The 262,184-nt window shown below is 41.4% G+C and overlaps 21 protein-coding genes and 2 long non-coding RNA genes across 32 annotated transcripts in view; 16 read left to right on the top strand and 7 right to left on the bottom strand.

Annotated features, from left to right (window-relative positions):
* The first annotated feature begins 49,348 nt into the window (after positions 1 to 49,348).
* LOC137878492 (uncharacterized) lies at positions 49,349 to 53,359 on the top strand. Its single transcript, XR_011103621.1, has 3 exons — positions 49,349 to 49,421; positions 49,767 to 49,880; positions 52,690 to 53,359. It is a non-coding gene; the product is annotated as an uncharacterized lncRNA (long non-coding RNA).
* Positions 53,360 to 59,926: 6,567 nt separating this feature from the next.
* LOC137878514 (adhesion G protein-coupled receptor E5) lies at positions 59,927 to 68,294 on the top strand. Its single transcript, XM_068718845.1, has 19 exons — positions 59,927 to 60,274; positions 61,925 to 62,005; positions 62,262 to 62,432; positions 62,528 to 62,680; positions 62,873 to 63,019; positions 63,340 to 63,462; positions 63,616 to 63,659; positions 63,756 to 63,860; positions 64,130 to 64,283; positions 64,418 to 64,540; positions 64,651 to 64,841; positions 64,932 to 65,096; positions 65,223 to 65,417; positions 65,650 to 65,867; positions 65,976 to 66,036; positions 66,127 to 66,218; positions 66,447 to 66,615; positions 66,706 to 66,801; positions 67,273 to 68,294. The coding sequence occupies exons 1-19, from the start codon at positions 60,244 to 60,246 to the stop codon at positions 67,312 to 67,314; spliced, it is 2,361 nt and encodes a 786-aa protein (XP_068574946.1). The 5' UTR covers positions 59,927 to 60,243; the 3' UTR covers positions 67,315 to 68,294.
* Positions 68,295 to 73,845: 5,551 nt separating this feature from the next.
* On the top strand, positions 73,846 to 75,084 carry ptger1c (prostaglandin E receptor 1c (subtype EP1)). Its single transcript, XM_068719029.1, has 2 exons — positions 73,846 to 74,733; positions 74,848 to 75,084. The coding sequence occupies exons 1-2, from the start codon at positions 73,846 to 73,848 to the stop codon at positions 75,082 to 75,084; spliced, it is 1,125 nt and encodes a 374-aa protein (XP_068575130.1).
* Positions 75,085 to 75,447: 363 nt separating this feature from the next.
* Positions 75,448 to 82,628, top strand: slc27a1a (solute carrier family 27 member 1a). Of its 2 annotated transcripts, XM_068718604.1 has the most exons (13): positions 75,448 to 75,879; positions 76,190 to 76,357; positions 77,107 to 77,501; positions 78,265 to 78,432; positions 78,970 to 79,039; positions 79,142 to 79,233; positions 79,331 to 79,440; positions 79,555 to 79,764; positions 79,846 to 79,972; positions 80,059 to 80,196; positions 80,474 to 80,638; positions 80,746 to 80,892; positions 81,583 to 82,628. In XM_068718604.1, exons 2-13 carry the CDS (start codon positions 76,191 to 76,193, stop codon positions 81,738 to 81,740), a joined length of 1,947 nt encoding a protein of 648 aa, XP_068574705.1. In that variant the 5' UTR covers positions 75,448 to 75,879; position 76,190; the 3' UTR covers positions 81,741 to 82,628. The 2 variants fall into 2 exon arrangements, with proteins under 2 accessions (XP_068574705.1, XP_068574706.1); XM_068718605.1 differs by lacking the exon at positions 75,448 to 75,879 and having other exon boundaries at positions 76,180 to 76,357.
* Positions 82,629 to 82,718: 90 nt separating this feature from the next.
* On the bottom strand, positions 82,719 to 85,423 carry trim35-13 (tripartite motif containing 35-13). The gene is made up of 6 exons (XM_068718606.1): positions 85,022 to 85,423; positions 84,029 to 84,124; positions 83,704 to 83,934; positions 83,594 to 83,616; positions 83,377 to 83,495; positions 82,719 to 83,281 (listed from the first exon to the last, which is right to left on the bottom strand). Exons 1-6 carry the CDS (start codon positions 85,421 to 85,423, stop codon positions 82,746 to 82,748), a joined length of 1,407 nt encoding a protein of 468 aa, XP_068574707.1. The 3' UTR covers positions 82,719 to 82,745.
* A 3,085-nt stretch (positions 85,424 to 88,508) lies between these two features.
* Positions 88,509 to 91,845, bottom strand: vac14 (vac14 homolog (S. cerevisiae)). Of its 2 annotated transcripts, XM_068718891.1 has the most exons (2): positions 89,510 to 91,845; positions 88,509 to 89,415 (listed from the first exon to the last, which is right to left on the bottom strand). In XM_068718891.1, exons 1-2 carry the CDS (start codon positions 91,669 to 91,671, stop codon positions 89,307 to 89,309), a joined length of 2,271 nt encoding a protein of 756 aa, XP_068574992.1. In that variant the 5' UTR covers positions 91,672 to 91,845; the 3' UTR covers positions 88,509 to 89,306. The 2 variants fall into 2 exon arrangements, with proteins under 2 accessions (XP_068574992.1, XP_068574991.1); XM_068718890.1 differs by having other exon boundaries at positions 88,509 to 91,845.
* Positions 91,846 to 91,866: 21 nt separating this feature from the next.
* On the top strand, positions 91,867 to 94,448 carry LOC137878553 (uncharacterized). 2 transcript variants are annotated; one of them, XM_068718895.1, is made up of 4 exons: positions 91,867 to 92,231; positions 92,386 to 92,486; positions 93,202 to 93,310; positions 93,411 to 94,448. In XM_068718895.1, the coding sequence occupies exons 1-4, from the start codon at positions 92,009 to 92,011 to the stop codon at positions 94,250 to 94,252; spliced, it is 1,275 nt and encodes a 424-aa protein (XP_068574996.1). In that variant the 5' UTR covers positions 91,867 to 92,008; the 3' UTR covers positions 94,253 to 94,448. The 2 variants fall into 2 exon arrangements, with proteins under 2 accessions (XP_068574996.1, XP_068574995.1); XM_068718894.1 differs by having other exon boundaries at positions 91,867 to 92,285.
* Positions 94,436 to 100,115, bottom strand: LOC137878692 (oocyte zinc finger protein XlCOF28). The gene is made up of 8 exons (XM_068719073.1): positions 99,667 to 100,115; positions 99,454 to 99,538; positions 99,273 to 99,375; positions 98,305 to 98,966; positions 96,876 to 97,308; positions 96,477 to 96,631; positions 96,284 to 96,389; positions 94,436 to 96,193 (listed from the first exon to the last, which is right to left on the bottom strand). Exons 1-8 carry the CDS (start codon positions 99,966 to 99,968, stop codon positions 95,583 to 95,585), a joined length of 2,457 nt encoding a protein of 818 aa, XP_068575174.1. The 5' UTR covers positions 99,969 to 100,115; the 3' UTR covers positions 94,436 to 95,582.
* Positions 100,116 to 100,382: 267 nt separating this feature from the next.
* Positions 100,383 to 103,509, top strand: pgls (6-phosphogluconolactonase). The gene is made up of 6 exons (XM_068718896.1): positions 100,383 to 100,519; positions 100,888 to 101,178; positions 101,281 to 101,388; positions 101,482 to 101,583; positions 102,202 to 102,342; positions 102,619 to 103,509. Exons 2-6 carry the CDS (start codon positions 100,915 to 100,917, stop codon positions 102,763 to 102,765), a joined length of 762 nt encoding a protein of 253 aa, XP_068574997.1. The 5' UTR covers positions 100,383 to 100,519; positions 100,888 to 100,914; the 3' UTR covers positions 102,766 to 103,509.
* An 82-nt stretch (positions 103,510 to 103,591) lies between these two features.
* Positions 103,592 to 110,667, top strand: colgalt1a (collagen beta(1-O)galactosyltransferase 1a). 2 transcript variants are annotated; one of them, XM_068718892.1, is made up of 12 exons: positions 103,592 to 103,985; positions 106,240 to 106,350; positions 106,454 to 106,571; positions 107,121 to 107,255; positions 107,350 to 107,554; positions 107,663 to 107,782; positions 107,961 to 108,037; positions 108,175 to 108,281; positions 108,367 to 108,499; positions 108,585 to 108,712; positions 108,798 to 109,004; positions 109,107 to 110,667. In XM_068718892.1, the coding sequence occupies exons 1-12, from the start codon at positions 103,762 to 103,764 to the stop codon at positions 109,372 to 109,374; spliced, it is 1,833 nt and encodes a 610-aa protein (XP_068574993.1). In that variant the 5' UTR covers positions 103,592 to 103,761; the 3' UTR covers positions 109,375 to 110,667. The 2 variants fall into 2 exon arrangements, with proteins under 2 accessions (XP_068574993.1, XP_068574994.1); XM_068718893.1 differs by lacking the exon at positions 103,592 to 103,985 and adding an exon at positions 105,006 to 105,145 and having other exon boundaries at positions 109,107 to 110,666.
* Positions 110,668 to 111,376: 709 nt separating this feature from the next.
* gmip (GEM interacting protein) lies at positions 111,377 to 124,104 on the top strand. Its single transcript, XM_068718796.1, has 21 exons — positions 111,377 to 111,601; positions 113,073 to 113,163; positions 113,681 to 113,777; positions 113,899 to 113,938; positions 115,898 to 116,023; positions 117,446 to 117,510; positions 117,656 to 117,763; positions 117,882 to 117,962; positions 118,239 to 118,400; positions 118,594 to 118,731; positions 119,049 to 119,239; positions 119,571 to 119,662; positions 119,752 to 119,814; positions 119,934 to 120,023; positions 120,114 to 120,256; positions 120,364 to 120,540; positions 120,635 to 120,772; positions 120,884 to 121,083; positions 121,169 to 121,487; positions 122,147 to 122,249; positions 123,253 to 124,104. The coding sequence occupies exons 1-21, from the start codon at positions 111,556 to 111,558 to the stop codon at positions 123,867 to 123,869; spliced, it is 3,087 nt and encodes a 1,028-aa protein (XP_068574897.1). The 5' UTR covers positions 111,377 to 111,555; the 3' UTR covers positions 123,870 to 124,104.
* A 1,023-nt stretch (positions 124,105 to 125,127) lies between these two features.
* On the top strand, positions 125,128 to 141,838 carry lmx1al (LIM homeobox transcription factor 1, alpha-like). Its single transcript, XM_068718420.1, has 9 exons — positions 125,128 to 125,347; positions 127,212 to 127,300; positions 128,389 to 128,578; positions 138,083 to 138,315; positions 138,789 to 138,952; positions 139,119 to 139,196; positions 139,287 to 139,407; positions 139,499 to 139,654; positions 140,162 to 141,838. Exons 1-9 carry the CDS (start codon positions 125,304 to 125,306, stop codon positions 140,317 to 140,319), a joined length of 1,233 nt encoding a protein of 410 aa, XP_068574521.1. The 5' UTR covers positions 125,128 to 125,303; the 3' UTR covers positions 140,320 to 141,838.
* Positions 141,839 to 142,249: 411 nt separating this feature from the next.
* Positions 142,250 to 143,611, bottom strand: LOC137878427 (coiled-coil-helix-coiled-coil-helix domain-containing protein 5). Its single transcript, XM_068718726.1, has 4 exons — positions 143,513 to 143,611; positions 143,127 to 143,267; positions 142,874 to 143,025; positions 142,250 to 142,577 (listed from the first exon to the last, which is right to left on the bottom strand). Coding segments are annotated over exons 1-4 (318 nt in total). The 5' UTR covers positions 143,515 to 143,611; the 3' UTR covers positions 142,250 to 142,554.
* Positions 143,612 to 143,957: 346 nt separating this feature from the next.
* Positions 143,958 to 151,872, top strand: atp13a1 (ATPase 13A1). The gene is made up of 25 exons (XM_068718419.1): positions 143,958 to 144,457; positions 144,956 to 145,045; positions 145,149 to 145,412; positions 145,525 to 145,680; positions 145,828 to 145,897; positions 145,993 to 146,099; positions 146,230 to 146,359; positions 146,485 to 146,540; positions 146,665 to 146,791; positions 146,899 to 147,036; positions 147,172 to 147,292; positions 147,453 to 147,610; positions 147,891 to 148,066; positions 148,138 to 148,248; positions 148,356 to 148,481; positions 148,571 to 148,679; positions 148,871 to 149,064; positions 149,449 to 149,545; positions 149,633 to 149,817; positions 150,050 to 150,164; positions 150,260 to 150,456; positions 150,588 to 150,730; positions 150,835 to 150,946; positions 151,035 to 151,178; positions 151,281 to 151,872. Exons 1-25 carry the CDS (start codon positions 144,104 to 144,106, stop codon positions 151,389 to 151,391), a joined length of 3,591 nt encoding a protein of 1,196 aa, XP_068574520.1. The 5' UTR covers positions 143,958 to 144,103; the 3' UTR covers positions 151,392 to 151,872.
* A 1,997-nt stretch (positions 151,873 to 153,869) lies between these two features.
* On the top strand, positions 153,870 to 156,864 carry LOC137878394 (kinetochore-associated protein DSN1 homolog). The gene is made up of 11 exons (XM_068718686.1): positions 153,870 to 153,904; positions 154,023 to 154,071; positions 154,167 to 154,440; positions 154,569 to 154,642; positions 155,024 to 155,096; positions 155,223 to 155,310; positions 155,422 to 155,478; positions 155,600 to 155,671; positions 155,770 to 155,917; positions 156,398 to 156,485; positions 156,575 to 156,864. Exons 1-11 carry the CDS (start codon positions 153,870 to 153,872, stop codon positions 156,655 to 156,657), a joined length of 1,041 nt encoding a protein of 346 aa, XP_068574787.1. The 3' UTR covers positions 156,658 to 156,864.
* Positions 156,865 to 159,551: 2,687 nt separating this feature from the next.
* On the top strand, positions 159,552 to 187,243 carry pbx4 (pre-B-cell leukemia transcription factor 4). 4 transcript variants are annotated; one of them, XM_068718439.1, is made up of 10 exons: positions 159,552 to 160,270; positions 162,549 to 162,662; positions 164,186 to 164,259; positions 177,540 to 177,784; positions 178,593 to 178,783; positions 178,906 to 179,041; positions 179,342 to 179,498; positions 181,223 to 181,326; positions 182,274 to 182,360; positions 183,598 to 187,243. In XM_068718439.1, exons 1-10 carry the CDS (start codon positions 160,086 to 160,088, stop codon positions 183,685 to 183,687), a joined length of 1,383 nt encoding a protein of 460 aa, XP_068574540.1. In that variant the 5' UTR covers positions 159,552 to 160,085; the 3' UTR covers positions 183,688 to 187,243. The 4 variants fall into 4 exon arrangements, with proteins under 4 accessions (XP_068574540.1, XP_068574538.1, XP_068574539.1 ...); XM_068718437.1 differs by lacking the exon at positions 181,223 to 181,326 and having other exon boundaries at positions 183,598 to 183,688; XM_068718438.1 differs by lacking the exons at positions 162,549 to 162,662; positions 181,223 to 181,326 and having other exon boundaries at positions 183,598 to 183,688.
* Positions 187,244 to 187,295: 52 nt separating this feature from the next.
* lpar2a (lysophosphatidic acid receptor 2a) lies at positions 187,296 to 190,473 on the bottom strand. Its single transcript, XM_068718688.1, has 4 exons — positions 190,256 to 190,473; positions 188,676 to 189,428; positions 187,798 to 188,060; positions 187,296 to 187,518 (listed from the first exon to the last, which is right to left on the bottom strand). Exons 2-4 carry the CDS (start codon positions 189,424 to 189,426, stop codon positions 187,426 to 187,428), a joined length of 1,107 nt encoding a protein of 368 aa, XP_068574789.1. The 5' UTR covers positions 189,427 to 189,428; positions 190,256 to 190,473; the 3' UTR covers positions 187,296 to 187,425.
* An 8,542-nt stretch (positions 190,474 to 199,015) lies between these two features.
* Positions 199,016 to 199,870, top strand: LOC137878113 (uncharacterized). The gene is made up of 3 exons (XR_011103590.1): positions 199,016 to 199,163; positions 199,332 to 199,390; positions 199,699 to 199,870. It is a non-coding gene; the product is annotated as an uncharacterized lncRNA (long non-coding RNA).
* A 7,472-nt stretch (positions 199,871 to 207,342) lies between these two features.
* Positions 207,343 to 226,294, bottom strand: brd4 (bromodomain containing 4). Of its 3 annotated transcripts, none has more exons than XM_068719104.1 (19): positions 225,592 to 226,294; positions 217,355 to 217,745; positions 216,828 to 216,965; positions 216,599 to 216,734; positions 216,149 to 216,492; positions 215,597 to 215,980; positions 215,366 to 215,494; positions 214,949 to 215,179; positions 214,626 to 214,855; positions 213,779 to 214,110; positions 213,573 to 213,668; positions 213,104 to 213,487; positions 212,002 to 212,856; positions 211,772 to 211,878; positions 211,524 to 211,671; positions 211,277 to 211,407; positions 210,945 to 211,150; positions 209,204 to 209,552; positions 207,343 to 207,935 (listed from the first exon to the last, which is right to left on the bottom strand). In XM_068719104.1, the coding sequence occupies exons 1-19, from the start codon at positions 225,687 to 225,689 to the stop codon at positions 207,867 to 207,869; spliced, it is 4,758 nt and encodes a 1,585-aa protein (XP_068575205.1). In that variant the 5' UTR covers positions 225,690 to 226,294; the 3' UTR covers positions 207,343 to 207,866. The 3 variants fall into 3 exon arrangements, with proteins under 3 accessions (XP_068575205.1, XP_068575204.1, XP_068575206.1); XM_068719103.1 differs by having other exon boundaries at positions 211,524 to 211,674; positions 225,592 to 226,293; XM_068719105.1 differs by having other exon boundaries at positions 211,283 to 211,407; positions 211,524 to 211,674; positions 225,592 to 226,293.
* A 6,432-nt stretch (positions 226,295 to 232,726) lies between these two features.
* Positions 232,727 to 234,385, top strand: pet100 (PET100 cytochrome c oxidase chaperone). The gene is made up of 4 exons (XM_068718987.1): positions 232,727 to 232,835; positions 233,000 to 233,086; positions 233,185 to 233,217; positions 233,401 to 234,385. Exons 1-4 carry the CDS (start codon positions 232,809 to 232,811, stop codon positions 233,488 to 233,490), a joined length of 237 nt encoding a protein of 78 aa, XP_068575088.1. The 5' UTR covers positions 232,727 to 232,808; the 3' UTR covers positions 233,491 to 234,385.
* A 2,428-nt stretch (positions 234,386 to 236,813) lies between these two features.
* On the top strand, positions 236,814 to 247,402 carry stxbp2 (syntaxin binding protein 2). The gene is made up of 19 exons (XM_068718643.1): positions 236,814 to 236,895; positions 239,283 to 239,332; positions 239,415 to 239,496; positions 239,936 to 240,012; positions 240,120 to 240,195; positions 240,408 to 240,511; positions 240,960 to 241,108; positions 241,189 to 241,273; positions 241,837 to 241,967; positions 242,088 to 242,195; positions 242,659 to 242,716; positions 242,836 to 242,901; positions 243,276 to 243,356; positions 244,619 to 244,760; positions 244,948 to 245,054; positions 245,140 to 245,238; positions 245,332 to 245,417; positions 246,475 to 246,635; positions 246,733 to 247,402. The coding sequence occupies exons 1-19, from the start codon at positions 236,859 to 236,861 to the stop codon at positions 246,810 to 246,812; spliced, it is 1,779 nt and encodes a 592-aa protein (XP_068574744.1). The 5' UTR covers positions 236,814 to 236,858; the 3' UTR covers positions 246,813 to 247,402.
* Positions 247,403 to 249,623: 2,221 nt separating this feature from the next.
* On the top strand, positions 249,624 to 254,498 carry LOC137878691 (uncharacterized). Its single transcript, XM_068719072.1, has 11 exons — positions 249,624 to 249,714; positions 249,902 to 250,065; positions 250,787 to 250,963; positions 251,115 to 251,259; positions 251,391 to 251,566; positions 251,691 to 251,852; positions 252,127 to 252,280; positions 252,366 to 252,520; positions 252,942 to 253,124; positions 253,519 to 253,557; positions 253,653 to 254,498. The coding sequence occupies exons 1-11, from the start codon at positions 249,624 to 249,626 to the stop codon at positions 254,082 to 254,084; spliced, it is 1,878 nt and encodes a 625-aa protein (XP_068575173.1). The 3' UTR covers positions 254,085 to 254,498.
* Positions 254,499 to 254,722: 224 nt separating this feature from the next.
* LOC137878443 (myosin heavy chain, fast skeletal muscle) overlaps positions 254,723 to 262,184 on the bottom strand; it is a 12,743-nt gene continuing 5,281 nt past the window's right edge. Inside the window, exons 16-39 of the mRNA XM_068718744.1 lie at positions 262,155 to 262,184; positions 261,949 to 262,066; positions 261,734 to 261,857; positions 261,498 to 261,634; positions 261,160 to 261,415; positions 260,771 to 261,013; positions 260,484 to 260,660; positions 260,239 to 260,384; positions 260,035 to 260,125; positions 259,552 to 259,941; positions 259,278 to 259,404; positions 258,885 to 259,003; positions 258,436 to 258,632; positions 258,149 to 258,332; positions 257,889 to 258,054; positions 257,666 to 257,790; positions 257,203 to 257,511; positions 256,911 to 257,114; positions 256,692 to 256,817; positions 256,412 to 256,582; positions 256,230 to 256,334; positions 255,349 to 255,444; positions 255,123 to 255,254; positions 254,723 to 254,791 (exon numbers count right to left, since the gene is read on the bottom strand). The exon at positions 262,155 to 262,184 is cut by the window's right edge and continues 58 nt beyond it. Of these exons, the coding sequence (XP_068574845.1) occupies positions 254,771 to 254,791; positions 255,123 to 255,254; positions 255,349 to 255,444; positions 256,230 to 256,334; positions 256,412 to 256,582; positions 256,692 to 256,817; positions 256,911 to 257,114; positions 257,203 to 257,511; positions 257,666 to 257,790; positions 257,889 to 258,054; positions 258,149 to 258,332; positions 258,436 to 258,632; positions 258,885 to 259,003; positions 259,278 to 259,404; positions 259,552 to 259,941; positions 260,035 to 260,125; positions 260,239 to 260,384; positions 260,484 to 260,660; positions 260,771 to 261,013; positions 261,160 to 261,415; positions 261,498 to 261,634; positions 261,734 to 261,857; positions 261,949 to 262,066; positions 262,155 to 262,184 (3,794 nt within the window). The 3' untranslated portion in view covers positions 254,723 to 254,770. The remainder of the gene's footprint in view (positions 254,792 to 255,122; positions 255,255 to 255,348; positions 255,445 to 256,229; positions 256,335 to 256,411; positions 256,583 to 256,691; positions 256,818 to 256,910; positions 257,115 to 257,202; positions 257,512 to 257,665; positions 257,791 to 257,888; positions 258,055 to 258,148; positions 258,333 to 258,435; positions 258,633 to 258,884; positions 259,004 to 259,277; positions 259,405 to 259,551; positions 259,942 to 260,034; positions 260,126 to 260,238; positions 260,385 to 260,483; positions 260,661 to 260,770; positions 261,014 to 261,159; positions 261,416 to 261,497; positions 261,635 to 261,733; positions 261,858 to 261,948; positions 262,067 to 262,154) is intronic.

The following is a 262,184-nucleotide window of genomic DNA, read 5'->3' as shown; positions in this document are numbered from 1 at the left end:
AATGGACAAATTCATGTTTTTTGGTCGAGTTACAAAACGATCCATTTTCGCTCATAACAATGTCCATATACTTGGCACAATAATATACTGGCCTCAGTAGTTGGCTGTTGTGGATAGGAGCTGCAGTGTTTTAGCCAGGATAATCTTGCAAAAATAATTGCGCAAGGATTCGTGGGTGAAGTAAATGTCATGTTTTTACAACGGTATCTTCTCTTCAAATAATATTGCAGCGTACGTCCTTGTGTCTGGGATCTTAGTCAGCTGGGGACTGAATAGGCTCTCGGTCAATCACGGGGAACCTGACAGAGCCCGCATGTAACCTGCGGCCTCGTGATTGGCACAGCAGAGATAGGGGCGGGTCCTCCTCTTTGTGTGCAGGAGGCTTGAAGGCAGTGTTGCCAACTTGGCGACTTTCTCGCTAAATCTTCTTTCCGAACCCTCTTGGCGACTTTTTTAGTCAAAAGCTACTAGCGACAAATCTAGCAACTTTTTCTGGTGTTGTTGGAGACTTTTCTGGTGTTTTGACTCTGACTTGAAAGCACCTACCGTTCTACAGTTAGTGTCATGAATGAGCAGCGGGTGTTACCGTGGGCCGCCCTAAAGCAGTCACCGGCTCGCGCAGCAGTTCCAGCTGCAGCCAGAGCAGAAAGGTGACGCTCTCCGCGTCCGACTGCTATTGAATCGCGCTTGCGCATAGCCGCCGCTGATCCCACCATGGCTTATGGAGCGGGATGTAGCGTGAATATTTTTTAAAACAGAGAAACTCCTGGGTTTACGGACTGACAATACCTCTGTTATGATGGTGATTGACAATGGGGTCCATAAGAAGTGATGGCCTATTTCAATGGCAAACAAAAAGAAGAAAGGAACATAAAAAACAAAGTACATTTGTAGTTCTAAATGTATTTAGTTGTTTTTTTTACTCACTTTTTACAATTATGCAAATTAGGCAATGACGTCATTTAGCGACTTCTAGCGACTTTTAGGACAGCCAATAGCTACTTTACTTACTGAGGAGTTGGCAACACTGCTTGAAGGGACAGGTCCAGGCTAGTCTCGTGCTGTGAGTGAACCGGCTTGCCAGCTTGAGAGACCTCCTGTGTGTCGCTGAATGTGTGCATTTCTGACTGAAAGACAACATCTTCTGCCTCAATTTATCTATTCACTACAATATATTGGATTCATGTTAATGTGTTTTTAAAGACATTTCATTTTGTGGAAAAAACAAAAAATAAATAAATAATTAAAAATTAAAAATTGTCTAATCAACCAAACATTTCGCGGACCCCCTAGGGGTCGCGGACCCCCTAGGGGTCGCGGACCCCCTATTGAAGACCTCTGCTCTACAGTATTTATTCTATATATGTTAAGTCATTTCCAACAACTTAACTGTTCTCAGATCTGGTTATTTTGATATAAAAATCAAATATAGCCAGTACTAATGAAACTATTTACTACCCGTGTCTTCGCTGCATTGATTTTAGGGGTAGTGCGTGAGCGTGCCCCACTGACTGGCTCTACACCTCGCTCATACGGTTACAGCTGATAACACCGTCCTAAACGTCGTGGAAGCGTAGCGCCCACCCCCCGGTTCCCCCTCAGGTTAACACTGTTAGTTCTGTCAGCACTGTTGCCGTTGTTTGCACTGTTAGCACCGTTAGCTGCGAGCCGCTGTCTCAGTCGTTGCCATGTTGAGAGCCGTGTGGTTGACAAAGATATCCTCTGAATTTCAAATTTAGGACCTTTCCAATCATTTTCATACCGTACATGTACGCTCAGCGAATTGATAAACAAAACCGTAATAACATTGTGTGGGAATCATATACATGCACTACAACAACTCATCTGACTTCATCAGGTGCACCATCTTGAATTGGAATGCATCTCAATGGGCTTTTTATATTTTTTCATTAGTTTTACAGCACTACAGGCGATGTGTAATGTCAAAGCACTGATTCTCAGAGGAGACAAAATCCTTCGAAGATAGTTTGTTGCCCTTGCGCACATGCACAGATGTATTTTTCTTGAGATTATTTTCTGGTATACTTCCACTGACTGACAAGTTGCTGAAGAATCAAAATGACTTGGCTTAAGGAGTGTGAGAAAACTGGCAGTTCAGGGACGGAGCAAAAACTGAAAATAATCTGAGGAATACAAAGTTAAGAACAAGTTAAAACCTTTCACTGTAACATGATTTAGCCACTGTACAGCACATACGCTCTACGGGTGAGGGGCTGAGTCAGGGGATGACACACAGCAACAGTTTCTAGCAGAGTTGGACTTCCTGTGTTACTCCTCAGCCTGCTGAACTACCAGCATGCACCACACTAAGTAGTCAGGATTCTCACTTGCAGTTTTATTCTGGAGGTAAAAATATAAAAACTGTCTAGAGGACACTTATTGTAAAACACAGTGACAGTGCAGGTTGGTGCTATACTGCACAAAGTAATTGACAAAGCACTTACTTACATTATTTGTTGGTAATTAGCTCTCTTGTCTTATTTCTCTATTCACATATCGGAGACATCAAATAGTTTATATTTGTACTGCACATAAGTAGTAGGTCTACATGCCATATAGTATATTTTATTTTATGATACACTGTACTGTAGTGTGCATACAAGCTACACACTGCATATCCTTTATTTCCACTGCATCATATATGTCCTTTAATGCACCACACAATATCATATACAGTATGTCATGTACGGTATTGTGCTTATATAGTACCATAGTACTGTACATCAGCATAACAACACAGGGGAATGTGTAACTCCAGGAGGAAGCAATTTACGGTTGTGATACATTTTATATTTTAGTAGTATTTAATATATTCATAAACACATATTTAAACATTCACATTGTTCCCGTGGCATTGCAGTAAAAGAGTCCAGCTCGGCCTTCTTATTAAAGTGGTTGAGATAAGCATGCATATTTTCATAGAGAACATCATAATCAGGACAAACTGGTGTGGAGGAGATTGATCAAGCTATTCTCTTTCCTAAAGCCACAACCTTCTCATCTGCACCCTTAGTGGCCTGACTTATAAATATACTATGTGAAAACACTCTGGTGTTATATCCTTAATTGTAACAGCTGTTATTCACTGTATGCTGCCACACCCACTTTTTTCACTTCTGGTTCAAGCACAATTGTATTCGTTCTTTCGGTTTAGCACCAGTTATGTTGTAAAACAATGAATAATATTTGGGAATATACAGCAGCGACAGTGTGGCAATTGGATGGTCTCTATTTTACAACAGTACAACAGAAGCACAAAGAATAAAGTGAATAGTTGTTGGAAATGGTTTAAGCCGCAAGCATACTATTGCTGCATTGGAAATGTGACTTTTATAGTCTAGAACAGGTTTATTCAATTAAAGCTCAACGAGGTCCAGTTAGAGAGAATTTCCTCATACAAAGGTCCGGAACGTCACAGTAATGTCTAACTTGTTCTATGATTTAGTCACATATATATTGAAGTAGCCAACAGTTGTATTAATGTCTGTATGTCAACACCTGACTGTCAAATCAAATAAAGAAAGTTCAATTGAATAATATCTAAAAAATATTTTTTTTCAAATTTAACTGGATGGATACATAATACATACTCTAATAATAAATGTTCTTCTCTCGTTTCAAGTAAAATAAGGATTGAATTAATGAATAAATTACATAACAGAAAGCTTTTGAAAAATGTGCATCTTAAAATGAAGTACTTAATTTTAGAATAATTAATTTCACTGAATTGCCCTGCAGCTTTGAAGTCAGTTCATTGAGGTGTGAAGTGATGTCACCAAAAAAACATGGTGTAATATTCTTGTCATCTTCTAATAAGATAAATTTGTATGCAGGGATTACAACTGTAGTTATTAAAACCACTTGTTTCAGCTCTATTCCTCTCTGTTAACATCACTGTTGGGAAGTGAGGATTCTGATCATATTGGGCTCTCAGATTGTTTATTATCTGTGATCTTTTCGGATGTGAGTGGGTACGTTTGCTAAAAAGAGTTGTGCTTTGTCTCGTAGTGGCGCTTCACATTTACCGCTTTTAATTATCGTAACGGTCTCTGAACATATGAGACATACATTTTAAACTGTCCGCGGGAAGAATAAACACATAAGAGTCTGTTCATTCTTGGTTAAAGACTCTGGTCTCTCTGGTCTCGCTGTCCACTTTTCTCTTCTCGGAGAACATCATGTGAAATAACTTCTGACGTAATGAGTCAGAAGTTCTCCTCTTCGTTCTCCTTCCTCATCTTTCCCCGTGTGTGTACATCTCACTCGAGTCGGGAAACTTGTCGGAATACACACATTTGATTGGCTGAGCAGCACCACGTGGTGTGATTTACAACGCATGTAATTGGTTGGTGTGTTTCCTGCACTGCTGAAAGAGTGCTGGAAAAGCTGCGCCGGTTGAAATAGAAGCGCCCGTCAAAATTTGGTTTTAGGTCCAGGGTCCGGATACAACGGCGTCTATTAGTGACCCCTGGTCTAGACCAACGGACAGGATCTATAGACCTGCCGTAGTTGTACTTTTACATCAGTAAGAGTTCTTCACTTAAGGTCATACGTCCATACATGTCAAGTCTTGAACCAATGTTTTGACAATTTGATAATCAAGCCTTCTACTTTTCTTCCATATAAGTTCACCCAGTCTCCTCTGTACTTTGATTTCCCTTTTCTCTCATTAATAAACACACTTTTTGTGAGGTCACAAAGTGATTAGACATAGATCTTCTTTTGTAGATGACAGGTCAGGTATTGGAGACTTATAGGTCCCATAATCAGTGACCATGGTTATTCCTGCCCTTTTCTTCTTCAGTAGTGGAATAGGCCTTCTGTTGTTCTTCTTTTTTGGTATTTTTCCTCTGGGCTGCCCTTGTCCTATTTCTGTGGCTCAACAGGGCTATTATCTGGCCTCCTGCTTTTATGGCGCCCGTAAGAGCTCTAGAATTTGCAATCAACTTCCATTTTTCGGTTTTCTTTGAAAACATCCATGAATACATACAGAACATTTAAACCATAACAGATATATTTTTCCTAAAGCGACACTATGCAAACTTTAAAATAAGAGACAATAATATTTCTTCTCCTGCAAATGAAAAGTTGAATTAATTATTAAAATGTTTTTAGTAGAAACTATTTTACTGCATCTGTTATGAACCCACAAATGTTTTATTGAACTCTTCATGTCTGTCTAAATGCAGATTATATAATGGTTTATGTTGTTAACCTCATCCTTGCCAAGAGTGCTTATAGCTCTAGATTCACAGTCTTTTTCTCTCCAGGTGAAAACAAAGTAGGCTACACATGCCAGATGAAATCATTTAACTTCCATATCATATGCAATATTTGCACCAGTCCACAGTGCATGTTGCAATCCTTCTCTTTCCTCTGAAAATGCCTTTGTCAGTTTCTATTATGATAGCTAATGCTGGGCTCTATTGAATGGGCTCTACGCGCCTTTGCCACTTAGCCTTCTGTCACACAGTAGCCTACCTACTCCGTTATACTGCTCTCAAACCCAGTCTATTGACCTTCATGGGCCGCCTGACTCATTGTGCAAATAAGCAGCTAGCATAATGTAATTTGTGCTGTACGGCAGTCACACACTATCAGGATTTCATTTTTCAAGATCAAATGCTATTCGTGCAAAGTCACGGTGCTCTGTGCAATCAGAAGAGACCGCATGCAAACCTCGTCACCTACTGCACAGAGTGGTCCCGGAAGAACTGAACATGGCCCGATTTACAGCATGGAGTCGAGCTTTGCACCGTCTGAGCAGTTATTCATCGCCCCCCCCCCCCCCCCCAATCTCTTAGCAACAACAATAGTGACTACACATGATTAGCCTACTGCAGCACTCGCTGCTTGATCACTTAGCTCAGTAGGAAGTCAAGAGGAAAGACTCCTAGATGCTCTACACTTGGACATCATTCCATTACCTGGTTGTGAGACTGAATTGCATTCTTTTGTAATGCAGGCTAAACATTTGTGTTTAGGTCAGTGCTGTGGTCTTAAAATACACAAACACAACGGGAAAACCTCTACATGTGTATACGAACACAGTATATGGTTACCTCATAACTTAAGATAAACAAATATATGGATTGCTCATGTGCAATTGTTCATTATAATCTGCCTTCCAGTCTTTCCAAGCTCCAACTGGTGGAATATATTCAAAATGTGGATTGTGTTAAATTGCTCTTTGTATGGTTGTATTGTCTGACGAGACTCTCAAATCAATGCCTGCATCTCAGAATCACACAGGAAGAGTGATTTATGTGGATCGGGTACTGATCAAAAGTCCAGCAGCTCCAGCTATAAAGTAGACTCACATTTTTAGACACCACATCATAATTACCTCCCGTCTTTCGCCCAAATAAAATGATCCAGATAAGTGTTGATAACTGCAGTGGTTAAAATACACAGTGCATGGGGAAAAAAAATGAAAGGAAGTCCAAGATAAGAGCCTGCCAATGTGTCGCTTTGTAGTGGTTTTGTACGAGTGTGCGGGGACGATCTAGCTCTGAATAAATTCATTCAGGCTCGACCATGACTGTGAAAATTTCAGTCATTGTTAATAATAATTCTTTTTGTTCACTTGTGTTCCATGTTGCATTTGTATTCTCAATAGAGCGATGTCTTGCACGATAACACAGACATTATCAACAAAGCGTCAGTGGTCCTGTTTGCCTGAATATTTCACATTTTTTTCTTTCTAAAAAGGAGGAGAAAATGGAGTCATACAGCTGGCATATTTTAATTTGCTCAAGCTCATGTTTGATTTATGCCAATTTTTCCTCGTCAGAGCTCATGCTTATGCAGCACCATTATTTACATAACACCTTGCCCTATTTGCGAATAGCTCTTACTTTCACAGATCTAAAGCTTCTTATTCTGCAGTCAAAATGATCACTATTGCCACAAAACACAAAATCACATTTTGTGTTTTGTTATGAGACCTTGTTATGATACATTATGGTACATTTTCCAATGTGCTGTATAAAATAATCAGTACAATAATTTGAAAATTTTATATTTTTATTGAAATACAATTATTTGTTATAATGTTATGTATTGAAACCAGCAATGAACTACTTTAAAATGAACCTGTTTCATACAAATCACTATTATGTGATTGGTGGTATTTCGTTGGTGGCACAATAATCGTAAAAATACCTGCATTTGTTTTCATGGTGTTGATATTTCGAGAATAGATATGAACACAGTGACAGGAAAGGGAACTGTGTGGCATTTCCAGTCCTGGACGAGGAGGAAACAAATGAAAAGGGTTTAAAAGTCCAACAAAGCCAAACAGACGTCGGTATTTGGAGCCAGCAAAGTGTCGGTGTAACACCTCGGCTTTTATATAGCAACCCTGTGACCGCCGGAGCGCGCTTCCCATCATGCTCTTTCCATTGGATGGACGTTCACAACAAATGCAGCATTTCAACAATTTCAGAGACCACATCTATAAAGACACCTCTCTCTCTCTCTCTCTCTCTCTCTCTCTCTCTCTCTCTCTCTCTCTCTCTCTCTCTCTCTCTCTCTCTCTCTCTCTCTCTCAAACATTCTCTCTATTTCTCTTTTTCCACTCGCTGTGTCTCACTTTCCCTTTTGCAATATGACATAGTCCATTATCTGCTCTTAGTACTAATTGGTGTATTAACGCCATGCTGTGGGTGACACAGTGAGGGAGAGGAAGGGAGAGAGGGAGAGGGAGAGACACAGACACAGGATGAATATGGATGAGGCACATGCAGGGTGGGAGTGAGGCTCTGGGGGAGGCAAGTACAGAGTGATTCTGCGGGAGTTAGAGAGAATGGGAGGCCAAGGTAAATCTTTTCAGCTACACAAGTGGTTAAGAGCAGCATGGCAAAATGACGAGTGAAGGGGGGAAAAAAAGAGAACCATTCTGTAATGGCTTGTGTTTTTTTTTCCTTTTTCTTTTTTTGCAGTTGGCCTTCTCTGTATCCCTTTCTATCCTGCTCTCACCGTCACCACTTTCAACCCAATTATCCACTCTCTCTGGCGCCACTGGCAGCATATGGAAATGTAAATTGCAAGCGAGATGGTTTTTTTCCATTTTTTTTTTTTGTTTCAAAGCTGTGGAAGGTAAGCAGCTCTTGAGGATGTGGAGAGTAGGAGGAAGAAAAAGAAGAGATGACAAACAACTGAAACTGAAGGACCGCCTTTAGTCCCAATAGCTTGTCAGTATTGCCACTCTATCAGATACACAAATCCACCCACGGAAGAAAATCGAGTATACTGGGGTTGATTGCTGTTGCGGCACACACACACACACACACACACACACACACACACACACACACACACACACACACACACACACACACACACACACACACACACACACACACACACACACACACAGTAAAGCCAAAATACAGGTAGTATACAATGTGCACACATTCGCCAGGATATTTACAATATTACTTGATACTGGACACTCTGTTTAAATGTACATGACAACATTATCCATATATTGGCCTGCGCGCTCTCTCATGCTCACACAGGCCCAGTGCTGAATTCACAGATTTAATTAAATGCAGAAACTCCAACACAGTTGCACCACAGAGGTACACTTCCTCTGTGCTTGAGAGGCTCTTTCAGACTGGGGCCAGGATGTAAGCCCTCAGGCTGCTGAATAGCTGCTGAGGCTCAGGATGCAGAGATCAAAGGTGCTCATCTTCTCCCAAGCATGTGACATTGAGACATGTATGGGCAGATTATTCAGATAAGCAGGTCTGTCCTCGGGGGTGGAGGCAAAATGGAGGCGAGTGTTTTGTTCATTATCATTAAGATCGGGCTTTTCCTCTGCTCACCTCTCTTCTCTCTGCATGCTTATATTCCGCCCCCGCAGTGCTGATGAAGCCAACTTCTCAAATCCGCAATTTGCTCAATTATTTTCAATTATCCCGCCATCGCTGCTTCTATCATTCCCCTTAGTTCAATTGTGAACAGAAATCACTTGTTGATTGACAGCAAAGGCCAATTAGAGGCGGGAGAAAAAGTCAAACCCCTACGGCAATTAGTGCTGATTGGTGTCACACAGACATTTTACAGGCCCTGCCCACAGAACTGAAACCCTTGTATTGATAAATGTCCTTTTTACCATGCAGCCACTCTTATCACCAGCATACTGTGTGTTTTAAATGGATTCCTGCTTGAGTATAGTTTAAAGTTTGCAGAATTACATAATGATATACTTAAATGTTTCTTTGCATGTCCAAATTAAATTGAGTACTTTGAGTCCTTTCAAAGAAAGTGTTGAGATAGTATGAATTTCTATCTAGCCAGAGCACCATGTCTGTGTGCCTTTAGCACATTAACTTCAAGGTAGTGCTGTCTCAAAGCTTTTGAAAAGCTCGTCAGCAGTGGGCACAAGGCTCAGTGATGAACTGCTTTTGAGCACGACAGAAACCCAAAAAATTCAATATACCTTCAACAGTTTTTGCCGTCTGGGTTTGTTCAACATTTATTTTAGAAGCTTAATGTAGGGTAATGTCAGGCAAAATAGAAAATCAGTTTCTTCATATATTTTCATTTTGTTGTGCATCTGTGGATATTTTATGATTTATTAGGTTTTGTACACAGTAATCCCTTTATTTCTTTATTTTGCAGTCTGTAATGAAACTTTAAAATTTGACCTTGCTACTGCTTTAGTTTATGGGGGTGTAACAGAAGTGACATCGTCTACTTGTTATTGATTGCTTGTTCTTTCAGCTAATTTCTGGAGACAAATAACAGTTATTGTGCATGTGGGTCAGGTTTTCAGGGTCAACACAGGAGCTGGTCACTGCTTAACGAATGTTATTTAGCTGTTATTTAGCATTTAACACATTTAACTACTTGGTCATGACAGTATCCCAAAATTATCATAATTACAGACATTCCTTTAATACAGCTTGATTTAGTTTCACCTTAGATTGAAAATGCAGCCCTGGGTGGCTGAATCTACACATCACATGTGTCAGCATTGTATTATCATAATTTAAAGCAGTGTATGAAGGGACTTCAAGATCTTTGAAAGGTCCTTTTTGCAAATTCTGCTTAAACAAAACAATGTATACTTGATGTGAATGTACAAAACGGCCACAGCATTTAATTCATATTTCACAGATTGTGTGTAATGAACAGGGGACAGACAGCAATGGTTGTTCTGTTACTACCATTTTTTTTAACTCTACAAGAATAACTTTGACTCGTTTCAACTTAAACATATAAACAGCTTTACTTTAGGTATAAGAGATTGTACAGTTATGACTAGAAAGACCTCCTGGCTGCTACCATTGCCAGCATTTCCATCTTAAGTTGTTCTCACGGATGTGAGGTTGAACTTTTGGTTAGTTTGATAGTTCGTCACTAAAACTGACTGAACCTCCTCTCCTTGGTGCTACCCTTTAAGAAGCAGTTCACATGGGCCACAGCTACCGACTTGCACCATTGTTTGTGATGAGTGGGCCGCCTATGCAAGCAGTGGTTACTCAAGACTCCCCTAATGACATTATGGGTCTAATGAGTTTTAATTGGGAGGAGATCTTAACTTGCAGGCCTAATTGCATCTGATTAAAGACAATATTAGTTTTACTGCTGGTAAATTGGATGGGGAGGGTGGTTTGGGGGAGGGTTGGAGGGATCGATGGTGTCCTTGTGGAAATATCCTAAATGCCCTCCAAATAGTGATGAAGAGATGGAAGAAAAGCACAGGAGGAGGCACGGCCAGGTGAAGAAATACTCAGCATGCAGCAATAGTGTGTTGAGGGGAAGGGATTAGATGAGCAGGGCTGAAGGTTAAGAGCTAATTCAGAACAACTCTTTGTCTCACCTTAACAGCTTTTTGAGCACACACACTGTGATTCTGTGAAAGGTACACCTTCCGATTGCAGACAAAGAAAAAAAATGTTGATTTCTCCATTGCACATATCTTCCATCTGCTTCCCAACAACTTTCACTCTGCATTCGCTGAACTGTTGGAGCCTCATACTTCTGTGTGTATTTTTGGATATGACTTACTGTAGCTCACGGTTGTCTCAGGAGTGGTGCACTCTAGGGAAGTGAAAATCTACCCTTAAACAGAATTTGAGGTGTAATTTGTGTGATCTTCGACAAGTAAATCAATATTTGAGAACACGAACAGCTGGCTCACAAAGCTGGGAAACCAGTTAAACTGGTGTTCTCATCTCTGCAGCCATCTATCTCCATGGATGTCTTTAGTTGAGATGTTTTCATTTGCTTCATTTTCTGTAAAGATCACTGCCCTGAATCTAAAAATATGGTCATCTCTCTACAAAGTTGGCGTCTTCCGTTGTTAAACCCTGCGGGACTTATTGGTCTTTGAGGACATCGTCTTACCTCCTGAGGCGTCTTCACAGAATCAAAACTGTTCAAAAATAATAACATTAATATGTAAGAAAAATGCTGTTCAGGGAAGGTTTACAATGGTTTCACTGGGAGAACAGACTTCCTTTTTATAGACCTTGCTGTGACATTATTAAATAATTCAGTAATTTGCATTTAAGTAATAGATTAAAACTTGCAGTGCAACCACATCAACCTGAGTTATTATCACAATTATGCATATTTACATCCATACACCATAGGAAAACATACGCATGCACACGTGTTTGCCTGCACACGAACATACACACACTGATGCAAATAAACAAAAACACATACAGTGCTTGTTCCCTCTCCATGCCACCATAAATATGTGGCCTGGATCAGCGGTGATTTAAAGCCAGACACAAGAGAGTATAGTAAATTATGCGTGTATGAGGTTTCATTTCCTCCTCTTCTTAAGCACTCGCTTAATTGCCATTCTCACCTGAGCAATTGTATAATTTCCTTTATTTTTCTCCTCCTCTGCCCAGAATATGAGTCTATAATGAGCTGTGGGTGTCCCCCAAAGCTAAGCCTGGCGCCTTGAAATAGGTTTCACTAATTTACCAATTAGTCATAAGATACAATTAGTGTGCAAGTTCCCTAAGTCCATGAGTGCCCCCCCCACATCAGCCTCCCCACTTTGATTGTTCAATCTCTGCAGTGATCATCACTCCATTACTTGTCTCATGCTCTCGCCCTGCTTTGTTCAGCTTCGCTACGAAAGCGAGGTCCCACCTGCACTTTGGATATTACTCTAACCCTATGTGCCTCAGAGGGAATCGGTGAGGGAGTGGGAGTGTGTGAATGTGTCTACGTCCGCAGCTCTGGGTTTCTGTTTAAGTGCAGCTGGGACCGGTTTCACTGACCAGGAGGATGAGAGTTGGGGAGGGGAGGGTGAGGCGAGGGGAGGGCGTCTGGAGACTAGAAAACTTATGAGAACTGAGACAAGTTACCGAGTAGCAAAGTGAAAGTTTGCTGGAGGTGCAAATCTAATTTATGGTTGGAGAATACCGCGTTGTGTTTCTCTCCTTGGTAGCGCAGCCATTAAAACTAAACCTGAGGAAAAATAGTGAAAAAATGATATCAACGTTTCTGTGCTCACTGTTTGTTATTATGCCGTGTGTGAGGGCCTGGGAGAGCAGCAATCAATATGTGAGAGATCATTTGTCAAGGATGGTTCATTTTTCTTTATGGCAACACAGTTCTCCTATATGTGATTTCTTGTTCTGTAATTGAAGTAAATTCCCTGCTGTTTTTATCATATAAGCGTGGTGGTCTCAAGATCAGATAAAATAATTATTTTATTTTGACGTAAAAACAAATGTAATAAATAAGAAGGTGTGATGTCATTATTATCGTAATACTAAAGTTCTTAAGACAAAAACAACATCTCTATCTATTTATGAGTGTGAAATATACCGTCTTTTTTCCCACACAGGTTTACAAAGGAAGAAATGTGTGTCTAGACAGTTGCATTGCTTAAGAACATCTATATTGTGTCCTTGAAACTTTAAACTGTATGAATAAAATACATCTTTTGACCAAGTTTTTAGCTTCAGCAGTTTCTCGGTGAGCAGAGGCTGAGGCAGGAGTTTATGTGTCAATTGCAGTGAGCATGAGGGGACACTTAGAGTGTGATCACACCAAACATGTTTGGACCGGTTTATTGGAACAGTGGAACAGTTTATGTTTCATTGAGACGAGATAGAACAATGCCATCAGTCTCCGAATAACAGCAAATAACTGCACTGAGACTGGGGGAGCGCTAACTACGAGATAGAAGGAGACACTCTCTTTATGAGCTCTGCTTGCACAATTGTAGGCTTTCACAGTTTACTACAGACAAGTGACTAATCACTTCAGCAGACATGTGTAAGCTACAGAATACAGACTCTTTAGTCTTATTGGGGAAGATTCACTTGGTTCCACGGAGTAAAGCTCTTTTTTTATACCCTTTTACAATTGGTGATGGATCCAATATTTAAAGTTGTAATCCTTAAGATTTCAGTCCTGATTGATTTGAAGAATATGCAGCTAATTCGTCAGAAATACTGTGACTTCGTAACTACCAATTCTTTTTTTTACTTTTGTTTTATTGCGTGATCTGTTGTGTTCTTGGTCACACACTGTCTTATTTTTGGCTATAAAATTAGCCACTGGTCATAGCTGACCCCTCAGTGTATTAAATTCAGAATGTATGTGTTTTCTTTTGTTTAAACTTGCTTAGAGTTGACCCTGTTTCATGCACTTTAACTGTCCATGTGTTTTTTTATAATTGTTCTATTGCATTTTACGCTTTGATAAACAGTTGCCATCTTACTGTGCTAAGACAACCGCACTATTCCCCATGGATCGGATAGACTTACAGACTCACTACCTGTCAATTCCACTCTGGATCAACACTTTTAATGTAATTTTATATGTGAAGCTTTCAGGCACCAGGAGCCATGGAGCCTTCTACATGAACTTGAATTTAAATATCAAACCCCTTCTCGCTGTTCAGATGTAGGAAAAATAGACGAGTGTTGCCATTGGCTGGGATAAGGTTACATAACGTATACATATATTTATATGTGATTTTATAACATCAATAAACGAGTTGATCACAAGGATACTACGGGCTATCTGCATTGACCTGAGCACATCTCTGAGCAGGAATGGCAGAGGAGAAATAAAAGAACCTGGTTTGTCAGAAGTTTTCTGTACTTTCCTGGGGTAAATTCAGGTCTGTGAGTCTGTCTCCAGGTATGAAAATGATCCGATATCGGTGAAAACCTTACGCCCATGGGTAATAGTGTATAATTAATGCAGATAATTTAGTCAATTAAGCTGTTTGAATGAATGGAAAATGTTCTATCCCATCGGTGCATATCAAATATGCATTGTGCATTTATTTACTTGTCATTCGCTTCACGGTGTCTTTGACAATTCTTTATCTCAGCCTCCCTCACTCTCTCTCTCTCCTTCACTGTACCTTCCTCTCTCACTCACTTCCTCTCAGAGGTTCATTCCCCTCATGCTAATGGACACCCCCCCCCCACCCCCCCACCCCCGTCCTCATGTCTATCTAATCAAAAATCAATTAAAAACACCTCGCCGCCGAGTCTCCAGAGCCGAGCCTAGGTTGAGGGTGGAACAGAAACGCTTCCCGCACTCTCTCCCTCTTTTTCTCCCTCTCCCACTCTCTCTGCCTCTCCCTCCCTCTTCCTCCTATGGTCTGCCTCTCTCTCTCTCTCTCCCTTAAGCTCCGCCCTCCTGTCTACTGGAAGTTGGCAACATGATTTACGAGAACGAAGAACTTAATTTATATATTTTTTTCCTCTTGCATCCTCTCATTTATTTATTAGATTTTTCTCCCAGCCGCCTCTTCCTGTCTCTGGCGTGGAGGGGAGGCGGAGGATAGAGGGAGAGAGAGAGAAAGGATAGGATTAGATGGAGAGTGGTCTCGGGGCAGACCAGTAGACTGGCAGGCCTGCAGACATGGAACAGATCTGTCCCACACTTAATGGCATTAGTGCCGTCCCTGAAAGGGGGAGGGGAGGCCAGCAGGGAGACAGGCTAACATATTAAAACTGCTTCTATACCAGACGCTTGTCTACTCCTCTCAAACTCAAACTCACAACTTGGACTCCAACTCCCTTTCTTTCTTGGTGTAGTTATGTGTTGTTCAACCGAGTTTGTGCCAGTTGTGCTGTCGAAACTAAACTCTTAGTTGAGATATACTATTCGCTTCTCAAACAAATTAAAACAGAATAAATACTTCTAAATATGCTCACGCTCCACACACACACACACACACACACACACACACACACACACACACACACACACACACACACAGAACAAAAGTATAACCTTTATCCTGACATGGACACATGTGGATTCAGGCAGAAAACTTGCTCTCCCATTGTGTCAGGTGCAAATGGACTTCAGCTCAGAAGCTAACATGGCCCGCGGTGGCAAGTGACATCTCTGTCGACTCTGTCTATGTGGATGAAACTACAATCACTGCTTTCTCTGCACTCTCTCCTTAACTCATTTACACTTACCTTCTTCCCACCAGGATTTTGCACATCTACCCGATCTGTGTGACTTTGGTGTGATCAGTGCCGGATTGCTGACTGTCAGCACACCTTCCAAAACTAGATCCGAGCCCCACGGCGCCCTCACAGGCTCAAATTACCTTCTCTAACCTGCTTGGACAGCACACTCTTACTACACACTACTACTGTTCCAGGAGCATTGGGGAAATTGCATACAGGAGTTGGACAAGAAAGGGGGAAAAAAAGACAGTGAAAACGTGGCCGATTGGAGTCAGCAAGAAAAGACTGGGGACAGAAAAGAGTTGGGGAAGACGGAGAGGAGATCGCTCTCCTTAAACATGCACATATCAAGTGTAGGAGACCAATGGAGTGGCCGCGGGAGAGGAAGTGGCCGGGGAATGTGAGAGGACACTGACAGACAGGTGGAGCCAACATGCTGTGTCTTTTGATTAATGGAGCAGAGAGTTAGTGAATATACATGGACCCCGCCCTCCAGCTCTTTCAGCTGTCTCAGCAGCACGCCCCGGCATGGATGGATAGGGGAGGCTTTTCCTCGCCTTTAAGGAAAAAGGTTAAGTCACGACAATATTGTTGTCGTGAAAATATTAGCAATGCTTCCCCCTCTGTCATGGGAGTTTGATTTATCCATCTTCCTCCGCGCAGGTTTGAGGAGGAGGAGGAGGAAGAGGAGGAGGGAAAGCAGGGACAGGAGGAGATCGGCAGACACTAACAGCCTGGGGAGTGTTTTCTCTTTATCTCTGTGTCACAAAGGCCACCCCGGGTACCGCAGGTGTGTCTGGGAACAGCTTTAGAGAGAGCTATTGATCCGACTGAGTACTCCTACTGTATATAGCCGAGCTCTGCCCACAACCTCGCACCCTGAGGAAAACTATACAGGAACAGGCCATGCTAAAGGTCACCCTCTGATGGAGATAGAGAGCTGCACCTGGCTCTGCATACCTATTTAGTGTCGTAATGGCTTGAAGACTTATTACTAAGTCAACCCACATTTTCACACCCTTTCAATTCAAAGCAGCAGTTGTGTGTAGTAATTTTAACATTGCCGTGGAGAATGAAAGCAAAACAACTACAGAAAAGCATGACGAGCGTCTAGTCAGATATTAGATTATTAATGGTCGTTTACAGATTACTGCAGTACAATTAGGGGCATGTTGATTAAGTAGTTAGTTTGTAAATTCAGCTAATTATCAGCTTTTTGTTTAATTCGATGCATAATCAATGTGTCTCTGTCACTTAACCAGCACTTCTACCTTCTCAAAGTTTTCTAATTTTAAAGATGATCTTCCAACACGCAGGTATAGAAACTTTCAGCGAATTTCGGCATTTTGAATCCAAAATTAGTCACCTGCGTGATTCCACCAGACTCGTTTCAAGAAATTTACCGCTAAAAGCGTGAGTTCCGCTCGGAAACTTACTAGCCATACGCTATTAGCATCATATGCTGACGTTAGCACAGCAATCTATGCATTTTGGTATTTTAAATTTCATAGCATAATAGGTGCTTTTCAGTTTTATAGCCCGTCGCCTTTTTGGGAAAGTGTTCTTTGGCACTTAAACTACTGGTGTAGTAAGCTTGTCAGTGTGCAGTCGGAATAAGAGACAAAAGTCACACATGTTAATATGAAAGTGACAAGAATTTTCTTTTTTCTTTTACTGATATATGATTATGGTTGCCTTTAAAGCCTTTAAAGCATATTTTTCACCTTCTTCACCCCTGATGAGTTGAAATGCCTGAAAAGGTCTTTCAAAACAGTTTCATTATAAATTGGAATTTTCTGTTCCTGATGTCTGAACATTACAAGAAAAATGTCTTCTGTAAAGAGCAAGTTCATATTTGAGAGCATTGGGTTCAAAATAAGGTCACAACATGGCAATAGCATCATTATTTGTATGAACCCTTTTAGAGCAGGAACAATGATGACGTATAGGTACAGTAAGTGTACACACTCAGTTTGGCAAAGGGATGTACAGCGTAGTGCAATATATTGTCAAGCTACACAAGGGCATAAACCACCAACGATCGCAAATGTTGACTTTCCAGATCAGTGTGCTGTCAGTGAAGTGGTCCAGTATTTAGTGGCCAGATATATACATGTATTTGGTGGAGAAACCTGGTGGTTAACGTTACACCAGAGAGAAATTATGAGCATATACGTCACTAGATACTTACTACGTTATCTGTGGTCATGTTCTGTGGTCTGTGGTTTGACTTTTAAAATGGGTGCTTAAAAAAACACATTTTTAAACAGCCCAGTGGCAGTCAACACGCTTGCAGCTATTGACGTCACCGGTGTTCGGGTTTAACGAGTGACCGTGTTGAATGCGTCTGGGGTTACTCGTAGTGACGGCGGCTGTTTAAAACACCAACAGAACATGTAGGTGTCCTCGTTCAAGCCTTCAGTCAGTTTTGTGTTTTTTATCTAAGCCAACCAGTCATGTAAGTTAATATGAGCAGCCATGGATACAATTGGCCAAAAGTCACCATTTAACACGGTCACCAGGTAAACTGAAACACCTGTTACTCCGAAGCAGTCGTGATTCTCTTTGAATTCTGCAGAACCGCACATGCAACCAGACATTCAGATGCAGTCAACAGTTTTATTTCAGTGTTTAAAGCTAGCTGACTCGTCTGGATGGCCGGGGCAAAACGCCACTTCTGTTGCCAACATGTGCACAAATATTTTTTATGAAATTGGCTCTAAAAGCGTCTTTTGGAGACCATTTTGTTTCCAATTCACTGAGGCTGAAAAATATGAAACTGTTATATGAAAATGCCTAGATGAATAAATAGCCTACATTTTATTCCATTCAGCTGACACTAAAACCAATATTCACGAAAAGATTTTATTGTGGAAATTTCAAGTAATTTTATTTGTGTTCCTCTGCCATTTCTTTAAACTCTGGATACTGAATTGGTTTGTTGGACGCCATGTTATGCGCAGCTGTATGTGTTTAGCCTGCAGTTAATTCTGGATGCGAGTGAATGTCCATTAAATGTAATCTTGTTTTTCAGTCCAGCGCTCAAACCACAACTTCAGAGAATTGGCCACCGATGAAGACATCATCCATCATCCCACTGACGCTCTGCCAGAACACTTATAATATGGAGGCTTTTCAAGTTGTACCTGCGTGCCTTTGAAAAACCACACAATCATAAACACTCATAGAGTAAGAATACACAGACACATAATTCCCATCTATTTCTGCAAATCAAATGTATAAAATCCATCTCTCTCCTGCCTATTCATCATCTACCGCTCACTCTGTCAGCAGCAGCTTTATCCAGCATCATTATTTCACATCTTGATGGCTGCTGCTGTATGTCTGTGTGCGTACACGTATGCAAGCTCCTCTGCCCCATCTTCCCTCCTCAAAATGTATGAAGAAACCCAAAATGGTCCACTCAGAAATCTGAGTTCTTGGTTTAATGAAATAGTGCTTTTAGAGTTGATCTGAGGAGCCCACTAGAACACTTATCTCAGCATCAACAGTGCTGCAGAAAAAAAAAGAGCTGCCTTAATCGGATTGCTGGAGCTCTAAAAGGTTTTCTGCACATGGGTTCCTCTTCAGGCCGCTGGGCTCCAGGGCCAGGCTGGGCACTGAGGCCTGACTGCCAGCCCGACTCCGTGGCTGGACTGGCTGATAAAGTCCAGAGACTCATTGGTGTCTTTGTTAGCCGCTACGAGCCTACGAGTAAGATGATACTAATTAGAGGCTTTAAATATGTGATTCAATAAGTGAACACTACACACAGACGGACGCAGAAGCTCGCAGATACACAGCACCCACACCTTTTCCACACTAAAGAGATACAGTATGTAGATATCATGCTTTGTGGACACTCGCACACATGCAGACACACACTTTTAGACTCCGTGATTTGCTTTTGTTCTCTTTTTCTCACTGTACACCTACACATCACTCCATGGACTCACACAGAGGAATTCATTTATCAGTGGTTCACTGTGCCCTGCAGCAAGTGGGAGCTGCAGCAGACATTGATCAAACTGACTTCTAACATGAAGAAGTTCAAAAACGCACTTTTCAAATCCCTTTACTGCCAGCAACCTTCCACTGCCGAAATAAAAGAAATCTCACACACACACACACACACAGACACACACACACACACTCTATTACACCCTGCTGTGTGTATTCTAGCAAACATGAGCACATAGACGCACAGATCCCCACTTTATTTAAAAAAATGCAACATAATCCTGACATTTTTAGCTCACACTCGTACAAAAATGTCATCATTGCCTTAAACATTCCTCAACTGAATGACTGAGGAAATATTTCAGCAATGACAAAGGTTTTTAAAAACGTGACAGTGAATACAATGACTGGATTCTTTGTTTTCAAGGAAGCCATTTACATTCTGGGGTGACATTTTTTTGCATGAATTGTTCCCTAAAATCAGCACATTGTGCTGTTTAAGTGCATATCATCCCCTTAAATTACTAATTTGCGTGCTATATATCCTTTTTCATTCCCTCAAGTTGGTCATTTGTACCATCGAATTACTCAATTGGCTCCTTTGAATAAATAATTCTAAATCACACATTCAAATTCCTTCCAGTTATTAGCGTTATCACCATCATTTCATTTGTCCTTGTTACCCCGACGTTCTTGCTATCGACACTTGGATTCAATAGCGTTTTATCGGGTTTTGGGCTGTTAGGTAAAATGCTGTACTATCTTCTTCATTACTTAAACTTATTCTACAGGATGAACTCTGATGAAAAAGAAGGAATGCAAATGTGAAGGCTAAGTAGTTTTAATTTCACCCGTGTCAGTTTGCTATTGAGACTCAAAAGCTCTCCCTATGGTTCACATAAGCTCTACTCAAGTAACATAAACTTGTGTTCCTCCTCCAAACGATACAAAATCCTGTTTGGCTTCCACAAAAGTCAAGGAAATGTACCATCTTTTTTTGCACAGCAGCTCCAGAGTTATTAGCCTTTGTTCCAACTGTTTTGCATATTCAGCCTCCCTTCCAGCCCACATAGATGTTAATGCACTCCCACACAAACAGATCGGTGTGAACAGGGCAAACATATTTTCCATCTCTCTCCCTCTCTCTCTCTCTCTCACACACGCTCTCTCACTCTCTCTCTCACACACGCTCTCTCACTCTCTCTCTCTCACACACGCTCTCTCACTCTCTCTCTCTCACACACACACACACACACACACACACACACACACACACACACACACACACACACACACACACACTCTGTCTCAACTGTCTTTCACTGCTGTCTTTTTCTAAAACCCACTCACATAACACGCAACTAGGCACAAATGTGCGCAGACACACACACACAGACGCATACACACAGAGGTGCACAAAGTAAGTTTTTTTGTGAGTCAACCACCTCTCAGTGTGCTGGATCAGCTGAAATGGGATCCATCCCTCAGATCCCGCTGTACCTCTCACACATACTGATGTAGCCTGATCTCCTGTCAGTGAGACGGCCTGCAGGGAGAGAGTCTGGGGCTTATAGCGCGGCCTCCAGAGACCATCTCAGCCAGATGCTCAAAGAGCTGGAAAGCCAGGAAACAATAGCCGCTTCAGACAGACAGGGATATTGTGGGGCCAGGGAGGCGGCTCTGTGGGCCCGTAATGCTTGAAGGCTGCTTTGTATGACATCACCACACAAGTTCACATCTGGCAAGTCACCAGTGTTTTGACGCAAGACGGGTATCTCAGTATAGTGATATACCTCAGGACACGCGCAAGCTAACACGCTCATGCATACAAAGGCGGACACGGACACACACACACACACACACACACACAAACACACACACACACACACACACACACACACACACACACACACACACACACACACACACAAACACACACACACACACACACACACACTCACACTCACACTCACACTCACACTTAGTTCCCTGTGGCAACGGTGTCACAACAGTGGGCATGAGGACAGACTGTGTCAAAGCGAATCTACAGTACAAAGGATGCGTGTCACTGCATGATAGCGTTCAAATGAAAGCATGGCCACAGCTCTGGCTCTGCAGAGGCTGGCTTGCAAGGTGTTTCAAGAAAAATATTGTATTTTTACAACTTGGGTCTTATTTTGGTTTGTATTGGCTAACAGCTATATTAGTTACAATAGTTTTTTTCAGCTACGTGTTTCTTGAGATCTGGAGCTGTAAATCTCAGTAATTAAGTTTCTCCGTTTGTAGTTTCAATTTGTTTGCGGACGCATATGTTTAATGTGTTCATATTAGTATGCCTGTAAACGCTTGTGAATAAGAATTAAGGATAATGTGGAGAATGTTCCCATGATTCATATAAATAACAGCCCATATAGCAAATATTAAGTCATAATGTAAGTTTATGAACAAAAGTGGGAGGTATATGGAGTTATTACTGGGAGTTAAGTGAATCAACAACGAATATTAATTCATCAAAACTCAACAGGACCGATTTCTTTACACAGAGGAGTACGTCAGTGAAATGAAAACCGCACAGACGCGCCTTGTTGTGGCAATGTTGCTTTCATTTCCTCCTGCAATGCTGTTCTGTCTCCCAGGAGACGGAAATGCTCCACTCTCTAGCAATTCAATGAGGTGTATTCCCAACTGTTTCCTCCCTTCTTTATAACTCTCTTTACATGAGAATGTGTAAATATGGAATTATTGAGAAATTGATTGTTGCTCTTTTCTGTGTGGTGTGGCCTTCCTCCCATTAATCTCTCATGCTTCCAGAAGAAGCTAAAAATCCATCTGGGGCCCTCGCTGCAGACAATTGTCTGAAAGACCCGTTCCATGCAAATTCAATTAGAATCAATGCGGAACATACACAAGCAAGAGCATCATTAGATCAAGAGACATAAGTAAAGAGAGGGACAGTGAAGGAGGAGGAGAAAAGCAGCTGATCGCTCTCCTCCTTTTGAGGCCATCTTATCCTCAAATGAGATCAGCATGAATGAAATTTGGTTTTCTTCTTTTCAGTTCTTCAAGTGTTCATCTCTGCGTCTGCCTGTCAGTTGCTTTCTTGCACTTTTACACACAAGTAGTACTACACATACACACACACACACACACACACACACACACACACACACAAAGAACCCATAACTTTTCTAAGCGAGCCCAGCCTTGAGCCTTCAAGTCTTGATGTCGGCATCACCACTCTCTATCTGTAGACAAGGAGAACAAAGGGATGCAGAGTTAAAATAGGAGAAGGAGGAGGAGGAGGAGGAGGAGGAGTAAGAGAGCATGGAAGAAGAAGAGAGGAAGCGTCGTCGAGTCATGTGCAAAAGACACAGCTGGTGTGACTGGGCTGCCTGAGTGAGAGCAAGATGGGTGACAGAGACTGAGAGGAAGATGAAAGGCTGTGGGAGGGTACAGTGGGAGAGGAAGAGGCGTATTATAGTGAAGCTGAAAGCAGGTCAGCGACAAATGGAAATACAAGGTGATTGATATGCCTGTCACAGTGGCAAAAGCTAGAGATATGAGTTAAGGGGAAACGGTACAGAACCTAGAGAGGAGTCAGCAGGAGATTAGTGAACGTTAGATCGAGATTTGGTCGACAAGAGATGAAGAGATACTTTGGAGAGAGCAAAGCTAAAAAGCAAAGGAGGATAGGGTGGGCGGACGATTTAAGTAATTTTGAAACTGATACAGTTTGTAGGCAGGAGAGAGTCGTGTGAGGGGGTTGAAGCAGCGAGACAGGAGATATGGTGTGAAAAAGAGAGATACAGAGAAAGTACGATATGAGAGGGGGGGTGAGATAGAGATAGATAGGCCGGACTGGAGTGAGACAGAGTTATCGGCCATGATCGATCTGGCCGGCTGATGCCAAATGGGGGGTGTAATGATGGGTAATGATAGGAGCCTGGAGAGGGAGCACAGTGTGTGTGCGTGCGTGCGTGCTTCCTGGATCCATGACCACACAGTGGCTCACACTTTCATTAATAGAGTCAATTCATCGCACCTCGCAGAGAGGGTTTAATACACGCCCCCATAACAATCTATATATACTCCTGTACATGTCACAACTCTCTCTGCCTCTGTCTCACTCTCCTGATCCACACTCTCTCCTCACCCCTTTGGCTCTCTGTCCCTCGCCACTCTTTGTGCACTCTCCCCCGTCATCTGTTTCTGTTTCTCTTCCCTCCACCATTACTTTTTCATTTCTTTCTCACCCACCACGAATCTCGTAGAATCTGTTTGTCTGTTGTTGTTTTTTTCAAATGAGCCTGTCAAACATGCATTTGCCGCCGCCGGGTAGTGTGACGTTTCAATTGATGAAACACATAGCAGCCTATGCCAAGCCACACATGTATGCACACACACGCACCCACATTGACATGTTTATCTGCACACCCTTGGCAGACCTGCTGACTCTTAAACAGTTTCCACAGCAACATCAAGTGGCTAAGAATAATGTATTCTGTTACGGCTGTGGGATGATTAGCAATACCCTGTTCTGTTTCAACATCAGTGTTCGACTCCTCGTCTCACACTACTGTTTTAAAGGCACATCACAAGTGGACGTAAGATGCCACTGGGTTTGCTGTATGATTCAAATGAGAGCCGTTTTGTTTGAGTAGTGATGTTGGAGAGATGAGAACTCAATACAGACTGGCTGAATAGTCATAAAAATGCATGTCCACTGGCACCATCCAATGAATGAACTAGTCTGTGGCCATTACTATGGAAACCAAATCCAATCCAATTCAGATATTAAGGCCAAGATCTTTCAGAGATGGCTGTTTTCCAGCAAAAACATTTGACCGTACTGAGAGCAACTCACAAGCAGGCTGAATCAGTGACGAGCAGAATAATAAATCATTTTTTTTAGTCACTGAATATTTCCATATATTCTTTGTTCTGATTCAACACAAATTTACTAAAAAATGTGTAACTAATTGACTTTGTTTTATCTAAATTGTAAAGTAGATCCATTTATGTTTAAATCTTGTACAAAATGTATTAAAAGATTTTAACGATTGACTTGACTTAACTATTTTCCTCAATGATACATGAATAGTACCAGCTCTCCAGGTTGAATTATGAAAACATGTTCCAGATGAGGAGCTCAATCAAAATCCAATTAAACTGAAACAATGCGACTTCAGCCGAGTGGAGGTTAAAAGGTGCTTGCAGCAGCACACCCGGCTAAACTCTGACCACACAAGACCAAAGATCAGAGCAGAGGAAATCAGATGTTCTTTTTAACAATATACAGTCAAATTATGATTTTCAGAAGGTAGTTAAAGCTTTCTGGAGAATTTAAAACATTGTGATTTTTTTTTTGTGAGTCTCTTGCTGGTTTGGCAAATACTCGTCTTCACGGCGCTGCAGACACAAGACAAATGGAGACTAAACAGAAGAGGTGACATTAAACAGTCATAATGAACTGAATAATAAGACTGTAATAGCTCGTGGAGGTGAGATACTTTTCATCAGCAGCTAAATCAGTCAGTCAAATGCAGCTCTCTCTTCACCTCACTGGTTGTTTGACAAAGATGTCTTTTATTACAATTACAGCCACAGCAACCCTGTTTGTGTAGCACAGGTACAAATCTTGTCTGCACATTAAGTGGTTGGCAGGAAGGATTTCTTATATTCAGTAATCCTTGCTCATACTGCTATTTAAAGGGCTTCTGTGTTGTGTTATTGAGAGACGGCTAACCTTTCAGCATGCTTGGAAATATGTTGAGGCAGATGTATTTTTCTTGACATTAGTGAATGATTGAAAAATAACTTAATAGCATACCCGTATAACTTTATCTTTCTTCCTTTTGTCATTCATACAAATCGACCTTAATAAAACCAATGAAGCCATAAGCTTTCAGCTCACAGAGACATAAACACCCACATTAAGGTCCCGTCACAAGACTGTGAATACAGGTATCTATTTGTAAACCTCTTTCATAAGAAATAGAAGCTGTTAAATGTTTTTTTAAATTTTTTATTCAAAGGCTGCTGAGGCTGCAGTCCAATTAAAACAGATGCATCAATTTACTATTGCATGTGGGATTTGCTACATTGATCATGCTTTATTTATCAAAGTATGAAAATCCAATCATTCCAACATAGAGTCTGTTGCTGTTGGATTCTGCATGTAACCAGTAAGCTGGGGACTGGCTTGTTGCTGATATTGATTTGGGTAGTGCTGAATGTAAGTAAGCCCCCCCCCAACCAAATTTGTCAGAAGCATACAAGTAACAGCCAAGAACCAGTGCTGATGGGGATGGAGCTGCATCCCAATGATGGCTTGTGTCTATATTAAAAGCGTTTAATTGGATGCAATATATATATATATATATATATATATATATATATATATATATATATATATATGCCCCTGAGTGCAGGATGAGTCATCAACATTTTTCATCATTTAAAAAAAACCTCCTAAATTATTTTTTTGTCATTGCTGGGCCAGTTACTTGCGTGTAAGGAACGACCAGCACAACACTTATGTGATATCACAACTTGAACATTTATTTTGATTTCATGGGAACTTTAACTGTCTAAAATTAACTTCAAAGCTTCTCTGTCATACATTTAATATGTTTCATGTTAATTCATTGTAGATGACAATGCCTTGTAATGTTTCAGAAAGATGAAACCAGACAGGCTGTTCTCACACGCTGCCTGTGTCCCGAGGTCAAAGCTGATTTATTTGTCACGTAAAAATCCATACAGCAGTCACACGCTTCCATGGTTCTTTTAACCCAAACCATGATCTTTTCCTAAACCTCACTAAGTAGTTTTGTAACCTAAACCCTGCATGGGGCTTTCACAGGCACACTGATCCCTTGTGTTGCTGGACTTTTTTTCGGTATTATTATTACGTTGAACTGGAGCTTATCTGTGGCTCAAGTAAAATGTTGGTGCTTTTTGATTTTCTTCACCCACTGCCTTTTTTATTTTAAATAAAGCTTAGCAGTCTGTTTATTTAAATCTAAATTATAATTTTTTCAAAGTTAGAACTGTTTCAGGAAACCAAATGAAGTCAATAGTAGGTAAAAGGAAAAAAAGTTATTGCTTTTGTCATGAAAATCAGACCTTGAATATCAAACCACTTGCCGTTATTTCTTTGTCTGGCTCAAACATGATTCAAACCAAGCCAGGAACCGACTCAACGAAGCTGGCTGTTTCATTCACTTCATGTAACTTGATTTGTCAGAAGCTTTTTTTGAGTTGATCATTGAAACGACGATGGGTTCCTGATGAAAGCCTGCTGAGGGCTGAATTTAGGAAGGCGCAGAAAGGAACGGACACCAAGTGTCGGCCCATTATCTTTTCTACAGCAACTCCTCCTCACAACTTCACAAGCTGTGCCTAAAAAAACACTCATGTGGACAAACTGGCAAGTGAGGATGAGGAAAATAAATGAGAGGGAAAGGCTGGTTAATGAGAAATGCTATTTTTACTGCTTTGATGTCCCCCATCCACATAAGCACACAGCTTAGACAAAAACAAATTAGAGATGTCGACTGCATCCCAAAGACATTAAAAACATATTAGCACAACAACCATTTGAGACTGTGTCCACACACATTCACATGTGGTGTGTGCGTCTGCATTTCAAATTCAGAAAAAGTATTCTCAGTGTATTTCATAGTGCTTGTCCACGCTGGCTGGCATTATGCATATCACTGTGAGCAGTTGTTCCTTATGGCTAATAGTAGACAAAATATCAACATAATGACACCATAGTTTCTGCACGGCTAGATGACTCAGAGGCATAGTGCCATGATTCATTTCCCCACTGAGAACTGTATAGAATACAGATTAACATCATCAACACATCCAGAAAGATCTAAAGGCACTTTGTCTAACTTTTCAAACTGATACTGAAAGTCATTTGTCTATCGGCTTCCTCACACAGCGTCCGTCTCCACATGAAGAGAGAGAGGAGGTCAGTTAGTGAAAAAGAAGAGGAAACCTTTTAGAGATTAAAAAGTCTGGCCAAACAACAACCATTAAAGAAAACAAAAGGATTTAAGAGTTTTCCCAATTACAATATTCTTTGCATTACTGTGGGAAACCATTTGAGAGTCTTCACCTTTGCCACCTCTTGCTTGTCGCTGTGGGCGTGTCAAAACTCATAAACTTCGGCAAACTTTGCTTGTTAGCACGCATTGAGTAAATGAGCAAACCACCACTCTCTCCAGGAATTTGATTGACTCTGTGCCAAGCAGTGCTTCATTTAGTTTTTTTTGTGGCCAAGGCTCATACAAAAAGGAAATCACAGAAACTTTTTCAGATGAAGTTGAATTTACTGTGAGGAACTTTTAACTGGTTATGAAACAGTCTCAATTTAATGATGATGATGATTGATGATGATTTAATGCCTCTATATGATCAAACACAAATCAACACAAAATGAAAGTTCCCTGTAGTAGCTTTAACTTTTAAATCTCATTTGTTCTCACGCTGACGGTCAATTCTGCGCTGCCTGCTATTCAACAGTGTGTTTAGAGGCAATGTATTCCCATACAAAACAGATCGCAGCAGAGATCTTGATGAACTGATCACACCTTTTGGCTCTTAAAACTGATTCCAATAATTAAACTTAGGGTATTATAATAATAATAACTGATATGAACTGGTAATAACTGGTATTACACAGCTATACCTGCTACTGGCTGAAATTAAAATCTGTAAACCTTGCTTTCAAACTGTTTACAGCCCTTTTATGTGTAAGGTAACATGACAAAATGATATATATATATATATCTATATATAGATATATATATATATATATATATATATATATATATATATATATATATATATATATATATATATATATATATATATATATATATATATATATATATATATATATATAGATAGATAGATAGATAGATAGATAGATAGATAGATAGATAGATAGATAGATAGATAGAGATATATATATATATATATATATATATATATATATATATATATATATATATATATATATATATTAAAGTTTTATTAATTTCATAAAACTTCTAAGTTTAAATATGCTAAAAAAAATGATATATATATATATATCATTTTTTTAGCATATTTAAACTTAGAAGTTTTATGAAATTAATTAAATCACAATATTTGAAAACGGGAACTACAAAAAGAAATAAGGTACAATCCCTTTGGTGCATTCTGAATACATAACGTGGTTTGGAAACATCTGGGCAATACTCACATCTGTTCAACAAATCCCCCAAAACTGAAGAAGAAACATGATGCTTGTCATTAGCTTCTAACACGCTCCATTAAACAGTGCCTGTATCATCAGGACAACATTGTTTTGCAGTTCTTTCTTGAAGTCATATGACCGTTACAAAATGACTAACACATTATGTCTAATGCTGCATTCACGTGGAATCAGGCATACGGACACCTTCTGGATGGAGCGGGAAAACAAACATACAGCCCAAGGACAGCAAAATGGTGACGAAATAAAATATCTGAAGAAATGTACTTAAACTTCAAAAACGTTCTTCATGTGTGAGCCAGCTTCGTAACATCTGGTTGTAAATTCCGTCGCGGAGGGCGTCTAAAATTTAAAATATTTCAACTTTGGACAGCGTTGCCTTCTACCGTTACCGTTGAAGGTATTCTCTGCCGGCCTGACCAAATATTAATTTACTTTAACGTAAAACCTTGTATGCTCTGATGAAGGTCCTTTAGACCAAAAGCAAAAAATAAAGTTTTCTCTGCATAGCTTTCAGTGTGCAGGTATCTATTCTACCAATTTATGTGGATGTTAATTTTATTTAATCCACCTAATTTTCTCGCACACTAAAATTATATCCAGTGTACCGTCTACCTGAGTCCATGTAAATGCAGCTTAAGGTTTGGTTAGGTTTAGGCACAAAACCCCCTTGGAAAAGTTGGGGAAATATCGTAGACATGGTTTAAAGAAAACAACAGACTGACTAACCCTAAGCCAGATAAGAACGGCGGTCGCTCGTGTCAAAGTCACATATTTCAACCTCAGGGTTTTGAGACACTAAGCCACATTATGGGTACATTTAGGCTTTGAACAGACAACCACAACTCTAATTCCTCTGAAGATAATCTGATGTCTTCATTAAAAAGCAATATAGGTGTGATACTGATCCAGTGTGCCTGTCACTAATTGCATGAAAATCTGTAGGATCCTTTTATAACACACATTGCATGAAACGCAGAGAAAAAGAAGCATGCAGTGTGAACGAGTGAAAAGGAGAGACACGGGGGAAAACAACAAAGGAAGTTTAGGGTGCTCATGACGTTAAGGGAACAGTAATGGGTGACACTGAGAACTCGCACTGTATCTCAGGGAAAACAGAGGAGACAGGAGAGATGAGGCAAGATTGGTTAAAATGAGGAAAATAGAAATGGCTGCAATAACTGACCACTGACTCTAGACCACAGTCAATATTTCTAAGTGGATTTTAGCTGTGGTGCGATGGAAGAAATGCTCCAGCACGCCCACAATGCGCACACACACACACACACACACACACACACACACACACACACACACACACACACACACACACACACACACACACACACACACACACACACACACACACACACACACACACCAAACAAACAAGCTCAGAATTGGTTTAATTCCACCAGCTGGGTTTGAATGTGAGAATAGAAAGTGACATTATACACACACACTGCTACGGTTTCGTGCCTGCCTGCAGCTTCATTGGGTAGGTGGGGGCAGCAAGGTTGCAGGCTGCAATATTAAACCATCAATCACCCCCCAAATTAGGCATTTTACATCACACAAGCACTTACAGCTCTCTCTCCCTCTCCCACAGGTGGGGTCCAAGCCAGGGGAAAAGAGATTACATCACAAAAGCAATGATGGTGCAGCAAGACCCATGAATACATTACACCATCATATACACGCAGAGCATGGGCTGAAGGTGGCAACAAAATAATAAATCATAATGAATAATATCAAATCATCTAGTTATTTCTTTACTCTGAGGTATGTAAAGTATGCATATATGCAGGAACCTTCAGTACGGTGATTAACTTACACTAATCAAATTTGAGCGAGTGATTTGTATTAACAGTTGCTCACAGTGTCTCATACCTGATTCATAACACAATGCAGTTTTTGTTTTTTTTATCTTGTGCCCATGTCAAACACAGCAAACAGCTCATTTCTATCAGCTGTGTGGAAGAGACGGGGACGTGTCCACTCTGCCGTTTCACATGTTTTATTGTAACAAAAAAAAACATCTGGGCTATCAATGAGCCGGGAAGCCATTAACAAGCACAAGTAAAAGGAGCAACAGAAGACATGGAGGAGGGGAAAGACGAGGTTAAAGTAGAAGCGAAGGAGGGGGAAGGAACGTGAGGAAGAAAAGACAGAAAGGAATAGAGATGGTGAGAGTAAATGATGCATGGAGTTGCATTCATCCCAATTAGCTACTGCAGGGGTCTTGGGTGAGAAGGGAGAGAGTGTCCACCCCCATTAACAGTGTTTACTGACATGCCTGCTGATTACAAGCTGGGGATAGAAACTGATTGCACAGCTCTCCTCTCTTTGCAAACATGAAAAAGAAGAAACGCAAACACACAGAGATACACACACACACACACACACACACACACACACACACACACACACACAACCACAGCAAACCCATCTTCCTTTTCATTCATCCTCTTTCCTCAGCACCCCTACGACTCCCTCATTCTCTCTCAATCTGCCGGTGTGCACGAGCTGAAGGTAGATTTCATACGTCGCCTTTGTGAGTCAATCCAATTCTCATCCTCTCCTTCGCTCTGTTTTGTGTGGCGTGATGATAATGGAAGTAATTACACCGGCGCCGTGGCTGCACAGCGGCAGCGGCACAGGCGGGCTATGGCACCGTGGTGCCCGCTGCCCGGCCTCATCCACACACAAATCTGGAGAATCACCGTTGAAGGGCCTGAACACCATCATGCGGAAACGCGGGCACCAGGGAATGAAATGGCGTTCTCCTATGAGGTGATAGAAAGCCTGTGGATGTTTTTTTGCATTGTAGTTTTCACTCACTATTCATTCTGCAAGTATTTCGTCGAGCTCGAATATGCTACGCGGTCTCAGAGGGATTTGCTGGAATCTAGTCTTATGGCATTGCTGAGATAAGCTGCCCGTGGGCGAACATACTGCTGCACTTTTGACCCTCCAATACAAAACGATATAACCTCTGTAGCGCAGGATTGCAGTTGATACAAGGGAATAGAGGAGCAGACAATACAGAGCAGGGAGGAAATGTGTGAGTTCCTCTTGAAGAGGGGGGGGGGGGGGGGACAAAGGAATGGAAATGCAGAGCAGCATATCTCAACAAAACCAGAGTGGAAGAGAATGAGAATGTGCGTTCGGCAGGACTAAAGGCCTGGGGAGGTTAAAAAGGAAGATAAATAATGAATACAAAGTACTTGTTTGGTAAATAAAAACATGAAAAAGAGACATTTCATTCACTGGCTCCCTGGATTTTAGGAACATTTTATCTCTGCGGTACGAATAGGCCGCAGTTCTGCATTCTGCATTTTACATCACAAATGAGTTGAGGCACATAGGTGAGCAAAATGCACCTACAGGATTATTCAGAAAAACAACAAGCACAGTTGGGCACCGAGTCTTTGTGGCTCTCAAGGCAACTGTCTCGTCTGTGTACAAACGAGGGCACAAAGAGAAGCAGAGAACCAAGTGGAGTTTCCCTCGCCTCCTTCTTCTCCTCGCCTCTCTCCTCCCTCTCCTCCTCCTCCTCTTCTCTGGGTCTGACCTCTCTCAGCCCCTCTGTCAGCTCCAAGCCTCGGTCTGTAACCCATCTGAAGAGGGACACCTAGTGGTGTAGAACAAACCCTTTACCTCTGAACATGGACAACGCTCTCCATCCCAGTTGACGTAACTGCACATCACCGTTACACGATGTCCTCTCTTAAAAGGACCTTTAAAGAAGTCACATTAATCAAACTGAACCACTAACTACAGCCATTATTGTTGGGATTTGCACATTGCTCGCTATCAGCTTCAAATGCCTTTGTCAAAGAAAGCGTTTGGGGGGGAGGTCGGACAAAATGGAGATCATTTGGTTATGGATGAGGTGCCAGATTTTGTGGCTGCTTAGTGTGTCTTATATAGGAGGAATGAGACTTATATTACTGACCAAGGATGATTAAGCCACCCTTCAGGTAGGCGGCGTAATTAGAAATCAATTAAATGCTGAATGCAGAAAGAGTTGCCTGATAATGGCAAGTGCTCAAAAGTGTTACTCTTCCATTTCCTTTTGCTTTTAATGTATTCTGTGAGTAAACAGACATTATTTCTGATGTTTTTAGGTATCAACTTTAAAACAAAAAAAAAATGTGGAAAAGTCTGGGCAACCAGCAAAGATATCCAAGTGAAATAAAAAACACCTAACATAACATGAACTGCAGGAAACTGTGAGAATTAATCAATCACACCTCTCAAGCTGGAGGTTCTCTTCAGGGATTAATAACACTGATTAAATTAATGTGACAGGTTGCACACAGCATGTCATTATTCTCCCCAAGAGGGGGTAGACATGACAATTATGATAGGACGGTACATTTAAAATACCCGTCTCGCCTTACAGTTCTGACACTAAATCAGCTGATGCCAACATCCCTACATTCCCTTCCAGTCAAAAAGGGGTTGAATCATGAAGCTCTTGAGGAGCTGATCTGCCATGACTGCTCAATGGGCTTCTCTGATAAAGCCAGACAAGGTGGTATTACACTAGCGAGCCCCAATCAGAGAGGCTGCATCGATCTATCATAGTGTTATCTGCGGAAGAGGTATATTACCTGGGGCCCAGACAGCCATGGGCATGCGTGGATGTATGGGGCCGATAGCAGAGCTGGCTGTCATCCCTCTGGGCTGATTAATGAGGAGCTCGGCCCAGTGTTTAATGTGTTTAATATGGGCCGCTGACGAGGCCGTCACACTGACGGAACCCACCTGTCTCTCTGACTGATGAAGTCACCTGCGGCTCTCCCTCTCTTGCTTTCTGTTTCACAGATACAGTAAAATAGAAACACATGCTCACACACACACTGCGGAAAACCTGCCTTCCACTGCATAATCTCTGCCCAACATGCAAAGAACCTTTAAAGAGATAGTTTGCCACAAATTCAAAAATACAAATGTATTGCAGCACAGAAGGAGGCGTGTCTCTATAGAGTGCAGCAGGAAGTAAGTCCCAAAACTCGGAAATGAGTAAGCATTTTTGCACTCCCGGTTCCCTCGTCCATAAAGTCAAGCTTTAGAGATTTTAATGTTCTACAATATAAAATATCACAGAAAATACACTTATGCATATGAATTTTGAAGCTTTTACCTGTCTTATGAAGACGTTACCTTTTCACTTCAACCGATTGCATTCACAGATCAAAAAACATAAACGTGTGAAGATTATCTTGCTGAACAAAACGCAAAGGTATCATAAACTTTTTTGCACCAGAGCTTTTTTTTGCAATAATCCCAAAATCCAACGATACTGCCAGCCAAGGAGGACTCCATTAATGTTAACATCTTGCGCTGTCACAAGCACGAACCTCTTGCCCTTGAATAGATGTGCTTCCTTCTGCATGGTGATACGGGTGGTGGGTGTAGTTCGATAGAAAGAAAATAGTTCCTGCATGAAACTGCTCTCAAATAGTTCTGTGTCTGATTACATTGAGTAACTGGGTAATGCTTTCTGGAAAGAGACATTGCTGTTTTTCAAATGTACTTTTTTGGCGCTTTGTTAGTCGTATTATATTCGACAGAGGGCAGAAATCTCTACAGCTGATATCTCCAACATCTCACAACAACACACACCAAAGCAATTACGATTGGTAAATGGGACTACAGGTAATAGAAAAACTATGTATTTTTTATTTTGCGTGTCCCTTTAAGGATCCGCTTTGTGTCAGAGATGTCTGTGTTCTTTGATAATCCCAATCACAGTACCTAGAACATTGCCTCCCCAGAATACATTCTACTCTATTTCAAAATAGACTGCTGTAAATATGAACACACACACAGACAGGCGTGACTTCTCCCCACTCTGCTGTGACCCTGCTTTTCTGGTGAATGGGAAGGAAAATGAGAGCCAAATGGAGAGCTCTGTTCTGAGGGTATTTTGGGAGTTGGAGCTCTTTAATGGAAGGTACCTTACTGTGTGGAAAGATTCAGGCTCTCTTGCTCTGTGTAATGAAACAGCTAATGTTCTTGTATTTTCTCTGCCTTGCAATCAGACTCTTCTCCGTTCCCCTCTTCCTCCAGCTCCATGATATGTCTATTACTTTTTCAGCCTGCCTCACTCTCTTTCTTTATTTCAGCTCCTCTACTCCCACCTGTTCATTTTCACTTCTTCTTGCGTTTCTCTCTCCCTCACTATATCTGCTGCCATCCCACTCCTTCTCAGCACATTTCTATCTCTCTCTTTTCATCTATCACCTCCTCTGCAATGTTCTCATTTAATCATCCCCTCAAGAAATATATTCACCTCCGAATAACTGGGCTCCTATTAGATGATATACTCTGTTGTCACAGCTGTTATCATGGCCAAATCCTCTTCTCTCGGGGTGGCCAGTGGCTGCCATGTAAACAGTCTACTTCAGGAAATTCACACACAAAGTGGAGCAAAGATGCATACTTTAGGAAGTCACCTACTTAACGGATAATGGCAGGTAATTGTCCCCACCATGTGAGAATGATGGTTGCTTTGCTCACAGCAGCATATGTGCAAGACAGGCACAGATGTGTTGGCGCCACATTGTTAACTATACATCCCCAGTCACTTCACTTACACACTATGTCAGTTTTCACACCTTGTTCACCGCTCGCATCACTGTGTCTCTCTTACAAATTTAGGACTAAAAGTAATGAAAAATGTACCTGGTAGCAATTTGGTGTGCTGGTATTCATAGCAGCCACCCTGGACAAGATTATTCATAATGCTTTTGTTTTTTTTTTCTTTTTTCTGGCAAGCAGTAACATTTAATATTACATGTTTGGAGAAGTAGCAGCTACAGGATTCAAGTGCTAAGCGCTTGTTGAGTCACCCTTGCATGTGTGGGTTGGATTGAAAAATTCCCAAGACCAGAGTCCAATATGGAGCTGCACAGCATGAGCTGTGCTCCCATAGGGTGTCTCCAGCTCTGCATGAGGCAGATACAGATCAAGCCAGGGAGCTGGGGAGGTGGAGCGCACTCAGATCAAAACTCCCTCCAGACTGGAGTAATGAAATATCAGCTCTCTGAGAGGCTTGCTCTGCCTTCAGGGTGGTTCGCTAAGGCCCAGTTTAAGTTTAAATTATGGACAGAATCCTGATGACTCCTGGCCCTGTCCTCCTACCGTGGGCTTTGCTGTTTTTAATATATATGTATCTGCTTTTTTAATTATCTTCATGTCATGTTACACTTCCTTTGCACCGCCTGCGAGAGGAAGGACAGGCAAAGCGTGGCTGCTGCTCCAGCCTTCCCTGCTCTAGCCACCCGAATCCCATCTGCGCATTTATTCACACATGCACAATTTGCACGGAAGCACACACACACACACACACACACACAAGCAGTGGAAATAGAAACAAATGCACACTCTCATGTGAGCATACAACCACGCACAATTGCATATGCAAGAGCAGAGGAACATATGTAAATCAAATAAATATCTATTGTAGTTCATGCATGGTAGAATACCTGATGAACATAAGACAGGCACATCAGGCGTGAGCAGTGAACATGAACAGGGACATAATCTAGACACAGGAAAGAAAGAAAAATCGCAAGACCCAAACATATTGTACCTGCTGCTTGCCAACAGTGACAAATGCAGATTTGAAAAAAGGGACTAAGTTTTGTAATACATATATAATATGTGGCTGATTCTGGTTTACAAGCGCACAGCATGTAGATACGGAATGGTGCAATGTAAAGATTGTTTTCAGCTCTCAGTTCCCAGGTGATGTATCATAACAATAATCACTGTCAGGCCCAGAATGGAGGTGTTTCTTTCAGAGAGGGGGATGAAGGCAGAACTGTGGTAATTATGCAGCCGTAATGGAGTCGGTGCCTAGTGAGAGCCTAATGAGCTTACTGAAGTCTACCATTGAGAATTGATTCCTGGGAAGAAGGGGAAAAAAAGCAGTTGTGCTTGCAGGAGAGGGCCAGTGGAGGTGAGCTTGTCTCCATTGTTGTGCACTTAATTGACAGGGAACCAACATGCACTGAAGTTCCCCAAGAGCAATTAATAATAATGATACACGGAATATCCTGATATGAAGCCTTTCATTCTACTGTCACCTGTCGGGAGGAAGGCGTCCGATCGCATTCTTAATAATATATGAGTGTGTGTGTGTGTGTGTGTGTGTGTGTGTGTGTGTGTGTGTGTGTGTGTGTGTGTGTGTGTGTGTGTGTGTGTCAGTGCATCTCACTCTATTCCTTTCTTTTATACTCAATAAATGTAATGTACAAAATAAAATAAAACTGTTCATACCAGCAGGGGAAATTGAGATGTCTTTCCTGGACTGGCAGAGCTGTCAAAGACCTGTGACTGTAGTGCAGAAGAAGATGAAAAGAGAAGCACTTAACCCTGAAAGCAATGCAAATTAATCTGACCTCTTTGTGCTGCCCAAAGAACTGGCAAGTTCACATGTATTATTATTCTGAGTGTGTGTCTGTGTGAGCTGCAGTTACAAACATGTGTTTTTGCAGAGAGATTGTACTCGCTGTACTACAGAGGATCATTTCATCTGATGGCAGTAAATGCTGTAAAAACAAACCTTCCTCATGACAATATAATATCCTCATTATTCACATGTTCAGGCTGTTACACAGGCTTGTTGTCTATTTCACCTTCCCCAAAAAAAAACGCACTGGTGTATTAGTATGGTGAACAAGCTCCCTTTCAACACATCTGCCAGCCACAGACAAAGCTTTTAGACTCAATTTTCACACATACTTCACCCAATAAGTGCTCTCTGCAGCTTTTTACACTTTTCCTTCATTTCCAGGTTTTTTCTTTTTGCCTTTCGCTTGTCCTGTCTCATCATCTCTCTCTCCACCAATGTTTATCCAATTTAGTTATAATCACAGTAGGAAAAATGACAATATTTATTTTAATTATGAAAATTAAGTTATGAAGGGACTGACTCAGGGGTGGCGGTGACCATATGGACACTGGTGATACAATTCTGGCAAGTAGGCTGGTAACAGATGCCACAGACCAGTTTATTTTCTCTGGAAGCAGGGACTCAAAGTAAACTTAGTCTATTCTTGTGAGGGATTTGCTTAATTCTGAGAGACAATGCTTTAGCGGAAGAATTATTTCCCTTTGGGAAGAAAAACAGGTGTTGAGTGCCCAAATGGGACGTAGTCCTTATGAGTCCCTTCACAGTTGTTTACCGAATCAACTAACAGTCTTTGTCTTCTTGAACCAATATGGGCATTTAAAAGTGGGAGTTATATTGAGCCTTGTAATAGTTTTTCAGCCACCAAGGCTTATAAATTAATACCAGATGACATGTTTTGGGGTGAACGTGAAGCTTAGGGAGTATTTTAGTGGCTTTATCAGAAGCTCTGCACATCCTCTCAAACAGCTCTCCCCCAACATGCCCCTTGCCTGAAGCTCAGAAATTTCAAATATGCACAGCAGCAAAAATAACTCAATGAAAGTGTGTGTGTGTGTGTGTGTGTGTGTGTGTGTGTGTGTGTGTGTGTGTGTGTGTGTGTGTGTGTGTGTGTGTGTGTGTGAGATTCAAAATTTGTGTGTACAATCTGCCCATCTGCCATGAACAGACAATGCGTTTCTTAAAATGTTGTCATATTCCACATTCAAGGCATAGTACTCACCATGTGGCAGTGGGACCGAACGTGTAGCAGCTAAACATGCAAGCTGTCTAATGGGTGAATCTCAGGAAACTCATTTGACAGCTCCGCTGAAAAGAACATCCTCCACTCTGGGAGTTTTTTTAATGTGCACAGTGAGCGGCTGCTTGGCCAGTCAAAGAGCTGTAGAAAAGGGTTTCTTCCCACATTTTCGAGGGGCAATAAGTGCACTCTTATAATATAATAATAATAATACATTTTATTTATTATCCCCAAAATATAGCCTAGAATATGACCATAATATACATCGGAGGCGTTATATGGTTTCTGATCAATACAAATGACTGATTGATCATTTCCCTTGCTGGCTCTTTCTAGCCCACACCCAGCTCATACCGTCTCTTGAAACAGTAGAAGTAGATATATAGAGGATTTAACAGATGTTAATATAAATGGTTGATGTTTTAACGTTTGAGCTACAAAGGCTGGAAAGCCTCGTGCTCGAGCCAAAGAAAGCAAATGACACAGCAATATTGTTATTGCTGTGTTTTGTATTTTTGCATGGTGATGTATTACCTTTTTACAGACTGTTTCTGTTGGATTTCTGATCTAATTAGCCACCTTATTCATCTCACTTGTGAATATAGGACTTCACTGTTACAGACCACCTTGGAGAAAGGCAGCGGGAGCAGTAGGGATGGGGTGGGGGGCGTTGGCTGTGTAGGAGGAGATGAGTTCTATTAATGTTGTTGCAATTGCTGCCGGTTGCCAATAGAGGCCGATAGAGGTCATAGATTACTCAACAGACCTTTAAATCAGCCTACTGCCGCCTGAAGGCAAAACATTTATTATAATACTGCCCAGTTTTTCTGAGAGGTTCTTTTTCTAAATGGTTGCATCTGTAAATGCTCAGGTGTTTGTGAGTATGAGCAAAAAAAAAACAAAACATGGCTAGCAAATAAGCTCCAGCAAAAGCATCCTCAATGTCAGAAGTAAATGACAACAACGCAGCAATTGGGGCTCAAGCGCAATGGAGTAAAGTGTTCATTTATTTCTGTGAAGTGAAGGAGTGTGGGAACACTTGAGGATGGTGGCCATCGGAAAAGCATGCGGAGCTGAGTTTACACGTTGGTGCATCGAGCCACAGAGGCGTGTTGCTATAGAAGCAAGGGCAGGTTTTACAAAGGGACATTACACACCTACACACTAAAGAACCGTTCACTTAATGTGCTCCTGAGGGACTGGCTCACTGCAGCACACTCTATTCAACCCTTCCCCCCATGCCTTCAATCATCTCTCGCTCTCTCTCTCTCTCTCTCTCTCTCTCTCTCTCTCTCTCTCTCTCTCGCTTTCTCTCTCTCTCTCTCTCTTTCTCTCTCTCTCTCTATGTCGCTCTTTTCTTTTTCACTCTCTTTTCAGGGTGCAGGTGTCTAATTCTGTGAATTAAAAACTGCCTCCGTTCCTTAACTGTTGAATATTTGAATGCCTTTTCATTTTTCCCGGACACTTAAAGCAACTTTTACAATGTTTTTTTACCTCTATTTCTCCTCATCTCTACATCTTTATTTTCTCACCGCTCAGTAGATCTCTGCTGTTACTGTGGTAACATTTCCAGTAAAGATGTTCTCCACATTAGCATTAAGAAATGAAGTGACCCTAACATTTTACATTGAATAATGCAGTCTAACAACAACACATTTCCTTCCACATACATACTTCTTTCCAAATGAATCACATCAGTAGCAAAACTGGCGAATTCAGCGCAGACAGCAATGATGACAGTAACATACTTTTTCATGGTGTTTCAAATCTACATTGAGGTTATTAAATAGTCGAATGGAAATTCCACAATGGCTTGACTGGACTGCTGAGGTTTGCGACGTGTGGGTGTGCCAAGGCCAAACATTCAGAATGATTAAAAGCAGAGGAGAACCAGCGATGAATATTAATCATTCATAAGAAAGACACAGGACCGAACAGCATTCATAGTCTGGCCCCATGCTGCTTTAAGACGACAAAAAATACCAATCAAATGAAAAGGCTTTTGAAAATCCAATTAAGCAGTGGTGCTGACTGAATTAAGTTTCCTGTAGATACCAATGGTTTTCATTAAGGATTTCATTGAATCTCTCCTCACCATTCTCATTTTGACCCTGACCCTTTGAAAGTGGACATTTTAACCTGCAGACTTTGTCCGCAGGTTAAAATGCTATTCATGAGCCGCTTCACATCTCCATTTATAGAACCACTTTGCCCCCTCAGGTATACTACAGTCCAGCTCTTGGCTTCAATTCCATCCTTTAACTTTCATCAGGCGGGGGGGGGGGGGGGGGGGGGGTTCTGGGAAGTGCATACCCCTGTTAAGTCAAACAGGCCTAAACATTTCCAGGCATGCATCAGGGGGTCCCTGAGTCACTGTGATTAAGACCCGCATGAGACGAAGGGGACGTGGGTTGCAGTCAATCTCTCACAGGTCTCTCATTACTCATTGATTGGTCACCTGGAGCAGCAGCACCATTTTGTGCAAAGTGCGCTAGATAATTACGCGACAAAATAAATAATATTCAACAAACACAAAATCATACGCATGCTTGTTCACCCACCGGCAACACCAGATTTCCTGAGACAGTACAGAGAGGAAGAAAACCTGCAGTCAAGTGTTTGAATAAATTCTGTCTGAATAGAAACAATGTACTCATATTACAAGGCTTCTTCTTGGAGCCTTCTTTTTTATTTGTTTTTTATTATTATGTATTTATTTAACTGCTCAGTGTGTTTCTTTTGGGGTTTGATGGTGTGGATACATTGTCATGAGGATGTTTTTTTTTGTTTTTTTTTAAGGTTGTCACAACCAACTGGGAGATTCTAATTGAGGGACCCTGAGCTCTGGTGTTGTGTTTTTGAAAAACACTAATTATTTTCTCATTAGAAGATAATCAAAGATAAACCAGGTATTTAGCTTAAATCGAGCACTGATGGGGATACATCTAATGCTTTCAACATATTATTATCATAATTAATACTAGCATTATTATTAGCCCTTTGAGTCAGGGAGCCCTTTTATTTTAAAATGTAGAAAAGTCACACCAGATTTGAATTATTACACTAGGGAGATTACAACAAGAAAGAATGACACTGATCTCTATTTTTGTCAGATGAGTTGGATAATTTACATGCAATTTAATTTGAATGTGTCTAAACCTCTGGTGGATTTTCTCACTTTGCAGTTCATAAGAATTTTAGAAGAGGTGATGCATATCCATTATTAATGATTGGCCTGTGCTGCTACAATACATCACCTGTGCCCTTAACATGGCTAATTATGCATTCATAGTCCATAAGTAAGCAGGACAAATGAACTGTCTGCGCTTGCATAGCTTCATACTAATTATCTCAGTTAGCCAGATGCTAATTAGTTTTATCACCAGCCTTATGCTTAGTTTTGATTTATCACAAAACTGGAAATCTGTACTTTGCCATCGTGATTACCAATATGGTTAAAATGTGTATGATTACAAGATATTCTTTAAGTCTAGGACGTTCCAGCAACCTCAGACATGCACATATTAGAGGCCAGAAACAAGAATTCGGATTCATTACAATTCAATTAGGCTGGGGTCGCGATCGAGGCTCTCTGGTGGCGCAATAAACGTCAGCCAGAGACAGACCCCCAAGAGCCCACAACCTGCAAAGAGAGGGGTCAGCCATGTTAACTGGATCCTCGGACCACAGAGCAGATCTATACCCTGCAGAGGGGAGCCAAGAGACCACCAGCTGCGAAAGGACCCGAGTATTACAGCAGACACCACAGGAACGTACAACAGACAGACTGTCGGCTGCCACTAGTGCACACAGGGACTTTTGTGGTTACAGTAGTAATGGTAGGTGGTGGACATGGAGAGGGTGGAGGTCCAAGCATGCACAGCGATATCAGCTTGGCACAAAGCTAGTAAACAACTCTGGCAGGCACAATGCAATGACATGTTTATTTCATGCACAGTAATGTACGTTTTTGGAGTTCTACAGCATGGAGGCGTAAGATACGTCAGACTGTGGATACACAAAAAACGTTCACCAGTTTTCAGAAACAGAGTCAAAACTTTCAATAAACATGGATTGTGGAACAAATGCTTTTCTGTTATGGTACAGTAAATCAGTAAATTTAGGGATAATGGAAATTGTAGTTCAACGAATCTGTTTGCAACCACTGCAAAATATTGGAAGATATCTTTGCTGTATATACCATACAGGCAAAAAGAATATCATTTCATACCATGCCTTCCAAATTCCTACTTCCTTTGTCCTCTATAATATTTGTCCAAGCCCAAATCTGAGATGTCACTGTCACATATAACATAACACTGCAGGCTGTTTGGTGGATTATCGTGATTGAATAGTTTTGTTGTTTATGTTTGTATTTACAGTAGCTCCTCACTGAGCAAGACCAGCTACTGTTTGTTGTACAACATTTGGGGTCATTCAGGTGAGCAAGCTGGCATTCATTAGGAAAACAGAATGCAAATATTTAACAAACTGAGAAGGACTCTTCTTGAACGACATCAATGGCAAATATAAAACATTTGTCAGGTTCAGAGTGTGCAGATAATTTATTCTTTAGACCGGTTTACATTTCACGTAAACGGAAACATTCTTGAAGTGTTGTAGTTTATTTCCTGTATGTGAATGACCTCAGCTGACAGAAAGTAAACATGGATCCAAGCTGTTGCCTAGCAATACAAGTACGTGTGTAGCAATATGGTGTGAGATAAAGAGCAGAACACACAAACAATTTATATTATTAGTGCCAGGTATCAACCTAAATGTGATGTCAACTTACCCCGAACAACCAAAATGATGATATAAACCCAAATCATGTTTTTCATGAAATACTATTCTGCGAAACAAATCCAACACATCTGAAGCATTCAAGCTAACCAACCTTACAGAGAGGGAAAGACACGGAAGAATAAAGCATAACTCCAGGTGAATCGGGCCAAATTTAGGAAGTAGATGGTGGAGTCAGGACGTCTCCAAGGGCCCCCGGTCCTCTGCTCTGATCCATCTAACCTGACGGAGCCTCTGCTACGAACACCAGCGCTCTAATTAAAGGTTATGCAGATTCCTCCACATCTCCTCCAGTGAGCAGAGCAGGACAACAGGGATACATAAGTAAAGAGCCACAGTAATTACTGGTTTTCAGTATGCAGTCATGAGATTATAGGAAAAGCTTTGGAAATGTGTACAAGTCGTGGTTAGAGGGAAAAACAAAGGATGTAAGGAGATTTTTATCTTCAATCCATTAACTCGTATTCAGCGTTTTTGAATCTTTTTCATTCGTTTCCTCCAACTGTGTGACCGTCACGCCTACCACAACTAGCCAGAAAATAGGAAGTTAATATGAATGATGGTTAATGTATAGCGTTCAAAGTCCTGCTGTGTCACTGTGGCTGTGTATTATTATTTTTTTCTTCTTCTGAGTCCATAGAAGTGTAAAAGAAGCTGCTTTTCCAGGGTTTAGGTGCCTGTTAATCCCCTGCCTGTGTGGTTATGGAGGTAAAACACATTTCCGTGCTCATGCTCTGTAGCATGCTGCACTGGTGTGTGGCTTAAGCTCCGAGCAACAGGGAAGGGAAGATTCAGCCATTTTTTCCTTGGGAGAGATGCTTCTTCTTTTTTTTTTCAGTGTCGTGCTGTTGGACGCGTGTATTTTGGGGATTAGTGGCTTAATCGACCTTGTAATGGGGAGATCAGAGTGGCATGCAGGCATGGAGAGAAGTGCACACACACATGCTGATACACACACATACTGTATTCTCTCATGCAAAGAGTCATATTTAGGCAAACACACTTAAGCACACAAATCTGCGCATCCTTACTTTATTAAAAACTCCTTTATTTCATAGGCCACCGCGCTGACTGAAACCAGCTACAACCTTTTCCTTTTACAGAGAAATATGTTCACACCTACACACACACACACACACACACACACACACACACACACTAATAACCTCGTACTTCTCCCCAACGGCCAGAAAATGTACACTTACACCACAGAGTGTACCAGAATACATTGGACACCTTATCGCTATTTCCACCCACTGCCCCCTCTGTAATATGCTGCGGCTCTGTGGGTACATTGCACTGCAGACCGAGGGCTCTCCAGGGGGTCAGTGTATTGTCTCAGTGAACAATGAGCACTCTGGCTAATGCTTCTGTGGACTCGAGAGGTCAGCCCTGTGAGTCACCCTCACCGTCTACGAATTTCCTACAGTACATGTCCATCGCTTTCTCTCTTTCCCTGAGGGTTTGTTTGCCCACTCTGCCCGGGTCACTCCTCTCTCTGACTGGCGTGGTGGCGACGGTATGAGTTGGGGGACTGTGGAGGGCGGGGTGTATGGGAGTAATGCGCGTGTTATCTCATATCAGCGGCAGTCGTGGAATCCAGTGCAGCGCGGCTGATAAGATGAACAAACAGTTGGGATCATTAGAGCGAAGACATTGTGTAATCACTGCTCTAATCTCCCCCTAATCCCAACATCTCCAACCAGCCAGGGACTCTAAACCGCGCGGGCCCATACATCAGTCCCATAGCCAGGCCTCTGTACACACGCACACACATACACACAATACACACACACACACACACAAACATACACACATACGTGATGCCACTCAGGCAACATGCAAACAGTGCAGCCAGGCAGCACGCACACATACACACATCTGCCAACTCTCTCCACTTTTTTTTTGTTTCTAAACTAATAACAGGCTGTGCGCACATGGCCAACCCAGAGGAAAAAATCAATACTCTCTCAGACAAAATCAAGATTTCTTTTATCCTTCTATTTATTCTCTTTGGCTTTCCCCCATTGCTCTGCTCCCCCCCCCCCCCCTCTCTCTTTCCTCAATCGACATCAGCAGCTTCTTGATCTCAGTGGAAGTCCTCAGAGCACCAGGCACTATCACTCCACTGGCAGATCTTTGGTGTTGCTCACCCTCTGAGCTTGATCGATTAAAATAATAAGATACTTTCCCAGGACGCTCATCTTGTCTCCGTGACTCACACCTCTGCCCCGGCAGTCCACTCCCGGTTCATCTGTATGTAACGAAGTCGACCTTTGCAACAACAGGTCAAGCCTCCCTGTTCATGTGTTTAAAAGAAACTCCTGGATCAGCTTCAGCGCTCTCATCGCTTCAGGACAAAGATCCCAGCCACAAATGATGAGCTGGGACAGAAGCCTGCGGAAGATGGTAAAATACCCAGACCTGCTACACACACACACACACACACACACACACACACACACACTGGACAAACAGAAAAGGAAGGAGGCCATTGAAGGAAACAAGGTGTAAGAGGGAGAGGAGAAACAAGCAAAGATGTAGCTTCCAATCCATCCATACTGCTGTCTTTTCATCTCTAATGGGAAAGGCAAGTAGAAAATCTCTATTTGAGGGCTCTTACAGATGGACAATAAAGGAAAAATACCCAAACAGAGGAGGGGCTGAGGAAGATGTGCAAGAAGGAAGGAGATAGTTTGCGCTTTCTGCTGGCTGCAGTGATTGCACGCTGGCAGGGAGAGAGTGGGGAAGCGCTAAGGCTGCGAAGCGAGGAAGACATGGAGAGGCAGATATAATGCAGCATGTTTTTTTTCTCTTTTTTGTAAAGCTTTGGCACCATCAAAATGCCTCAGTCCTGCCAATAAAGCCTGTTTGAAATTAATTGAATTGACATAGGCAGCCAGCGAGACAAAGACGAGGAAGAGAGGGAAGAGAGTGGAGAAAGGTGTCAGAACAGGGAAAAGGAAAAGTCATTACAACCCAGTTTTTATTTTTTTAAATATATAGATCCCTCATTTTGTCTCTGCAGTTTGTTTTATTTATTTGAAGTTAGTGGCTTAATGAGATCCCAGTGGTACTACAAAAGCTGAGAATGAGGGAAAGAGAGAGAGAGAGTGAGACAAGAGAGATGGGAGGCAAATAATCCGTGGAAAAGAGGGAGGGAGGGATGCAGGCAAGCAGAGAAACAGGAGAGAAGAAGAAGGGCTATGGAGAACAGAGGAAGTGTAATGTTGGCAAAAGAGGACAGGGGAAACGATACCACACTGCACTGGCTCACTGTAAAGTGCATTACAGCCCTCCTCTAAAGCTCAGTAGTTGTTTTTCTCATTGTTCTGCATCCGTCCTGATAGATATACATCCAAACTCCTGGGAAAAGACAAAGGCATGTTCAGCCAGGCTGGTGTGAGCTCAAATGAGATGAATCCCAATGCAGATTGCATACCTCAACCCTGGCTGAGAGATATTGGCCAGAGTGCCGCGGCACCCGGCCAGCTCTTTGTGCCGAGCAAAGGAATGGAAAACAGATGCCACATAAAATGCCCTGGCATGGGGGCTGTATATTGATTCATTTGCTGTATTTTCTCTCTTTAAACAATGCTGCTTTATTACTTAGCTAAATATGCTGTATGGTTGCATGAGCATGCACACACAATGCAGTGTGGACCGTGTGTGTGTGTGTGTGTGTGTGTGTTTATGCTCCGATGAGTATCAAAGCTTCTTTGTGTTTGTACAAGAGACCCATTCCAAAATTTTCTCTCTAGCAGAGCAATTGAAAAAGTAAAAAAACCAGCAGAGTAGGAAGTTTTAAGTGTCTGTGGTTGAACAGCACAGAGCTCCTTGTTAAGATCCGCAGGTAGATACATTTCCTGTGTAGTCTTTAAAAGTGATAATACTTCTCTGCTACTTGTCAACCTCTTGTTACCTGAAGTACAGGAAACAGGTGAGGTGCCCTCCAGAGGAAGAAGATCAACTGAGCTGAGTGACTCATAAACACAATCTTCCTGCATTCTTTCTTTTCTCACATAATAGAGAACCTTTTTAATCCTCAAGTTACAGTTGATCATGTAGACCAGAGGTGTACGACTTTATTTCCTTTGTCAGGACGATCTGTATCCCCTCTTAACGTGTTTTGGTTTTTTTCTCATCTTGAGTAATTGCTTTACACTTGGCTCTTAGTAGATGATGTCCCCCGCTCTGTTATCGTCTGCTTCCACTCTTCCACTCCGCTCCGTCCACACTCGTTCCCTTCACCATCACTAAGCTTCATAGCTGTCGCATGAATGTCAAGCTCTCACTTTTCCAGAGTAGGATATTGCTTGATGCCCGCTACTTCGTGTTGTTTGCAACTCTCTGTGAGGAGTTGGAGGTCTTGATGGAGGGGAGGGCTTTTTTTTCTGTTTTTCTTTTTTTTCTTCTGGCAGGGTTGGAAGGGGCTGAAGGGGTAATGAAAAGGTATGTGTGACGAATTGAGGCAAAGGGCGAGGAGGCAAGCTGTGTGGCGATGAAGAGAGGAGAGGAGATGAGGGCACAGGAGAGGGGGGGGGGGGGGAGGGGTCTGTGGAAAAAATGCAGAGTTGAAGGGTTTGGAAGAGCAGAATCAGCACTTATGCAAACACTCTGAGGAGCTTGCCACACAGACACACACACACACACACACACACCTGTACACAGCCATCCAGCGAGTTTTGCTGTAGCACCGTTACGAATATCTTCCATATCAGGATGTCATACTGGGCAGAGTCAGCTCTTGGAACAGCGACTCCCTGTTGCGCCGTGAGGCTATTACATGGTCTAACAGAGCTCGACTAATAACATGGACCGGATCAGCCACTTCCCACTTCCTCTTCAGATCATCACGTATCACAGGAGTTGGGGCATTTTTACCACCCACTCATGCCAAAAACCTCTCTCAACCCTAATCCTACACACAGAAACACACACAGTACTCGTCTTTTTTTTTTCTTTCTTGCAAACCTCCTGCCCCCCAAACGCTTCATATATCCCATAAAACATAAATCAATTGTTGCCATCGGTCAGTTTGCGACCATGCACTGTCAGTGTTTCATTGTGCTTTGTTTGGCTGTTTGTTGCCGTTAATCTGTTTGAATAGCTTTGGGGGGCTTTCCAAAAGCACTTCCTGCAGAATTTACTGTCTTGGTGGCTGAGCACACATCTGTCTTTTCCTCAAACAGAATTCACACTCAAATTCACAGTCCAAATCCTATGCGCATAAATACCTCCAAACCCCCAATCCCCAAATCCCTGTTTAGTAATTGTGTGAGCATGCCTGTGTATTGGTGCATTGTGGGGTTGAGATGTTTGCTACTGTCTGTGTGAAATGTACTTGTGTCTGAACGTGTGGTTTCTTTTCTTTCTTTTTTCAGTTTGTGTTTTTTGCGCCGTGCTGCTGATTGAATCAATTCTATTGACTGACCTGAGCGATAAAGAGAGATGACACGTGAAAATCATTCGATTAAACAGTAAGGTCTTATCGACTCTCATAATGTTGCAATTGCACCAAGCCGAGATATCTCTCTGATTAGGTTTTAGATCACATGCGCCGCTACCAAAGCTTTTAAAAGGGATCGCCTCAGTGCTTTCTGTGGCTCTAAATGAGCCTACGACAACAGAGCAGAGAATAAAGGCGTCATTGGTCTCTTTCTTTCTATAAAGAGCTGTTTCTTCCACAACCATGGTAGAGGCGGTCAACATGAGGTAAACGAGGTAGACATGAGATGTAGCATTACAATCGGTTCAATTAGTATGCTACAGCTTTTCCATATAGTGTCACGATACACTTGGCTTCAGGTGGCCCGAGATCGCACGAGGCAGAGGAAACTGACAGACAGTCTGTGCGTATGTACAGAAAGAGGTCCTTTGGGAGACTGTAATGGAACACCATTAGCTGAGTCACAAGCACCAGGCTGTATGGCTTTATTGCAAGCGGTGGCGCACTAACTGCCAAGTGCGTTTTCACCAGGATGGAGCATTTTAAACAAGACACACCCGCAGGCATAATGTCTGTCGCTCTGCCTCTGTCGGTCTGTCTGTCTGTCTCTCCCTCCCTGTCGCTCATACCGACATGTCCACACACACACATACACACTCCTGTCAAGCCCCTCCCTTGCCTCAGTCCTCCATTTTTTCCCTCCATCAACTCAGTGACACCCAGCAGTGGGCCGTGTCATTACAGGAAAAACAGAGCGAAGGAACGAGGGAGAATGTGGGGAGAAAGGAGGGAGGAACGTTGCAGAAAAAGAGGTAAAGAAATCGTGAGGGCATAAGGGAGAGATTTTAAAGAAGGGGTTAGGAGGGCGGGAGCTTGAGAAACGATTGAGAGGGAGCAAGCGGTGGAGTGACTGAGAAGTAAGTGAGGGACATGTGAGTGATTTCCTCAATGTCATGAGGCAACATGGGGGCGGTTGCAGCCACGGGTGAAAGAGCGGTGAAGCAAGCTTGATGGCCTACACATTTGATGAGAGGAACTGGTCCCCAGAAAGAGCTCAATAATTCAAAGGAGGGTGGAAAAAAAGAGGGTGGAGGAGAATGAGGTGGCAGAATGGGAGCTGCTGGCTGACAGGTGTTTAGAATATACTGTATTTACAGGGTTGCAGGGTGAGCAGGTGATTGTTGATCGCTCACAGGTCAGGATTTATCAATCAGCAGCAGCGCCACTTCTGCAGCATGTGGACGTCAGGCGTGCCAGAAAGAACCTTGCAGGTGAGCCAGTGTTTGTGGTCTAGAATTCCTGGCGCAGTTGCAGTGCAATGAAATCTGTCGCGCTTTGTTCCCAGGTAAGCTATTTGTGCAGGACATCACTCTGGAACAATTCATTCACACTGGCAGCCGTGCAGTATGGCCACAATCAGTGCTGCCACCAGCCTGCAGAGCAGACACAAGCAGAGGAATTATACTCTTATGAAAACCACAGGGAGTCCATTCAAAGCCCCAAAGCTCAATGCACAACTCCATTCTGTATAGCAAACACTATGTCATTTGTCTCAGCCAGCACAGTGTTCGGAATGAAAGTGAAGAAAATGTGCTGCAGATATAGCACTTCCATTTGCCTTGTGAAAGGTAAAACACCCAGGACTTACATAGCATGTAATGAGGGCGACACCGTAAGAAAAAGGAATGAAGGGACATTAATTTTGAGATTTTGCTCTTAGCTAAATTAATGTTGAGCAGGATGAGAATTAAAAAGAGGTCACGGTGGGTGAAGCTGTGACAAGAGGACACAGATTACAATTCTTCATAATGCAGTAGCTTTACATTTATTTTGAGGGGCCAAATTCTATTCTCGCCATGTTGAAAAGTTTAAGAAATCGGGAATTGTTGCCAAGTTGGATGATAATAGCCAAGCTAATTAGAAGCTGACTTCAATTAGGCATTAAGCAACAAGATAATCTCAGCCATTTCTCCAACCTCTAATTTGAGCGCAGATATTCATTTATGTGAAAAATGGTTTTCATTTTCCCACACGCATAAATATTCATCTCAGACTCGCTGAGATGGTGCTTTTCAGCTTGATAGGTTTCCTGACATTAAAGCTGGTGCTTGATGGGGCTGCAGTGCATCCTGCTGGTTGAGCACAAGCACAACAAGCCTCTCACCCTCCCCTACTGTTTGTGGCCACTTGACCAACTTCTGCTTTATCTACAGTCTGTCATTTACAGCCGGAGCTCTCTGCAAACTCAGCCCTGACTGAAGCTAAACTGGAATGCACCGCCTGATTTCGAGCAGGACTGATAAATCTCTGAACCTCCATCACTTTTCTCCGGCTCAGAGACTGAATTGGATCTTTGACTTGTAGAATTGACAGCCTTTGAATTATTTCGGAGTTGGCAAACACGTCAGTTGTGATCACATGACGAACCTACCACTGCACTGTGCTCAGATACAACTCGCTGATGAGACTTAGAACTGTGCTATTGTTGTTCTTAAGGCAACTCAGGAATCTTCTAAAGTTGAAACAACAGAGAGACAAATGTACAAAGCAAAGGAACATCAACAAATCTTCATTTGTCAGATGTGAGCGCAAAGGAATTAAAAAATGCCAAGGCAAACAGATGCACATACACAGCTTCCAAACTGAAGTCTGGGATTTGGAAGTGCAACGAACAGTAGTGTCTGCTCACACTAATTGTCCCTCCTTTACTGTACAGTCTGGTGTTAATTCATGTTTTATGGCAGAACAGAAAAACAATGAACAAAGAAAAATATTCTTAAACAACCTTGAAAGTAGTTGTTGTTTTTTTAATACACAAAATGGTCCTATTAAGTTTGTTATAAGTCTTTAGCATCGACTTCTGTTAGATTCCACCTTTTATCACTATTTTCACTTTCCTACTCAACAGTATTTCCAAAGTACTTCAAGTTTTACAGAGTAAGCAGAATTTTTTTTTGCTCAAGCACTCTAGTGGATCCAAACACTTTTGCACTCAGGACTCCTAGAAGACCTATGGGTGCAACTCTGTGATATTTACACGTGCATGCATGGACACAACTAATGGTATGAACACTGCACTACACTACTGAGGATACTGCAATGCAATTATCCTAATGTTCTCATGTGTAAGGGTTTGATCATTTATCCCTTGAGCAGCCCTGCAGTCTTTTGTTTATTCACGCTATTCAAAAAGCCAAAAACACATTTACATTTATACTGTAAACGCTCGCAATCAAATGAAGGCATAATCAAGTTCAAATGTGTTTCATGCAATATGAAGTACATCCGTCTATGATTATTAACTTAGAGGTGTTGAATGGGTCTGGAGGGGCTCACTTCAAGACAAATGGGCTATCTCGAGCTTGTTGCTGACAGAAGCGAATGCTTAAATCCACATTAGCCACAGGCATCAGCGCTCTGTAGTGTGCAACTGCTGAGCTGTTAGTGGTTCAGTCTGGCTTTAAATGCAGTACTTGTTCGCAAAGATCCCCGATATAGTTACCACATTAATGTAATTAATTTGTGGTAATTTACTTCATACTCTGGACTGAATCTCGCACCTCCAATAATGATATCTTTAAAAGCACTGCCCTCTACTGAGAAGCACTATTTTACTAACACATAGTGGTTACTGTGTTCAGTTGGCTCACTGAGAACATAAATATCCTCATTATTAGCCATTAAAAAGCTAATCTGGCTAATAGCCTTAAAGATGTTAGTAAACAGTATTTCATGAGATATTTTCAAAATATAATGCAATACAATGAACTATGCAATACCATAACTTTGGGTGCAGCAGTAGGATGTGACAGCTTTAATGGGGGTGTTATAGTGTCTAGAATGTCGCCATTAACATGATTACTGATATACACAAACATGATGCACTAGTCCAAATGAGTGTACGCTTGCCTAAAATCTGAAAGTGTGACTTTCAGAGTGTGATATTCATAGACTTTTTTTATGAATAGCATACATCAACGTGTTGTGGTCAGGAATGCTTTTTAAAATTGATGTGCTTGATGTTGTGATAAACGATTTGAGAATAGGGCTGGTTATGTATTCCTGCATGTCCCCATCCAGGTCCAAGCATACGAGGTGTTTGACCAGAGCCGCCTGAGGCAAGGAGAAGTAGTCCATGTGGATAACACAGTTTTCTCGTGGAGGCCTGAGCACCTTGGGGACAGAGTGTAGCCTCAGAGGCCGGTGCAGCCTCTCTGTGATGTCCAAAAGTCTTTGTGGATGAAGTTCACAAAGGCCAAGTATAGATTTTGCAACCAGGCACAGTCACTCTGTAGGTGTGAATATGGATCCACATTTGTACAGTACATTACTTCATCTTGCCTTTTGCTCTCCATCTGCAAAATGATCCAGCAGACTTTTTCTGTTTTTGTGAGTGACAAAAGACAGTCTCTCCTTGGCTGTCTTGTTAATGACAGCGCGGGGCCGGATAATATCTGCGTCGTGTCTCTATTCGGTCGGACTGAACTGATTATGCAGACCAGATTGCACTGGAAGATGATTCAAAATTCCTCCACATCCATTTCCAAGAGGGTGGCCGTGAGCCTTGGAGCAAATTAGACAGGTCCAGTTCAATCTCTCTGTGGGGAATTAGAAGGGCATCTGCCACTCTGTACAGCTCTCTATTAGCAGTAAAATGGCAGTCTTTCATGTAGAGTCTTGACATGCAGGAGTCAACGTCAAAAACACTGTTGAAAATGCCAGAGATCTATTTTTCAGATGCTAGTGGTTGTTGAGGACTCATAACTATAGTAGTTCTGTAAAAATACAATAAGTAAACTTCTGTAAAAACTGTTTTTGAATTAAAGGTTTAAAAAAGTAGAACTGTGAAATGTACTCTTTGCTCAGTGTAGCCTTACAAGACTTAACCAGAAAAGAGAACAAAAGTCAGAACATGCACCGCAAACTCCTCCACCGCCTGCTCTACAGGTTCAACCTCTTTGCTTGTTTGTTTTCAATGCAAAATATAACCAGCCCACTCAGCTCCTCAGGTTCCACCACACTCCTTAAATTGTGAACTGAATGAGCAACTGTGACAGGGATTGTTGTCAGAGTCAGTAGAAAGGTCGTACACACCTAAAAGAGTTCATAAGGGAATGTGGAAGTCACTGCTGCAGCATTCACCATGAGGGGTTCAGCTCGGTCCAGCATGTGCCAGTTGGTCACGCGACATTGTTGTGTGTTTGTTTGATTTGGATTACTTAGTGTGACTCCCAGGTGGCGTATTAAATAAGCAGATGGGATCAGACCGACACACACTTCACAAAACGTCATGGCCGCGCCCTTTTTTCTTAATGGGATACAAAACTAATCCTTCAGATAATCAACATATATGTTTGGATTCTAATTTTTTTAAGTTTGTATGCATTTATTTCTTGTTTGTTTCATAGTCATGTCGGTGAGCATTTCTATTTCCTCTTCCTCCCATGAGTGCAGTGCAGAGCGGCAGCAGTTAGCTAACCAGTGGAGCACCTCACACTCACATGCACTAACATGCACTGAAAGCATGTGCGGCCGACTGGCTATGTAAACAAAAAAAGAAGAAAATTGAATAACAACACACACAAAGGGAGAATGACTTCATTCTCTGTTTAGGTAGACTTTACTCCACTATATCTTTAGATAACTGATTTTGGCTGCTATATTAATGCTCTGAATCCCGTGTATTGCACCTTTAAATTGATTGGCATGTAACTCATTAAATACATATCTTCATATTAAATGGAGAAAGACAAAGGAGCCTGCAGGTTTTCAGTTTACGATTGCACAAGCAATGGTGCTTAACAGCTCCTGAAAGTCAAAATTAGTATAGAAAATGTAAGCTACCATGTGTTTGAGAATTTCAGTACATGCCATCCAGTAATCCAGTCCAATATTAAAACTAATACAGTTTAAAAGCTTCTGGGAGGTTAGAGAGGCTATTGCTATGCAAGTATTTCTCTGTTAACATAAAACATGGTTTGATCATTTTGCCTGCAGCGGCCCTCTGGCTTTGGTACTGTACATGTAAACCAGGCTCATGTTCAAAATGCTAAAGTCAGCATCTTTTAGAGTTTTCTTTAAACTTGCTGAATTTGCTGAGTTAGTGGCTCCACCTTAATTTCCAACCCAAAAACATGAAGGTAAATTGTTGTTCCACGTTGCACCTGATAAGAATGATTCTCTACACTGAATATTATCTTACACCTAGAAACCGCCGGCCCTAATCTGCACCACCAAGACTTTTTACACATTTTAGGTAAACAAACCTCAAAAATGTCCCTCAATGTAATGGATACACTATTGTATCTCCGTGCAGCTATAGATTGGGAGAAATAAAAAGCAAGGTGGTACAGAAGGGACATGAACACATTGAAAAAAAAAAAAAAAATTTTGATAATTCCATCCACTGGACTTTTACAGTGTAATTCACAGGAGGATCCCGGTGAGTGATGGTGTAATACTCACTTTTCTCCAGTGGACTGTGCTATTTCACTTTGACAAAACCTTTACAGTGAGCAGCGACACACTGCTTTGTTTTGGCACTAGCTAGAGCTAGTCTTTGCAGCCCTACCAAAACATAGTGAATCCTTTAAGTCTACTCTTTAGAAAGCACAGGAGCAGAGCTTGATATCACCCCCAAATGGAGTCTTTATATAATTTGCCCAAGCTACTCAACCACTAAACCTGAGGGTTTAATGTAGTCTCACATTGTAAAAGTTTGTTTTCATAATTGATCATTTGTTTTATGATTTGTCTTTCTAATCAGTCAGTGTTTCATCTATGAGTCAAAGTCTTCAATTGCACAGCACATGTGAAGATATACCTGTAACCTATATGGTCAGTAAGCTTCTGGGTGTTTCTGCTGTGTTATATTTGAACAAGCCCAAAAGCTTTTTTCACACCAGCCATCACATGGGAAGAGGAAGGAGGGTTTAATGAACATGAGTTCATTTATAAGATGCAATCGTCCTCCACCCTTGATGTTATATCCTCTTTTTTACCCCAATGTTATTGTTTTAAGTGACACAGCACTTCCTTAATTAAGATTTTGGGCGCCGGGGCTGACAAGGAATTGTCACTCCAAACTCCAAATGTAACAAAGATCAACAACTACGAAACAGAACATTCACTCTGGCGTATTGTCCCCAAAGAGTTTGTGAAAATAAGTCATATGATTGTTTAAAGTTGTCAACACAATTCAAGCAGCAGCACAAAAACTGTCACCACTTCCTCAACTGTGAACTTTGCTCATATAGGATCAGCTTGAAGGTGTGAAGGAGTGAAAAGCCACATGAGCACAGTTCCTCTTTATGCTTGTGAACAATTTTTTCACCGTTATATAAGGGAAATGTAATTTTACACTCATTGTGACATTTAGTACAGATTCTGCATTCAAAGGTATATTTTGGGTTATTGGTGATGCTCATGCTTTCACCATGGAAACATTCCAGATGTTTGTACATACACAATACAGTAAACTGGACGTTGTCAGCTGTAAATTGCAACACAAGTGAGTGTTAATCTACAATGTGAGGTAATTTAAATTAAATTCTCTGGAGGAATCAACACACTGGCAGATTATAAACTCAAAGGAAACTGCAGGAGTGAAGAAACTAGACAGATCCTCATGTTGTATGTATTCATATAGAAACTTTGCATTCTAATATGCACTACTTTCAGTTCCTGGGACCTTGTCACTGTGCTCTTAAAAAGATTGGGCTTAATAATAAGCTTTATTTCACTTTCAAAGAATAATGTTTTATGAACAGCATAAAATCAAAACTATAAAAAATACAGATCTATAAACATATGAATACTGATAGGATAAGCAATTCAATAAAACTAAATTTTAACAAAAATAATAATGAAATCATGTGTTTTAAAAAGACACTTAAAACAATAAACGCAACCCTACTCTGGTTTTAAGTTTTGACCTATATCACTAACAAAGACCCACCAGAGGATGTCAGTCTGAACTCAGGAGTAAAAAAAGTGGGATCTGGTCAGGAGTGGACTCCATACGGGCCATGAAAGTGATCATAACAGTCAACGTCTCAAAGTACTATTAAATGTTGAGTTGCTAAAACTGGGGTTAAAAGTGTAGCACAGCATTCAGAAACTAAATTTCAGTTTTGGCAGCTATAACGCCATGTACCTTCTTTCTTTGGGCCCCTTTTACAAGAGAGGAAGCAGAAGAGAAAAACAGGGAAATGGAATTTGGACAGTAAAACCCCTTTTATGGGTTTACTGACTTCTTAGTTTCCGAAGGTTACACCGTCACAAGAAAGAAAGACAAAAGTTTGACATTCTGTATTTATTCCACTATTTAATCCACTATGTATTCCTTGTTTCTCTCTCTGCTTCCATATCCAAACGAGCTTGATGGTGGGCTGGCAGGATCTAATAGCTCTGCCAGCAACTCCTTTATGTGGTTCATAAATTAAAAGGCCAGCATTTTGTTTCACCACCAGCCACCTAAGTATAGTAAATGTTTCACACATGGTGTCGTTTGGCAAAACTATTCACTGTGTGCAATGCTGTCATTTCCAGAAGATTGTCACACGCTTTTCAAAGGGTATTTTCAAGGTAGTGCAAATATATAATACAATAGCAATTAATAAAGTCACTTTTACTGACCAGGTAAATTTGCATGTGGAAGGACTTCAACGTTGTTCCACACTGGCGCAGCCACAAGGATTTCATCATATCAGTGTAGCAGCTTTTGAAATATTTATTGATGCACTCCCAACTGAAGCTTTTCTTTGGAAATAGAACATTTTGAAAAGACTAAGTCTCTGTCATACAAGGGGTTTGACCAGACTACTCAGTCTCCAATTTGACCTTTTTGTTCAGGGTTCGTCAGGAAGTTGTTGAGACAGCTGGAGCACATTGAGGTCCCTCCTCATTGTTTGACAATTCAGAAAGAAAAAGAAAGAAAACAAACAGAGCCAACACAAAACATCCAAAACTCTATATGCACACTATCTTGGTACGGACAGGAAGAAGGTCGTGAGATAACAGGATAAGCCCTGGATACTTGCCATGATCATAATGGCTGGAAATCGCTCTTTGAAAAAGGAGCCAGAATGAAACTGTAGCAAGGCATCATAGTTCAATTCGACAGCTCAAATGGAACAGATCCATCATTTGAATACAGAGCATGTACAGAGGTGATACCGAGCTCTGACCTCCTTGCAAGGATTCATCAAGCTCAGCGCCGCTTGAGTTGGGGAGCGATCACAACATCCTCCCCCAAAATTCATTACACAGAGCCTGAGAATGACTTTAATGTGGATTGTCTGTGCGGGCCAGTGGCATCAGTTGCTGCTCAGCTTAAATAGGCCGCCTCATTGTAAAGTGTGCATTCATATGTGGCACTGGCTACAGTGAATCACTTCTAATTTAACTGTAAATAAACTTGATTATAAAGTGGGTGCACTTGATTATGATAAAGTATGTGTGTGTGGTACTCTACTCCTGGATCATTTATTACCATTCCCCTCAGCGCTGCTCAGCGAGTGCTGTGTGCTCGAGATGTCACCAAAGAACAGGGCACAACTCACATAGCACATGATGTACCGTTACAGTGAATAAGTTTCTATGAGACGAGTCAGCTCGAGTTCCACTTTTTGTTTGTTGTGCGATAAATTAATATTTACCGCACAACCGCATATTTACATGGGTGGTGCGCGGTGTCTTAGTGATTTCGAGTCACAGTGTGTTTCATGTTATAGCCACCCTTTAAAAAGCTGCTTTTTTAATTGTTTTAGTGATTTTTAAGTGTTTCATTTCGTATTTCCTCCCAGTAAAGACTCAACCATAGGGCTACAGTGCAACTACTCAGATGCCGAGCTGTTAGAATAAAAGCTAAATTACATGATCAAAAGTGTCACATATTGTAGGTCATAACTGCACGGTCACCAATGTTGTTTTATTTGTCGAATGTGAGCATAATTAAATGCTGATTAATTGATCATTCAAACAGATGGAGTGGGCACCAGAAGCCTGTCACCAGTGGAACAAATTTTTGTAAAAATAGATTCACATTTAGAGCACATATACACTATCGGCCTATTTAAAGGCGGGGGGTTTCTAGGTCACGCTAATGTCAGTACATTTCAAGGTCCAACTGAGCATGCTCTGTTACACAGCTGTACACCGCCAGTCCCTAAAGGCCCGCTGTCTGTCATCTCCATTTTCCTACCCCCACAAAGCCCACCCCATTGTTTAAGAGTGTGAAATAATGCAATAATCACCCTGCATGTCAGTGATTCTTGGGACAGTGTGCCCAGACCCGAAAATGACCTCGCCACTGTGAGCTGGAAACAAGAAAAATGCCCGAAAATTCAACACTTTGTTTTGTTCCATTAGGTTGCTCTTGTGAAGGCTTATAGCATTTCCTCCTGTTTTTTTTTCATACTCAAGCCAGTACAGCACAGTCTGCATAAGTTCAGTTGTGTGCAACAGGGGTGTCACCTTGTGTCACAGACGTAGTGAACATCAAAAGATGTGTGATGAAGAAAAGAACATTTTGTCCCTTCGTGCAGGTTTCTCAGAGTTATATTTCCTCTTACTGACAATACTTTCATTTGACAGGCACCTTGTGAAACTTATGATAAAGATCGTGTTTTTTTAGCAGTTTGATTTATTGTATGTTGTTCTTCAGTTAATATTAATCGTTGACCTAAATTTGCTGCTTCTTTCCCTTTTATTGAAAATAAGTGCAGCATGTCTGCCCTCAGGGAGTGGGGAATTACATATACTGTAAATTCACTGTTCTTTGTTCACTTATTTCCAAATGAAGCTCAACATTGTGACCATTGTTACATTGTCTCAAACAGACGCACTCAGAGGCAAAAGCTATATATATATATATGTCATCGCCATAGTTCGCAGGCTGTGTGCTAAAACTCATGGGAGCTTATACCCACCAGCTGGACAATGACCAGTCTCATAAACTCCTCTTGACCCCCTTTCTCTCCCCTAACCTCAGAGTCCAACAGAGGGGAAATATACAGAGACATGAGCAAGACAGAGAGGGAGAAGGAGGGATAGAAAGAGAGATAAATTACCTTTGCAAAAACACTGTAAAGTAACACTTTAGTAACTTAAAGTTACTGAAAGTTACTTTTCAGTAACTTCTGGCTGCACTCCTCAACCAACCTCTGTGTCAGAGATGTGATTCAGAGAGAGAGAGAGAGAGAGAGAGAGAGAGAGAGAGAGAGAGAGAGAGAGAGAGAGAGAGAGAGAGAGAGACCCCTCCCCAGAAAAACTAGTCATCTCAGCATGTCACCTCATTAGTGAGAGCAGATGACGATTCAAAAGAGAGAAAGAGACGAAGGAGAGGTCATTGTATGAGATGAGAGACTACTGATTCCAGTATTTTTAGATATATTTATATATGCTGGTATCAGAATATACTGTCCAGACTTTATCCATGTCCATCAACTTGACTGGTTGATGCTCTTTTTTCCCCCCCTTTATGTTGTAAAGTTATAGAAACAAGTGGGGCAACTTTGAAAAAAGAAAAGAAAAGAGAAGAGGACTGAACTGTGCGATCTCTATGTAGAGGTACCCCGTTTTGGTTGTTTTTACTTTCCTGATACATATCTGGACCGTGTTTCCCTCTTCACCATGGCGGGCAGGTGGAACCTCCTGATACTGGGTGAGTCACATCTGTCATCCATTTGCACAGTAGTTGGGATGGAAAATCATCTGTTGAGAAAGTTTGAAAATGTTCTGGGACCCAAAGAGGGAAACTAACTGGCTACAGTTGCCTGAAAACCTTTTAGAATAGGGATATCTGTATATCTGTGTGTGTTTTCTGTTAAAATAAAATTTTAGACAACAAAAAATCATGTTGTGTGACACATTTTAACACACTGTATAATGTAATTAAATGTATACCTTTGATCAAGTAAATGATTGTATAATAATAGTCAAGTCAAATTTGTTTATAGAGCACATTTATAAAAACAGGTGTTGACCAAAGTCAAAAAAATAATCACATGATCAAAACAAAAATGTGTAAAGTAAATGACTTTAACCAACAAAATTAAAACAATTTTATACTGTAATGTTTATTTCTAAATTCCATATGTTTCTACTTTGTTTAACAACCTTCAGCTGAGATCAAATCTGCCAAGTCTCCCAAGCAGAAATTATAATAGTGAGAAACTCAAACTTCCACAGTTCTTCATTAATGCGAGCCTCTCAGCAGCAGCCAGAGCCTGAAGCCTGAAGCCTAGTGTGGGAAAGAGCCCCAATGAATTAGGAGAAAAGGAAGGAGAGTGATGCTGAACACAGCAGCTTTTCTTCAAACAACTCACTATCTGGGTCCCACTGCACAGAGGACCTCTGTTCTTCTGCTTTTATAGTGATATTTATACACTATGAGCTCATCGCACAACGCCCACAGTCACATAGGAAGAAACTATGTGTTGCCATGAGGCAACGCAACATTGAGAGATGACAACTTATTCAAACCACTAATTCACTTCATAATATCATGATAACAATCTTAGCAAGCCTGCTTTTTGTTTGGTAGAATCCTGTTACCTGGATATGAATGCAATCGTTATGATTATCTCAAAACACTTCTCCTCAAAACTTACCCCCAATAGCTACTGTATCCAGCCAACAGTTTTTACTGTGAACTACTTTCTTCCAAAGGTAAAACAAATAGTGAAAATGTTCACAGAGAGTTTAAGTACAAAATAGTATTCAACTCCAATTTAATAGTTTTGTAGCAATCCTCTATGTGATTTGAATAAACTGGCCCTCTAATTAACAATTAACTAACTGCTACTTTTGATAATTGTACTGGATTTATTGTTTAAACTGATAATGGGGGGGGGGGGACTGGACCGTTTCTTCCTGTTTCCATATGCTTAGTGCACATTACACCCATCTGGCGTCATTTAAGCGACCACAGAGGACTGACTCTGCACTCGAGCAGTTTGAGGATGTATTGCTTTTTTTGTGCTTGTGCCACAACAGCTGATGTTTCCTCCTACATAGGAAGCAGAGTTCTGCAGACACCCATGTTGAAATATGGTGCAGATGCTGTTGGAACAATCTGAGGAAATGAGGGAATCTACCTTTGCTGCAGAGCATTTTTAAATCTCTGAACATTTTTGATGTTATTTATGTGGTCAAACTGGGCCTTAATGCTGCTGTAGCTACACAGAAAAATTTTAGAATGATTTTTAAGAAGTGGTTAGTGTAGATTAAGCATGGGTGGCAGGGTAGCAGATGTAGCTTTCATGCTAAGAAAGTGTTAAACTTGACTGACAGTTACTTGCTTGCTTTTCAGCTCTGTACCTCTGCCTCATCATGGTCCTGTCGAAACCAAACTGCCCTAATGGATTTAATTCTGTGGAGCAAATATGCACTGGTATGACAAACAGACTTATTTCAATACATAACCCATCATAGTAAAACAGCCATGTTGTGGCATGTGTGCGTTTTTCTCATCTTTGCATATAGAAGTTAGAAACTGAAAATATATGATGTGGTTCACTAAATGATGCATTCAGATATAAAATAGCGTATACAAATTGCATTTGAAATGTATTATTAACCTAACTTGATTTAGGGAAAAGCGTCTAACTTGCATCCATTTTACTCACATTCATGCTTCCTTAATTAAGATGATGATGAATGTGAAGTGGATGAGGACTATCCTGATGATGTTGGGCCATGTGGAGAGAACACGGCCTGTCACAACACGATCGGCAGCTTCTACTGCCAATGTGCTGATGGCTTCACATCATCAACAGGCGCACAGAATTTTTCAGCTGGAACATCAGCAACATGTAAAGGTAAGTCATTGTGGAAATTGAATCCATGTAAGCAGAGAAAGTTTTACTGCTGCAGTCGTCATCTAAGTATAACAGTCCTGATCTTTTGCTTTAAGACATCAATGAGTGCTTGGAAGACAAAGACATCTGTGGACTTAATGCCAAATGTTTCAACTCAATTCCACATTATTCCTGCATTTGTGATAATGGATTCATTTCCACTACTGGAGTGGAACGCTTTCGCCACGGTGACAAAGTTACATGCAGAGGTGAGCTGCTTATCAGTACCCTATGAGATAATACCGTGGTAGGTTATGATCTTTAAGTATAATTGTTCTCTCTTGATGTGACTGCAGTGATATGATGGTATCTTTTTCTGCTTAAGATAAAGAAAACAGTGGTGGTTCAGTGATGGTTTCCTTTCTCACTTATTCTAAGATGTCTTCTTTCTGCTCATGTAGATATTGATGAATGTCAAGAGGAAAATGTTTGTGGACAAAATGCAGCATGCGTCAACACACCAGGCAGTTTTCACTGTGTCTGTAACGCTGGCTTTGGACTAAAATCTGGCAGATCTAACTTCTCTGGCAGTCAGGAGCAATGTGAAGGTGAGGGCTATGACGTGATTCTGCAAAATACAATAATGAGTCTCACATTGTTTTAAAAAATGACTAAAGAAGTTAATTTGATCCAAATGTAACTCTGCATGTTGTTTTATCAAATTATGTTTGCACAGTGGTCTTTCAAGAAAAGAAAGTTTCGATAATTGGTTTTAGTTCTGACTTCTAAGTTGGTTGATTTAGTGATTGGCAGTTGTGTGGTTTGGTTCTGTCTGGGCTGCTTTATGTTTTCTAATCATTATCTTTAAACCTATCAAGCACCATTTTGGATAACACTTTTTCCTCTCCCTGATTTGTTTCCATTTTAGACATATGTATGATTGATAGGACAATCTGTGGAAATGGAACCTGCCACCGTGGCGCCAGCAGCCATTACTGTGCATGCCATGCAGGGTTCACTAACTATGGCAACAAAAGGTCTCGCTGCACTGGTAAGAATGCTGCAGCACTTCACTTTTTCCAACATCCATCACTGATGTTTGCTCTGTAAATATAAAAACAGAACGTTTTCATGTCCTCATGATGTGAACGTTACGGTCATCAGTGAGCACATTGTAATGAAACAAAACTTCCTGTTTCCTCAGAGTTAAACTGTGATGTATTCAAAGTTATGAACAATCTACAAGAGGTAAAGCCACACCAGAAACAAATCACAGCTCAATATATATTTAAATGACTTTTTTCCTCATACTTTCGTTTCGTTCTCCCCAAATTGCTTTCCTAGAAATTTCCCGTTGCACATGATCTCATGATGCAGTTGGAAAAAAGCTGTCTGAACCTTACAGAAAGTGAGGATCCGACAGAGCTGGATGGAGAGGACATACTGAAGGTATTTCTGTACATAAATTAATTGAAATGCAATTTGATTAAGCAAAAAAAAGGCTTCAGTTCCACAGAACAAGCACAGAAGTAGGAAGTTTTTTGCCCTTCAATCTTTGTCACATGGAGTTCACATGTCTTTGCACAGCTATGCAGACTGTTTATGTTGACCTGAGGTGGTATGCAGCCTGAATGTCTGCCTCTGACTGACTCTGTCTCCTGTTTTTCCCTGCTCATGCTGATGTCGCTCCCTCTCCCCCTCCTCTCCTGTGGCTGTAGAGACTGTTGTCTGTCATCGACGAGCTCTTGTCCGGTGGAGCGTTCAAAGATAACAGGAAAGTCTCCACCTTTCTGAACATGGTGGAGAACACTCTGAGGCTCATAGGAGCTTTCATTAAGCCCCCCGGGACAACAAGATCCTCCACTCACACAGGTACAAAGGCAATCTGTTCACGTTAAACATGTCTTCTGGTGTTTCAAAAGCTAGGTAGATTTCTCTTCTTCTGAGGTCTACAATATTACCAGACAAGCAATTCATGTTGATGAGCATGTATCTACCTGGTGCAGAGCTGGAGCTGCTGGTGGAGAAAGGGGCTGACTTACCCAAGGGAGCTGTGACCTTATCATTGAAGCATGCTCAGCTGGACATCCAGTTGGAGACCGCTGCTGGAGATCCTTCCTATTACCCTGGTAATGATCATACATATGAGCAACACGTTGGGGATCACTTTCATCAGGATGTAGACAAATGTGATGAATGTCCACTAAAATCTAGTGTTCTCCTGCTATGATTGTGAAAGGCTTTACAACAGTGTCCTTGCTGAGCTATGCAATCCTGGAGGACTCTGCCGATGGCTTCTTTGGTGGGATGAAAGCACAAGCGAACCAAAACTTTGAGCTCAACTCTAAAGTCGTGACTGCCTCTGTCAGTAACCGAAACACAAGCCACCTCAAAGAGCCAGTCAAATTGACTTTCTACCACCTCAAACAGGTAGCACCTAGTTTGCCATTAAGGATATTAATCTGTCTCCTGAGGGAAAATATTACTTGTGTGATGGTTATTTTCTCTTTTGTTTCACAGACAAATATATCCAACCACATCTGTGTGTTCTGGGACGCCTCGGAGGAAGGAGGGTCATGGTCTCCTCGTGGCTGCACAGTGGTGGAGTCCAAGCCTGAATACACAGTGTGTTCCTGCAACCATCTGAGCAGCTTTGCTGTGCTCATGGCGCTCTATGACATAGAGGTTAGAACTCTCATACATAATGATACATAGCAAATTGTGACGCTTATAGGTCAGAGTCTCTAGTTGAAACTTAAGTCTGTTTGTGTCTACTGTAATGTAAAACTGTCTCTCTGTCTTTCTCAACAGGACAAGTTTGAATTGCAGCTGATCACATGGGTGGGTCTGTCCCTTTCACTAATTTGCCTGTTCATCTGCATCCTGACGTTCTCGTTGATCCGATCCATCAAAAGCCCAAGAACCACCATTCACCTGCACCTCTGCATCTGCCTCTTCATTGCCACCGTAATCTTCCTCGCAGGCATCTCTCGTACGGAGAGCCGGGTAAATACTTCTGTAACAGCTTGCACAGTCAAAATACAGTCGAAATACAGCAGCGGAATAGTTTCTAAGAAAGAGCAGAGCTACTGAATGATTTATGTGGGTCCTGAAGATTTATAAACAACTATTCAGCAAATAGTCCCTCCCTATTTCTGTCTCCCCATGTCGCAGCATCCTTTGTCCCCTTTTTTCACTGCTGTCATCGTGATCCTCATCTCTCTCCCTACTGCATTAGGTTGGCTGTGCAGTGGTAGCAGGGCTGCTACATTTCTTCTTCCTGGCAGCATTTTGCTGGATGTGTCTGGAGGGCATACAACTCTTCAGGATGGTAGTCCTGGTCTTTAACACCAACTTCAAAACCCTCTACATGATGGCAGGTGGCTATGGAGTCCCAGCTGTTATTGTCGGTATCTCTGCCTTAGCTAACGCCAAGGGATATGGCACCAAGAAACAGTAAGTTCCCCCCACTGATGCTGATCTTGTTTTATCTTTAATTTATTCCTGATTCCCAGGTTATGTTGACATATATTCTGCTCAATAAACTCTCAACATTCATTGCAGTTGTTGGTTGAACCTGGAATTCATTTGGGGTTTCTTTGGCCCTGCCTGCATCATCATCGTTGTGAGTAAAAAATTGTTAAATTGAAAATAATCCTGAAAATGAACAGTTCTTTGAAAAAAAACAAAAAACTCTTCATATGTTGCCTTTCAGGTAAACGTTTTCTTCTTCCTCATCACTGTGTGGAAGTTGGCACAGAAGTTCTCAAGTTTAAACCCTGATTTTGACAATCTGCAGAAAATAAAGTGAGTCAGCACAAACTGCATTCAACAGTCAGTCCCACATAAGAAGTGTATGTGTGTGAATATGAATGCATATATTTGACATGTGTAACTGCACATTTGCTATATTACTGCCTCTCCAACTAAAGACAAATAAATACAGATTATTCTTCCCTAAAAAGAAGTTTAAAGTTATTTCTGGTTTAAAGTGCCTCAGTTAAGACCTGTGTGTGTCTTTGTTGCCTCCTGCAGGGCGTTCACCATTACTGCAGTGGCTCAGCTGACTTTGTTGGGCACCATGTGGATCTTTGGTTGTTTCCAGTTTGAGGAGGGCACAATAGTCATGTCTTACCTGTTCACTATCTTTGGCAGCTTTCAGGGGGTTATGCTTTTTGTCATGCACTGTCTGTTTTCCAAACAGGTGGGTTAAATCTCCTGTCAAAAATAACAGAACAAGCTCTGCTGCCTTTTTTTTCTGCTGTCAAAACTCAATTCTTGTTCTTGTATTTAGGTGAGGGAAGAATATGGACACATCCTGTCCAGATTCTGTGTTCCTTGGAAGAAGAGTTACTCAAACTTTAGCTACTCGCACACCAGCAAAGCTCATGTAAGCAGCTATTAATATTTCACCGCAGTGTCTCTGATTCAGGTTTTATCCAATACTTATGCAGTTGTATTGTATTGTGTTGCAGTGAGATACAGCATGATATCTTTATTTAGCCACCATATCTATTTTCATAAAATATTGTATCTACTTGTAGATTTACTGTATTTACTTATTGCCCAATAACAAATACCTTCACCGACCAAGCAAATCAAACATCAAGTATGCATGTGGACAGCATAGTTCAACATTTCATCTGTAATTAGATTGCTTAAGAGGCATAATGTGCTTAAGTCATTGGAAGTTTAATTTGGAAACCCTCCAAAAGCAAACACGTAATTCTTTCAGGGTTTAAAGATGATGAGGTATTGTAGGAGATGTGAAGTGAAATGTGTCAAAGTACAGCCTGATAATGAAAGAATACTGGATGTGTCTGTTGTGACTGATGGGCTTGCCTCTGTCTGTGGTCCTCAGGCATCAAAGAGCACCCAGGACACGGGAGAGTCTCGCATCTGAGCCGCTACAAAGTGACGCAGGAGTAAATTCTGATTTATTTCCTGAAGACATGCAGCCAATAGTGCCCTACCATTTGTGGTCAATGCACCGGTTTGCTTCACTGCTAAATGTTGTAAATAGTATCCTTCTTTACATTTTCTTTACCTTTTTGTTATTGAGTTGGTCTTTGTATTTGTAGCTATTTAAAATGGAACAGTTGATTGTTATAATTTTATACAAATTAGGGATTTCCTTCAAAATGAGAAAGGACATTCGACAGTTGTTAAGCTAACTCTTGATTAAAGCACATAGTGTGCTTTACTTTCATGCCCACATTTGTTTTATTTGAGTATTTACGAATGATAAAAAAAAAAAAGTCACTTGTTTTAATAAAATAATCTCCAAATGTGTGGTAGAAAATGTTTTGAAGACCTGTTTTATCAGGTTCATGTAATATGGCTTGTCGTGTTATCCAGGTACTTAATTAAACCCACAAAGACAATCTGAAAGATCTTTCAGAGGCAAGCACTTTTTTCTGTAGAACTTGTATTTAAATCGATATTATCTTAATATGACCAACAAAAAGGACAATTATACGACAGAAATAGATCTTTTTTTTAAAGTAGAGTATATTTGTGTATTGCTGGGCGATTCAGTATGTAATACAGTAAGTGACTGCATTCCTGCTCCAATCAACATGCTGTAACATGTTAAATGTATTATATCAAAGTTGTTTTTTTATTTACCCAGTTTCAAAACTTGAATGTTCAAAGATAACTTTTGTTATTATTGTCTATGAGAATATTAGTACTGTTGTAAGCACTGGCTTTATCTCACTTTATCTCACGTTTGATGTTTGGTCAAGATAAGTATTTTAGCTTCCGTATTTCCTATTTACATTTTCTGTCTTTCAAGATTAAAATTTTTTTATGAGTTTTCATACTTTTCATGCCTCTCCTGGAAGCTTTAAATTGAATAAATGTGATGATGTAAGAGCTCCACGTGATGGTCTTAAAAAATACATCTTTTACTTTATAGTTCTTTATGTCAGAGTCAAGATTTAGCAGAAATTCAGCAAGATCAAACAAAAAGTTGTTGCCAAACACATGCAAAGATGTTATCTTCATTTCCACCTTCATGTCTGACACTCGCTTACATTTGCTCACTATGGAAACACGTATCTGGCTGGTTGACTTAAAAGCTCGAGACAGTTAGACATACAGAGGAAATAGAAGATTATCTCCTTTTCCTTCCTGTTTGTGTGGGATACCGACATGATGGTCTCAAAAACAACTAAACTAAACTGAATTTAAAGGAGTAAACTAACCTTAAGTAGTCCTGAAAACACATTGTACTGTATAATATTTTAGAGTATTCCCTCTTTAACATTTGCAAACCTCGGTAGAGTCACTTTTGATGATGATGATGATGATCGTCATGCTCTTTCAAACTCCTTTCATGTCCGTCTCTGTACTTACTGTATGTTTATGTGACTGAAATAGGGAATAAGTACCAGCTGAATAACAAACTCTTGCTGCTTTGAGGGTAATGGTATTATCATTGAGAATTTGAGATACCTGACTTTTTTTCACTGTTGAATTATTCAGCTAGCACTGGATCAATACTACAAAATGAAAGTGATCGCTGAGATCCCTCTCTGGTATAAAGAAATCCTGCAGAGAAGATGAATAGATGGAAGGTCCACATCCAGAGGGGGAAAGAGCAGGGAAAATGCAGATCCGGCATGTAGATATAAAATAGCTTCCAAACCTCTGGAGAGAGAGAAAGCCGGACCCGGGAGAAAGCGAATCTGTCAGAGAGGCAGGGGAAAAGGAAGGGAGGAAAACGAGAGCAAATGATTGTGAACAATAGTGATTAGTACTGAACGTGGCAAGTCGGGCAGCTCTGCGGGCAAGAGAGACATATTCGTCCTCTCTCATTTACTCTGAGCCGTCCCAAATAATCCAGTGTTCATCCGCTGTCCACTGATGGTAAGTTTAATTTATTATTCATAACCATTTCATGGTAATTTACTTCATAGATACTTATCAAATAATTACCTGGTAGCAAACGAGATCTCTGAGAAAGCTGTAGGATTCATCCTTTATTTCATCTATTTAATCATAATCATTATCAGTGAGAGCTGTGAGCATTTCAAGAGCGATTCAGACATCTTGAAGGCTGTATTTGAGATGTGGATAATGCAGAAGGAGCACTGCTCCAGGGTCAGCTGGGTTGTTGCTAAATGTTTTGTTCTATTTAAAGAACACAGTAAAATAATAATTAAACAAGAGCAGCAGCCTAGGTGTTTGAGAACACATACAGTATCCAGTATCTGTCTGAAGAATTTGCATAATAAATGATTTCACGGTCGCCGAGACAATTTTCTTTTGTTATGACTTCCTCCCAATCCTCAATGTAACCCCTGGATTCCTTTAAATCAAGTTCCTCTGTAATTTCCTCACACGTTACAGGAAAAACACTTCTCTCAGTGGGTTCACTGACTATTGATGAAGTAAACGAGGTAAAATATGATAATCCTTTATTAGTCCCACAGCAGGGAAATGTGCAGGATTACAGCAGCAAAGTGGACAGTGCAACAAGAGAAATCAGTAAAAACTAAAACAAGAGAATATAAGCAAAACAAGTACAATAAATAGGCAAACAGTAAAGGTATAATAAATCGCAAGAACAACAGTGTGTCCTGCATTGGGTGGGAGGTGTTGTCCATCAGGGATGCTAGCTTGGCCATCATTCTCCTCTCTCCCACCACTTCCACTGGACCCAGTGGGCATCCCAGGACACTGCTGGCCTTCTTTACCAGTCTGTTTAGTCTCTTCCTGTCCCAGCAAAGCACTCCATAAAAGATGGCTGATGCCACCACAGAGTCAAAAAAGGTCCTCAGGAGTGCTCCCTGCACTCGGAAAGACCTGAGTCTGCTCTGTCCCTTTTTATAGAGTGTGTTTGTGTTGTCTGTCCAGTCCAATTTATTATTCAAGTGAACACCCAGGTACTTATAGGATCTCATCCTCTCAATGTCTATTTCCTCTATGTTCACTGGTATAGGGGGAGAGTGTTTACACCGGCTGATGTTATCCATCACCAGCTCTTTAGTTTTCCCAGAGTTGATCTGGAGGCGTTGGACCAATGCAGTGTATTAGGAGGGTGGAAGGGAGCTGAATGTTGTGGAAGGGACGGTTGAAGTGGGGCAATATACAGGGGGTGCAGACGCCCTGCGAAAACAAAATAATTTGTACTTTTTTTTAAGAAAGATAATAAAAACAAATTGACAGCTTGATCAGCTGTGAGTTACTGGTGTAGACTGGTGCTAACAAAGCAGACATGTTTTGAGATTCAAAGGATTCTCTTACCAGAAGATGGAAAAGAACCAGATTGATTTTAGCTGCAGTTTTGACTTCCTTCTTGTTTTCTTATATAGACATGTTCGCTCCTGGAACCATTTGCCGATGGAGGGCTTCTCTGAGATGTCTATCCACATACCTAATAAGATAGTCTGCGCTCATTATTGCAGTGCCTCTGTGAAAAGGCTGCATCTGAAGAGGGAGAATCAATTAACCTGGAACAAATATCAAATATCTGATGCATGATGTATGACAATAGGATGAAAATTGCTAATGCACATCGGCACATCCTGCTGGTTGAAGCTTAATAATATCAAAAATCAAGTAGCAAAACAAATACAAGACTGTTGTTTGCTGTTTAAAATCATTCGCAAGTTTAGTTTCTCTTTAGGTTTGGTTCAAAGCATCTTAAATGGTGATCAGTGATTGAAAGTTATTATGATTCATACATTTTAAAACCCAAGCTCTCTCTTTCCAACACAGACAAACTGATGCACACTGATGGCATCGTGACAGTTCAGCGAAAACCAAAATAATGGAATGGAATAATGAGTTAGGGAACCAGTCAAGCGAGAAGTTGTGGAGTAGGAGCAAAAGATAAATAAGGAAAGTAGGTGTATGGCAGTTGGGAGCAGGGGCTGACTGGGGGAAAAAGTGGCCCGGGAGTTACTGTCAGACCGGCCCACTCAATACACGGCGCGCTGCCCACTCAATGCATCGCACATATCGACCAGTCAGTGGCCTACTTGGAAAAATACTCATACACTTAACATTATTTTGTTACATCATATATGGTTTTTTTATAACATTTGGATCCACCAATTTGCCTGGATGGACACATGGAATAAAATGATACTGGCTATTGTAACACTCCAAGGTAGGTATAGTTTGCTAGATGAATATGCTTAACTCTGGGCTCGTATCAGATGGTTATACGTATAACTACAGAGCCTTAAGGAATGAATGTCAGCAGAGAAAGACCACACAATAAAGAATCAGAGTGTAGAATTAGTTTGAACTATATTGTAAAAATGAACAGAACAGAACATAGGATGGGGTGTGAACATCAGTGCAGGGACGTGCGGTCATTATGAAAAGTAAAAAACAAATAATGATAAAATAAAATAAATATTAATATTTCTCTACTGATCCGTGCTATAAATGTAATGTATGTATGATTCCAATCATTTCAAGCATTTTTTTAATCAAAATCGCTGAATTAGTGCATGTCCTGTTCAAACAGAGAGGAGACACGAGGTGAGGCAGCAACGAGCTGAGCCTCACCTCAGATTGTGAATCCCTCACTAACTGGGTTGAGCTGATTGTCACTGTAATATTTGTAGACACTTGTATTACATGTCCTTTCTTTCCATAGAATAGGTACTGTATTTCACGTATATGTAGAACATATTTAGTGTTGCTGATCTGACATTAAACCGCAGTGAAAAAGCACAGAGAGGCAAACAGTACCTCTGCCTCAATGAAGGGGGCGTGCGAGAGCCCACGGGTCGGGTTTATCGCGTCAAGCTGCATAGAGCAGATCGACCCAGACTAGTCACCCCGTAGTCAGACGCCGAAAAAGGATAGAGCATCCGGTAATTTTTCAAAATAAAACACTATGTGCAGCTGGATCGCGGTGCACACTCTCCCGGTGGAATCGAATATGTACTTTACCTATGTGTGTGTAAAGAATGCTGATATGAAATATAAAAAACAACCGGTAGTCAATGTGCAAGCTGCCAATTGAAAGGTGATTTAAGCTACTCTATTGGGTTCATAAATTTGTAAATCTGACTCTGAAAGAGTCAGTGCTTCATTAGCCACGAACCTCACGGCACGTCACTGCATCAGTGGTATCAGTAGTGTTGCATGCTGTGTGTGTGTGTGTGTGTGTGTGTGTGTGTGTGTGTGTGTGTGTGTGTGTGTGTGTGTGTGTGTGTGTGTGTGTGTGTGTGTGTGTGTGTGTGTGTGTGTGTGTGTGTAGGGGTGTTGAAGGTGCATAACAAAACAATAAGCTCCACCTTTAAAGGATTTACGTTTTGGTGCCGGTGCCATGCTGCCGGCTCGCGCTCAAAAACGGCTTCGTCTGCGAGCGAGTGACGCAAGTGTTGAGTAGGCTAGAGTGATTGACATTTAATAACTCCTACAACAAAGTTAGACTGACAGAAGAGATTAGATGAGTAAAGAAGATGGAAACCATGAGTGTGAATACTGATCGCGAGGAGTAGTATACATTTTAGTTAGTGGAATTAAATTCTGTGCATCAGCAAAACCATAACGTGTTTTGTGAACCATAAAATACAGGCGGGGTCCAGCAATGGCAGAGGGAGTTCTGGTTGTTGATAGTATGTTGGGCTGGTATTGGACCAGCCCAATCCTATCGGCCTACTGGTATCCCTATTGCCAGCCCACCCCTGGTTGAGAGATCTGAGGAATGGTAATAAATGTGGCAAAGAAGGTCATTTTGTGAAACAGAAACAGACAATGTCTGCTCTAAGAGCCTGTTGTGCAAACCGGAGAAACAATTCCGAAAGTTCCTGACATTTCCACACCAAGTTTGTTAAAAGTTTGATAATCCTCTCCTCGAGGCATCCACTTGGCTGCACAGTTTATTTTGTATTTAAACCTGGCCTGAGTCCGTTGTCATGTGTCTCGCTACAAATCTTTCCACTCTCTGTGACTGTCAGCTGAATTAAAATATCCTTCAAATATGACACACAGCATTAAACCCACTGCTGGAGATTGATGCTTCATGTGCATTTTCCATGAACAGTCATGCTATTTGAAGTTTGCATTTGTGAGGAAGCATCTATTCATGTTCTCCAAGCAGGCAATTCATGTGTATCAGCTTACGTGACACTTGAAAAAGACTCTGGCAGGGTTTCATCCACACCTCTATATTATTGCCTGGGTAGCTCTTCTAATTAAGCTCCCTTGTTGTAATTAGACTTTGAGTGGTCCAGAGAAATATGTATCCTAGCATTCATTAGTACATCATTTTGCATTTAAGACTTCTGTAACCTCTCTGTTATCCTGCTGTCTATTAATTACCCCAGTCACCTTTTAGACGGCAGAACAGGATGACATAAAAACATTAGCTACAAAGTATTAATCAGTGGCTTTGTTTGAACTAATGGAAGTATTTTATTCTCTCTAGATGACACTGAAGATGAGGACACCGTCTATACTCATGACTTCATTTTCTACCTCTTCTACGCCTTCCATCCTCCCCCAGAACCTGAGGATCAACTCCTCTGAGCAGCTCGGCCCCTGGCCGAGCAACAGCACCTGGCCACTCATCAAATCTTCAAGTTTGGGGATGTCCTGCTTCACTATGACATTCGGCGCCATCTCCAACCTCACAGCTCTGGGCATCCTGGCTAAGTCCCGTCTGCGATTCCGCCGCCAATCCAAAGCACCGTTTCTGCTTCTGACTGTGGCTTTGCTTTTGGCTGACCTTGCAGGTCATGTGATCCCAGGCGCATTTGCTTTGTATCTGCACATAGATCAGAGGTATAAAATACAGGCCGAGAAGCCCACCAAAGAGTTCTGTCAGATTTTTGGGGCAAGTATGGTGTTTTTTGGCTTATGCTCTTTGCTGCTGGGTTGTGCCATGGCGGTGGAGCGCTGTGTGGCCATCACTCAGCCCTTTTTCCACGCCGCTATGATCACATTAAGTCACGTGTGGCGAGTTGTGTTATTTTTGTCCTTGCTTGCACTCGTGCTGGCAGTTCTACCTTTATTTGCTGTGGGCACTTACACTACCCAGTTTCCTGGGACATGGTGTTTCTTGCCTATCCACGATCCACAGTCTACAGCTGACACCAATCTGGCTCTGGCCTTCTCCTGTCTGGGCCTCACTGCACTCACTTTTTCCCTACTCTGCAACATCCTGAGTGGTCTGGCATTGCTGCAGGCCAGATTGAAGTGCCACAATGGTAATGCTAAATCGTCAGGTCGCAGCACTCGTCGGACATCGTCCACGTCTACCTCCTTGTTTTGTTCACTGGATGTGGAGATGATGGCACAACTGGCAGTGATCACTGTCGTTTCCTGCGTATGCTGGAGCCCCTTTCTTGTGAGTACTCCTGTTTTAGTTTGCAGATTTAGTGTTCAGGTATTTTAAAGAATTTTTCAGATGATAAAGTAACAGCTATACCTCATGAGTGATTCTGTGTCTCCTTCAATACAGATCCACATTATTGTGCTGCAGTTCAAGCAAAGAACCTCAACTCATGAGAAGGATGGGTTCATTCTTCTGGGCTTGCGCATGGCCTCCTGGAATCAGATCTTGGACCCTTGGGTTTACATCTTACTGAGGAAAACAGTGCTTTTCAGACTTTGTTGTGCTTTTTACGCACAGAGACCCACAGTGAGAGAAAATAGGTCCTGTGAAGACAGTCACAGGGAGGCTTTCAGTCTGCAATGATCATTTTGTTCTTAGACTTTTAATAAATTATTACTTTTGTGGTGTGGTGTGAAAAAAATGTCAACTTTGCAGTGTTATTTTCAACGGGGCTTGATGGGGCCCATGGTCAGCATGCCAGCTGTGTGAATAAGGGACGGAATGAGACTTTCACAACATTTCACAACATTTAGTTAGTAGTCTGTGCCGGTGCTACTATCAATAGCAGCCACCTGCAACACTGTTGGTTGGGGAATCAGGCGGGGTTAGTGTGGCCCAATCAAAATTGAGAGACGCCTGACGAGCGCTGGGTTTAACGAATGGCTGAGCTGCTTTTGAAGCCTCATACCCGGGGTGGGCGGTGCTTCCTTTTGGCAGTGACTCCATTCAATATGGAGAACAGAAGATAGCCTGGCTCGATCTGCATTTTGCTGCTCTTACTCCGTTCTCGGTCACTTTCGCTTTTTCGGACACAAGTTATGAACTCCCCCGCCCCCGTAGAATTCAGCCGACGGGACTCGCTCACGTACGTTAAACAGACAATCCAAATAATCGTTTGAATGTGAACTGTTCGTAGCCGACTTAACGTCAGTTGCAGCTGCACTGACGTAAACTGTTCTAACTGTAAAACTGTTGTAACACTTAACAAACTACTGGTTTCCATTAAAAAAACGCCGTAATATCCTCTACGCCCTCTACGCCCTCGACATCCGGAGGAAGATTTGAATACTAAAATAGTTTCCGCGGAAACAATTACGAAGTTTGTGCCGAGCGGCGGGGTTACCGGGTGAAAGGTGACATCAGTCTGTTGACTCGTAGGTAAGTGGAGTGCAGTGCATGGGTCTAATAACGTCAGATATGTGTGACCTGGAGTGTCTCTGTTTATAACTGCGCATATGTGAGCTGGCTGAAGTGTGATAACTGTATCTCTGCTCCTGTCCTGCTAACAGTTTTAGCTATCGTCTTAAAAGTTCGTTTGTAACGTCAGGCTACTTGTGTGTACCAGCCTGCATTACCAGTAAATCCACCTCCTGAGACAAACCCCATGTAGGCCAGAGGATCCAGCTCATGCCAGTTCTACCATAAAAGCCCATCTCTCTCTCTCTCTCCCCATTTCCTCCATGACAAGAATGCACAATGCGGCGAGTGTGTCAGCCTCTCTGGGATCCATGGGACTGTTGCGTCTCTTCGGGGTGTCCTGGTCCTGGAGTCTGGCAGCGGGCCTTGGGGTTTATTTGGGCACAAAAAGCTGGAAGTACTTCTACATTGCAGCATGCACGGCCAAGAGAGACATCAAGTAAGTTAAATACAGTCCAAATATAACGTTAGTTCTGATTCTGATTGATAAATCAATATGATAATGGATAGGAATGAAATATATCAAGATGTGTTGATACATAATTACTTCATCTAAATTGATAATAACTAGAGCTCTCCTCGACCAAATAAATTCGTAGTCCAGTAATACTCATACAATTTATATAATCAGCTGATCTGTGAAACTGATTCTCTCCACAAAGACTCATGCAAATACAAGTTTCTTGGAAAAAGAGTTATTCAGCATGACAAAAATCAACTAAAGACATCTTTTTTTTGTCGTAATAATAAGTACATACTAACTCAAATTCATCAGAACATTTGAAATAAGAGTTCTGCTTTGGAAACTATTGTCTGATTACTCTGTGTTTGTGTGCATGCATGTAAACATTGTCAGTATATACTTGGGAACATTTATTAATTGTTTTCTTTATAAGTTCACTTGAAACTGTAATGCTTAAGTTCTTAATTAAATGAGAAAATACTTTTTATTTGTCAAGTATTTAATTCACAAAGGAATATACAAAAGATTGGGTTTACCATATGGTTATGTCATATACTGTTGGACTATTTAATTATTGAACCACCAGAAAACGTTCTATATTGTGGTATATATGTCGTTATTGAGATATGAAATGACCTTTGTTGCGATATCCGTATCGTCCAGCCCACGTCCTGATCATGCTTATATGTCTTGTCTCTTTGTCTCCCTCCTCTGCCCCTCACCAGTGGCCTCTATGTGCTGTTGAGAGTGAAGATGGCCTTGTGGCGCTACATGCGCAATGGAAGCAACATTCCTTCCATATTCGCCCAGACAGTGAAGAGACACCCAAATAAACCAGCACTCATCTATGAGGCCACGGGGGAAACGTGGACGTTCACCCAGCTGGACGAGCTGTCTAACGCGGTGGCCCACTGGGCGAGAGGTCAGGGGTGGGTCTCGGGCGACGTGGTGGCCCTCTTCATGGAGAGCAGGCCGTTGCAGGTGGCTCTCTGGCTGGGCTTGGCCAAGGTTGGGGTGGAAGCTGCGCTCATCAACTTCAACCTCCGCCACGATTCCCTCATGCACTGCATCGGGGTGTCAGGCTCACGCGCTATTGTGTTCGGAGCGGAGCTTGCTGATGGTAAGAATGTGATACACACAAGGTAGGAAAAGTCAGGAATTTAGGTTTTAATTCTGTATCAATGGAGGGATACATTCTAAAAACACAGGATAATATCTTCACTCTTATTCAGCACATGATTAGGCTGCTAAAATAAGCAACACATTTAGTTAACATTTTGTGTGTGACATCCTGGGAAGTGGTCTACCTTTTGTCCTGTGGTGTCACACTCTTAATACTCATTTAGTGGTGGAGCACAAACTGTGATAATGACCGTGTCTCCAGCTCGTCATGTGGTCAACAGGACATGCTGGCGGTGATCTCATTGCCAGTAATACGCCTCCTATGCCATCTATTTATGAAATGAGTTAACATTTGATTCTGTTGGTTCTCTGTTACAATACAAACACTTGTTTCATTTGTCTCTGTTGTTTCTGTGTGTGTGTGTGTGTGTGTGTGTGTGTGTGTGTGTGTGACTTAACTAAAACACTCACAGTAGATATAGTAATTTTGAATCCTCTGATGTCACTTTTCTCTGCTTTTGTCAGACACAGGTCTGTGGTGTTTTAACTTGTCAGTTTTATAGGCATCATGGCTTCAGAAATAAAATACTAATAAAAAAGGAACATTTAATTAAGTCGTATTGTTACAACATATAACTACATTACTTTCACTCACAATATTAGAAATGTATTTCCGTTCCTATTCAAACTAGAGAGCATGAACTAACCTGACTGGTGTTCTCTCTTCCCGTCTCCCTCTTGGTCCTCTTACTGAATGTCAGCCATGTTGGAGGTGAGTTCCTCCAACTCCCAGTCCATGCTGCGGTTTAGTACAGGAGACCTCGGTGCAGAACATCTGGCCCGACTGGGTGCTCAACCTCTGGACCCAATTTTATCATCTTCACCTAGACATCCCCCTTCACCTTGTGTTCCCCACAAAGGCATGAACGGTGAGTATCTTATCTATCACTGAAGAGGACTTAATATGCATGTTAATTATTAGTTCCCTTTAAATACCACCTTCAGGATTTTTTCTTATACTGTGTTTGGCTGAAAACTCTATTCTGAATTCCCAGAGTGTGTGTCTACAGTAATTCATTTTTGTCACTCTGGGGTCTGGTTTCTGAACTGAAATTGCTCTTGACTCGAGCGTGATGAGGTGAATACTTTGTTGTGCAGAACTTTCAGAGTTATTTTGTATTCACGACAGATCTTGACATTTTTCTGTAGACAAGCTGTCTGTCTGAATATAAAAAACATATTCCTCAACTATTGTAAATCTGTCTTAGATGAATGAATATAAAAGTCAGCTTTTAAGGTGTGAGCCCAACATATACTCTACCTAACAAACCGGGGCGGGGGTGTTGCCCATGAAAACATGAGGCACATTGAAAACAATGACTATATTTTTGGGGTTCACTGATGGCTGTATGGATCTTAAACTTCCGATGTGCAACTGTAATGCTCTCTTGTATTCTCTTCTGCAGACCGCCTATTTTATATTTACACCTCCGGCACCACAGGACTGCCCAAGGCTGCCATTGTGGTACACAGTCGGTATGCCATTTACCACAAAAAAGCATCACTTTTCAGAGTTGTTACAGTTGCTGCACTGCTAATGATAGACGTCTGAGAACCTCTCCTTTGTTCCCACAACAGCTACTACAGAATTGCTGCTTTTGGGTATTTTGCCTTTCGCATGAGTCCTGTTGACATCATCTATGACTGCCTGCCTCTCTATCACTCAGCAGGTATATGACTGCAGGCTCAAGCTCTTGATGAATACAGTCCCCCCCCCCCTTTTTTTAAGCTTGCATAACCGAAGTGTTAGCTTTCTCTTCTTGCCAGGTAATATCATGGGCGTCGGTCAGTGTCTGATCCAGGGCCTCACTGTGGTAGTGAAGAAAAAATTCTCTGCCAGCCGCTTCTGGGAAGATTGCATTAAGTACAACTGCACTGTAAGAGCTAATGCTCGGAAAAACATTGACAAGTGCCATGTTTAATGTAATCAATAACTTTAAAGCATGAATTTCTGAACTAGCCTCAATAACAACACTGCTCTCCTGTTGTAGATAGTGCAGTATATCGGGGAAATCTGCCGCTACCTACTATCTCAGCCAGTGCGGCCGTCAGAAAAAGGCCACAAAGTTCGGCTGGCAGTGGGAAACGGGTTGCGCCCCAGTGTGTGGGAGGCCTTCACGGAGCGTTTCGGGGTGAAGCAGATCGGCGAGTTCTATGGCGCGACCGAGTGCAACTGCAGCATTGCCAACATGGATGGCAAGGTCAGCAATCCATGTGTCACTTGTGTGTCTTCCCTGGTGAAATGTGAATGTGAGTTTTATCAGAATTTGTTTTGCTGCCAGGTGGGAGCCTGTGGATTCAACAGTCGCATTCTCCCCAACGTGTACCCGATCCGTCTGGTGAGGGTGGACGAGGACAGCATGGAGCTGGTTCGCGACAGCCGGGGGCTCTGTGTGACATGCCGCCCTGGTAACTAATACCGAATACTACAATAATGTGTTCTCTATATGTTATATGTGATTGTTCCTGAGTTAACTGATCTCCATGTCTTGCAGGGGAGCCAGGACTGCTGGTGGGTCGCATAAACCAACAAGACCCATTACGGCGTTTTGACGGCTACGCTAACCAGGATGCTACGAGGAAGAAGATAGCTCACAATGTCTTCAAGAAAAATGATTCTGCATATCTATCAGGTTACCAATCCTTTTTATTTGCCAAGATATATAATTGTATTGCTTTTATATTGTACATAACACTCGACACAGCCGTGCTCATTTTATACATGTGCAATAAATCTTTGAAGTGTTCTAACTAAAGAAAGCCTAAAAATAATAGCAATGTCGGAATACCAAGCATCCTTTGTCGGCTCAATAAGGTGATGTTTTCTGGTGGTTTAGCTATACTTTAACCAAACCTGGGGTTTTTGACCGACGGTTGTTAATTGTTTTGCTATCCATACGTCTACCCTAGGGGACGTGCTGGTGATGGATGACATGGGCTACATGTACTTCCGTGACCGCAGCGGAGACACGTTCCGCTGGCGAGGAGAAAACGTCTCGACCACCGAGGTGGAAGGTGTGCTCAGCAGTCTCCTGGGTCAGACTGACGTGGCTGTGTATGGCGCTGCGGTGCCAGGTGATGGTTCACTTTGTGTGCTTACTGCTTTCAACATCACTTTGGGGGCCATTACTGTTATTTGACTGTACTTAACAAGCATTTATTTCCGTCACATGTCATACCAGGTGTGGAAGGTAAGGCAGGCATGGCTGCCATTGCAGACACCACGGGGAGTTTTGACTGCAACAGTTTCTTGCAGAAAGTCCAGCAAGCTCTTCCTTCGTATGCCCGGCCCGTGTTTCTGCGAATCTCCCCACTTGTGGACACCACAGGTCAGTGGATCTCGAGATCTAGAGGAATACTCATGGGGTAGCAAGAGGGTGGCATGGAGACTTTAAGGGGTGGCAGAAATGTATATATATTTTATTTTTTTGCTGATTTGATCGCAAAACAATCACAAAAAGCCGCTGAATGAAGATAATTAAACTCAAAACATTAATGGAACTTAATCTGTCCTTCATACAATCAAACAGGAGGTACTAATCAAAATATGCTTCGCTGTTTTGATTAGTCCTGTATTATTAGTGAAGTTGGCAACCCTACACACATAGTTAGCAGGAAAAAAAGGCCATCAGCAGTTGCTGTGTGTAGCCAAGACCGGGAGAGGCTGCACAGAAAACCCACAATCAATGGGTGACATCTCGGTGACTAGAGTCTGTGGCTGTAACCCTGTGTCCTCTCGCGGTTCCTGGCACCAAACTGTGGCGTCTAGGGGTGTCATCTCCTGCTGCATTCACTTGCACTCGGACATCAGAGTTTTGCTCTTGTAAATCCGACCAGCTACAACTTTTCATATATTTTCTAATTGGATTGTCTGAAACTGGGGTGGCAAGGCATTTTTTTTTCATGGGGCACAACCACAGCTGCACTTACCTGATATCCCTCCTGAGTTCATGAAAATGTTAACCATCACTGATTCAAAAATGTTAATCTATTTTATGTATCTCCACATTCCTGCATAGGTACATTTAAAATCCAGAAAACCAGGCTGCAGAGGGAGGGATACGACCCACGTCTCACCACAGACCAGATCTACTTTTTGAACACTAGAGCTGCATGTTATGAGGCAGTAGACGAGGAGCTATACAACGCTATAGCGGAGGGAAGAATGTCTCTATGACATGGAGGCCGTAGAGAGATGCTGTAGAGAGAGAATAACGTATGCAAACGCCGGTGTCAGGATCAGTCAGTGTTGGTGCACCACCTGCCTGGATTTAACCTTTCAGGGAACAGAGTGGAGAGGACTACTTACATAGAATTACATGGAGAATCGTTACAGATGCGGTTTTAACACTGTATGAGTAACACACCAGGACATAATAAGAGGGTGTTTATTCCCTTTAATAACTTGTTTTTAATTATTAAATGAACACCTCAAAAAGCCTTTTGAGCATCACCGCACATAGAGTGGGTATCTCCCACAACTGAAATAGGATACATGTTACAATAATGTGCTTAGGACAGAAAGGTGTAGCATCAAGTCAAACTCTGTTACAGGTTATATTCCCATTTATGAAATACGTCGCAGGACTAAGTCTTTGTAGGTTTAGGCAACACTTGAGTGTGAAGCTATGGCGTTACTGATGTGTGGTTGGATGAGGCAGGAAGACCAGACTTCAACATGCAGTACATATGGCTACTAGATAAAACACTAATCATAGTTGTTGTTTTTTTTAATACAATAGAAAACTAATCTCACTTTTCACGTTTGAACCTCTGAACAACACCGGCACACTTTTGCAAACACACAAAGGTTGTTACTGTATGTGCCTTATATGAAACATATCAGATCTATGTTTCATGTTTTATGCTTTTCTTGGAGAGGAGCTCAAAAGATTGTGAAATCACTGTAGTGATGTCATGCAAAGCTGAGTCACCTGAGGTGACTGTCATTTTATGTAACAAATATCAGTGTAGTAATATACTGGTGTTAAAGCTATTCACAATTTCAGATCTCATGGACTACATTTTGTTTTGTTGTAACTCAAATTAAATATTTTAAAACATGTCTGTTTGTTTCATATCATTCTTTTAACTTGTATCAAACTGTCACAAGCTGGAGCAGCCCTTCTTTTCTTTCATTGGGTCATTTTTATACAGACAATGTTTACACGACCAATGTGAACTAGTCCATTGACAAGTATATCCTCGAGGGTAGGATTTTCAGTGGGTGCTCTTTGCAGGCAGAGCAGAAGTAGGGAAAGGCTCTGGGTGTGATGACGTCTGTGAAGGTGTAAAGAGGCGCTCTCTCTCCAGGGTCGTAAAACGTCACCTTGCCTCTGTCCATGTCTAAAACTATTCTTATCACTTCTGGCGTCTTAGTCATGTTCAGAGGCTCCCATGGTGCCGTGCAGGCCTTGTGCTCTCTGTTGCGGAACCTTATAGTCCAGAATCCCTCTGCTGGTGTCAGGACGTGCTTGCCCTTCCTGTTGATAGAGTCGCTGGCTACTCCCACCACCCAGTAGGTGTTGTCCTTTACCTCCACATCCCAGCTGTGGCGTCCAGATTTATAGCCCTCAGCAGCCAGCATCTCGGCGCTTATGTCGAAGCGCTCTGGGTTGTCTGGCAGTTTGAAAATCTGGGTCGAATTCTGCACGACTGTGAGATCCTCTGAGATGATGAAGCAGCTAGCTGCTGTGTTTGGATCCAGAATCACAGGATCTTTAGAGAAAAACAAAAAACAGGTAGAAGTTACTAATGTGGTGGGGAAAGAGCTGGTTGATAAAACATAGCTAGTCATTGTTTGAGGAACTCACTGTATTTAACTACACTCTTCATCTTCTCCCACACTTTAAATTTCAGAGAGCCCAAGTGCTTGGCCACATCAATCAGAGCATCAGAAATCATTTGTGGATCAACAGAAGTTCGCCAAGTTCTGAAAAGATAGGAGTTAGTTGTTGAGAATTGTGTCTGTCGAGTTATATTATGCTAAAATATTCTTAGCTGCATCCAAGACATTGAATTAACACTTACCTCCTTATTGTTTCCTTGTAATTCTGAAAACAAAATGTAAGAGAACAACTTAAAACCACTTCTGGTTACAATTTGCTTTTCAAACTGTCTGAAGCAATGTTCTCATCTACCTTAAGAAATGGGATATCTTGAGAGTTCATCTCCTGTTCCACTAATCTGATGGTGTTTGAGAGAGATGCAATTTCCTCGTTCATCTCTTCAAACCTCTGGTTAACCACTAGATTCTTTTCATCCTCCTCGGCCTTTAAAGCTGAAAGTCTGGCGGCCTCCTGCTCCTTCAGGTAAAGGTGAAGGGCTTCAAATTCATCTCTGATCTGTGATTCGGTATGTTCGGCCTGGTTCTGGAGAGAGACGTGATTGATGGGTAATCATTGCCTTCACACCTTGGCCCTCTAGTACGTTCAAAGTAACATGTACTGATGGAACTGACGGTACCTTGACATGTTGTGCCATTTCCTCACAGGCCATTTTCGACTTCTTGTACAGTTGCAACTTCTCTTTTAAAGGCAGCAGCGCACTCTTCAGTTCCTCCTAAAAAGTCAGTGACAGGGCATCAACACTTGTGACAAGGTCACTCTGGCACACGGCCCAGCTGTCGGCACAATGTTGGGGGCTTTCAGCTGCCACATACTCTTCCATGACAGCATTAAAACGCAAAGCTGCACAATGCAGCAGTGGCAGCATCATGTTAATGTGGCAAATCCAGAGGAAAGGATCCAATGTCCTGGTAACATTAGAAATACAGAGCTCATGCAGTTTAGAATCAAGACAGGGACACAATATGGCAACAATAGATTCATTTTACATTAGCACTCAAGATTTTATGTTATCAGGACAGGGTCGAGGAGAACATGAGTAGAATGAATGAAGTGTCACAGAAAACCTTGTGGGAATCAAGTTTCAGTCCTCTCGAGACCCCCAGTGGCAACAGCAAATCATAAATATAAATCTATTATTAGAATGTGAATGAACTCTGCCAAACACCTCCGCACTCATCAACATATCAGGAGCAGCATAAAGGTAGTATTAAAATAGAAATGAAAATGTTGGCATGCTGTAAATTGAAATAATGTCCAGGTTTGGTGAATTATGGATAGCCTTTGAGATTTTATTTGCAAAATGTTTAGCTAATCAATTGAGATTAGCTAAACAAATTTAGTGAATCGTCTTCTAATTTTAATTGTGATGGCTCAGCCACAAACGTGTGAGTATTGTTATATTGTTGACTTTAGATACTAGTCAATAAAGACAGACATACAATTCAGCATCCAAACACAACAGGTATTTCAATAGATGGTTTCATCACCATTGATTCCAGCTGCTATCATCAGTAGTAAAACAGAGGAAGAAGTAGCTGATGCTGAAGATATTGAGAATGTGCCACCACAGTGAAATACTGGGGTGACCAGCCCTGTAACTTTAACGTACCTTACAGTCAAAAGCACCTTCCACAATGGGATAGAGCCTGTGGCCTCTGTGTGCAGCTGCCTTCCCACACACACCACAGATTGGCTCCAAGTCCTCCAAGCAGAACAATGTGAGCTTCTCTCCGTGCTCCTTACAAGCCTCTGGGTCATTCTTGCTCCTGTCTGCCTTGAAGGATTCACAGGTCTTCTCCAGCACAGTGCTCACCACGATTCGATCCATGGAGGAACGGCGCCAGCACAGAGGACAGCTGTGTGAATCCCCACCGCCTTGTGTCTCCCAGCTGTCTTTTAGACAGGCTTTACAGAATCTGTGTCTGCAAGTGAGCACCACTGGCTGACTGAGAATGTGTCCACAAATTGGACAGGAAAGGTCATCCTCAAGATGAGCGCGTCTGGTGGCCATTTGTCTTCACGGGGCTTTGATGAGACGGCAGGATTTCGAGGCTCCTCCCATGTCTCTGGAAGGTTACCTCAGCTTGACCTCAGAAATAAGTGTTGATACCTCAGCTCCTAAAGTGCTGTGTTGAGCATGCACATCCTGCCTTCTCAAATAAACACCACACACCTCAAAGGGGGGGAAAAATATGACTTGGCTTAACATTTGGGAGAGTGTATCTGTCCAGATCAGAGCAAAGAGTACACTGACTAACACAATGATGACAGAAGAGTATGGTATGCTGTGATCACCTCCAAGTTATTTGAGAAGTCTGTTGAAACAAACTGTCACAGTGTAATGGAAGAGATTGCGGAGAAACAACGTCCAAAAGAAGACTGGGTGAGGATATAAATAGAAGTTACCGATTTGGACTGAAGTTATGTGGGGAAAGAAATGTCCTGCTGCTGACCACTGGAATATTTTCACAGTTAAGTTTAGCTTCGAGCAACAGCTTTTTAAGAATTGAAACACGGTTTCTTAGTTTTTTTAGAGCAATATAGAGGGTATTTCAGAACAAGGTGTTCACACGGTAGCATGGTCTTAATTTGTTCATTTCAAAAGACTGTAACAGTAAATGAATCTTGTGTGGGCCGTAATCCAGTATTTTGTTGTTGCTATTAGTTTACTAGAATGCCTGCTGCAGTGCCAAAAATAGAGCAAGAGTGTGTATATAGAGAAAGGGAATACTATTCTGCCATTAGAAAACGCTGTGTAGACCAGTGCTGCGCCAACTCTTGCATTTGCTGTATGGTAGCTTTTAAATCTCACACACACTCTGCTAGGATTCACAGTCAGCTTTAAACCATGCAGGTAGGACACGTATTAGAGTGCGTACTGTATCTGTAGCAAGCATACTGTGGCAAAGTCCCCTATTCTCTTTTATTTTTCCACTTCCTTACCTCACCTACCTGACTTCATTTTCTCTCCTTTCTTAATCACTGATTGGCTCTTGTTTTCACCCTTTGTCACTCCTCATTTAGCTGATTAAGTTCACCTGATCACTCCTTTTTTTTTTTTTTAAAGAATTCACCCCCTCTCACTCTTATTTGTTTTAACCTTTGCATGGAGCAGAAGTTTTGGTAAGAGGAGTTTTTTTTTTTTACTCTTTAGGTCTCGTACAATGTCTGTTGTAATTGACTGAGAACTTTATTTATCATCATTTCTTTAAAATAAACAACAGTAATTTGACTTACGCTAAGTTATAATCCTGGATTTGTTTTGTTTTAGATACACCAGCCCATGTGTGTCTTGTGCTCGCTGAATGTTTTTAAATTGAGTTTTGGAGAGAATACATTGCATTCTGATCTGATGCCCACTTTTCATTATAAACCTCCTAATTAACACATATGTTGGCTACTTGAGGCTCCCAGAGTAGTGGTGGCTCTGCATTTGGTCACTGGACAGATGTCGGATATTTCTTCTCTCATTTAAAGTCAGTTTATGTCTTTAAATATTTCATAACAATTTCCATCATACATGTTTAGTCATGGTTAAAAAGCTGTTCTGGTTAAAGTAGATGAATTTGTAGCTGTTTTTGATCTGAAAATTAGTCATTTGTTGAACAGGTTATTAAACTGAAAATGCTTTCTAACTGTCAGACTAAATTAATTGGGAAAAGACAGATGGATTTCTTTGCTGTTTGGGTTTACACACACCAGTGAGTGTGTGCATGCAGGACTTTCATACAGAGGCAAACACAAAAATAATGAGGCTGACAGACATTTCACTACAGTGCACATTTCACTGAGCCCATGGGGAGCAGGGAGTCCTTCGTTGTGAAACGGAGGTTTTCTGTGACATGTTTTTCTAGTTCTATTTTCAATTTCCCAAATGACTGAATAATCATTGCGTATTCTAATGATCATTCTTCAATTTTAAGTACTTCACACACAGTGAAGATTTACATATCAAATGTATGCTCAATGCTTTTTAAAATGGAATAGATTTCTTTTTTCCAGCTTACCTTACGACCCTTGAATGCCTCCTTTATGGGATACACTCTGTGATTCATATGCAGGCCTGTTGTGTGGCACATAGAGCACACAGGCTCCAGATCTGCGACACAGAGGAGAAACAGTCGCTCTCCGTGTGCTCTGCATGATTTAAGCGGAAGTGCAGGGCAGAGGGGGCACTCTTTAGTACCATGTTGTATCCAGAAGTACTCCAAACAACAGTCACAAAAGCTGTGATCACAATGGATGCAGCAGAGGACCTCTGAAGACAGGAAGATTTCCCCACACACGGCGCAGCAGGAATCGTCCACACTTGAGACGTCAACCTCCATCTGTGAAATGTAATGCAGCACTGATGGGGAGCTCCACAGTAAAACCTATATTCCCTCTGAAAGTACAGTATGTACCATGGGTGTTCAACTGCATATGGCCCTGCTGCAGGAGAGAAAGAGAGACCCGGCTCCTCTAGTTTCATCATAAATCAACGTGCAAGTTAAAGGCAGGCTTTCAGCTCAGCCATGATTCAAACCATGCGACAAAAACACTGGAAAACCACGCAGGAACTCTTGTAAAGTTCAATTATTTACATTTTAAAATTTTTGTTTTAACTTCTTTTTATGCTGTTTCCTTAAAGGGACAGGGTGATTTGCAGTTACTGTAACTGCATATCTAAAATACGATTCCTTTTAATTTGCATATATCTATGTAGTTGTCAGTACCGTTCAGATTTTGCATGGAATATTTTATGGTTTAAAAAGCATTTAAACTGTTCGTCATATTCTAAAGCAGATCCTCTTAAATGCAATTTAGTGTACGTTCATTTTCTTCAATAGAGTCCCGTCTGTTACAAGTTCATGATCACAATAGAAACCTATAGGCAAAGTGCATTTACACAATTTAAAGTAAAATTGATCTTAACAATGGAGTCTTATGCAAAATAAAATGCCTATTTTCAAAAAGCTAAAGGATGTAACACAGATAGGGAAAAAGGCCATTAAAGTTAGCAATAATGTGTCTGCTACTTTAACCTGCCCTCATGTGTAACCAGTGCTTCTATTGACAAGTTGTATGGATGAGGGGGAAACAAATGCTTCTTTAATCACATGGTCCACTTTATTGATTTTCACACAACAATAACAAGTGTGCATCTATTCAAGAATGCAAGACAAACTGTACAAGGAGAAATATATATTTACTGAATAATAATAATAATAATAAAGAAATGGAATTAAAAGCTGAATGTGTAAGGCGACATTTCTGAACCGCTAACAAAGAAATGAGACGCAACAACATAGTCCGACACAGAATTAATGCAAGAGTTCAATCATCCGTGGCTTCCAGAGTTTAAAGTCTTCGTTGAGCCGGGTCAATACGCTACACGTGAGATTTCTTTTCTGGCTGACAAGAGATTAAGGCAACCCTGAACACACACACACACACACACACTCTACTCACACCGCTTAACATGATGCATCATGAAAACACTGGTTCACATGGACAACACTGAAATGTGTCAGATTTACCTGAAGCACTGTGAACATTTAACTGTAAAAAAAAATGGGGCTGCTGATGGGGCATGATGGAAACTCAGGATCTGGCCACATCATCACCACCACCAGTTGTGTGAGATTGTATGTACATTCTTCAAATCTTCACAGAAAGTGGTTTCTATTAGCATGTGTATAGTCTGAAGTGTATTAAATGTCTTGTTTAAAATGTTTTTTTTCCCCCTGTGTTTTACATGACATTCTCAAATTACAAACAAATCATTGTTTCCTGACTATCCAGTGCTCTGATAAGACTGTTTAATCATATTTAATACTTTTTGGCTATTAACTTAATAATCTATATTAAGTATATTAATATATATATATATAGTGTGACACAATAACTTCACATCAGCTTCCTGTCAGGGTGATCAGAGGCCCGTCCAGAGCGTTGGTGTCGGACCTCCAGGTGTTTGCTCTGGACACGGTCAAAATGCTGGAGCAGCTCGTTGTAATCCACCTGAGAGTGAGAGGCACGTTTAGAGACTTGCTGTTTCGAGTCCATGTACTTGGACTCGTCCACAGTCCTCATGAGCTCCGGGTTGGGGACGCACCGCAGGCGGTGGGAGAGCAGCTGGAAGGCCTGGCTCTGTGGCAGCAGCATCAGCAGGCCGTACAGTGCCTTTATCAGGTAGGGGTTGTTCTCCACGTCTAGGAGCTGCAGGCGCAGGTAGGTGAAAATGGGGCTTTCGATGAGCTGCACCAGCTTGTCGACCTCCATCAGGAAGTCTACAGTCACCTCCAGGTCTCCAAACTTCTGGATGAGATCGTAGGCGTGTTTGTAGTTCTGCGTGAGGAAACAGAGCGACACGGTGGCCACGGGGTTGTGGCACCACGAGCGATACAGGCAGCAAAACAGAGCGCAGCTCTCCTGAGTGCGCAGGTCTTTCAGCTGGTTGCGCAGCTGGAAGAGCTCGGCCGAGGTGAGCAGGATGGTGTTGAGCGTCTGAACCATGGTGGAGGCAAATTTGAGGTCCTCCTCCTTCAGCAAGATGTCCGCCATGGAGTGGAAGATGTTCTCCGCGTGAAGCAACAGACAGAGCTGCCTGATGATGAAAGCGCCTCTGTTCTCCAGAAGCTTCCTCTCCAGGCTGAAGCGTTTCAGCAGGTTGATCATGAACTTGTAAAAATAGGAGTTCATGCTGGGAGTGGACGGGGACGAGTCCACTGCTTTGGCGGCCGTGCCGGGCTGCTGTCCCGTCTTGACGCTCTCTGGGACCTTGAGCTCCAGCTTGTGGTCCGTGCTGTCGCAGGAGCTGACTTGGTCCGTTTGGCCAGCAGGAGACGACGCAATCTCGGCCAACACCTCCAGATCTTTCAGTATCACCTCATCCGACTCGTCCGACAGCGTTTTCAGCAGCATGGGAAACAGGCCGTCGGTGTGGCGGAACATTTTGCGTGGCGTCTTGATGTAGAGGTGGTAGAGCCATTTGAGCACAGCTATGCGGGTCATCATGCCGGTGGAGGAGTCGTGGAGGTGCCGGTCCAGCACCTGAACAATACCGTCCAGGTCCAGCGTTACCTGAGGCCTGTCGGCACTGGCTGGAGTGAAGAAGCTGATGTTACTGAAACCAACTGACTCTTGCGACGCATTCAGCATGTCATTGCTGTCTACCTCCGTCTTGGGCTGGCCGTCTTCTCTGGACGGCGACCCTGTACTCCCACTTTTCTCCTCATCCTCTTCCTCGTCATCCTCGGGAGTCACCAGCTTCATCAGACTGTGATTACAGGCACTAGCTGCTTCTTTGGTGTTCTTCTTCCGGTCATCGTAGGAAAGGCAAGGCAGCACTGCAGTTAGGATGCCAGAGGAGTAGGGGAGAACCACTCTGCCCGCAAGCTGGATAAACTCTCTCATCCAGGTCATGGCCGTCAGCTGGATCAGGTCGTTTGTGAGCTTTGTTTCATCTGCAACCTGGCAGTGGATGACCAGGATGTTGGCCATCTCTGCAAATTTCACACTGGAGGGGGTCTTCTTAATCTCCTTCAGAAACTCTCCGAGCACCACCTCACACGTTCTGCGGATCTCCTTGCTGTTGTCTCCCAGGATCTGGAAGAGCCCGTCCAGGATCTCGGGGAGGTAGTCCAACAGGTTGATGTCTGGCACCGACTCCAGAACGTGGATCCAGGAAATAATAAACTGTCGAGCGTATTGATTATTGGAGTAGATTCTCTCTCTGAGCAGGGGGACAAACGCCACGAGGTCAAACTTATTGCTTTCTGTCACAATGTCTTTCAGCAGTCTGTCCAGCAGTTCAGAACCGCTTTTCACGTTGGGGTCTGGGTCCGCTGCGAGCTTGCTGAGACCGTCAAAGAGCAGGTTGAAGTGGGGCAGCACAGCTCCTCTGGCCACCTTGACTATATTATAGAGGGCCTCACAGGCATAGTAGCGCAAGCGGCTGTCTGAGTCATTAAAGCACGTGAGCACAGGCTCAATAAGCTCCTTCAGATACAGACCGGAGTCCTTGCCGAGGGCGATGGAGCAAGCAGCCAGTCCAATGAGGCCCCCCTTCCGGCTGTGGGGGTGCTGGGAAAGCGCAAACTCCGAGGCCAGGATCTGGATGACATGTCTGATTTGAGTGGAGTTGTTCTGAGCTACAAACTCCCGCACCAGTTTCTCTATTTCCAGAGCCGCGACTTTCCTCTTCTCGTACAGTTTATCATTCAGAGCCCTGACGATGTTGGGCGTCAGAGGCGAGAAGTCCTTCTCCGTGTTCATGGTCGCAGCTGCACTGGGTCGCGTCTACTAGAAGTCTACGTTGAAGTCGCGGAGAAAGCAGTCCTGCATCTATGACCATTTGTTAGGAGAAAAACACATCTGTTTCACCGGCGAACCAGGAAGCTTCGTAATAACAAGCAGCTGACCGGTTGCATCCGCCGGAAACGCGTCACGGTTGCAACCTGTATTTAGTTCCCGCTTCACGAGAGAACTGTTAGCTCAAATTAGCTTCATTAGCTTACGTGTGCAGCTAAACGTTACAGTGTAGCTTCTTGAAGTGTATCCATACTTTTCTTTCTTTAGCTGTTGAAGGAGGTTGTAACGGTCAGCACTAACAATGGCGAGCCGCCGCTCTTTTCACTCGCAGCTGTCCGCCATCATGGAGACAATGGCCAGGTCTGCCCTGAGTCAGGTCTGCGAGCTGGTGGACGAAGACGTGGCTGAGCTCCGGCTGGGCTTAGCTCAGCTGGTGGACGCCAATTCGGCGCTGGCGGAGAAAGTAAACAGTCTGGAGTGCGAGTTGACGACTGTGAGAAGCGACGCCCCCGCTTTATGTAAAAGTAATCGCAGCGTGGGTGTTCAAACTGTCTGCCACAAAGACGGGGACACTCACGGTACTTTGTGCTTCACAGTGACAATAGCAGATGATCTCAAACGTGTTTTTTTTTTGTGCAGACTAATGTTTTATTGTTATTGTTTTGACTTTTTCCTCAGTGTCCGGGTCGCCCTCCATAGAGGGGGTCTTTGGAAAAGATTGGTGTATGGATCTGTGGAAAGACAGAGACCCATACGATCCACCACAGTCCTCTGAGGAGGTTAGATGATTATTTACAGACCTATTAAGTGTCATCTTCATGGCCCAGCTGTTTACACGACTCCATCATGCAGTAGAACAGGTTTAAATGTGAAGTATACATACTTTAAAATACATATCTATGTTCTTAATATTGCAATGGAAAACTCTGCTATTGCACACTGAAAAACAAGGAATGGAGTGTATAGATGTCCTGATAAATGTCTGAACCATGTTATAATGTAATAATGAAGGATTACTAATATGCTAGTGAACACAACACACGTCGCATCAAAGATTGCATCCAACAATTCTTTTTATTGTCACGTTTTTTGGACAAATCAATATATCATAAAAGTTGAGAAATCCTACAACTTTGATCTTTGTCTAATAGTTATAATAAAAAACTGCCCATCACAAGATCCCAAAGCCCAACACGATGTTTTCAAATTGCAGGTTTTGTCCAACCACCAGTCCAAAACCCAAAGATAACTAATTTACAAAACTATAATGAAGAGAGAGGCAGAAAATCACCATATATGAGGAACAGGAACCAGAGAAGGTTTTACATTTTTCATTGACTTGAAGTTAATCAATTATCAAAATTTCTGCCCATTCATCTCCGATCGTCTACTCGACTCATCATTTCAGCTCTAGTCTGCTAAAGCCTTGCTCTCATAGAAAATGCTGCCGCATGTAATGGCATTGTAACATTTTGACTTTTTCTATTTGAGCAGTCTGTGGCGACGCTGCTCAGCGAGATTAATGTGTCTCAGATCAAAGAGGAGACGGATTATGTGGAGGACGCTGCCGGCTGCTGCCAGCAGGAAACACTTGGTACAGAAGGTAAGAGAGTGAAGGAGGGTTGGCATGAGGAAATAGTTTACACAACACAGATTTAGATGCTTTTTAAGTGTTTTTACTTTGTTTTCTTTTAATGCAACAGAACATGAAGAAAGCATCGCTGAAGAACCAGAGCAACTGTCAGTCGGTCACTCGGCAATAGGCAGCACGTGCAGCCTGTCATTTGATCCGGATGGAGAACAGGTTGTGTGTGCAGGTGGTAACGAAGAACCGACCATTCACCTGATATCCATCAGTGACACAGAGGGGGCCTTCAGCACTCACACCTTTCCGATGGAGGAGGAGGAGGAGGAGGAGGAGGAGGAGGATGATGATGGTGTACAATTTGTTGAAGACAGTCAACAAGAGACAACCATGAGTGCTGAAGGTGGGCCCAGCCAAAACAAACAGGACACATTACCTGCTAACAACTCTGAAAACAGCGCCACTCTGGATTCCCTTGATGACTTTAATACGCTTGATGTAGAAACCGCCAGAGACCCAAACGAAGACCAGTTCCCATGTCAGATATGTGGCATGGCATTCTTCCACAAGGGCACTCTGACGCAGCACATGAGGTGCCACAAGTCAAACTTTTGCAACATTTGTAAGCGGCAGTTCCCTCACAGGTACAAGCTGAAATCGCACACCTGCTTGTCTCGGGTTTCCTCTCAGAGAATCGTCAGTAAATCATGTCAGCTGTGCGGGAAGACTTTTGCAAACTTGTCGGCTTTGAGGATTCACTCCGTGGTCCACACGGGGGAGAAACCACACCGGTGCAGCTTATGTGGGAAAAGGTTCACCCAGAAGGGCAATCTGAAATGTCACCTGCGAATCCACACTGGAGAGAAGCCGTTCCGCTGCGTAAAATGTGGGAAGACGTTCACGCAGAAGGTCAACCTCAACCACCATTTAATGGGACACAGAAATAGTGAGATCCCGTAGCTGGGAGACATCTTCAAGACTTAAAAGCTGTCAGACGATAGATTTCTTTATCCGGATGCATCATGTGCTACTTCTCACATGAGTGTAAGGGCAGTTAACGTCGTGGTGTTAAAGACTTGTAGTCTGCACGGCAGTGAAGTGTAGTTTTAGTTCCTTTATCTTTTCTTACAATAAAACACATGAATGTTTGATTCAACTTTTATTTGATAGTTTCCTTTTTTAAAGTATTTTATTTTTGTCTGATCTAACCTGAAACTTGAGTCAGTTTTTTATTAGTGGAGTCTTTACATCATCAACACTCTGAACACATGTGATGGGGCTCTGTGAGGGGCATGCAGCTTTGAGTGAAAAAGGGGGAAGAACATCCAACAGCACAAGATTTTTTTTCTTGGGCAGGAATATTTCACTCAGTGGGTCGGTGTGGGCGGCAAAATAGGTGCTTAGTATGACATAACGAATAGAATAAAATATAACTCCTCAAAATGGTTCACATTTAGAAAATAAAACAATGGAATTTGGCTTGACTGTACATTGAAAACACAATTTGTCTTTCTACAATTGTGACGCACTCACACAAATACATTTATTTAAAACAGTAACACCATTTAAACCACAACCACTTGTGGAACTCATTTGAATATTATGTAACAAACACTTCAGACGGTTGTGTGTTTCAAAAATGATGGACCTTCCCACTTTCTTTTCTTTGTTGAAATATCAAGGAACGAGGCATGACGTGTGACACACGAGACCGTGGTGAGATTTGGGCAATGAAGCAAACTGAGCGAGTTGTTTTACTTCCACATCGTCGTGAAGAGGTAGTTTTGAAGATTTTTTTGCTACATGTGTGCAAACGATGGAGCACTTGTAAGTATTTTGGCATTATTTGACCCATGAAATATGACACTGAGGTATAACATGTTAGCCCAACCATATGACGACATGCAGTGTATAAAATATGAAATAAGTATTTCTGTCATAGGTTGGATGAGCACCACATATTAAATGTAGGCAGCAGATATCTGATCTATATATATATAAATTATAGGGTGAAACTGAGCTCATATGCTCGTTGAGGGCATGACAAATTAAACAATAAACCCCCTAAGCAATCAAATCCCACTGGTACACTAGAGGACAGATATTCTCTGTACCCTTGTTTGGCTGCTGCAGTATTTCTCTTAACAATAAAGCTAAAAACACAAACTAGATTTTACAGCAGCACCATTTAACCATAACTTTCTTTGATATAAATAAGCGTATTTCAAATCTACACATGGCACATTGAGCCCCTTCGGAGCTCCACAGAGTAGCAGTAGTGATCGGTTTCTTAATGGAAACACTGGTGGTGATTCAAACCATACTTGTACGCATAGCATTTCCCACAATCCACACAGCTGTAGGGCTTTTCCCCCGTGTGTGTCCGAAGATGTATGTTCAGGGAGCTTTTCTGGGAAAAGCTTTTGCCGCAGTCTGGACAGCTGTAGGGCTTCTCTCCGGAGTGCACGCGCTGGTGCAGTTTCAGGTACGTCTTCTGGGCGAAGCGCTTCCCGCAAACCGAGCAGCTGAACGGCTTCTCGCCGGAGTGTCGCCTGATGTGGACTTTTAAACTGCTCAAATAGTTGAATATTTTCCCGCAGAACAAGCACTCAAACCGCTTGGTGGGCTTTACGGGTCTTGACTGAACGTCGAGTTCTTTGGCCGCATTCATGTGGACGTTTGAATAGTCCGAGTACCCGGCGGCGCCCGGGGGAAGGTGCGTGTTGTCCACCAGAGTGCTCATCGTCGCGTCGTCTATCAACTTGTCCATAATGGTCGGCTGTGTGCGCTGCTGCGTTTGACTGTCGGCCGTCATGGGGAAGCTGTTTAACTCCACAGGTTGAAGCTGCAGCTCATCAACGGATCTATGAAGCATGCTGTCCTCCTCAAAAATTCCAACGACTGCCAAATGACAATAAATGCAGTTAAATTACAGAAACTAAAATCGGGATTATAATGATTTCATCTTGTTTATTTGTAATCCATACTTACTTTTTCTATTATCTGTGAGCCTCATCTGCTGGCCAATGGGATGGTCGTCATATATCTCCTCCTTGACGAAGATGAGATCAGGTTCGCTCTCCAGTAAGTCGAGTGCCTGCCAACAAGACGTGTGACAAACGATCTGTCAAGATTCAATTTGGGGGAAAAACATTAAAAACCAGTTGGTGTGTGATTCACTGACCTGTGGCCCCATGCTCGTCATAGCAGCAGGCTCCACTGTGGCTTTACTTTGAAGGGGCAGTTTATCTTCTCTCCACAGATCCATGCACCAGTCCTTTCCGAAGACCCCCTCGATGGCTGGAGCAGGCTGTTGCTGCTGCTGCTGCTGCTGCTGTTCTGGAAGAAGAAGCAGATGTGAAATTGGGACCTCCTAAAGGTGGTAATCATCTCAAATCAAAAGTTTAGTCTCTAGACTAGAATGTGAAGAGCTGACGATGCAAATCTGCACTTGTGGAAATAGATGAGTTGTGAGGTAGCTGGACTAAAGCTATAACTAGCCTGCTGTGACACTGACACATATGACCAGCTGACTGTCTGTCTGTCTGTCTGTCTGCCTGTCCAGATGTCGGACCCTTCTGACCTGCGGGGTGTCTGCGGCCAACACTGTTGACATGAGCAGAATACGTCTGCGCCTCCCTCGCTGCTCTTAGCTGGACCTCCAGTAGGTAACACCTCCTCTTCAGCGCCTCGTTCTCCGCTTTGTGCTGGGAGACCTCGGTGTGAAGGACGGAGGAGCATTCATCGGCGAGGTTGCCTATTTCCACCAGAGCCGCCTTCGTTAGCTTGTCCAGCACCGCGGCTAGCTGCGCCCGAAAACTTCGGTTCGTGGTGTCGCACATCATCTCGAAAGGGAGGCTGGATATGTCGAAAAATGTTCTTGGCAAGATTCTCAACGTAGCAGTGCTCCTCCTTATCCGAATCTGTGATACTGCTGGAGACAGTTCGGTGTTTGCTGTGCCGCAAGGGGTTGTGGGAAAACGGTTCGCTCGCGTAACCAACGTTTTCGAAGGGCACTTGAATGCAGCACAGAATGAAAGCCGGGTTTTTTGGACCGAGTGACGACATTACAAACGTTTTATTCGTCATTGGGAATTACAGGGACATTTTAAGTAATGTTGCTTCTATTGTGTATCTTTAATAATAAATTAGCCCCTTTGTTGACACCCCCCGCTGATTAATGTGTATGAATCTTCACTGCCCTCCAGTGGACACAGGGAGGAACTTCAAAGTCTACAATTACTACTCTATCAGCATTACTGTTATGAATATCAACATGTACAACTCATTGTTGGTGTGGTTATTATACATTTTTTACTAACCCTAGTTCTGATAATAGTTATATTAAAAGAGCTTTTTAAATAAGTTTTGTAATTTTGTGTTCACTGCCCTCCAGTGGTCACATTGAGGAACTGCAACCTCCATTACTTTCAATGGCAGTTTAATGGTTATTGATCAATACGTACACGTCGTTATAACTAGCATTATCATGAACATTATAGCAGACAAGTCTAATATCCCGATGTCGTTTATTCAATCATCAATGCAGACAAGATAGAATGCAAAAAAATCTGTTGAATACCATAACAATTTTATTAAAATAAATATATGTAAAGTTTCAACTATTTTCATGTCACAACAACTTGATCTTCGGGATGTTGATTGTTGATCAACCTATTTTCTGCACTCTAGATTACTGCAACTAACAGCTATCAATAAAACAATATTTATTGATTAGTGCCATTGTCAGGGTCAGTTCACATAGTTGTGTTTTTATACTGTAACTTATACTGTGTTTATTATTTATATGGTAGCACAATATCAACAGAGTTGGCTGAAACTTAGATATAAAGGTAAGCAACAGATAACACATATTGACACAGATTCCATCCCATTTGAACAGTCAGGTTATACACAAAATCTGGAGCAAAGATAACTTTATTATGCACAAAATATTTCAATCCAACAGCAGTAAAAGTTACATTTGACTGGCTGTTTTAGGTGGTCCCGTTTATGAATGTCGGTACACTGGATTCACTACCATGCATGTGAAAACTAGGCTCTAGATGTACAGCCAGGTGTTTTTTCAGATTGCAGTTCTTGGTAAAGCCCTTGCCACATTTGATACAAACAAAAGGTTTTTCTCCAGTGTGTGTACGCTGATGCATATCGAGAGTGCATTTCTGAATGAAGCCCTTTCCACAAATAGGACAGCGGTAGGGCTTCTCCCCAGTGTGTGTGCGCTGGTGTGTGTACAAATGTCCCTTTTGAGCATATCTCTTTCCACACAGCGTGCACCGGAATGGTTTCTCTCCCGTGTGGCTCCTCTGGTGTATTTCAAGCTGGCTAAAGCAACGGAAGCTCTTGCCGCACTGCAAGCAGCCAAACCTCTTAGCAGCCGAGTTCCTTAAGTTGTGAAGCTTCATATTCCTGAGCACACTTAAGCTTTGGGAGGCAACGTTTTGAGCCGGGCTTTTCCCAGCCACTTGGTGTGTGTGTGCAGGTGCAAGCTGTGGATTCCACTGCGTTTCCCTCCTCCCTGGTCCAGCAAGAGACAACTGGCTGCTCATGGTCACAAAGCTGTCAGTAAACAGAGGCTGCAGGCGTTCTGCGACAGGTTCGGGACACTGCATCACTTCTGAACTCTTCAGGGTGTCTGTGAATGCTTCACTTCCTGTTGACAGTAAATTAACATGTTCGAATTTGGAATATTATTGATCCTATTAATTACCCAGATGAAGGCCACAAACGTCTGACTGCACTGGCCTCACAATAAAGTTAACTCCAAGTGTTGCTGTAGTTTCAACCCTTTAAGAACATTAATCATAAACCACATAAGCGAAGAACCTTGGCAATAGCAGTTTTAACAACAAAATCCACTTAATGTCACTCAAGGTCCATTTTATTACACAAAAAGTAATTGTCCTGAATCATGAGTTTTATTCATTGCTGTGCAACCAAACTTTCATGTAATACTCACTGTTTTCACTTGTCCTATGTTGTTCACAGTCACTGGTGTCCACCTCTGACGGCTCTTCCTTTACCACTATGAGTTCTGGTTGCTCTTTCAGTGGGTTTGGAAGCTAGTGAGAGAACATGAATCACACCTGTTACAAATGAAGGATACTAATATGGCGACATAAGATGAGTGCTGGACTTACCTCAGCTATGGCATGCTCTTCACCATGAAGGTGGTGCCATTGGCTCATCTCAGTGGAGGAACTCGTGCTTTCCCATGGACTTTCACTGAAAATGCCATAAACTTGGGTTAAATACAGCAGACAAGAGTGTAGCTGACAGCACAGTCCTGAAGAAGATGTATTGCCTACACAATGTCTACCTATAGGCTACACACGGCAAATCAACAAGCCTACCCTTTAGTGGTAGGTCTCGTCCTGTCAGGCTCCAGTAGTCCGTCCTCTAAAGCGTCCCTCGCCGCAGAGCATGCTGCTGCTGCCGCGTCCTTCGTCCTGCCCCCCTGCGCGAGGTAGAGCAACTTCTCCATCAGCTGCAGCTTCTCTGTGAGCGACACGATTTCGTTCCGCCCGCGAGTTATCTCAATCTTAAGCATCTTCGACTCGATCTCGACCAGTTTGCTTATCTCCATTACAGCTGTTTTGGATAACGCGTCCATGATGGAGACGAGTTGTGTCTGGAAAGAGAAGACTGTCGACATGTTTGTTTTTAATCTTTCTGTGGGGCGCGAGACGCAACACCGTCAAGTTGACGCAGTCCAGAGGTGTTGTGTTCACTGAGAGATGTAGTTACAACGTAATGCAAGAGAAGAGCTGTGTGTGTCTGTCTGTGTGTGTGTTTGTGTGTGTGTGTGGCCATAAGACACGCGAGTTCCTCTTCAAAACTCAAGTGGTTGAAACGGATACAGTGTTGCCATCTAGCGGATGGGAGAACGTATAACAACCGTATGAAAAACTTAAATATCGACCAGTAATATTGACACAGCTTCTTTATTTACCATTTGGTGTTGTGTGAAACCCCCCCCCCAACTCGGTTGATCGCATGTTTTGAATTTGTTAGTCGTTAAAACAGAATTTCTAGGTCGTTTTAGCTACGTAGTCGGGGACCACACTGACCAGAATGCAGTGCGGCCTAAACACAGAATCTGATTGGCTGCTGAGAATTCGATTCAGGAAGTAGGTGAGTGCGTCGAATTACATTTGCCGACTGAAAATCCTCCTCATGACAATCCGCTGTTGAGCTTCCCACGAAGTAAGGACACTTCTTTCTTTTTTTTTCTCGGAAAGCTGTAGTTTAAGAGTTTAAAAATGGAGTTTGTTTAATAAACAAGCATCGCTTCTCCTGCATATTTCCGGTATCAGTCGATACAATATCCTGCAGAATCAGCGAGGGTTTGTAGCATTTAGATCCAGTCCTCTCTTTGCACAGTCCCAGTCTAGTTACGTTACATTATCAAGCTAACATTCGTCAAAATATTATTAAAAGTAGGGCCTTCATAAGCAAATCAAGTTTATGTGGATAATAATTACAGACTCACAGTGAAGACTTGCAAAACAGTGTTGTAATTAACTTCCTCATGTGTTGCTCAAACCTGTTCTTTCTCTCTCTGTACAACCCAGTATCTCCTCAAATCAGATTGCTCTCTCATGGCTGGCAGAAGGGTCGTGGTCTTCCCCTCCTCAGCGGAGCTCGGTCCGGTTCTGTCCCAACTGGTGACGTCTCGGGCCGAGAAAGCCATCACCTCTCGTGGCAGGTTCACGCTGGGTCTCTCTGGAGGAAGCCTTGCGTCCATGCTCAGCAAAGAGCTGCTTGCTCTGCCACAGCTGGACTGCAGCAAGTGGGTGGTTGGTTTCTGTGATGAGCGAGTGGTTTCCTTCGATGACCCTGAGAGCACCTATGGGCTGTACAAGGTATCTGTTCAGGAGTGTGTTTGTCTGCGTCTGTGCTGGTTACATGCATGTATGGTGATCTGTTACACTCGGGTCAAATATAACCCTGTGCTTCTTTTCCAGAGTCAGTTGTTCTCCAAAGTCAACATCCCTGATGGTGGGATCTTAACCATTGAGTCCTCTCTGCCGGTCAACGAGTGTGCGGAGGATTATACCCGTAAACTGAAGGAGGTGCAGACATCTTTACTGTTCTGTGATCAGGCCCTAAAGTCACCCATGCATCTTCTTTTAGATTTCAATATTTTTCTTGTTGTGAACACACAGGCCTTCCCAGGTGACGACTTCCCAGTGTTTGACCTGTTACTGCTGGGCATGGGGCCTGACGGACACACTTGCTCCCTCTTCCCAGATCACCCTCTCCTAGAGGTGAGGGCCGTCCTTTAGTGAGTCAGACGGGTAAAATGTGTAACGTCTGCCTATCCGTCAAAGAGTGACCCCTCAAGACAATTATGTTTATTAAACCAATATGGGATCTTAGTTTTGTTTGGAATACATTTATCATACTTGATAAATGAATGAACCGTGATGTACAGTGTCTATTAGGAATGTCTATCAATCTGTAAAATCCAAGGTTTTAGGCATTCTGCAAATGTTTCTGTAAATCATACTCCTCAGTTTTAGAAATATTATAATTTTTTTATTATGGCTGCCTTGTACAGTAAGGTCTGGAGGCATTTTGGGGTTTACTCTTTGATGTGGTGCCTGATTTGCTAGTCTAGAAGAACAATGTGTGTATTTTTTTTCTACTTTTCAAGACACTCCTGTGACCATGTATGTATGGATCAATGATAGGTTTTGGTTTGACTTTGTGGTCTGCAACCTTATCTCTTGTTATACGTCTGTGTGGCATTCTCCCTCGTATTACATCATCTTTGACAGTCACACTATCGTCTTGGATTGTGGTTCTCGCTTCGGCACTTTTTTTCGGCGACTGTACACATTACACATGATAGATGATTGGGTTTGGCCGTTCCCCATATACAGGAAACCAAGAAGATTGTGGCCCCCATCAGCGACTCTCCCAAACCACCGCCGCAGCGCGTCACTATGACCTTTCCAGTGGTGAACTCTGCACGCTGCGTGGCTTTTGTATCAACGGGAGGAAGCAAAGCGCCCATTTTGAAGGTAAAATTTACAGTCTTTTACTGAACACATCTCACATTTGTAATCTTAAAACTCTCCTGTTTCCATGGCATTTCAGAGGAGGGCATGTTCAGAGACAAAACCCATATATACTATAAACAATATCACAGAGATTCACATATCAGGTCCAGTTATATGACTCAACAGTTACAGTTATAAGATGGCCCTGGACTAGTAGAAAACCATGTCAGTATTAAAGATCTACTGTGTCATGTGACAATGCTGTTGTATTGTAACGCAGTGACCATTTTCTTACAGGAAGTGCTGGAGGGTAGAGAGGGTCCGGCGCTTCCAGCAGCCCGTGTTGCCCCGACCAACGGTGATCTGTTCTGGCTTGTTGATGAGCCAGCAGCTGCCTCCTTAACCATCCAGGTCGAGAGGCTAGGCTCAGGGGCCAAACTCTAGAGCTTTACATCTGCCAAATGAAGGCAGGAAGTCAACACTGGTGTGAAAAGCTGATTGAAGGAACTGGAAAATAGTGCAGAACATTCCTACTTTCATATGAAAGTGTAATAGGTTTACGTAGGTGAGATCGTGAGATAAGATAGGGAGATAAGCATAAGATTTAGCACTTATTTGATAATGGTTAGTGTGCATGTGTGTCAGGTGAGGTTTAGCTTTATTCTAGTAAAGTCCCTCTCTAATCAAAAAGGTGTTTTGCTTATTGTTAGTTCAGTTGGATATCTGACCCTCACTGCACAGAATAATGTGCAGAGTTTGACATTAGAAGCCAGTCATGATCCAAATTTTGCAACGTACCAAAGTGTGATGAGGAAAGTTGACACATGCAGCAATGGACTTTTTAGTGAGGTGGGAGACATTTTGCTCTCTCAATCATATATGTATGTATGTATGTATGTATGTATGTGTATATATATATATATATATATACACACACACACACACACACACACACACACACACACACAAAACAGCCCACTAATCTGACAAAGTTATTCTGTCAATACTCTGTAAAAGTCTTTGTTCTGATTCTGAGTTTCCTTCACACCCTTTATTAAAATATCCAATAAAGTCCCAGCTTTGATGCCGAAAATCAACACTCATTTGGAACTTGTGTGCATCTTACAACCATCTTTAACACTTTTATTTATTAGCAATTAAAACAAAAACAAAAAAATGTGAATTGAACATTTTGCCTTTTGTGTTTACTGTGCAGTCTTCTTCTTCCTCTCTCTGCAGTCCATCCCCTTTAAGATCACAGCCCGCCCCTTTAAAGCAACAACTTTGCGGCGTTGTCGCATCAGCAGCTGCTGCACAGATTTTGCTCGGTGATGACCACCGCGCGAAGTAAAGAGACAACTTTTCTATAGCAGCAGTGTCTCATCGCGAGGCCACCCAGCTAGCTTTGTTTCAGTTGTATTTTCTGAATTGATCGTCGCAATGCACGGGCTCGCCTGCCTCCCCGCCGCCCTGCTCGCCGTGCTGCTGACCGGCTGCTTTCCTGCTCGGGCATACTTTGCGGAGGAGCGCTGGAGCCCCGAGTCTCCGCTCCTCGCGCCCCGGGTCTTCCTCGCGCTCATCTGCAGGAACTCGGAGCACTCTTTGCCGTATTTCCTCGGTACCATCGAGCGCCTCAACTACCCCAAGGAGCGTATGGCTCTGTGGTAAGTTGATACAAGGACGTGTTTGTTTTTATTAAGCTAGTAAGCAGCTAATAGGAAAAGTTAACGTTTCTTCTTAAAAGTAAAACGGTGCATTCCTGAGTGTGTAGTTCTGAGTCAAAATGGGGTGGACCTGCAGGGTACTAATGGTAACAAGGTTGTGCTGCGGGTTAAAAGTGTCAAATCTACACGAGCAGGAAAAACAACGAGGAGCTGACGCCGACTTCAGAACAATGCACATTTAAAACGAGCTTTAGATTGGACAGATGTGAGCTCATCTGGTCACTCTGCTCATCAGAGGGTCCATGCATTGATCTGTATACGTGGAGGGGAGGGGACTGATCTTGGCCGCGAGGGGAGCTGTATGATTTCACACAAATCCTAACAAAGTGTACTTGTCTGTACTTTCCATTAACACACACCTTTAGGCTACCTCTAGTTCTCTGCGCCTCCAGCCCAGTTAGGCCTCTGTGTGATTTGCTCGTGGATTGATTGACTGCATGCTCATCATGTCAGTGAGCAGATGCATTTTCATAGCCCACAGATCTCCATCGTATTTGGCTTTAGCCCCTCCCAGCACTAACTGTAACAAAAAATGTAACTAATCACTAACTTAACTGCATTCTGTTTTAGCCCTCTGAAGGGCATTTTGTTTAATTCCTGTTCATCCTTTAATAAAGGAGTGTTGAGAAAAGCCTTTTAGCTTTGTGCAGGGCGGGACATGAATATTCACTCTAGTGAATTTAAGTGTTGATGAAGGAGACTAAACATAGTGTCATGCTCTGTTATGGCCCACTCTACGTGTTTCTGTGCAGGGCTAATGCAGTTGCAACCTATCTGACATTTGTTACAAACTTTACCTTCAAAGGTATTTTTCTTGCGGGTATTGCAAAAGGATTTTATAGACCATTAAACATCTGTCTACCATGCTCAGACAAAGTTGAGGGAAGTGAAAGGGAGGTGTTTCTCGCATAATAACAACATGCTCCAACAGCCCACCCGTGCTTATACCCTCAGAGCTCAGTTTGCATGACAGCCTGGAGGGCCCAGAGAGGTATGCTCTTCACTCACCACCCCCCACCCTCCTTTATTTCTGGGCTTTATACGAGTGGAACAGTTGGATTGCCTCCTTTTCATTGAACTCCAGTGTAAATATGGTTGAGGTGAGGACAGTTTTGGTTTGAAACGTTCTGTGTATATTAATTACATCTGTGAAATGCAAACAGCTGTGAGATGTCGTAAACACCGACACACTGTATGTTTTTTTTGCCGAAGCATTTTGCAGCTGCTTGTAAGTATGCCAAAGCCTTCAGGATCCGAATCGGCTAAAGTGTCATTTAAATCTTTTGGTGTCTTCAATTAGCCCTGCGTTTCTGCTCTAAAAAGAGCAACGACAGACTGGACGTTAGTGAAACACCACTTGTAGATGTACGTTAAGACCAACAAAAAGGTACACGCTTTTCACAAATATTTATTTTAGCTAAACATGAGGCGGAAGAGTCGGTGTGATTCAAAGTTTGAGAATTTGGACTGTCGGACGCCAGGAGTGAGGGATGAAATGGTTTAGCGAGGAGCTGCTGTGTTCTCACATATCCGTGTGAAATCTGTCGACAGAAGCGGGTTTGGCTGTCGTCCCTCAGAGCGTATCACAAACTCTCCTGCAAAAAGAAAACCTGCACTACAGCAAAGACTGTCGACCTAAAGAAAGAAAGGAAGGCAGTGGATGTTGTTTTCCAGCATTATTTCTCTCTCTCTTGATAAAGAGATACATGCATATGTAACGACTCTGAAGATTTACATGTGGCTTGATTTCATTCCTCTGCAGAATTAGATCCGACATGCAAGTTGTCTAACTTCTATACAGTTCTCTCGCACATGGCTTCAGCCAGTTTGAATTCCATTTCCTTCTGTTTTAAGCTGTTGCAGACAACAGTTTCACTTCTGCAATGCTGTTTATTTAGTATGGTATGGTTTCACTTATAATTCCTTAAAGTGTGGCATGCCCCCCTGATTGTGTAATCTAGATGTACAGTCTGTGTTTTTGTTTCGTGCTGCTGGTATCATTAACACTCGTGTCAGTTCCCACAGCTGCAGACAATGAGCTCACACAGAGTGAACACTGCGCTTTTGTTATTTGAGTCATGGTATTGTCTTTCAACTCAGTTTGGATCCAGTCTGGCACTCATGTTGATGATAATGTTCAAACCCCTCTGATGTGAAATCATTCTAATCATTAACACTTGTTGTTTATTGACAGGGTAGCGACTGATCATAACAAGGACAACACCACCACCGTCCTGCGCGACTGGCTTGTCAAGATGCAGAGCCTTTACCATTATGTGGAGTGGAGGCCAAAAGAGGAACCCGAGTTGGTTACTTACTAGAGTTTCTGGTGAAAATTTGTGTTGCTAAGAGGGCTCACAGAGCCCATTTTAAAATCTGTCTGATTAGTATCCAAATATCTCTTGTAGACGTTATCGGAACGAAGATGGTCCGAAGCAATGGACAGACCTCCGTTACGAGCACGTCATGAAGCTTCGCCAAGTAGCGCTGGAGTCAGCTCGCGAGATGTGGGCGGACCACTTTATGGTAAGTCAGCTAAACTGCTCTTTACTGGCACAAAATAAAGCACAATGACACTGAAGGACTTTCCATTTTAAACATGGAGCAAGGTAAGTACAGAGTCGAGTGAAAAGCAGCAGCACAGTGGTACTTAAGCACCGGGAAGGGTGTAGGAAATGTTATATTTTTCTGCCTCTTATGGTTAACGTGTATCTGGTCTTGTTCATTTGGATCCTTACACTGACACAAAGCTTGACTCGACACCAACCATATTTTAAAATCCAGCATTTATATTCCGCAGCCCACAAAGTCGAGCCTCAGTGGGGTATAATTTTGAAGCAAAGTGCATCCAGATTATCAATCAATCATTGTATGCTGTAAATTTTGGAAACTCTTTGCCTTCTCCCTTGAAAACAGAAATGAAATGAACAGTCTGCAGGGTTTGTTTACCGTCTCAGTTTTAGTGCTCCCTTTAACCCTCGTGACCTGCTCAGCATTTCTATTGAAGAGTCACTTTATGGCGCGCAGCACTTCTTTGACTATCCACAAACATAGTTTATCTTCTTCTCCTTGTAGTTGGCAGACTGTGACAACCTCCTCACCAACCCCAATGTGCTCTGGAAGCTCATGAAAGAGAACAAGACCATCATCGCACCAATGCTTGAATCCCGTGCAGCCTATTCGAACTTCTGGTGTGGCATGACCTCCCAGGTATTGTGTTGACGATTGGATATACATGCTGGCGTATGTCAAATGTTTTCAAAGTTAAATATTGAATGCTCTTAAATCCTCTCGGCTTCTTCAGGGTTACTATAAGCGCACTCCTGCCTACATACCCATAAGAAAGCAGTTGCGCAAGGGCTGTTTTGCAGTTCCCATGGTCCACTCCACTTTCCTGATCGACCTCAGGAAAGAGGCGTCCAGGCAGCTGGCCTTTCACCCGCCACACCCAGAATACAGCTGGGCTTTTGATGACATCATTGTGTTTGCATTCTCCGCTCGGATGGCAGGTCATTTTACAATTCAATGCTTAAATCTACACATTTCTCTTTAACATTTATGACCTAAACGTTGTGACTTCACAATGAGAAAACATTTGCATCCTCTGCTCTCTACAGATGTTCAAATGTTTGTATGTAATAAAGAGACCTACGGTTACTTCCCCGTGCCGCTGCGGTCCCATAATACTTTACAAGACGAAGTTGACAGCTTCTTGCACTCCATGCTGGAGGTTAATGGTGAGTAGCTTGCATTCAGACTGAGGGCTTTACTTCTGCATCTGACTCCTTTTTTTTCCATAAGCTTGAAGCCTGTATTCTACTTTCCTGCTTCTTCATCTAATGACTACTATCAGCATGGGTTTCTATATATATTATTTACACCATTTGTGCATCCATCTTCCCTCTCACTGTGTAGTTCGAAATCCCCCAGTGATGCCTTCCAAACACATACGTCTACCTAAAAAACAACCTGACAAACTGGGCTTTGATGAGGTAAGTATCGAGTGACGTGAAGATGGAGTCTGCAAAAAAAATGGCCCTCTATCTGCTTGTGTGCTGAAACCCTCCGCTGCTGTTAGAAATCTGTCATTGTGATTAAATTGACTGGCTCAACTGTTGCCCGTGTGCAGGTGTTCATGATAAACCTGCAGAGGCGGACCGACCGCAGAGAACGTATGATGAGGGCATTATACGAGCAGGGGATTACGTGTAAGGTCATTGCAGCTGTAGATGGAAAGTAAGTATTTATGTAGTACTTGGTCATCTGGCGTGTCTGCCCTTCTTTACCATTTCGTCACATTTGTTCTCGCTCTCCATTTCAGAGCAACGAATATCAGTGACATTAATGCTATGGGCATCCACATGCTCCCTGGATATAATGACCCTTATCATGGTCGCCCACTGACAAAGGGAGAGCTGGGATGCTTCCTCTCCCACTATAACATCTGGAAAGAGGTGAACCCCTGAAGCCAAGCCATTTTGAACATTTGTGAGCCACACAGATGCGCAAGTGTTTGATAAATCTGTGTCTGGCCTTTAGATTGTGGAGCGACGCCTGGACACCTCCCTCGTGATCGAAGACGACCTGCGCTTCGAGATCTTCTTCAAACGGCGCTTGATGAACTTGATGAGGGAGGTGGAGGAGGAAGGATTGGACTGGGATCTCATGTGAGTTGGTGCTTCCTGCACAAGTCTTTGATTTTAAAAAGTTTGCAATTGCGTCTCACTCCACCGTTCTATTTCCTTCTTCCAGTTATATTGGTCGGAAGAGAATGCAAGTGGATCACCCAGAGAAAGCTGTGCCTAATATACACAACTTAGTGGAAGCAGACTATTCATATTGGACCCTAGGCTATATGATGTCCTTACAAGGTGCAGAGAAGCTTTTGAAAGCAGAACCACTGAAGAGGGTTTTGCCAGTGGACGAGTTTCTTCCGATCATGTTCAATAAACACCCTGTGTAAGTGTACCCTGCCCAGTGCAAGTACACACTCACACCATGAGTTTCTGCTCAGGAGTTTTGCCTTCTCTGTTTTTCTTGACGTTACGCTCTCATCCACAGGTCTGATTATATGGAACAGTTTGAAACCAGGGACCTGAAGGCGTTTTCAGCCGAGCCTCTTCTTGTGTATCCAACTCACTACACGGGCGACCATGGCTACATCAGCGACACTGAGACCTCCACAGTGTGGGACAACGACAAGGTCCGCACAGACTGGGACAGAGGACGCTCAGGAAAAACTGGGGAGCAGGCCGAGATCAGCACCGAGGCCCAGAACTCAGATGTGCTCCAGTCGCCTTTGGACAGTACAGCACGGGACGAGCTATGAGAGGAACTCAACGAGAGCCTCTTGATATTTTACAATTTTTTTACATGTTTCATCTTCGATACTTTTGATTTTGCATCACAGCAGGGATGTGACATCAGAGTTCGTAGAAGGATTTAATTGATCCAGATGTGAGAAGTTAAAAAGGGGACGTGTGTCTTGAGTTTTCTGTCATGTTATCTGTTTGTAGTTTTTACTTTATAAAGGCACTAGACTTGCCATTTGGAGTGGCATTTGCAGTACCCACCTTCTGTCTGTCATACAGAAATTAACCTATTAGCAAATAATGCAATTGGACTGTAACATTTCAGTCATTGAGCAGTTAACTTTGTCCTAATTTGAGTTTATACTGTGAAATGCTTTTTTTTTCTAAAGATCTTAAGATGACAAATGCAAATTCAAGACTTTCGCAGACATTCATGTCTTGAATCAAATCTTAATCATTGTAAATTTGTTGGTCCAAAAGGAGAAACATCTGCATTTCTTTTGCTTTGATCTTTAGTATTTTGTCCTTTACACTTCATATTGCTTTGTTTTGAATAATATTAGCCAACACTTAAAATGCTTGCAGTAGAGCTTTACCAAAGCAACAAAACACAAGAAACTGTTGCAGTCGACTCAGAATCCCAGATGTACAGACTGCTGTAGAGTATACACCAATGCTGTTCATTATTACTGTGTCCCTTGTTTCCAGACTAATGCCGCCAACCCGCTGTTGACATGGTTATAGACGGGACAAACCACGGTACACGCCTCAAACTTGGTGGCTTGGGAGTAACATGGTTAGAAATGCCCTTTAAGTTCCCTCAAAAAGAACCCACCCAACCACACCCAAACACACATTAGTCTCCACCTCTTCATCATTTTCAGTTAAATCTGAATCTGAGCTAATTGGGTGAGTAAGACCTGATAAAATGCTCCTGCAAAAGAGCATCTAAAGAACATAAAGTCTGTATAAATTTTACAGATAACGTATTTATTCTGTTATGGTTTTGCCTCACATGGCTTAACACTTAATCTCCCGGGAAGTTGATTTTTGTAGTATTAATGGGAGCCGTTCACCCATGGATCTTGCACGAAAATGGTAGTGGTGCATTGTGCCAACAAAAAATAAAATGTTTTATTTTGAAAAAAAAGGTTGAATTTGTGATTACTGTGATATTGCATATCACCATGCTGGTGTAACCAAATGTTCTCTGTTCATGTTCATACAACTTTAACTTGACCGTTGTCTTCTGTATCCAGTTACAAAATAGTGTGAACAGAGAAGACGGGAGGGCCCACTTCACTTATTACTTTGTTTTTCAGAATAAATTAGCATTTTGTCACAGATACTGTTGATGTATTATTGTGACAGAGGTTTAATATTTTGAATAAGATGCTTCTGTTACAGTAACTGTCTATTGAGACCTCTTTTACACCTCGTCTGCACTCTGAACTGCATGTGGATCTCTCAAAACGGTGGTGAGCCGTATTGTATTTATAACTAATTAATTTGTGTACTTTGCTCATAGCAGTTTGCCCTCACTTGTTTTAGCTTCGTTAACCCTCTGGGTGTCATCGTTTTACTGACACTCTGCTTCAACTGGGAAGCTGTGAGGCAACAACAAACAACCCAATACAGAACAATTCAACTGTAGAGTAATAGCTCCTCTTCTTAAGTGAAGAAAACTTGATTTTTATTATGTATTCTGATGTAGTACAGATTAAGTATCAGCTGTTTTGTTTCACCAATACCTGCCAATATCACGGTGAAATGAATGTCACATATCTGTAATCTGTCAATACATACATGATATCCAACCTGTTTGCACTTCAAACACTGAGGCCATATCCGTTTTTTTCCTAAAACGACACAATCTAGCAACACAGTGGCACCTTCTCACTTTGTGTAGTGTGATAGCGTAGGTGGGGCTTACAGTGACGGCAAGATACACTTCCTCTTCCCATGGTGGTGAAAAGATTGGCCAACCTCCACTCTGCCAGAAGAAGATCATTTCGTGAGCACAAACAGCAGCAAGCTCAGAGCTGCATGCCAATAATTTGTGTGTCAGTGTGTGTAGACATTGCAGTGCAGATTTCCGCCCCCTCCTCAACCGAACTGTTCTTTGTTCTTTGACCTTAAGGGCGGATGATGTGTGAGTGGTGTTGGTAGGGTCCAGCTCCTGTGGTGATAGTGTAGAAATGGAAGAAGATCAAGTGCCAAACAAGGATTTCTCTCAAGTCACAGGTGAGTACAAAGAATGTGATTTTTTTTTTTTTTTTGAGGAAGTGTCGCCTTTCACTTCATACATAGGATACGTTACTCATCATGCTATATGTACTTTAAAACTTTTTGTAGTTTCTTCACTTGTTAGAATTGTTTTTTTAATGGATGAATATTCTCTTGCTGTGCGCTTGAAATTTGCTGACATTGCTGTATTGCCATTACAACATGTTTGTATCACAATGTTCCTGGATATGCCTTTTGTTAATGCTGTGTAGCATCCTCCTAGTCAAAGGAGTATTGGTGAACTTCCTGAACTCTCCCTGTTTTGACACATTTCTTGTTCTGTCTTTTTTGTGTGACTTCTGTTTTTGTATTTAACAAGATACGGCTGTCTTTAATCTTTGCAAAAAGCCCAAATAGAATATTAACTTAAGATCATCAGTGAGACTGATTCACGGTTGGTGAAACTTCACATCTAAGTAGAAAGTTTTGCATTATGCTCTTAAGTTCTTAGAAATATTAGGGAACTTTTCACAATACAACTTAAGTTCATGAATGTAAAGAATATATTGCAGCAAACCAAAACATTCAAGAGTTTGTCTCTGATTATGAGAGATAATGTTCTGGTTTTACTTAAAACTTGCCGCTAAATTGTCACTCTAATACTGAAACATTGCTGGTGTGAAAAACAAGGCCTCTATGTTCATTATGGGACATGACACAAATTGCAAGCAGGATGTGGTTACCAAAATGGAGACGTGTCTGAGACAGACTGCTTTTTCTCATTTGTTTCATTTGAAACGTCAGTTACATAGAGGGAGTCCAAAATGTTGAGGCTTCATTATCAAAACGCACCATGTTGTTCCGCATTATATTTTAGTTCACATTCAGTCCATGAACTGTTTTTCTCAGAAATGTAAAGGAAATGCTGTTAGATATAACTTCAGGAGAGGAACTAAATCTGATTTCCTTACTTATTAATTTTTTTTACACAATCTTAATGCATGTTTTCTCATGTATTTCTCTCAAAGTATATTGATATGTTGTACATTAGACGTTTAGCTGATGTTTAGCCTTATGTTGAGCAGCTCTGAAGTAGTGCAGAAGTAAAGTAATGTATACCTCAATAACCACAGAAAGGAGGTCAGAGCTACGTGGCTTATTCATCATTCCAACCTACGTATATCTGTTTGTTTTGTGGCATTGTAAAAGAAAGAAAACATAATTTTTGGATCTGCTGTCTGTTCGCATATGCAGAACTTTTTTTTTCTTCTTTTCTTTAGACAAGCTTTTAAAGGCTCTTGTTCGGCTTTGAAATTAGCACACTTCTGTTTATTGATAATAATTGCGTTGTGTTAGAGATAGTGTCAGCATGTGTAGCCTGTGTTTGATGGTGAGGATCACATTTCAGGATCTCAAATCCACAAAGGTGAAATGACATAAACCATGTTATTACTTCATGTATCTAAGCTTTTCCAATTTCTCATTTCAGATGTGAAGAAGGTGCATCATAAATCTGAAACCAAGCGATACAGTGAGATCTTCAGAGACTTTGATAATCTTGATTTATCTTTAATTTCTTCGTAAGTATTATACATTTACAAATGAAACGGAGCTACCAAGTGTTTGTCTTGTCTTGCTGCAGCTTGTTCAGTTTGATCCTAACACTGTGACGGAAAGAAACACAGCGGTTAGAGGCATCATTCAGCCATACAGGATGGAACTGTTCAGTTACATTTGTCAATTCAAAGCCACAATTATTATTTCATGCGCTGGCAACAAATTCTTTATCATGTCATGTTTATCTTAATCCAGTTTGGTGACAACCACTGAAACCACTGGAAACACCTTCTTTTGAAGCACATCCGCCCAAACCTCCTCACCATTGCTGTGAAGTGGCATTGACTACTAAAGTTGAAGTGCAGTATAGTAAATTGGCAAACTTGTATTAATAAATGTACCTTAAAATGTACATAAGGCAATTGTATTTCTCCTAAATCTGTCTGTTTGCATGCAGGATGTTCCTCAAGAAACCCTGAGCCTTTTTAGGTTTTGCTATTTATGTATGTTTCTGTCCCAATACATTATTTTTATATTCAGTTCAGCGGAGGATCTGCTGGCAGACATTGACTCACAGTCCATCACAGAGTCCATCTTTACAGGAAGTGAAGATCTCTCAGAGCAACAGGAAGTGTCTGTAAGGAATCAATACTCAAAATGAATACAAGAAATACTTATGTCTGTTACTTGTGTTGTTGAAATGACTGATCTCACTGATCTCAGAAACAGTCTTTGTGAAAATACTTTTTTGCCAACAGATTTGTCCTGAGGCCAATGACGTGGATGGAAACCAACCAGGTATGATTTGTGTGACAGGGAGAGAGAAGTGTTGATACAAACGGTAAAGCTCTGTTCACTTGGAATCACTATCTACACAGAAAGTTACCACCAGTCTGTGAATTAGAGAGTTATTGTTGTGGTTAAGGTCACTGGTTTGATTACCATCTTAGCATCAGATCATGAGCGATGATGTCGGTTGTGACATTTAATAGAATATTTTCATCAATCTTTAGTTGTTTTCCTAAAATTAGCTGTGAGTTGTAATTGCCCTGCTGTAACAAGATTAGGATAAAGAGACGGGATTAAAGCAGGAGACAGCTGCTCTCAGTTTTGACCTCAGACACAAGCAGAATACAGAGGGGTCTACCTAAAGAAGGAGGCCACAGCACAAAATAAGATATTAGGAATTACAGAGATGGTGTTTAAAGCACAGTGGACATAAAACGTAGAAATGTTTTCCCATAAATCTCTCTTTAAGATCTTGTTTTGGCTTCAAGTCCAAACCTGGCTGACCCTGTTGAACGCTGTCACTAATGCTGTATTCCACTAAATGTAATTCTTGCTATCAATCTGCAAAAATACCAGGTAATTTGTGTATGGGTACAATAATCATTTCTCACTAAGCACATTATTGGAACATGCTCTTTTGGTCTCATGTGTTTCCATTGGTTGGGATTGGACCCCCCCCCGCTCAGTCACACACCAGGAGGTAAACGTCACTCGATGCTCCTCTAAACCCTGTCACTCTGAAATCTGGACCTGACGGGGATAATCCCCAATCCAAATGCAGGAGGCCATAGCCATGGAGCAGCACAGAATCTTCTCGGAGGCCGATTTCTCAAAGTCCTCAGAGCTCTTCCAGAAACAAAACACAGAGAGGAAAGGCTAAGAGAGGTCAACCTTGACACACAATCTGCCTGCAAATCCATCATTCTTCTGGAATTGCCTGTTCTTTCTTGTAGATTTTGCTAGAAGATAGGGAAGAAAAGATCACCCTGCTTGGATTTTTATTCCGCTCTAACTGGATTTGGCATTCGTGCAAAAGAGCTAACCAGAATAACATCTGCATGTCAGAGTGAGGAACTTGAGAGAGAAGTTGTTGCATTCTTTCTGGCGATGCGTGCTTGCTCAGTTAAAAACATAGCTGAATATTTGGAACTGCAATGTGACAAAACAAAGACAAAATCAACATTTATTTAGAAATGTTGTGACATGGAACACAGAGAGAAAGAGGAAAAGAGAAAGTTGTGTGGGGCGAGAGACCATGTGATTGTCACGCATACATCGTCTGCCCTGTGTTGGTGTGCGTCAGGGAGGAAGAACCACAGTGGTTGTCATATCAACGCCCTGCCTGCCTGACCACAGAAGAGCTTTGACATGACAGTGTCTGATACCGCTGACAGGCACTGAGGGGTGTTGGTGACTCTGCTCTCACCGCTCGGCTTGTCTCTGTGTAGCTGAAAGAAGTGAACAGGTGTGAGAGGGAGGGACCAGGCAGAGAGAGGAAGAGGGGAGATGAGGGAAGTTATTTAGCTAAAGCTGTTTGTCTTGGGTTCATAGAAACCTTCCACTCTCAGGTCACATCCCATGTGTGTCTGCTGTAAGCTTTTGCCAACAAGCACCAGTATGTAGTTATCCATGGTGCTTTCATGCAAGAGATACACTTAATGTGGAAACCTAAACCACAGGACCTATATTCTGAGGATGCAGCTATGACCTGCCATATGTAGTCATTGTTTCCTGTTTTGGGATTGTGTCTACTTTTTTTAAGTGACATTCTTTTAATTGTCTGAGAAAGTCTAGGAGCCTGGGGGGCTTCCACTCTAGAGTAGACAGGTGTTTCTTTGAGACCTGAGGCTGTTTGAGTCCTCCAGGAGTGACAAGCTTGTGGTGTGTAAGCCGATGGACACTGTGTGATTCCTGGGACCAACTCCAAGTGTGCGGAGCCTGAAGTGACGCTGATGTACTCCCTCTCAGCCCAGGAAGCGGACCTGGCCCTTTGTCGGTGTGATGATGGAGTGGAGACGGCGCTGCAGTACACCAAGATGTGGTGCCGCTACGCCAAAGACCTCCTGGCCTGGATGGAGAAGAGAATCAGCTTGGGTAAGTGCAAATGCTGCTGAAAAAACTAAACAGTAGCATGACATGCAAATTATTGTCGTAACATATCTGTGGCGTCTCGATCAAGGCATCTGTGCATCATGTGAATACATTTGAATATAAACTGCACACAAAAACAAATTTGATGCAGTGCTAATAAAATGCAAATATACTGCCTGTACAACAGAGAATCCAGTGCATGAAAATCCTCTTATCCACTATGCTGTCACTTGTTTAAGAAAAGTATCACCATTTATTTAAGTGTGGGCTTTTTATCATTTTGTATAAGTACCTGCGACTTTTTTCAAAGGATTTTTTATAGAGTAAGAGTTGTTGTGTACTGATTCAACTTGGAACCATAATTAGCACCAGCAACATGGCCTCAAGACACGCACTTATTCCTAGAAAAGTCAGATATATATAGACATTAAGAGAGTAGTCAGCATGCCTCAGGAAAGCAGAGCCTTGCTTTATATTGTACATCAATGAGGAACCAATACTTTATGCTTGTGAGCGGGTTGATTTGTGTGGTAAAACACCATGTTGTAACACGCAATAACATGGTCTGTCTGTATTATTTCACTCTGTGAGGGCATCTACGGTTGGTGCAGTAACCTCAGTGAACTACACACTGTACACAGAGAGAGAAAGGATTAGAGGGCAGATTAGCAGGTCAGAGCAGGGCAATAAAGGAGACGGGGTGCATTGGGAGTCCATAGACACTGATTATCAGCCTGCGCAGGTGCCCAGTGTCCACACTGAGATGCTTAGCATAAAAGTCTATTGGCATCAAACAAAACAGGAGAGTCCTGCTCAGCTGTGTGAGCACCTTGTTTGGCAATAGCAACAGATGAGTAATCCTGGGTGGAGCTCAGCCCAAACTACTGTGGATTACACATATTAGAGCAACACTGTGACATCCCTAACAGCAACAGTATGGTGTCCATTTTAGGAAAAGAGCAATCAGATCAAGAACCGTCATCAGAGATTTGCTAGAATCAGGTTATGTCCCGGAAGGTTTCACAGCACTCTGGTTATCTACAGACCATTTCACAGATCCAAAATGTAAACATTGAAAACAAATGGGTATGTGTACATTTCCTGTTGTAGTTCTTGCTTGTATCAAAAGAGACCAAAGCTGTTATTAAGCAAATCAGTTCCACTGATGAGGTCAAAATGGACGACCAGCTCAGGAGGTTTGATGAGCTGTTCAGTAAATGTCACTGCTATCTGAAGGGACACAGAGGCTCGGTTAATCACTGAGCTGGTCCAAAATGGAGCTTCAAGCATCATATCGAGGCTACACGCTAATAGTAGTAATCAATCATCCTTTTCAGTCCGCTGTCCAATTCTACTTGTCTTGTCTTGATGTACTGTATCTTGTGAGTAATGTAAGCTGATAAGAAACTTATTTTTTGTTGACAGAACAAGAATTTGCAAAAAATGTAATCAAGACAGCTGAAGGAGCAAAAGCCAATGTGGGGCAGCAGGTACAGCTGTGTTTATTGAATGTGTGCCAAAGAAAATGCTTTGGTGATGATCACAATGTGTTATAGAGTTGTGTTTGTAACATTTGACCTCTCTTCGCTATATTTACTTTCGGAAAGCTGTCTAAAGTTGTCTTTGCATTTGTAGGAAATGATGCCCCTGCAGTACATCTACACAATGGCGCTAGAGCAAGACATCAAGAACAGTGTGTCCTCTAGAAAGACGTCAGAACTGCTACAAAACCGCTGTCACCAAGTATGCAAGTCCACACACACACATACAAAAAGTTTGAGTTTTAGTGAATTCTCTCTGTCTTTTAGAGGCGGGTATGTAGCCATGACTTTGTGTTTAATTCAGTATCTCTGTCCCAAAGGCCCTGGCTGCCAAGAAGAATGAGATCGACAAGTGGCGCAGAGAGTTTAAGGAGCAGTGGGCAAGAGAACAAAGGAGGATGGTAAGTGAATTAGGAATCTTGTTTGTGTCTGAAGTTGTGCTCGGTTTATTACACTGTCAAAACTAATTTACTCAAATTTAAGACACTCCAACAGCCTGGATGCCTGAACAGGCATCTAAAGCAAACATATTTCCCTCTGTGAGAAACGTATCAGTCTATTATGACCTTGTTGATTTCTGCTTAAAAGATATTAGACTGCACATGGCTCACTCAATAAGAACAAATTCATCTGAGTTTTTTTCCCCTCTGTGTGTGTCCCCCCTCGCGTGTTTTCAGAATGAAGCAGTGACGGCTTTTAAAAAGGCTCGTCAGCAGTACTTCCAGCGCTGTGATGAGCTAGAAAAGGCTAAAGCTGTCTCTGCTAAAGCTTTAGACGACACAGCCGGAATCAAAACACTGGATAAGAGGCGAAAGTCCAAGGATGACGCCAAGACTAAGGTGAATGTCTCCTTTATGCACTGCATTAAAATAATGTGTAGTTTGAGTACATTTTACCACAGAAATAATACTGGATATTGTAATTTCCAGTATCCTCATAGTGTGTTTTTGATGTTTAGCAATACAACTGAAGAAATATGATGTAGATTTGTGGTATTTAGCAAATCTCAGGTCTTCTCTCTGTCTCCTCCAGATGTTGGAGGCAGAGTTTCTGTACAGACAGTGTGTGACTGATGCCAAGATCCACCAGGATGAGTTAGTAAAGGTCAAAGAGAGAATTATTTCCCACATTCGCAAGCTCATCTGTCAGGGAGACACTGTGCTCAAGGAGGTTGGTATGAAATCGAGGAAACTAAGCATCTGTCTTCCTGTCAGCATGTTTCTAGAATGGATATTCACTGCAGCAGTTTCAAAGTATAAATGGTTAAACGCGGCTATGGTACAAACATAGAACATGTAGTAGTAATGTCATGCATTTATTTTAGTCAAAAAGTAAAAACAGCCTTTTTTCTTTTGTGTTGAGGTTAACACTTCTAGCAATGATGAAGATTTGAAAGGAGATCGATACACAAAGCAGTACTCTGACATTATTTATTACACTTGTGCAACTATTTGTTGATAAATGAGCTTTTCTCCTCTCCGCATCAGGCCACAGTCAACATGTTTTACTACCAGCGGCAGCAGACCGAGCCCGTCCCCCTCGGCTATCACAACCTGGAGTTGACATGCAGGTCCCTGGAGCCTGGCGAGCCCTACCTGCTCTACGTCCTCAGCAAGCGTCGGCCCGAACAACCTCCCCAAGTCTTCACCTTCCAGGAGTATGTTCCTCCGTCCAAAGGGTAACCAAACTAACCTATGACTGTCCCTGCTGTTGCTTTGGCTGTATGTATCATTTTAATAAAAGCATAAGGTATGTGTTTAAGGCCTGAAATTCAACTTAATATCAAGTCAAAACAAGAAGGTAATTATTTATGAAAATGTTTTAGAAAGAAAAACTCTGAACACTGTCGATGTCTCTGTGTGCTCAACTCTTAATTAAATAGAAAATCAATTTCAAGTGGGATAAAAGCAGAAAAAATAGCTTTATATCCACTGGGTGTACAATTTGTATGCACTTCTACTTACACTTTATTCATTAAAATGATTGTCACAATCCGTTTTATTTGTAAGGAACAAGCGAAAAACCAGCTACCCTCTCAGCTCTCTGCAGGACTCTTCACCTATGACAGATGACAGCCCTTTCAGACGCTACAGCGATGGCAGTAAGGACTCCCCATGATTAAACCATGATTAAACAAACTACGCGCATTAATTACATTTTTGTTTTCTTATGTGTTTTGGTGCACTTAAGGAAAAATAGGGTACAGTGACAGTGAGAGTTTTGGAGGCAGTTTGGAATCTCTCTCCAGCCCTGGTAAGCACAACCCTGCATGTGTTTCTTTACTTTCACATGCATATGAAAACATTTCAATGATAAACATGTTTGCTTTCCCCTCTACTGTGTCTCTGCTCTACGGGAATGCATACTTGAAGCTCACACTAATAGGAGGCTGCCTAAAACCGCATCCACTTTGACAGTGTCATCGGACGACATGGACGAACGGGATGTGGCGTCAGAATCAGGTTTGTTATTTCCTTTTTATACCTCTATAACCCCAAATCCATGCCACGGGAATTAATCTACATCCGTCCGTCCTCGCCCTCTACCTACAGAATACATTGATGGTCAGCCGGTCAAAGTGCGCACGCTTTCACGAGCTGCGCTGACGCACCGACTCAGGAAGATGAAGAGCAAGATGGTCAAATGCAAGCAGTGTGAAAACTACATTGTTGTCAACGGGGTCGAATGTGAGGAGGTATGAAATAGGAGATATTTACAGGAACAGCATTTTTAGAAGAACCGCAGAACGTGAATGGAGCAAGATTGTTGATGTCCTCTGTTGTGTTCCTGTCCCACCTTCAGTGCGGGCTGGCTTTGCACAGGAAGTGCATGGAGGTGTGTCAGCTAGAGTGCGAGCACAGGAAGGGGACTGTGTTCGGAGTGGACCTGTCTCTGTTGACTGGTGACAAGCCAGACGATGTGCCCTTTGTGGTGCTGCTCTGCACGTCTGAGATTGAGAGCCGAGCTCTCTCGATCCAGGTATTATTTACTATCACAATGCCACCAATGTAGAAAAAAAGACAAGTGTTGGTTGCAGTTTGATAACAGTTTTCTGCTTTTGTTTTTCTCTGAGGGGGTGTATCGTGTGAGTGGGTCCAAGCCCCGCATCCAGAAGCTCTGTCAGGCCTTTGAGATGCAAAAGGAGCAGGTGGACCTCTCTGACCATTCCCCGCATGACATCACCTCGATCCTCAAGCACTTCTTCAAGGAGGTACAGGAGTCATTGCCAACTGAATGAATGAGGCTGATTATAAGAGATGTTAGTGTCATAGCTTTCCTCTGATCTCAGTGAGTAACCTTTCTATTCCTCACTCCCTTCCAGCTCCCAGAGCCATTACTAACCTTTGACCTGTACAATCATTTCATCACTGTGGGAAAGACCATTCAGCACCTGAATGAAAGGGAGCCGACACCAGACACTAACGAGACGATGGACATCATTCTCAGCCTGCAAAAGCTACTACACAAACTCCCTCCATATTGCTTCAGCACCCTGCGGCACATGATGTCTCACCTGCAAAAGTGAGCATGCAGCAGGGTTACAGACCCTCCCTGTAGATTAATAATGTACATGATTCTTGAATGCGTCTGTTGTCTGTCTTCACAGAGTTTCAGAGAACGACAACAAGATGTCCCCGAGCAATTTGGGTATTGTGTTTGGGCCAACACTATTGCGCCCTCTTGTGTCCACGGACATGTCAATGATTGCCCTGCTGGAAACCAGTTACCAGGCTGTACTTGTTGAGTTCCTCATCACACACCATGACAAGATTTTTGGCCTTCATCGGAGACCCAGTACGCCTCCTCCCCCCGCCCCTACTGCACCTCTCCCAGACACCCCTCCCAGAGCTTCCTGTGCCCTTGATGGGGAAGTTTACACCAGCTCAGAACATGAAACCTCCAGAGAGCGGCCACACTCACTAGAAGTAAGTACTGCAGTGACAAAGCACTCTGCTCAGACACAGACTTAGTGTTTGCTGCTGTGTTCAAGTGTGCAAGATTTTTACTGGTCTCATAAATGCAAAATTTTTCAATAGTAGCATTTGACTGCTACTACAGTTTATAAAGGATCAGACGCAGTTGCTTGGCAAACACATAGGTTAGAGTGAGTTTGTGCCTGAGCTTCTTTTCATGATTAATTTACTTGTTGTTTTAAGAGCCTTAGCACCTGGCACCTTAACCTGTTCATTCTGTCAGGATTAACACACTGCTGCTGCTGCTGCTGCTGCTGGTGGTACTGCTGGTACTGCATTCCTCCTGCTCTCTGGTCTCCTGCATCAAGCTATACTATGTGGACATTTCACTGCTATTGCTTATAAACAGGAAATAGTTTACCCCACTGTGGACATTTACTGTGACTGTACCAGATGGATTAGAGACACAGACATAAAATGATCCTACAGGTGGGTTAAAAAGATGGAAAATACTGGGGGCTACTTAATCTCAAATGTCCTGGACCATGCTTAAAATGATTCCTAATATCAAAGCCGCTGAATGATCCAGTAATAATGAATGGCCTTTCCCAGTAAGAGTGGTCTGTAAACACTTGCAGAAATCCACAACTCAACTTGTGTCATTCCAACAGAGTCGAACAATCAAGAGAGAGTCAAGCGAGGGTTATATATCTGACAAGTCTTCATCCAATGAGGCGGTGGACCAGCTCAGCCCTGAAGCCAATGAGAGAGCAGGTAGGCGGGACGTAGAAATAGAGCAGCTATGCCAGATAAGAACAGGTGAACAAGATAATGATATAATTTGAATTCATAGTGTTGATGTCTTATGTAGTTTGTAGAGGTTGGGCTTTTTAGTTGTTGGTATAATGAGTTATAGATCATCATGTCATCTTGTATGTTTGCTGCTTGAGGACATGTTTTAATTAATCCTTCTGGAGATCTTGTTGTTCACTTTATTTCTCACAGACAGGTGGTTTGTTCTAGCTTACCAGATAAAGTGGGTGCAGAGTGCCTCAAGAGTGTTGTTCCATATTTGTTCTCATTTTTTGTTTCCTCAAGTTATTTATAGAAGTAAGACTTCCTTCTCTTTTTTTTCACTGACGTAGTGATCTGTAAAACTGGGGGAGTCGGATTGCCTCGCTGAGTCTGAGGTTTTATCACTTCTTCGCTTGCTTTGCTCTTACTGTAGCTCTTAGCTGCTTTCTTCTCTGTGGCTACAAAATCAAGCAGCTTCAAAGCTTCTATTCACAACCGAGCACTTGAATATATCAACCTGAAATGCAGAATAGTAGAATTAGTTTTAAACTTAGAAATCATGACTATTTTCTTTCAACCATAGTTCCTAGATGAAACTGCTCAAGGTCTTAGGAGTCTGTGGATTATCTTGAGTAACCGGGTCATGATTTTTGGAAAGAGACATTGCGGTTGAGTTTTTTAAACTTATTCTTTTGCAGCTTTGAGATCCATGAGTCATATAGTACCATTATATTCAAGAGAAGGCAGATCTCTCCAAAACCAGGCAACTCATTAAAAAAATCTAGATTGATACACTACAGGTAAGCGAGGAAAGAATTTAGGGTGAACTTTCCACTGAAGTTTTCATTTAAGGTATTGCTAGATATCACCAAGTTAAGGTTTTGTGTTTGAACCGCCTGAAAACAATATGCTGGGAAAGCCAAGTTTCTCTTAATCAATAAGCTGTGTTTGTATAAATTTTGCTCTCCCTTTTCTGCCTCAGTCCTGGCTATGAGAGGGGCATCGAGCGATCCTCAGGGTGAGCCGACGGGGGAACCAGACACCGATTTGGGGACCCAGCCACACTATCGCTTCACCAGACAGCCTGTGAAGTACTACCGGCATCATAACCCAGGAATCAGACTCCCCAATCCAGGTTGTGCAGCCAGACAGCCTGCAGCCCCAGCAAGAGGATGTACAGGGAGTGCAGACAGCAGCCGCAGCTCTTCTCCAGAGCCAGGGACACAGAGACTTTCCCAAAACTTGGGCGTCCACTTTGAGAACACCGTTACCACAGAGAATACAGTGGACGTCCCACTGAGTCCTCGTGAGGTTGTCCAGTACATGCTGGGACTGGACTCAGTATTTACATCAGCTGTAACTACGACATCATCCAGTACAACACAGGGGTCTTCTCAGGAGGTGGCATCTGGGAGTCAAGCTGCTCAGAACATAAATATGTCCAACAACAGACAGAGTGCTGGACAGAGACAGGCTCTGTGTCAGTCACCAAAGACACTTCCTGTTGGACGCAACCTCACCTCTCCAGCACAGAAGATCCTGTCTGGCCTGAAGCTGAGACGCAGCCACTCAGGGAAAGACGAGCAGCTGTTTGTCTGAGGAAAGAGAGAAAGCTCCAGACAGTTCAGTGAAATACATTCACACACAATGGAAGATGTACAATAACTTATATCTCCTCTATTGTGTGTAACGACTATCAAGATTAATGCTGTTTTTTATTATTCAAATGCTCTCATATTTTACACACAAGTATCTATACACAAAAATGTAACTGTCTTCAAAAAATGACCGATGAAAGTTCAGTTATGTTAAAATTAAATGCTTCAAACTCTCATTGGAGTCACTCTTTAAGGAAACACAGTTGAAAAGTTCAGACTTGATGCTTACTTGGATGCCACAGCCTTATTAATCCTCTTTATGATTTTGATCTGTTGACCATCCAGCTGTCTAATATCCAAACCAGACGAGAGAGGATCACGTAGTTATCAGGTTTTCTATATTTCTACTGCATTTTAATGTAACAACCAGGTGGTTTGAGGTGGCAGGTTACGCGATGCAAACTAGCACATAAGTATCAAGTTTCCGTTTTTGTCCTGAACAAACTATCATGAAATGCAGCTAAATACAAATGCCATCAAGTGTTGTATTTTTAAGATAATATTATTGATGTATGATTGATAAGATTGATATATGTTTTGTTCTTTATGAATGTTTTATAGGTTCTAGATGGAAAAAAAGATAACGCCTTCGATGGAGTCACAGTAAAGACATCTTAACACTGATATATAATCTTAGTTTCATGCACCTTTTCTGTTTTGACACAGGGAGGCGGTGTTCTACCAGTGTAGGTGGAAAACATGCCAGACACAATAGAGGAAGGGCAATAAACCGCTTTTTTCTAATTGCCTGTTTTGAGATGTCACTTTTCCTTCTTCAACATCAGCCTTTTTCATCCATAGGCCTGTTTCAGTTTAGAGTATAATGGCATATAAAGTGAGGCAACATTGTATGATGTCCAGATGGAATTTCTTGATGGTTGCCTGTTACTGTTCTCATCTTCATCTGTCTTTGTCTTATACTTCACCAGAATCGGTCATTTTAAGCTTATAACGAAACATTTGTGTGACAATAGATTCCCGTTTCCCATGTGGAGACAGAGATGAATGTCTCTCTCGGTATCAACTGCGTCCTTTAAAAGTCTCCGTCTAACCTTGAGCACAAATGCAAAAGATCATCCTTGTCTGAGTTATCAATTGGCTGCATCATCGTTCATCTTCCCCTCATCATCTCCCGCACCTTCTCCCTCCCTCCTTGTCTCTCCATCTCCTCCCTCTGCGCCTTCATACGCACAAAACAAGTCAGAGCGCACACACGACTGGCGGAGAAAGCGGGAGAGACAATAGACAATAGTTTGGGTCATCATGCTATTTGGATTTTTACCGTAGGTAACATGCGCGCCGGACTGTGAGATACAGGTGAACAATCTGTGAACGCGTCTGTCCATTCACTGGCCGAGAGTTTCTCCAGGTTTTAATGTTGCCAACCGAGATTTCAGGAGGAGTGTGTTTCACATCAAGGTAGGACTCCGTAACTCAAGAACAGGTTGCCAGTGAAGGCAGACTTGTGATTTCCAAATAATGTTGCGGCTTGAATTGATGTGTGTCTCTTATTCCTACAGCAACGCTAGCGAAGATCCAACATTATTTTGTGTTTTAAAAACAAAATGCTCAGGTTAAAAAAGAAAATATAATGAAGTCACAGTGACCTTGTTATCTGATAAATGATGATCTTGGATTTGGTTTGGCAAACCAAACAAACAGAAGAGGACCGATTGTATTACCGGCTGGGTTTCAGTTGGTGGTTCAGTATGAGATTCGTTGCTTTTGAGATTGTCTGATGCTTATCGCGGATAATATTTCATTATGACATTAGTTTACAGCTGTTTTATGAGTAATCACATCCAGTTGTTGAACCAAAACAGACTCTTAACAACTCAACACTGTCTTTTTTCTTTTCATAGCACGAGGGTAGTCCTGCCATTTCAACAGCTTTTTAAACTTCAGTATCATGACTAACAGATGTCCTCTGTTCGATAAAATCTTCTTACTATTTCTTTGAATGTCAATCTTTACAGTGCGCTTCGACATCAACTTTATAGACCGATTTATTGATCCTACTGGTGCTCATATGAAATGGCAATTATGTTTCCTTTAATTAAAGCTCCAGATGACCGGCAGCAAAGTTAATGAAATTTTTTCCAACATTTTTATTTCGGTAATCATTATCAGAGTGTCAGGCTGTTAATCTCACCGTGTAATTATCGATGCATTACACAAATATGTCAGTAATGTATTCAACCCGTAATTAGGCAAAAACATAAAATCAGATTAGCTGTATTTACATAATTCCTTTGTTTTATTTCATTACCTAATTTTCTGTGGCAGTGGGACAATTACCCGATATTCAATAGCCTATTCTGTATTTAGTGGATTTTACAGGCTAACCTTTCAAGCCTCCCAAAAGTAATCGTATCGTGAAAATTTTGATTCTTTACAAATATCACAACAAAACATCTTAACATAATTTAATATCCAATTGGAACAAACATATTCATTTAAAGAGCCTAATAAAATAAATACAACAGAGTCTGATAAGGCCTCAGTAAACAATCTACATTAAAGTAGGCCTATAGAGAAATGTGCACACTTTCAAACAGGACGTTATGAAACAAAATGCCGTCGTAGTCTTTAATCTTCTGCAATACTCCATTTTGTCACATTAATGACACAGATGTACAAATTACAATAACAAACTGAAACTAGTTATTAAATTGTTGACCGTAATTTTAGAGACAATTTTAAACATATACATATTTTCAAAACAATCAACAAAAATTATCAAACAGATACTGGGATTAATTAAAATGAAATAATATACATAAATATATATAAGAGCTACTATGCTTTGGTATTTTCCCAATTTTGTTGTATTTTTTAAACTTGTTCATTTTTGTTTATTTAGATTTATTAGGCTGTGTTGATTTATATTTAAAGGCTGACATTAACTTTTACATAATCAGATGACTATATTTAGGATCCTGATGTGTAAAATAATATCAACCCAAAAATTAGTCTTGCGTAATGGGCTAAACTTTGTAATTCCGTTTAGTTTTATATTTATTTAAATCATCAGAAACGTATGTCTCGTTTTTATAAAACAAATGTCTGTGTGTGTGTGTGTGTGTGTGTGTGTGTGCTAATTCAGTCTAATTTAGGATCTATATTGTGGTAGCTTAAATGTCGCTTTAAAAATACTTACTTAACATATATCCTAAGTCTGCGTCCATCGGCCTACGTTTTGCCTCATTATTCCCCTTATTTTTAAATGGATTCACTGCAGTAGTTCTGCTGATATATAAATAATGCTTTTGTTTTTCTGCAGCGATCACACTGAGGGAAGGAGAGAAGGGATGAAAACAGAGGAAAGCCCGCAGCCCTGTCAGCAGCAGCCTCCATCCTCAACGCCTTTTGGTGAGTTAACAAACACTTTGCTGCATAAGGCCCAAACGAAATAAACTCACAATGATACATTACATATTATCACCATAGGAACATATTAAGGATCGTCAAAAACGTACAATTTATGAATATTATGAAGACCACGAGGAGGAAATTCCATAATCACTGTAACCTTGCTATTGAGTATTGACACAATATAAATCCCTATAGAAATGTGTGTGTATTGGAGAAAATATCAATGAAGTATGATAAAATCACTATTGATTAGCTGAATTCACAGGGGCAAAATCAGGGCAAAAATAGTATGAGAATATAAGTTACACCATGGGAGAAATAATTTAAAAAAAGCTAAAGTTGTAACTTTAAAACACACACACACACACACACACACACACACACACACACACACACACACACACACACACACACACACACACACACACATTAAAGAAATGGATACAATACAGAATACAACTTAAAAGTAAGGTTGTTGCATATCATTTGTTCTTTCTCTCATTAATCCTGATGTACTTTTATTTTTAAGGGAATGTATAAACACCCATTATACCCATTCTGAGCACATAGCGTATGTTGGAATCTCAAGCTGGTACATGAATACCTTGTTTAGGGACCGAAATGCACACACACACTCACACAATGTAAAATAAGTATTATCTTAGAAACATTTTTAACTCCACGAGGAATGAAAAACGAATTAATGCAATAAACAAATCTACTATGGCTACACAAGAACTATATTTAGGGATAAATTAAATTAATGCTCTAAGGACTTTTTAAATCTTGAGATTGGATAAATATTTTCCACAAGTGAGGTTTTGATCAACTTGTTATCTATTCAGGAGCATACACTCGGCACGGGGTGGGTGACTCTGATAATAGTATCTGAGGGTGCCAAATGATGCATTCACATATGCATGTGTGTCTTACTGTCAAAAAATAACAGTGTAACAGCATGCTTTTGCAGCGGTTTACAGACGGCCATGAGGGAAATCGTGGAGACTTGGAATCATGACCCCAGTCATTTTAATATTCCGCCCTGCCTCTGTCTCTCTATCCACGCACTGATATCCTCCCTCCAGGTCAGGAGTACAGGGGAGGGGGAGAGGTGTGCGCGGGCTGCGAGTCTCCCATTGCCGACCGCTTCCTGCTGCGCGTGAACGAGCGCTCCTGGCACGAGACCTGCGTCAAGTGCGCAGTGTGTTTGAGCGCGCTCACTGGAACCTGTTACTGCAGGGACCGCCTGCTGTACTGCAAGCACGACTATGAAAAGTAAGAGCACACACACACACTCACACACTCACACACACACACACACACACACACACACACACACACACACACACACACATTGACGTAGGGTTCACTATTAGTTTTTGCTCCATTGATTATGGTAGAGTCGGGCAGGAATTGAAGAAGTACTCAAAAAGCAATGCTTGATGATCGAAATGTGTTTACGTGGCCGAACAAAAGCCTAAATCCAGAGAAAACCACTTTTGACCGCACTCCATTTATGCAGTGGTACATTCTTCAGGCTAAACAGCTGTTCTTCACCAAGCAATACGCATTTGGCGGTTACTGAGCAAATTAATAGGTGTGACGAAAGGTTAAGTGTTTGCAGTTTTACAAATAACCCTATCCGTTGTTATATTGCACAAGTCTGATCAAATAAACATACATTTCACACAATGCATCTTTAAATACTTTAGCTGGAAATTATGAAGTAGGCTTTATGAGTGTTCTGCTGATGATTGTTTAGTAAAACTTCCAGAACATTTAAATAAAATTACAATAATCACCCTCCAGCTTTATCTAACAAAATGTGACCCTACAAGTCTGTCATTACAAACGGGCCAAAACTTTGGTCAAACCCACATAGCTTAATTTAGAATTTGTAGTCAAGATCCCCAAAGTTTAAAAAGATCATGTCAGGCTGAAGTGTAAAGTGTGTCTGATAGACATTTTGAGGATTTTCCATTTTCATCACAAAACATCAAAATTTCAGTGAAAGTGTGACAGATATATAAGTAAAAGTTCTGTAACAGATTGATGTAGACATTGACAGACAGAGTGTAACAATGTTTCTTCCACCCGTGAAACCCCTTAAGGGGATTTTAGGGATTATTAACATTTCAAATGATTAACTGGAGGTTCTTTGCACATTTTGCAGAGTTCTTATAAGGAGAAACATATAAGCCCTATTTTCCTGCTGCAAAAAATTGTAGTAATTAATTTGTTTTGCAGATCAGTTTGTGTCATAGAATTATAGTTCTCATAGTGTGTATGTCCTCAATCTCCTTTGAATGGGCACTTCATTCTGCTATTTAATGCTCCATGCACTAATGCAATGTACACTGTCTGGACATACTGCATTGCAAAACAATAACACATATTTAATACTTGTTTCGTAAAATATAAAATATCCAGTTTTTTGTTTGATGATTCAACTTTTGAGGTCATACCATGTGTATGTGGGTGTGTGCATGTGTGTGTGTGTGTGTGTGTGTGTGTGTGTGTGTGTGTGTGTGTGTGTGTGTGTGCGCTTTTTGTTTTTGTCGTTTGGTGTGTGCTGCGGTCAGTGGGTGTGCCTGCAGTGGGAGCTCCAGGGGTAGACAGCTGAAGGACGAGCATGAAGCTTGTTATCATTGTTTTGAAAAGTGTCAGACGGCATCCAGCAGCACAGACTCTCCCTCTGTACCTGACATCTGGAGGAGAGAGAGAGAGCGATAGAGATAGAGAGAGATGGGGGAACTGCATCTGATGAAAGTCCCATTGTGTGACGTTTATCTGGAAAAATGAATGAGAAACGTGGAAGTAACAGCTCATCATAAATGTTTTCAATTTTCAGTGATGGAATGAAAACGCATATTTGCTCCCCTCGTGTAATGACTGTAATTGTAGATCCAGATTAATAGTCAGCCATCCATTCACTATGGTGTTGATTTAGTCCCCTACACATTGCATATGGATAGTTGCCTTGTTGTGTGAGTCGGTGCCAGACTTGGCACACAGTACAGTCTGTGACCTTCAGCGGATCAGCAACAATGTCTCCTTGTTTTCCCTGCAGTCTGTCCATCAGCGCCTTACACTTCTACCCCCCCATCTACAGCAGGTGTGTGCATTTTAACAATAATAAATGCCCAAGAATTTGGACTGTGCATAAAACAATTAGGGGAAATTATACAATTATGAAGGGAGGCTTATATTTTCTTTTAACCCTCTTCTTGAAGTTTGGTTGTATTTGAAAGAGGCAAAGGCAGGTTATCTGCCCGATGTCTGGAGACATTGATCGTCAAGTATACTTTTAAAGAATGTGTGGATGAAACGTGTGCATGCATAGTAAGATGACATCTTGCAGGCTTTTCTTGCTCATACAGGGCTATTTTCCATCTCACCCTCATGCAGTATCTCTGGCTTGTCCAAATATTTTTGAATTTATCTTTTGCTTTGATTACATCACCCGCCCAACACAGGCAGAACTCTCCTCCCCGACTCTCCATCAACTTAAGCTAGAAGCCACACTGTGCATTTGCTCGCATGTGCTTGTTTTCTATAGTTAGTTTTCCTAAAAGTGAAATAATAAAAAAAAAAATAATGAATCTATTCGGCTGAGGTGAAACAAATAAATGCATGTAGATGTCTATCAATTCAAATGAGAAGACAAATCTAATTTTGAAATGTGACCCATCCCCCACCTGATTCATCTGGACTAAACTGCCTTCGAGGCAAAAGTTCATTCAACGTTTGCATGTTTAATGTTTTCAAAGGACATTTTGCTTTAAAATTATTCTAAATTGATTGACTGTGATGCTCAACATCAGCGTTCAACATAACATTAGACTTTTTAGGGTGAAACGCATCATCTTAATCTAAATATTCAAGATCATGTAACTATAGAATAAAGGTTCAGCATGTGAGTCAAATAAAAGTTCAGTCCCTGAAACTTCTTGTGATAAATTAGTGCTAATTCTACTGCCACTTGTTATCTATGTAATAAAACAGGAGGTATGTCTTTGTTTTCAAGGTTCTCTAGTCTCAATCTGTTATGGAAATGAGGGGATTAAGACACAATAAACTCAAGTGCATCTTGTGGATTTTTCTTGTGGATTTATTTTTGTTTTGAAACCTGAAGAAATTCTCTGGAACTCCATCCTGTCATGGACCAGATGTTCAACGTGAGGCTTTAGAATCATTTTGTGGCTAAATTCCCATCAGGATGTTTTTATGAGCTTGTGCAATAATTTTTACCGGCAAGATGGGTAGAATAATACAAATTTGGAAAATTTACGACAATGGAAACAGGAAGTCTGAGTATATTTAGGTCTTTTCATAAGACCTAAATGAGCCATGGTAGAAATTTGGCTAGGACTATTTAATTTTGTTTATTTTAAAGTAAAAACATATTTATTTTGAATAAAAAGTAAAAAATGACTAGATATCATTCTGATTGAAAATAAGACAATGAAACCATCTGATTAGCAGACGGACATGCATGAATATTGTCTACCATCCTCGGTACCCTACACACACTTGTCACAGACGTTGTCTTTTACACACCGGCTCGACATTATGGTTCCTTGCCAAACAGAGCAGTATAAGGCCAGTGTTCCCTGGTCAATAGAGCTGCACCCAGACAGAATGGAGGGTAGTCTGCCTGTGCGGAGCCTGCGAGCTCACTTGTAAGCCCCATAAAGGCAGCTTCAGCCCTGTGAAAAACAGGTCACCAGGGTGGATATTCACTAAACCTTGGGTTTAATACCTCACTCTGTGGGGAGGAGGGCACTGAGACTACATTTAGGTCTATGAACCCTGCCTTTGCAGACAGACTGAGGGAGACCCCGCCGCCACAGTTATGGAATCTCCCTCTGCTGACCAGGAAGCTATATGTGAGCCTAAGACTGACGGCCTGACAGAGTATCCTCTCAAGTTACTTTGCATTTATGTGAGTGAACTTCTGAGACTTGTGGCTTTAAAACTCAGAGACGAATGATAGAAACAGCATCTTCTACCCCGGTTCTCCCCTCCAAACCCCCATCCCAGCCACCGTTTCGCTCCCTGTCTCTCTATCCGTTACCTCGTTCATCACTGTCTGCTTTGTAATAATATTTCTCTATTCCAAACCTCATTTCCTTCTCGTTGAGATTGATGGCAGCGATGACACCAAACAGTTTATCTCCCCGTTTATCCCTTGTTTTCTCTTAATCGCCTCCCCTCCCTCAGCGCCTCTTTGTGTCTCGGGAAGGGAACAGGGAGGAGGTGGTGGGGAGGCTGATTGGGTACAGTGCTAATTACCCAGCATTCTGTGTCTGTCCTGTGATGACAGGCCTGACACTAGACCACAGGGAAATACTATTAGAGAGAATTATGCAATGACACGTCAGAAGAACAACAAGCCCTTATCCCCATCAGCTACAACTTCAACTCTGGTTAGTGAGTCAATGCCACATTAATGAGTTACTTTTAAAATAATAACTCCAAATATGTATGTATATAAAAGGTCAGTTTAACAAAATAAAAAATAAAAAATTAACATTTCTCCCTAATTGTAGTTGTTTCAGACAATGAAGATACTTTTAGTGTAACATTTTTTGTGATGTGCGCAGTTATGAAGTTACATTAAAAATGGCATTACAAGTTTTAAGAGTAAATATTATGGGTAAAACTATCATGATTTGGGTGGCAGCAGAAATCTCAGAAATTCTCAAAACCTGAGCAAATTAAACCGAAACTATCTGCATCGCTAGAAATCATTTGAGGCAAGTGAGAAAATATTAGTTTTTTCTGTAAGTGGAAGGAAGGTTTGTGGTTGACTGACTGACAGGACTGTATAAATCCCAGTGAGAAGCTACATGATACATGCATGTGGTTCTGAAATGTTCAAACACTCCTCCTACCCAGGAGCCTACATAGGCTAAACCTGCAGCTCAACAGTTGATTATTGGAGGAGTGCCAGAAGAAGGAAAGTGGTGATGGGGGAGTTTTTGTGTTTGGATGTTGTGCTTTTGCAGAACAAGAAGATTTGATGGTATAAATGAAAGAACATCTGGGAGAAATCTTGATGATGGAGAAAGGGTTCGAAATGGGATAAAGAAGGTAAAGACGAGGTGTCTGAGATTTTTAAGAAGGGAAGCAGCATCAGATTTTGGTCCGGGTGCATGTGTGTAAGGTGGGGGTGATATTGCCACTGTTTTTGCATAATGTGAGATGAGACCACATCATCTTTCCTCCCCCACAACAATTTCATAACAGACAGCTAATAAATGTTTCATGGCAGAACAAGCTGCTCGCCTTGGCTTTATTAAATCTGAGATAATAAAAGCAGAGAGGGAGAGGAGAAAAGAGAGAGAGAATAGGGGGTCGCACCAGAGAGGGAGAGATAGGGTGATCGGCGTAGACTTTTCTCAAATCGAGCGGCTGTATCTCCTGTTTCTGGGGCAACGGGTCCCGCTGTCCCCCGCCACCCCCTCCCCGCTGCTTCCCACTCCGCCAGAGACAGACAGGAAATGAGAAACGGGCAGACAGGATATTGCGTTCTGGTGGCCTGGGGATTAACTGTTTTATCTAAACTAACACACACACACACACACACACGCACACGCACACGCACACACGCACACGCCCACTCACTCACGCACACAAACACACATCTATATCCTCACACATAGCATTCATTCTTGGTAGCATCAGGTGTAGCTCGCACACACCCAGAGACACATACCATGCAGACCATGCACGTCATGCAGGTTTTTAGTTGTTACTTTACACAGGTACATTATATTAGGTCTTGAATATTACAGGCATCAGTGCTGCACTCATGTAGAGCTCGTCTTATTACCAGTGTGAATGGTTTACAGTGAGAGTCATGACATGTAACTGTATAACTGTGAGATTGGCTGAGAGTTTCTGCAGATTGCCTCTAAAGATGTATTGGTACTCTGCAGACCCTCATGGCCATTAGATAACAACTATTATATGGCTTTTACAAATTTTGAAGAGGGTTTATTGAACAAGAGGACTGCTTATGATGTTACTTTATTGATGCACGGAGGGATGGGGTGCACACATGACAGCATCTGTCAGTGTTTTATTGATGTTTGTACCCAGGCACCTTATCTGTGTTTACACAAACTGTGCATATTTGTGTTTACGTGTGCATGTGACCGTATGTATACCAATGTAAATGTAGGTGTGTGTATGTGTGTGACTGTACTGCATCTCTATATATATATATATATATATATATATATATATACATGTGTGTATTTGTGTGAGTGAGTGTGAGTGAGTGGTGGCAGGGGTAGCGAGTATCGTGGGGAATGCTGGGAGATTTTAATAACACAGAAGCAGTGCAGGGAGATTTAATAAAAGGAGATGATGTGATTACTGAACCCTGGCTCTGAGCCATTTTGCTTCACAGAGCAATATCCGCCGAAAGTGCGCACACACACACACACACACACACACACACACACACACATTGAAGAAATGGATACTAAACAGAATACAACTTTAAAGTAAGATTGTTGCATATCATTTGTTCTTTCTAGGTCCCTCACATGAATCCTTGGATGTACTTTCATTTTTAAGGGAATGTATAAACACCCATTTGTGTGACACATATGGTCATTCTGAGCACATAGCGTATGTTGGAATCTCAAGCTGGTACATGAATACCTTGTTTAAGGACCGAAATGCATCTTAAACTGCAAGTTAGGAATCAAAAAGAGTGAGAATGGTAGATCTTTGGAGCCTTAATCTGCCCAAGTCAGGTTCTTCTGGGCTCGCTAACATGCAACTGATCCAAACCTAGTGCAATTCTCCAAACCAGTATAAGCAAACCCGTACCTATATAAATATTCATCAGTTATGCAAGCACAACAACTGTAATCGCTCTAAGACACATACATATTTATGGAATGATTGTGTTGCGGTCCACACAATGTCGTGCTTGTCAGAGCTCACAGGCAAAACAATGCCACATGACACAGCTTAGGGAGATGATGAAGATTCTGTTATTCTGTTTGTATGCCTAGGATCTACAATAAAGCATGAAGGAAAGGGCTGATTATAACTACCCAATATATTCACAGCACATCACCTTTTTATGCCTCTTTGTATTTGATCTCATAATCAGTGAGCTTGTAATTAGTTGTGCCCCCTAACCCCTCAGAAATCCATGGCGCTAAACATTAAGGTGCCCGAAGCCAAAGTTCTTGAGGTTTTTTACATCAAAAGCTCATAAGCAGACAGTCTTCTGTCTGCACTTACACTTCTCTTCTTTTTAATTCTGTACATATCATGAATATTACGCACATCACTTCATTAAAGGAAAGCCCGCTAAATCCAAAGTAAAGTCCTCTTCCAAATATCTTTTCTGATAGATTTGTTCACAGCTGCTCTTAACTCTATACCTCAGCTGTTTAAATTCAAATTTTCATATCCACTTTTTTGTGGTGGATATTGAAATGTAGGACAAAAAACTCTCTGTCTTATCATTGTCATGCAAATATTCTTTTTTCCACTGATTCATATTGCAAAATATGACTGCTATATTAGTGATATTCACTCTTATAAAATCATGTTTTTATTGTAGTTCTACAACATAATAAAACTGGATTGTCTTAAACCATGTATTCTGCTGTAAACACAAGATATAATAATAAAAAAACATGCCTGTTGTATGGCAAATTAAAAAGAAATAACAAAAATGTAACCATATGGCATTACATTTTACAATCTATTTTAATAAAATCTCTGAATAGAAGGTTTAGCAAAAAAAAACTAATAAAATTCTGCTCAAAACATGAAAATGTGTATAACTTTGGAGTGGAATCTAAATTTACCTAATTCATGTGGCAGTTTAATCATCACATGATGATAGTGATTTATTGGAAGCTACACCCTGGTCAGGGCCAGTGTGAATGATACTTCTATTAGAGGGATTAGACTGATCTACTTACAGACCCCCCTCTGTGGCAGTTGCCCCAAGTTGCCTTCATTTGCCATGTTGAGTAAATTCCTGCCGTGCTGTGTACACCCCGATTAGGGAGTGTGGGACTTAACCACCAACATCATCAGTCTTATGTCAAGCAATCCTGTGACAATCCAGTTCAGTTGTATTTTGTTCACAGTGAAAGGAAGTGTTGAAGTGTCTGTTTGGATGGAGAGTGAAGCTACACAGCACGATGGTGATAGCTCCCCTTTGCAGAATATATTAGATGTCAAATATTAAGGTTAATAAGCTTTTTGCAGATATTTCACAGCAGAAGCAGTTCTTTAAAATGCAATGCACTGCTTCTATAACAAAATAGGTAGAGCAACCTTTAGTTAAACACAAGGTCCTGTCTCTATAGAGCCGTGAAGGGCTGTTTATTGAGACGCTTGTGTTTGTGTCATGATGTTAAACTAGCGACACTGTCATTTGGGGAATTTGGGGAGCGTTTGGCAGATGGATTGAGAGAGATTAGCCGTAGCAGCTGCGTTTGGGACAGAATCACAGATTAGAAGCTCTAATGTGCAGACCTGGCTCCTTCTTTACCCTCCAGATTTGGGCAGCAACACCTTCCTATCACTCAGTCAGGGACCGTCAACACTTCTGCCTTTGTCCCTTCCTCCCCCTGTTCACTCCCCTCTCATCCTCCCATCCCTCCAGGTTTGTGTTGTGTTCTTAGTGCTATTTCTGCATCAGCTGGCCTTTCTCTTTCTTACACCTATGCTCTGACTACCTGGTAACTCTTGCTGTTAAAGAGATATTCTGGTGATCAAGATTATCTGTACTTTTCCTGATTGCAGGTTGCAACATCAGCATGATCATGGGTGATGGTATGGTGAATGTGGTTTACTAGTCAATGTCAGACTAGGTATAATGATTCTCAGTGGGTGGGTGCAAATGTCTGTGTGCATGCATGTGTATGTGTGTGTGAGTGTCTATGTTTGTGTGTGTAAGTGTGTTTTAGTGTGCATAAGTGAGAGGAGAGAGATTAACCCCATGCTATCCCCAATCCCTGGTTATGAGTTTACAGCGTCTGTCTGGCCATCGCACTGTTTAAACAACAATCTAATTAATCCTGTCTTTATTAGTTTCAGTGAACTGGGGAGGCAGGCTGGGAGGGCGTGAGGGAGAGCTGGGAATGCTGGCAGAAAAAACTGGGGACGGAGGGGGAGGAAACCAAGTGCATGTGAGAGCAGGGATTTGAGAGGAATTTAATGGCAGAGACTTAGGCCCTGTGAATGGAAATAGGGATGTGAAGAAATGGTGAGGCAGGACAGAAATTGAAGGGTTATAATATCTCACAGGAGGAGCGACAGAGGGACAAAAGGAGGAAAGTGGTCATGGGGAAAAGCAATAGACCTGAGAAAGACTGTGTCTTAAGCTTTAAAGAGTTTAAATAAGTGCTTTAAGATTGTGGGTGGGATATGGACAGACTGGAGTTTACCTCATCAAACAGATCCCCACATTTAAGGATTTAAAAGGGAAAGACTCTCAACAGGCAGCTCTTATCATCAGCTAACTACTGCCACCTACTGTAATGAGGGAGAAAAGAAAATACAATATAAAGACGCCGACTACTGTAATTCCTCTCAGCAGATGTTCACTTTGTTGCTCTGTGAATTGGGTAATGCTTAGTCTCTTTAATTAAGAGACTATGTTAATCTCCAGAATCATTCAAACTCAGGGTAAATGTGTTGGAGCTCCTTGACTGTGCCGCTTACCTTACCTTTCTTTTTCAGTACTCATTCATATACAAGCCCATGTGTCTTTCTGTGCACCTCCAGGCTGTTTGTAAGGAAGTGCAGCGCATGCCTGCAGGTGATTGGACGTTCAGAGCTGATAATGCGTGTGCTCGGCCAGGTGTACCACCTGGGCTGCTTTACCTGCTGTGAGTGTGAACGCCGGCTGCAAAGAGGTGATGAGTTTGTACTGAAAGAAGGCCAGCTGCTCTGCCGTATGGACTATGAGAAGGAGAGAGAAATGTTGGCTGCTATTAGTCCCACACCAACTGAATCAGGTATAGTAGATTATAAGGTTACTTTGTCTGGATCACTTTCAAATCAATTCGAAGTTGCTTGGTTTTTCTACATACTTCTCAGATTCTCAGATGCCTTCAACACATTTTTTTAATTTTAAAATAAAGTTTGCTATGTCATCCTTAATTTTCCGTTAATGTACTACTGTTAGCAGAAGTGTCTTGTTTTGTGATCAGTGAGGATAGTCGGCAGAGGTGCTCACTGTTTTTTACAGTGCATTCTGGATATATAAATGTATATTAAGCTGAACTCTGCACTGGAACAATTTGGCATTAAACCCTCTAGAAACATTTTTCTTCTTCAGAGATTCAATAATTACAGAACTAGGGACTAGTTTAAGAAATCCTCAGTCACCTCAGTTTTAAATACTTATCTTTCCTTTAAGGAAGAATGAAAATATACCTTCTCCTATGGGCTGATCTTGACTGTTTTGTTGTCTGCTTACCTTGCTCAGTAAAAAGTGAGGATGAGGAAGGTGGAGGAGGTTCTGGCGGGGGTAAAGGTGGGGATGACAGCAAGGAGCACAAGCGTTCAAAACGACCACGCACCATCTTGACTACACAGCAGCGCCGCGCTTTCAAGGCCTCCTTTGAAGTGTCTGCTAAGCCTTGCCGCAAGGTGGGAGGACCTGTTTGGTTTATCAATGAAACTGTGTGCCAGAAAATACTCCCTTGACTTTATTGTTTTTGGGCATCTTTGTCAGTCTGCATATCAATGAATCCCTACGTGTGCTTGACACTGTAAAGTTTGCATTTCAAAAACAATGAAAAACTCTATTCTGCAGGTGAGAGAGACACTGGCTGCTGAGACTGGGCTGACAGTGCGTGTTGTGCAGGTGTGGTTTCAAAACCAGAGAGCCAAGGTTAGACTTTATACATGTTCTGAGGACATGTTCTGTCTCACAGATCGACACAAAGACGAAATTCATACAGACAATGTTTTTGTGCCTCAGATGAAAAAGATAGCTCGCAGACAGCAGCAACAGCAGCAGCAGCAGCAGGAACAAGAGCAGCTGGGGGGGACCAGACGAGGACCAAGTAGAGGGGGCCGCCAGAGCAATGACGACAGTGAGGGTAAGAGAGAGAAGTGCCAATGCAGGATGGAGAAGAATAGAAGGCCAACAAATGACGTGGTATGACTAAAGGGATACTCATCTCTACACAGATGGCTCTAGTACCCATGGCATGGATGGGATGCTGGGATATCCCTCTCTGCCACGTCAGCAGCTACTCGCGCTGGACCCCAACATCTACGGCGGAGAACCATTTCGACATGGGCTTACACCGCCTCAGCTGAGCAACGAGCAGCTCCACTCCTATGGTAAGACAGGAGGTCAAAGCTGCAAATTCAAAAGAAGCTGCCCCCTCAGAATGAAAATGTTATATATCCCACACATTCCAAACCGCAATTCAAGGGTATGGGGCCATTCAGCATGTTAGTCTCAGTAGTAAATGTCAGTCTTCTTACAAACCAATCAGTTTAATGGAGTCTTATATGCTATAGTCAAACAATTGCACTGTCCAATATTTTTCTTATTTTCTTATTTTCTTATTTTCCTTGGATAATGTGCAGTGGGAGGTAGCGAGGCAAAAATGTAATATTTGGACTCGAAAGGGTTGCATCATGTTGCATTAGCTAATAGGAGGATGTTTGAAGGAGGTTTTTAATTCTAAAAGTTGTGAAGATGTGAGGAAAAGGCTGTAGGTTAGTTTTTGAATTTAGAGTAAAAATATGTGACTATTTTCATTTTTTTCCATACTCTTCTGTGCTCTCTGGTAGTATTTAAAGGCCGTTCCACTTCAGCTGTGCACACTCTTTTCACCACAGACTCAGAAACGGTGTTCCATGACCTGGACAGCGATGGAAGCCTCGGCCACCTTGGAGACTGCCTTTTGGCAACAGGGGACGGCAGTCTCCTGCCAGGGCGAGTGGGAAACCCCATTGACCGCCTGTACTCCATGCAGAACTCCTACTTCACCTCCTGACCCTTATAAACTCTCGCCTTTCCCACTCCTGTTTCACCTTTCACCTCAGAGATGCAGCTAATGGAGTCTGTCCATCAACATGCCTGTGGGACCGCTCTCCATGAAACAGCCTACACCCAAACACACTTCTGAGCTTTTATCACAGGCTAAAATCATCACAAAGCCAAACATAGTCATAATATCACTTTGCAGCATATTAGCTTCGTGTTCCAACTATCTTTTCTTGATACGAATCACATGCTGGAAATACAAACACTGTAAATGTCCAAGATATGTAAAAAGACCTCAATTTCTCCTGTTGTATTTATGTAATGTTCAATGAAACACATTTCATGGCACTTTCCAACAAAAAAATTACAAACAAAAGACACCTATCAAACATATTTATGTGTATATCATGATTTACAGATGATAATTGGTTGTTGAAAGTGAATTCATCAATCAAGGTACGTGCATCAGGAGTCTTGGCAGGCCTTATGAGCAGCTGAGAGTCTAAATTAGTAGTTTGCATAACTTTTTTTCTCGACAGGACTAGTGATTAGTTATTGTGTGTGGAAGACTGCAGCGTATACAATACTGTATATGGATTGGAGTACAAATTGCTCAGGTTAGTGTGTATGTTTATGTGGCCTGAGCTATATCTCAGGATATTGAGCTGGATAGGAGTACAATTTAACTTGCCCAGTGAATTCAAGGATGCAGATTGCAAAGAGGAAGAAACTCTCCATGTAAAATGGTAATTTCAAACTACATTCTTAGTTTTTGATAATGCATGACAGGTTTAATATGGACCAAAAAAAAATCACATCTTCATTTTTTAGCATTTAGACAACACTACAGGGTTATTTGAGGAGCCTTATGCGGAAACAGGGTTCTATAAGTGATTATTTATTTTGCTTTCCCTTCTCTTTTATAATGTAATCACTTAGAAACAGTGCAGTAAATGACAACCAATAGATCTATAACGCCCAAAAGTTTGAACACTGGGCACTTGATGATGTGCTCTCAAATGTAAATGTGAGTATGACTGTGTTACAATTAATTGTTGTAGTCAATTTCTGTAATAACTTCTTTCTCAAACATCTCAAATTAGATGTTGTTAGGTAGATATTTTGTACCTTCTTCTGTGATAATCAGCAAATATTTAAATTGTAGCATGATATTTATGTGTCACAAAGTAGGTCTAAAGAAATAGCCTCCAAACTGAAGTTGGAAAGCAAGTGCAGAAAGCACCAGGATCAGACTCACAATGTGGTGCAGAATAAAATAGGATTAGGGCGATACTTGTTTAATTTAGGTGCCAGTGATCGGCTACAGCTTGTGACATTCTTTCATGACATATGTTTGACTCTGATCACTGACTCATGGTATTTTTACAGTGATATTTTTGTAAATGTAACTTATTTGTGCGGTATTAGGCAAGTTCCTATCTTACTTTTTTGTTCAGTGACTGCCAGGTGATGTGCTTTGAATGTAATGTTGCCGTATCTTCAATACAATCTGCGGTTTCATCTTTGAAGTGCGATTGCCTTATTGTCCTAAATATGATAAATGGTGTTGCACTGATTACTTTTTCATCTGGTAAAAACAGCAGATATTACACTTGAAAAGAAATTAATTTGTTTCCCCTCCCCTTCAAAGCTTTAATAATTGAACCAGAAAAGGTCTGTTCTGCTTAGTGGTCACAGGGCTCATAACTCAATATCCTCCCTCTGTATCTCTCAGTAGTCCCGCTGATTAGAAGTGGACAGCCTCCTACTTCTCCTTCCTTCCCAGACTCCCTATTTCTAAGTCATTGAGTAGTCAGGAGAGTTTGTGTGGGAGCGGTACATTCCAGTTTAATATTTGACTCTGACTCAGATCTGGAGAGGGCAAGGGTGGGAGGGACAGACATTACCAACAGAAAACCACAGAGGATGACTACACCGGATGAGTAATACAAGTCTGATGTCAATTTTAATGAGATAGTTTGTAAAAAATCTGTAAAAAAACAGACTTCCTGCATACAGGTAATTATAAATGTCATCATCACATGAACACATTTACATGAGGAGTACGAGAAGAACAATGTCGTAATTGAATATTCTAACCTGTCTAACTCACAGTTGTACTGTTGCATTCATATTTATCTTTGTCGAAGAAAGACAAAATAAGTCACACAGAGGAAAACATTAACATGGGTGAGACAAATGTAAAGCCAGCACATTTCTGAAGGTGATGGTAGATGTCTTAATGCTACGATGGCTGAGGTACCGGAGCTATGAGTGGAAAAAGAAAAGAAACCGTAAGAAAGGATGGTGCAGTATTAGTCTTATGTTTAGACATGAAAACCAATGTGTCTTTTTAAGATGGCTAGAACAGAACTTGACTGCTGCAAGTCTGAATAACCAGCATACAAAAAACATTCAGTGTAACGTAACCCCCCCCCCCTTCAAGAGACAAGTGAGACATATAAATCTGCACATTTCTTTTTTGTATCATTCATTTTCACGACTGTTCACAATTGTTTTTTGGGACCTTAAGTTGTGTATGTTCAGCTCCAGCAAGGACTTACCCACTCCACTGAGGTCTACTGTCTCCGCACAGCCAAGAAAGCGAGCCACATGTAATGAGCAGGAGGTAGGTTTGTCCTGGTTTTCTCTCAGGCAGCGCTCAAACTCTACAAACTCTGCAGAGCAATCCTGTCTGATCTTCTGGATCACTGGGCTGCAGAAAAACACGTAGTGGTTAGATACAAATGCACCTGGAAAATGTGGGTTAGAAATGTTGAGGTGAATGGGAGGGAATGCACAAGTATGTTGCCTTACTGTGATGATGTGCACTGTGCAACCTTCATCTTCATTTCATAACACTTTGTCTGCCATGTTGATGGGTTCGAGGCCACACATGACCCATATGCCTCCATTTCTTTATGGCAATACTTTGCCGTGATATCCATAGCAGCCTGCCTGAAAGGTGACAGATGTATGTAAATCGGTCAGTGATTACAGACAAGTCCAATAAGCCATCGATCACCAACCTAACAAACTTAGTCTGTCAGCAATAGTTTTGTGAAGGATGCAGGCTGATTCACAAAGTAGCAAACGTCTTTATTTAGAGTCTGGATCTACCTATCTACAGTCTGCGACTACTTCCCTAGACTAGAGAACATAGTCAATGTAATATTGGTACCAACCATATTTAAATGTCTTACATGTTGCTCTTTTAGGTGGTCTCAAGCGAAGAAGCTGATCAATCAAGGTTATAGTGCCAGTGCTTCTGCATGTGGAGCCATGTCTGTGCGGCAACTACACGATACGTACCTATTACTATCTGATTGGATGTAAATAAAACATTCTGAAATAATTCTTTCATTGTATTGGTTCAGGTTTGTGTCAATCTCTCATCCTGGCTCCTCCTCTTTGATGACGCTATATTTATTAAAGGGGTAGCCACTACTTAATTGAAGCGTTAAATTATAAATGCAGTCGAAATTGTATCAAAGGACCCTGTTTATTAACGTGTTATAGGAGTTTGACCTAAAAGAACACACTTTAACTGAATGGCAGATAATACATGTTTGACTTCTCTGGTTTAATCATACGGTGCCAACCAAGCCAACCGTTGCGTGACTTTGCGTGCTTACGTATGCGGAAGCAACGGTCAGAGAACGAGCGATTCAGTGAACGGGCTCTGAAAGCTCGACCGAGCGCCGCTCCGTGTGTAGAAACTTATTTTTACCGGCTACAGCACGACGGGGTGGTGGTGGACGATAGAGGGGGGGCAGAGGTGTGAGTGAGATACAATGAACGACGCCAACAAAGAGGGGAGTTTGGATGCAGACGGGATCCAGGGACCGGGTGAGCTGCAAATGGCCCCCTCTGAGAACCACAACCAGCATGACAGCGGCACCGGCGACGAGCTGGTGAGCTCGGTGACGCTGTATAGGCGCAGGCCCCGGCTACTACACGGCACGGTCCTCCCGTTTCTGGCTGTTCTCTACCCGGGCTGGCTGTACGTGTGGTTAGGAGTGTACGGTGCCTCCGAGTATCCGGAGGCAGGCCTCCTATCGCTAGCCGCTATCGGGATCGCGCACGTTCTCACAGCGCTTTCTGGTTATTGGTCCGTGCACGCGCACTGTTGGCTAACTTGTTCTAAGGTAAACATAAGTTATAACAACCATAACAGTGCGAATGTCTACTGATGTTTGTAAGGAGCCCACTGGTTTCCCATGTCTCTTGTATACAGAGATCAATAGGCAGGGTCAGCAGCAGGTTTATAAGCCTGTGTGAGTTTTCTTATATATTAAACTTGCTTCCAGTAAGTTTTACTAGAGAACCAATATGTATCATGCAAACCTAAAGATTACTGATTGATATAATCACCTATTCAATGTCTATTAATTGCCTGGGAATTGGAAGGTAAAGGGGACAACCTTGAGACAACCGTATTGGTAGTAGTAGCTTTGTTCCACCAATTTAAAAGACCTCAATTGTGTTTGATGACATATATGACATATTTCAATTCAAGAAGCAGTATGTAAGGACGTGTCTCATTTGAGAGGGACAAAGCTCCAGAGGCACACAGTGATACCAAAAGTAATGATGACAACATGCCACAGAGTGTGAATGTGTAACCTATTCATTTGTACACACAGGAACCAGACCCAAACAAGGCTACGCTGGCAAAGGTCATACCCACCCCCAACAACGGTTCTGCCGAGCTTGTGGCGCTACAGAGGGACCAGGTCAGTTCACATATTTTCTCTCAAGTTCAAGGAAAAAGATATTTTTCTTTCTTTCTTGAATTATGTAATTTAAATTTGATTTCCTTTTTTTTCTGACCAACAGGATGAGAATGGGGAGGGGATTTTATCTTTGGAGTTTCAAAAGATCCGCTACATTTTTGACCACAAAGAGAAGAAATGTTTCCTCCCGATAGCTTTTCCCATAAACAACCCAATGGGCAACTTTCAGTCCTGGCGTGGCTACCAGGAGGAGGCCGAACTCAGAGCTGCAGAAAAGCGCTACGGCACCAATCGTGCTGAGATGATGGTGCCAGATTTCCTCGAGCTCTTCAAAGAGAGGGCCACCGCTCCCTTTTTTGTTTTCCAGGTATGTGTGTGAGGGTGTGTTTGTTGTAAAAATTGGCTTTATTCTTCTTCTTTTGTTTCATGGCTTTAGACATGATGTTGTTGACCTTGTAATCATGACTGCCTTCCATCAGGTGTTCTGTGTGGGGCTGTGGTGTCTGGACGAGTACTGGTACTACAGTGTTTTCACACTGTTCATGCTGGTGGCGTTCGAGGCCTCCCTGGTCCAGCAGCAAATGAGGAATATGTCCGAGATCCGCCGAATGGGAAACAAGCCCTACATGATCCAGGTAGGCTTGATCAAGTTTAAAATGTAGTATAATAAAATGTTATAGTTACAAGCAAACATTCTGTCTGGCGTCTGAAAATCCATCATCTACAGTATATTTCCTATGTATTTAAAGCATTCCTAATTTGTTTGGTGTAATTTGTGCCAGGTATATCGCAACAGGAAGTGGAGACCTATTTCAAGCGATGAGCTCGTCCCTGGTGACATCGTCTCAATAGGTAAATGTCTTATCAACATTTGTATGACGTTCTCACCACACAAACAGATCGGCTCTCTTAGTGTGTGTTTATAATGTGTATTCTGTACATCACAGGACGTTCGCCCCAGGACAACTTGGTACCGTGTGATGTGCTGCTACTCAGGGGCCGTTGCATTGTGGACGAGGCCATGCTGACTGGAGAGTCAGTGCCCCAGATGAAGGTTAGAGGCCAACTATACATAATAACATAATACAGAGCTGAAGGCCGGGGAATGTAAGCCTCAACTATTCTAAACGGCATTGTATTATTGTGGGGTGTCAAAATTACTGCTGACAATATGGAGTGTGTAGGAGCCGGTGGAGGACTTGGACCCAGAGCGAATCTTGGACGTTCAGACAGACTCTCGACTTCACGTCATCTCTGGAGGGACAAAAGTGGTCCAACATAGCCCCCCTTTGAAGGCCAGCGCCGGACTCAAACGTAAGCAGTTATTCCTCCCTTCATTACCAACAACATATACTGGCAGTTGAATTTGTGAATTCAATAGTGCGTCTATTGTCAATCTTCATCATCAAATCCAGATTAATCCTCTCCTTTATGTGCAGCTGTAGATAACGGCTGTGTGGCCTATGTACTGAGAACAGGATTCTACACCTCACAGGTGAGGATGTTGCTTAGTGTGTCTTTATTACTACTCTCCCTTTTTTCTTATCATGCATTTTAATTCTAGTTTTGACAACATGTGGAGTCAAGTGTATTGATTGTGTGTGCAAACTTGCCTCCAGGGTAAACTGTTGCGAACCATCCTCTTTGGTGTGAAGAGAGTGACGGCGAACAACCTGGAGACTTTCATCTTCATCCTCTTCCTCCTGGTGTTTGCCATTGCTGCAGCTCTTTATGTGTGGGTAGAAGGTGAGGACACGGACATTATCATAGTCAGAGTGATAGCTAAGAGCTGGAGGTGAGGACAGAAGTATAGTATCTAAATACTATCTTTGTGCTTTGTATTGCTCCCTCAGGGTCCAAGGATGCCAGCAGGAACCGCTACAAGCTGTTTCTGGAGTGCACGTTAATCCTCACCTCGGTTGTTCCCCCAGAACTCCCCATAGAGCTTTCTCTGGCGGTTAACACGTCTCTTATCGCCCTGGCTAAACTTTGTATGTCTGTGTGTGTGTGCTCCCTTTTGCATGTGTGTAGAATAGATATTAAGAAACCTGGACAAAGCAGCATACAATACAAAGCTTGTAACAGCAGTGGTTCATTTGAATCTTCCTTTTTCTACCCCTGCCTAGATGTATTCTGCACAGAGCCCTTCAGGATACCATTTGCAGGGAAGGTGGAGGTTTGCTGTTTTGACAAAACGGGAACACTGACCAGTGACAGCCTGGTGGTACGAGGAGTAGCAGGCCTCAGGTAAACCCTGATCGCCATTCTTAGTGTCCTAATTCAAACATTATAATTCATGAAGCACACACACAAAGTATACTATGCTATGGTCAAGGTTAGTCATGTTTTGCATACATTTGCACCGTTTGGAGTGGAGGTTACCGGCTGGTGTTTGCGTTTATGACAGAGAGGGAAAGGAGGTGATGCCTGTGTCTGAGATCCCGGTTGAGACGCATCGGGTGGTGGCCACCTGTCACTCACTGGTCACTCTGGATGATGGACAGCTGGTCGGAGATCCACTGGAGAAGGCCATGCTGACTGCAGCTGACTGGACCCTCACTAAAGGTAACAGGAAATGACTTCCACTAAATGCACAGGGCAGGGCAGTGGCAGGTGTGTGAGAGAACATGTGTATGCTCATGTTTGTGTTGTGCTAAACCCGTTGTGTTCAGCTTGGTGGTGTAATTTGACCGGTTCACCTACAAGTAATGCTGTTTTTCAAATGCATTGCTTTTTCATGTAGATGATAGCGTTTTGGTACCTTTGCTCTCTCAATGTGTGTGTGTGTGTGTGTGTGTGTGTGTGTGTGTGTGTGTGTGTGATTGACTTTTGTCACTTTGACCAGATGAAAAGGTGTTCCCACGAGGCATCAAAACCCAGGGACTTAAGATCCACCAGCGTTTCCACTTTGCCAGCGCTCTGAAGAGGATGTCAGTGTTGGCCTCCTACGAGAAACTCGGCTCCACTGAACTCTGCTACATCTCAACTGTCAAGGGCGCTCCAGAGACACTCAGAGGAATGGTACGTATCCTTAATACATACATGCTCTCATCTAGCCTAATTGATTTTTCCTAATGTGTCTGTGATCGTAGTTTTCAGAATGTCCGGCGAATTACGACGAAGTCCACAAGGAAATGTCTCGGGAAGGCGCTAGAGTGCTGGCCTTGGGTTACAAAGAGATAGGACACCTCAGTCATCAACAGGTTCTTATTTCATTTTACTCAAAACTATCAAATATTGTCTGAGTAGTCTGGTCTGTTGGGAATACATTTAGTTACAAACTGAGATGGATCCTTTTTGGGTCTCATAGGTCCGGGAGATGAGTCGCGATGCGCTGGAGTGTGACCTGCATTTCTCTGGGTTCATGGTTGTGTCCTGCCCCCTCAAGAGTGACAGCAAGGCCGTCATCAGAGAGATCCAGGAGGCATCTCATCATGTAAAATACGCTGACAAGACACAATTGTGCATACAAACTCAAAACAGCATGGTTTAAAGAGAGATAAATCCTCTCCCTTTTGCTTCCAGGTGGTGATGATCACAGGCGACAACCCTCTAACAGCCTGCCATGTAGCAAGAGAGCTCCACTTCATCCAGAAAGAACACACACTTGTATTACAGCCAAGCCTGGGTCAGGGTAAGACAAGTCATCACTTTACAGAATTACATGCATTGCTCAAGTTTGTCATTGGAGAACGATGTCTGTAAAAGAGGTTGTAGCTAAAGGGCATAAATATTCTCGTAGTAATCTATTCGCAGGTGGTGTTGTGACCAAGGACATAGCCAAAGTACAGAATCACTTACCTCTGATGTTGTTTTGTTTTGCAGGTGAGTGGCAGTGGGAGTCCATTGATGGCAGTGTGCATGTACCACTGCCCCCTCCCTCCGTTTCCTCATTCGTCGGTCAGTTTGACTTGTGTGTAACAGGGGAGGGGCTAGCCAGACTGACCTGTGACACCCAGCTTCTCCACAACCTCTTGCCTCACATTCAAGTGTTTGCTCGTGTCAGTCCAAAACAGAAGGTAGGTCCCAAAATCCAACATACGTACAACAAGACGTTGTGTTGAGGTTTATAAATCACAGCCACAATGGAATTGGATAGCAGAACATGTTTAGCTCTCTCAAACATCAATAGTCAGTGTCAGATGGTTTTGGTTTTAATCAAAGAGCTTCTTTGTTCACCAATGATACAGTGATATTCATCACAGACAAAGCAGAGGTTTAGCCGAATGGTAGTCTCAGTAGTCTACTAAACAACAGCAATTTGGGAAATACAGGGAATCAGTATTTTGAGTATGACAGATTGATGGTACTTTACGGAACAATGTAAAAATATCTAAGGGTAAGGCTAACTTTAAGTGTTGTATGGAAGCTATTGGCTGTAATAAGTTCCTGTTTTGTTTCAGGAATTTGTCATCACCAGTCTAAAGGGGCTGGGATACGTGACACTGATGTGTGGTGATGGCACAAATGATGTTGGAGCTCTCAAACACGCCCACATAGGTAAGATTCATCAACCACCAAAACTGAAAACACCTGTCCCTCCATATGACCCCCAACAGTGTGTAGTGATGATAATTTTTTCCTCAGGTGTTGCTCTGTTAGCCAACGCCCCCGAGCGCATGCCTGAAAGAAAGAAACGGGGGAGAGAAAAGGAGGCGCCCGCAGCCGAGTCCAGACCTTTACCACCTGTCAGTTCAGGAGGCAAACTGAGCTCGAGGGCAGCCAGGCAGAGAGCAATGACCCAGAGAGAAGAGCAGCTTGCAGCACAAAAGGTGTGTATCTTCAAGAAAGGGCCTCCTTCCTGGTTCTCATAGGAATAGTTTACCACTGACTTACTGTGACTGAAACGTATGCAGCATATTAACCTGCAGTCCTGCATGTCAGCCTCCTCCCCACTTACCAACGTCAGTAAAATCAGCTCAAAAACTAGAATATATGTGCCATTCGTTGCGATAATAAAGTGTTAGTGCACAGGTCTAAACATCAGGGTTTATTCTGTTACAGGAGAGAATCAATCAAGTCTTACGGGAACTTGAAGAGGATCAGATACAAGTAGTGAAACTGGGTGATGCCTCCATCGCTGCACCCTTCACCTCCAAACTCTCCTCCATACAGTGCAGTGAGTAGCACATGTTTATAATTTCAATCTTGGCAAAGATCTGAACATGAAGCTGTTCCCCACCTCTGAAACTCTTTACCATTACCCCCCCCCAGTCTGCCATGTAATAAAACAAGGCCGTTGCACTCTGGTGACAACGCTCCAGATGTTCAAGATCCTCGCTCTCAATGCCCTGGTGCTGGCCTACAGCCAGTCTGTACTCTACCTCGAGGGGGTCAAGTTCAGCGATTTCCAGGCGACCCTGCAGGGCCTGCTCCTGGCCGGATGCTTCCTCTTCATCTCTAGATCAAAGGTGAGAATTTATAGGACGTGCTTTCGATTGATCGTTCTCCTAGCAAGGCAATCTTTACTGAATGTCTACTGTTTTTGATGAAAAAAAAAAAAAGTATGATATATTTATTTTTTTTACCTCTGTTTGCACAGCCACTGAAGACGTTGTCTCGAGAGCGGCCCTTACCAAACATCTTCAATCTTTACACAGTGTTGACTGTGCTGCTACAGTTTGCTGTTCACTTCTGTAGTCTGGTGTATCTTTACAAAGAGGCACAAACCAGAAGTCCGCCCAGGTAAGTCACTGTCAGACAGAAAGAGAGAGAAAGTTCAGTATTGACATTAATAACCTTACATCAATACATTATAATAACATTTCACTTTCCTTTCTCTTCTGCAGAGCGGAGCAGTTTGCAGATCTATATAAAGAGTTTGAACCCAGTCTCATTAACAGCACCGTATATATAATGTCCATGGCCATGCAGATGGCCACCTTTGCCATTAACTACAAGGTACCTATTCTCTATACCATGCGTGTCTGTTGTCTCTGCGTTCTTTATATATATATAAACTCACAGCATGTCTTGTTGTGTCCTAAAGGGTCACCCCTTCATGGAGTCTCTCAGCGAGAATCGACCGCTACTATGGAGTATCGCTCTGTCGGGTTTGGCGATCGTGGGACTTCTTTCTGGTTCCTCACCAGAATTCAACGAACAGTTTGCTCTTGTAGATATTCCAACTGAGGTGAGCTGACGTCATTTTACCATGAATCGTTTTTGTTGAAGTCGCCTTGTGATAATTATCTACTCCATAAAGTAACCTGCTTACTTTTTTATTTCCTTGCAGTTTAAATTAATCATCGCCCAGGTTCTGGTTGTCGACTTTGTCGCCGCTCTGCTAGTGGATCGTGTCTTGCAGTTCCTGCTGGGCAAAGGAACTCTCAGGCTGCCTTCTTGAACTCAATGCCAACAGTGACCGCTGCCCTTACCAACCAAACTGTAAAGGGAGAGAAGACTTTTGAGGAGGAGGAGAAGAACTAAAGCTGGTGTGACCTACACAAGACAGCTGAGACAGTCATGGCGTGCAGTATCGTACACTCCGTGCATCCCTTCGCTCGTCCCGCTCTGCCCCTTCCTTAACCATCTGTGCTTCTGCATTTTCATCAGCTCTTTTCTTCCATTCTTCATAACTTTTTCTACATTTCTCCCTCTTTTCCTCATCTGTCCCTCCCCACTGCGACACAAGGCCATGAAGACAGCAGTATTGAGAGGAGTGCGAGACTGTGTGCCAGCCAGAGTGAAACATACAGGAACACAGGAAGGGCATTCTCCAAGAGAATTGCAAAAGTGTTTTTGATTTTTTTGATTCCTCTCCTTGATTTTGTAAAAAGTGAAAAACATCTCTAACAGACTTATAAAGACTTACAGATAAAAAATGATGAAGTCTGCCAATTGTTTTGTCAAGTACAAGTACCGATGCGTCTGCACATGGACAGGATGAGCATGTGCAGCTGGTCATGAACTATCCTGTTCACATAAGTAGGTAAGTAAAGAATAATCAAGGTATGAGAGTATAGTGTAGCTGCACAAAGAAAGACCATCAACCATAGATAACTGTTTGCTGTTTATCTTTGATATGAACTATTTAAACTGTTGTTTGATGAACAAACTAGAGCATCTTAAACAAATTGCTTTTCCACCAAAAATAGAATATTTCTGAATAGAAATCCAATCCAATGAATTGTAAATCACAGATTGCACCAAGCATTCAACTTGGTGCTTTTCGGCGAAATTCGCTGTTTTGAATCAAAATATATCATCCACGTGAATCGTGTAGATCTGGGGGTGGGGGTTTCACCTCTTATGACTTAGGAGGTATGAGTCAAGAACTTTGGAGCTGTTAAAGGGCTTTGAATTCCAAAATGCAAATAACAAAAAACTAAAATATACATACAGTTTAAAGGCTGACACGTCAAAGTAGATTTGCAGTTAAAATGAAAATAGGGAGATTTATGCTTGGCTAAAAGTAACCTTTTTTCCTTTAATTTGAAAGTTACATTATTATATTTCTGATTTTTTTTAAACTTTTTTTTTTTTTTTTTGAGATATTGCACACAATTGCATGTTTTCCCCCACATAGGTACACGTAGTTATAGGAATGCTTAATGGTGACAAACACATTTCAGCAGGATACAATGAACTGAAGTATGTGCTCAAAGGGACTGTCAAAAGATATGCAAAAAAAGCTTTGGTAAACACCAAAATGGATTGGCATATCTGGCATATATATATATATATATATATATATATATATATATATATATATATATAAATAAACATCCCATTCAGAGGTCAGGAAATACCCATCATGGATGTAAAGATAATGATGCTTTTCAGGGGAATGCTGGAGCCACAATTTGGAGATCAGGGGATGTACAGAGTAAGCACAGCAACTGAAATGAGAAAAATCAAGAAAAGGGAAAATGGCATGTAATGTATCAACATACAGTAGGTGTTCCCTGAAAAGCTTGGGTGAGCATTGGTTAGTTATGACTGGATAAAGGGAACACACGTGAATGACAAGTAGTGTGAGAGAAGAGTCATTCTAGGTAGTATTCATAACTGCGCTACACTCTGTAGATATATTGCAGAAAACTAAGGCAAATAGCCAGCGGTTGGAAAATTCCATGAATGAGGCTAAAGCTGTTGAGCACAAGGTCTTGAATTCGGGAGGCCAAAGCACAAGAACTCTGAAGAACCAGCTGATGAAGTCTTCAGCTAGATATCAGAAATCCAACCAATGCAGAGGATTAGAGCCAGGATTGTCTCTTTGAACTAGTAGGTCCACACTTGCTCTTAATTTGGTCTAGAGGGGTTTCAGAACTTGATTAATGGCGTCCTCCACTCCTCAAGGCCTCATACAGAAACAACTCAATGATTTTTTGTCTTTTAAATATATTAAATTATATTCCTACTCATAGTATTTTACACTTTACAATCTTTAATTGATAAAATCTTGAAATTAAACTTGTGTTTCTATGCATATAATGATAAACTGCACATGCTGCCATACAAACTGTAACTTTTGTAAAGTCAAAAGACCTACACACTAAAACAATCTGGATAATCATACAACTCCTCACGGGTCATAGTCACATAAAGTTGTATAGATCATCTTACGGAGGGTTTCTTTCATTTGTTTTCTAGGAAGCATAAACACGATTGAAAGTTATTTTATTTTACGCATAGTTAATTATCTATTGCAAATAAAACTGGAGACACTTTTCATTAAATTATAACATAGCGACTACAGATGATATTTGCCTTGACAGTTATACCTTGTTTGCAAGCACACTACATTTCCCATGGTGCTTAGCTCAAGAGGGGTTTGGCTTGTTGGGCGCGCGCTGTGGAGAAAAACTATTTGAAAGAAAAAATGGCGGAAAAACATTCGGAAGCTGCACGAAAAAGGTTTGTATCCTTTTTTTCTTTTACCATTACAACAACCAACTTAACTTAAAATGTTTAATTCTATTTATGTAGCGTTACGTCAACGTTGGCTTTTAAATTCACAAAAATGTTCTTGCAGTTGCGGAAGTGTCGCCGTTGCTGATAACCTTAACGTTTCCCAGAATGAGGTAAGAGGGTTTAACTGACATTTTAAGCCAGCTAACTAATGCAAAACCCATGAACTACTCATGCTACATGTGGGTCTCTCTTCAAATGTATAAAGGTGGACTCAGTGAAAGAGACAAAGAAAAGATGCTCCTCCACAAGCCCCAGCACGCCTCCCCCAAACAAATCTCCTCGTACCGTGTTCCTACCGACCAGCACACAGTCTCCGGATGCGGAGGAAGGACAGTCAGAAACGGACAAACTAGAGATGCAGACAGACAACATGGAGGGACCTTCAAGTCCCACTGTGAACCCCAATGCACGGAGGAAGTCCTGGAGGAGAGCCACTATCACCCGACGCTCTCTCCCTGCCCTCCCCAACCCATATCAGGGTGAGATGTCAGGTCTTCTTGTACATTATAATCAGGAATAAATTGTCTTTGGGTTTTGTTTTTTGGTTGTGGTGGTGTTGTTGTTCCTTGTTTTGCAATATAAATCCCTATTTATGTGTCTATTGTAGTTTTGTGCAGGAGCATAAGTGCATCGTTATCACAGCAAGAGAGGCTTGAGAGATTGATGGAGGCGTCAATGAAGGTGAGTGTGGCAGGAACTGTGAGAAATTAAATAAGCAGGTACAACAGGTGACTTATCATCTCTCAGGTATTGACTGTTTGAGATGAATATCTTCTTTTTCACTAAACTAACCAGTGGTTGTTTAACAGATACATGGTCATGCCCTCTATTACTGAATCACTGAAACATAAAATAGGCACACTTATTGGATTGCACGTAATAATTTGTGCTTTTACATTGTATTAAAAGTGGAGCTATAAGGAAAAAAAAAATATGAGATTCACAACTTAAAGATGTATCCGATGTTATGGTTTTATTCACAAGCTCCTACCTACTGTACATGCGATGTCCTAATGAACCACAATGAATGACTCTGTCTAATCACCTCTGCTTTGTCTCTAGCTGGCAATAGAAAGAACTCAAAGTTCGCTGCAGTCCGTGCCGAACACCTCAATGGAGTCTTTTCAAAAACAAGGTAAGTGCTTGCACTACTGCATTTGGTACATATTTCATAGAGCTCTGTATTTGAACTGAATTGCTGTCATAGAAATATTAATTTAGGTTATTTCTTCGTCTATGTTCTCTGTCTTTCTCGGAGCAGTTGAGCACATGCAGAAAGACTGGGGTTGTCTGGCCAAAAGCATATGCGATGAACCAGGGGCTCATCAACTCCCTGCTATAGCAGCCAGGTATTGTAGATGTTTTATATATTCAATACTCTGCATGCTTTATATAGATTTAGTTTTTACCTACAAATTAATATTTTATTCTGGATGTATGCCTCTATTGTTTGCTTTCAGTTCTAGTGATCCTGTTGTGCAAAAAGCCATGGAAAAGGTCCAGAAAGCCATCAATAGGCAAGTTGTTGTTAATATCACTTTAACACATCCAAAGTATTCATGCAGACATGCATTCAAACTTAAAAACACCTTCCACATGAGGAGGTTCTTTAGTTTACCGGTCTGTGTTGGGTTTTAGGCTCCAGGCTGAAAGTGAATCTTGGGAGGAACTGTTGAACAAGCACCGGAGTAAAGCAGAGGAATTGGAAAGGTGAACGTGTGTGCTGTCATTAAGGAATACTGTAGTAAGAGTCGGCCATTATGATCCTCTCAGTTGTGTATCAATCATGTGCTTTTTGTTCGTTGCAGGAAAGTGGAGCAGGGCCAGAAAGGAGGCGTATCGTTGGACTCTACATCTGTGGCCCAGTCCTCACAGTATCATTTTATACAGAGTAAACCCGACTACCACGGTCTCCTCTCTAGACAACAGCCCATGCTTCACACTATGGCAATGATTGTATGTGGGAAATGTATTTATTTTTATCAGTACTTAAAAAAAAAAAACACCTGTACTTTGATTGCAGCAACATGTTCAATGCTTTTAAGGTGCCGACTTCTTCAAGAACGCACTATTTTCTGCCAAACTGATTTGTTTTTCATATGAGACATTTCTGTTTGTGTGGCTTGGTTGATGTCACACAATTCTGTCCAACAATCAAAGTTTCACCACCTTTTGAACCAAAGTATTACTAATATCATTTAGACCAAACAGACCTGATAAAGCAGAGATTCTGAGTGCTGTACCTTTTTAATTTCTAATGATGTTGTGAATATTTCTTGCTATAGAAAATGGCATCTTTTTAAGGACTTTATGTACCGACTACCCCTCAAATATGAAGGCATCAGACCTGTTGGAAAAACAATTAACAGCTGTACTGTATTTTTATTTGATGTACTTTAACATGTTGTGTAATCAGTTCTACCTTTTTGTGTGCAGATGGACACTCAGAGTAAGATGGTTAGAGAGCTTCTGTCCATCAAGGAGCAGTCACAGCTATTGGTGAAAGAGACTAGTGGCCGATTGGGTAATGACTTTATTTTCCTTAATAATATAATTAAATAGAATAAATATGTGTAAATGTAACATTTATTCTGGTTACATTTGTTCTAACAGCGGCAGAGGCGGGATTCCAGGATCTTTCACCTGACGTCATCAGGAACCTCATTGCAGTGCCTTTATCCTCTGCAACTACATAGTCCCTCTGGCAGGAGGCAAGCACCAGCAACCCATCATCTAATGGACCATGACTCTTTATGACTTGTTTATGATACTCGTATGCATGCTATTTTTTGGTAATTTTGCTGTTATGTGTTTCTTGCTTAGTCTTATTTGTCACCTTTTTATTGGATAACGTACGCTCTAATTGCATATTTTCTGTGTCTAATAAAAAGACTTCATCTGAACCTGGACTGGTAATAGAGCTAGTTCAGGTAATACACGTGTTTGGCCAGCAGGTGACGGTAGCCGGCTATACAATATTATGAGAAGCTTGGCAAATGGCCAGAGTGGATTTTTCTGTTAGGCCTAAATTAAATGTGTTCCTACCTGTAAAACCTGAAACTCTTAAGACCTGACTGACAGCTGTTGGGGATAAAAGAACAAACAAAATGTTGCAGAAACCTTTTCCAACAACCTGCAAAACAAGGTTATTGGTCATTGTTCATAAAATAGACTGAACAAGTCAATATATAATGACCGATCTGGAAACCAAACCGTCTTTAAATGTTGTGATATTTTAAGTGGTCTGATTACTATTATATAAATAACCTCAAAAGTGACAATGCAAAGATTAGCTGAACCATGATGGGGTACATGGTGTTATTTTCAAAAAAAGTATCATACCTGTGAAGAAATCTGCCATTTTTCAATTAAAATGGACATGTACAACAGGAAAGCATTAACTTTTAAAGATTGTTGAATACAGAAGGAATATTATACAGTTTGCCTATAGTCCGGTTTATTTATACAGTCTTTTTTTACATGCTCATCTTCAGCACATATACTCTCTTCTGGTGCTGCATCTATTTCACTTCAGTGGTGTCCCCTGACCATTCAGGAGGAGGCCCCTCCCCCATAGTGACTCACCCCCATCTCTTGCATTTGGCTGGGTCACTGATGCAGAACGAAGCTTTGACATTGTACCAGTCAGTCAAAGCTTTGTTCGCTATCACTCCTATCTCTTGGGCCCATTCACTCATTAATGGTTCATGCTTATTGTTTCTCTGCTGATTGCAGCAAGAAGAATACCCCTTCTTGCCCATTGCCAACAATAAATATGATTGAATGACTTTCTGTGGTTTGCCGTTGTGGTCTCCCAACATGGAGTATTTCAAATTTTCCTTATTCAAGGGAGTGACTAGAGAGCACAGGGACATGCACAGAGAAGACAAGTGGGGTTGTGACCGTGAGAGTTGTGAGTAAGGGAGGACGGTGCACAGCAGGAAAGATCGATTCTTATTTAGATGAAAATGAGGCTTGATGCTTGTGGGGTGAGAGGAGGGCAGCTTTAGCATCTAAATGAAGAGAAGCTTCACTGAAATGATCCTTAAATGAATCGCCAACAATAAAAGGTTTAAAGAACTTTACAAAGCCACTGGCTTTGGGATTAGGTGATAACCCCTGCAGCTCAATGCTTACATATAGAGCTTGGATATAATGTTGCTTTAAACAACCTCAATGACCCAAGTGAATGGCATGTTACAAGTTATTCCTGTTTGATTTTGGATGCAGTGCACATTTGGATAAAGGTGCCTTGGGTGTGACTATTATTACTAGGAAATAAAAGGGTTCTTTTTGCGATTATATATGAACAGTTTGTTTTTCTACTTAACCGCCCAATGTTTATATGATTTGGTTTGTTGTAGGTTTAACATTTTAATGGGTTAAAATCCACTGCTGGCATAAACACCATGAAAACGTGAATTGTGACTTGTAGCCTGTATTATATGCACATGCAAACGACGACAACTGTTTAGGTTTGCTGTATTCTCTCTTCTCGTTGTCTCTAACTTTAGATTGATTAGCTACAGATTGTGGTAGATGGATGTGTGGAGAGTCAGCATAAACCACTGCCAGTTTGGTCCTACTCCCTCATGCACACCCATCATCTCTTCTCAGTACAGCAAGGCAGGCTGCAGCTCTCCTCCACATCCATTCAGCCAGCCATTCGTCTTGGAAAGCTGTCTCTCCGATCTGAGTGATAAACTACAGCAGAATTGCCCAGTTTGCAAAAAACAAGGACACTTGTTTTCAATCTGTGCTGTCAACATTTTCATACTGAAAACTGATGGGATGTTTCATTCATCGGGGGTTTAGGGCAGAATGATATTCTTTGGTTGGACTGTTTTGCTTTGAGATTGAATATTGCTCTTTTAATTACCAAAATCTGCCAACGCAAATATATGTCGTGCATCTGCTTTTAGGCACAACGTATGAAATGAAACCGACTCCCAGAGAACAAATAAGTTTCAATACTCCTTTTTTCTATTCAACACACTTGTGAGCATGGCTATGATGTTGTGGCTTGTTGAATTCATACAGCTCTGCACTCTCTCAATAAAAAATCTTTTAAACATATGTGCAATGGCAGAGGCTTTAAACACCTTGGTGATTATACACGTTTTCTAACGTTTACAGCTGTGTGCACAGCTTGCGATGAGCTCAAATAGCACACTATCCCATTTTAAATGCCTACCAGCTTTCATTCCAAAGTTTTGTTAATAGAAGCATGTTTGTTGAGTACGCGGTATCGACATATATTAATCAGGGAAATGGTTTGAACCAATTATAATTGCAAGCAATGCTGATGACGTAAGGGGCTATCCATTTGTAATGGCCGTACAAGAGGAAAAATCGTGTCACCTGGAGGAATGATACCGCTTTAGGGGTCTGTGTTACAAAATGTATAATTGATGCATTGGACCCGCTAATACCGACATGTATCTGTATGAGTAGCGTTTCTATTGTAGTCTACCGATTAACCCACCTCTATGGTGCTATGAGTTCAATGGTCAGCGCGACGCACACTGCTCGCGCAGCCCCAGAACGTCCCACATACTCGCGCGACATCAACAACAATGGCAAACCCAAACCGTGGTCTGTTTTGGTAGGAGATCTCTGATTGGGAGCGAGACGGTCCGAACGCTTAGTCGCTGAATTCCATGTCACATTTCATTTTTTTTTTTTCAATTGGCGAGTTGTATTTTTTAGTCAAGAGTGTCCCGACTATTGCAAACATTTTTTTCGTTTTTAATTTTTTTAAATTTGTAAAATGTGCGAGGCGCTGTTGGCCAGCTCACACAGTCTGTGCATGTGTGTCCCTGCTGCTGCTCTGCTGGGCTACGGCTACTAACCTAGCTGCTCTTCACTCGGTGGTGAGCTAACGTTAGCCCGGCCGCGTTTATTGACGTGAGAGGGGGGAAAACACCAGCGAATGTAAAAGCGTGTCCGTGCGATCCGTCTTATGACAACAACCCTTAAACCGTTTCTTAGTCGTCGCTGTCGGGTACGGTAAGAAGTGTTGTATGGTTTTGTCGTAGAAAAGACTTTGCTGGCTAGCTAACAGGCTAGCTATTTGTGTTGTATTCTTCGACTGAGAGAAAACGGGCGAGTTTTCTTTGAAAGTATGGATGACCAGACCAGGATGATGACGGGTCTCACCGGACTCGGTGGACTAGCACAAGCCGATGTCGGTGACCCGGACTCGGTCAGGAAACAGCAGTCCCTCGGTCAACCTCAACAAGACATAGGGGATATCTTACAGCAAATAATGGCCATCACCGACGAAAGCCTGGACGAAGCACAGGCCAGGTGAGACAGGCGAAGAGCCATTTTCCACACATGATAGCTAAGCTAAAGTGCGTTTTGTGTGTCTTATTTTCTGCTCTAGGGCTCAAGCTTTTGTGTGAAACCTTCCCGTAAATTAAGGCAATGATGCATAACTGCAACATTAATGCAACTTCACGTTACATTGTAATCCGTTGCTAAACCAATACTTAACCGTTAGATTACAGCGTTAACTTGAAACATCCACATTACAGTGCTGTTGTAGTTTGGAAGGTGGTTCTTTTGTTACTTCAAATCGTGCTTTTATTGTGTACTGTAGTTTGTAAACATGCTCAAAGGGGCGATGATGTTAATTATAATTAGTATAACAATGAAGGGTTAAATGTGAAAGTTTGAATGTCCTATTGAGTCTGTGACAATGGTTTCCGAATAGAATGTATATAACCACTAACATTAAATCTGTGTTTGCATGCTTGGATCAAACAGTAACAGTTTCAGACCACATCAGTAGTATTTTTAATGCTTTCATTAACCCCTGCATAAAGAAAACAAATCCTACATATTTCATGAGTTTTTTTTAGGTTTTTTTTTTATCTTTCCATTGGCTCATAGGACGATATCCCGTTAGTGACGCAAATGTCCCTTTCACGCCAATTAGTTGGTGTGACTACAAAGACTACGTCAACAATTGACTAAATGCTTTCTGCATGTTTTTAAGTTGCTCGCCTCAGAGCTATGTGAGTGAAAATAGGTTCTTCTGGTCAACACATATTAAGTCAAACTATGGCAAATTAGTTTTGCCCAATTACAACAACATGTTTGTGAAATGACGCTCAAATGAGCGTCGATAACATTAGTCATTGGTATGCAAATGAGCGGATACATTAAGGGTGAGGATTACTCAGTAGTCGCCCTGTTTGTGATGATAGCAGCCATTCATTCATATGACTTAATGTTTCGTGTTAGAGGTATTTTACGTATACCAGTATGCATCGCAGTGACCCCGCTCACTCATTTGCCATGTGGCTCGAGGAGCATGAGGGCAGTTTTTTGAGATGAAGCAGACAGTATTTTCAACAATAGACAACCGTCCACTGCGAGACTGTGGCCACAGTGTGATGTGTCATTAGCTAGTGATTTTCCACCCAACATTTGACCACCTGGTTCTCTTAATTAATTCACTCCTCTTTCACTCCCTCCCTCCCTGGTGTTCATCCTTTTCATTGTGTGCTGGGTGCAATCAATTCTCCTATAATGTGTACGCGAGTGCAGCTGTCCGCAAATCGAGTTTCTATTAATGAGATGGTGGTGAGGGGGAGGGATGATGCTATACCAGCAGCTTATGAACACTGGGGTATTACCTTTTCTCCAGCACAAGTTTGAGGGCTTAATCAGGCCTTATTTCACTGACACATGCAAATAATTTAGCTTTGAAATATTTATTGCAGTCTATTATTTTCCATCTTCTCACAGTCTTTTTTTTATCCTCTATGGCTTGTGAAGACCATTTACAAAAAGGTTGATCTGCAGTGCAACCAGTAATGTAAATTTCAATTATTTGGATTTAAAGGGCCAATTGTAGTGTAGGAAATCACAGCAGGTCTATTATTAGATGTTAACGGGCTATTCTGAAAAACTAATTAAAGGTGTGGCTGCCTCGGAAGTGCCAGAGGTGTCCTTGCTGTATGCTTGTATTGATTTAAACTCCCACTCAGAGCATGTCCTCTTCATGCCATATATGTGCAGGAATAACACTAAACAGAATGCAGCCTACTGGCAGTTCAGTGGTCACAAATTGTGTCGCATGTACAGTGCAAATCTTTGCTGTTGTCACATGCATAGTTTGTATATAATCATTGGAGGCATTTTGATAAAGAAATATTCATCTTTTGAACGGTATACGTTTAGCATTAGCTGTGGAATTGTTAGGCTGTGTGCTAATTTGCAGGTTTACTTCAGGTAAAAGCATCAAACGTAACCCGAACTCAGGACTACATGTTGTTACAAATTGTTTTCATAATATATAGCAGAGCAGTTGGTTATGACCTAAAAATGTACAGTTCTTCATCAACATCATACTTAACTCTGATCAAGTTTGTCACCCACGCATCAATCTTTTCCTCGGTCACGGGCTACGAGTTAACGTGCGGTGGCTCTCGTGTGGGCACGACGTCCGTGTCGTGCAGGGTGGCAGTGTGTCGGGATGGGGAGTGGTCAGGGCAGCGCAAGAACTCGGTGTTGCGGAGTACACTTCCTGCGCACCATCCACCCTCATCCTCTCACCCTGTCGCCATATGTTCAGATGCTGGCCAGAGGAATCGCCGGCGCATTGGGGTGGATCAGACGACCCCACAGAGGGAGGGAGAGCAGGGGGGGGCATGGCAGGGGGTGGCCTGCCACTCAACTTCCAGCACAGGTCAGTACAGGACCGCATGAGCACCTCCTTCTCCCCCTCCTGCTCATACCCTCCATGCTGAAGGCAGCCCTCCCCCCAACTCAATCCAGCAGTGACAGAATTGGTGGACAAAAATGACACATTTAATGCTCGACACATAACTCTTGACATCATACTGCCTCACAAAGTATCTTGCATGGCATACAGTAGGAGCACTATTTGCTAGTCCCCATAGTCCCCTCATTAATACTGCAGTGGACATTCACAACTGGAATTGGTGTTGAGGTCAGGTGTAGCCAAATCATGTTCATCTGTGGTTGTTTTCAACTTGTTGTTAGTGATGTTATTTGGAGAAGAAATTCTTTATTTCATTGTGATCGTCAGGTTTTTCTTGTTTCATATTTCCCAATCATCAGAAACGGAGGCCTCATGCTGGTTTTGTTTTTTTCACTTGAACTTTTTCACTTTTCCAATGACATATTTGTTTTTGCCACTGACGACATCTGTTTTTGTAATAAATGATGCCTGTTGTGATTTGTAAAACATCAATATGCTTGTTTTCTCCATCTATAGAAGTAGTCATTAAACACAAAATAACAAAAACATTTTACAAGATAACATAATATTACAACAGCACTGCAAGCTATGCTCACACAGTTACTATAGAGTTAACAACAACTCTCTGACAAGCACAACAACAAAGTAGCATTATGAGCTACATGGGTGTAGCATGCTTGTATTGCATGCTTAGTTACATGTTTTTGTTATGTGTGCCTTTTCATAAGTTTTTGAATGTGAACAACACAGTTGTATGTGTACTCGGCACTCTGATCTAATTGGTGTGTACTGTTTGTAGAATACTTAAATAAAAGCTAGAGAATATAGTGTCATTTAGGGTCGTATTAGGAATGGGGCTTTACAAGTTTTAATACACACGTAAACTGTTTGTGTGGGTGCATGGATGTGAATCAGCAGGACATTTAGTTGTTATGGTGTTCTGATTTGATTACGGTGAACTGTAGAAGTTTTGCCCTTTTCTCCTTTTTTAATTGCTATTAGCCCGTTTGGCAATAAAGCGAATGTTTCTGATTAAATTAAAATTGAAACTTAATCCTAATCCGCTCTATCAACTCGCCATCTACTGTTATGGACCAGGTCTTTCTGTGAGAGGTAGAAATGAGATTACTGTGTATTAACTCTGGAATCTGGTGCTCAGTAATGATGACCTTGAGGTTTGGCATCATTACCTGTCCTACAGTGCAAAGCGTCCACATGACAACATTACTCTCGCTTGTTCCGATTGACGTATCGGGGACGTTTTCGGCACCGATGACGGCATTTGACCGTCGAAAAATGCATTTAAACAACACAGCTCTGTCCTGCTGTGTTGCATGGCACTGTTGAAATGCTGTATGCATAATACATACGGCTCCTCTACCTGTTTTTTTATGGGGGAGGACATGGATCGACTTGAGATGGAGGTCTGTTTATCGTAATCCTTCCTCGCTCTCTCTCCCTCTCTTATTCCCTCTTCTCTCTTACAGGAAGCATGCCCTGAACTGTCACAGAATGAAGCCAGCCCTCTTCAGCGTTCTCTGTGAGATCAAAGAAAAGACGGGTGAGTTTCTACTCCACTCGTTCTCCTCTTGTTTTCCAGTCTGCACAGGTTGTAACCCAATGTGGAGATGTAGTGCGCTTCTGTTCCACTTTACCTGAAAACCAAGTTACTTTTTGAATGGCCTTGCAGAGAACTCTATTGATTGTATTTGTTATTGAACTGATTCAGCTGCATGTATTGTGCATGCTTTGGTTCAAGATAACTCCTGATATGCATTACTGTTTTTTGTTTTGGGCTAGTAATTATAGACACCTGCCAAGACTTCACACTGACCAGCTGAAACTAATCTTAGTTGATTAGTGCCTTTTGATACTTGAGTCAGACAGCAGAACAGGAGTTTACACACTTATTTATCAGATTGTTGAAGTACCTGAATGCAGAAATATACTTTGCATTTCTGTGACAAAATGTATGAATGGTGCAAACCAACAGGCTGATTCAGTTAGTTGAATTACACAGCGATAGTTACTATTTTAAAGCAGGGTAATAAGGCCTGCTGCTGCCACTACCACGAAGTATAAGATCCAAATGATTAGAAAAAAGAAAGTTCATGCACAGCTAGTTGACAGCAGGCAGATATGAAAAAACTCCACAGGGGTTATTGCTTTACAGTCAAACTATTATGCTATTTCAGTTCAAAGAGATTCTCTTTCCTCCTGCACTATTAAAACAACTTCATGAGACAGTGTTGGGTAATTGTGTATTTGGGAATAAATGGATATGCATGTACGTAAATGCAGTATCTTCGTCGAAACATGCAAAGCAACACAAAACTATTCTAAGATTGTCTTAGCAAATAATGCTGGATTTCTAACGCACATACGCACATATAATTTATTGCCAATGTAAATACCTCAGATTTGCTCTTACTCGTAAAATGATTCAAAGTTAACGCGCTTCTTATTCTCATCTTGTTAGCTATTCAAGTCAGCTATCTGACAGATTCTAGTGCAGTTCAAAGGCGCAGGCCTGGGACGGATGGCAGATTGATGGTTATGGTAGTGTAAATGGGGTGTGTTTTTAAATCCTCTCTCTCTCCGTCGTGCTTTTCTCTCCCTCCCCGTTGCCTCGTGTGTCTTCTAACAGCAAACCTCTCTTGTTCAAAATACAATTTGAAAACGCTGCACTGCTGTCTGTCGTGGCCATTTGTCAATAATGTATTATTGCTCTCCAGTGATTGGACCAAAAGTAAAGGCTAGGCTTGAGTGAGTGGGGCCGGGTACACTGTTTCCCAGGCAACCAGTGGTCTTATTTACCCTAATGCCATTCACTTTGATTTTCACATTTAGTCTCCCAGCAAGCTGGAGAGTGGCTGTGAGTACTTTTACAGTAAGCTGAGCATAGAGGTAGGCGAACAAAAGATTCATGCTTGAGGTGAATATGCCAACCATGAGAGATATAGAGATCTTTTGGCTCTGCCTGTGCTCTGCTGGCCATCTGCCACGCAGTGCCCTCCTAACTGCACCGTGTACCTGCTTGGCATTTCACTGCTACTCCATCAGACCCCCTGCAGGCCCCATTATGTGCCTCCGGAATGTGAATTGACTTCTCTTCAGTGCAGCTCGTGGAAGACCCAATCAGTAGTCCTCTAGTATCTCCACAAGATTTTTCTGCAGTCTTCTTTTCACTAACAAACATGCACTTGTTTCGGCGCACACACACACACACACGCTGTGTCTCTCTCTTGCACACAGCCCCCCCCCCCCCCCCCCCCCCCCCCCCCACACACACACACACACACACACACACACACACACACACGCTGTGTCTCTCTCTTGCACACAGGCGCCCCTCCACACACACACACACACACACGACACGAAAAAGGATAAAAGCAAACTCGGTCTTGGGTCTACTCTTACTGCCTCGGTCTTGTCCTCTTCCCCCCTCCCTCCCTCCCTCCCTCTGCCTCGCTCCCATTCTTGAAAGAGAAGACTTGCTCTGACTCGGGGCTTTGATATGGTAATGTAATGGTGGTGGTGGTGGTGGGAGGAGGGAGGTGGGGTTGTGGGGGATGGGAGGTGAATTCCTCTGAGGTGCCTGCAGTTGGTTAGATTGTTTTCATTGTAAAGGAAATGTTCTGCGCAAATGCCAGTACCCCCCCACCCACCCCCATCACTACCTCCTCCAAAACACCCCCCATTTTACAACAGTGCCTGCGTTGTCCTGAGCTCCCTAACATTAAACATGACCTCCGTCTGCGTGAAATTTGATTCTTGTTAATACTTCATTAAAGATACACTCAGAAATTACAGCGCATGGAAAAAGACGGGGGAATGATCAAAGTTGAGAGCCAGTGGCTTTGCTTCCACTCTGTTCTGTTCTCCCTCGCTCTCATGGGTATTTGCTGTAAAAATAGCTCTTGGTGCAATGGGACAGCTTATGCCAAAATCTCTCACAAGCCACTGCAGTTACTCTCAGAAGTTTTTCATTAAGTTTGGGTATGTTTGAGGCGTTTCTCCGTACTTTTATGCATTTCCTTGTGCTTTTCACATGACAACAGTGAAGCTGTCACTCACTCTGTTCCGTCACCCTGCTCAAGTCCTTCTCTTTCAAGCCTGAACAACTCCCAGTTGTTTATTTTTGGACGGATTTTGAAAAAACTTTTCAAGCGGAATTAAAGCTTTACAGTCTCTCCCTCCTCCTCCCCTGACTTGGACAAGTTCACACCCCCAACACTTGCCATTCATCTTGATAAGCTGTCTGATAAACAGCTCTGTGCGATAATGCTGCTGGATGGCTGCGTAGAAATGGTGGCAAACTAGCAAGCATCTTACCTGTGTAAGACTGAAATGGCTAGCTCTGTGTCATCTCTTACAGTTAAAAGTATTGACACCTCTCTTGTGTTTAGCATGTATCTATATACCATCACTCATATGGGCCATGCATCCCACAGCAACAGTGAGGGTTTAACAACAAGTAAATCCTGATTGCTCTGTTAGGTGTCCTCACAATGTGTCTGGGTGTTTGCTGTCTGCCTCACACCGCTCTCTTTGCATCATCTGATCTGAGTTTGTCAGAGGATTTTGGATCACATTCATTGCCTTAAATTTTACTGATATTTACCTAATGTTGGATGGAAATGTCTTTTCTTTTCTAAACGCATTCAAGCACCCGAAATCTCAGTCGGTGGCTGCCGGCAGAGCCAGCAGCACTTAGCTAGTATGTTGGCAAAGCGGCTAGCTGACAACCCATCATCACATCCTATTAATGTTTTGACAAGATGGATGAATGGTGAGATTTAGCCTACTCCATGAACTCGCTCTCTGGTTTATGATTTTCAGTGCTATTCCTGGTTACATTTAATATAAAAGCAGCCCCTGTGTAGTGATGTCTTATCAACATACTACAAATACAATTAGTAAAAAAGGAATTAATATGAGTAAGCCGTTGATGAAGAAAAAATAGGACTGCTGTGTTGACTGTCGAGAGTTGTACAATCCTACCTCAAAGGAGTATAAACCACCGTGCAGCTTCTTGGCTTTTTAAAAAGCCTTCAAAGTGGTTCATATTGTATCTAACCTGTAGCAGCACAGACACACCAATCCTTGTTTTGTAGTGTAAGGTTTATCTGAATGGATCCTTATATTTTCTGTCAGCCTACAAACTGGCACAAAACCTCTTTCAGAGAGTAACCAAACTATTAAACAACGGATGTCAAACCGGCTCATTTGGGGTCGTGGTGTTTTTGGTGACGTTGCTCTACCGTGGCATTCGCAGCACTCGGGTTGTCTAAATACCATTACAGCAACAAAATGGTCCCAATTACATGTTAATTGAATTACGGCACGATTGTATTAGTAAAAACACAGAAACAAAACAGCATTAAAAGTCACACATGCTTTCCATGTGTTAATTCACAGCTAAAACAAACATTTCACTTTTCTGGAACCTTTAGAAACCTCATTTAAATTTGTGTCTGTTTGTTTTAGAGGCTATGCATGAAAGTTGACAACAAAACATCACACACCAGTGTTGTCCTGTTGGGAAAAACCTCTTCAGCGTTGATTTAGGTGTTTGTATTCCACAGACTTTGACAGACTACAGTACATGGAGGCTAGTGAATCACATGCCTCATTAAGGAAACTTAATTATTATTAGTTTTCAAAGAGCCCAATTTGGAACAGAGCCATAAAATTTTATGAGTTGTTAGGAACCTGTGGGAAGTCTTATTATATTTTTTATGAGGGAAAGGCATACATTGCCTTTTTAAGCCAGAAGCAGTAACGAGATAAAAATAGTTTGTGTTAGAAATGTGACCTACGTGAAGCTACCGAACCTGCATTGTCAGTTTGACTATCTCTTGGGTTTAAAACAAGAATAGGTCATCCACCTCTCTATAGCCACACTTCCCTTGGTCAAATCCTCTGGTATTTGAAAGAGTTTTATATTTACACTCACTATCCAGTGAGGCTGGATTATCTCATTGGCTTTTCAGGATTCTCCGTTGTTTTTGTGCTGTCCTGCCACTCAATCCTTTTTTTTTTTCCTTTCCCCGACCTCTTTGCAGAAGACAACGAAAAAAAGATAGTGTGTGTTGGGGGGGGGGGGGGGGGGGGGGGGGGGGGGGTTGTTGCAGGAGCGATACAGGGAGATTGATGAGGCAGTAAGAGCAGGAGTAATTACTCGGTGTCCATTCCCCAAGCCAGATTGGCAGACGGCTAATATCACACAGACCCCTGGCCCTGACAGACACACCACCACCCCCCCACCACCACCACCACCACCACCCAGCCCAAAGTGGGGAGGCAGCACACCCCAACCTTCAGCGTAGGCCTAATGGTGTGTGGGCCAACTGATTTCCCCATGTGGTATAATTCCTGTAGGAACTGGACCTCTGTATATTGACGAGGGGAACTGCTGTGTGGAGTGTTTGTAGGATGGGAAAAGCTCAGTGGAAGACTGCGTGATGAATTAATGAATTGCGTGGTTATATTAGTACAAATGCCCATGCTAGGTTTGTTTCTGTCTGATCTAATTCACGAAGAACATCTAGAGTTTGACGGCAGAACAGTCGGGTTAGGGTTTGTTGGAGGAGTGAAGAACGTGGGTCAACAATGATGAAGCATTTGCTGCTATTTGAGTGCTGGAAATTGACGTTAAACAGAAAATTAAATAATGATTTATTAGTGCCATATTTCATTGGGGTTACTTACTTAATTAAAAAGGGCAACAAATAAGACTTTGCATACTGGTGACAGACACTGCTGAAATGTAATTGGCCGGAGTGATACGATAGGCAAGGCACCATGTTCTGCACACTTTCCGCTTATTTTGGATGCACACATTTTCACGAATTTAAGCCCCAACAACAACAAACCAGGAAATATTGAGTGACCCATCGGTATTGGTCAAGGATCCCTCACTAGGGCGGAGTCCTACCGCTTCATCTCATCTGCTCTCCCTCTCAGCATATCTATGCCTCTCGCATTGCTTTTAGGCTCTTAAAAGAAGAAGGCATCTCTTTAATTAAAGATATGTAAATGTAGTCTCAGCTGGATTGCATTAGTTTGGTGGCAGTGGGGTGGGCGAGTGCCAGAGCATAGCTCCTAATCCTGACTAATTAAGGATTAATTACAATTGATGGGAGCCTTCCACCCCTCTGCAGTAGTGCACATAGCTGTCCCAGACAGTATGTTTGTATATTTCACACCATGTCATCAATGCAGGGGCGAGATGGAAACATCGGGGCTAGTAAAGGGGGGGATTAGCTGTATGCATTGGGTCATTACAGATAATAGGAAGCCCATGCTGCTTCTAAGCTTGTGGCACTCTTCATCAGTATCGATGGATGGATTGATGCTAATCCAGAATAAATCCGTACTCTGGAAAGATAATTAGTTTTTGTTTCCATCAGTTTGTAATATGTGTATTCATTCATGTGTGCACAGGTTAGCGGAGCCAATTGAGAACACCCTTCTGTAAAACCACTGGTTAATTGTTACCCCGACCAGGCAGACATACTACCGACACAGTGATCTGATTCCTCACTAAACTGGTACATCGGACCTGTGCAGACTAACCATGTAGCCGCGGCTCTCTCTGGCACCATCTGACTGTGTCATAATGCTTGTTCACTTGTTATAAATGGGCACTGCTCTTCTGATCTATCGCTTAATTGCCACCTAATTTGCATAACAGTGCAAATTAACGACCTCTCAAATGAGCGTTCATTTTTCACAAAGTCTTTAGGAGCTCCTTAAGAGTCTGCGCTAATGAGCACAGGAGGCAGCTGGCCTGATGAGAGTTGACTGGGGGAAGATCCTGGCGGTGCTTTAACAAGCCTCCTGCCTAGGTGCTCTTCGTCATCCTCCTCTTCCTCCTGTGACATTTCAAATTCCTACCTCCTTGTCTCTTCTTTTTTTCCTCTGCGCGCAGAACTGTACTAGACTGGGGATATTGTGTTGGTGATGTAGTTACTGGTGCTCAACAGTGTTTCATTAACCTTTAAAACACCATTTGTTAAAGCTCTATTATGCCATTATTAACATCCAAAAGAAATCTTAAAAAAAGATCTATTTCCTATTTACCTAAAATAACATCAATGTGTGGTCAGTCACTAGTCCAGCTGGTGGTATTCTTCAACTTGAATCATGTTTTTCTCTTACTTTTGAACACGTTATGACCTTTTGAGGACACTGTCAGTCCTATTTTAGGGGGTTTAACTTGTGATTTGTATTTGTGATGTACATTTCCTGAGTATGTTTGATGGGTCAAGCTCTAATTGAAGAAATAGAAGACTCAAAACTGTGTTTTGAGGAATGTAGTATGTGCTGATCATAATTGTGGAGGTGGCCAATAATTTGAATTTCATTACTATATTTAAATTTTAGCATTGCAAGTATTCCTAAAGTTAAATATACATTTTATATGCTGATTTAAAATAGTAACTTTTGCCCTGCAAAGAACTATTGCAAACAATTCTACTACACTGTTCATAGGAATTATAGACACAGGGAACATTCATTGTAGGTCCTTAAATACCTTCTATTTGTGCAGATTAGGTGACAACCTAAATTGATTTATCCGTCATTAGTGTTTGTGTGTGTTTTTGTTTGTGTGATGGTGTATTTGTGTATGACCATTCAAGGGGGGGTACATGTAGTCATCACTCGAGTGTCCAAGTCTCTCTCTCTTTAGTTAATTAAGGGCTGATTAATGATGTGTTGGACTGAAGTGTTGTTGTGTTTGCCCAAGGTGTGAGTTCTCCAATTCACACCTTAATCAGACCACACTGTGTTTGCTCTGAAGTGTGTGTGTGTGTGTGTGTGTGTGTGTGTGTGTGTGTGTGTGTGTGTGTGTGTGTGTGTGTGTGTGTGTGTGTGTGTGTGTGTGTGTGTGTGTGTGTGTGTGTGTGTGTGTGTGTGTGTGTCAGAGTGGGGGGCTGTGTGCAACAGGACTCTACCCAAACAGATGCTGATTAGTGTGAGCTGCTTAAAGTGGCAATGGACATATGGATGAGGCTCATTAAGTAGATTGTACTCCACAGAAATGCCATTTTAGAAGAATGGGGTACACACTTTTTATGTTGAATTTACAGTACAGATTTAGCATATACGCAATATCCATTAGGCAAAAAGCCCATCAGGGAAGTTATTAATTTTCAACGCCATATTCTACAACTCGCCTAAGGCAACATTTTATTCACCCAAGCCCCCTTTTTCTGAGCAACCTATATCCTACTGAAATGGCTCGGTAAATCAAATGACTCAGTGCTCAGAGGAACTTGTTGGTAATAGTTGACATTAATTGATTGTTACATCATATGATTTTGTAAAGAAAGTGCCATTAGCATCAAGGTTCCTACTCCGATTGCTAAAGACTGCTAGTGGTGATATCAGACGTGATTTTACATGAACGGACTTTACTGGGGGACTAATTGGGCATAATGAACTCGAAGTTTGTATTTCACCGATGCAACATTACAGTTTGGAAAAACAGAATCCAGATTAGGTCTGGTCACATTTGGGTTTTGTCACACGGGTTGTCCAGTTAATCAAATATTGGTCTCTATCATGAGTTTGGCTTCCCAGCAATTAATGAACATGATCGACTGCGGCATTAACGTGTAGAATAGTGTTCCGCTTATGGAAAAACGCTGCTACATATCGAATCAAGCACTTCCTAAACTCACAGCCAACCACCAGGGGGCCATTGAGATATTTTGGGGAGCTGCCTTCCCGCTACACCTGCAGCAGCAGCATCCTGTGAAATGCATTCTTGAATGTTGTAGCTGCCGCTTAAAATAGAATAGAAGAAACTTATTTTCATGCAAAGATTTGTTAATTAGCAGGAATGTATCAGTCTCATAATACAACAGTAACATGACGTCGGTGTGGAAGTTTTTCAGCAGGAGTGAAGAAGGCATGAAGCTCGTAATTTTGCACGACTGAAAGTCCAAAATAAGCTGCAGAGGAACAACCTTAAAATATTTGGAGCAACCAACTTAATCGGACACTTTATATAATGTAATTCATTCCCATGCATGCTGCTAAGAGTAATTGCAGTGTTTGGCTCGTCTGCCGACAGCATGAGGTCTCTCTAAAACAGTCCTGCTTATAACGGAGCTAACAGACAGATTATTTTAGAGGTTTTATTTTTATATTTAGTGAGAAACTTGAATAAACACAGTTGTTAGAAAGAGATGTATTTACAGCTATATAAATGCATATTAGAGCGGGAATTATGACCTGTTTAACTTCTTAACGCTAACGTTGGCTATAAACAGCTTATAATATATTATTAAAAATACTACGGCCAAGATTTTTATTTATTTAAAGTAGTTAAATAGAAATACAATCATTTTTGTGCAAACTACAACTATAGAGGACAATAATTAAGTAAAATGATAATATGTAGAATCTTTGACGGTTAACACTGAATCTGCAAAAATCTGTATTGCCAGGTCAGACCTTTAAAAAATCAGAATCTGTCAATAAGATCGTGGTCTGTGCCTCTCTAATAAGGACCTTTATTAGATTATTTTAATGCAAATATTTGTACATTAGCAGGAAATTTAGCATAACATCAAAGTGAAAGCAGTGCTCTGTTTACTTTAATGACAAAGTGCAATACAAATATTTTATCCCTAAAATGAATGAAAAATTATGATAAGTAATTGTGATCTCAAAAATTTATCAAAAATAATTGTTAATAGAATTTTGGCCATAATCATGCAGTCCGAACGTCCACTTAAAGTTACTGTTGGGAACTTAAACATGGTTATGAAATCAGTGTTGTACTATATATGACATATGTAAGTAAACTACTCCATCAGGACTAGATTAGGTATTTAAATTTAGTAAAATTAAAGTTCCTCGTAGTAGCTCTTGTGTTTCATTCAACCTAGAAACCAAATCCAACCGTGTGGGGTTTAAACAACCATCCTCAGGGTCATGCTTGGTACAGGAATTCTGTTTTTTATTTGTTTTTAAGGGTGAACATCTGAACGCGTAGTGTAACACAGACTAGGCAGATTGGCCCCTGTTTTTATTTTCCCTGGCACATTTGTATTGCCTTCACTGTTTTAATCCTTCTACAGGGTTTTACCTATCACACCTCCAGAGCTGCAGTTGAGATTTGTTTTTGCGAGGTGAATTTGCATATTCATGTTGCATATTTTCATTGTAAAATTCATCTTTCTAAAGCCCATTCTCTTTATCTGAGTTCTCTGTCTGTAATGAAAGGGAAAACTGATGTTTTCACAGTCCTATCTTTTCACTCTTTCTGGCTCGCCTGCTCTCTGGCACGTCTGTACTCTGGATTCTGTATATTTCTGTAGCTTCTCTCTCTCTCTCTCTCTCTCTCTCTCTCTCTCTCTCTCTCTCTCTCTCTCTCTCTCTCTCTCTCTCTCCCTCTCTGTCTCTTCCTCTCTTGCACACATATCTTCTCCTGTGACTCCTTTTTTCAATTCTCCTTGGTTCTCCTTCTACCCTCTCTCTCTCTCTTTACCTTTTTTCCCCTTTTTTCCTACTCTATCCTCTCTCCCTCTCTTTCTCCCTCTCTCTCTCCCCCGCTCCCTTGCTCTCTCCCAGTGAAAGGCTGAGAATACCCAAGGGAGCTGATGCAATTAAAATGCTAATCCTGTCTGTCTACAGAGAGAGGGAAAGGGGGGGGGCTGACAGCATGAGGGATTGCGGCTCACATGGAGAACTCGACTGAAATGGAGAACAGAGGGAGGGGGGGGGGCACTGGGGGAGGTTGGTGGGGGTGCGCTGAAAGGGAGAGGGGGGAGGGGATGTGTGTTGGGGGGAGACAGAGTGAAAAAGGGGACGCTAGCGAGGGAAAAGACAGACAAGGATAAAGCTTGTGTTGTGAGCTGAGCAATGATATACTGACTGCGTTTAAGTCTTATCTCTCCCTATGTGTGGAAGGCATTACAGTTAATGTACAGCAACACACACTATTGGTTGGGCTGTTCACCCTTACCTGCACCACTTCATATAGTGTGTGTTGTGTCTGCACAGCACACCGTTTCCACATTGGCTGTGCAGAAATGAGAATGATTATGTATGCAGTGAAAGCCCAGCTGGATACCCTGAATATTTCATAGTATGTGTTGCTCGCTCCGTCTCTCAATGCCACACAGCCCAGCCAGGGTGGTATCGTGTGCATAATAGTGTGATGTCTAAGAGCTGTGGATGCAGGCTGTAGGCCTTAAGCTGTCTTCTTATTTTTTAAAAAAAGAAGGAAAAAAAGAGAAGAGAAGCGAGATTTAAGTATCATTACTTCCAGCACTCTGAGTTTTAGTCTCTCAGTAAGAGAACCAGCCCAGCGGTGATGTCAGGAGCTAGTTGATCAAAAGGAAACAGCCAGCCAGCTCTCAGACCTCTGGATTTTTAGTATTATTTGTGTTTTTCAGGAGTGTCGTGGTTGGTTTGTGTGCGGAACACACTTGGGCTCTCTTTCTGTGCAGTATTTTAACTCGTCTCAACAGCTGCTGTAATACCACTAGGCCACTAGACTGTCCATGAGTGCAATTGTGGGTAATCACAGCTTAATTGGAGTAATTAGGGGAATGTAGGGGCATTAGGCTACAGCTGGGGGCCATGATGATGAGTAGTGGGGGGGGGGCAAAGGGGAGGAGGGAGAGGTGAGAAGCTTCAAGAGCCACAGTTGCCCTCTTCAGTGTGGGTCAGTTGTACTTCTCAGTGAACACAGTACAGTGAAGATCAACCCCACACTTTACTACAGTCAAACTGGCCTATATTTTTTTCAGTACACACAAAAACTTGAACCGCCATCAGAGTGTTGTCAAAGTACCCAAACAATTGTGTAGATTCATTCAACAGGTACAAAACACACCTCATGTCATTGGTCATTAAATTAGCTTTAGCGTATCTGTTTAGGAAGTGCAGAGATGGCTTGTGAAAGAGAAAGAGGAGGGAAAGAGATGGGCGAATCAGGGTCATTAGTTCAGGCGGCTGGGTCTGCTGCATTCCTGAGCCCTGAGATGGGGGAGCAGCAGAGCAGGAATGTGCCTCAGAGAGTGAGGAGACCTAAGCAGAGAGAAAGAAAAAGGCAAGAAGGAACAAGAAAAAAAGGGGAGGAAAAGTTGGACGCATTGCTGCGAGAGGCCTTAAATGGTGGAACAGACTCATTTATCAAATGAAGTTTGAAAAAAAAAAAAAAAAAAAGAAGCAAAAACTCATCTGCTCCATAGCACTTGGAAACTTTAAGCAAAACTGTTTTTGTCCTCATTTCTTTCACATCTGTTGGTGCTGTAGTACGGCTCTACTCATTTGTTAGCTCTGACTGCTCCTCAGCTGCAAACTTTTTTTCTTTTTTTCTTCGATTCTTCAACTTTGACAAACAAAGAATCATAAGATTGTAAAAGTTAGAGTCGCTATGAATGAGTGAGTTCATGCACCCCGTAACCTTTTGATGATGAGCTTTGACTAACTAGCGTAATCCTTTAAGGAGGACGAACGCCTAACCCAGTTTCCACTGGGATTAATCTTGTCATCCATATTGTTCGTGTCTGTCTCCTTCAGAATCCTGTCTGGTCTCAACGCTGTTTGAATTGGCTTCTTCCTCCTTAATTAAGTCTCCAGTTACAAGATCAACATAAATGTGGACACACTATTATGTTTGTGACTGAATCAATATTTCACAATTCACATTTTGAAAATATAATTACTTTTTAACTTTATAAATCCTAGTGATATTATTTTTGTTGGCATGTTTTCTAACCCTAACCCCATTAATTAATTTAATTATCAACTAATTTGCAGTTCAGTTTTTTAGATGAATTTTTGTTGTTGTTTAATCTACAAAAAGAAGCAAAGGAACCTAAGGAGACATCTTCAAATTGCTTGATTTGTCTGACCAGCAGCCCACAGGTCAGAGATATTTAGCTCACACTGCTCAAGAAGCACTTAGTAAAAGTAACGGCCTCTACAATTATTTTTAATTTGTGTATTTATCCTGTAAGAACCACGTGTTTCATATCATTATTGCGATTTACAAAAGAAACAGACTTTTAGTGCACAATATGCCCGAGATATTGAATTATGATACCAACTTTTTGAAGTTAAATGACTGAGAAGCAAAAGGCGGCAAACGATTTTAAAAGCTTTAGGCTCTGAAGAAAAGACGGTCGTCTGTACTAAACTTTTTGGTAACAGAGTGGTGTGTGTGTGTGTGTGTGTGTGTGTGTGTGTGTGTGTGTGTGTGTGTGTGTGTGTGTGTGTGTGTGTGTGTGTGTGTGTGTGTGTGTGTGTGTGTGTGTGTGTGTGTGTGTGTGTGTGTGTGTTTGAGAAAGAGAGGGAGAGAGATGAGAGCATGGCTGCAGGCTGACAGAGGTCCTGGTATAATGCAGTGGTGGAGAGCAGCAACTGATAACTATACTTATGGCCACTGGGGCTCATAGTGACAGCACATGCACTCCCATTACTGGTCCCATGCCTCATGCCCTTATCTTTGGCAGCCTGCCACAGAGGGACCACACTGCCCTCTGCTGCTGGTTCAGAGAAGTTCAGGCTCATTGAGGATTCAGCCAGGCACCCATAGCAATGACTCAGGGGAGAGACTTGACTGGGTTTTGACAGGGCTGCACTTCTTTGAATTTTAGCAGTGATAAAGTGTCTTTCTATGCACCTCTAGAACCCACAGGATTAGCCTTCTCCTTGAAGGGAAATGTGTGGTCTGTCGGTTTTCAAAAAAACTTTTCTAACCAACAGGTTTCTCAGTCCTAGAAAGGGCAGACTGTAACAAAAACAAACCGGTACATTTTGACCTTGCCTGCCTGACTTGTGCACTCTTTCTCTCCTTCTGTCCAGTGCTGAGTATACGAGGTGTGCAGGAGGAGGACCCCCCAGATCCCCAGATCATGCGGTTGGACAACATGCTGCTGGCGGAGGGCGTGTCGGGACCAGAGAAGGGCGGAGGATCGGCTGCAGCGGCTGCAGCTGCGGCCGCTGCAGGGGGCTCACCCACCGACAGCAGCATCGAACACTCCGACTACAGAGCCAAGCTCGCCCAGATCCGGCAGATCTATCACTCTGAGCTGGAGAAGTACGAGCAGGTGTGTGCAGAGCAGACCCAACATATACCGTTAAACGGTGTTTACATGTTAAATGTATTTAGGTCAGTTAGTTAGAGAGAGAAACATATTTTATTGTGTACCTGGGTTTATCAGTCTGGTAACAATCTTGTGCTAAATGAAGGGAAATATACAGTAAACTGTTGTGCTATTAGAATATGATTTATAGGATTGTATTCCAACAATGCCACACTACAAGACTGATTACCTGTTTCCATGTTTAGAGGTATTTAAATGATTATAATCAGGTGCTGTAGTTTCGTTTGGAATGAACATTAGTGAAGGGATTGGCAACCACATCACGCCTCAGGCGTCTGAAAGTCTGCAGGTGTCATTCATACAAACAAAAAGTTTACCAGGTTACTTTTCACCAGCCAGTCCATAATCTGTGAAAACAAATGCTTTAGTCTAGTTAGAGTATCTGGACTCTTCCTCATTGTGTTCTCTAAAGTCCTTTTACAGTGTGCTTTACTTATAATTTAACTGCTTAAATAAGAGGTGGCTTCTTTATAAAGCATGGAAATTAATTTGGTTTGAGAACCACTACTGTACCCTGTGTTTTATAGTTCCAATGCTACTACTGACTCAGAAAGAAAGTGTCGTGGTATTGCTCTATTTTTCTGAGAAAAGATGAAGTATCATTGACAGAGGAGTCAGACGAGTCAGACAGCCGAGGCATGTCATCATCAAAACTATGTCACGGCACGAGACAATCTGTGCTCGGGCTATCTTTTTACAGTCGCGTTCAACTCCTTCTCTCTCTCTGTCTCTCTCTCTCTCCTCGGTCCAGGCCTGCAGTGAGTTCACCAACCATGTAATGAACCTGCTGAGAGAGCAGTCTCGCACACGGCCCATCTCTCCCAAGGAGATTGAGCGCATGGTGGCCATCATCCACCGCAAGTTCAGCTCCATTCAGATGCAGCTCAAACAGAGCACCTGCGAGGCCGTCATGATTCTGCGCTCGCGTTTCCTCGACGCCAGGTCTGTCTGTCTGTCAAATTGTATATTATTTCCTCGTGGGAGGAAGTGATCTGAGCATGTTGACACTGTGTAAGACTCCACATTTCAAGCATGTTGGTCATTATCTCTTCTCTCTGTGTCAGACGTAAGAGGCGCAACTTCAACAAGCAAGCCACAGAGGTGCTGAACGAGTATTTCTACTCCCACCTGTCTAACCCTTACCCAAGTGAGGAAGCCAAGGAGGAACTGGCCAAAAAGTGTGCGATCACTGTGTCTCAGGTGAGTTGCTAACACCACTATTATCCAGGGCTGTTTGAGTATGAGGACACTGCAACTGTTTTTGAGGAAGCTGAGGGTACCCTGTCTCTGTTTCAAGATCAGTTTCAGTACTTACTTTTATAGCATCTTTTAAAAAGGCTCTTTAAAATAGATTTTTCTGTTATAAGGGGAAAAAACAGGCTGAGCTATAAAGATATTCATTATCCATGTTTAACAGATTTAGCGGAGGGGGCTACAAGAGCTAAATGAATGGCAAAGGAAACCCTGAGTTTGCATATCTGACATCCATCTGTCCCTCAGGTCTCTAATTGGTTTGGCAACAAGAGAATACGCTACAAGAAGAACATCGGTAAGTTCCAGGAGGAAGCCAACCTCTACGCAGTTAAGACAGCGGTGGATGCTGCCAACGTGTCTGCGCAGGCTAGCCAGGCTAACTCTCCGGCAACGCCCAACTCAGGTACCACATGCTCCCTCTTGTCTACCCACAAGCCCTCTCACTTCTCATTAACAGACTTCAGTTCATCTACATATACTTTCATTCTTACACACAACTGAATCCCATTGAACCACAATACGACTGTATGAAGCAGAAAATGAAAGTTTCTTGTAGCAGCTTAAATCCCTATTATAATGAAGGAAAACATTAGATTGTTTCGTGTTTCCTAGCAGTCATTTTTTTACAAGTCTTCATCCCCATAGAGTAAAAAGTCTGTAATGTTGCTCATTTGGTTTTCTATCATGTCAAAGGTGTGCAGAACAGTTAGTTAGGACCAGACTGTGTGTGCAGTTGTGCTGTTAGCCAAGATTTGAATTCTTTGTGTGCTGTTTTGTGTGTCAGGTGTTTTTCTAACATTCAAACACTTTAATATGAACTGTTGTGATACTGATGATGAGAATGAGTTGGAGGGACTCACCTGGTGTCTGCTTAATGTGCTTTCTGTCCATTTCCCATATTTTCCTTCTACAAATTGTCCCTATTCATTATTTATTTAATTGCTTTTGTTGTGTGTGTTACCTTACTCTTTGCATCTATGGAGTGCATTTTCTTGATTTTTAAAATTAAGAACACACATCACATAGTTATAATATAATAACTCCAATTTGCTAAGGACCCTGAATGGACTATGTAGGTGATCATTCAGATGTTTTGATTAATTTAATCTTCCCCTTTATGTGGCGGCAGTGGACTCAAGATAAATGGTGACTACTCTGGACAGCCAGGTTGTTAAAACCGTTTTAAGAGTGACAAAACTCAAAGATGTCTGGGTGAGAAAAGGCCTTTTATAAAGAAATAGTGAAAAAGGAAAGCATTAAGATAGTAAGAGGAAGTATGACTCAGCTGTCACTGATTAACAGATGTGTGCAATGGTCCACAGTTCATTTTATGTTCACTTTAAACAGTTTATTTTGTGCATTTTTCATCACAGCATTAAACCAATTTTCACAAATTCAAACAGTTCGTATGGAGGATGCAGTATGACTGTAACTTCTACGGGCAGACACCCAATTTAATCAATTCACTGGATATCTTTATGTAAATTTGAACCAGAAAATCATAGACATAGATAAGACTTTATACATTGATTATACAAAGTATTAAAGACAAACTATGTTTTATGAATGTCACAAAGTTTTTTTTCTGTTGTAAACATTCCGGTTTCCAACAAGATTGTTTTGATGTGTGAAGGGATTAAAATGTGGATGAAGCAGACCACAATACGAGCAATGAATCCTACTTTAGGAAAGTAGCCTTTTGAATTTGTGGAGTTTACCGTCTCCTTTATTTGTCCACAAAGTGAAACTCCTTATGTCATCCAAAAACCCCCAAACTGTGATCCACAGAGAAGGCCAAAGAAACCAAATTTACTCTTAACAAAAATGTTTTTTTTGCTACTAAAAAATGTGTTTGCAACTTTTAGAAATACATACACCTCTCTTTGTTTTTTTTGTTCCAGCTGGCACAGGTTTAGGCAGTTGGTGTGTGCAGCTGAAGCCAGGCTTTCAGGCTTGTAAAGTTCTGAATTCAGCAAACGCTGGCTGAGAACATTGACCCGCATATTGAAGCTGGTTATTAAAATCTACTTCTTTAAGTCGATGTCCGTGACCAGTGGTGACTTTTTGACCCTCTGACACCGGTTGAGCTGATTGGTTATTGGCTCAATATATATATATTGCCTGCAGGGTCACCGGGGTCATACAGTTTGTCTCACACAGGCGACGCCTACCTCAGCCTGCGCTCCCTCAACGGGGAGGGTCTCAGCATCGCCCCCTCTCTACAGCCGCAGGTACGCACTGAGGAAGAGTTGACCTCAATGCCGTTAACTCACCTACCCAGAATCCCTGGATACCTACCCTTAGCGTAGCTCCTTTTGACCTCAGAACCCGTCCCAACGTTACCTCTGGCCTCATCCTCTCCTCTCCCAACAACCCCCCCACCACCACCAAACTGACCCTTCTATGCTCGGGACAGTGAGCCCTGAGGGGCTTATGGCTTCACTCAAGAGTTTGTTATTGCATATCCCACTATAGGTACATTGTTCACACAGTCCCTACCCATGTGTTTTTCTAGAGAGGGCACAGGGCCTTCCTCAAGTAGTTATCAACATAGAGCTGGAATATCTGCGAATTGAACCAGAAACCTCTCTGATTGATCCGTTTCTCTACCTCTAGGTTGTCCTGCACCTCCAACAGCCTCCTGCCTTTTTAGTCCGTGTTTTCCTTCCCTTTCCACACATTCCTCCATCCCGTCTCTCCATGTGTTCACCTCCTAATGTAGACTAGAAGGAAATGTCCTCAAACCTTTGTTGTTCTAGAGGAGTCCACATACTTCTGCTGTTTAGCGCTATATATATCTATATATATCTATCTATATATCTATCTATATATCTATCTATATATCTATATATATATATATATCTATCTATATATATATATAGATATATATATAGATATATAGATAGATAGATAGATAGATAGATAGATAGATAGATAGATAGATATATCTATATATATATATATATATATCTATATATATATATCTATATCTATATTTGATAATAGAATAATCTGTTATTAATTAAAACAAGGTCACCAGCAGCCGAGCAGTCAGTAATACAGGCTCTGATGCGTACAGCAGAAGTTTGTGGACACTATCATTCCTCTGTCCAGCCTGTGGTTAAGTTTAAGTTGTCTAACTGTGTGGAAATGCGTGTGTGTGTTTTGTCTGTGACAGGTGGATACCCTGCACCATGCTACACACCTGACGGGCGGCTATGAGGAGCTGTCGGGTAGTGGCCTCTACACCCCTCATTGCCTGGATGTGAGTACCAACTAAAGGCTCCTTCTGTGGTGTTTGCATTTAGTAGCCAAGATACTTGCCTAACAAATGCTCTGCTCAGTTTGCTTGAAATTAATTATTTTTTAATGTCTGTGTTCCACATAACAATTGTTAAAAACAAGTATAAAAATTATGTTCAATGTGAAGAAGATTCAAACTGCACATTGAAATAATGTAATTGAAACACTGTTGGACAACAGTTCCAAACATTCATGGTTATAATTATACATTTAAAGCAGTTTTAACCTCAACTTTTAGGCCAATCACCGAATTAATACTTTCTGAGATTTGACAATAAACCAAAAGCTGCATTTTGCTGGTGAATTATTTTAGAGACTTAAAGTTAATAATTTATAACTTGGGGTTAGAAAACGGTGTGTTTGCATGCACTTATGTAACCTGGTTAAAGTCGGTTTTCTCCAGTAAGACAATTTCTTGAGCATCAAGAAAACTAGAAAGGAGGTTTCTGTAATTAGGGTAAAAAATTACCCCAGCTAGATTTCTCCTGAGAGAATTTCTCTGCCTTATATACGTTTAACAAAGAATAAATACATTTATACATTCTCTAATTTCTTTGAGTAATGTGATTGCTTAAGTGCTTGAAAACCCGGCTGAATAATTAATAGAAATTTTGTCTGCAGCCATTAAGTAGGGCCTTGTAAAAATTGTTAGATTTGTTAGATTTTTTCCCAAATTCTGTGATTTCCATTTATATTTTTCTGGATTTTGTAGTTTACAATTTGAGCACATTTTGTGGATGAATAAAATTCCAACAATTCAGATTTTTTTTTTTAAAGTATTGAAAATCAACAAATATGATTTTTTTTCAATCAAAGAAAGTGATTCAATACAGTTATTAAATACAACCATTCCATCTTTTTATAAAACGAAGTGCTCTGAATTCCTCAGTTTTTTTAGATGACTAACAAGCGACCGCTCAGCGTGTCTTGCGCTCACCGACAGGTCGGACTGCTCGATGATGCATCGACGAGCCCCTCGGCTCGCGTCATTGAGCAGTGAGCGCCAAGCCAACGCCAATGTCATTTTTATCATTAAATTCCGCGATTCCTTCCGTTTTCCGCATCGCCGAAATCATAGGGCCCCAGCCAGTAAGCTATCTTGAAGCTGCATCATTTGGCTTGTAAGCACAAATAAAGCTGATTTAGACAACTCCATTATAAAACGCCTTCATGCAGAATACTCTCCTCCCTGTTTGCAGGCTAACAGCTGGCAGGACACCACCAACCCCCCCTCGGTCACCTCTCCTCCCAGTCCTCCTGGCAGCGTCCACTCCGACACCTCCAACTGATTCGGTGGCTCTTTCCCTGCCGTCACTTCATTCCCACCGCGGTCTGCTCCGACTACCATCCTCTGTCTTCATTTTTCTCTGTTCCCTCGTCGCTTCAACTGGACAGCCACGCATTGGCTGTGCTCGCATTTCATAAACACACACACTGTGCTGGAACACAGGACAGCCGAACAGTAGTTAGGAGGAGTTCTCTCTCCGCCCTACAGCTCCACTTCAACGCTAGAAGCTCCTTCACTCCGAATAAAAGAGGGATGGAGCTTACTGATGCCGAGACAGATAGAAAACATCTTTACTATCAAGGACTTTTTGAAAAAAACCACTGACCCAGCTGTGTAGATGATCATGATGTCTGTACATTGTGTATATGCACGTTAACTTCACACAGTACTCACACTGCTTGTCCGTGTGCACCTCTGCACACTCGACCCTTTGCTTTGGAAAACTGTGTGTGATCGCCTGTATCTCTTGAAGCCGTGGCATTCAACGGCCAAACTGTTGATACGGATCACCAGGGAGCTCTGCTCACCTCGCTCGTACCAAAGTGCTGCCCCCCCAGTAGTCGTCAACACCCGTCCCTCCGAGATCACCCTCTGCCAAACTCAACACAAGACACTGTTATATCCTCGAGTCCTTTACAGCTCGATGTTTCATTCTGTTGGAGATCCAAACAAAGTGAACAATCGAGACGTGCACCCCGCTTCCATAACACACACCTCACAACTTCTCAGTCGTTTTCATAGTGCGCCGACATAAAAAGACGTGTCGACACAACAGTTAGCATCCTTGGTATGGGTGTCTCTACCTGTGAAAGGGTAGTGAAGGGGATCACTGTTCTAGCCCAGGAAGGGCAGGTGATAATAGGGCTGGTGAGGAGGAGGAGGAAAGGGCAGAGAGGAGAATATCTTTGGTTGAGTGGATGTAACTAATAGCCCTTTTTGTTGCTAACCAATAGGGGGGTGTTGGTAGATGGCTTATAGACTTTACTTCTTGCTTTCTGTCCGCTAGTTTGATTGTAGGCTAATTTTCTAATGCTGTTTCACCAAGAATGCACCAGCCACCACCAAAAATGAGCTCAATAAAAGCATCTAAATGACGTTAGAAGGGTGGAAGAGATTGTGGGGGCATCGATGTGTTATTGGGACAAAAGTGACATGAATTTAGAAAAGTGACTGTCTTCCATGCATGTAGGACTTCTAGGCGTGATTATTATTGTTTTTCATTTAACCTTCCAAGTTTTTAGCTTCGTTTTTATTAACAAAAAATAAATAAATAATAAAAGGGTATAATTATTACAGTCAGACCAAAAAGGAAAAAGTGCATCATGTATTGCTATGATGTGTGTGTCTCTGTGTGGGCGTGTGTACAGTGTCTTGTCTTGGTCAAACTGGCTGGTGCTCTCTCACCTTTTGTAAGCATTCTAGAGACTGGAGTGCTTCCACCAGCCAATGACACACCAGGTGGGGTTCAACTGAGATCTCCTCCCCCCCTCCCCCATCTTGAAAAACATTTACGCTTGTGAGCCCAAGGCAACACACTACAACCTTCTGTTGTACCAAAACCAAAAATGCCACGTTCAGCAATGTAATAATGCTACTCTGTGTCTCTCTCTAAAAGTTGGTGCACAGCAACCTTTTCAGTTCGAGGAGAGGAGGGAATTATATTTGTATCTGTGTCTCTCTGTGTGGTGTTGTCATGCCTCAAGTTGATTTGATTTCTTTCTTTTCTTTGGGGGGGGGTTGTTGTGGGGGCGGGTGGAGTGAGGACCGTCATATCGCACCTGTAATTTGATTGTGAGCATAGAAAGGTATGCTCTCCCCTTAACTCTTCCTTTAATACCTTCTGGTAAAACCACGAATATTTAGTTTTTAGTTATACGGCCAATTGGGCAAGGGCTTCTCTCTCTCCTCTGTTACCAAAAAAAGAGGCAGCGCTGGGTGTAGTACAACTCTTAACTCGTGTTTAAGACAAACCTGCTACATTTTTTTTGGGGGGGGAGGGGGTTAATTCTTTGGAGCTTTTTTATACATTAACTGTTATGTGAATAACAAAGCATTTTGATAGTAAGGTAAAGCCTTATGAAGATTTAAGTGTCAGTCGAGACTTCTATGTTACAGAACAAAAGCTTATAAGCTGGTCACGTGTGATATCCCACATCTAATTACTTGTTTTGTTACTCATCGCAGTTCATACGACTATCTTATGAATAACGTTATCGCCACACCAAATTATCATGCCCCCTCCTTTTTCTACCTGTTGTAATGGATGTCACTGTACAGTTTGTGTAATGTTTCAGTATTTTTTTTTTTCTTTTCTTCTTTTATAAACTTTGATGTTTTTGGTTGAGATGCCAGTTTTATTTGGCCTTTGTGTCACAGGATTCATGATAACTATCAATTTTGAATATTATTTAGGTCTTTTGTTACATAACCGGGTGGCAATGTAGGGTTTACAGGCGTGACATTTGGTGCTGTGGAAAGACAATTGTATCAATTGAGGTTCTCCGACAAACATTATTTGGTGTATTTTGCCATATAGATTTATGGACCTCCTTCCCATCAGACTGCCCTTCAGCTGCCACACTTCCCTAAATATTCACCCATTTGTGCTTCTAAATCTTTTTTTAAACATGCTCAACTTATTGCTCGAGATCAGAACTTGATGTTTATGAAGTGGAAAAATTAGTTTTGTAACTGGTTAATTATTGCTCCTGGCGCTTAAAATGTATCGGCACATGACGACTAAATGTAAACGTCCAGATGTGAATCCCAGAACCTCTAAAACTTATTCAAGTCTGTAATTTATGATTCTGAAGAATGAGAATATGCCAGCAGGTCATTTGCATACAACTGAGAGGAAGTTAATATTGAATTTAGTTTAAGGAATTTGAATAACTATGAATTAGCAACTTCATTTTAATTTCTTTTTAAATTCTTGCGACACCTTGAAGCAGGAAGAGAGGCAGACCTTCACAATAAAAGCCTGTGGTCTACAGTTCGTCATTCCCCGCTCACTTTGAAAATACATACAGAAAAAACATTCATGCATAAACCCTTAAGACTGAACGGCTGAATTTTTGCAACATATCTGCAAATCTAAAACAGAGGACTTAAAATTTGACATTTTACTGTTAATCATGTTTAAATCTTGTTTGGATTCTGCAAGTGACTAAATTACTTCCACAGCACCAAATGGTTTCTTAAACCTTTTTTGATTTTTGTTTTTCTTAGTATATTTGTATCTCCCCTCTTTCCCTTGTATTTACCCCTCTCTCTACCTCTGTCTTTCCATTTCTCTTGTATATAACCCCCACTGTTTTCAGACTCGTGAGTCTGTATGAACTCCTTTTATACCTCAACTTTAGAATTGTTCTAGAAAGAGTAAAACAAAAAGGAAGAATATGACAAATTGTAGTGTTCTTATTAGAAAATTAATAAAAATGATTTAGTGTGACTTTTTTTTTCAGTATTTGATTTCAGATTTTAGGAGTGTTTCATTTTATAATTTGTCACAACTGCTCTTGTGATAGTCAAACGTAATAAAAGGAGAGATTGCACCATCTGATGGTTAATATGTGAATCTGTCAGACTTAGAAACTGAGCGAGATGGAAGATCTTCAAAAGATGCATCTTTATATATTTGTTTTCATTCAGTTCACAAATGCAGAGAATCAATTAATTGTAGACAATGTGGGCTAATTAGATGACAGTAAAGGTTAAGATATTTCTCTTTTGAAGGCCATCATACCCCCGGCATTGTCCAACTGTCTTCTTTATTGTTTGTCTCAGTACAGACGGCCTGATCTTCTAACTTCTGGACACAGCCAAGAGTCTCCTGTAGACGAAACACAACTTATTCAGCATTACAGGAAATTTAGTTATGATCCCATTGACTCAACATTCATTAATTTATTGTTAACCCTCCCAGACACTTTTTACGAGAAAAGTAGTGTTGACTCAAAGATTAACAAAACAAAACAAATCAAGGAGGAATTTACTGGTTCTAACTCGCGCCAGGCACAAGATACCGGATATGTTGGATTTAAATCAGTGTTCATTAGTGCAGGACGGGACAACCTGCGTGACTCATTGAGGGGGAGAAACGGAAGAGTACCTCTGGCAGTGGGGAGTTAATCTCGACAGGTGACAGCTCTCTCTGCTGGTCAGCACCTCTCCGACACAAGCAGCACAGGATCCACTTGAACGTCCTCCGCATCTCGTCGTCTCGCAGGGTATAGATGATGGGGTTGACCAGAGAGTTGCATTCCGCTATCACCAAACAGAACTTCTCGTAGGCGTTGGCGTGGCTGGCTTTACCCAGTAGCCCATCCAGCAAGAGAGTCACGAGGCCCGGCATCCAGCAGATTACAAAGGCGCCTGCAGATATGTGGATTGTTAATGAGGGCAGGAAAGAGTCAACGACAAACTCGAAACTTCCACAAACACAGCAATGCAAATATAATATTTGTACCTTGATTGCTTAAGGTTAACTACCTTTTCAAAGATATTTACCTCCAGGATATGAATCACTTGATGAGAAATGCCATTTCAATCAACCTCAACTTAAAAAAAAACGTGGTTATCAGACAATGATTGACTAACACTAGAGGCTAGAGCTGCCAAACTGGTTTTGGGGGAAGTGGGAGGCTGCAGGTAGCACGCACCCAAATGTGCAACAACTCCCTGAGCACATTTAGTATTGATACCTTCAAAATACATAATAGTTCCTTCAGTTTGTCTCACATTAAGTGGTAAGCTGAATTCATGTTAAAGCCATTAATCATTACTTTCTGAGAAACTGTAGAAAATTAGGACTAGGATAAAACTGAAATAAAAATGAATGCTCCCTAATATTCTGTAGAAACAGCCTAGATGTGTGTTTTCAGAGTGAGACAAAGTGAGACTGTTCATTTTGTGGTTGATTAAAAAAAACAAAAAAAAAACCACAGCTAACATCCGGCAGTGGATGGCTGCACACAAACAGCTTCTCACCCAGAACCATGGAGATAGTTTTCATCAGGTTGACCACAGTTTGCCTGTGCCGCATGTCCGTGGTGTGATGAGATGCGTGCCACGTCTGGTACCTCACATAGACGAAGATGCGAGTGTACATGGCCACCATGATGAAGAAAGTGAGCAGGTTGAGGACTGCCCAGAAGATGAGGAAGCGGCGGCTGTAGAGAGGAGCGACGGTGGAGCAGTCGTCCAGATCGCACTCGCAGTTCCAAAACGTGGAGGGCACCAGGCCCATGATGATGCTCACAGCCCAGATGCAGACCATCAGCAGCACCACGCGCCGCTTGGACATCTTGCTGTGCAGCTGCATGGCGATGATGGTCTGGTGGCGCTCCACGGCAACAGCCAGCAGGTTGGCCACAGAAGCCGTCAGGCTGATGTCGATCAAAGCCCCGCGGATGTACCACTGCTTCTTGGAGAGCGTGCTGGTCCACGGGCCCGTGTGCAACATCAGGTTGGCGTAGGCGATGCCTGCGAACAGGTCCGCTGCAGCCATGTTGCCCAGGAGGTAGTAGATGGGGAAATGGAAGCGGTGGTTCTTGGAGATGGCCACCATCACCAGCAGGTTGGCCAAGACCACGATGAGACATACCGTCAAGCCCAGCCCGATCACCACAGAGTCCCTCGTTGTCCACGCCACGCTGATCTTCTTGCCCACCCAGTTGTAGAAGAAGGTGACGTTGTGGCTGTAGTCACAGGGACTCCACACACTGCTCTCCATGGCCATAGCTGCAGACACAACGCTTAAGTGTTAGGGTGTCTACAAGAGGTGCAACAACAGGTAGCATAGTACAGTACAATACTGTATTCAGTGAGCTTTCCATTCAGCACACATTCAATATTCACATGTGTAATTGAATCATGATAACAGTTTATTTCTCTTATTTCACATACCTTTACAATTTAAATGTTAAAATAACTTATTTTTCCTGTATTGGAAATACATTATTATCCTTAACTGTGGACTTTGAGGGTCACTTGTTGTCTACACATAACTCAATGCATTCAACACTGTGGTTTTCAGTAGGATCAGGACACATAATCATCAATAGCAGAGAGTGATCACTTCAGGCTACATGCACAGTTTATTTCGAAAGACAGATGTGCTACAGTAAAGATTAACACAGTGCCAGGGATTATTTGAAAAAGCATCTCGGGAAATTAACTGTTTAATCTATAAAATGTCCGAAAATAATGTAAAAAAAAACAAAATGCACAATTTCACAGGGATCTAAAGTGCAATCTTCAAGTTGTTCTTTTTTGTCCAGCAAACTCTGACTTTGAACAGCTGAAACCGTTTGGTAGAGTAATATTTGACAAGCAGTTGATGATACAACAAATTCACACGTTTACTCTTTATTCTGGGGCAACAACATCTAAACACACTCACTCGTCAACAAATGTACAATTTCAGCTCATGCAACGTGTATCAACTTGCAGTGAAAATGTGTTGCTGATGCTGATTATATCTCATATCTTAAACGGACACTCCTGCGTTGAGGATATATATTTTTTTTTAGACTTTCTACAGAACAAACCAATTAGTTGAAACCTACCGCCTTTGTTAGCGTCCGCTCCATCCAGACAGTTCCGACATGAAACCAGTGTTGACAGCTGCTATTTGATGAAACACGAAATCTTTGCGCTTCTGTCTCTGTTGACTTCCCATCGAAGTTGACGCCTCTCTGAATCATTCTCACTCAGATCAGCTGGACGCGACAGACAGGTAGCCGTGCTGCCTTCACCTGCAGCCTGAAATATAGGAAAAAGAACATGCAGACAGCGGGTTTCACTCTTCTAGGGATTTGTTTTGAGGAGGAGCGTATAAAGGCAACAAAACACAAAACGCGACTCCGACGACGCGAGAGAGATCAGTGGCAATAAATAATAAATAAGTAAATGAATATTCACGACAGTGCTAATATTATATCATCTGAAATTACGGAACAGTATGTAGAGTTGGACAGGTGTCTTTTGGTACTTTTATTTGGAAGGTATTTGCCGGAAAAGTTCATATAGTTTTGTGTTTGTCTTGAGGCTGGTGGAAAATGATTAATTACTGCCTTCCAGTGGCCACAGTGAAGAACTACAACATTACATTAGATTCGTTGCCAACACATACATCCTCAGTCATAAAAAGTATAAAGTGTCATAAAATAGCATGCCATGAAAAATGTCATATGAAAATTACCAAAGTATAAAATACCATAGTATAGTATGCCACAAAAAATATCTTAAAAAATGTTGAAGAATACTATTCCATAGCAGTCATAAAAGTCATAGTATAGCATGTTATAAAAAACTCAACATTCATAACAACTATCATAGCATAGTATGTCGTAAAAATATCACAAACAATGTCATAAAAGCATAGTATACTATGACATAAAAAGTAATTGTAATTTATGTCACAAACATGTCAAAGTACTGTATGCCACAAAGAAATATCAGATAATATTATTCCATAAAAATGGCGTAAAAAGTTGTAGTATAAGATGTCATAGCAGTTGCGTAAAAAGTCATAGTACAGCATGTTATAAAAAAAACCCTCATAATAATTCATAACAAAAGTCATAAAAATGTCACTAAAAATGTCCTTAAAAAGGCATACTATAGTATGCCATTAAATTTGTCATCAAATCACTCCAACTAGCATCAAGACGTACACTACTATGACATTTAATGAGACTTGTTCAGTATGTGTTTAGAACATACACTGTTCTCATACACGTTTAGAATCAGAGTATCTTCCGCCCTCTTGTGGTGACCGTGTATAACTACATTACATTGCGCTACATTAAATAGGTTGGCTAATACTGCGGTGTATTTAGCAGCATATTTACACTTTGTCATCAAAACAATATAAATGCGCAACGTAATGCATTCATATACGGTACATACATAAACAGTTCTGCAGTAAATCTTACTTCCCTGAGTGTCTTGTTTACCTCCATTTGTTTGGAGTGGCCGTTTAGCTTGAATATGTGTTTAGAATTACAAGTGTTGTCGCCCTCTAGTGGTCACAACGAGAAACTGCAATATTACATTTGTCAATGAACACATTATACAGCACTAGCTTTTCAGGTATTCTCGAAATAAAGTAACCAACATCTTCTCATCCTTCAGTGGTTATAACGCAGATATTATCACAATTATGGTTGTGACAGTTTTTGTTTTATACTTAAAGTTCAGAATCTAAAAATATGCATTAGATGAAATAAATCTAAAAAGTTAGAACCTAATCCGTATTAACTTGTTTCCAAGGAGGGTTGTTGAGGTCTTTGGGCAGAGGAAAAATAAAAGCGAATCGGCAAATCAGCTCAGCTCCGCTCTGTAGAATCACTGCCATCCAGTGGTCACAGGGGGGAACTGCATCACAAATGACACATTTTGGACCTATCGTTATTCTCTGTGTCACGCGGTTGGATGGACCTCTTTACAGTCAAAAAGAAATAGCCCGTCCATGTTATTCTATATACAAATATACTGTTGAAGCTCCAAAACTCCCTCACGTCTCTTTTGGCATTTAAATATAGTAACTTCACGATCCAGGAACTACATGAGAGATATCTACCCTAGATTCACACCTACACACTAATGTTGGCCAAACTGGTTTCAGGTATTATGCACCTTTTAAATTAAATGAATGCAAACTGCTCTCAAACTAGTACTGCATTCCCCTTTAAAGCTCTATTGTCTGATGTTTTTATGACTCTTGTCAGGAAGTTTTTAATTCCTGTTTGTTGTATAATTTTGTAGGTTTAATCTCAATTTGACTAACCCTAACCCTGGTTAAATAATGATTAAATTATAGAAAAATATTCATTATAATCCCACTAATAATGACTCGTACACGGTTATATGTTATATACAACGTGTACAACAATTGTACAGGTATTAATCTTCTGTGTTTATGCCATATATTGAATGTAGAGTAATAATGGTAATATTATTATTTTTGCGGTAGTTTTGTTTCTGGTTGTTTCAATATGTTCACAATAATTTCAAAGAGTTAACCGTTTGTATTTATATTTACATTGACGCAAAATTTATGAAATTAATGTGACATAGTTCTTCATTAGAGCCACTAGAGGGTAGACAACCATCAATCTAAATACACACATTTTAGACTGGTTTCCAAAACAAAAATCGGATATTAAAACGTCAACAAATTAGGTGGACACAGCATGTTTATTTTACTATATTTTATGATATTTACTGAAGAACAAAGAAATCAAGGAAACAGCCACAGCACTTGTTTTGATATTTATCAATATGTAGGCTACAAATACCTTCAAAATAAAACAATCGAATGAGGACACAGTGTTTCTAATATCCTGTCCAAGTGTGTAAATAAAGGTGGACAAAACTTAGCTATTTGTTAAAATGCAACCCATAGTGCTGCACTGTACATTATATGCTGTAAAAAACTGACTATGAACATTGTAAAGAATAACAAAGCATCAGTATTTTTTCTAAAGAAGAAAATATATGTGAACATAAACCTATAAACGACAATGGCAATGGAATTGAGGTGATAGTGCAAGTGGTGGTAATAGTGCAGAGGTAGTAGTGCAGTATGATTTATTTATTGCTCATCAGAGTGATGGCCAGTGGAAAGAAGCTGTTCCTGTGTCTGATGGTTTTGGCGTGCAGTGCTCCATAGTGCCTACCAGAGGGGAGGAGTTGGAACGGCTTGTGTCCAGGGTGTGAAGGGTGTACAAGTCCAGGATGGAGGGCAGGATTAAACAAATGATCAAGCCTGTCATTAAAACATCATAGAAAAAAAGAGTCATACCACAGCAAGTCGAAAAAAGTCATAAAAAAGTCGTAGTATAGCAAGAATAGCATGTCAAAAAACATAAAAATGTTATAGTATAGCATGTCGAAAAAGGTCATAAAAACATCATAATATAGCGCGTCGAAAAAGATCATAAATCTTGTCTATTACAAGTCCCATATGGTCTAAGGACAGGATTCCTGGTTTTCACCCAGGCGGCCAAGGTTCGACTCCCGGTATGGAAATGAGATTTTAATAACATCCTAAAATGCATGTCAAAAAATACAAAATATGGCATGTCGAAAAAGATTAAAAAGTCATACTACAGCATGTTGCAAAAATAAAACAAAAGTAGTACAGCATGTCGGAAAAAAATCATAAAAAGGTCATAAAAACATCATAAAATAGGTCATAAAAAAGTCATAGTATAGCAAGTATAGCATGTTGAAAAACATAAAAAGTTATACCAAGTCGAAATGGTGCTTTTTTTCAACATACTATACTATTACTTTTTTTCATGCATGAGCTAACTTCAAATCACAACTGGTGCATACCCAGGTAGCCAGTGGACTCGGCCGTATTGCGGCTGACTGTCGGCTGATTTGACTGTGTTCCGGCTCGATGTGGCCAAATGTGAGCCAGCTTTGGCCCATTTAATTTTTGCCATATCTGGCCCAGATTTAATTTTACAGACGCGGGCCTATTCTGGCTGGGACGTGGCAGCCGGGTTAATCGGCAGCCAGCACTGAAACAGGTTCTGGCCCATTGTTGGCTGCCAAATCTGGGCCCAATCTGGCATTATACACGCGGGCCTATTCTGGCTGGGACGTGGCAGCCGGGTTGTTTGGCAGCCAGCACTGAAACAGGTTCTGGCCCGTTGTTGGCTGCCAAATCTGGGCCCAATCCGGCATTATAGACACGGGCCTATTCTGGCTGAGATGTGGCAGCCGGGTTAATCGGCAGCCAGCACTGAAACAAGTTCTGGCCTGTTGATGGCTGCCAAATCTGGGTCCAATCTGGCATTATTGAAATGGGCCTTAACTGGCTAATTGATAAATTATTGTAATGTAGCCAAACAATCATAATATTGTAGGAGCGCAGGCATTAGCCAAGTCGACAAGTGTCTCTTTTTTGCTACTCACATCTGTCGTCGTTTATTTCAACTGTCACAAACCCGAACACTGCCATCACCTCCACCAACATGACGTCACATTTTTATGGTTATGCCACTCCCCTAGTCCTGCCTAGTCCTGCTGAATTATGTCCTCAAGTGTCTTCAAAGATTCCACTACATACGCCCCCCCAGAATTTACCAAGACTAGAGAAAACATAAAAAATAACAAGAATCAATGTCTCAGGGCCCGAATCAATCGACCAGGAGCAGGAGCCAGGGCGGCCGTTGGAGGAAGCTTCCGGGCCTTGTAGTGGTGTACTGGAAGGGTAGGAGGACGCCCCCGCCGTGGGGGTTCGGCCACCCTTACTGGTTGGTCCAGGTGCTGGTTTCAGGCGATCCACCGACACATGCTCCAGTTTCCTGCCAATGTCCACTTTGAAGGTTTTGTTACCGGTCTCTAGTACGCGAAACGGGTCCTCATAGGGAGCTTTTAAAGGGTCCATGGTGGCCGTCCTGGCAAATGAACACATATTCTGTGGGAGGCTGTGTTCCGACGTAGGCACAGGTGTGAACACTCTGGCTTTTTCCAGGAGAGTAGCACGCTGCTGTGTCGCAGACAAGGGTCTGTGACCTTGGGGATGAACTCCCCATGGGACCGCAGCGGCTGGCCATAAACCAACTCGGCGGATGAAGCTTGAAGGTCCTCCTTGGGGGCTGTCCTGAGCCCCAATACGACCCACAGGAGCCTGTCCACCCAGCCGCCGTCCTTGAGGCTTGCCCGAAAAGCAGCATTCATTGAGCGATGGAACCGCTCACACAACCCATTAGCCTGTGGGTGATTGGCAGTAGTCCGGTGGAGCTTCACCCCTGGGCTTTCTGCCACTGCGTTTCAGAGCTCCGACGTAAACTGTGGGCCTTGGTCCAAGGAAACTACTGGGGCACCAAACCTGGCGACCCAAGTCCCAATGAACGCCTGAGCCACCTCATCCAATGTCGTTGATGAGCGGTACGACCTCCGGCCAATGAGTGGTTCGGTCTACCATGGTGAGGAGATGTGTGAAACCACGGGATGGAGGAAGAGGTCCAACCAGGTCCACATTAACATGATCAAACCTTCTTTTTGGAACCGAGAACTGTGCCAATAGGGCCTTTATGTGGAGGTGCACCTTGGAGCGCTGGCACACCACGCAAGTCCCGGCCCACTTTCACACATCCTTCTTAAGCCCGTGCCAGACAAACTTAGCTGCCACCAACCTCTGAGACGCCCTCTTGCCGAGGTGTGACAGACCATGAATAGCGTCAAAAACCTGCCGTCTCCATCTGGTGGGAATGACCTGTGGAGACGTCGCACAGAAGCGTGGTTCTTGTTTCGCCTAAAGCAGGGGTCGGCAACCCACGGCTCCGGAGAGAACCTCAAGATATTCCTCTAAAATCTTCCTCTAAAAACTCAAACAGACACATTTCGTGGAAAGTTTTAGAGGTTTTAGTTTTCAAACTTAGTTACAGCGCTGTGGGTCTTGCTCTATGTCTCTCTCTCTCTCTCACATAAAATTTACTTTAAAATCAACACATACAAGTTTACTAGATTATGGGTCATTAACGTTTCGTTGTCGTCCACGCTACCTGACAATAGGGCAGAAAAGTCCTGAATGTACGAAACTGGATAGCAGTCCGGGATCGTTGCCTCGTTGAGCCGACGATAATCACCGCATGGGCGCCATCCGCCACTAGGCTTTGGTGCAATGTGCAGGAGTGAAGCCCACGGGCTGTTGGAGCGGTGAGCCCAGACGCTCCATGTTGTCAAACTTCCATTGTTTCTGTTTTTATCATGTAAAGTGTCTTTGAGTACCTTTTAAAGCACTATACAAATAAAAAGTATTATTATTATCATTGAAATTAGTAATAGTATTTACATTACATTACATTACAGTCATTTAGCAGACGCTTTTATCCAAAGCGACTTACAATAAGTGCACTCAACATAGTAACATGGGGGACTACATTTAATGAATTTACTGTTAATCACACCACAAAATTAGCTAGCTAGCACACCCTTTAGTCCCTCAGCCTCACTCCCAACCGCTGGATGAAACTTTCTACAGTATATCTGCTCTACAGGACTGTTTGGAATACAGACTGGAAAATGTTCAGGGATGGTGCCATCCAGCAGAACAACATTAATCTGAATTAATATATATCACACATCTGCTGTGTCAAGGGCACTTTAACACATTTTGTGTCGTTTCTGTATCCTTTTAACACACACGTGTAGTATGACAATGGATCAGCTCACACATGAGTGTGTTGAGCGTGGCAAAATATGTTTTTTGACAATTCAGTTTCTACAATTTTAAATATTTTATGTATAAATAAGTCATCTGAAAATGGACTTGAAATCAAATTATTGCTTTCCAAATAAACGTAAATATAAAATGTATATTCTCCTGAGACCTGGTAAAGCGGTACAGTGGACTGCCTTGACCAATCACGGTTGAGCGATTTCAAATGTTTCAAGTTGCAACCGTCACATTGCCCGTTTCGCTGCTGGCTGTCAAAGAACATGGACGTCTCAGAGGAGGACATTCCAACACTAGTGGTGAGTTGTTGGCGTTGGTTATATTACAAAAACAGTGGCTCAATATTTTAATGGGAGTGTGTGTAACTTAGTGTGTGCAGTCAGCGGCGCCCGGCCAACTCTTCGCCCCGTGCTGCAGCGCTCGGAGCTCCCCGCCCGCTTGCCGGCTGATGGACCGAACGTCTGCACACACTGTGATGATGCATAGCTGGTTGGATATCGGCAAAGATTAATTTTAGTGAGTAACATAAACATTAGATATCTTAAAATAGTTTGCCAACAGTATCTAGCCATCTGGCTAACATGAGCTATCAGCTCATATTAAGCTAGTTAGCTGAAGAACTGAGTTAGTGGTTAACGTTGAATGAACGAGTCTGCTAGCTGATGTTGGATAGCTAGCTAGCTTCTTTGTTGGGTTCTTAAATTATGTTCTGGCCATCATGATGAGCGTTATGTGATGTAAAGTTGGTTCATGTTAGCATCTGTGAGCTAGCAAACACTCGGTTGAGCAAGTCTAGCTAGCTGTCTTTGTCATATTGAATTCATTGTTCCGTCAGAAGTGGCGCCAAAGTGCATAACGTTAACGTTAGTTTGTACGTGTTGAGAGAGAGAGAGAGAGAGAGAGAGAGGTTGAGAGAGAGAGAGAGAGAGAGAGAGAGAGAGGTTGAGAGAGAGAGAGAGAGATGCGCTTAGAGCAGACCAGTGTTAGCGATGGGGCAGAGGAAAAGTAAGTATCGTTAAGCGGTAACGTTATTAAATGTAATGTTTGGCTTAACTGTGTTTGATTTGTTAAAGAAACTAAGTGCCATTAACTACATGGAACTAATATTAGCTAGCTGTTTATAATTGGCTTGATCAGGAACTAGAACAGGTTCTTTAATCACAGTTGACTTTGATAGAAGGGCTTTCCCTGCCATTAGCTATATGGCTATAGGGCGAAGGACCTTTCTGCACATGAATATAAATTCAATGTGGAGAGCTTCAGGGCCGTGTGTCGGGCGTTGTCTCTCCCTCTCCTCTCATGTGCTGCAGGCAGGAGTAGATGCTACCTGCATGAGTGGGAGTTCAGCTGTAGTGAGTTTCTATAATCAATTTGACACTTACTCTGAAACTGTATTGCATTGAAATGGTGCACTGTAGTATAAGCGCAATAGCTCTCATGCCATTTGAATTTTTCTATTTAATATAATTCAGCAAATTTCTCTCCTTCCCTTTTTGTAGATATGTTTTTTTTTCTTCAAATAAACAATGTCTCTGTAGTGGGTTGTGATTATTTGCCTAAAGATACTTTAAGTGTCTTTAGGTGACCTCTCCCTTTCTGGGAATGTGTGCAGCACCCTTACCCTCTAAAAGGAGAAAACATGGGATAAATTAATACATTTAGTCAATATCACAATAAATTAGATTGGTACTTAACTTGTCTTTGTTTGTTGTGTACAGGAAGGGAGACATGAGCAGCAGGAATCTGTGAAAGTCCTCCCAACCACTTTTAAGGATGATAAATAATTGAAAAGAAAAATTTACAGTGTCCAAAGCACAAACCAACTTCTGGAAAAGACAAGCGATTTGGGATTTGTCCTTGAAAGGATTTTAAAATTTAACACAGATTTCCAAGAGTTTACTGATGTTGATAGTAGTGTACAGATAAGGAACCTTGACAGATTCCAAGTGCCCATTTTCAACCTTTTGCAAGAGAAGTCTGTCTAACTTCGGTACATTTTCATTTGTATTCTTTTGGGTTATGTGTACATCTTGTCAAATTTTGTTCCAAAGAATCTCATGGAAATTAGTCTAAATTTCTGCTTTGTTCGGCTTTGCTCTTAATTCTCTTTTCAGCCTAAAAAGGAGCCGGATGTACAGGATGGATTGAGGCCTCTCCTCGAAAAGAAAGTTCCTGAAATATTGGAGGAACTCCAAACTCAGGGCATTGTTACAGAAAAAAACAGGCTGAAGCTCGTCAAAGTTTGTCTCTGACTTGGTGGAGAGGCACGGATTGTAAGTTTTGCAGTTTATAATAAGAGTGATTAAACAAATATGCTCACTTGCCATGATTGTACTTTTTAAATCATGTACAGCATACGTTTATTGTATGTATATCTGCGAACAGGTGGATGCTGTCCATAGAAGGCCATGTGGTAATCACATATTTACCTCCCATGCCAGATTTCACAACTGCCCTGGCCCTTGAGTATCAGGTGGAAGCAGCCACAACTTATACAAAGGTATTGTTAAAATTGTTATGTACATCACGTTTCTTTGCATTTGCATTACTTGTATTTCTCCATTAAAGTCTGCTTGTAGCATTGACCAGGTAAAAATCACCGTACTTGCATTTAGGTGGCATTTGCGGACAATACAAGAATAGGACTTCTTACAATCGGCATCTATTTGATATTGCTGTAAAAACAGTTTGCCCAATTATTATCTAAAAAGAGTTTGATCGTTGTTACCTTGTTGATATGCCCTGATAAGACTGATGTGCTTGATGGTTCTAAATATTAACTTCCATTTGTATTTGGTTGCTTGTCAGGGTAAATCCAGACTCCAGCAAATGCAGTGCCGAGGTCAAGAAAAGAATGGAAAGTGGAAGACCAGTAAAGCGCAAAGCATCAGATATGAACCAACGCGTCACATCCTTCATGAGGGACTTCACTGCATTTGACTGGCAAAATAACCAGATGGAGGTGAGGCTCTTATAATAACGTGGCCTTTAAAGAGTTCCCTCTTGTGGTATTTATCCATGAAGGTTTGGTTTTTATTTGTCAAAGTTTTGAAATATTAGTCTCTTAGATAATGTTTATGTTAAATCTGTTTTCAATGTAAACTAAATGGACATGACATTCCACAGGATGGGGCTATGCTGCAAATTGCTTTCACAATAAATCCCTCTTGTTTTTCACATGCAGTCTAGTCTTGAAGAATTGAACAACAACAATATGAATTAGTAGAACAAATTACATTTAACCAATCTGTCCAGGTCTGATGTTGACCAGCTGGGGTAGGATTGAAATTGCAGGTTGGTTTTTGAGTGTGGTTCTGAAAATACACAAGTTGATTCCCAAATCAAAAGCTTTCAAAATTATGGCAATTAATACACAGTTTTTAACCATGTATTTTGTATGTATATGTAGAGACATTATACCTGGCCCTAACAAAAAACAAACTATAACAACTAAATACAAAAACTAAAACTAATCATTTCTGACAAACTAAAACTAAGCTAAAACCAGCAAATACTCTGAATGCTAACTAAAACTATGAAATTGAAAAGTCAAAACTAATATAAAATATACTTAATTAAAAAACAAAACTATTATAACCTTGCTCCACACAGAACAGAAATAATTTGTAAATAAAAGATTACACTTTTTGTTGCAGATGAGCGTGGAAAAAGGAACTCTATCTGATCATTTAGATCAATTTTATAAAGTAATTTGAATATATATATATATATTTAATGGCATAGAATTGTATGGCGTATTGTGTAAGACTAAAAGGTTTATATTGTATCTGCTAGATTTCCCAGCATGCAACAGTAAAAAGAAACAATTGAATGTAAGTAAGTAATTGCAAACATTACCACCACTAAGTGCCCATTACATATGTTTAACTTTGTCCTACAACAATAAAATTAGACAAATCTGTAAAATAACTCAAAAACTCTGAATTGAGTTTTATTACTATTGCATGCTGGAAGTTAATCTGTCAGAATGTGGCTTTTTCTGATGCCATGTACTATTGAACCCATCTGCGCTAACTGTGTTAACATTCACTCTGTGGGTAATCGGGGAACATGTTTATACGCACCGCAGTGCACTGTATAATTGCATATACAGTTGTGGTCAAAAGTTTACATACACTTGTAAAGAACATAATGTCATGGCTCTCTTGAGTTTCCAGTTATTTCTACAACTCTGATTTTTCTCTGATAGAGTGATTGGAACAGATACTTCTTTGTCACAAAAAACATTCATGAAGTTTGGTTCTTTCATGACTTTATTATGGGTTAACAGAAAAAGTGACAAAATCTGCTGGGTCAAAAATATACATACAGCAACATAAATTAGCAATTTTGGTGACTTAGAAAGTTGTGTCAATGAAATGAGCTTCATAGCATGGCCTCTTAACTTCTTGTGAGTGATTATGAGTGACTACAGCTGGTGACTTCTCTGAGGCCATTTAAATAGGGCTCATTGGATACAAACGCCCACAAACGCTACAATGGGAAAGTCAAAGGAGCTCAGCATGGATCTGAAAAAGCGAATCATTGACTTGAACAAGTCAGGAAAGTCACTTGGAGCCATTTCAAAGCAGCTGCAGGTCCCAAGAGCAACATTGCAAACAATTGTTTGTAAGTATAAAGTGCATGGCACTGTTTTGTCACTGCCACGATCAGGAAGAAAACGCAAGCTATCACCTGCTGCTGAGAGAAAATTGGTCAGGAGGGTGAAGAGTCAACCGAGAACCACCAAAAAGCAGATCTGCCAAGAATTAGAAGCTGCTGGAACACAGGTGTCAGTGTCCACAGTCAAGCGTGTTTTGCATCTCCATGGACTGAGAGGCTGCCGTGCAAGAAGGAAGCCCTTGCTCCAAAAGCGGCACCTTAAGGCTCGACTGAAGTTTGCTGCTGATCACATGGACAAAGATAAGACCTTCTGGAGGAAAGTTCTGTGGTCAGACGAAACAAAAATCGAGCTGTTTGGCCACAATGCCCAGCAATATGTTTGGAGGAGAAAAGGTGAGGCCTTTAACCCCAAGAACACCATGCCTACCGTCAAGCACGGTGGTGGTAGTATTATGCTGTGGGGCTGTTTTGCTGCCAATGGAACTGGTGCTTTACAGAGAGTAAATGGGATAATGAAGAAGGAGGATTACCTTCAAATTCTTCAAGATAACCTAAAATCATCAGCCCGAAGGTTGGGTCTTGGGCGCAGTTGGGTGTTCCAACAGGACAATGACCCCAAACACACATCAAAAGTGGTAATGGTATGGCTAAATCAGTCTAGAATTAGGATTTTAGAATGGCCTTCCCAAAGTCCTGACTTAAAATCCCATTGAGAACATGTGGACAATGCTGAAGAAACAAGTCCATGTCAGAAAGCCATCAAATTTAACTGAACTGCACCAATTCTGTCAAGAGGAGTGGTCAAAGATTCAACGAGAAGCTTGCCAGAAGCTTGTGGATGGCTACCAAAAGCGCCTAATTGAAGTGAAAATGGCCAAGGGACATGTAACCAAATATTAGCAGTGCTGTATGTATATTTTTGACCCAGCAGATTTGATCACTTTTTCTGTTAACCCATAATAAAGTCATGAAAGAACCAAACTTCATGAATGTTTTTTGTGACAAAGAAGTATCTGTTCCAATCACTCTATCAGAGAAAAATCAGAGTTGTAGAAATAACGGGGAAACTCAAGAGAGCCATGACATTATGTTCTTTACAAGTGTATGTAAACTTTTGACCACAACTGTATAGATGTAGCATATCAGTAACCAGAGCAAGCCTGGCTTACTGATTTTAGCTCTACAGATAAAAGATGCTGCGGCCTTGTTTTTTTTGTTTTGTTATTTTATCCGTGTGTCTGTTTGAGCGGATTTCAACTTAAAATATTTTGATAACTTAGACGGCTAAAAACGCATCGCCTGCAAAACCATTGCATTCCTTTCATACGCCGTGCGCTCTAGGGGTGGGAATCACCAGAGGTTCCGTGATACGATATTATCACGATACTTAGGTCATGTTACGATATTATCACGATACTGCAATATGCTGAGTATTGCGATATAACGATTATGGCCCAGTGACGGCAGTGTCGGCACCCGGGATCGGGCCGACGCGGTTCTTCCGGCGTGCCGAGCTTAAGCCGGATCTGGGCCAGGTCAAAAATCATTTCACCTCAGGTGAATTGACATTCTACTGACTTTTTTTCGACATACTATACTATTACTTTTTTTCATGCATGAGCTAACTTCAAATCACAAATGGTGCATAGTTACAAAATCATTTCACGTCAGGTGTATAGCAGACCAACTCAAGGTGTCACTCAAAGAGAACCAGGACAATCTGATGTAGCATTTCAAAATTAAAGCCCCTCAAAAAGTGTAACTTTTTTCATAAAACTATATTATGACTTTTTTTCAAAATACTATATTATGCCTTTTTTTTTTTTTACTTTTTTTTGACATTCTACTGACTTTTTTTTTTTTTTACTTTTGACATACTATACTATTACTTTTTTGCATGCATGAGCTAACTTCAAATCACAAATCATTTCACCTCAGGTGTATAGCAGTCCAATTCAAGGTGTCACTCAGAGAGAACTAGGACAATCTGATGTAGCATTTCAAAATTAAAGCCCTTCAAAAATTTTAACTTTTTTTCATAAAACTATATTATGAATTTTTTTTTAATTTTCAACACACTATACTATGAATTTTTATTCTTTTGAACTTTTTTCAAAATACTATACTATGACTTTTTTTTACTTTTTTTGACATTCTACTGACTTTTTATTTTTTTACTTTTTTTCGACATACTATACTATTACTTTTTTAGATGCCTGAGCTAACTTCAAATCACATTCATGAGACAATTTGTCTAATTTCATAATATATGTATGTCTTTTTCAACATACTATACAATGGCCACGGTGACCCAATACAAGGGACACCGTGGCTTAGTGGTGAGCAGGGTTGCCTATCTATCAGAAGGTCGGTGGTTCGATCCCGGTTCATGCTCTAGTAGTCTCATGTCAAAATTCCCGGTTCATGCTCTAGTAGTCTCATGTCAAAATTCCCGGTTCATGCTCTAGTAGTCTCATGTCAAAATTCCCGGTTCATGCTCTAGTAGTCTCATGTCAAAATTCCCGGTTCATGCTCTACTAGTCTCATGTCAATTTGTCCTTGAGCAAGACACTTAACCCCAAAATTTCTCCCTTGAGCAAAACACTTAACCCCAAAATTTCTCCCATAGCTTCATCTACGGTCTAGAGATAGATTCTAAATTGTAACGCATCTGCTAAATAAATTTTTTTCAACATACTATATTGTTTTTTTTTTTTTAAATTTTCAACATACTATACAATGACTTTTTTTTACTTTTTATATACTAGTATTTTACTATACAATGACTTTTTTTAACTTTTTTTTGACATACTACTATGACTTTTTTTTTTTTTACCTTTTTAAAAAAATACTATACTAAGACTTTTTTTAACTTTTTTTCAACATACTATACAATGACTTTTTAAATTTTTTATATACTAGTATTTTACTATACTATGAACTTTTTCACTTCTTTTTAACATACTACTATGACTTTTTTTTCAATTTTTTTTCGACATACTACACATAGACTTTTTTAGATGCCTGAGCTAACTTCAAATCACATTCATGAAACAATTTGTCTATTTTCAGATGGGATTGTAGAGGAAATGGTGCATAGTTACAAAATCATTTCAGCTCAGGTGTATAGCAGACCAACTCAAGGTGTCACTCAGATAGAACTAGGACAATCTGATGTAGCATTTCAAAATTAAAGCCCTTCAAAATCGTATGCATGAGCTAACTTCAAATCACATTCATGAGACAATTTGTCTATTTTCAGATGGGATTGTAGAGGAAATGGTGCATAGTTAGAAAATCAATTCACGTCAGGTGTATAGCAGACCAACTCAAGGTGTCGCATAAAAATGTCATATTATTGTACATCTTAAAAATAATAAAACAGGTCATAGTATAGTATCTCTTAAAAGGGTCATCAAAAAGTCATAGTATGTTGTAAAAATGTCACGAAATCTCAAAGTATAGTATGTATTTAAAAAAAAGACAAATGTAAAAGAAATGTAAATTTAAAGCATGCCTTAAAGTGTTGTCATAAAAAGTCATAGTATAGCAGGCTTTCATAAAAATGTCATAGTATAGTATTTCGTACATTTTTTTAAAAGTCATAGTATAGTATGCCATTAAACATGTCATAAAAATTCACAACATAATATGCTAAAAATCTGACAAAAAAGCAACAATAAGTGTCAAAACTGCAGAAGTTATTACCCCATTTGTCTGTGGCAATGTTGTTTTGGAATTTAAGTGCAGTTGGCTAAAACAATGACTTTAAAGCTCTGTCTTGAGAATTCTGCTAAATGAGAATGGGTGAGCCATATACCAGTCCCAAGAGGCAATTACGAAAAAAATAAAACAGAATTTAGTATATTTTTTTATTTTCTATAAAAGAGATGAGTTTATTCAATGATCATAACAGACTGAATCAGAGACCTCGATAGATCACTCACATACCAAACAATAAATCGAGGAAAATGTTTGAACAAAACCCCCAAAACAGAACAAATGTAACACAAAATAAAATACCTGAATAAAGCAAACTCTGGGCTGAGCTGCGGGTCAGCACATTCTCTGTAGAACTCATGGCACATTAACAGTTTTTGTGAAAAGGAAAAAAGGCTAAAAAGGAATGACTTTTTTTTTTTTTTTTTTTTTTTTTACCCTTTCAAAACCAATCTAACAATAAAAATTCTATATTTCATATATGGTGGACTTCATAGAAATTAAAAAGGTGACTTAAGCACTGAAACAAGTTCTCCTGAAGTACGGTTTATCTGTTTATTCTCATCAATAGAATGCTTATCTGCATCGGAGAAAATGCCTCATGCACCACACACTTTAACAAAAAAAGAACAATAACAAAACACATACAGTCACACAGCCGTCCAAATTTACACAGTCACACTCACAGACCAGACTCAAACGCTAGTGTGGCAACGCTGAAACATATCTACCTAAAATCTGCTGATTGAACAAAATGAGAAAGTAGTTTTTCCAGATGTGTACACTCAGAAGTCCAGCTAAAACTAAATTTAAAACCCGAATATTGACAACGGGTAAAATATAAAACGCTGTCTTTTCCTTTTTTTATTATTATTATTTTTTTTATTTTTTTTTACACAAACTCTTTTCAAAAAGCTCCCTCCCTGTTCAAATATTACACCACCCAATCCTGACCTGGCCCCTTTCTAAACCCCCTCGAAGTGTAATATAAGCCAACGAGAATTGCAATACAATACAGGCACTGGAGAAAAACACCATAACAGAGACAAGTGAAGAGGACGAGACTCATTCAGATTTCAACCCATCCCCGGTCCAAACAATGTTTCCAAGAACAGAATCATAACTCACATCAACTATTATCAAACAAGAACAAAGATAAATCAAAACTGTTATTTCAGAGATTTCTGATTTCATTTGTTTGTCTTTTTTATTTTGTATTGTTGACAGTCTGCCCTCAGTGAATTTGAAGACAATTTGATGCAAAAACTAATTGGGAGCTCATTCCAGTCCCTTCAGCTAGTTCTGTTTTTTTTTACGAAACCTGATTCAAGTAACGGCTCCAGAAAGGTGTTACGTGTTTGTCTTATTCCCCTGATTGACCCCTTCCTGACTCGACCTGTTGACATTTGATCAAAACCGTTAAGTAAGATCAGAGTGCACTCAAGGGGGAACAGCAAGGGGGTCCTCATCTATTCGTTTAACTGATCCAGTAGTGTGACTGTTGTGGACAGGCCAATGATATCAACATTATGTCTCAAAGTGTAATACAAAGAATGGTGCGACACTTGTAGCGAAATCAAATTCCAAGTAAAGCTCAGAAACGGCAGGACCTTTCCCCTCATCTGCAAACAAGTTAATGTTGTAGTTGTAAGAGAAAAATACAAGGCAGGATGAAAACAACTGATTCTGTATTTGATAAATACTTGCTGGAACTATGATAATGCATATATTCAGGTTTTTTTTTTTTCATCACTAGCTACCTACCATGATTTAGGACAAGTAATTTAGCATAAAATATAGTGAGTTGTTTGGCGTAGACAGATGTGACGGAGTGTGATGTATGATGATTTAAAGACCAAAAGGAAGGATGAAAAAAAAAAAAGATCCAAAACAAACAGTTATTGTTGTATAAGAAAATACTTCTTTACAGTAGATACTAGGTGATGAAAAAAGGTCTGCACTGCTCCTACTCCTGGTTGTAAATGTCACTGGTTTGTCCACGTGTGCAGGCCAAAGAACATAATTGTCTGTTTAGGAAAGAGGTGTAAGGCAAACTGTACCTTCTCTGCTGAGAAATATACATGATTTACAGTATGGAAGTTGCCCCCCCCCCCCCGCCCTTTCATTTGTTCACTTACAACAATCAAAACAAAACAGAACATAAAAGACCAGTCTTCTTCACCACCTCAGATATCTGGCAGTTTCAAAACACCTCTGCACAGTCTGTCAGTACATTATCAGAGCATTTTCATAGTTATTGGGATGTCTTTACTCTTGCAATTCATCGTTGCGGCCACACACACTGTAAAAAGCAAGTGACAAAGGCAACTGTGCCAACCGGGGTCCTCTTTCTCCTGTTAGATATATCAGGCAGACAATGCCAGATTCCGAGGATATGACATCCAAGACAGTGAGACTATCCCCATGCGTTGTGTGTGTTCAGTCCACAGGGACAAAGCGACCTGTGAGCGCCCGTCCAGCGTTTGTACTCGATCCAAGGGTCCGTCACATCTACATACAGTCTGTGTCCCTCTGTGGTGCGTGGTCGGCAAACCCCTCTTTAGAGGAAGTGAAGTATTTTCCTTTTTTTTTCTCTCCTTTTTTTTGCAGTTATGTTTCAGTTGCTCCTCTCCTCAAAAAAGGTTCTCCTCAAAGATAGCCATTAAGTCACTTTGGAAATTCATGTCAATAGTTGCCGCCATCTGGAGAGAGAGAAAAAACAGCTAAGCATTTCCATTACGTAGCTCCTACAGCTAGAAATGTGAATACAATTACAATTTGTTATATCTTCTGTTAATTAAGAGTTCAAATTTAGCTTTTTATCTATGGTACACGTCTTTGATAATCTACTATCTTTTGTATTACGTTACAATAAATAACACTGAAGCCAAAGTTATACTTCCTGCGGCGGTCTGCATGACGTAGATTTTGTCATCAGAGGGTGTACGTGTAGGCTCTGTGCATAACAACTGGATAATGGAGAATGCGGATATTTAAATTTGCGCAGTAGTCTTTCTCTTGCTGGCCCCACCTGCAAGTTTCCTGCTCGGCCCTTTGACTTTACATTGTGATGATGTCACCGATATTTAAAATCATTTTTCACAGCCCACGGATAATTCTACTAATATAAAACCTCCATAGATAAAAAAAAAATAGAAAGAGTCATAATTGTTCTAGTTTGCAGTTTGAGCTGTTCTGACAACAGAGTAACAGAGTCACTACATTTATTTGACAATATTAGCAAGGGGCTCCTTTGCAGATTCAGATTCTTAATACAAAATATATAATTCAACTAATAAACTATAATGTATTATTAAATAATATATAATATAATATATAATTATTAAGTAAATTAAATAGTTAACTACTTTTACCAGCTGCAACATTTAAGTTTTGAATATATTAATGCATCAATAATTACGATCCAATGATGAATATATTATTCTGAAATGTTTTCATCCGCAGGTCAAACACTTCTGAAGCTCACAGGCCTGACAGGCCTGACACAGAGAGAGCAGACAGGCCGCAGTAGGATGGAGCACGCCTTGGGCAGTATTGATTCCAAAATAAAAAAAAGAATTCTGTCATTATGAAACTGTGGCAGAACAAATTAGATTATCATAGGCCACAGTAATCAATGGGAAACACTGTACATACACATTACAGTACATCATTTGCATACATGCAGCAGTGAAACAGACAAAACAAATCCAGTCAAATTTAGGTGTAAAAGGAGGAAGTAAAAAGAAAAAAAAGAAGAAAAAAAAGACTACTGGCCTTTTATGTAACATACACTAAAGTAACAAATTGCACATCCGTAGGTTGATGTCAAAATGTTTGGCTACAATGTGGTAGCATAGTGACTGTATAACAGAACAACTGCTCATCTGTGGTGTCCGCAGCAGTCCATGTACGTGTCTGTTTGGGAGCATAACCAAGGCTTAAAGAGTGTTAACGACAAGTAACTCACCGCTTCTCGCCTCCGCCTTTCCTGCTCTCGGCGGCGTGCTAGCTCCCTCTGTTGGTCAAGTGGGTTCTGTGCGGCAGGCTGAGGCGGTGTTGGGGGTTGAGGAGGCTGCTGAATGGCAGCTGGCTGGGGCTCCTGCTGCTGCTGCTGTTGTTGTTGCTGTTGTTGTTGCTGCTGCTGCTGCTGCTGCTGCTGCTGCTGCTGCTGTTGCTGTTGTTGTTGTTGTTGCTGTTGCTGCAGCTGCTGCTGCTGCTGTTGCGAAGGAGCTTGAATGTGTTGCTGCTCCAGACGCCTGCGTGGCTCCTCATGCACCCTTCTGCTTGGCTCCATGATGTCCTCTTCATCTCGACCTCTGGAAAACATTCAGGCCAATAATTGCCACCAGGTGAAAAACAAATACTTTTGACATTGCTGAAGGGGGTTCACATTTGGTTTCATCCTGGATGCGTCACAGGGAAAATGGATGTGCTAAATATAAAACTACAAGCAGAGAAAACAAGATCTACATCATGCATAATGATTTAAATAGAGAGGTTTTAGCTAAAGGAAACAAGCAGGTTTGTAATCTTGGTGGATATTAGGGGCAAATGATGGAACACTTTTGAGCAGCGCTTTCTCTGGATTTGGGGCTCACTATTGTTAAATAGACCATAGAACTGAGTATTGCTTTATCCAGCTATAGTGAAAGTCTATGGTGTGTCAATTACCGGCAATGGAATGCAGAATTTTTTCTTAAAATCTTGCCTAGTGCAGCCCAAAACAGGTAAACATATGGTGGCCAATAACTCTCTTATTAACTTTATAATCTTGTATTTCTGAAATAAAGGGTTATTATAAGCTTCAGCTTTTTGACCAAGTACTTTACATGAGGGTGATTAATGTGGGGTTCAATGATTACGATATTTTGATGATCACTGTCCTCTTGCAGAGTTGCTAAACAACATTAGCTTTGCTCTGTCATATTCAGATGAAGCAGGGTTAAGTGCATTGTTAAAACGACACTGTAAACATTTGATGGTTTGAACAAGAGTAGATGCCCATAAGTACTCTCTGATGCCAGTAGTTGTGGACTGACATCACGTACCACCAACCGATGGATATAATCGATGATAATCTTTTCTGGTTCAAATGTTGACGTCCAAAACAAGTCCTTAGTTACACTTTATTCTTAGTGGCTGTTGTGGTCCTACAATATTGCCACTAGAGGGCATAATACATCACCTCATAGTAGAGGGTTTCCTGTGTCATCTCTATCATCTGGCAGCCGATCCAAATACATTTGCAACTTGCATTTTTGTCTTTAGGTTATTACTGCGGCTGTGTTTTTAATGTTGACATCTGTACCTTGTTGATGTTGTTTGCATCAACAATAAAATATTTGACTTTTTAAAGGCAGTTGAGGCTTTGCTCAATCTATAATTACATGAACCCAACATAGACACAACTCACGATGGTGTGTGTTTAAATAATAGGTAAGCCCTTTCTGCCTGTAGAGGTGACAAGGCCCCTCAGATGAGTGGTTTCACATTTTTCAAAACTACATAGCAAGTCTAGTCGTTCTTGTTCTAAAATAGTTTTTCTATGATTGGGATTGTCAAGATTCTGTTCAAGATTCTCATATTTAGATTTATGGAGCAAATAAACAACTTTAAGACAGGTGTAACTACCTCATCAGGTGTCCCTAATGAGGTAACCATTGTCACCCTATATATTTTGTCTTTGGTCTTCTTCTGGACAAGCTTACCGTAGTTTGTCCTGCTCTCTGCGTAGTCTGTCTTTTTCCGCCTGCTCGGCTTGGGCCTTCAGAGCTTTCTCCCTCTCCTCTTTCTCCCGGGCAGCACGACGGAACTGCTCAAAACTGTCACTAGATGACTTCACTGCAGATAAGGGTGTAGATGTGGACTTTTGTGCCAGGCTGGCCCATGAGCCCATATTCTTCAGTTTCACATCCTGAGAAAACATTTAAGTAGAAATCATGATCAGAAATCTGGCAAAATGTAATACCATTAAGTTCATACATTAAGAACTGAAAGAGGATTATGACATTTCTTTTTTTAAAGTGACTATTTCACCCACCTGTACCTTTTTGGGGGCAATGGGCACCTTGGACTCCTGCTTGAACTTATCCTTTTCTTGCAGAGAGGAGGGCAGGCCACTGGATTCGGAGGAGCGGATGACAGGTCGCAAGCTGTCCATGGACTTCACATCTGCTCAACACAATGACACGCACGCACACACAGTCTCAATATCTTACATAGCTTCTTCTTTTCTGGCATTTTAACCACAGAAAGCTAGAGAAAATACAAGAAGTCTTGGGACTCACTCTGTTGGCCGTGGCCTGGTTGAGAAGGCTTGTTATCGGGCTGTTTATGATGGTCTGGTCTCATGGCAGGGTTAAATGGCTCTCCTCTCATCACTGGTGATGGAGAAAGTTTCTCCTCCTTTAGTACACCATGGCTCCCAGGGCCCCTCTGCTGCATGACAAGCAAATGGAGTCAAAGTCAGACACAGGCATGTGGAGACATAATGTTAGCCCTGCACTTAATGGTTTCTAAAAAAAGGGTTTCTCACCTTTTTGGGCTGCATGTTGTGAGGTGGGGACTGGTGAGAGACAGGTGGATACTGAGGAAGTTGTGGGGAATGCATCATGAGAGGTGATGGGTTGTCCCTTATGTGACCTGTCAACAGAAGGGAGCGGCATACAACTTCAGCCTACACAATATATTTGTACAGCAACAATTTTTGCTTCTACAATCAGATACACAATTTGTGTTAGTCTTGTCTTGTCTTGTCAAACTAACCAGCGTTGTAGGGGTCGGCCTTGATTGGGCGAGGGGAGGGCTGCTGCTGTTGCTGCTGAATGATCTGCTGTGCTTTGTTGCTGGGCATGGATACCTTGTGTTGTGATCCCTGGGACTGACCAGCTAGTCCTGGACCCTGCTGATAGTTCAGTTGTTGCTGTTGGGGCTGCTGTTGCTGCGGCTGAGAATGCTGCATGTGGCGGGCCTGGAGTTGAGGCATCTGTTGGGCCGGGGCCTGATGTGATGGGGCTGGCTGAGTGGTCTGCAAAGGGAGCTGGGGAGGAGGCAGTGTGGTCTGAGAGGATAGTTGAGATTGTCCCTGGACAGACTGCAGGAGAGAGATCTGTCCTGGTTGTTGTTGTTGTTGTTGTTGTTGTTGCTGCTGCTGCTGCTGCTGCTGCTGCTGCTGCTGTTGACGAGCCTGCGCCTGGAGCGACTGCATGGACTGCTGGGGCTGACGGGCTTGCTGGAACTGCTGCAGGTATAATTGTACTTGGTTCATAGGCGTTGTAGACCCTGGTTCTTCATCATCCTCCAGCAGCATCTGGGGAGGCTGGGAAGACAGCAAGCCCTGGGGTGTGAGTGTTGGAGGGGACAAGGGCCGCTGGTGCAGGGGCTGAGGAGGGTGGAGGATCTGAGAGGAAAGCTGGTGCTGTGGTGGTGGTGGTGCTGACTGGGGCTGGAGCTGCTGCTGCTGCTGCGGCGGCGGCTGCTGCTGGTGCTGCTGCTGCTGCTGCTGCTGCAGGGTTGGCTGCTGCTGAGGAGGTGCTGGTTGCTGCTGAGGGGGTTTGGGATGAAGAGGCGCGGCCTTGTGACTGGGTCGAGAAGGCTGCTGAGGCATGGAAATGTGCAAAGCTAAGGTTGCACAGTTCCAGGAAAGGAGGCAGAGACATAACACAAAATTAATACAAAACATTTTGTGCTTGTGATCCTTGACAGGTTTTATTTAATATTCATTTTGCTAAACTAAATGGGGACTGGTTGACTTTGTAAGAGCATTATTCTTGGAGGGATTGCAGTTACACCTACAGAAACAATGAAAATCCAAGTAGTGATTAGTATTGGATTTGTCAAAAGTGAAGCAGCCTGCATACACCCTTACCTGGAGATGTGAGGACGGGATGTTGGTTGAGGAAGGGGTGGGTCTCAGGGGACACTGGCCCAGCAGAATGAGCGTTGAGGTGTGGAGGTGCGGGCGAGGAGTTGCCTGTGTGGTGGGTTAGATGCATGAGGGGCTGGCCGAAGGGAGGCAGGGAGTCAAAGCTAGTCTCCAGTAACTGGGAAGACTCCAGAGCAGCTACAGGGGGAGCAATGAAGCCTGCTGGGGGTGGCTGAGGCTGCTGCTTCATCTGACTGCTGGACTGAAGGCCTGCTACTTGGGAATGAAGCCCAATCTGAGCAGGGCCACTCTGAATGTGTACATGAGGATGGGTCTTTTTTCCCTCCTTCACAGACTGGCCTTTCTTCTTCTGATGCTTAATTATTCCTAAAAAACAAATAAAGTGAAATTAAGATTAAGCACTTCATTTTTAATTTTGGGCATTTGAATTGCCATGTTTGCAGTAAGTCACCTGTCCCCTCAGCTTCGCTGTCTGTGCTGGAGCCACTGCTCTCTGAAGAGGATCCAGTCTTTTTGGAGGTAGCCATGGACTCCACAGGCTTCTCAACTGCAAACCAACAACTATGTGTTCATGGATTTCCAATGAAGCATAAATAAACTAAAGAATTACAGACTCGGGTGAATAACTAGCTTTGCTGGTTTTCTAGTGGGACTTACCATGAATCTTTTTCTTCTTGCGGAGGCAGGAAGACACATATCTCTCCAGCTCTCGCAGAGTGGAGGGTTTTAGCGTCTCAAAGTCAATCTCAATCTCATCAGGGTTTGAGTTTTTAAGTGAGGGCTCTCTGGACTGGATGATATGCACTACACGGCCGAGCTTGTCACCAGGAAGTTTGTTGATGTCCAAGCTTAGCTGCCTCTTCTCCTCGTACGTCATAGGCTTGCACTTTTCCCCCATTGCCGATGACCCAGCGCCCCCCAGATCGTCTTCCAGGCCAGGTACAGGCAGCAGGTTGGAGGGATGATTGCTTTTCATCCCTTCCTTTTTACTAGAGGCAAAACACAAATGTGTAATTAATCAATATGTAACACTTACTAGACTTTACCTATACAGTGAGTCTCTAGAAACACAGCTTAAAGGCTTCATAACTAAAAACAGACATATCTTAAAACTACAGGTGAAGAAAATATAACAGATCACCCACCAATCATAAAACATTCTGCAATGTAGGACTCAGAATCGAAAAAACTATCTCTCAACAAAACTGATTCAATTCAATACCAACCAATCATTTTAATACCACAATCAACTGTTTAAAGATTATATCTATTTACAGGACAAGCACTTCCTGTGTCCTCAGATGGCCGAGCATCCATAACTTAGCCTCAACCATGCCTGCAATTACACAGTGAAATAAAAAAAATGAAATAAAGAAGGTGGATACAAAATTGAGTATGGGTAAAATGGAATGCCACGCTGATGGTTAAAGAAATATCTAACATCAAAAAGATGCTCTAACAGACATCCTGACATGGATACAGTTCATACAAGTTTAATACCCACCTAGGTTTCTTCTTGGATACAACCTCTTTGTTGTTATTGTTATTAGTCTTTGTCTTCTTAGAGAGCTGCGGTACAAGTGTAGCATCCTGGATCTCATCTACAAGGCTAGACATGCCTCCTTTCTTCTTATGCTTTTCTTTTTTCTTCTCCTTCTTTTCCTTCTCTTTTCTCTTTGGTTTGCTGGCTTGTGGTTGGGACAAGGCAGCCAGCTGCTCATGGACAGCCTTCAACTGCATCAAGAGAGGAGACCAGTTCTCAACAACATCGTAACAAGAATTGGACAATGGATTTGCTGCCATCTTGAATCTACTCTAGTCACTGACCTGTTCCTGGAGCTCTGCCAACCTCTGGGCCCTTTCCTCTTCAGAGTCATCTGTTGAAGACTCGGACTCAGAGGACGAATCACTGGAGCTGTCTGTAGATGAAGCAACGTGGGCCAGAGGAGGCTGGGGCTTAACAGGGGCAGGATGGTGAAGTGTAGGAGCTGGGGCAGAAACTAGAGGCTTGCTCTCGGGTTCATCTGGCATCTTGGCAAAGCGCATCTCAAAGACATCCTATAAAATGAAAAGAAACAAAGAAGCTAAGCAAAGCATATGTGTACGTTTGTAGGAAGAGTGTCAAAACACCACAACTACAAACAATTGGAAGATGTGATGGACTGGGCATATATAAATATGGACAAACAAGCGCACACACACACACACACGGGCAACATTGCCTGCATGATAGCCAATATTTACCTGTAACTTTCGAGCCATAGCTACCACCTCGTGGTCTGGTGGATTGTATTTGTAGCAGTTGGAAAACATTAATCGTACGTCAGCAGCAAACTCCTGGGGTTCCCGGTATTGCCTGTTCTCCAGCTTGGCCTATTAAAACACATCAAGGATATGTATTACCTGCCATGTCACAAACCCTCTCTATTCAAAATCCTGTGGTATCGCTGAAAATATACAACATCTTCAACACACCTTGATGGAACTGAGGTCCATTGGATATTTGATGATATCGTGATAATCGTGTAGTCCCAGTGCATCCACATCAACAGGTTTGTAAAATGGCCAGGCATAACCAGCATGCTTCTTGGACAACATATCCCTAACCAGACTAGCACAGTAACCCAGCTGATCCTGTGGTTTGGGGCTATGACCTCCACTTGGTCCACTCAGTCCCATCACCATGCCTATGTGATGCTGGGAGTCTGGGGCATCCTTCTTTATCAGTTTTGTAGGCCGGGTGCTCTCTCGCCTGGGTAGTGTCTTCCCAGATTTGGACTCCGCTGGTGAAGACTCACTCAGTTGGTCATTTGCTGTGGGCGTTGTAGTGTCAGCTTTCCTTTTCTGGCTCTTTCTTTGCTAGACAGAGGTGAATACAAAGAGAGCAGAGAAATGGTGCAAAAGAGCAAAAAAAATAAGTGATTAGAATGAGTTGCGAAAACTTAACTAACCATGTCTAATGCCCCAAGCATCGTCAAAAACGTGCCCACCCGCCCAAGCATATGTCTCTGTGTCTATCAAACTCACTTTGGTCATGGTTATAGGGTTCTGCAGCATGGGGGCAGTGCTCTGGATGGATGCTGGGGGAAGGGAGGTCTGAGCAGGGGGAGGCACAGAAGTCATGATGGGACCTTGAGGAGCACAGTCCGATTGGCCCAGGGAGTAGGGAGCTCCAAGCTGTGGCGCGTGGCTGGGTAACATTGGGGGCACGTGGGACGGCAGGGCCTGCATCAAAGGCTGGGGAGGTAGTGAAGGCGGGCCCTGCACTGGTCCTCTGGTCAGCTGCGGTGCCGCTGAGAGATTTGACAGACCACGTGTTTGAGGAGTCGTGGACGATGAATCAATGATGGCCCCTGGTTTCAAGTTCAGACCTTGATGGGAGAAGAAGACACCTGGATAAATATCATGTCTCACAGAGGTCAGCCCAAAGAAAATGTGTTGATAGCGAAACATAGTGTAAAGCGGTGAATGACATACCTCCTTCCCTTCGGCCACGGCCACGGCCCTTCCCCGTCATGACAACAATTTCAGTTTCTTCCTCAGGCATTTCTGTGACCCTTTGGAGGAAAGCCTTCTCAAGAGATTCAGCCATTAAGACTATGTCGTCTCCAGGCTGCAGGGGGAGACAAATACGCTTAGCAAAAGTAGAGGCATATCAGAATCTTTGGCACTTGGCGTTAACATGACTCCAGTCTTACAACATTACCTTGTTGTATATGTAGCAGTTGGTAAACATCGTGTTGAAGTCTTGGATACATTCTTGGGCATTCCAGTAGTAACTGTTCTCAAGCCTTTTCTTGATTGTTCCCATGTCCATGGGAATTTTGATTATTGTGTAGTAGTCCTGAAAATAAGTTGCATAGAGGTAAGTTAACACTGGAATTAAGAAACATTCTCTATAGGCACAAATATTCTCTGGTCCAAAGGTAGTATAAATAAACTCAACTCAGTGGAATGAAAGATACAGTGTATAATGCATGTGAAAGTTGTTTTTACATATAAACAATAACAAATGGTACCATTTAGCATCTTCTAAAATGAGGAAGATGAGCCCTAATATCTCAAACAACCCTGTACACATACAGAAACGCAGAGGGGTGTACTTTGCACACAGCAATAACAATAAATCATCACAGTTCAACCTATAAGAAGCATATTGATGTACAGCCTAATGCATTTGCAGTTTTGAGGTACGTGGCATCATGCACACAGAGGGACAAAGCTAGCACTCACTGGCAGGTTGAGTTTGATCGCATCCACGGGTATATGAAAGGGCCAGGCAAACTGGTGCTTCCACAGGCCCTTCACCACCACCTTGAGCAGGTACTGCAGCTGATTGGTCTGGCGCTTTGGCCTGTTGGGATTGATGTACTCTGGGGGTGGGGGATTGCCCATTTGCTGGGCCTGCCCCTGGCCGCTGCTGCCGCTGCTGCCCGACATCTGTGCTGCATCCAGGCCGTCCCCCATTCTGACAGGGTTGGGCTCAGGCCCCAGAGCTGGAGCTTGAGCTGGAGCTGCAGGGGCAGGGGTAGTGGTGTTGGCAGGACACCAGTTCAGTCTTGGCCCCGGCACAGACTCCACTGACAGAGCACCACTGATCCCATTGCACTCCTCGCTGGACTCTCTGGAGAATGAAAAAAGCATAGTCATTAGTGTCTCTTTAAACAGCCTTCAATACAATTTACCGTTATTTTGTTAGTAACACAGTCATTTAAGTTTTATTTGAATCATTAATCAGCGCATTGTTAGGTGGACCTCTGATATCTAGCTTATTGTAATTGGATTGCAAAAGGCAGCGACATACTAGTCATTTAACACTGTTTTATTACTCTCCATTGGACCAATGGATGTATAAAGAGGACTGGATACAGTGTTGAAGGTGGCTCCCCATTTATTCCTAGGAAAGCTGCTCAGTGACGCATAAAGCAAAAGAAATTGACTTCCAAGTATAAAATTACACAGATCATCCAGCAATCTTCAGCATTTTACAACATTTAGGACGATGTTTCTGGTAGAGCGGCTGAGCACTGTTACTCAGCAAAAGTACATTTTAAATCCTTAATTACAAACTGGTTTGCCGTCTCTTTTTCGTGGATCTGACAACCCGCATTCTTTGTTCTCCATATGCTCCATTTTTGCTCATTCTACTCATGCTTGGCACCATGGCACGGCCCTCTACAGATTTTTTACAGCAAGCTACAAAGCTACTTTGTTGCGGTATTCTCTGAAACGCCAGAGGGCGGACAAACAAAATGTACTCGGATGAAGCAAGAAGACAACAAGTGCTACCGGCAAAACGCCATAAACCAACCTACACAATGCTGAGGAGGAATTGTAATCCACTGTAACTTTATACCACATATTCATGAAAAATAACCAATTGCCTTTACATACCTGTAAAGAAAGAAGTTGATATTAAATGCATTGTGGTGCGAGCCTCACTATGGCGAGTATAAACCAAGCTTAAGAGTAGTTAACGTTATGGTTAGGGCTCTTTCCATTGTAATTTTCTTCAAATTTTATGACTTTATCACCCTAAATAATGGGTAAAATAAGATTGTGTTATTGTGGTTAATGATGTAATTTATGGCGCTGTTAGATTGCTGCTAGACCGTGTCGTTAGTACAGGTGCGTGCCTTGCTGGTGCGAGCAGGGGAGACAGTTTTGGAAAGACTAAGTGCCAACAAATGTGGATTGAAGCAGAATATTTCACTCGAAAAAAACGTGAGTATATATTTTTGCAATAAATTATAACTTTTGGACTGAGGACAGACAATTAAAGAGACAAGAAAGGGCGCAATAAAGGAAGAGAAGGTGGACTATTGCATGCAGTGTTTCTGTAAGATATTAGAATAATTTAAATGTTAACGTTTTGAATAATACTTTGAAGCTTTAAACTATTCAGTGCAGCCCTAGTCATGGATATGATTTGGATTGTCATATTATAGATAAGATAATAATGTTTAAAGTACATGATGCTGTGGTACACAGACCTCCTCATAGTCCTCATCATCATAACAATCAATTACAAGCACTGAACTCCCACAAAGGTTACAACCACCAGCCTTTAGTTATGACTTAATATATAAAAGTTGATATCCTTCTTCTGACAATACAATAAATTCACTGTACTCAGAAGAGCTCAGAGGTTTGGCTCTTGCATGTGTGCGTGTGCTTTCAGTAGATCTGTCTTCTTACACTGTCTAAGGACCTGGGAGTGTTTAGGGATATGGGTGAGAGGGAGTTAGCGTCATCTGGCAGCTGGGAGACTGTGTTCCACTACGCAACGCTCAGTCCAGCATAATGTCCTCTCCAGGGCAGTCAGGGACATCTCATTCAAGATATACACAAGGCTGTTACGACAACAAGGCCAAACAATAAACTAGAAAACGTGACTAAAAATAGACATGTTCTGGGAAAAAGCAATGCGCATACGGTATTCAAGCCTCTATTAGAAACAAGTTGGTCCCCCAGTCTTGCAGACTTAAAACCAACCCCCACAACAGGGCCTTAAACATAAAGTATACACACACCACAGTATAGATCTGTGACTAATCTCATTCTTGATGAGTCACTTTCTGAGAAGAAGGAAGCAGTTTGCACACCACATGATCGCAGCCTTGGCCTCCCCGAGGCACTCGAACACAGTGGAGAATGTGACTAACTGACCGATATGTTGAATGACAACACATTAAAAAGAAATAACAAAACAAAAGAAAACATTTTAACACAGATGGAACTTATGTGGCTGGAGGCAAGAAAAACCTAACAAATAAATAAGCACAGAACTTGTCTAGGCCCAAGACACGAATGTGCAAAACTTTAAAGCTGAGGAAATTCTGTAAAAGTTTGCTAAATTGGCTTTACAAAGAGTTTAAAGAAATACAATTATTTGGAGTAATCAGCTTTAGTCGAACAACTTCAAGTGCCACCAGCGACTCTCAGCATAAACAGACATTTGTGTTGTATGGAAAACCCCTTACAGCGTCCACACATCACATCTGTGGGCTAACAGCAGGTATTCCAACCACATTTAACACAATGAGGAAGAAAAAACACATTTCTGACTCAGTCACTCAGTTTCAATATCTATCAAATTATCCCGGTGTGTTATGGCGAAATTTATTTTTATAGGAATCAATGGCAATAAATGGTGACAGGCCGAGTCACAGTACATGCTTTCAATTAGCTGTACCACCACATGGTTGGGATGTGACCATTAGTAGAACATGCACAAAAGCACAGCCCATTGAGCGTAGTGCAAACATGTTTTTAGTGAGATTTTCCAAAGCCATCAAATGTATTGGGATGTTGCAAGTCCTCTTATTTCTGGTACCTGGTGTTAGTCAACACAAGCTGTTACCAGAGCTCAATCAATACCTCTGACACAAAAAGGCTATTGCATTGGATTGCACAGGTGTTCGTGATATTGCGTCTACCTCAACATTTTCAGCCCCATTCCTTTCAGCTGGATATATTTCCAACAGCCTTCATTGTCAGGTCTATGACAACTGATCACTAAATGTGAAAGACATGACTACAGTTACAGAGAAGCTCAAAACATCTTTTCAACGTGACACATATTTCATTTGCAGGAACATTTCTTTCTAAAAGACAGAAATGTGACAAAAGGCCAAACCAACTGTCCTGGGTGAACATTAAGGAGTCAAGAGGAATTCATGCAATAACAGTTGAACTCAACAAACTAGAAAGACAATATTTAGGGAAGTTAGCAGGAAGGTAACCTCTCATTGCTAACCTGATAAGCTTACATGCTATAAAAAGTTTTTTTTATTATTCAATCATTCTGTTTAAATAGTATATTACTTTTTTTTTAAATTACTTTTGCCTTTATTATTAGATAGTACAGCCTAACCCTAAATACACAACCTCCCAGACCCTCAACCAACATCACAATACACACACGCGCACACACATCTCCACTTAAAAGAAAAGATTGTATATTTTTGTATTTAATACATATAAATACTGATCAATGATGCAGATGTAATGACTAAGTGGTAGAGGCAAATAATAGAAAAGCTAAAACAGTGGCAAGTAAAATGACACCACTTTACTGTAAAGAAGCCTTTAAAACCAGGAAAAGAATAAATGTTTTCTGATATAATGCCTAACCATTCTTGGAATCTTATGTGATGTCTCCATTTGGAGTTTGTAATTTTCCAGATAAAATCCGCTTATCATTGCTATAGATTTGTCAGGATGATGTCCAAGGAAAAGTTTTTGGAAAAGTGAATCAAATCCTATTGGTAACACAGAAGAATCAAACAGTCTGAAGAACACAGGTAGGTACAGTACAGATGGCTAAGGGACACTAAAGACAGACACACGTACACCATTAACAGCTCTGGAGTCGCCAATATAGGAAGTCTTCCACAAGGAAAAAGTCAAAGAAAGGTAGCCACAACATGAGCCTGGTACAGCTGGCCTCCAGTGAGTGAAGTCTCGTCATAGAAATAGTGCCAGATGGTTCCTTAATAGCTCATTAATATGAGCGATAAGCACACTCACAGCGACGGTCATTGACATTACAAAACTGCAACGACAAGTGTAAACACTTCTGGAAAGCTCGGATCCAAATCAACTCATCAAGTTTGTGATCTGCATGTTCAGGGTTGGACACGTTTTGTTTTACTTTCACACACAGAATTTGTGAAAAATAGTGAGGTACAAGACAATACACTCCCGCACTGCCCGTCATGAAAATGGAGACAGGTTTTAGCTATCGGCTTACACACTTCAATCAACTTGCAACATGTTACTACAGTAATACATTCTTAATGACTTGAGCCTACTATGTTCACCTGACAAATACCAGTTTTGAGAGACACACTGAAGGGAAATGCCTTTCATTCTCCCTTTGCTCTTCAGAAACCATTATGATGATATGCAAAAGGTTTTCATTCACCTTCAAAACACTTTCCACCAATACAGTAGGTTTACAGCCTACTCTGTTCTCGTCTGTCAAATGTAGTTACTGCAGTTTGTCAAGAAATAACCTCTTGCATCATGTCGCAATGTTATTTAAGGACAGTCTGTTGCAGGCATAAATGTAATTTAGGCCGTTTAACCCAAACAATCCCAGAGAGGAACAAGCCTCATTGTTAGGAATACACTCCACAGCTCAACGTTTCTTTGATGAAGTTCTTCTGTGTCTCAAGAAACATTGAGGATTATGCCAAATGATTACAGTGCAGTGGTTTGATTTGTGATGTGATGGGTCTTTTGCACCTGACAAGCCAAAAACAACAAACATGAACATGGTTGAATTGACTTGTTCTTTCAACAGATGTTGAAATAATATTGTCAAAGGGAACCTGCTGAGCCTGTTCTAGTTCCCTTTGTGTTTCCGTGAGCAACCCTAATACACTTACTACCAACGAAAGTAAAGTTTTACTTTTGGTTTGTCACCCTCTTCTGATATTAAAACATGTTTTTATTAGCAACTAATCTGTCTTTTCTGATGAATTGGTTAGTCTGTAAAATGTCAAAAAACCATGTATTTTCTGTCAATCAACTATTAAATGATTTGCCTAATTATTTTAGCAATAGATAGAAATTCCAAGTAAATGCAAGACAACAACCAGGAAACATTTCCTTGTGTAAGAGCAATGTTGGCATGCAAGACTAATCAAGTCCACAGAAGCCTCCAACAGGGGTCAATCAAGAGGTCCACTTCCTGTTGCTGCACGTCCTCCATTGCTCCCAGCTCTGGAATACCAGTTGATCTTTGACCTGGACATACATCACCGCAGACTGCTGTGGAATGTTTTCTGGGGAGGAAGTGGCTGAATACTGGGGGGGGGGGAGGGGAGGGGGGGGGGGATTCACATGTCACACCAGGTCCTGTGTACAGCCTCTCAGTGACTGTCCTACTTGGAAAGGAGAGGAAAAACATAACAAGATGTCTGCATCCCCAAACTATTAATCATTCATGTAGGGGGATTGGGGGATGATTTCAGACAAAAATGTAGGCCTGCAGACTCCACCTGAGGTCCTCACTAAGTGTCAGAATGATGGCCTGTGTTTTTCCTGAAAGTAAAAGGACTAAATAATGAATAAGACCACAATGACAAGGCATAGAACAACACTCTCTGCGTATTCACCGGCCTTTTCCTCTTTCATAAAACCACCATCAACACTGGTCAGGGAGCAGCTCTATCTGCCACTACACATCAACGTATTGATTCCATTGATGCTCTTCTTTACTGGCCTCTTTGCACTCATGTCTTAAATGTTTCTATTTTGGTTAGTAGATGACAAATGTGAGGGTATTTCTGTTTTATGAATTCAACCGAGTTCTGGGTTCATCCAGTTTCAGTGAAGTGAAAAGATTCCAGATTGGATCTGAATGTAAATAATGGACAGTTTGTCCTGATGTACACCAATGAGGTGAATACAGGCTATGGTCATTAACCCTCCCTGAAAATGTAGGCCAATAACAAAGACGAAGGAGATGTACACAAAAATAAAAGATAAGATAATCCCTAGACAATGTTAAATGATCACGGATTGATCCCTCATTTCAGCGATCTAGGATTCATTGTCAAGTTGGTGCAATACTTGTCATGCTTTCAGCACATAAAGCATAATGAAGTGAACCTGCGATGAGGGCACATGGTCTCCATGTGACAAGAACATCAAGGTAAAAGGTCACGATTTACTTTGCAGTGGTATCATCAGTCTGTTGTCTACTGACGTATGTACAAAAGAAATAAGGTGCATGTGAAAGATAAAAAGAAACCGCACTAAACAAATTAAATCATTGATTCTCATGGCTTTATAGTTAGTAAGAGCTGTCTTTCACCTACTGGCTCCAGCCATTAAGGGTCAACTAGAGCCAACAGAACAGGCCACACAAAAATTGGCAACGGTCAGCAAAAGACCCTCAACTGCAACCATATGGCACCTGAAGGGCAACTCTTGTACTCTCCAATAAAGCTGGTACGCAGCCAAGAATTGTATTTTATCCTTATTTTTCCAACTTGTGAATAATGACAGCCAGAGCAGGAGCAGCCATTTTATATGTGATTTGTTTTATAACCAAAATAAGGCTGCGTTAATCAAATTTATCATTCAAATACACAAACACGTGTGCTGCTATAAGCAACTGTGTAAATAAAGCTTTAATGAAAGCAACATAAATGGATTTATTCATACAAGCTTTTAATGTTTTATATTCATCATTATGTGTCTGATGATCCGTTAGGAAAAGGTTACGCTAAAAATCTGCATACCTAATTAATTAAGGATGTCACGGTGAACTTTCTTACTTTCTCCATTCATAAATCAATTATACATCTACCGGAGTACCAGCAATGCTAGGATTCAATCTAAATATGCTAATGAATCTTAAGCGCTAATATATACAACTGTAGAGAAATATTAGACAACAGTATCACGGTGATGTACACTGCAGCATAACAAGCTCTACACATTTCTCAAAATGGTACAGTGTGAGAGGCCGAGTACTGGCAAAGTAGTAACAATTATACACCGATAATATCAACGGCAAATTAGGGATGCAACATTGATAACTATTCTACCTTTGTCCACGTATCACGTGCCATCGGTCGGTTGCTTCCTTATGAGTACCACTGAAACTTGGCTTCAAGAAAAACTAATTTCTTCTTGGCAAGTGTACTGTACTTTTTTATTCTTGTTAATTCCAACGCCTACTTCTGGAAGCTTACCAATTCAAGAGTAACCACCCTGGCCTGTGTGACTTAAGTGTGTTTACAGACAAATGGCAGTTAAACACAAAAGAAAATATGGACAGCTTTGTTTACATCTGTCTTCTGGGTGTTCATTACAATGTTGTAAATCTCAATACGTTCCTCTAGTATTGATCATGAGCACTTCCTGAATGAGTCAGTGCGTGAGCAAAAGGGACTCGAATAGACTATCTATGAGTCAGGCCCATCAGAAAAAGGAAAAGGCAAGAATCATGTCAGCCCTTTCAGGTTTAACGTCCAGCTGGTTGGGATGAGTAAGCCAAACCCTGCCAGGAATCAGGAGACATTTTTACAACTGACACACACGCACACACGCGCACACGCACACACACACACACACACACACACACACACACACACACACACACACACAACCCCCTTCTTCCTCTGAACTAACCCTTCCTCCACACCCCCCCTCTCTCACCAGGGGGTAGGTTCATGGCTTCTGGCTGAAATCTGGATAACAATACCATTCTCAACACAACAAATCTAAACTGGATAGTCGTGCTGGGCCATATATAACTGGAGATAGTGCTAACCACATGATAGTTCCAAGAGCCACTACTCAAGGCTGTCTTTGATTTAACCTCGTCAGTTTTTCAACTATGTATTTCAAATGATAATATATTTGTATGTATGGCTGTAAAATCTTTAGTGACTCTGTTAAATGTCTGAAAACTTTGTAGGAGAGTCAACCTCACCAGATAACATTACCTTTTCACAGAGACTGAATGTGCAATTTTTTCCAGAAGGGCGTCCAGTTTTTGAAAATCCAGCAAATCGTTTGACTTGGCATGCATCTTGTAATCCATTTATGAACTCCACTAAATAGAAACCAAAAATTGGGCAAGAAGAATTACACAGAAGTTTGTTTTTTTCCTTTCTCTTATCCAAAACACAGGAGGGATTTATTTTTCAGGCTCCAGTATGTATCCTAAAATCCCACAGAGCACAACGCGTAATCCTTAGTGTTGTCCAAGCGAAGTTTGAGGATGGCTTGTTCCACACAAAAAAAGGCCCCGGCCTGGAAACAGTGGGTCCAGGCGGGGAGAAAAGGAAGCCTCCAGCCGGCCGGCTGCGTTAGCTGTGTGAACCGGTCCTCTCTCTACCCCATCCCCCTCTCAGTAGCACAACGGCCCAGTTGCCACAGGCTCTCCGCTCCATTGTGTGTCCTCTCCAGGGCCTCCCCAACTTAAATGGACACAAACTGAAAGCAAGACAGAGAGGGGAAGGCGAGAGAGGGCTCCGGTAAGATCCAGGAGGAGCACTTTATTCCTCTTGCTCGCTCTCTCACCCTCTCTCTCAAGCAAGAGGCAAGACCAGCATGCAGTTGCTCAACAGTAAAAATGGCTCTGCTGCTTCCTCATTCAGCCCACTCACTCACTCCTCCCTCCCTTCCTCCCTCCCTCCAACGCGCTTGCTCATTCCACCCCTCCCCGCTTTCCCATCAATAGCTTTAGGTGCTCGCTCTCTCTCTCCCTCTCTTGCTCACACTCTTACACCTTTAACACCCCACCCCCTTCCTGTCTTTTCCTCAGTCCATTTCATCATGCCCCACCCCCACTCACTCACCTCCCTTGGAGTGTCTTGTATGCCTCCCCCCACCAATTTAAGCCCCCCCCCCTTATCTGCACTCCACCCTGTCTTGATATAGATGTGGGAGATAATTCCCTGTAGGTTCAATACTACGAGTGACCCCTTTTCATATGATCATTTTGATACATTTACTAAGTAATAATAATAATAATCATATATGTTGGCCCTTATTGACCAATGCCATTCATATAGTGGCTGGACTACTCCAATACATATATTGGTCCACATCAACAATATTAACTCTGCTGTCCCAGAAACACTAGCATCTCTAAATCACATTAATTCAAGCAGAGAGACCGTGGTCAGGGTTACCAAAGTGACCACTTAACTAGCAAGGCCAAATCTATTGGAAAGTCATTATTGCAGCACTGCTATTAACATATTAAAATTACACAAAGTGGTACAATTAGATTTTTGTGTGAAACTACAGTAAATGACAAGTACATCTCTTGTAGCCACTTCACCCATAAAGCAAGCAACCATAAAGCTACATAGAAATCTTAAACTCAATACATTAAGCTAATTAGTATGTGCACGATGCCACCAACAACTTACATAAAAGAGGCTGCATCCTGTAAAAAGACTGCAGGTAAACTCGTGAATAATCTGAATTCAGGACATAACGTAGAGTGGTGGTCACACTGGGGACATGAAAGAAAACTGAAGTGATCCAATCATGGGACCATACGCCATGACTTCTTCAGCCAGAGCACCCTCCTGTATTGATGTTCAGGACATCCCAGTGACCAGGTAGCCACGTACAGAGCTCTCTTTTTTTCAAATTACATTACATTACATTACAGTCATTTAGCAGACGCTTTTATCCAAAGCGACTTACAATAAGTGCATTCAACATTGGTAATCAAAAGAACTACTAGTCTGATATGACGATTTTGATATCGTCATATCAAAAAATATGACGATAATGAGTCACAAAACTAAAAATTCTTAGCAGCTAAATACCAAGTAACCATTTTTGGATACACAAAGTATTGCATTTGAGTATCCACCACAGTATATCAAACTAGCCCCATTAAATGTCTACATAGCTATTAATAATATACATGCTACCAGAGGCAAGTTGAATCAGAGTCAGATAACCTATGAGATCAGGCAAGTATAGATCCATCAAGTACAAAATAGAGTCAACTCAGGTGACTTGTGAGTGCAATGCACAATGCTGGTTTTCCCTCAAAAAATAAAGTAGCTCATCTGTGCTGCAGCCAGACACTGACAACGTCCACACAGACCTAGTTCTCTGTCCACGTGCCATATGCACCATTCCCAAAGACAATACAGCAGCTGCGAAAGCGACAAAGCTCCAACCTACAGCAATTCAGAGGAGGCCAAACCGATGGCCCTGTCACTGGAAGGGTGGGGGGAGACTGCATTCAGACACAGGGGAGGGAGGGAGGGATGATAGCAAGAGGAAGGGGAAAAAAGGGTTGCATTTAGACTGGGGGTTGGGTCAGATGAAGAGGCAGAAGTGCACACAGAGACGAGACTCTGCGAGAAAGTCTGAGGCACTTCCATTAATCATCAGAGCACCGGAGAAGCTGAAGTCTACAGGGACACAGTGGAGAAAACAGGCAATCTGCCAACTTGACATGGTGTAGCACGCACTTATATATTCAGTTTTGTGAGGAAAAAAAACAATAGATAGGAGATGGGTGGAGATTACGTAGTAATAACAAAAGCCTTTTAGTCATTTGAGAATTAACAGAATCTAACGAGTAATGCTTCTGTAGTTCTGAAAGAAAGCTTGAACCATGCTAGAGACTAAAAGTCAGGATATCTCTGCCTGTATTTTTTTGACCATTATCTTTTAAACAGTCTGTTTTGAGTCCTCAGCTTTATTTTAGTGCCATACTGTACTAATTCACTGGAGTACTCCTTGAGCAACTTCACACTATGCATTTTAGAAGCTATAACTCAAAGCACATCAGGGACTTGTCCTAGCATGGTGACCTAGGCTGCACTATAGTCGAATATTACGACACGACTTTGGCTTCCCATAATTAAATGAAGACTATCGCCTGCGATAACACTCAGCTGCACATCAAATCGAGTGCTGCCTAACCTAACTACCAGCCACCTGCTGACGGTAGAGATGTTTTGGCTTCGCTTTTGGGGAGCCGCCATGCCGCTGCTCGCACCCTACAGCTGCAGTCTACGAGAAACCTTCCTGAATGTTGTGGCGGCAGTCCAGAGAAGAAGAGTAATATACTGTATATATTACATGTTTTGACCGTCTGCTCTCAGAGAGCAGGCGCATCTGCCCGTTGGATTAAACGCTTTGTTTAAAATGTAGCCTACGTAATTTAGGGTGGCTATTCCTTCATTTTCAATACCACAAAATCAAAGGAAAAAATTGCAGTGTCAGTTTTTTCCAATATCAAACCTTACAGTTTTTATTCACTGTTACTACTTTAACAACGTCGTTTTGGCCACTGCAGGCAGCTGTTTTCAGCGAAAGTAATTTAAAAAAAAACACAACACATTTCCTGCTCAGCTTCAAATAAAAGACAAAGTTAGAAAACACCTGGAGAAAATAGTCAAGCAATTAGCAACAAAAGCACCAGGTAGTACCCCTCAGGAGTTGGGAGACACCAAAAACAGAGCTAAAGGAGAGTGAGTACTCAGTACATTTATTCAGCTAATGTCTAAACCCACAAGACCTTCTGTCTGATAAAATGTAAATAAAATAAACACTTCTGAGTGAAGTTTATAAAGCATAAAGAACACAGACATCCGTCAGTATCAGTCATTCCTCCTGACCTCTATCCTCCTGGTTGCTTTATAGTTTACAAAAAAGAAGCTTTTAAACATAGTGGCGGTGGCCGATTGAATTAGGTTTCACTCTCCTTTACATGTTCACAGATGTTTGGATAAATTATTGGCTTTTTAATCGCCAACTATTTTATTGCACGTACAGTAACAAGCGCAGTTGCCGTCAACACGAGTATCCTTCACTTCACCTGGTTCACTTCACCACAGTGGCCTATCTGCCCACGCTTAGATTGCGTGTTGGTGTCTATGTGTATAGTTGGAGGAGCTCAGCCCGACGCTCTTTGTCATCAAAACATTAAAAAGTACTATTAAAAACACCACCAACATCGGGGCTTATCAATACGCCGGTAACTTTGCAAGGGATGTGCAGATATAAAATGATCTCGCCGATCTGCGACATTCACGAGTGATTGCACATGTAAACAGAACAGTGTGACATGACAGGGTGTTGACAGAGGTTTGTGAGTAGAGATTTATGACGGGTACGACTGGATCGTGTCAATGTCCACTCCAACTAAAACCCTAGAAAATATTGGTGACAATCTGTACAATTTCAACACAATTTTATTGAAAGCAAGCCCCCCCAGTATTGCATTTTGTTTTGTTTTTCGAGAATCGACCGCTGGAAATGACATGGACGACAGACAAGCCAACAACCAGTGATTGTTGTTAGATTCTCTGATTCTAATGACGTTAGCTTTGTTCAGTATGGGCATTGAAAGTGAACCATCATTAACGGTTCTAAAAATTTGATCAACAAAAAATGAAAAGTTGTGAATATTGTCTATTGCTTTCCGAACATGCCACAACATGACAAAGACACACTGTTTTCATGTGGCCGAAGAGAGAAAACTTAAAATTCTGAGTTCTGCGATATTGTTGTAGTAGACTTCATCACACTACTGCCAAATGACTCAAAGGTGATAAACAAAGCATATATAACAGATTTAGTTCCATGACCACACACACTCCCGCTTCATTCAGAGGTCATTCACAACTAGGCCAAGGATGGTGTTACCATGGCAACTAAACCAGGGAGAAGATAACCCCAAAAAAGCATTTTTTTTTAAAAAACAAGGAGAAAAAGAAATGTATATTCTTTAGTGTAGGACATGGTGTCCAAACTCACAGCCAGAAATAAGACCTAAGCAACACACATGCACGTCATCCTGACTGGCAATTTAAAGAAAACCACCCTGAACTGTTTTAGGGAGTTTTAACGGTTTTAAAAACCAACAATCATGACATACTGGTATTTTGAGGTATGTCATTACAAGCTCAGCTCTGTGAAGCCTAACCAGTAGTATCTACAAGCACTTTAAGTCAGTCATTATTTAAAAAAAACGTATGGTGCAGTTGTTCAACTTCATTTACGGTAATGTTATTAATAGCTCAACCTTCTGAGCTTTTTTTTTTGATTAACTGCATACCTGGTAACTGCCCTTTAACCCAGTTGGTCCTCTTTATTTACACACAAAGGTTGATAACATTTCTTTTACACCTAATCAGTGACAAGTTAATCACAAAACTGACCTATGGCTTTGACTCGTTACCAACACAGATCCTAATAGACTGGCAACATGTTGTTTAAGGATGATAGCAAATAAAAAAGGTGTACGATAGGTTAACAGTGGCACTAAAGCTTTAAACTGATTTAGTCTTGTTGCACCTTTAGGCAAAGAAGACTACCCAAACAAGCACGTGACTGCAGGTGGGCTCCTGTCTGCTATGAGATAGATCCGTATGCTGTCGCACACACAGTACTATAGCGATGGTCAAAATAATACATGTTACACGCCTGTGAGGGACAGTTAGTTAAGTAACGGGCCTCTGCATGAGTAGTCTGTTTAAACATACCGGTCAGCTTTACGTCTGTAATATCCCCCCCATAGTAGTCTTATGAACACCACAGACACAACCACATCTGTGTGGATGGATATCATTCCCAAATGTAGTGAATAAATTGCAAAGCAATGCCTGCTGGCCAGCGATCTTCGCCGAGAAGCCAAGATCCTAACGTTAGGCCACAGGGCACAGATTACTGCCCGGGTTTCGTAATGGACGTCAGTGAGTGTGAATAGCGGAGCTGAACGCGCACGAAGATACTGACGTATTGTTTCATGATCATCACAGCGAGCTTTGGAAGATAAACATTACAGTTATAATATGTGTTACCTGCTCTATTGGCTGCATTCTCGTCAAATAGCCTCGGTCTGAGTGTGCGCCATCATCACCGTGACGGCGTCACCGTCTCCCACAACACAAGACAGTCGACGAAGCGAACTAGCACTAGATGATACAGTGGTCGTAGCACCCTTTAGTCGGTCTATTCACAGCGTATTCGTGGTCAGCGGTGTGTGATACAGGCACGGGATGTCAGATAGACACACAGTGTAGATGCGGTTATTGTGTCTTTTGATAAGACAACTGCCCCCAACTAGCTTTAGCTAGCAAGCTAGTTAGCCAGAACAGGCCCGCCGTGCAAGTGAACGGTCTTGGTGAGGCGCCGGGGCATCAGCGCTCCCTCTCGAACCTTTTACACCGTTGGTAACCGTGTCTTCTGGCTGTTTACTTGTTCGGCTTCACTGAGACAACATGACTTGGCAGATATAATGTTTGAAACAACGGCGTTTACCTGGGGGTTTATCAGGTTGCCAGGGCGCGCGGGATCTTTCTCTCCGAGGATCCTGAACACCTCTCGTTGTCGATGACGTCACGCGTAGGTCCCTCGTAGAGGACGTAAAAGACCGTGTTACTGTGACGAGGAAAAATATCTGTGCACCGGGATAACTGGGAATAAACTGGCAATAAACTGGGTAAATCCGACATGACATTTTGGGACAAAGCTACAGAAATATAAGTGGAAGTTAAAAAAGCAATGCTGTTCCCAAAAAGTACCCCGTTGTGGTATCTTCTTTTCACTGTTTTTGATTAAATTAGATATGATGTAACTTCCTAAAATAGATGAGAGTAAATAAAAACCCAAGTTTCCCAAAAAATAGTTCAAAAGAGTCGTCAGACAGTGCACATTGGGTTGATAATAAATCCACTGTATTGTTTTTTTATTTCATATTTGAAAGATACTATCAACAGCAGCTTGGCCAGCTTGCAAGTTTGTGGATGTTTTTTATATTAATGGTCAGTAGAACGAGATAACATTCACTGTAGGTTGCTTTGTAGGTATTTATTGCAAAATGTACCTAAAAAGCAGAGTGACAATGGTATCAGAACAAAATGAATGGTTTGCAGCGCCCCTCAGTGGACACTGCGCCTTTATTTAACCAAAGGTCAGCTGCGATACAAAAGTAAGCGTCACATTTTAAAACTCTCCAAATGTTATTTTATCAAGGAGCAAAAACATGTATAATATCAAATGTGATACGTGTGTCTATTTTCAATCGTATATATATATTTTGACAACACAAGCGCATGCGTTGTGGCTTCCGAGTCAGTTACCCGGAAGTAGTGTGAAGGTCTTCTGACGATGTTTGGAGTTTAGATAACGTTTCACTGTTGTTGGGTCCAGTGCCGATGCCAACGCCAACATGGGCGTTAAAATAGAGATGTTTCGAGTAAGTACCAAATGTTTTAAAACCATGTCCGTGGACATTTAATATGTATTGGTTTTAAGATGTAATATCACACAAATATCTCGCTAGTCGTTATCGTTAGGCTGTGTGGTCATGTGGTCGTTTTCCACAGTCACTCACTTCCTGATCTATTTGTTTTTGAGCAGATGATGCTGTACCTGTCCTTTCCCGTGACCATGTTCTGGATCTCAAATCAAGCAGAGTATTTTGAAGAGTACATAGTAAAAAGAAAGGTAAGCAATGCTGCTGTTTTATTTGTGTCCACAGGCTCGGTGCTCTTCTTGTAATAACAAATGTCTCTTTCTCTGCTGACATCTTTTATGGTATCCAGAGGGAGATCTTCCCCCCTGACGAAGGACTGCGCGTACGTTTTTATTTATTTATTTAATTTAAGGCTAATATTAAACACCACTAATAATTGTTGTATGGTTTCCTAGCTGTTTTTAAACTATCCATACAAAGCAGTGTGTGTGTGTAATTAAGTCTGATTAGAACTACGGCTGTAAAGCAACATATATGATAATGATTATGTTATATTTATTTTCAGAGGAAAGAAATGGAGGACTTCAAAGAGCGAATGCGCCTTCGTAAGGAGCAGCAACTATTAAGAGCAATTTCTATGGAGTCTGAGAATTGAGGATTATTTGTTGAAGAAATGCATATATTACCAGCACCACTGATGGAGGATTATCTGGCAGTATTTATTGGGTAAAATTAAAAACTGGTGGGACTGGATTAAGAGCATGACACATCGAAACTCTTTGAGAAGTTAAGACATCCCTAATGTGTGTTGGGCGTTCCTTGTATGCCTTTAATCTACATGTGTGAATTATTATTTATTTTTTCACCAAGGACTTTTCAGATGCCCGATGAGTTGCTGTGATTGCATTGCCATAAAATTGTTATTTTAGTTATATATCCAGTTTGATCTAATGTAATTTTCACAAATTATTTTGTGAGGAGCAGTTTCTCTGTAGATTTATTTTTCTGTGTTTTACAACATTGTATCACATTGGATGTAATTGAGCATTTTTGATTATGATAAACAGAAAGAGATGTTAATACCAAAGCATAAAGAAAATCTCCATAAACTGATTTGAATTTAGCACAAACACAAAATACGAACTACCTGATTGCATAAGTATTTACCCCCTTCATATATACATTTATTAGAGGCACAGATGACAGCAACTATTGCTTTTAGCCTTTGATTTACAGTCTGGGTTATCTTATTCGAAAATAAAATATCAAGTTTCATTAGTCTGCAGCGGGTTTTCTTCTGTGAGATCGTTTTTTTCTACATTCATTGTAGATGAAAAAGAACTGGTTGCACCAGAGGTGATTCAGTTGTGTGATACTATGACATTCAATTATTTAATTTGCTGCTTATCACTGTTGTAAAATCCTGATGAAATCCCCTTGGTTTGTATAAAAACAGTTGAGGGAATGGAGGAATTTGACGCTATAGGCACTGACTATGTGTATAGTTCATTTTAATGCTGTTTTTCATTAAAGTCAATGTTGAAGATGTATCTGATGTACTGTACATTCTATGGCCACATCTCTAACCTCAGGTTAAAGATTCTTTGTGACCAGAAGAGAGCTGGTTTGACCACCAGCCAATATTTTTTTGTAGGAACAAGGTGTTTATGAGTTACTCTTGCAGAGGCATTGAAATGGAGAGTGACCCAAATGTACCTCCTGGTTCAACGCAGACAGTATAGATGTCTTAAACATGTACTTCAATAACTCAAAATGCCTCAACTTCTGAAATGAAGTGAATTGTGATTTTCCCTAATTCCTGGGTATGGTAATGTTATTACTATATTTTTCTTTAAAAATACAGCATGTACTGTATACTTTATGCACGTGATTATGCAGTTTGCCTACAGAGCCAACAAGTCTGTAGATGACGCAGTCAACATGGCCCTTCACTTCATCCTCCAGCATCTGGACTCCTCTGGAACCTATGCCAGGATCCTGTTGGTGGACTCCAGCTTTGCCTTCAACACTATCATCCCCTCTCTGCTGCAGGACAAGCTCTCCCAGCTGCATGTGCCCGACTCCTTCTGCAAGTAGATCACAGACTTCCTGTCTGACAGGAAGCAGCACGTGAAGCTGGGAAAACATGTCTCAGCCTCTTGGACCATTAGCACCGCTTCCCCCCAAGGCTGTGTTCTTTCCCCTCTGGTCTTCTCCTTGTACACCAACAGCTGCACCTCCAGTCACCAGTCCGTTGAGCTCCTGAAGTTCGCGGATGACACTGCATTCATTGGACTCATCTCTGGTGGGGATGAGTCCGCCTACAGGTTGGAGATCGACCATCTGGTGACCTGGTGCGGACTAAACAACCTAGAGCTCAACGCTCTATAGACAGTGGAGATGGTTGTGGATTTCTGCAAGAACGTAGCCCCACCTGCCCCTCTTTGACTATGTGGAGTCCTTCCGCTTCCTGGGCTCCACCATAACCCAGGACTTCAAGTGCTTAACATCAGCTCCATCACAAATAAGGCTCAGAAGAGGATGTACTTCCTGAGGCAGCTGAAGAAGCTCAACCTGTCAAAGGCAACGATGGTGCATTTCTACTCTGCCATCATTGAGTCTATCCTCTGCTCCTCCATCACCGCCTGGTACACTGCAGGCATTGCCAAGGACAAGGGCAGACTGCAGCGTATCATTCGCTCTGCTGAGTGGGTGATTGGCTGCAATCTGCCATCCATCCACGACTTGTTCGCCTCCAGGACTCAGAGGCAAGAAAAATTGTAGCCAACACCTCTCATCCTGGACACAAACTCTTAGAGTCCCTTCCCTCTGGCAGGAGGCTGCGGTCCATCCGGACCAAGACCTCACAGCAGAAAAATCTGCAGTCCCATCTGCAGTCGGGCTTATCAATAAAGCCCGGGACCCCCCACTGACTCACATACCTACATCCCCAGGACAATTTCTCACAGTTACACACCCTTGCACAACTTTTCTCTTTTAATAAACACATGACATTTTAATAACATACCTGTTTTAACATACTCTTATTTGTTTGTTTGTTTACCATATTTTATTGTAAATGTTCATATTTTTTAAATTATACTATTACACTGTGTTTATTGTTATGCACCAATCACCAAGCCAAATTCCTTGTATGTGTAACGTACTTGGCAATAAACAGTTTCTGATTTAACACCCTATATGAAGTGGAATGATGGTGCCATGACATATCATATGATACTACAGTGCTATTCATTGTGCAACTCCACTTATCTGATCATTTTGCCCAGAATGTCACAACAACTATGTGCATGGTTGGAGTGCAAAAGAAACAGTCACAAGGCAATGCCTTAAAGAATAACAATTCATAAAGCATGTTGAATACGAAGTATAAAACTGAAAATTACACCATGACCCTTTTGGACCAGCACATCTATCTTGTGATCTCACAAATATAAATATGGGAGAGGGCCATGCTTGGCTTGTCCAGACACTTTTAAGTTTTGGATGTGTCTGCTGCTGAATTTATTTCACATCCATCATGTTGAAGTGATGATGTGTCCCCCCAAGGCTCATCAAATGATACTCTCAAACATATTTAGCAATAAAAGATTGGCCTGTTGGATATCTCACAGTCGGTCTCCCGAGGCACTGGTAAAAGAGAGTGTGCGTTTCTTTCTTGCAGCTGTTTCTTTTTTCATGACTGCCATTCATTATGGAAGTCAGTAGTATTTTGTGATGATAGCAGTGGCTACTAGTTGAAATTAATATTAAGAAAAAGCCAGGAATTGCAAAGGCTTGATTCAAATCTAAATACAAATGTAATTAATGTAGCTTAACCGATATTTGTTTCAACCAGGTTACTGCACAACATTTGGGATTAAGTGTATGAGACGTGTTCATGCAATAGTAGTATCAGGCAATAGAGGGCAACATTTCACTGTTGAAGCCTGTGCCGTCGAACCATACAGGCTTTAACAACAAGGAAGTGACCGACCAACGAGCCAACAGGTTGCTGTCAAGATGGCACCGAGTGGGCTGAAGGCGGTAGTTGGAGAAAGTAAGTTATACATTCGTTTAATCGCTGTATTCACTTTCAGAAGTTTATTACAACTAAAATACACGGGTTGTTAATTGGATTTGTCTCGAAGGATCTCGATGAATTGACGCTAAACCTTTATCAGAGATACTGCTGGTCTCTTCCTGTTCCAGTCACAAATACAATGCTAACACTACCTAAGGACATGATGTCACCGATAAGCAAGCCATTGATACACATTCGTACTGTGTTGCTAGTGTTGGTAACACCATTAGCCGAGGAGAAATAGTTTGTTGTTGGCGGATGTAAAAATCGACTGCGTCAGTGACTGACGATGTTGTGAGCATTGTCGTGACAGTCCTAAATATGAGCTAAGATTAGCTAGTCAACCCAAAGAGGAAGTCCGGTAACTTCACTTGAGAAGGACTAACGTTAAATCAGCCCTAAAAAAATCGTGTTGTACGTAATTAAACTTCGATAAAATCTGAACTGTTGTTACAAAAAGTTTTTAAAGTAACTAATATTTCAATATCAACTTATTTCGTTTTTACAAAAAGCCTAACTATTGTTTCAATAACGTCATATAATGAATTGTGCTTTTAAAGTATCTCTTACATTTTGATATAATAATGATTAATGAAGACTTTGTATATCCGCAAATCTCTACAAAGACAAATAGTTATGTAATTGTAATGGATATTTAACATTATATACGTTTGTATAACATTATAAGTATTTGCATTAAGGGGTTCAGTTGTTTTAAACAACTCCTACTGTTTAAAGGCTAATTTCTTTGATCACTGATGCAACCGTTTCATTATGTCAAAGGGAGAAGTGTAGCGTGAACAAACCTGTCACACAGAATTGCTAAAATCTTCAATTGTGCCCTAGTAATACAAGTAACTCTGACCCAGGACTCACAGATCAGACCAATGATGACTTGCTATTTGTTCATTCTAAGCCCATTTGTAACTGAGTTTTGGAGCTTGTTTCATTATTTTTTGATTGCAACTGATTTGAGTATAAAACACATGTTTGTGATGCTGGGCCTGGGCTTAGGAAATCTGCAACCGCTGCTGTAACGGTGGCATGTGGACAGATATTATGCGCTTGATCTAATGCTTGGAAATATTGTTGTCCGCCAAATAAGATATGTCACTGCAAGTCATAAACTAAAAGAGCAGTGACAGAATAAAGTCAAATAACAGCATTCTGTAAGAGGCAAGATGGGCTGAGGCCTGGTAATTATGCATGCAGATATTTTAAAGAGGAACAAATATATAGGGTAAGATTAAGAGTGCTAAAATGATTTGATGGTCTGCTTTGAGGTGGAAGGCCCCAGTTTCCAGTAGTCATCTTTTCCAGTTGCCTGTTTGGAAATGGGTTGGGCATGACACAACCTTTGTCAGTGATTCATTTTCCTCGTGGTCCTGACAGACAGTTCTGTCGTTGAATGTAAATTGGTGCAGACTAGATTATTGTTATGCCTATATCAGCAGTCCTGACCCAGAATCAAATATGTATCCACTGAAATATTCAGAAACTTTACCAATCTATTTGTGGAAACAATTTATAACGTAATGATTACAATGATCTTAGGTGTAGTGTAACAATGACTAATTCACACTAATGACTAATTGATTTTGTTTTGTGGAATAGCACCTTTGCTCTGTATGTTTTATTTCAGAGCATTTTGGGCAATATGGCCCACTTTCATAATGAAGCACTGCAGTAAACCCTCACACTTGGTTTCACGGGGAGTGCCACACCTCAGCTGTTGTGCCTATGAAGTCACTGGAACAACTATGCTTTTGTCTGATCTTCGTACACTGTAATCACAACAATATCACATAAGGAAGTTGCACCAAACTGACTGAGTTGGTAAATACAAGTACTCCATATGGGTTTGTGTAAAGAAAGTTCCTGGTTCCTGGTCAAGAGAGTTTTAGACACACACAGCCAACCTTTAACCCTTTGCATTGGGTTAATATAAGAAATGTCACAACATTTCAAATTGATATTTCACTCGCTTGTATCTCCTTACAGTGACTGTAGGCAGAAAAAGACAACATTTCAATTAACACGTGTATTTTTTACTCTTTAACCACTGATCCGCAATATATTAAATGTCACTCTTTGTCTACAAGTAAAGAAGAATATTCCCAAAAATGAAGTGTATAAATTATAAATGGATGCTGTAACAAAAAGGGGAGTCACTGCATATTATAGGTATCACAGAAGTGATTATTATGGTGTTGTGTCAGTTCTGTTTTACAAACCGCGTTGCCAGATATTTCCATATTGGAGTCGTTGCTAAAATTCACCTAAACCTTTTTTGTGCGGAGCAAGAAAGGTTTTCAAATGATTGATTGTTTTGTAACCATACATTTAATTTAATTCTTCTACAGAAATCCTCAGTGGGGTCATAAAGAGTGTAAAGAAGGACGGAGAATGGAAGGTAACAGTTGCTCAATAGGAATGAAGAAATCCCCAGATTTTGTCTTCTGAATTTCTAACCTGTTTATCTCGTGTTTCTCCAGGTTCTCATCGTGGATCACATGAGCATGCGAATTCTGTCCTCTTGCTGCAAGATGTCAGACATTTTGGCAGAGGGGGTGACCAGTAAGTATGCAGATAATTAACGGTCTTGCATCCTGTGGATCAGTTGCATACATGAGGGATCAAACTTTTGAAAAAATAACGGATATCAGTACACTTTCTTAATTTTTGCCAACCTCTTCAAACTGTCATAGAGCAATCGTGGGATATTTATAGCTGTCTTGTCACATACAAATGGATGCCAAAGTATTTCTTAAGTTATAAATGTCCATTGTCCCCAGTGCATGAATGGTCACTGATTTATTTGATAAAAAAAATGAAAAAATCTCACCAGCCTTATTAAAAGAAGCACCAAATGTATGAATTTCCTATGGGAGATTGATATGCCAACACTCACTGATTTTGTTTTTTCCCTTTACAAGATGATGGGGTTTTATTTGCAGTTGCATATTGATCAAGTCTGTTTAGATTGAATAAAAATCCTCTGTTTTATCCTTTTCAGTTGTGGAGGACATCAATAAACGCAGGGAGCCCATCTCTAGCTTGGAGGCCATTTATTTGATTTCCCCCGTGGAGAAGGTCAGCTGTTTTCTCTTCCTCAGAGTTCCATCAACAAGATCTTCTGTGTTCTTTGTGATTTTTGTCATTATCCTAAAATTTTAAACAAAATTTGTTTTCAATTGCAGTCGGTTCGTGCTCTCATTAATGACTTCAAAGACGCTGCCTTTACTTACAAAGCAGCACACATCTTCTTCACTGATAGTAAGATTGTCTGTGTGTACTGTGTGCATGTTCATCATTCATTTCATTTCGGTGAAATTCTGTGAAAAACAGCTTAAACCTATAAGAAACATATTTATTGGTCAGCTATTTTCAAAAGTGCTGTGCAAAACATTTAAAGTTTCAAAATATACTGAATACTTACATTACCATATTGCCATTTCTAAGTTATTTATTGATGTTTGCTTCCATAGCTTGTCCAGATGGTCTCTTTGCCGAGATTGGGAGATCCAGAGTCTCCAAGGTTGTCAAGACTTTAAAAGAGATCAATGTTGCTTTCCTGCCGTATGAGTCTCAGGTAGGAATTATCCCCTCTTTACTTGAACCAACTTAATTCTTTTGGCCACATTGTTCTTTAATCACTTTTGTTTTACTTGTGTTTTTGTGACCGACAGCTCCTGAGAAAATGATCTGGCTAGCTGCTAAATGCTAAATCCATTTTGTTCAACAGCTAGTCACTAGTGTTTTCTGTGTGATGTTTGGTGGGTTTTACCACCAGGGTTGATTTTTGAATGGGCAGCTAGCATAAAGTGGTTTTATCAGAGCTTTTTTACGAGTTAAGAGTGAAACAAACGAGTAAATGCTCCCCTAGAGCTGTGGGTGTATTACTTAAGAGTGACACATTTCATCATTTCCTCATTTCTTTCCGTTGGTAATGTAAAAATATATATATTGCAGCTTGATTGTTGTAAACGTAAATGATGTGCTTAAATTGAAGCAAACCCCAACCCCTCTCACCCCTGCAGGTATTCTCCCTGGATGATCCAAACTCCCTGTACTCCTTCTACAGTTCTGAGCCAAATGAAAAAAAAGACAAAATGATGGAAAATCTGGCAGAGCAGATCGCCACCCTGTGTGATACACTGAAGGAGTACCCTGCAATCCGTTACCGCAAGTAGGAAAACCTTTCACAAAAGTCAATTAAAAGTAACTTTTCACAGAATTTGCTGATTCACTTGTTGGTATCTCTCTAAGGGGACCAGAGGAGAATGCTAGACTGGCGGATGAGGTCTACCAGCGCCTTACTGCTCACAAAGCTGACAACCCAAGCATGGGAGAGGTTAGGAACTACTTCCATCACCATCCACAACAATTCCTATGTGCTCTACTGTATTATTATAATTCTTGTATTCTAAATTCTTAAGTTTCTTTTTTTTCTTCCTGCTAAACCAACTTTTCTGCATCAGAAAATAGACTTCCTTTGAGATTCGGCAGCTCTTCACCTTCACAGGCTGAGGATGTTTCTTTGGTTTCTGGGTTTTAATTCCTGTGTTTTTCTCACGCTTTGCTGGACCTTTTTCCCTTTTCCTTTTCTGTTTTCTTAGCTGACAATTCCTTAATCCTGAGATGGGTCTTAACAGGCATGTATTACTGTTTTCTTTTTGCCCCCATGCATCTGAAGTGCATAACAATGGCTGTGCTGTCTAAGTATTCTCTTTTCTAATTTTCTAACTCTTATTGATAAAAGCTGACGAGACTTTTGCTGCATGACGGAGTTACAAAAAGATAATGAAGGGCCTCGTATTTCATGCATACTGTCGACTAGATCCTCTTTTATTATGCATTTGTGGATCAAATCTTTGGTTTATCTGAAATGATATCCCTTATGTTCATTGGTTTTAGGGTCCAGATAAGGCGCGATCCCAGCTACTGATTGTTGATCGTGGGTTTGATCCCATCTCGCCTATTCTGCATGAGTTGACCTTCCAGGCAATGGCCCACGACTTGCTAGATATCAAACAGGATATCTACACGTGAGTGAGCATCGTATTACATATAGACTGCTGCTCATTTGCTCCGCCAGATCACTGTGCTGTCCTGGGCGTGTCGTTTCTCCATCGTTAATCGTGTTGTATGCGTGTACTCGTTTTCAGTTATCAGTCAACCGGCATTGGGAATTCAAATGACAGAGAAGTGTTATTGGACGAAGATGACGAGCTCTGGGTTCAGCTCAGACATATGCACATTGCTGACGTCACTAAGTAAGTCTGTCACAACTAGATTAAAGTATCTCTAATGTTAATGTCATCCTTCCCAACAAGCTCTGGTCATTGCTTTCTCCAACTGAAAACACACACTTTGCTTTCTGAAAAGTTAGAAATTCTACACTATACTATGCCAATAAATGAAATTAAATAGCAGCGTCATATTAAGTGGAGAGAAATTAAAATAATTAAATTATCTGTAATAAGCATATTGAAGCCCATACATTTTGCTTCTTCTTTTTTTTTTTTTTTTTGTTTAAACACAAAAGTTAGTGGAATGTCTGTGGGGATGTCTGTCTATGCATGTTTACTGTATATAAAAGGTAACATGTTGACCCTGTAAGGTATTTAAATCAAAAATCTAACTAGATTGCATTTTGGTTGCTCAGTAATATTTTATTACTGTTTAAACGTACTCCTGCGTAAGGCGACTAATCATTTTCAAAACCTGTTGTTGCAGGAAAGTGACGGAGCTTCTTCGCACCTTTTGCCAGAGCAAGAGAATGTGCACCGACAATGTGAGTGCTCATGCAGTTTTGGTTTTGGTCCAGTTATTATTACAGATGTCCATGATACAAGATGAAGACAACTTTTATGTTATAATGCCATTTTTAATAAAAAATGTTTTGCATCCCAGGCCAACATAAAAGATCTCTCTCAGATGTTAAAGAAGATGCCCCAGTACCAAAAGGAGCTGAGCATGGTGAGTGGGATAAAGATAAACTCTTCACTATTAATATTATCATCTAATGACCATGTTTCTATTGTAAAGCGAGTACTCTGTACTGTACTTTCAGGATTTTGAACATATTGTATTAGGAGACACTTCTGACAGTAAATTGAACAGTTAGTTTAAACAAGTCTTAACTTAAATGTTGCCCACATTGTAGTTAATTTGCCCAAACATTGATGGTCCAACATGTCAAGAATCTCTGGAGTAGCTCCAGAAAGTCTCCCATCAGAGTTGTCAGTCTTGCCTGTAGCTTTAAGAAAAATGTTTTATAGGTTTTATATATCATGCGATTATAACCACAAATTAATTCATTCACAATAATCCTAATTAATTTTCATTCACAGTACTCTACTCACTTGCACCTAGCCGAAGCATGTATGAAGACATTCAAGGCCTCTCTTGATAAGCTTTGTGAAGTGGAACAGGTCAGTAATCTTTTGGTTGCATAATTGGAATGGAATGTTTTTACTTTTACTGTAAAGGTCAAGTTTAAATTTCTTGTAATTTGTCATCTCATGCGCTGTTGTTGGCAAAACAACCTGACAATCTGTAGTTTTTATATCACAGGGGATCAACTAAGTGTCTCACTCACTCTCCACGCAAAGTGACCTCAGCGTTATGGCGTCTTTATTTATAGTTCCACTGGTCTTGTGATATTTTAATGTAGAATCGTAATAGTGCATAAGAAGCTTGGGACCGGACGTCAACATCCATTTATATCTGCAGAAGAAGCTGTTATGTCATTACTGTAAAGGCATTTAATAACACATGCACTACTTGGTAATGTGGAAATCCCTCCATCAACATGAGCTTTGGGATAAAGCCACGGTCCAGACCAAACCCCAGTGTGTCGTTTGTATAAGCCAGCCATGCTTTGTCTCTCTGAGGGGATGTATTCTGCCACATTTAGTCCCGTATCAGATGAGTCCAAAGCACACAGGAAATGTTAAGCGATGCATGGTTGTGGCATTATGACAGGCAAGTGTTAATGGGCCCTTTTTAAATGAGTGAATCACTCAACTGCACTAATGGAGTGTCAGCATGTCTGAAAGCTGCCTCTTTAATCCAATGGGCATGTTTTGGCTCAAAGATGGACAGTGTGATCCAACCAGCAACAGCTCCTTGTCAGCTGCCATTTGTTTTAGTGCTCTACATTGTTTGGGCAACCCAATACAAATGTCTGTGTGTAGCGGTGTATCCAAAACAATGTGCTCTATTTTTATGTGCTCTCTATGTAGCCGCTCTCTAGTTTCAGTTGCTCACAAAATGTTTCGTTATTGATTGGCGTTAACGAGGCTTAGTCCAAATTCATCATAAAGCTTCACAATAGTTTTAAGGGAGGTCACACGGTGCCTAGGATAATAGTATAAGCAAAGTCAAGTAGCCAAAATTTGTCATTATTTTTGACATATTTTTTACAAATGCAACTCTGGAGGTTTTCGCTGCAATCTAGGATCTGAAAGGTGTCTTTCATCAAAGAAACTTGAACCTTTTTAAGAAGTTTAAAGGCTCTGAGCCATAGTGCTCTGACCCTTGCTAAACATTGTTAAAACCATAGTATTGCAATGAAAGAGAGAGAAAAAGATATTGAATAAGATTCAAAGGTTAGTCATCCTCCTGTGTCAGCTGACAGTTGTAATTGAGATTGTAGTAGAAGTTAATGTTTAAACACGGGAGTCTTCCACAGGACCTGGCAATGGGAGCAAACGAAGAAGGGGAGCCTCTAAAGGATGCCATGAAGAACATTGTTCCTGTTCTCCTCAACAATGAAATTGAGGCCTATGACAAAATCCGCATCATACTGCTGTACATATTCCACAAGAAAAAAGGTGCGACTTTGTCAAAACTCTTCCTATTTTAACGAATACATTTTAAAACCAATTTTTTTTTGTGCTCAAAAGCATTCTTGTATGTGACCGTTAATTACAAGAATTAAATGTGATCAAATGTGATTAGCAGAGAGGTAAGTAGGTATCATTGCCTTCACCATTTTTAAACATCTGGTTATCCGTGTAGGCATCGCGGAGGAGAACCTTGCCAAGCTCATCCAGCATGCAAACATCCAGGCCGACAGCAACATCATCACCAACCTGCAGAACCTGGGCTGCAACATTATAGCTGGGGTAGATGTCTTGATTACGGTGCGGTTGCAGTTTTAAAATATAATTTCCCTTCAGTATTTGTTACATGCGTCATGTTGTTTGTCAGGGCCGCAATGCTGGGAAAACACTGCCAGAGCGCAAGGAGCGCACAGAGAGCACCTACCAGCTCTCTAGATGGGTTCCCTTCATCAAAGACGTCATGGAGGTATTAAAGCCCAAATCACGTTTCTGATGTTGCAGGCTCACCTGCTAAGTTTCGCCCTCAGATTTGTACACTATCTGTGTTTCTGTAACGCAGAATGCCATTGAGGACAAACTGGACCGAAAGCAGTGGCCATTCATCTCTGACCCTGCTCCCATCAACACAACTCAGACGGCCATCAGGTAGGTGCTGCTGGAAACAGAAAAGATATTTTTTATCAAATATGAACTGCACATTGTTACTTTATTACAATTCATGATTAACATAATTAATTGGTTAATGAGTAATGAAACAAAAACATTTTGAAATGTGCCTTTTTTCCCTTATGTTCCAAGGTGATATTCGTTCATTAGTTTAGTTCAATTTATTATTTGGCTTTGTGGGTCTCTATTCCTGTCATTTTTCACTCAAGGATAAACTTACAATAATTTGGTGGGCAAAGGTCTCTGTGACCTTACAAAACAAGTTTTTGGCCATAACTCAAGAATTTATATGATAATTATGATAATTTTGCACAAATGTCTAATAAGATAAAATGATGAAACAATGACATTTTGGACGGACATGGATGTAAATTGCAACATGACTGGTTTGCAGAGGCATACAACTGCAGGGCGGTAATTGTACTTTTTTTTTTTTAAAGCAACAACGATATTAACTGGGGTAGCAGACAGATTAATGTTGTCAAATAAAAGCTTTTATCCCTGTAACTGAGTTAAAGCCAAGCTTGTGATGAAGTGAATCAAGGAGAAAAAGAAATTAAGCCAGTTTTGTTTTGAATACTTTATAATCCCCCAGGCAATTCCTATCTGGGTTCACTTATAATCTGCATAATGCACAATGCTTGTCCCCTTCCTTTTTAGCAAAGTGCAGAATTAAAACTGAGTAGTCAATAATGTTAACGCAATATGGCTATATATAACTGGACATGACCGTTGAAAAATAGTTTAATTTGATCTCTTTTGTTACATTATGAAACTGATTAGCAGAGGTAGTAAGCAAAGCTTTACAACAACATATACATGCAATACTTATTCCTTTCACATCCTCAAATGATTTTAATTGATGAGCGTTTTGCTTTTTGCCAATTTCATGTGAATACAGTATAAAAGTACTTGCTATTATTCAAATTGGGTATGATTATTGATGGATCATTTCCGTGTAATGAAACTGGCTGCTTAGCCTTTAGCTTTAGTAAAGTTACTTGTTGCTCAATTGTTGTTTTAATTCCTTTTACAGCAGCGCACGTTTTGGACACTGGCACAAAAATAAATCTCCAACAGAATATCGCTCTGGCCCTCGACTTATTATATTTCTGATTGGTGGGCTGTCGCATTCAGAGATGCGCTCTGCCTACGAAGTTACTCGAGCCACTGATGGGAAATGGGAAGTGCTGATTGGTAAGCAATCGCTGTTGAGCAGGCCACGATTTTTGTCCCAAAAATGCAGCATTCAAGAAGTCCTCTTTTATTATAAATATTACTTTCTCCTTGACAGGGTCTTCTCACATCCTGACTCCTACCAGCTTCCTTAATGACCTGAAGAGTCTGGACCAAGTTCCTAATCCTGACTGTTAGATGGTGAGATCCTGAACAGGGTAGAGCACACTGGAATAAGGGTTTAGTCCTTCATGGTCTTCTGTCACAGCATCTCTGTTGTCTGAAGTGAAACATGAGGAGAAAATCTTAAATGTAGCCATGGAAGGAAACATTTGTGATTCTTTATTTTGTTTTAGAATGATCTTTTTATTTTTTGTTGTGAATTGGGCTCTGTATACTGCTGTGATTGAAATTGTATTAAAATATTTAATTAGACATTAATACTATCTTGATTATTTTACTATTCACATTCAAATTGTTATTTTTGTTACTAAATATATATTAGATTTTCCTTATTTTGTACTTAAAAATGTCATAATTTCCTTAAAACTGGATCATATCACAACAAAAATCGTATCCGGTCTAATGTGGATGTATATAAGCCAATAGAAGTATGTAACGTATATTCAGTGACATTAATTATGGAATACTTTTTTTTTTTTTTTTCTGTTCCCTCGTTTTGCACAGTTACCATATGCTTTAATATATTGCTTGGAACAAGTGTGGTGGGTGTTTGTTTCTTTGTTGTTAAAAAATAGTAATAAAAGAAACTTGATATTCACTTGAAATTGTGTCTTATGCATAGTGTTCCAGTGGAAGTTCAGTCAGCATACATTTAAAAAAAAAAAAAAAAAAAAAGTGACACAATAATCTCAAATCATTGTCCACTTTATAACTTTGTCCCACATGCTGATCCCAATGCGAAGAATAAACTTCCATGCTCAGAATAAACTTCCATGCTCAGAATAGTTTTAAATCATTGTGGACGTCTTTTGACGCTATTAAACCACCTCTAACATGCTATCCTATTATCCTTAACGTCAGCAGAATATACTAGAACGTCTCTAATTTGAATGTACCCTATATATTATGTGATCAATGTGGGCAGAACATTTTCAGTCCTCGTTATAACTAAACATTTTAACAGCTTTGACCAACAAGTATTTTGATACTTTATTGTTCCGTTAATCACTCTTCATGTTTAAGTACAAGGTAATGTATCATTTGATCCTTTTTACCAGTATATCATACAGTATATGACTATTTTTTTAATATATTTGTATACAGGATTTGAGTTAGAATTTTTTTAAAAAAAAATTTCACAGCAGTGCCAGTTTTGTTAATCTCAATGTCACAACCTGGAAATATGCCTACATGCAACATATATTTAAAATGTGGGGTTTAAGTATGGGGTTAGGTCAGAACGGAGAATATGTACACCTACCGGTGAAAAAGATCATCCCTCACCATGTTGAGGATTATGTTTTCATCTGGGATTACAGATGGTACTATTACGATCAGGGCACTGGCTTGGGTATTAATGACAATGGGTTAATACTCAGGACGTAACTCTTTTTAAAAGCTTTCCACCAAGCCTTATTCAGTACACATTTGGAGTAGCATCATTCAGGATCTTCATTTCCAGTGCACATAAAAGAGATACATGAAGTATTGAATGGGTTCTTCATCACTTACTGCAAGTATTTTTGTGTAACTTTCTGTACTGTTTCACATTTTATCTTGTTTTCAGTAGGGGACACTATCCCTTTTTTTGTATTATTTTCTGTGATGGCAGCTGCTAAAGTGGACTCAAAATCAGAAGCTACCGACACTGTGCTGGTAAGACCTTTGTAGCCAAACATTCATTCCCATGACTGTAAATTTGTGTACACTTTGCCACTTTGTTTTGATGCCTTGTTGTCTGATATTTTGGTTCTAATTGTATAGAATGGCATTAAGTATCTTTTAATTATTTGTGTACAGAGTGGTGTTTAATTCTCATAAGTGACCAAAAGAAGCAAACCTATTAAGCTATCATATTTATTCTTCTACATGGTATTTTATTTGTTTGCTATGTAAAAAAATTGATATTACTTTCACATTTTGCATTGGTCCCCATCATGGGTTCCATGACTATTACTGTGAGAGAGTGAAAAAAAATGATCTTTTAAGAATAATTACTTCATGTTAAGATTTGGGAAATGAGACAAAAATGGTTTAGAACAATCAAAGTTGTGTTAGTTCACGTTATTTGCTTTTCCTTCTGGCTGATGTTCAACAGGAAGCCCCAGGAAATGATCAGATCCTCAACATAATGAGTTACTCACAGCGTGGACGAATGGAAGAACAGCGTTGCTCCCTTAGTCCTGTTAAAACTGGACAAATCAAAACCACACCTGCAGGTTGGGACAGAAGACACAAAGATACTATTTGCATTGTATGTGTCCTTTTGTAGATTGTTGATTGTTTCACCCCTACTCCCCACAGGTTCAAGCTATGGGGGGAAACACCTTGACGAACTGCAAGTGTCATTGCCAGGGTTTAACTACCAGGTACTAGACTATAGGTTGTAAAGGGCTAGGTGCATGCACCTGCACAGCTAGTGGGATTAGTAAATGACTGAAGTCTACCTCAAATGTGACTTGTTTTCTCAGGACCGGAGGAGCAATAACCATCATGGCTCTGCACCTCAGATTTCTGTGACAGAGAGTACTCCAGATAGAAACAGGAAGCATCTGCTGATACCAGACAACCAATCACAGGTTCGCTCTGAGCATGACTGCACTAATTCTACGATAGTCTGTTCTGTCCTTCTGTGTCATTCTTGTTGTTTAATGATTGCAGGTTTCCACTGGCCTCTTTGACAATGTTGTATGCATTATTAAATGTTGTTCATCCTTATTTTGGTCAAATCTTAATCTAAATGTATTTGCCCAATAGGAAGAATTACCTGATGTTGATGAACAACAGAATTTCATGAGTGTAATCAGCCATGGCCAGCGTGGACGCATGGACGACCAGCGCTGTTCCTTAGATCCTAGCAGGAGTGCTCCCTGCACACCCAAACACAGAAAGCCTGCGGCAAGTACCTCAAACACAGGTGAAAACTAAAACTGTCTGTATTCATCTCTGTAAACATTTCCAGAAGTGTGGTGCAATTTTTGCAATTGCCTCTTACTTACCATTTCTTCCCAACAGATCCAGTTTCAGACAAGTTGCATTTTTGTTTTTAATGTTCTATATAGTTACTTAACTATTACAGCTGTTTTCACATGTCATCTTCCCAGGTATAGATTCTGAAATGTTGTTCAGCCTCTTGACCAACACTCAGAGCCAACGGCTTGACGACCAGCGAGTGTCTCTTCCATCAATACCAGGATTAGGAAAGGAAAATGCCACATCTGCAGGAGGAGATTCAAGCTACTTGTGTTACATGGTCTCTAAAGTCCAGGTTAGTACTTCCCTTTATTAAAGAACAAAATATTTTACAGTTTTAACAGCAATTGATGAAAGTACCAAAATACTGTGGTGATGTTGGCTGTGGCTTTAAATGTTGCACAAATTTGAAATAAGATTGTGGACAAAATATTGCACAAATGAGATGTAATCAGAATCAGAAATACTTTATTGATACCCAGGGGGAAATTGGTATGCTATAGTTGCTCTTATATATAAGCATAAAGAAATAGAAGAAAAGTAGAAATAAAGGACTTTGTAAAATGGAAATTAAGTACATATTGCGACAATATATAACACAATGGATGTAGAGAATATAAGTAAATAATAAAGACAAGATATAAGGAATGACAAATATAATAAAATATGTACAAATATATGCATGAGACATACAATATACAACCACAGTGTACAAAGTGTAAAAATGCTAAGAAGTGGGATGTAATAAATGTGTTCAATGCAAATTTCAAAAGTAGTATAAATGGGAATTAGATAGGATTTTTTTTTAAATGTACAGTATAGATGCAGTATTAATGGCATAGTATTGCACAATTGAAAATGTGTTGCAGCTTTTTGCACATAAGAGTAATACATTATTTTTGGGCTAAGATTCTTATGATTACATTCTTACATGAAGTCATTATTTGCTCAATGCTCTGTAGAATGTTATGTGTTAAAGTGTGCCTCCTGAGACGTGCTGGTGTAATGCATTTCAGGGTTCCAGAATGGATGAGCAAAGGTGCTCTCTACCTCAACTCCTAACCCCGGCAGCCCACTGTGCACCAAAAAAGTCTACGTCTGGATCTGGTTCAGGCCCTCCACGTTCAGCCTCATTCAGCCCCGGCTCAGACATAGAACGACCAAAGACTAAAGATAAAGCATCTCAAAAACAGGTATATGCTCAAATCACAGCTATCATTTTTATCCCAGGAGGTAAATTACATGTATTTATTTAAACAATGATGTCTGCAGTCTGACCGCCCATTTGTTTTTTGCATGCAATTTATATTCCAGACTATTTACTCACCTTTTTTTTCCATCTAGGCCTTGACTCCAGCTGAACAGGAAACATTTTTTTCCTTAATGAGTCATTCCCAGCATGGGCGAATGGATGACCAGCGATGTGTCCTAAATGTTAGTTCCCAGTCCACACCCAAACACAAACCCAGTCAGAGCACTGTGCCCAAAGGTTAGAATAATATGTTTGCTTTCTTGTTTTTATTCTTGCATTTAAGGTTTTTACAATGCTAATTTAATTGCGCTTTAATTGATAACATATTCTACCTTAAAACTAACGTGTCTCTTTTTTCACTGTCCCAGGTCCAGATTCTGAAAAGTTCTTCAGCCTGCTGTCCAACTCTCAGGGCCGACGGCTTGATGACCAGCGAGTCTCTCTTCCTTCATTGCCAGGGATACAGAATGGAGGCACCACATCAACATCAACTGCTGCAGAGAGGGATGCAAGCTACTTGTGTTACATGGTCTCCAAAGCCCAGGTTAGTCCGATACACAGAACGGTGCAAACAACATTGTGAAACCATTATGAAAAGTTTTATGCAGGTGAAGAATATATGCAACTGATTCAACATTACAACAATGAATCCTATTTTTCTCTCACAGGGCTCAAGGATGGATGAACAGAGATGTTCAGCGCCCCACATTTTCCAAAATCTGGGTACCCCATCTACGCACCGTAAAGAGCATCCCAGTTCAGACGCATCTAATAAACCTCCCCAAAGGTCTCCCTCCTCAAACTGCACCAAACCTGACCAACATGGGCAGGTGAGACGTCATGTTGCGCAAAACACAGCTTATAGTTTTGCCAACACATTTATTCTCCTGTAATCGTATATTTTTCAAAATAAGATGTTAGAATTACATCAGTGATGGTTAGGGAGGCTCCTCCTCCACAGTCTTTTGAAGAAAAAATGTACTTGTTTCATTTCGTCCTCTGATTTTTTTGCACAATTCTTTTTTCAGTGTCATCCTCTATTTGCTAAATTGTCTGTAAGTTGTCCCACCTCTCATTGCCTTTCTTTCTTTAAACCTTTATTAGGAGACATCTCCAGCTGACCAGGAGCCATTCTTTAAAATGATGAGTCATGCACAAGGGCGACGTATGGAAGACCAACGTTGCTCTTTACAGCCCAGCAGAAGTACACCTGCCACACCCACACACAATGGAAGCGCTTTAAATAGTAAACCCGCAGGTCAGAAAAACACACAGGGAAAGGTCAAGTATGTGTTTTCTGTCTCTGAGTTGTCACAGAAATAACTCTTGTCTTTCCGTAACAGGTGCAGACGCTGACGCATTCTTCAAAACCATTGCCTCCAGTCAAGGACGACGGCTAGATGATCAGCATGTTGCACTACCTACCTTCACAGGGATAAGTGGGAATTCTGAAAGAAATAGAAATGAAAATGGTAGAAATGCAAAGGCTGGAATCCCAGTAAGTTACACAACATTTAAATCCTTATTGGTATAAATATAATGATTATTGCCAATTGTTGCTTAGTTCCTTGTCATTTTTATATCACATTCCCACAAGATGTATGTCTGTCAATGTGCAGGTATATTCATGCTTCTACAATACTCAAGAACTATTCATGGCAGAAATATCACTCTTGGACCCCTTATAGATTAGCTGAGTTAAAAAGATTTTGGAGCATTTTAATATGGTTCTAAATTCCTGATGTGGAGCATTTTACTGTATTTGCATATCTGTATTTTATGTAAAGGACGAAAGTATGTTGGCATGGAAATATTTGATTAATTAATAGCCTCATACCCACAATTAATTATTATTCTATAAATCACAGCGGAGTACTTGACAGCTCAACTGCCTTTTGTTTTTATTTTTCTTCTGCAAGGCTTCGCCACTACACATCACCGTGTCTGAAAGTACACCAACAACATCAAGGAAGGACTGTTACAGACCTACCTCACCATCCCGCATGGCTTATGCAGAATCTGGCTCCCCCAGAGCCTTACCCAAATCTGCTTCATTTACCCCTGAGACAGATTATCAGAAAAAGCAAAATTCGCCAGCACAGGTGACTTTTTTATTTTAATATGCTTATACTGTATAACGTCGCATAAAGTAACGCCAGTAGACTGCATGCATTTACCAAAATGGTTCCTTAATGATTTCAACTAAAGAAAATCAAATTGTTGAAAATGAAAAAATCTAACTTGTGTGAGCCCATAGTTTGAAATACCACACCTATCCCCAGTTAAGTGTTTCAGTTAGGGTGGAAGTGATGCTCCTTTGTCAGATTCCCATGTGTGAGTTTTGCTGATAATGATACATCTTTCTGCTTTAAGTGATTATTTTAAACTCTAGTCTTTGAACTGTTCTGCATTTGGCCACCAATGAATGAACAAAACAACTAAACATTCATCGCCGAACAACTTTGTATAGAACAATGACACGCTATTTCTTCACAGGTGACAGTGAGGGTGTCCATGAGCTTCACACCAGAGCAGGTAAGCTGTGTCACAGCTTGTGTAGATTGTGAGCTTTTTGCCTGCTATTGTCTTAATAAAAGATTAATTTCTTCATCTATACTTATGTGTCAAAGGGGCAGAAGAATATCAACCAACCATGTGCGTTCCCAGAAGTCTTCCTCACTCTAGGAGCCCCTGGAGATAACCTTGTGATCCCCCTGAGCCCAGGACCTGGCGGGCCCCTGTCCTTCAACTTAAACCTTGTTCCAAAAGAAGATGTCAAGTCCAGGCACTGCTCTCCAAGCCATGCAAGTCCCAGAAAAGCCAACTCAAGGCCGCCATCTCCCAACTCACATGAACAGGGTAACATGACCAACCCCATCAATCAAGATGAAGACTGCTTCTCTCTGATTGAGAAGATTCACACAGCCCAGCTGCAGAAGGGTATGGCTCAAGGTGGACATAAATGGAAAGGGGATCCTGGAAAGGGGAGGGAAAAGGCAGTGCAAGGAAAGGGAAAGGGGGGTGGAAAGAAAGATAGGAAGGATGGTGGCAATAAACAATAGTCAGGTGCCACTTTGTAAATGATCTTTTGAGGAAAGCAACAGAGATGAATGTAAAGTGTCAGTAATTGGCTAGGAAAATAATTGATTGAACAATGTTTATAAAATTGTATCCGTAGTTTTCATTTTCCCACACTAATTAGAAGCTCTTGCTGTAGTAAAACTCAAGTTTATTGTTTTTATTTTCAGAACTGGGTAGGTTATTTGTGAAGGCGTTTGATTTCATTTTATTCTTTTGCTGGTTAAATGTTACATATACATATACACATGGTCTATTTTGTTTCAAGCTTAGTGGTGTGGATAAGAACTCCTTGCTTTGCTTTTTCAAATGACAATGCAATGTATGCAGTTAAAGATAATGCAGTTTTAGCTGCTTATCCAAAAAGAGAAATTGTAGGTGGGTTGAAATTAAACCCATTATTCTGCCAATAAAAACTGAAATGAAACCTTCGTGTTTGCTCTTGATTAGTTGAAACACATAATTCAGCCTAGAGCATACTTTTAACATTTTACATAATTACAGAGCTACAATATCAGGCACTGTTTTCTGTAAATTATTTGTGTGTCTCAACTACACACGATGAAAAAGAAACGGAACACTTGAGACATGTTTAACATTTATTGAAGAAAATTATCAGGGGCTCATATTGTATGAACTCTGTTAAAATGCCTCAGCTTGGTCTTGTGTCTCATTCAGCAGAGTCACCTCCCTGAAAGTAAGAGAGAGCATTAGTTACTTGGCCAGTGTTTGTAGGAATGTATTAGCATTACAATAACATTCAGTATGTACTGATGGAAAAAGGCAAGCAATGCAACAATGACAAAACCATGAGGTAAGGAGAATAATCAGCAATATGGCTTGTGGATTAGCACACTGCACCTGGTCATTAATGTCAAAGGTCATAATCTATATACATATATTTATTTGTATATATGTGTGTGTATGTGTGTGTATTTCACATTGGAATGTAAAATACTGGATATTTAGAGGAAGAATATGCACATAGTTATAATATGATATAAAGAGAATGAAAAAGATACCTTTCCAGCATCACGGCTCTTGACTCTCAGCTTGTTGACCTGGGACTCAGCGATGTCAGCGCGCTCCTGAGCTTCTTCCAGCTCATGCTGGACCTTTCTCAGCCTGGACATGTGAGTGTTGGCCTGCTCCTCCTGTGTAAGGTTTAAGAGTATTAATAATTTAGTTGTTAATGGTGATAACATTCATTTCATTGCCTGATAAGTCAAATTAATATAGTTGACTCACAGCCTCCTCGGCCTGTCTCTTGTAAGCCTTGACTTTGAGCTGCAGCTTGTCCACCAGATCCTGAAGTCTGGTCACATTCTTCTTGTCCTCCTCAGTCTGTTCAGATAAAGAATTGTCACTTATGGAGTGTTGAAGCAGAATCAATTTTTTTTGGAAGAGGTATTTAGATGTTTCCGTAAGTAAAAGTAGTAATACCACAGTGTAAGAATACTCTGTAACAAGTAGAAGTCCTACATTAAAAATATTACTTCAGTAAAAGTACACATGTATTATCAGAAAAATGCCCATAAGGTATCAAAAGAAAAAGATTAAGCCGAGTGGAACTGTTATATTATTAAATATATATACTTTGTTACAGTATATTGTGATGTTGTTGCTAGTCAATTATACATTTTGGTAGTTTTACCAATAATAATCATGTTTTTTAAAGGTACCATATAATTTGTATGTAAAATATTTAAGGCTCTGCTCACCCATATTCCACCCACATAGGTGTGTTCACTTATGTTGCCTAATTAGTGCTTGATTGGCATCTCCCTCAACCTTTTGTTGATTTTGTTGTAGGGTGGGGCACTTGCGTATGTACAGTAGTGTGGTTTAGTTGGGTTTAATTCCCAGCATAGCTCCACCCTACTTATACCTGAGTAGTGGTCTAATCAGGCAGGGTATTCGGAAACACACGTGGGTGTGCTGACAATTGAGCCAACAATATGCAAAGAAATGTAGTTGAGTAAAAAGTACAATATGTGCTTCTGAAATGGATAGGTGACTTGAAGTATAAAGGGAAAAACTCAAAATACCTCAAAATTGTATTTAAGTACAGTACTTTAGTAAATGTACTTTCCATCACTGTTATCAAGGTTTGAGTGAAATTAATTGACCTGGTATGTCAGCTCCTTCACTCTCCTCTCGTATTTGCGAACACCTTTCACAGCATCAGCTCCACGTCTCTGCTCGGCTTCAACCTCAGTCTCCAGCTCTCGCACCTGTAATGTGATGATAGAAATAATAAATAAAGATTTTCCTTTCTTCAACCGTGTGAGCATTTATATATAGTACATACCCTGGACTCCAGTTTCTGGAGCTGCTTCTTGCCACCCTTCATGGCGAGGTTCTCAGCCTCATCCAGACGGTGCTGCAGGTCCTTGACTGTGACCTCCAGGTTCTTCTTCATCCTCTCCAAGTGAGCACTGGTGTCCTGCTCCTTCTTCAGCTCCTCTGCCATCATGGCAGCCTGAAATGATACAATGGTCTCTAATTCTTTCACAATCTATAATACATATTGTCAGTGCATGGAGGTAGAACAAAAACACAACATAGGTGAGTTAGAGATGTAAACTCACGTCAGTGATAGCCTTTTTGGCTTTCTCCTCAGCATTTCTTGCTTCCTGAACTGAATCATCCACTTCACCCTGAACCTGGACAAGATCAGTCTCCAGCTTCTTCTTGGTGTTCATAAGACTGGTGTTCTGTATGTTAAAAATAAGGAAGCCATGTTTAATATGATGTTTTTTTATTGTATTTTTTAAATACTAATTTCTTGTGAATTATTGAAAACAAACCTGAGAGTGAAGCAGTCCCACACGCTCACTAGCATCAACCAACTCCTGCTCAGCCACTTTGCGTCCTCTCTCTGTCTGCTCTAGAGCGGCTCTCAGCTCCTCAATCTCAGCCAGCATCAGGCCATTTCTGCGCTCCACCATGGCAACCTGCTCCTTCATGTCTTCCTGTCCTCTGAGAGCATCATCAAGGTGCAGTTGGGCATCCTGAAAACAAAGAGAAAAAAAGATTTAACTTTTTTGTTTGTTTCGTCTTCGTCCTGTTTTTTTCATTCAGCAATCCAACCAAACCCACCTTGAGCTGTCCCTGGACGTTCCTCAGTTGTTTCTGGGCCTCAGCCGACTGCCTGTTGGCATGGCTCAGCTGAATCTCCATCTCATTTAGGTCTCCCTCCATCTTCTTCTTGATTCTCAAGGCATCGTTCCTGCTCCTGACCTCAGCATCGAGAGTGCTCTGCATGGAGTCAGTCACCCTCTGGCTGTTCCTCTTGATCTGCTCCATCTCCTCATCCTTCTCTGATATCTTCCTGTCAACCTCACCTTTGATCTGGTTGAGCTCAAGTTGAACACGGAGAATCTTGGACTCCTCATGCTCCAGTGTACCCTGCAAGAAAAGCTAAGTTTAGCTAAAAACCACAATGACTGTGCTGCCATTATAAAAAAAAAACATATTTGAAATTAGTTAAACAACTAAAGGCATAAGGCACCATGAAATTAATTGTTGCAATAAATAACAATTGAAATAGAAGTGATGATACCTCAGCTTCCTCAAGTGCAGTCTGAATTTCAACCTTCTCACTTTCTACAGCCTTTTTGGATTTTTCCAGCTCATGGATGCTTTTTCCAGTCTCACCAATCTGTTCAGTCAGGTCTGAGATCTCCTCTAAAGAGTAAACACAAGAAAGATAAAGAGTCTTAGACTCTTCACAACTGGTTATACATTATTGTTTGCCTTTACTGTCGATAATAGTTCACACATACGTTGCAGGTTCTTGTTCTCTCTCTTCATGGTCTCCAAATGATCCAGAGCCTCCTCATAAGAGTTCTTCATCTTGAACAGTTCAGTGCTGAGAGAGCGAGCCTCCTTCTGGGCTCCTTCCAGCTCTGCCTGGCTCTCCTCATACTTCTGCTTCCATTCTGACAGGACCTAGAATTGTGGAGGTTAAAAAAGGTTAAGTTAATCATATAGGTCTGTATTTCTTGTGATAAAACTGGCTTTGGATTGCAGATTAACCATTTACCTTGTCAAAGTTCCTCTGCTTCTTGTCAAGGTTGGCAGCCAGAGAATTAGCTCTCTCCACATCAATCATGAGGTCCTCCACCTCACCCTGCAGCCTCTGCTTGGTCTTCTCCAGAGAGGCACACTTGGAGTTCACAGCTTCAATGGATTCCTCAGCATCCTGAAGGCGCTGGGCAAGCTTTTTCCTGTAAAAGAAGTGTATTTGATTTTGCCAAACTATCTAAAAAGTGGTAAAATATTGAATTCAAAACATATATACATTTGAAGACATAGAAAGGTTTTATGTACTTTGCCTCCTCCAGCTCCTCAGTGCGCTGGATAGCATCAGTCTCATATTTGGATCTCCACTGAGCCACCTCACTGTTGGCCTTGGACATTCCTCGCTGCAGCTCAGCCTTGGCCTCTTGCTCCTCCTCAAACTGCTCTCTGAGCAGATCACAGTCATGGCGGGCGGACTGAACAGCATGAGCCAGGGCGTTCTTGGCCTATAAATTCATCACAAGAAGCATGGAAGTCTTAATTAATTCTGTTTAAATACTGTAGTACATACACAGAACATATTTTCTAAAACAAAAAATTGAATTCGGTTTACAAAATAAATAAGCGCATTGCCGTTTTTTGTTCAGAAAAACTTGTTGTTCCGAGATATCAATTTAGATATCATACCTGATAAATAGACATACATACAAGCATAAATTGCTTTATAAAGTGGACAATGTAAATATTAGATATTGTACCTTTACTTCCTCCTCAATGTGTCTCTTAAGCTCTTCAATCTGCTGAGTGTAAGCCTGTTTGCCTCTAGTGAGCTGGGAAATAAGAGCTTCTTTCTCCTCAATCTGGCGAGAAAACTCCCCTGAAAAAAAATAAGAGGAAAAAACGATTGGGATGGCTTCTTTCATTCCTGAAATATTGCAGGAAAGTCTTTCAAAACAAACAATTTGAAATAGTAGCACAACACACAGGTAAAAGAAAAATTGTATGGAATTCTCTGCAACTATGCCTGATAGGAATCACATTATATCCTGTAAGTCAATCATAATTTTGAAACATTTGAATAAATAATATCTGAATTCAAAAGAGGCACAAATCAATATAGTATTACATATTTCACATCTTTGAATACATACCGTTCTCTGTTTGCAGTCTTGCCCTCTGTGCACTCAAGTCATTTAGCTGGCGAACGTTCTCATCATTTTTAGACTTGATTTCACTTAATTGGTCTTCAAGAGTTCGGCTCAATTTCTCCAGATTGGCCTATAATTGGGATGTAATTGACATAACTCAAATGCAGTGAACATAGAACCTACTCATCAGATATTCTGTGTTTATTCTCCACTTTCATCATTTGGATATTTTCTGAAATCTTATGTAATTGCAATTTTTCTGAAAAACAGTGCACACCTTTGCTTTGGCAACAGACTCCATGTTGCTTGAGAGGTCATCAATCTCCATCTTGTACTCGCTCTTCTCCTTCTCCAGCTTCTGCTTGACACGCTGGAGGTTGTCGATCTGCTCTCCCAGCTCTGCAACACTGTCAGCCTGCTTCTTGCGGAGAGCTGCTGCGGTAGCTTCATGCTGCAGGGTTGACTCTTCAAGATCCCGACGCAGCTTCTGAAACTCAGCCTCCCGCTTCTTGTTCATCTCAATCTGAGCTGATGTTGCTCCACCAGCTTCCTCGAGCCTCTCACTGATCTCCTCGAGCTCCCTGGAGAGGTCAGCCCTCTGCTTCTCTACCTTAGCCCGAGCTGCCCTCTCAGCCTCAATCTCTTCCTCCAGCTCCTCAATACGAGCCTGGATTTGATGATAGTAATATCAATGCAACATATTAACCTTAACATGTTTGTTTTGATTCACTGAGTGTAATATTCATGTCAAATACATTACCTGGAGTTCCTTGATTTTCTTCTGAAGCTGGGCACCAAGAGACTGTTCATCCTCAATCTTGCTGAGGAGCTGACTGGTCTCAAAGTCCTTCCTGGAAGAGGAGACCAAGAAAAATGTCACTGTCATAGTTTTACTGTTGTTTGAGTGTAATGTGTGGTATGCTGATACGAGGATTAATAAACTTACAAACAAACAAAAACTTACTTTTTGATTTTCTCGTCAGATTGCTGCTTGTCATTCTCCAGATCCATTATGGATTCCTGGGCCAGTTTCAGATCTCCCTCAAGCTTCCTCTTGGCTCTCTCAAGGTCCATGCGAAGCTTCTTCTCTTGCTCCAGTGATCCCTCAAGCTTTTGAAATAAAATGTTTTGTATTTATACAATGGAACATCAATCCTAAAACCCAAACTGTTTTATAGTTTCATAACTTTGAAAGCAATGTTTCCTCACATCGTCCACTTGCTGTTCCAGCTTTGTCTTGGCCTTGCTCAGAGTGTTGACTTTATCTTCCTCTGCCTGGAGATCATCAAGTGTTTGCTGGTGAGCCTCTTGGAGGGCTTTCTTCTCCTTGGTTAACTTGGCAATGACCTCATCTTGAGATGCCATCTCCTCCGTCAGGTTTTTCACCTAAAAAAAGGAATGAAGGATACACTTTAGTATAACTTAATCCATGCATATGTGATTATGTAGACATATTTTATCGGTTTGTATCAGTGTATATTTCAAGTTATGTGAACCTTGTTTTCTGTGGCATGTTTCTCCTTCTCCACTTTAGCCAAGGTGAGCTCCAAGTCATCAATGTCTTTCTTCAGCTCAGAGCATTCATCCTCCAGCTTCCTCTTCTTGGCAGTCAGCTCAGCATTCATTTCCTCTTCATCCTCCATTCTCTCAGTTGTCTCTTTGAGTTTGGCCTCAAGCTGGATTTTGCTCTTGATGAGCCCTTCACACCTTTCCTCTGCATCACAGAGGTTCTCACCTTCCTATATTTTGAACATATATATGGTATTATTTTGAGTGAAAAATTATTCAGTTGGTAAAGCAAAAAGCTTGACTGTTTGACTGAAGATCTGACTGACATAGTTAACTGACAAACAGAACATGAAGTCTGCTTAAGTATTCTACTCACAGAAGCCACTTGTAGTTGCAGGTCATTCTTTTCCTGCAGCAGAGAAACCATCTTCTCCTCCAGTTCCTTCTTCTTGGCTAATGCAGTAGACAGGTCTGTTTTCATCTTATCATAGTTCTCCTTCATCTGTTGCAGCTCCTTCTCAGTCTCAGCAGTCTTAAGAAGAGGCTTGATCTTGAAGTACAGATGCATCCATGGCCAGTTCTTCACATTCATGAATGATCGGATGTTGTATTGGACTGTGAAGATTGCATCTCTAATAAGATACCATAAAAAAATATTTTGGTTAACACCACACAGGACTTCAGTTCATAAAGTATGTTGTATGAGAATCCTACCTCCTCTCCATCATTTTAGCAAATTCCTTCCTCATGAGGAAACCTCTGCAGCGAGCCTGAGTCATGGTCACCAGCGTAGCCAGTTTGTCATCTCTCATCTCCTCCAGGGTACCCAACAGACCAGCTTTGAAGAACACCTATTATGTCAAGTGAAGGAAATTAGTCATTAGCACACATGGATGAAACAGGACAACTGCATTCGTGAAAGTCTGTTAATATTGTCCAAAATAATGTACCTTTGTGTGCCCAAACTTGTACTGAGTGTGGTCCACATCAATGGACCCCAGCAGCTTCTCTGCAGCTTTTTTGTTGTCAATGAACTGTCCCTCAGGGATGACACTAGCATTCAATACTTTGTATCTACAATAGAATTAATGGTGTTACTTATACCTCACTCATCAGCCCCATGTATTACCTCATAATCACTTGAATTACTTCTACAGCCAATTACCTCTGCTTAAAGTCACCATAGAGGACTCTGCTGGGGAAGCCCTTTCTGCAGATTCTGATGCCTTCCAGCACACCGTTACACCTCAGCTGGTGGATGACCAAGTGGTTCTCCATAAGACCTGGTAATTGCAAACACATATTGGGTAGAATTTCTCTTTTTTTACTATGTTTCACAAAGTGCAGAAAGAAGTATTATGAATGTCTTACCTGGGGTCTTTGATTCATTAGGAATCAAGC

Source organism: Cebidichthys violaceus, unplaced genomic scaffold, assembly GCF_023349555.1.
Source record: "Cebidichthys violaceus isolate CVI_PGR_0920_01 unplaced genomic scaffold, fCebVio1.0.p SCAF_23, whole genome shotgun sequence".
Lineage (NCBI taxonomy): Eukaryota > Metazoa > Chordata > Actinopteri > Perciformes > Stichaeidae > Cebidichthys > Cebidichthys violaceus.
This window is presented reverse-complemented; position numbering and strand designations above follow the sequence as displayed.

Bases quoted from the DNA above. Each gene is read 5' to 3' on its own strand.
- brd4 (XM_068719103.1), bottom strand. From the start codon at position 225,689: ATGGATTACAAGATGCATGCCAAGTCAAACGATTTGCTGGATTTTCAA. The intron at 214,111-214,625 runs GTGGGTATTAAA...TTTTGCCTCTAG, and splicing joins GTATCCAAGAAGAAACCTAG to TAAAAAGGAAGGGATGAAAA. The intron at 213,669-213,778 runs GTAAGTCCCACT...GTTGGTTTGCAG, and splicing joins CAAGAAGAAAAAGATTCATG to TTGAGAAGCCTGTGGAGTCC.
- atp13a1 (XM_068718419.1), top strand. From the start codon at position 144,104: ATGAACGACGCCAACAAAGAGGGGAGTTTGGATGCAGACGGGATCCAG. The intron at 146,100-146,229 runs GTTAGAGGCCAA...TGGAGTGTGTAG, and splicing joins AGTCAGTGCCCCAGATGAAG to GAGCCGGTGGAGGACTTGGA. The intron at 148,680-148,870 runs GTAAGACAAGTC...TTTGTTTTGCAG, and splicing joins ACAGCCAAGCCTGGGTCAGG to GTGAGTGGCAGTGGGAGTCC.
- pgls (XM_068718896.1), top strand. From the start codon at position 100,915: ATGGCTGGCAGAAGGGTCGTGGTCTTCCCCTCCTCAGCGGAGCTCGGT. The intron at 101,389-101,481 runs GTGCAGACATCT...GTGAACACACAG, and splicing joins ATACCCGTAAACTGAAGGAG to GCCTTCCCAGGTGACGACTT. The intron at 101,584-102,201 runs GTGAGGGCCGTC...CCCCATATACAG, and splicing joins CAGATCACCCTCTCCTAGAG to GAAACCAAGAAGATTGTGGC.
- LOC137878692 (XM_068719073.1), bottom strand. From the start codon at position 99,968: ATGTCGACAGTCTTCTCTTTCCAGACACAACTCGTCTCCATCATGGAC. The intron at 99,539-99,666 runs GTAGGCTTGTTG...TGGCATTTTCAG, and splicing joins ACGAGACCTACCACTAAAGG to TGAAAGTCCATGGGAAAGCA. The intron at 96,390-96,476 runs GTCAGTGAATCA...TCTTGTTGGCAG, and splicing joins TGACGAGCATGGGGCCACAG to GCACTCGACTTACTGGAGAG.
- ptger1c (XM_068719029.1), top strand. From the start codon at position 73,846: ATGACTTCATTTTCTACCTCTTCTACGCCTTCCATCCTCCCCCAGAAC. The intron at 74,734-74,847 runs GTGAGTACTCCT...CCTTCAATACAG, and splicing joins TATGCTGGAGCCCCTTTCTT to ATCCACATTATTGTGCTGCA.
- LOC137878514 (XM_068718845.1), top strand. From the start codon at position 60,244: ATGGCGGGCAGGTGGAACCTCCTGATACTGG. The intron at 60,275-61,924 runs GTGAGTCACATC...CTTGCTTTTCAG, and splicing joins GTGGAACCTCCTGATACTGG to CTCTGTACCTCTGCCTCATC. The intron at 65,418-65,649 runs GTAAATACTTCT...CTACTGCATTAG, and splicing joins TCTCTCGTACGGAGAGCCGG to GTTGGCTGTGCAGTGGTAGC.
- pet100 (XM_068718987.1), top strand. From the start codon at position 232,809: ATGGGCGTTAAAATAGAGATGTTTCGA. The intron at 233,087-233,184 runs GTAAGCAATGCT...TATGGTATCCAG, and splicing joins AGTACATAGTAAAAAGAAAG to AGGGAGATCTTCCCCCCTGA. The intron at 233,218-233,400 runs GTACGTTTTTAT...ATTTATTTTCAG, and splicing joins CCCCTGACGAAGGACTGCGC to AGGAAAGAAATGGAGGACTT.
- LOC137878553 (XM_068718894.1), top strand. From the start codon at position 92,009: ATGGCGAGCCGCCGCTCTTTTCACTCGCAGCTGTCCGCCATCATGGAG. The intron at 92,286-92,385 runs GTACTTTGTGCT...CTTTTTCCTCAG, and splicing joins CAAAGACGGGGACACTCACG to TGTCCGGGTCGCCCTCCATA. The intron at 93,311-93,410 runs GTAAGAGAGTGA...TTAATGCAACAG, and splicing joins GGAAACACTTGGTACAGAAG to AACATGAAGAAAGCATCGCT.
- LOC137878394 (XM_068718686.1), top strand. From the start codon at position 153,870: ATGGCGGAAAAACATTCGGAAGCTGCACGAAAAAG. The intron at 154,441-154,568 runs GTGAGATGTCAG...TGTCTATTGTAG, and splicing joins CCTCCCCAACCCATATCAGG to TTTTGTGCAGGAGCATAAGT. The intron at 155,918-156,397 runs GTATGTGGGAAA...TTTTGTGTGCAG, and splicing joins TTCACACTATGGCAATGATT to ATGGACACTCAGAGTAAGAT.
- slc27a1a (XM_068718605.1), top strand. From the start codon at position 76,182: ATGACAAGAATGCACAATGCGGCGAGTGTGTCAGCCTCTCTGGGATCC. The intron at 79,234-79,330 runs GTATATGACTGC...TCTTCTTGCCAG, and splicing joins GCCTCTCTATCACTCAGCAG to GTAATATCATGGGCGTCGGT. The intron at 80,893-81,582 runs GTCAGTGGATCT...ATTCCTGCATAG, and splicing joins CCCACTTGTGGACACCACAG to GTACATTTAAAATCCAGAAA.
- LOC137878427 (XM_068718726.1), bottom strand. The intron at 143,026-143,126 runs GTAAGGCAACAT...GTTTTTCTGCAG, and splicing joins GCACAGTGCACATCATCACA to CCCAGTGATCCAGAAGATCA. The intron at 142,578-142,873 runs GTAAGTCCTTGC...TTCCACTCATAG, and splicing joins AGTAGACCTCAGTGGAGTGG to CTCCGGTACCTCAGCCATCG.
- lpar2a (XM_068718688.1), bottom strand. From the start codon at position 189,426: ATGGCCATGGAGAGCAGTGTGTGGAGTCCCTGTGACTACAGCCACAAC. The intron at 188,061-188,675 runs GTGAGAAGCTGT...ACATATCTGCAG, and splicing joins AACTATCTCCATGGTTCTGG to GCGCCTTTGTAATCTGCTGG. The intron at 187,519-187,797 runs GTACTCTTCCGT...TTTCGTCTACAG, and splicing joins TTAACTCCCCACTGCCAGAG to GAGACTCTTGGCTGTGTCCA.
- LOC137878691 (XM_068719072.1), top strand. From the start codon at position 249,624: ATGGACGACCAGCGCTGTTCCTTAGATCCTAGCAGGAGTGCTCCCTGC. The intron at 251,260-251,390 runs GTTAGAATAATA...TCACTGTCCCAG, and splicing joins TCAGAGCACTGTGCCCAAAG to GTCCAGATTCTGAAAAGTTC. The intron at 253,125-253,518 runs GTGACTTTTTTA...ATTTCTTCACAG, and splicing joins AGCAAAATTCGCCAGCACAG to GTGACAGTGAGGGTGTCCAT.
- colgalt1a (XM_068718892.1), top strand. From the start codon at position 103,762: ATGCACGGGCTCGCCTGCCTCCCCGCCGCCCTGCTCGCCGTGCTGCTG. The intron at 108,500-108,584 runs GTGAACCCCTGA...TCTGGCCTTTAG, and splicing joins ACTATAACATCTGGAAAGAG to ATTGTGGAGCGACGCCTGGA. The intron at 108,713-108,797 runs GTGAGTTGGTGC...TCCTTCTTCCAG, and splicing joins GGATTGGACTGGGATCTCAT to TTATATTGGTCGGAAGAGAA.
- vac14 (XM_068718890.1), bottom strand. From the start codon at position 91,671: ATGAACACGGAGAAGGACTTCTCGCCTCTGACGCCCAACATCGTCAGG.
- lmx1al (XM_068718420.1), top strand. From the start codon at position 125,304: ATGTTGCCAACCGAGATTTCAGGAGGAGTGTGTTTCACATCAAG. The intron at 139,408-139,498 runs GTAAGAGAGAGA...ATCTCTACACAG, and splicing joins GAGCAATGACGACAGTGAGG to ATGGCTCTAGTACCCATGGC. The intron at 139,655-140,161 runs GTAAGACAGGAG...TTTTCACCACAG, and splicing joins CGAGCAGCTCCACTCCTATG to ACTCAGAAACGGTGTTCCAT.
- gmip (XM_068718796.1), top strand. From the start codon at position 111,556: ATGGAAGAAGATCAAGTGCCAAACAAGGATTTCTCTCAAGTCACAG. The intron at 118,401-118,593 runs GTGAATGTCTCC...TGTCTCCTCCAG, and splicing joins AGGATGACGCCAAGACTAAG to ATGTTGGAGGCAGAGTTTCT. The intron at 120,773-120,883 runs GTACAGGAGTCA...ACTCCCTTCCAG, and splicing joins TCAAGCACTTCTTCAAGGAG to CTCCCAGAGCCATTACTAAC.
- stxbp2 (XM_068718643.1), top strand. From the start codon at position 236,859: ATGGCACCGAGTGGGCTGAAGGCGGTAGTTGGAGAAA. The intron at 239,333-239,414 runs GTAACAGTTGCT...GTGTTTCTCCAG, and splicing joins AGAAGGACGGAGAATGGAAG to GTTCTCATCGTGGATCACAT. The intron at 242,717-242,835 runs GTGAGTGCTCAT...TTTGCATCCCAG, and splicing joins AGAGAATGTGCACCGACAAT to GCCAACATAAAAGATCTCTC.
- pbx4 (XM_068718439.1), top strand. From the start codon at position 160,086: ATGGATGACCAGACCAGGATGATGACGGGTCTCACCGGACTCGGTGGA. The intron at 160,271-162,548 runs GTGAGACAGGCG...CCATATGTTCAG, and splicing joins CTGGACGAAGCACAGGCCAG to ATGCTGGCCAGAGGAATCGC. The intron at 178,784-178,905 runs GTCTGTCTGTCT...TCTCTGTGTCAG, and splicing joins TCGCGTTTCCTCGACGCCAG to ACGTAAGAGGCGCAACTTCA.
- trim35-13 (XM_068718606.1), bottom strand. From the start codon at position 85,423: ATGGCCACCAGACGCGCTCATCTTGAGGATGACCTTTCCTGTCCAATT. The intron at 83,935-84,028 runs GTACCGTCAGTT...GTCTCTCTCCAG, and splicing joins AAATGGCACAACATGTCAAG to AACCAGGCCGAACATACCGA. The intron at 83,282-83,376 runs GTGAGTTCCTCA...TTTTCTCTAAAG, and splicing joins GAAGAGTGTAGTTAAATACA to ATCCTGTGATTCTGGATCCA.